Raw genomic sequence first — 258,391 nt, forward strand, 5'->3', positions numbered from 1 at the left:
ATATCTTCCTTCATTAAGTAGCCAACCCTATCACAAGATTATTATTGTAAAGGCTGAAGTATTTCAAATTGGATTTTTTTATTTACCACTGGGAGGGGGCAGACACTCATGTGCCACGGTGTCTGTGTGAAGGTGAAAAGATAACCTGTGGGAGTCATTTCTCTCCTTCCATCATGTGAGACCAGGTATAGAACTCAAGTCACCGGGTCTGGTGGCAAATGTCTTTGAATGCTAAACTGTCTTGCCAGCCCCAAAGCTTCAGTTTTTATTGCTAATATTTTACTCTACCTTTTTCACTTAGATTTTTAATATCCTTTTCTTTTCTTTTTTTCTTTTTCCATTTTCATGTGTGTGGTATGCATGTTTGTGCGTGCATGTTTGCGTGTATATGGACACATGGGGATACACGTAATATGTGTACATGTGGAGGCTCAATGGGGATGTCGGGGATCATCTTCCATTACTCTTCCACTTTAGTCAATGAAGCAAGCCCCTCAATCAAACCCAGAACTTGCTTGGCAATTTCCTGTCTTCTGAGACTGGAGGTACAGATAGGCAGCCACCCCCACAAAACATTTAGGTGGGTGCTGGGGACCTGAAATCTCTTTCTCAAGCTTATGCAGCAAGCCCTCGACTGCAGAGCTCTCGACCCAGCCCTTAGATCTTTAGTCTACAAGGCATTTGTATTTTTTATATTTCTACATGTCGAGCCTGTTCGTCTGGTTTTACTTCCTTCCACATTTATGTGTATCCTCTACATTGCTGACAGTGTTCAACTGTGCACTGCCTGTGTAATGTTGCTTTTATTGGTTAGCTGTGCTCCCTTGCCAGGTTTAAACAATTCTGCCCTCACCCTTTGTCAGGTGAGTGTTTGGTTGCATTTTCAGTGCCAATGCTCCCTCTCTGGTCACAAACTTGGGGCATTTTATGCAAAGAATAATAAGACAGTATCATAAGGGGACAAGAGCAAAACCAGAGGGACAAGGCTGTGATACTGAGATGCATTTTAAGAGCATACGGCTTTCACGGTACCACATCAATTCCCTATAGATCTCCTATGTGGTTCTCTCACGCCATACCTGTGCTCAGCTGCAGCAATGGCTTGCTGTCCAAGCTGAAGTCCCCCCTGACCTCATTCCTTCATCACTATCACCGTCAAATGCTTCCAGGGCTCTTCCCCAGCTGGTGCCTGGGTATGTGCCCAGACCACACCCTGGACTCAGCCTCCACCGTAAGGATGGATCTTACTGTCACAAGCCTTGTCCCTTTATGTTACCTTAAGTTGCTTTACTTAGCTGGAGCCCAGAGCCCTAAAAGCAGGGATTCACAGGGTCCTCCATACTCCCAGCCCTACACCGTGTTCCCCACTGAGGGCCTTAGGCCAAATTGTCCTATTTTAGAAACCCCCCACTTCACTGAGACTTTGTAACCCATTATATCTGTACCCAGTACAACATGGGTTACATCCAGGGAAATGATGGCCCATACTCTGTTATAACATGGACATGGGTTCAAATCCCTATCCACCATACCATACACACTATGTCCCTTATGGACTCTTACTTAGATGTGACTCAGAAACAGTTGAGAGGATTGCATGAAGTAGGACTCAAGGCCTGACACAGACCAAGAACCAAATAGTACTACCTTTTTAAGAGGAGGTTACGTGGCCAAGTAGTAAGAGCATGAACTTGCAGAATAGCCCAAGCTTCGCTACTAGCCACCTTCTACCCCACGTCCCGTTTCCCAGCGGTAGCTAGTAACGGCTGCTGACGGTATGTTCTCTGCATGCCGTTCAGCGGAGCACCCCGCCTGCTCAAAGCACCAGGCACACCGCTTCATTTTCATTGATTCGAAGTTCTCAGTGAGAGCCCTTTGGACCTTTGGGGATTGCAGTAAGAGCTGGGTTTGGGGTTTTTCTCTGTCTCTTGAACAGGCCTGGTAGATTATCTGGGCCACTGTTTTCTGGTCCAGTTAATGGGAATAATGGTTGGCGCCTTCAGCTGTTGCAAAACTCAAATGTGTCCCTGGTGCCAGAGTGCTGACTAGAAAGAGGCAAAACCCACTGTCATTGGGATGATCTTTCTGCTCATCAGAGTCCCTGGTCTTGGGCTGGCAAGAGGGATCAGTGGGTAAAGGAGCTTGCCGAAGCCTGACAACCCGAGTTTGATCTCCAGGACCCACATAATTAAAGGAGAAAACTGACTCCCACAAGTTATTCTCTGACCTCCACGTGCGTACACACACACAACAAATACCTAAGTAAATACACGTAATTTTTAAAGTTACAAAAAAAATAATTGTATAGAACTATGGGAAGAGACCCAGCCAGCAGAGACAGAGATGGCAGAGACCCACGCCCACACGCCAGCCAAGCAAATTCACTTAAGAGCTTGCCCGAGGCTGGAGGGCCCCGATCTGGGCAGCTTAGAGTGCTCTTCTGCGTGAGGGGGCCTCGCTCATCCTGGCTCCACTGTCCCTCATTCTTTTCATAAGCCCTTGCCTCTTCCGCCATCCATAAACATGAAGACATTCTTTTGCAGAGATTCAATATCAGGGCTGTCTGTCTAACCCCTGCTGAAGTCCAAGCTTCCTCCGTCTGTCTGCGTCTAACCCGGAGCAGCTTTCCACTCCGCAAACAGCCTGCATTCCCCTGATGTCCCTGGGATTGATTGCTCACACTAAAATCCGCTGCCTCAGGGATTTCCAGAGAGAAGTAAGCCCTCTTTTCATGAGCAATCACGAAGCAGCCTGGAGCAGGAAGGCGGGGTGCCGCATGCCTGGCTGGTCTCTATAGATACTGGATCATGCAAGTCTCCCCTCTTCCTGAGCCCACACAGTAACCCCTGGGAGGGAGTTGCCTGGGCCAGGAAGGAGCTGTGCTGTGACAGAAAGGCATCTCTATCTCACTACACAAACGGGGGACCCAAGGTTGGGCACAGCACTGGATCTGCTTGTGTCCAAATCTGAGTGTAATCTGGATATCCTTAATTGCTCCTCAGATCCCACTGCTTGTCTGAGGGGCCTTGCAGGGTGCCAGGAACACGGCCAGGAGGTCCTCCATGGCTTTGTCTTAAAGCCTGGGAAGAGAAGGTGAATGGTCCAGAGAAGTGGGTCAGGAGTGGACATATCTACAAAAGGCTCTCTGTGACTCTTCCTGGAGATGGCATTCCTGGGTTTTCCTCTCTTCCAGGCTGTGTGAGGTTGAGTCTGGAGCTGTAAGAGCTGACAATACATCTGTGGGCATCTGTCCCACTGGGGCTTCTATTCTCATAGACACAGAGTTTGAGGCCATCATGTGCTAAATCACATGCAGGGCCTTGGCATTCAGGGATGAAGAGAGTCAACAAACCCACTGTGTTCTGCCCACTTCCAGCCAGGTGCTCAGGCCACACCCCAGGAACGTAGGCTCCATTTGAACCTTTCCACTCACCAGCCCTGGGTCCTGGGTTCAAATTTGGTCTCCATCCTCTATGTAACATGGTACATGTCAGTTGCCCAGTTTGAATTCTAGTATCCCAACTATAATCTAGAAATGACGACAGCAATTTGCTGAGCTCAGATCATGGGTGCCATAAATAAATGGGTTAATTAAAATTTAAAAGAAAAGAGGTTTTGCTCACAGATACTCTTTGTAAGCCCTAAATAAATGGGTCATCTACTTTTTATCATTAATATCCTACCTTCCCTAGGACAAACAAGCTTTGTTTCCATCTTTTCATGTGTATGTCTTTGGGCCAATCAAAAAAATAAAAATAAAAAGAGGGAAACAGTCTGTATAAAATAGAGTTTTAAGGAACTATGAAATTAACCCTGCTGGACAATCGACTATAGAGATGTCCTCTCTTCCGGTGTGAGTTGGAACCCAACAGGGTCTCACCAGGAAACCATTACATCCTTGAAGAATCATATGCAACAGGGGAGGGTAGGGGCTTCTCAGCAAACCTGCCCAGCGAGCCCCTGACTGGCCTGGGGGTTGGGGGAGGAGGGACCAGAGTCTTTGGCTGCACTTTGTTCCTCTAAGCTGTTCTGCCCCTCTATCCTGTAGCCACCCAAGTTCTGCCCCACGCCCTCTGATCAGATCTGAGCAACAGGTGCTGAGTCCCCTCTGGCAAAGGCAGCCTCATGAAAGCACTCAAGGGCCTCAGCCACCTTGGAGAGAAGGAAGGACCTGGAAGAGACTTGTGCTTCACTTGCTGTCCCCAAGATCCAGTTTGCATAAAAATGAAGAGACATAACCATGATTAAAAATTTAGCCCAAGTCCCAGCAGCCATTGCAGAGTCATCCAGGGCTAGAAAGCAGGTACCTGGGCTCACAGATCATCCATCAGCTGTCATTGCAGTTATACCTGCCAGCCTGAGGTGTCCGTGAAAAAACGCTGCCCAGCTGCAAGGCCTAGGCCACAGCCACATCTATCAAGGCAGCATCTGTGAGGACGAGGGCCACTGAGCTTGTACACTGGAGCAATGAGACCACCCGCAGGACAGCAGGTGCCTTCAGGACAGTCTTTCCCATCTGCTCTTAGCCAAGCTGCACCTCAGAGCTTCTGGTATTACCGGCTGCACATCAGAAGCATTCAGAACCACCAGGTGACCGCAAGGAGTAGCCACAGTTAGGATCGCTGTTCCATGAGCTGGACCACTCAGTAGGAGCACTTGCTGCATGGACACGAGGACCAGAGTTCAGATCCCCAGCACCCACATAAAAGTCAGACTTTATTCCATACCTGCCTGTAACCCCAGTGCTGTGGGATGAGGAAGACAGAAGGATCCTCGGGGGGTTGGTGCCAGCCAATGCAGCCACAATGACAAGGTTCAGTTCAGTGAAAGATCCTGTCTCCAAGGAGTAAAGTAGAAAGTGACAGATCAGGATGCTTGATGTACTCCTCTGGCCTTCCCACACATGTGATGGACCCACACACATATATGGGAGAGAGAGAGAGAGAGAGAGAGAGAGAGAGAGAGAGAGAGAGAGAGAGAGAGAGAGAGAGAGAGAGAGAGAGAGAGAGAGAAACTAGAACTGTTTTGCCAGCAAGGTGGTTGGTTCATGCTTTTAATCTGGTATTCATGGGTTAAGGCAGGAGGATCATGAGTCAGGGACCTACCTGAACTATAGTAAGATCCTATCTCAAAAAAAAAAAAACAAGAAACTTGTTTTAATGTACCAACATAATCTAGAAACGGCATTTACTATTTAAGGAAAACATAATAGTTAATTGTAACAAAAAATGAGCTTTTCAGTTGAGCTACAAAGCACAGCCTGTGAATCTGCGGTTATCGACCCAGGACAGGAAAGTGTTGATAGTAGAGGAACATTACCTGTGGCGTGACCTCTTTCACACAGGTGGAGTTAGACTCACGCATGTGTCACCCATCTGCTGCCGTTTGCCCATTCACAGACATATACTGGGTTTGACTTGGTGGAAGTAGTTAACATATATAAGGAATCAATCTGAATCAACACTACAACGAGCAGCCATCTTTAGTACAAAAGAACCTGTTTAGTTAGTGCCGTGAAACCTTCGCTTAGCACACGTCCACGAACTGAAAAATACAAAAATGCAGGGTGAATACCTGCCGTTTGCTGAAGACAATTTCTAGGATGGGGCTTTGGCTCAAACAGAAATTTCTGTTCTTACCCTTTAAAAAGAAGGAACCCCTAAAATTCTGTAGTTCCACGGTCCTTTCATTCTCTTTCCAGCTACCTATTGTAAGAGACTTGAAATTAAGGGCTCCCAGGCTCCGATCCCCACCCACTGTCCTCCTGGAGGAGACCCTAAGTCCAAGCGCAAAGGGCACATTTTGATTAAGCAAAATGAAGTCTTCACCAAGTCTATCCCAGCATCCTCCGGCAGGAAACTCAGGCTAACCTTGCTGCCCTTCCCGGGCGACCTCCTCCCCAAGTCCTGTGAGGCCCTGGGGCATCCAAGGGCAGTGGCATCAGGTTTTCTCCGAACAGAAGGCGCCGGTGAGCCAAGGATTTCTGAAGGCAGTGAGTGCCAATCACCTACCCTTATCAGTTCTCCGTCCAACACTTAGAGTCACAAAGCTGGCTGGAAAAGTGATAAGGAAACATGACTGGCAGGCGAAGAAGTTCCGATGAAGCTGGACCAGAGGAACGCTGACACCTGATTCCCCCACCCATCCACCCCCACTCTTCGTAGCTGGATACCGCGCAGCACCCACAGAGTCTCTGACCCTTCTTTGCTCTGCCCACACCCCGTCTCACTTCTGACAATGGAGAGCCTTGGGCAGCTCTGGAAAGAAGTGGATTCTTTGCATTTTAAATATATATGTTCTTTTCAATTGAAAGTAAAAATGGTTTTCGGTTTTAGAAATTAGTAAGCAACGTGAGGTGAGCAAAGATTTTTACCAGAGGACTCCTTCGGGTCTGAGGCTGGGGGCCTGGTGAGTCCTGCTCCTCCCCAAGGTCTGCTGCTAAGCCAACACCCATATGCCATTCATAAAGTCCCTACAGGAAGTCTCCTCCTCCCACCAGGATTGGTCCTCCAGAGGGGCTGGCCTCAGTCCAGGGCCCATAGACAGCAAATCTGCTCAGGCTGGATAAGTCCGCCTGCTGCACGGCCCTGGGGGAGGGCATCAACTTTTATCTCACATCTGCTTACCACTTTGTGACTGTAACTGAAATCACTGCATCCCCCTGAGCCTAGGATTCCTGGCCTATAAAACAGCATTCAGTTGACCTCTTGGTACCCATGAGGGGTTTGTTCTAGAAACCCTGAAAAACCCCAAATCTGTAGATGCTCAAGACGCTTGCACAACGTGGTATAGTGTTTTTATATGACTTCCATGTATTCTTCTGTATGCATAAATAATCTCTAGAGGGATTTTAATACCCAACACAATGTAAATAAGCATACTAAAATTGGCAATGGACAGACAGGTTAACTTTGAGAACACTGGCTGTTCTTCCAGAGGACCTGGATTTAGATCCCAGCACCTACTGGCAGCTCATAAGCACCTGTAACTACAATTCTAAGGGATCTTACACCATACATACCTACACGTAATTAAAAATAATAAAAGCAAATTGTTATTATACTGAACTACTTAAGGAATGACAAGAAAAATATCATTCAGTTCAGACAAGATTTTCCCCCAAATTTCTCCCCTCCCCCACAACTGAATCTACAAACATGGACCTTGAAGACACAGAGAGGTGGCTGTTCCATCTAAGCCCCAGGACAGTGTGGTAATCTCCTGTGACAATCAAGAGGCAGTAGATTCAAAACCAGTATGTCTACTTCTAGGTTAGGTCACTTTTAATGGATCTCTGGGACTTTACAAATTTCAGTTTCTTGTTGTTCTGAGGATTAAAATGCACAGTATAAGGCTCTGACTCACTGAGGTCTAAGTGTTTGAAACGGCCTGCATTAAATCATTCACAGCTCTGTGGGGTTCTACAACTGTCTGACCATCTCAAATGGCATATCTGCAACACACATATATGACAACCCCAATTCTCAGGGCAATGGTAAATTTTAGAGGAGATGAGTGACCTGAAACCACTTAATCCAGAGAATTTAACAGGTACATAGGAGACATCATTAACGAGATAATGCCTCCATCAACAGTGGTCTTGACACAGGATCTACCGCCTGATAACCATGACTTTGACAAATTCAAAGAACTCTGGTGTTTTTGGCCATGTTCACAATTTCCTCAGGTTTACATCAGGCCAGTCATTTTTGTGAATAAGTCTCTGCCCTGGCTGTCATCTCTATAGGAGGCACTAAATATGCATCTATTTCAGGCAGCTCCTTAAACAGGACCGAGAAATAAAAGAGCTCCCACCCTCTGACTTGAAGGAAAAGAAACCAGAACCCAATGAGAGAAAAGGGGTCAAGACTTCTGCCCCATGAATAGTCGAAGGCAGCCCAGGATTTGGAACAGTGAGTGCTCTGGCATTCGAGGAGTCCAATCCAGTCAAAGACAGGAGGACCCTCACTCTCAATCCAATGGGTGGTCTAAACCTACCCCAAGGTCCCTAACACCAGCCTCAGGGAGGAGCTGGGTCTGGGCAGTGATAATACCTGTGCTCCAGTCTCTATCTTTTTCCTGATGAGAACATGGAGCCAGAGTTGAATGAGGTCCGGGTCTGAAGGATGCAGGTTTGTGTCTGATCCTTGAGAAAAAAAGTGGTTCCTTACCAATGGAGGCAAAAATAGCTCCCTGACTAGATGTCAGGCTATAGGGCTATCTCATCACCTTTCAGAGACCCAAGTTGTGAGAAGAGAAAACACAATGGTTCACCTCATCTTGGAAAACAGCTGTCCTCTCTCTTTGGAGACTCCCACAGTCCTTGGCACAATCTGTAAGCACTATATACAGGGCATGAAAAGTCACAAGTATTCAAAACCCCAGAGTATCTTCAAAGATGGCTCCTACTTGCCTCTGTGATGAAAGGAGATGCTTTTAGCAGGTAGAAGGAGTCCATTTCAAAGGCCCCTCTCTCATTATCTTGTTCCTCTAGCACAAAAAAGTTCACATTTCAGTGTCTAAAATAAGTTGCTTAACATGCGTATTTCTTATAGTCATCCTATTGAATTCATTTTCATTCAGTGTGATCCATCTGACAGGCACTGAAGACAGTGGAGGTACTGTAGCCATTAGACACAGAGGGAAGAACTCAGTCTCTATATCCAAGGAAATTAGAAGTTCATGAGTAATAGTGACCTGCAAAGCCCTTAGAAGAAAAGAACCCCCCCCCCACTGCCTTTGGAGGAGATGGAGAAGAATGGTGTGTGGCCCCTGCCTGGAACAGAGGGAAGGGGTGTGAGGCAGAGCCTCTGAAGAGGTGTGAGGTCTTATGAGGTGTGGAGGTTTTACATTGGAGACAGCAAACATTCCAGTTTTCAAGTGAGGGTCTGAAAGGAAGCCAGGGGTGAAAGGTGAAGACCAATCATGGTGCTTGGGACACTGCATTAATTTGTGTCTTTCCTAATAAGCAAAAGGAGGTTCTAAGGTCCTAAGACAAGCCACACTTGAGTCAGACCTGAAGAGAAAGGCTTGGGAACAGAGAGCATCGGAGAGACCACTCAGGCAGCTGCTGTCAGTGCACAGGAGAGGCACAAAATCAATGTTGTGTCATCAAAGATGTGTCTCTTCTCTAACTGGACTTTAAAGTTAACACAGCCTCAGACATAGATAAGCATCTCAGTTGGCAAAAGGCATGCCGCACAAGAGCAAGGGCCTGGGTTCAGGACAGTAGGATGTCCTCTCTCTAAACAAGACGGGCAGCTCATGACAAAACACCTGAGTTTGACCTCTGGCTTCATATTTCACTGGAGCATGTGCACACAAGTGCATTTGAAACACAAATACATTCACACACACACACATACACACATACACGTACACACGCGTATACACACAGAAGAAACACACTAAGTAACTAAATAATGACACTTTGACAACTAAGTAATTCTATTCAGGCAACACCTTTATGACACTTGCTGAGCTCAGCTCAACGCTTCCTTCCAGGCAGCAGTAGTCATGGCAACACAACAAGCATTTCCTGGGGATACACCCTTCTCCAGTCCAGGGGCCCTTCCAGACAGCAGAGACCCTCAATCGCCAAAGAGAGTCAATCAGCACAGCCTTTTTGATTTATTTAGACTGGTCCTATTTCTATCAGAGAGACAAAATGCATGCATGAGCCCATCCCAAGACACTCACAGGCCCCAGGCCAGGGAAGCCCTTTGACTTACCACCCAAACTTCTGCCCCACTTAGCCTGACTGACTCTAACATCCCTTCCAAAACTCATTCCAACTCACGTTCCAGGGCTAAGTGACTAGCTGCCCCATAGCCCCACAGGATTACTCATATATACATATATATATTTATATATATATATATACATATATATGTGTGTGTGTGTATGATTTTTACCAAAACATATTCTAAACACACTAAGGTCAAAGCAATATTTGACTTAAATTTTTCCACATCTGACTAGGCAGTGGTGATGCACACCTTTAATCCCACTGCTCAGGGGACAGAGATAGACAGATCTCTGTGAGTTTGAGGCCAATCTGGGCTACAGAGCAAGTTCCAGGACCACCAGGACTACACAGAGAAACCCTGTCTCAAAAAAAGAAAGAAAAGAAAAATTCCACATCTGAAGCAAATCACTTTCAAGAAGTCTTCTTATGGAAGCTCCATCCTCATTACATAATAGGAAGCAGAGTCAGAGAGATTAAGAAAGTTGCCCAAAGCTTCACAGCTGCTCAGAATTAGATCCTACTTGATTTCTCTACATTGTGCACTCTGTCAGTGCACAAAACAGTGAATTAGCATAGTGTTCAATTCCCACGAACATCACAAGTCACACATGCCATGAAACTATTTCCTGTTCTCATTAGCCCCACATTGAAGAACAGTTTAACCATGGGGCTGGTTTGAAGGCTAGGCAAAATAATTTCCAAGGTGCTGAGACATGTCTTGCCCATCTTTCATGAACACCTTGTCCAAAAAATGACCCTGAAGATCCCCAAGGCACTTTCTCTTTCTTTGGCATTGCCTGACTCTATTTGGTTTATGAAAATCCCAGCCCACCAGTTCTCAGCTGGGCAGCCCGTCACATCAACTCATGGGCTTGCATCTCACATAATCCTTTCCTGCCGGCTGACTGCTTCCACCCAAGCTGTCTGCTTGCCTGCCCCTGAGTTCCTTCTGAGCAGTGTCAAAGGTAACCTCGGTAGTTAAGGCTCCCATTTCCCCCAAAGCTCGAACCATGTTTGGGACATGTTAAGCTATAGAAGGGACTAAATCAAAACAGGCAAAGGGACAGAAATGACTGAGCACTGAGCCCCTTACAACAGGTGCCACTGCCTGACCCCTGTATCCTGGGGCTCCGACTATAGGGCTCCTCCCTGTACTCCATCTGGCTGAGCTCAGCTCATCCCATTTAATGAGCTCAGGAATGAAACCAGTTGAGACACCCAGTGTTTGCTTTGGCATCTTTGAGCTAAGCCGTGGCCAGGCTCTGCTCGTCCACCTGCAGGATCACATAGTTCAGCCCTCGGACAGCATCCACTGGCAATGGGAGGGTAACAGCCAGAGCAGGGTTCAAACTTGTTCAATATGCTCTGAAGTATAATAAATAGCCACTCTGCCTGCCCTGCAGAGACACTATGGACCTGGGGAAGACTCGGTTCTCAGCCTGACTGTGCTTAACCTCTGAGCTGGAGGCGTCAGGGCCAAGGACACTACTCCCATCCCTGAATGCACTAGACCCTACTGGACCTAAACAAAACTGCCTCCCACTGGAGTCCATATGCCAATATGAGGTTTGATCAGAAAGTACTGGCTTGGGTTGAAACCAGTGCTGTCAGGCTGGGTGTAACAGAGGCATAGAAACGGAGCCAGAATTCTTAACCCAACCCTGCATGTGGTTATGATTTCATACTAAGTCAAGACTTTAAGTATGCTAGAAAAGGGAAGAAAAAAAAACATGACCTTGGGGTGGTTTCAGAAAACCTGGTTTGCAAGTAGATCAAGAGCCTAGAGCCAGAAAAGCTGTGTTTGGGTGGATAGAGTATTCGCAGTGCACCCTGGGAGGTGAGCAGTGGCCCTGGAGAGGCAGATGGATACAGACTGGGAAGGGTCTTAAAAGCCGACCAAAAAAGAAAGGCTCTTCTTCAAGAAATGTGATCTACGGAGAGCATGGACCGGTACCATGCACAGCTCATAGTCCTTTGCTTATTCTGTCTCCCCCACTAGAACATAAACTCTGTGAGTTTTGTCTGCTTTGTTTATCGCTGCTTCTAAAGGGCCTAGCGCTGAAGTTGTGATTGTAGAAGCTCGTTCAACATTAATGAATAATAAATAAGTAAAAGAATGGCTTCCTTGCTAGAGAGTGGTGGGATGTTAGTGAGTTTTGTTTCGTTAATACAGATCCTCTTAAAATCTGAAGATAAAATTAAAGATTCTTTTGTTCTTACCATTCCAGCAAGACAGCCTCCAACAAGTAGCTTATCCTAGGGAAATTGCCCCTGCCTCTGCAATTTCCGGATTAATCTGACCCAGCTCACTCTACAAACCTAGATCACATGCAAGGTGATGGAAGCTAAACAGAAAGGTAGCCATGGAGGGGGACGGGCACTGGGAGAGATCAGGATTTGAGTCTCAGCTGTGCTCTGTGTTCTCCTTTTAAACAAAGGGGACAAAGACAAGGCTGAGAAGCTGCCTTCCAGAAGCCTTCAGAGGAACCACCCCACTACACAGACCCATTTCTAGCCTGGTGGTGGTGACACTCAGAACTGTATACAGGCCTACCTCTCTACACCTTGCTCTGGAAGCCACAGTGGCTCTCACGGCCCCCACTATCCTTGTATGCCTCCTCTGCCCAACACTCAGAATACATACAGACTGAACCACTGCAGTTCCCCCACTCCCCAGTCATCTGTAACATCTTTGCAGGATGCTGAGGCTCTAGGCATATGGGAACAACCAATGACACAACTATACCCCCACATTCCCCTCTCCATCCCTTTGTTCCCCTGCAGTTCTTTTTTTTTTTCTTTTTTTTTTTTTGGTTTTTCGAGACAGGGTTTCTCTGTGGCTTTGGAGGCTGTCCTGGAACTCACTTTGTAGACCAGGCTGGCCTCGAACTCACAGAGATCTGCCTGCCTCTGCCTCCCGAGTGCTGGGATTAAAGGCGTGCTCCACCAACGCCGGCACCCTGCAGTTCTTTACACTGTGTGTGTGTGTGTGTGTGTGTGTGTGTGTGTGTGTGTGTGTGTACTGTACCCAAGCCAGGTACTAAGGATGTAGCTCAGTTGAGTCTCTAAGTGATCTCTCTCTCTCTCTCTCTCTCTCTCTCTCTCTCTCTCTCTCTCTCTCTCTCTCTCTCTCTCTCTCTCTCTCCATACTCAGAACAGTCAAGTTACAAGTTCCCCCTCCTGCATTTCCAGACAACAACCCCAACAGGCTGACAGAACTGTCTCCTTCCATACTAATTGGACCCACTGTTCTTCCAGATGTCCCTTAACCAGGGGTATCCTTGAGACCTTTTAAACCAGCAAGGAATACAAGAAAATCTAATGTCTCTAATGCCAACTGAGTAAGGTCAGCTGGCCTTGAGTCCATTCCCTTGGGTACATCTTCCTCCTTTAACTGGGCGAACATAAAAAAATTAGCCCTGTTCTCTCTAAATTGATACTTGTCATCCTGATGCTCTGTCCCTCTCCAATAAACCCTTTTCCTGAAGGGTGATCCACCACAACCTATCTATCTCTGTATCTTTTCCTCTAAGCTTATTTCTTTCTCTATCTCTACCTATCTCTCCATGCTCCTTTCAAAAATAAAACAAACAAAAACCCTAGCATTAATGATCTCAGATGTCTGTCACATTGAGGCAAAGCTGAGTAGCACAGGCTCTAGGCTCCAAGCATGTTTCTCTTCTCACAAGTAAGCCTCTTCTCTACATTTCCATGCTCTCTAGCCCAGCCAATGTCATGATTCCAACACTGTCAAATATTGTTTTTGTGTCTCCAGTAACTTTCTGGATGAGACAGTCCCTTTTAACTCAGTACAACATCGGTCTTTTTGACAATATAGAATATAAAAAGATTCCCCATGGAGGGCCTCACCCTCCCTGGAGAGTGGAGGGGGGATTAGATGGGGGATGAGAAGGTTGGAGGGGGCTGGGGAGGAGATGAGGGTGAGGAAACTGGGATTGACATGTGAAGCAAGCTTGTTTCTAATTTAAAGAAAAAAAGAATCTAAAAAGACTTGCTTATATATACAAACTCTGTTACAAGATGTATCCTGTCCACTCTAACACAACAAATAACCAAGAAAATGTATAGCAGCAATAGCAGCCATGCAGTAGACATTGCCAAAAGTTCCTTCATCCACATCTTCTTGGTGTGACCATTCTTGTACACGTCTACAGCAGGCATCTACAGTGCTCTATCTAAAGACTTTTCCTCTGCCTGGGCAGAGGAGACACTGGGCATGCTAGAGAACTGACACTCCTTGGATGTGGGATATATTCCAAGATACGTTTTCCCAGATATGTCCAGCAAGAATGAGTGCCTGTTGCCATGGTGGAAACCTGCTTGCCAACAGTTTATCAGTCAGGGTCTCTGGAGAAACAAGCGGGAGAGGAGGACAGGAAGTGAGCCTGCCTGTGTCCATGTTCAAAGACTAGAGAAGGTGAAGTCTGATATCCAGGAGTGATGGCATCAGCCCAAACCACACCTATTCAGGAAGGATTGAGCTTATGTGTGCAAGTAGAATTTCTCCTGCTGTTTGTTCCATCCAGTTTCTTGGGCACTCAAGACCTGGCAGGTCTTCCTCAATGGAAAAAACCTTAACATGCATACACCCAAGTTTAAACTTTCTCCACAGTTTTTTCAAGCTGAAACCAAGATTCAAATTATCAAACTGGCCTTCTTCTCTTTCCTGTCTTGCTTCACCAGTTAGTAATCCATTGGTAGACAAATCCTTGTCTGAGGATTGTTTCTAGGATATTCTAGCTTAAGAAAAATCTCCTGTCATGTTAAAATCCTGTGAAGTCTAACTATATAGGACCACTCCAAAGTCACATGCTAAAAGCCTAACTCCCGACTTGGAGCCTCCTTAGACCTGGGAACTGAGAACAGGGGAACCCATCCTGTCAGAATAGTTCAGAGTCTGCCAAAGTCATGGTACTAGTCCTGCCTCCACCAATGTGAAGAGGAGAGCCATTGGAATATTGCACCCACCGGAAGAGAATCTTGGACCAGTATGTACCAGGAGAGGGAGAGACCACACTGGCACCCACAGGAAGAAGGGATGGGAAGACAACAGTATAAGAACGCAGTCAACAACAGAAAAATCAATATGATGCCACCAGAGTCTAGGGACTTCACATCAGCAAGGCCTGAACATCCTAACACAGATGAAGCAAAAGAAAACGACCCTAAAAACAAATTTATGAAGATGATAGAGACCCATAAAGAGGTAATGAGAAAATTCCTTAAAGCAATGGAAGAAAAACAAACAAAAATTTCAAGAAATGGAGGAAAAGACAAACCAAAAATTGGAAGAAATGAAGGAATCTCTTAAAGAAAACAAGGAAAGCCAAGAAAAACAACCAAAAAAGTCAAAGAAACCATTCAAACACTGCAAGGCTTGAAAGCTGAAATAGAGACAACAACAAAAAAACCCTACAGTCTGAGGGAATGATGGAAATAGAAAAGCTGGACCAGGAACTACAGATGCAACCATAACTGACAGAATAGAAGAGATGGAAGAGAGAATCTCAGGCATTGAAGATACACTAGAAGGAATAGATTCATCAACCAAAGAAAATCTTAAGTCCAACAAATCCCTAATACAAAATATCTAGGAAATATGGGACACTGGGAAAAGGCCAAACCTAAGAATAATAAGTATAAAAGAAGGTGAAGAAACACAACTCAAAGGTGCAGAAACATATTCAACAAAATCATAGATGAAAACTTTCCCAACCTAAAGAAGGAAATGCCAATGAAAGTAAAAGAAGCTTACAGAACACCAAAAGGCCCATCACCACATATTAATCAAAACGCCAAACATACAGGATAAAGAAATAATATTAAGAGCAGCATATAAAAAAGGTCAAGTAACATATAAAGGCAAACCTATCAGAATTAGCCCTGATTTCTCCATGGAAAATCTGAAAATCATAAGGTCCTGGATAGATATTCTACCAACATTAAGAGACCACGGATGCCAGCCCAGACTACTATACCCAGCAAAGCTTTCAATCAATATAGATGTGGAAAGCAAGATATTCCATGACAAAACCAGATTTAAACAATACGTATACACTAATCCAGCCCTACAGAAAGTTCTAGAAGGAAAACTCCAACCCAAGGAAGTTAACTACAACCAGGAAAACAAGTCCAGGGCCAGATGGTTTCAGTGCAGAATTCTACCAGAAATTCAAAGAACAGCTAATACCAATTCTCTTCAAAGTATTCCACACAATAGAAGCAGAAGAGTCACTGCCAAACTCTTTTTATGAGGCTTCAATAATCTTGGTATCCAAGCCACACAAAGACACAACTAAGAAAGAGAACTACAGACCAAGATCTCTCATGAACATTGATATAAAATACTCAATAAAATACTGGCAAATCGAATCCAAGAACACATCAGAAAAATCATCCACCATAATCAAGTAGGCCTCATCCCAGGGATGCAGGGATGGTTCAATATATGAAAATCCATCAATGTAATCCACCATATAAACAAACTGAAAAGGAAAAATAACATGGTCATCTCACTAGATGCTGAAAAAGCCTTTGACAAAATCTAACACCCCTTCATGATAAAGGTCTTGGATAGATCAGGGATAACAGGAACTTACCTAAACATAATAAAAAACAATATACAGTAAACCAACAGCCAACATCAAACTAAATAGAGAGAAACTCAAGGGGATTCCTCTAAAATCAGGCTGTCCACTCTCTCCATACCTCTTCGATATTGTACTTTGAAGTTCTAGCTAGAGCAATAAGACAACAAAAGGAGATCAAGGGAATACAAATTGGAAAGGAAGAGGTCAAACTTTCACTATTTGCAGATGACATGATAGTTTACATAAATGATCCTAAAAATTCTACCAGGGAAATCCTACAGCTGATAAACACCTTTAGCAAAGTGGCAATATACAAGATTAACTCAAAAAAATCAGTAGCCCTACAATATACAGATGATAAATGGGCTGAGAAAGAAATCAGAGAAACATCCCCCTTTAAAATTGCCACAAATGACATAAAATATCTTGGGGTAACACTAACCAAACAAGTGAAAGATCTATATAACAAGAACTTTGAGTCTTTAAAGAAAGAAAATAAAGAAAATGGAAAGATCTCCCATGCTCTTGGATAGATAGCATCAACACAGTAAAAATGGCAATCTTGCCAAAAGCAATCTACAGATTCAATGCAATCCCCCATCAAAACCCCAGCATAATTCTTCACAGACCTTGAAGGAATAATTCTCAACTTTATATGGAAAAACAAAAGACCCAGGAGAGTCAAAACAGCCCTATTCAACAAAGCAATATCCAGAGGCATCACCATCCCTGACTTCAAGCCCTATTATAGAGCTATAGTCCTGAAAACATCTTGGTATTGGTACAAAAAATAGACAGGTAGATCAATGGAATTGAATTGAAAGCCCTGAGATGGACCCACATGCCTACAAACACCTGATTTTTGACAAAGAAGATAAAATTATACATTGGGAAAAAGACAGAATCTTCAAAAAATGGTGCTGGCATAACTGGATGATGGCATGTAGAAGACTGCAAATAGATCCATATTTATCACCATGCACAAAACCTAAGTCCAAATGGATCAAAGACCTCTGCATAAATCCAGCCACACTGAACCTCTTAGAAGAGAAAGTAGGAGGTACACTCAAATGAATTGGTACAGGAGAACACTTCCGGAACATAACACCAGTAACACAGACATTGAGATAACCAATTAATAAACTGGGCCTCCTGAAACTGAGAAGCTTCCTAAAGGCAAAGGACACAGTCAACAAGACAAAACTTCAACCCACAGAATGTGAAAATATATTCACCAACCCCACATCTGACAGAGGGCTGATTTCCAAAATATACAAAGAATTCAAGGAGGTAGTCACCAATACACCAAACAATCTAATTAAAAAGTGAGGTACAGAACTAAATAGAGAATTCTCAATAGAGGATTCTAAAATGGCTGAAAGACACATAAGAAGGTGCTCAACATCCTTAACCATTAGGGAAATGCAAATCAAAACAACTCTGAGATACCATCTTGCTCCTGTCAGAATGGCTAAAATTAAAAACACCAATGACAGTTTATGCTGGAGAGGATGTGGAGAAAGGAAAACACTCCTCCACTGCTGGTGGGAGTGCAAACTTGTACAACCACTTTGGAAATCAGTATGGCAGTTACTCAGGAAAATGGGAATCAGTCTACCACAAAATCTAGCAATTCCACTCTTAGGCATATACCCAAAGGATGCACATTCATACAACAAGGACATCTGTTCAACTATTTTCATAGCAGCATTATTTGTCATAGACAGAACCTGGAAGCAACCTAGATGCCCCTCAACTGAAGAATGGATAAAGAAAATGTGGTACATTAACACAATGGAGTACTACTTAGCAAAAAAAAAAAATGGAATCTTGAAGTTCGCAGGCAAATGAATGGAACTAGAAGAAAACATCCTGATTGAGGTATCCCAGTCACAAAAAGACAAACATGGTATGTACTAGCTCATATATGGATTTTACACATGGAGCAAAGGATTACCAGCCTACAATCCACACCACCAGCGAAGCTAGGGAAACAAGGAGAACCCTAAGAGATACATACATGGTCTCCCCAAAGAAGGGAAAAGGGACAAGATCTCCTGAGCTAATTGGGAGCATGGAGGGAGGGGAGAGGGAATTAGGAGAAAGAGAAGGGGAGAAGAGAAGAGGAGGACATGAGGGAGCAGGAGGGTTGAGTCGGGGGAAGAATAAAGGAGCTCAAGAAAAGAGATACCATAATAGTGGGAGCCATTGTAGGTTTAAAGAGAAATCTGGCACTAGGGAATGTCCAGATATCTACAAGGATGACCCCAACTAACAATCTAAGCAATAGTGAAGAGGATACCTTAAATGCCCTTCCCCTATAAGAGATTTATGACTGCTTTATATGCCATCCTAGAGCCTTCATTCTGTAGCTGATGGAAGCAGAAGCAGACACGCACAGCTCAACACTGAGCTGAACTCCTGGAATCCAACTGCAGAGAGGAAGGAGAGATAAGCAAATGTGTCAAGACCAGACTAGAGAAGCCCACAGAAACAGCTTACCTGAACAAGGGGGAGCTCATGGACCCCAGACTGATAGCTGGGAAACCAATACAGGACCGACCCAGACCCCCCTGAATGTGGGTTTCAATTAGGAGGCCTAGGCAATCTATGGGGCCTGTGGTAGTGGATCTGTATTTGTCCCTAGCATGCAAACAGACTTTGGGAGCACATTCCACATAGAGGGATACTCTCTCAGCCTAGACACAAGGGGAAGGGCCTAGGACCTGCTCCAAATGATATGACAGACTTTGAAGATCCCCCATGGAAGGATTCACCCTCCCTGGGGAGCAGAAAGGGGATGGGATAGAGGGTTGGTGGGGGGGCAGGGGAGGAGGAGAGGGAGAGGAAACTGTGATTGACATGTAAAATAAGATTGTTCCTAATTTAAATTTAAAAATCTTTAAAAAAGAAAAGAAAAAATTTTTAAAAAGAAAGGAAATCCTAACTCTCAAGGTAGTAATAATGGAGATAAAATCGGGAGAGGGTAGGTTTAGGTCATGATTGGGATTGTTGTGCTTATATAAGAGATTCCAGAGAGATAACTTGTCCTTCTACCTAGAAATGACACAGAAAAATGTTCCATCTATGAGGAAGGAGGTCAGCACCTTGGTCTTGAAGCCCCCAGTTCTTAGACCTGTGACTAATAGATTTCTGTTGTTTATAGGCCACATTGTTTGTGGTGTTTTGTTTTAACAGTCTGAACTGACTCAGAAACCTCTTTTGCCATGAATGCAGACAGTATTTATTTCTTCTCCATGTCCAATCCCTCTTGTCTATCAGGAAGGGGCAGCAGAAAAGGGAAGCAATCCTAAGACAATGGAATACTGAAGTAAAAACCTTCATCGATGCCCAACCACCGCCAAATTCCAGAACTGTGGTGTATGTAGGCAACAGGATGCCCTGCTCCATATTGTTCTTGGGCCTTCTAAAAGATATTGAAGAGAAGGGCTGGCCCAAAGTCACCCACCAGATAAATGACAGCTGGAACAAAGACTTTGAGACCTTGTGGGTCTCAAAAATCAGTGCTTATCTTCCAGGCCATATTCTTGTGGAAGAACTCAACTAAGTGTCAAGTCCCACTAGGATTACTCTCCAAATTCACCAACAAAAACAAGTCCTGGCATTCCAATGGTCTCCATGAGCCCAGCAAAAAAAATTTAAAATAGAAAGTACCAGCCCTTTCCAAGCTCAGGTGTTAATGTGACTTTGAAAGTCCAAATGTGATGAGGGGACACCAATCCCAGAAGCAATTATCCAGACGAAAAGTGAAGATTATTAGAAGTCCGGATGAGTGGTTCCATATACAGCTAGAGAAAGACGGAGCTCCAAAGGCTCTTACTTGAATGTTCACACACTTCCCATATCCTTTCTTTACAACACTGGGACGAGGACAGATACCAGAAGACCAAATGAGAGCCTGGGAGGGAACACAGGCTTATGTTTCTATTGAGAGAGAGCTGGATCCCTCCATGTCCTCCCTGCTTTGTCTTGTCCACAACTGCTGAAGATACATCAGAGTTGCCCAGAAATAGGGACCCTCCCTGCAGAGCACAGAGCCACAGACATGTCTGAGTACAAACAACAGCATTGGAATTGCACATCATGGAAGTAAAATGGAAAAAAATAAGATAAGGTTCAGTAAGGGCCACAGACCCCCACCTGGCCCATGCACACACCACCAAGGTGTGGAGAGTATGAGTGAGCCCAGGGTCCTCTCAGCACAGCTTCAAAGTATTTCCAAACTGGAGAGTGGATTTAAAAGTTCCTGGATTTTGATCCTGCAATCTCTATGCTTGGCATCCTCTCCCAGAAATGAAAAAGTGACACATAAACATCTCTTCAGCATCATATGTAATGACCAAAGAACTGGAATTACCAACATGACACCTGGAAGAATCGGGTAAATAGACTTTGATCATCCATCCTATAAAGGGGAATTGTTAGCCCAATTCACTGCATAGTTCTGTGGCTGGAAAATGTTCACAAATTCTTTACAACTCATCCTCCTCAAGAGGTAGAGTGGTGATCCCCACCCCCAAAGCTATGTTAGCCTCTCTAATTGTCTTTAAGGACAAGATGGGGTGCAAATGTCCCTAACAATGTTTACTGTCACATCTATCCCATGTGCTTCCAGGATAAGGTTTGGAAAGGTATAGTTTCTGCTGCTCACTTGGGATGCTCTTGTAACCAATGAGCTGCTGTGTCAGGAGCCACTATCTTGAGACCATGTGGGGAGGATAAAGCTTAAAGAACCCCATCCCTATGAGTCTCCCCAGCCCAGAGACATACAAGTGAAGGCACCATCCTGGGAATCCCAGCCCTAACCACTATCTGACGGCAGCCTGTGAGACTCTAAATGAGAACTGCCCAGCTGTGCCCAGACCACACATAACATGGCAGAAGACATTATTGTTATTGGGGGCTGCAGAGTTAGCTCAGTGCTTACTGCATAAGCATGATGGTCTGAGTTTGATACCACATACAAAGTGTGGTGATACACTTATAATCCTGGTGCTGGTGAGGTAGAGACAGGACAGTCCCTGGGGGTCTCCAATCAGAGACCTCGTCTAAAAACTGTGATCCCTGGTGCCAGTGAGAGACTCTGCCTCAAAAATTCAGATAGGTGGCTCTTGAAGAACAATACCAGAAACTGACCTCTGACTTCCTTATGCACATGCACACGCACACACACACACACACACACACACACACACATACATGCACCTGAGCACACACTCACACACACAGTGATAAACAATGAACAACAGAAATTATTTTCATTGGTTTAAAAACGCTATCTTAGGGGCGGGTGGTCATAGCCTCCCTTGCAGTGACTAACTAACCAACAGGAGGAGATACAAAGGGAATGTAGCCAAGTAGTGCTGCCTGAGCTGGAGTCTGAACTCAGGCCCTCAGTGTGGACCGTTTCTCTGCCATACACACTGGCTGGTAAACAGAGGGAAGGTGTCAGTATGTTGCGGGACTTTCAATGGCCCTTAGCATGAGTTTCCCAGCATGTTGACATTTTGTAGCAGCCAGCATGAAAAGCCTGCTGTACCTAGAATGCGGCAGCCACAGTGGGAGGGGGGAGTGTGTGGCCCCCACAGGGTCTCTCCACTCTCTTCCCTTTGGCTCTTGTTACACGTGCTCTTCGGAAAACGTTTGTCGTTCAGTTCCCCCTGGTGGCTGTGTCTTGTGCCCTCATCCTCTTCCATCTGCAGCCTCAAGCCCTCTAATGAAGACCCTGCACATGATCTCTGTCCCCATTAATAAGGTATGCACCTTCCAGGGTGTCCCTCTGCCTTCTGGTGCAACATCTGTCTGACTTGTGCACATTTCAAATTACAGTCCCTGGCTTCAGGCACCAACCATGAGGTTCTTCGGTGTGGAAATATATTTGTTTCTTCTTGGCTCTGGTATTCGCTGCTGGTATTCACTCTCCCACCCTCTCTTGTAATAGTCAATCCCCACTCAACATTATCATTGCTGAAGGGGTACAACTGAGGCAAATCCAAACTGCTGAGCCGCTGTGTTCTCTTCTAATTCCACCTACCAGCTCCTGGCCCTTAACAGACTGCAGCCTGGAGCAGTTACTGGCTAGAACTGGCGAAAGCACCCCTGTTTTTCACTTCCAGCTCCAGCTGGGCTACATCTAAGAATTAGATGTTAGAGTTTCTGTTGTGCATGCGCGCACATGCGCACACACACACACACACACACACACACACACACACACACATACACGTGCGCGCGCACACACACTCCCCATCAGCATTTAGTGTCCATCGGTTTATGGAACACACTACCCTACTCTTGGTCAGAGGATAAGTGCCCATTTAGTTAACTCTACAAACAGCTGCAAGTTGACCTTTGAGAGACTTATGTAACAAAGCCAGATGTTAGACCGGTAGTTTAGCTGTGTCTGGGAATTCAGAACAAGGCTACACATACAGGGTGGCATGGGGATGAAGGGCCCTAGCTCCCAGAAAGTGCTCATCCTGGAAGCAATAACAACTCTACAATGGTCTGAAATGTAGACTTAAAAAAAATCCCAGGTTACTTTTAGGAATATAGGTATCTTTATATACATATCTGCATGCAATAACAATTGGCTTTTAAAAGAGGTCATGAATTTGAAGAAGAGTGGAGAGAAGTAATTGGGAGGGTATGGTGGGAGGGAAGGGAAGGGAGAAAAGTAATTGCATTATAATCTCAAAATAAATTTTTCCCAATGCCTGATGAATGCCTTTCCTAGAGTAAAACGAGGGAGATTAGAGGCGTGCCAGCAGCCACCAGAAGCTAGGAGAGAAGCCAGACACGAAGCTTCCAGAGCTTCCAGGAGGAAGCCACAATGAGAACCTGTGAAGAAATAAGTTTCTATTGTTGGAAGGCACCTGTTTGGTGGTTAACCACGGCCTCGGGATACTAACGTAGGCCTTGAAGAGGTCAGGGGAAGAGGTAAAATTGCTTTCTCTGAGGGCTACACGGGCAAGAAGCAAAGGTGAAAAGGTCTGCTGTCTTCCAGACATGACACAGACGTTAGTTACTCCATTATCACCTGGAAATCAGTGTAGATGCGACAAGTGCTTTAGACACTCACAAAATCAGGCTTATTGACATTCTGTCATAGCAGTGGGATAGGCTAGGCTGGGACCAGGTTGGGAGGTCCTGGAGAAGATCTGTCCTTGAGCTCTGCAACTTAGTATTCTCTGCAACCACTTAATAAAGCTTTGCAAAAAAGTAGGGCCCGGGGTCTATCTGCAGGAGGAATGGAGGAAAAGGCTTTGAAGAGCAAAGCAGGGGCAGAGTTCCTCTCGCCCGAGACCCTGGGAATTGGTACAGGGGTATTGTGGGGACAACTTAGCCTTGTAAAGGGGGGCCCACTGGGGCCATTAGTCCAAAGCAGAAGAAGGAGGGCTCTGTGATGTAACACTGTGATAGGAGCTGCCTCAGAGCAAAGACTGCCCCGCTGCACCTTCCCAGCTCTGCTGGAAACTGTCTAACAGCAAAGGCAGAGGAGCTTTTTTTCACTGGTTTTAATTTGAGCAGTTCAAAGAGTGTGACCTTATTCTGCAATCACAGGCTGAGGAAGCCTGAGACATTCCAGATAGGTGAGCATGCCTACAGTTTCCCAAAATAGGTCAGAAATTAACACCTCCAAAATAGCTGTGGGAGAGCCAGCAGAGGGGTGCAGCGTGGTTCTGGACAGCCGCTGTCATCTTCCCTTCTTTGTGTCCTTTCCCAGCCACCTGCCGCATTCTTCTCCACTCCCTATAGCCCTCTCTGTGCTTCTTTCTGTTTGTGTCCTCTCCTGACTTCTAGACCGTCTCCTCCTCTCCCTCCCCACCCCATTCCCTCTCTAGTTTCCCCTCTCCTCTGCTCCCCTCCACTTTCTTCCACATTCTTCTTCTCCGAGTGAGACCCTAAGCCCACAATTGTGTTTCCCGAGGACCTGAAGCAACAGAGAATCCCTTCTCCTCTACTCAAGGACAGCATAGCTGCTATCCCTGGCTGGTCTCTGGCTAAAGAGCAATGTGCCTTAAGATGTGAGGAGGGGAGGGAGGGTCCCTTCTAGAAGATCTTTTCTTAAATAAAAATGTTTAATTCCATACCATTTTTCAGGCAACCAATAACCTTGGCTAATTGGCTAATGTATTGAATACCTACTATGTGCCAGCTAACTGGTATACCCATGTGCAGAAGGTATTTGAAGGCGCAATAGGGACAGCTTATCTAAGGAAAGGGTGACCATATAACTCATTGTTCAGTTTAGGACATATCTGAGAGCAATGATTTCAGTACAGCAACAGGAGCAAACCAGATCTGTTTCCAGCAAATGAGGATCCCTGGACACCCCAGCTCTCAGGATCTCTTACGTGAATCCATTTGATAACATATGCAACCTGCATAAGAAGAAGGAGATTGTTGTGTTTGGGCAGGCATCTCTCATCACATAAGGCAGAAGGGAATTTGGAGAGTCCATTAAGAAGTCTATTCATTACTACTTTCAAGGTCTCGCTCTATAGTTTAAGAGAGCCTCGAATCTCAATCGCCCTGCCTTAGCCTCTTGAATACCAGGGATTTAGATAAGCGCCACGCTCCTGACTAAGTTCACCTTTAAGACATTAGGCACCAGGAGCATTCTTCTGTCTTATTCCTCGGGGATCTAATTATGATGGAAGAAACTATTGCAATCCCATCAACAGAACAAAAAAAGACACACAAGACGCACTATCAGAAGTCAGCATTCATTTTTTTCATAAAATGCAGTATGTGTTGTTACTAAAGAAGATACTCTGTGAACTGTCACTAGAAGATTGCTTTCTTAATGTAAAGACCAATCACCATTACACTCACTAGGTACACACTGCAGCTATTGCCTTTAAATAGGAACTGACAAGAATACTCCTATTCTCATTGTGATTAAGCATTGTCTGAAGCATGTAGGCAATGAAGTAAGGTAAGGAAACACATCATACAAAATTACAAGGGCAGACAAAACAAAATTGCACTCATCAAGGAGTATAACTTTCTACCTGGAAAAATTCCATCAAGATTTAGTAAAGTGACAGCTATAAAATGGTTACATAAGTATCAATAACATTCTTTTCTTACATTTAGCGTGTGTGTTATGAATATGTAATGTATTCATACATATGTATTTGAAATTATATAAAAATTCTAACACTCATAAGGAAACATAAAAAGGGCTTTAATAATTATAAATATAAAATTTTTTCTTGAGGCAAGAGATGATATTATGGCAATGCCTAATCTCATTAGAAGTCATAACTACAGCTCATAATATTCAATCTTTTATTTAAAAGTTTTCTGGAGCAATAATACATGGGAATAAATAAACCTGTAACATTCAAATTTATTAAAATATTTCCTGAAATAATAATCGTGAACAAATAAATAAATCATCAGAGAGAGGGGCGGTCCTATAAAACGTGTTCTGAAAAGCTGCAGTTCTTGTTTTGTGTTGGGTTTTGTTTGCTTGGTTGGTTTTGGAGTTGTCTTGGGCTAGAGGGATGGCTCAACAGCTGAGAGCACTTCCAAAGAAGACGTGAGTTCGGTTCCTAGCATGTGTATCAGCGGCTCACAACCATCTGTAACTCTAGCTCCAGGGGATGAAACATCCTCTTCTAGCTTCTGCAGGTTATCACCCACATCAAGGGGGGAAAGGGGAGTAATACTCTTCAGTATTGGAATAATGAATTATGTTGAATAACCCACCAACCCTACCACTACCCATCCCCCCATGATGCTATTCAGACTCAACAGTTTCAACTCATGGTGCCCACTAAAAATCACCTGGAAGATTTTTAAAAATGTCTGTCTCCAAACCAGTCCTTGAAGAGCATCAAGTGAGATCCCACCTGGTCTGAGAGTAGTGCACACACGTACAAGTGCATTAGTACGAGTAAAATTATCTATTTTGTGCATGTGGATTGCACTTTTGTGTGTGAGTGTATGCACACACGGTGCAGACCATTCATGCTGAGGCCAGAAGGAGGCATAGGATTCCTGTTGGGGGTGTTACAGGGGATTTAGGGACATCTGGTTTCTTACATGGGTGATGGGATCCAAATTCATGATAGATCTGCAAGCGTTCTCTTTAGCCCCAAAGCAGCAATTCTTAAAACAGCAAATGTGAGACGCACCAGAGCACTGGGAAACCCTGCAATGGTTGATTGCACCTGTAAACAACCAGAATAAAATATCTGTTTTCTGGCAGCATGTGATAGGATTCATGGAAGTTGGGGAAATACTAAAAATTGGCAGGCAGTCATTTTAAAGTTATGGAAACGAACTTGGTCACAGTGTTCAGCCTGACTTTTTTTTTCTTGCTTGTTTTCTGATAAAAATTCATGATTTGATCCTTGTGTATGTTTAGTGAGAACCAAGCCAGCATGTAGGGACAATGGTGTTCAAGCCACCATCAGCAGCCCCCTCCTCCTTCCCTAGCTTCTTTGTTTCCGGGCAGGGCATGTGACCATTGTGAGACAAAAATGACTTGGGCAACTTCTAGCCTCAAATACAGAGGAATGTGGTGTGACCTTCCAAATGTTTCTTTCCCTTTTCATGGATGCCAAGGAAGTTCAGTACTCAAGACATATCAAAGCTGCCACTAGCTGCTCATTGCCTGCCGTTAGCAGATAGGCAGTATATGACCAAAGACAAATATTTGTGTGAGGGCCACTAAAATGATTCCAATGTTCTAGTCTGGGAATAATGAGTTACGTAGGGTAATTCACCTACCCTAACACCAGCTGTCACCCAGATGGCAGCGTGCAGACCCATGGTTCCAAATCACAGGGCACATTAAAAATATCTGTCCCCAAGCCAATCCTTCCAGAATGTCAGGCTTGACTCTGAGTCTAGTGCAAGCATGGGATCATTTTAAAGGTTTCCCAGGGGCTGCATTGTGCAGCCCCCTTTTCAAACACCACTGCTTTAAAGTGAGAAGCTATGTGTTTCAGTGCTCGTAAAGGCAACAGCACATGTGAGTCATGGTTGGGTCAACATCTGCTCTCTCTCTCTCTCTCTCTCTCTCTCTCTCTCTCTCTCTCTCTCTCTCTCTCTCCATACACCTTTGTCTTACGTTGAGTTAAAACACCCTGGTCCTGGGGACCTTGGGAGGATGGGAGGGAGAGGGAACTGGGATTGATATTGTTTCTAATTTAAATAAAAATGGAAAAAACAATACTAGGTAAAACAAACAAAAATCCTGGTCTTACATACAACTGCTGATTCGAGAGAAACTGTGCATGCATGCCATATGTATGTGCAAGCATGCATGTTTGTTTGCAGGCCTGAGAGGTATCCAAGGCCTACAGTAAGAGGCTCCTCTGTAAATAGACCAGAGGGCCTAGCATAGGAAGCTCAGTCTGGAGTGTTCAGCGCTCTGTCTTGGAGGCCAGACCCTAATGGCTTTTGGAGACTCTGGCACGCTGATAACATTTCCCCAATTTAGCCAGGATAAAAACTGGACTTGTGGGTGAGATTACTGTTGAGCAGGGTGATGAATGAGTGCTGCTGCTTCCACCTCTGGGACCAGTTGTCCTGCATGCAGAGAGAGTCCTAACAAAGATGTTTCTGACACCCTCATGGAGGAAGTCACATGTTCGAGGACATGAGGCAAGCTGAGGGCTGGGTGGGAGCCTATTATGTGAAATCACAATCTCTGTTAGAGATGAAATGATCAGGTGTGACTCTTCTCCCCTACTCCCAGGCTTGTGTGTTGGCAGCGTCTGTGACCCAACGCAAATCAGCGGATGAAGAGGCCCTTAAAGAGAGACAGTGACCAGCAAGAAACGGAACATGCAGAGGCTCAAAGTGACACCATTGCTAGGAGCTTTCAAACAGAAACACAAATGTCAAAAGGGAGCCTGTGAAATCTGGCAGATTGAACAGAGCTAAAACCATGGTCATGTCAGGAATGTGAGTTGTTGTGTCCCCAGTGATGTGATGAAGATGGCATCTTATCAGAAAAGATAAGGGTTAAGATGACTCAGGAGCTGTGGGCTGGGACCAAGACAATGAGCTGACCCTCGAGTTAACCATGTCAGAGTGGCCCATGGCAGCCATGCTCTTTCTTTCATGGAGGAAGTGTGATATCAACAGGGTTGAAAGGGGCTACAGAGGAGCATGATGGCTCAGGTGCTGTGCGGGATGTAGAACCTTATGCAACTGGGCTGTCCAGTTGATAGAAGCTGGGGCAAGGATCTGGAGTCCATCAATGTTCTGGGAAGATACTATTTCCAGACGGTAAACCAGGGAACCAATGCAAGTTCACTTTAGCAGCCATGCACAAGAATGCAGCGATAGGCTGTCTCTGCATGGCAAAAAGAAAAAAAAATGCTGGGCTCCTCCTCACCTGAGCAGGGCAGTGGCTAAATACTGGGTGGCATAACTAAGCCCAGATAAGAGCCTACTTCAGGTTCCAGAGATGCCCTGCAGTGCTTCTCTCCAGCACTGGGATTCTCTGGGAAAGTGGGCGGTGACAAATCCGCAGTAACAGGCTATCAAACTGAGCATCAGAAGGGGTGGGGGCGTGCTGGATGGATATAGGTCCAGTGAGGCTTTCCATATATATTAACCAGATTAAGACTATCCACAGGGAGTCACTATGTTATCCTCTCACACTTGGTCAGTGCTGCCTCTGTCTCTGACCATTTCCATCCCACAGTCCCACAGCCCATGTTCATCATAACTCAGTTAATCTCCCAACACAAGATTGCTCAGCAACTCTGCAAATACCCAACACACAGCTTCTGCTTGATCCCTCCACCTAGGCCAGGAGCAGACATCACTAGGTGATTCCAGTGGCAGACATCACTAGGTGATTCCAGTAGCAGACATCACTAGGTGATTTCAGTAGCTTTTCCCTCCACACCTGTGCAACACCTTGGTCTTCTCATAGGCAGCCACTGCCTGCCAGTCAGCATTAGATGTTGCCACCTGACCATTGCCTTTAATCCCAAGAACAAAGCAAAATGAAAGTCAGCCCCACCATTGATGTGGGCATCGTCTCTATAGCTCTCATTGCAAAGGCAAAATCCAGTCCTGTGGCAAGAACTATCTGGTCATTCCGAAGTGTCTGCTGTAGGACCCTTCTTTGGTCAGAGTAAAGCGTGCTCAGGTTAGGGGTAGGGTTCCTGAATTTTAAAAACAAAGTCATTAAATTTATAGAGAATTGATGGCCCTGCACTTAATGGTGATCCAACTGAACTGACAGGGTGTGTTTTGTTGTTGCTGTTGTTGTCTTTGTTTTGTTTTTCTTTACAATGAGGTGAAAGGGAAACTCATAGGATCATTTTAACATTCGATTTCAGTATGGTATGCAAGAAATTACATAATGTATTCAATGATTTGTTATACTTGTGATAGACTGCTGCCTGACTACGTTCTGAGAGACTACTCCAAGCATGTTGAAGTAATGGTGCTCAGTAGCTTAGGTGTAGTGAGTCCCTTTCATTATATCAGCTTATTGTGGTCTTACCAGGCTATAACCCCATCATGAGCCAAGGAGATATGTGTAAACCTTTTTATGAAAAGAAATCTCAATCGTTGAAATAAGGAAAATGACTAGAAATAGTTATCACTGGAGTTGAACACTAAGTTACTATGTCTGGTTGATACAACCTTGGGGCTGGAAAAATGTTTGATCTATGCATTATTTATCAGAAACCACCTAAGGTATATGCTTTGATGTTGATCCAAATGTCAAGGACCCCAAGGCAGAGGGTCACCAAAAAACTTCCAGCTACACTACCCACTTCAAGAGCGCTCCTAGGCCATGGAAGGAAGGATGGAGAAAGACCCGCTGCTCTGCCTTCTTCTTTAGCTCCAGACCCCTCTCTTCCCACCAGGCTGTGGTTACCTGGGTGACTTAGCTGTTAGTCCTGCTCGCCCCCTAGCCTGCCAGCTCCTAGCTATACCAGATCAGTCTCCTGTTCTGATGCACAGCTAATTCACTGGGGTTTTTATAATCACCTCAGAGCTGCTTCTCCCCCACAGAGTCATTCACACAAAGCCCATGACTAAACCTCCCCAGTTTGTAAACAGTGATTTCCTGGCACTTCTGAAATGCAAAGCACCCACCTGAGAAGTCAGCTCTCCAGGTTCCCTGTCTGCTGCCTTCAAGGGGACGGCCTGGAAATCTAGTAAGTATGGGGTGTTCTCGCCTGTGCCACCAAGGGTTAGGCACTGGCTTTCCTCTTCTCTCACTGCTCACAACACGTAAGTTGTCAAGGGCTGGGAAGAAGGCTCTGCTGGTGAACCGCTTGCTGCACAAGCATGAACACGTTCAGTCCCAGCTCCCATGGGAAAATGTCTGGGAATCTCAGGGCTAAGGAGGCAGAGACAGGAGGGTCCCTGATGTTTGTGGGGCAATGCGTTTATCTGAATCTGTGAGCTCTGGGTACAGTGAGAGACCTTGTCATAAATTAATAACAACAATAATTGGTAATAATGAGTGGACAGTGGCTGAGGAAGAAACTCCCCACCAACCTTTGGCCTCCGCACATGCAAATACACACACACACCAGACAGAGAGACAGACAGATACAGGGAGAGCCAGAGATATACAGAGACAGACAGACACGGACAGAGGGAATTCCTATCTCTAAGGATCTCAGAAGATCTCAAAACCTCACAGTGGGGTTGGGGAGAAAGACATGATGAGGCTTTCTAGCAGACGAAGTTCTCATGAGGATGCTGGAATTCTGCACACCAAAAGTTCTTCTCCCTCAACAGTCATCCCAAACAATTCAAAAGCAAGACCGAGAGATCCAGGCCCCCTATTTATTATTCAGCAGGCCTTGGGGTACAATCACAGACTAACTGTGTATTTGAAGTTTGGAAAATGCTCTTTAACACTTAATATGGCCTCTGGCAGTCCCTGTATAAAACCCTGACTCACCCAAAACATCTGGAGACCTTAGATAGTGCCACGCCACAGGCTCTAACAGTCATGGTGTGCTACCATCAGGAAAGCTGCATTCAAACATAACCATCCCATCTGTCCCACCCTCAACTCCTCTTGGTGCCTTTCTCTTTGTGCTTGCAAAGCGGGTGCTCTCCCTGTGGGAACTGGGAGTGTAAGAAAACTTCAAAACATCTTGAGTTTCTCCTCCTTGCTGTACATCTGCTGGGCTCAGCAGAGCTGCCTAAGGTAGTAGGATTGGAACAAGCGGGGACCAAAGTTCTAAAAGTGACAGCTAGTGGGTCATTAATCATGAGACATGAGTGACGGAACTAAGTGGAAGCCCAGAGAAATTCCCCAGAAAGAAAGGGGTGTCACTGGAGAGAGGTCATTAATGACCCAGCTTCTTTTCTTGATATAACAGGCTCAGATGATTAGTCTAGAATTCGCTGGAGATACGTTCCATCTTGGTTTAATGATGGGATATGACATGACAGCTGTACAGACGTGTTGGAGCAATACATAATTATCCAACCAGAGTGATCAGAAACTAACTCCATAACTCTAGCTGAAGCAGATTGCTTAAAGACATTTGACACCCGGGAGGAGGTGAGAGCCCTAATTGGACTCCACTGTGGTGTGGATGAGGTTCTGTAAGTCAGGGGCATCTCAGCTGCAAATACCCTGAGGTTGAACACGGTCCAGAACTCCCTGAGCACCATGGTCTGCCACAGCTCTTTGAGCTAACCCCACCTGGAATGGTGGCCCAGCTTCACCCCATAATAGCTACTTATCTTTGGGAACTGCTTGAGCTCTGAGTGTCTGTTCTATCATTCCCTGGGTTTCTCCCTCACTTAATCAATGGGAGGGTTAAGAAGTCTCTGGTGGAGGTGAAATCCTGCCTGTGATGTCCAAGAAGCTGCAGATGTATTCAGTATGGCTCCAGAGCAGCTGGGAGAGTCTGGTCACCTATAATCCAAGATTCAGTCACGCGTTCGCTTATTTAGCAGGCCTAGACATTTGTAGTGGCCGTGACAGGAAGAATTCACGTAAGAGGGAACATGCTACGCACTCCGTGGACAGAAGCTGGACATCTGAGCTTCAGTAATGCACTGAAGGGAAAGGTGGGCAAGTGAGGGACAGTCCGTTGTGGACAGAGACTGATTTGATGGCAACTGTGGTAAGAGGGAGAGAAGGGGCAGAGAACCTGCCCGTGGTATTGATGGTGTGAGGGTTGGGGGACCATGTTCTAAACAGGAATGTCAAACGTCTGTGGGACACTGGCTCTCTCGGCGCTGACAACAAAGCACAGCGTTTGAAAGTTTGGTAATTTCTGGAGTGTCCAGGACACCCTCATAACCCCTGGGGTCTGGTGGAAGGCAGGTAAGTGGTAGGAAGGCAGAGCGGGCCAGTGCCTGTTGCAGATGACCTGCTCTGCTGTGGGTGTGGCCCTGTGTTAGCTTCAGGGGGTCCAGGAGAGCCGCCCGCCCGTCTAAAGGCCTTGGAGGGAGAAGAGAGGAGGTGTGGACTTCTGCATGAGTGAATTCCCAAGCCCAGTGACAGATCAGAGTGGGGTGTGGGCCAGGGAGTGTCAGGACCAGTTCCTGTCACCAGGAAATGAGAAATCTAAACCAGTGGAGAGTCAGTGGGCAGTCAGAAACTGTTGGTACAGGAAGAAGCCAGCCCATGAGCTGGGGCAAGAACTTGGCAGCATCCTCAGAGTTCCCAAGTGGAAATGCCACCAGCAGCTGGGCATGATGTCTCCTGGGGTGCTAAGTGCCCCCCATCAGTTCTTCGAGGGCTGTATGTGCCAGCTGCAAAGCACGGTTTAAAAGCCCAACATAGTCCGTGGTTTCTGGAAAAGGAATAGTCATGTCTTCAGTGATGTAACCCTGGTAGGGCACATATTCACCTGTAATAACCGCTTTCCAGCCATGTCCCTGTAAGCAACTCTCACAAAACTCAATGGCTCATTTTTTTAAAGGCATAAAAGTAAAGTAACGGGGCCTGTTTGAGGTAAGGGAAAAGGTCAGCAGGAGAGGGAAGGTGACAAGAAAGGGTAATACAGGTGAATATGAATAAAAAGCATGGCTTGTATTATGAGAACACCATAACGAAACCCATTTTTATGCCCAAGAAATATATGCTAATTTTTAAAACTACATAATAAAATTTGGAGGAAAATATGCCACACACATACACATATAAGTATACACATACATATGCACAAATACACACATATATAACAAATACTCAGATATACATAAATACACACATAGGCAAATACACACAGACATATACACACACACAAACACACACACATATACACACATAGCCCAACCATCAACACATTTTCTGATATGTGACAAGCCACTCTCCATTTCCAAGCCTCAATTTCTACAAGTGCATGATGATAATGGCCCTGCTTCCCAGAGCTATTGTGAGAATCAAGTGAGCCAACCCTGGTGAAACACTAAACCTCCCTCTTGCACCTCTGCGACCCTGTTCATGCTTTGCAAAAGGAACCAGTGTGACAGTGTGACAGTGTGAAACTGACTAAAGGCAGAAGCCAGCTCATCCTTGTCACCGCTGTGGCTTAACAGAGCCCTGTCAGGTCTGCCAGTTGTTAGTTCCTGTCGTCCTGAGTTCTGGGATTATGACAGGACTATGGGACAGGAAAACCAGAAAGCATCGTCAGCCGGCAGCGGTTTGCAGAGTTGAGCCCATTTGTCCTGGTTGTCGTCCCTGATCTAGGGCGCTGGGCTTTTCGGTTTTCGTTGGCTTTCTAACTAAGCATGGCTCAGCATCTGCCTGATGTGAACACTGAGTGTAGGACCCTCCCAAGTAACTCCTTTCTCTGAAGCCTCTGGATCAGGGCTGCTAATGCACACGGAGTGGCCGGTGGTGGGCGTCAAGAAAAGCAGACAAAACATTAGACCCTTATGTCCTAAAACTGCGATACGCACAAACTCTCCCTAAAGTTCAGAGGGTTTCAAAGACCCCTAGACACCAGGTTAAAGGCTGACCGTGCCATCCCCCAGCATCGCGGTCGGGCAAGCCTAACTGCTTCCTGAAAACGGCCCCACCAAAATCATTCTGTAGTTACTGGCATCACCAAGGAAACACTTCCCACCATGCCTCTTTGAGTCTCCTGATGCTACATCTGGTCTGAGAACTTAAGGATCAAGAGAAGACGCCAACCTTGAAACCTTCTAACGAAGAAAGCACTAAACGGCAGAAAATAAGGATGGCCTGTCTTGGGCCTCCATTTGCCTAAACCCGAAAGACATCAAGCAGCTTCGGGCGTTCAGGGCCTTTTCTCACCACAAGGGGGCACCCGTGTCATGCGTTAATTTAGAACGTGGTTGGGGGTGTTAAGAACACCTTGGAAGATTGTGATCTCAGATTACAGATAGGGAAACTGAGGCCAGGAGAAAGCAAAGGGCTCCTGAGTCATCCTGAGTAATTTTCTTTTCGGTGCTCTCCACTTCCGTGTAAGGCTTTAGATTAGCATCATGGCTTCCAACAAGGGATATTCCTTGTTGGAATATTCCTTGACGGATATTCCTTCCTGAACAGGATGAGGAAATGCTGGTTTCAGACTGCCCCAACCACGGGAGGCAGCACCTGCGAGCTCTGAGCCCCTAGTCCTGTGACATACCTGTCTTCTGCACATGATTTCCTCCCAAGGATCTGGTTAGGAAATGGTCTGGAAACTGCTGGCCTAGATGGTGTCTGAAGGTGCCCACGGTCCTGAAACTCCACAACTCTATTCCAGAAATGTATGCCACTTCCAACACCTAGAAGCTTCCAAAGGAAAAAGATGTGTGGTCCTGATAACTGTGAGAAATTCTTCAGGCAACAAGGCAAAGCCAGGATTACAACCAAGTCATCACTGAACTTCAGACCTGTACTGTCACAAGGCCAGCACGATCAGGGAATGTCACCCAGTGGAGAGACTCTGCTTTTCAATCTACTTTTCCCAATATGTATCACTGTTTACAGGTAAGGAAAATGATTGACTGTGATTGTCAACTTGTCACAACCTAGAATGACCTGGGAAGGAAGATTTTCTTTGGTTGGTTGGTTTGGGTTTTCAAGGCAGGGTTTCTTTGCATAGCCCTGGCTGTTCTAGAATACCCAGAGAATCGCCTGCCTCTGCCTCCCAAGTGCTGGGATTAAAGGCATGTGCCACCACCACACGGCTATCAGAAGGACGTTTTAATGAGGAATTGTTTGGATTGGATTGGCCAGGGGGGAGGCCTGTGAAGGAGATTCATAATTGGGTTAATTGAGTTAGACCACGCAGAATGTGGGTGCTATCATTTATGGACTGGACCCAGGAGTAATTGAAGAGATCAAGCTAAGCACTATCTTGCATCTAACTATTGTTTTTCTGTTTCTGTAGGCTGTCCAGGGCCTGTGGCCCCACCACAAGGGAGAAATAGAATTCTTTCATCTAGATCCATTTCATCTAAATTAGACATTTGGATCCCAGAGTGACTGGGTAACCATCTTTTTTAGACAGCAAGAGGAGAAGGCAAATGAGCCTGGAGGTCTGTGAATTGTACAGGGGGCTCTGGGCTCCACAGGGCAGGAACCATTTACTCCAGGCTCCTTCCCAGTCAGACTCCCATATTCAGTGTCTGGATGCAGCCAGAGAAACCAAAAACATGCAGTTCTTCCCTTCAAAGAAGTCAGAAACTAACCCCCACACCACCAAGAGATGGGGTGCCCATGGCACTACCAGAGAGAGGGCACTGTCCCATTGAGAATGCATTACTCTGAAGTCAGAAAGGGTACATTGGATCTGTTCCACTTTTCATAGGACCTGAAGCTTTAAGGGTGTGTGTGTGTGTGTGTGTGTGTCTGTGTGTCTGTGTGTCTGTGTCTGTATCTGTGTGTGTCTGTATGTATGTGTCTGTGTGTCTGTATGTATGTGTCTGTGTATATCTCTATGTGTGTCTGTGTCTGTGTGTGTCTATGTGTATCTGTGTGTGTCTATGTGTGTCTGTGTTTATGTTTGTGTGTATCTATGTGTGTGTCTGTGTGTATCTGTGTCTGTGTGTATGTGTCTGTGTGTATCTTTGTGTATCTGTGTGGGTATATGTCTGTGTGTACCTGTTATGTGTCTGTATGTATCTGTATGTGTCTGTGTGTGTGTCTGTGTCTGTGTGTGTCTGTGTCTGTGTGTGTCTGTGTCTGTGTGTGTCTGTGTGTCTGTGTCTTTGTGTATTTGTATGTGTCTGTGTATGTGTCTGTGTCTGTGTATATCTGTGAGTGTGTGTGTGTGTGTGTGCGTGTGCCTGTGTCTGTGTCTCTTTCAAGAGGAGTAGAAGCCTAATTGAACAAAAGGTGAGAAAACCAAAATCTAAGTTTGATAAAAGGAATCACAGAAAGTAGTTTTTGTAAAGCTAGAAACTATCAGGGACTTTACAAAAGTCAGGAAAAGAACACTTCCCATCAATATGCCTGATTTGCCTCCAATGTGCTTTCCCCTGCATTCTTGTCCATTTCATCACTGATAGTCTCTTCATAAGACCAGAACTTTGTAACATCATAAAAATATGAAAAAGAGTCCGTCTTTCCTCCAGCTTGGTAGATCAGAGAAAAAAATATGGTTGGTAATTTCAGTTAGATGAATATTGATATTTAGTGTGGTTACTATAGCCATTGCTGTCCCACTGCTGTGACAGAATACCTGTCAGAGTGCAATTTAAAGGGAGATCAGTTTACTCGGGCTCACGGTTTCAGAGGTACAGCCATAACAGTAGGCATCACAATTGGAGTGTGAGGCCGAAGCTGCCAATACCTCAACGAATCAGGAACAGAAGGTTAGACCAAAGCCAGAGACAGACCATACCCTTAAAGGCTCAACTCAGTGATCCACTGCTACAAAGTGCACCACACACATCCCAAAGAGTCTACAAACTTCCAAAACAGCACCACAGCCCAGGACCAGCTGATCAATCCCATGGGCCTCTGGGAGGGCACTCTATGTTCCAACCATATAGCTATCAATTGGGGAAAACTTCTATCGGTGGTCTTTCATGTATGAACTGTAGGATTTCAATACAATTTGGGTTCTCTTTTGCATAGATCAATCTTCAGTTCTTTTGAACTTGAGAGCATTTGTTAGCCAATTTGTTGATAACAGTTCTGTGTTAACATCCTATTATAGCTTTCAAGTTATCTTTGTCAATGTCAGTACTTATTCCAATTAGGCAAGAAAAAAATCTTTTTCAAAGATGTTCCTGTGATTGATTTCTCTTCATTAACTTACCAGCCAAACCATCCATGAACCAATCCATTACCTGTATTCAAAATGTCTCTCTTCAGCTTAATGAATTTCATGCATCATAATTCACTCTTCTTTAATTAGTCTCTGTGTGTGTGTGTGTGTGTGTGTGTGTGTGTGTGTGTGTGTTATGCATGGACACACAGCACATGCACGTGAAAGCCAGAACTCAGTGAGCTCCTCTATTGCTCTCCTCTGTGTATTTTTTAAACCATGTCTCTCACTGAACCTGTGTGTCTTAGTCAGGGTTTCTATTGATCTGAAGAGACACCATGGCCATGGCAACTCTCATAAAGGAAGACATTTATTTGGGGTGGCTTACATTTTCAGAAGTTTGGTCCATTATCATCATGGTGGGACATAGCAGCATGCAGGCAGACATGGTGCTGGAGAAGGAGCTGAGAGCCCTACATCTTAATTCTCAGGCAACAGGAAGTGAACTGTCTCCACATTGTGTGTAGCTTGAGCATATGAGACCGCGAAGCCTGCCCTCACAATGACACACTTCCTCCAACAAGGACATATCTACTCCAACAAAGCCATACCTCCTAATAGTGTCATTCCCTATGAGCTTATGGGGGCCAATTACATTCAAGCTACCACACCATCTAAGATTAAATTGGCAGGAATCTCATGGAGTCCTCCTGTCCCTGCCTCTCCAGAACTAGAATTACAGAACACCAGTGCAGCCAGCTGTTTATAAGTGGGTGCTGGGGACTTGAACTCAGACCCTCAGGCTTGTACAGTAACTCTCTCCTGATTAAGCCATCTCCCCAATCTCATCATTCACTCTTCAGCAGCAGAATAATTTCTGTTAATTTTGTTTATTTCTATAGATTTTCCTTATCATTGATTTTTAATTGATTATTCTCTTGTTTCTTTAATTAAGAAACTTAAAGACATCAAATGGTTTTAGCCAAGTTGGGAATCTGAGTTAACTTCTAAAATCTTACCAGTTTTAGTAAGACTCACTTTAAGTGGCATAACTGAGCTTTATTACTTTTTTAAAGTGAACTTTTGTATCTCCCATCAATATCTGAGTTTTTCTTCTAAGTCTTAAAAACACATTTAGACTCTTTAAAATGCCTACAGCTTGCACTGCAAGGCTTGAATGATACCTTCTGAGTCTAAGCCAAGAAGAATCTGCGTTGGGAGCACTTTCAGTTGGTATGGGTTAGGTTCACGGCCCTCCTATACAAGTTTAATGACTGTGAGCTATCTCCGTGTAGAATGAACTTTCAGGAACATTCCCTGGTGCTGTGTCTCTGAACTGCAGACCTCTGGCAGCACCACACTGTGGGTGTCCTGTGAGTCACAGATGCAAGAGCAAGTGTGCCTGGAGGTGATGGCGGAACACACGAGACAAGGAGTTCAGCCAACTGCAAACAAATATCCTACTTTGGACCAAGTATTAAAACTTCAGTACCTAACAATCGCACAGAGGGCTATGCACTAGAATTTCCTTCGTCTCCTATGAACTTCTGAAAATAAGGAGCAAATTACAGGGAAAGGGAAATTAGGTAACAGAAACAGCACAGACCATAGTCACTCATTCAAAACTGCGTAACCGGAAATAAGCCATGTCGTGTAACTAAGAAAGCTGGAGGCTGGAGAGACTGAGAGCCAGATAAGGAGAGGCTGGTGTTCCCAGAGGAGGAGGCACCAGTAGCCACCAATGTTCTCACAGATACTCGCACTGCTTTCCTTCTCTCTCCACCTTCCGGGGGTCCCCTGAGTTCTCTTTGTCGGTAAAGAACTTTCCAAAGGTCCGATCGGCTGTCTGAAGAGAGATACAGAGTGTGCAGAAACTTCATCCCTCTTTTAGGCTTTGTGCACATGCCCAAGGACAAGACAGGCTCTATAAACAGGAAGCAGAAGCTGGGCTTGCTGCAGCCTTACCTGCTGAGGGGGCTTTACAGTCCACGGGGCATGAATGCCACCTTTGGGTCGTTTTGATTTAGAGCTTGCATCCTTGTGAGGGGACCTGGCAGTTACTAGTACTCTTATTTTACAGTTGAGGGAACTGGGCCTGTGGGGACCCAGATGACTCACAGTAAACAGGTTAACCAGGCCCTGCGTGAGTCATCCTCCCAGCCAAGGACAGCCAGGCCCAGTACCGCCTGCGCTGCCCTGTCAGTTGTCATAGGACAACCTGCCTTGGGAGATGTGTCAGAGGCGATCTGCCCATGCCCATGCACACGGAGTGAAGGTGCCACTGCCCCTCCTCCCACCCACTTCTCTCTGGGGTCTCAGACCTTCAAGTCACAGGGCTGAACACGGCAATATTGTTGGTGTCTGGAAAATATACCCCCACCTGTAACTGTCATCCAAACTGGAAGGACGTCCTCTATTAAAACCGCTATGGACACTGGGTACCAAACAGTCAGTGATCAAACACTGTCTGCACTGAGACGGCCCAGCCTACGCAAGACAGAATGAATGTCCTGAGGCCTGGGGTCAGAGCAGCAGTTTGTAGCCAGTGTTGACCATCTGAGGCATCTCCAAGCTAGTCAGTCCCTTCTCTCGGGAGTGCTGGGCGGGAGAGGCCCTTGGGGCCCTGTGAAAGGGCTGTTCATTGCTTATCTGATGCCTTATGGCCTGCACAGGCTCAGCTACCCAGGGACCTCAGCTGCCTGGAAGCTTTCAGTCTTCCCCCTAGAGGAGGACTAAGAAAAGAGTAGTTGACCATCATTTCTTAATTGTTGAGAGTCACTGCAGCATTAAGGGGAATCTCCAGTTTTGGAATCTGAGGTGGGGAATTGACTGTGGCGGGTCCCAGGATGGCGAGGCCCTGGATAGCCTACAATGAGGCTGTCTGATACGGAGAGTCAGAACCATTGAGTCTGAGTTACCCCGATCCCAGCTCGTCTGAAGGAGACAGTACAGGATTTTCCCCAACATCGTGGCTTCTCGGGGCATTTGTCTCCCTCCTTCGCCCTCTACGATGTGCACACAGTCTGGGCATCCTCTTTATTTTTGTTTTGTTTAGTTTTTCTGAGACAGGGTTTCTCTGTGTAGTTTTGTAAACCAGGCTGGCCTCAGACTCACAGAGATCCACCTGCCTGTGTCTCCCAAGTGCTGGGATTAAAGGCCTGCGCTACCACTGCCCGGCTCTGAGTACCCTCTAAAAACAACCTCTGACCCAGGAAATGGGAACCTCGTGAGAGTCTGCTGTCTAACAAGCTGCCTGGTGGCACGGGGTCTGAACCAGACCACACCTGACTTTCTACGGTTCTGAATCCTCTTGTTCTCTCCCAAAGCTGAGAGAGTGGGAAAGATGGGCCAGGGCAGGACAGGCAGGTGACATAAACAGCTCCAGCATCAGTGACAGGAGGAAATGAGCCTCTTTTCTTTAAGGAATTTAAAGGTGGCCTGTGGCATCCCTGAAATAGTTTGATCTTTAAAGCCTCCCTAGAAGATGTCTAGTCAAGTGTCCAGGAGGAACATGAACACTCAAGAAGGCAGCCACGGCACCCTGTGGGGATGTCCACTCGGTGACTAGGTTGGTGGGAAAGCCAGCCTTGATGCTGATTCCTGAATGGTTAGGGAGATGTCTGAGACTTTGCTTCAATAAGCTGTATGGCTTTACGAAAAAGAAAAAAAAAATAAAAAGCCCCCTCAGTGTCAGGTTATTCATCGATGAAACAGGGATAATAGCAGAAAAGCAGAGTATAAAATCCTCCCTGAAGATCTAGAGCTATAAAGTACCCAATAAGCGTTAATGCTCATACAAGGATAGCTTGTTGTTATTTAGAACCAGAAGCTATGCAAGAATGTGCCTGGTTCTGCTTCTGCGACCCACGAGTTCATTGAAACTGCAAACCCTGCTTCCCTCTGAGGTGAGTCACCAACTGACAAAGGATGAAAGGCAGACTAGGAGAGAGAGACACCGAAGGCCTCCTATTTCCAATCTTCCTTTGTCACCCAAACAATAAACCTCAGGGCACTTGACAAGTAAGGCTGAGGTTCAATATTTGTGTCAGAGTGCATCCACTTGGCATTTAAACAGAGGGGAATGCCTGCGTCCTTGGGCTGTGGAACAAAGCACCACACACTGGTGTCTCAAAATACTAGAAACTGATTCTCTGGCGCGGTTCTAGAGGGCAAAAGTCTGAAACCAAGTTGTCAGGGGTCCGTGCTCCCTCTGCAGGAACTAATAACAAATCCTTCCTCCTCCCCTCCCTTTCAGCTGCCTCCTCCTGTCCATTGCTCCCTTTCCCTCCCTCCATCTCTACTTTTTTCTCCCTCTCTTCTCCCTCTATCTCTTCCTTTTGCCTCTCTCCCTTCATGCTTCTTCCTTCCTCTTTCCTTCTTGCTTGCTTCTAGAGCCTCCAAGTGCTCCTTGGTTTGCGGCAGCCTAACAGGTCCCTAGTTCTGCCTTCTTGTAGATTTCTTCTCCACCTGTCTCTTCTACCCTCTCCTTTTCTTGAACAGCTATCACTGTATTTTGTCTCCACCCTAAATCTAGAACGACATCTGAAGATCAAAGAGCACATTGGCAAAAAGGCTTTTTCCCAGGCAGGTCATGGTTCCAGCCAGGGAGACATGAATTTTTAGAGAACACTATTTAACCCGGTCAAGGGACAGACTTCAAAGACGGGTGACATCATTCTCCCACTCAACCACAGAACATGTCCTAGTTGAACCAGGTGCTCAACGGTGGCACAGGCTGCAGGGTAGAGGGACATCTGGGAGTGGAAAATGTGTCTTCCTGCCTATCCTCATTTTTTTGTGGACATAAAGCCATGCCCAGAGAGGGTGAACATTACAGACTCTAAGAAAACAGCGCTCATCTCATCCAAAGATGTGGCCTTCTCCATTTCTACTTGTCTCTTGAGTGTGGCTGCCCCCTGAGGATGCCCCTTCATTCCTGATTCTCACTCAGCTCCCTCCACAGGAGTCTAAGACACCATTGGATGGTCTAGATGCAGGGATGGTGTTCATGAGCAGGGGAGGTGGCTGGTTGCTTATCTCCACTCTCTTCCTTTTCCTCCCAGCTCTATATCCTTTTGTTCCCCCATGTGCTCCAGCTCTCCACCCGTGACTTGCAGGAGAATTAGACTCAACTCTTTTAACTCTTGCTCGTTGTTGCTGATCTTACCATGTGGGCTTACATGTCTTCTCGCCTTACTTCCCATATGCCCACAGGACGGGATCTTCAATTGCAGTCTTCCCAACACTGTGGGCTGTGTCTTTCTGTGTTGTGAGTGTCTTCCCTGTGCAACGCGGGATCTTTGCCAGTCTTCCCTTCTCTGTGGCCTTTATCCACAGAACACCAGCAGCAGCCCCCAGCTCCCCTATTTGCCATCATCCACAAACTCCCCAGGATTTGGGTGGTAGTGCAGTCGGTACTTTAGGTTGCCTCATGGGCCAGCTGTGGCTGGAGCTTTCTCTATGGAATGGGTAGCAACCTAGGAGATTTTGTGCCCTAGCCCTGAGACATTTGGCTGCATCCACCCCCTGGTTTTTTTTCTCTCACTAAACCTGGGACTTGCCCATTTTGCTAGCTGGCTAGTCTGAAAGCTTCAGGGATCCTGCTGTCTTCAACTCTCCAGGGCTAAGGTAACATGTAGGTACAGCCACACCTGGTTTTTCTGTGGGTGTTGGAAGATATAGAACTTGCTACTCATACTCACTCAGAAAACACCTTACACTGTGCCATATCCCCAGTTCTTACACTCTGCCAGTCAACCTCCAGAGGTAGCATCCCAGAACCACAGTTTAAAGGGCCTTAGGCAATGCACTATGTGTGTAAAACTGGAAAGTATTGTCCTAAATCTTGTCTATCTTCTGCCTACCACTCATTTCCCAACACACATATGTGCATGTGTGTGCACACACACAGACATAAATATATATGTGTGTATGTGTGTTTGTGTGAGAGAGAGAGAGAGAGAGAGAGAGAGAGAGAGAGAGAGAGAGAGAGAGAGAGAGAGAGAGAGAGGAAGGGACGGAGGGAGGGAGGGAGGGAGAGAGGGAGGGAGGGAGGGAGGGAGGGTGAGGGGGGCTGTTCAACCCCAAAGGATTCAGTCATGAAGTCATTTCTGTCCTCTGCATTGCAACTCTCTCACATACTTCGTGCTGTTTATTCATATCCCTTCTCCTTGTCTAGAATGCTGTCATCTACCCTATTTGAGTAACACCAAAATTTGGGGACTAGAGACCTGACTGGTGGTAACGTTAAGCAATTTGGAGTATTAGGGGAAGACCGTATTTGAACAGCATGCATTCCTAGACTGAGAGATGAGTCCCAGAGAAAAGCAAGTGGGACTGAACCTGGACCTGCCCATTAGGACGTCTCTCGGGCGTCATCACCACCTGAGTCAGAATGTGCGAACATGCCAGCAAGCTGATTGACCGGACCAAACTAGACCAGACTCCCTCTCCCACACTGGTTAGCTTCCAGGTGCTCTCCAAACTCTCCTCTTTTTAAAATTCAATGCTAAGGTTCAAACCCAAGCAGGGTCTGAGGCATACTAGACCCATGCTGCATCCTGGCCCTGTCACCAGAATCTAAGCTGTGCCTCATGATAGGTAAAATACGGATGATGGCTACATGCTTCTCAGGTTTGTGAGTGGTAGTGAAGAGGCACACACACAACTGGAGGGGATCAAGTCCCCCTTGACATATGATGAGCATTCAACAAATGTTACCACTGTCAGTAGCATTAGGTACAGAGCCTAGAGCCTTACCAGTTTAGGGTGAGGTACTCACGGGTTGTAAAGCAAATGCCGCAATGGCTCTTGACGATGATGACGACGACAATAATGATGTTATGGATGTTATTATTGTTATTCCTGATTTACAGACAATGTGTTAAGGCTCAGGGTGATTGATGGCTTACCCCAACACAGATAGTGACAGTCTCAGAGGCTGAATTGTCCCCTCTTCACATATGATACCACATTAGCTCTCAGGGAGCTCTGTGAATTGGATCCTGGTCTTTGTATTTCACCTATGAGGAAATGGGCTTCTAGAAATGCATGGAGCTGCATACAGCCAGAAAGCAGTGGGGAGCAGCTTCAGAAGCAAGCCTCACTCCAACACTGGCATTTTCTACCCAGACCTGACCAAACCACCACAAGTTATTTACAAAGAGATGGAGCCTTTTGGAGCTCAGCCTACAAACAGAAATGCATTTGCCTTCTGTCTGTTGCCATGGTCTCTGTATGCTTTTAGCAATTAATTACCACTATTAATTTCCACTGTTACTCAGTTCATTACAGTTCATTTTTTCATGCCTATTGCTGGCCCTAGGGCAGCTGACTCCCACAGGTGTGTCCTAATATAGTTGACCTGCCAGTAGCCAGCCCAACCTTGCATCAGAGGAAATAGCCCAAGGGAGACAGGCCCTGGGGCTGCTTGGTTAGATTGAAGGTCTGCAGGCCTGACTGGGGTGGATTAAATGGAGAGTCAGCAGCTGCAGCCAACTGTGGCAACTTGGGAACATTCCAGACCTGGAATGTGGAAGAGTCCCAGGCACGGAGACCCACAGCCTTGCTCCAGCCTGGTTCCTCCTCCTCCTCCTCCTCCTCCTCCTCCTCCTCCTCCTCCTCCTCCTCCTCCTCCTCCTCCTCCTGCTGCTGCTGCTGCTGCTGCTGCTGAGTTCTTCCCCTCCGTGTCCATGGACATCGGCTCCTGCAAGTAGCCCACACTGTCCCACCTTGGACATTCGTACATGTCGTAAAAGAGACATTTCTACAAGCTTCTCATTGGGCTCACACTCCCAGGGGTGAGTTCTTTTTTCGATTTTCAAGACAGGTTAGGCACCTCTCTAGGCCTCCTGTTACTTAAGTAACCCCTCAAAACTGCTTCAGTCCCTTGGAGGAACACATTCTCCAGTCCACTGATAACTCTTGATGTGGCCAGGGTGAGTGAATGCTACAGAGGTGTTAAGGTGAATGTACAACCCTGAGCCTGACAGGCCCAAGGCTGGCCTGAGGATCAGGAGCAACATTAGCCCCAATGAAAGCTGCTGGGGAGACACTGGCAACTCTGTGGTCTCCTTGTCCACCAATGCAGGCCTGTGGATGAGGAGTCAGGGCATGGCTTGTAGGAGAGGTACAGAGGCCTGTGACACTGCAGAGACAGGACTCAGAGGAAATGTGGGGGCAGAGGGGATCACTCTGCTCCATGGTAATTCAAGAGAGCTAAGCCACCTACCTTCTCTACATGGTGTCAAGAAAACACACTACAGGTGTCAGGAGCTTATTATCTCAATTCATACATAATCCAGGCCAGGAGGGTGGGGTCTCCCCAAATGGAATTTAAGAGCAATCTTTACAAATTTTAAAGCTGCATCTCCAATTCCATTACCAGTGTGTGTATGTATATGTAATATATGAGGGTGTGATGTGTACACACATGAAATGGAGGCCAGAGGACACAAGGGGCCGTCCTTTATCACTCTCTGCCTCACTCCCTTGAGACAGAGTCCATACTATATCTGGAGTCTAGTGACTGTTTTGCTCCAGTCTTCCCTGACCTCTGGTTCTTACAATCCTGAGTTCATCCTGAGGGGTGTGATGTAGATGTCACATATATGGCTAAGTGGTCCAGAGATACTTATACTCTGTACTTTGCCCAGCTGTGAGTTTCTCTGTTAATCAACATCCACTGCACAAAGAAATTTCTGTGGTGAGGTCTAGAAGATATACTAACCTATGGGTGGAAGGATCCAAATTTAGATATTGTGCCCATTTAGCAGAATAACAAGTTCAATCCTGAGAGCTCTGGGCTACCCAACCATGGGTTCTTGGCTAAATTTACTTACATTTTTTTCCTGACAAGTGGGACTTAAATCTAATCAGAAATTGACCTTGTTGTTTCTATAATATTCATGCCACTATTACACCCATGGGCATATCTTGCCTATCAATCATTGTTGTAGTTTACTGGTGTTACAGCTGGGTAAGACTCCTGATGAGTTTCCCCACCACCAATAGCCTATAAGAACTGCTTCTGATACTATGGGAGCTAGCCAAGGAGGAAGCTTCCTGGTAAATATCAAGTGGATTTCTCTGTATCCTGTGATCAATGTGCGTGGTGCCTTCAGCAATAGGTCTCATCATCAAGTTCTGGTGGGTAACCAGGAACAATGGAAATACCATGTATTTCTCAGGGGGGGGTGTTCCTGGAACACCTATGATCAACAAAGGAGGAGGGATATCCCACAGCCGGTACTGGGTTTTTATTTGGAACTTAGCTCATGGAAGGAGCATAATCCCATGTGTAGATAACTCCAGTTCTCTGTGTGTGTGCATGTGGGTGCGTGTGTTATAAAATTGTAAGCCCACGTGTCTTTCCCCCCCTCTTCTCCAATGGTCTTATTCTAGTTTCTGATATTTGACAGGCTTCCAATCTATACACAAATCTAAAAGTTCAAATAGCTTTATAAGATATTATGAAGCATAAAATACACAAGACAGCACTCGCTCAAATAAAATTGAAGCTAATATTGCTAATTCTGACCACTTGGTTCCTTATGTAAAGAGTATTTCCCCACTCCGTTCCCTAACTCCTTTCTCTAGAAGTAACAACTGTTAGTTTCCAGATCCTAATCAGACCTCCCTTTGTGATGAAGAAAACCCATGCTGGCATGTTCAGTGGGTAACCATGGTCAAAGGCATTGTAGTTATTTAGGTGTCTTCTTTATGTAAGAAAGAATAAACCAGGCATGATGGTTCATGCGTGTATTCTGAGAGTCTGAGGTAGGAAAAATCTCAAGGCAAGCCTGGGCTAAAGTGTGAGACCTTGTCTCCAACAAGCAAAACAAAACAAATAAAGCCAAATAAGAAAAGGACAAAAGAGAGCATTCTAAAATACTAACGTAATGAGAGAATGCCGTCTGGCGACAGGCTCAGAGCTAGCTGGGATTGCAGGGAGTCACTGTGACTGGGTGTGACTGATGACCTGGGAAACAGGAGGATGCCAAGAGCCCGTCAGGGGATGGGTGCTCATCAGTATGACGTTGGCACCTACCTCTGGGAAGCTCCCAGACATGCTCTTGAATCAAGCTGACAGCTCTAGCCACATCTGACCAGCCTGGTAGTCCAGCCACAGCATGCTGGCAGATGTGCCCAGGTCAGCAGACCCTGACCTTCTCAGACACTTACAAGTAATACCCACAGTGAATAACAACCCGACAGGAGGGCACAGGGGAGTGGGCAGCATCCCGTTTAATCCCTCACGCTGTACCTGTACCTGGGGGTAGAAGGTACAACTGATACTCAAGGAAATAAAGTCATCTTCCCACATTCTATCACACTCCCTGATCCGAAGGTACCATGAGCTCTACCCATGCTTGCATGGGGAAGTAACTTTCTCCCTATTTTTCAGATAAAGAAACTGAGTCCCAAGGAGGTCTGAATCTATGTCTTCTGACTCTAAGCAGGCTTACTCCTCCTCCCTCAGGCCCAGCGTGGGGGTGGTGCTGCGGAAATTCAGAGAAGGGCAGGTTGCATAACATGGCTGTTCTCCTCCAAAGGCTGCAAACACCCACTTTCCCCATTCACGAATCTGGGCAGTGAGTGGTGGGAGTCAGGAAAGGATATATAAAAACGTCTTCAGTCAGGGAATTTCACAGCATAATTATATAGTGAGGACACCAAATTAGCAGAGTGAGGGACTGTCAGAAGCAGCAGTGGCGCAGCACCTCTGTCAACCCAGATTCACAACCACTCAGAGCCTTCTGGGTAGGCTGAGAAACTCTCCTCTCTCGATCCTAAGTACACCCTGCTAATGCTACGAAGTCTCTGCTGGACCAGTTCTTAGCAGCCATTGCCCCCAAACCCCTTCATTTCACACGTGGAAAACTAAAGTCCTCACAGGGCTGGACAGTCAAGTCCAGCCCCACCCAGGTGTCCTGAAGTCAAGAGAGAAATACACTCCCCTTGGGCTTCTAGAGTCCAAAATAAATGCATGCACAGCTCTTTGCATCGTTACCATGGTTATAGATAACAAGGGCTGTGGCAAAGCACAGCAAATTAGTTAATGATGAGGGAGGAACTTCCAACAGTGACACATTCTGCATGAGCGAATGGCTTTCCTTACTCAGTCACATCGCAGGTTGTTTCTTGGTGCCAGGGCAAGCTCTGACAGCGAGAGGAGGTAATAGCACAGGGAACAGCAAGCAGGGCATGCTAGCCACACAGCCTGCTTCTGTCCCTCCTCAGGCCTCCTGCCACCAAAAATCATAGTGTGATCCACGCAAAGCTCTCATGATCCCTGGAGGCCTGGTTTCCTGGGCCAGCAGAGGCGACGCAGAGGGAGACAGCCCCTGGCCCTTGACCAGATTGTGTGAGCCTGTCTGCTGTCAGAGTAAGGACTGGGTAAGACCAAACACATAAGTCTCCCATCTGGCCTTGCTTGATCATTTAGCCACTTGCCTCTGTGTCCTCAAGTTCCCATGACACCTGGTTTCAGTCTGACTGAGGTGGTGGTTTGAAAGGGGGGTTTGTGGCTGTCCTCCCTGTAGCCACTCCTCTTCAAACTGTGTCCGAGGCTCCTCCATCAGAGTCCATCTTCCTGCATGTAAACCAGCATCACTGTCCTTCGGAGTTGTTTTGAGCAATCGACTAAGCCACAAGTACTAAGTCCTGACCTCGCTCCCAGAAACACTCATCGGGGTGACTAGTTAGCATTAAACCAAGTAAAACTGAATGCACCAGCAATCTACAGACATACTTTTTCCAGCTCAGCCCCAGTCCTTGGAGAAGCAGATGTTGTGGGGGGAGAGAATGGAAGGCCTCCAAAACCCTCCAGCAGGGATGCTATGAGGAGAGTGTGTTTGTATAAAGCAGGGGGGCTAATCCAGGGGCTGGGGGTGCAGTGGGACAGCGACACTAAGCTGACCCTGAAGAACACAGGCAGCATGGAAGGACCCTGGGTGTTGTGAGGTCTGAGGAACTACCCCAGCACTCCCCGGGAGTCCCTGAGCTACAGGAGCTAACAAGGAATGTCAGCCATCTGTGAGAAGCAGCCTGTAGGAAAACCACTTCATGCAAAAGCAGGAGTGGGCGATGAGAAACCTAGTGGCTGCTGTGCTTGGAGTAAGGGGTAAAGACACTTCTCTTAGCCAGCCCTCCTTGATCACAACCTCACATAAGAGAGGGAGTGCCCCCATCCCTGTTATTCAATCACTCTTCTCTGCTCCATGCATGATTTTAGATTCTTTTTTTCTTGACGTGTGTCTGTGCACTACATATGTGCACTTCCCACAGAAGCCAGAAGAAGGCATTGGATCTCCTGGGATTGGAGTTACAGACAGTTGTGAGCCAGGACTTGAACCAAGGTCCTTTGGAAGAGCAGCCAGTGCTCTTACCTTCTGAGCCATCTCTCCAGCTCCTCCTTCTCTGTTCCCTTTAACTGTACTATCACTCAGTGGTTCTGTTTTCTTCTAATTCCCCTGTTTCTTACCACCACAAGGTAGGCTCCCTGATCACAGAAACCTGTCTGTTTTGCTCACCGCTGCATCTCTCGTACATTAAATGGTGCCCGACACTCAGAAAGAACTCTGTAATGGAGAACATTACAAAAAAAACATAACCAACTAAAGTGCAGAGAGCAAGTGGTGCTCGACCCCAGCTGGTACATCTATAACACAATTCCTACACCTAGGGTTGGGGGACAGTAAAGGAAGAGGGAGTGGAAAGATTGTCTGAACCAGAGAAACAGAAGGTTGCTGTGAGATAGTCTCCTAGAAATGTCAGAGAAGCGACACCCATGAAGTCTCATCAGCATGACTGCCTAAACAAAACGTGAACAGAGATAACGTCAATGGACACACTAACATGCAAATGGGAAATGTCATGGGACCTCAACCCTAGACAAAGAGCTGCGGGCAACTAAGGAATGTTGAAAGCAGAAGGAATAGTGTTTCTCAGGGAAGAGGCCCCAAATTAGTTACCCCATACTAAGTGGTCAGCCCTGACACTGTATACATATTTCTGTGCCTACAATTGACATTATGCAGGTTATAGTTATGTATTTGAGAATATATTTACACATATACATATATATCAACCATTAAAGAAATAAAGGTTATAAATTTGAAAGACAACAAAATGGGTAGGACACAGGAAGTGTTGGAGGAAGGAAAGGAAAGGAGAAATTTATGTAGTGATATTTTAATTTCAAAAACTAGTATATATGTATACATACATACGTAATACTGTAGGCTGAGGTGGTCAGACATTATAGCATTGTGCCTACAGTACCAGCATTCAGGAGGATAAAGCAGAAAGACCATGAGTTCAGGCCTGACCCCGATACACAGCCAGATTGTTTTTAAAAACAAAACAATATGGAAATACCCATGGGATGAGTAGGTGAATTAATAAATGAATGAGATAAGAAACATGTCTTTGTAGGTCCTGGTGGACCACTTTCAAAGAATGTAAGCTCCATGTTATGAATTAAATATCTGTGACCTTCAAGGATTCATCTGTTGAAGTTTTAACTCAAAATATGATCGTGTGGGAAATGGGGTCAGATGAGGTGAGAAGGGTGAGTGGAGCCTTCAAGGTGGAAGGAGAGCCCATGTAAAGAAGAGAGCCGGCACCTTGCTATTGTCCCACAAGCTTTTAGAGGAAAGACCGTGTGAGTCCAGAGAGAAGGTAGCCAAATGCAAGCCAAGAGAGTTCTGAGAAACTCTACGTGTCAGCATCTTCACTGGACTTTCCAACCTCCAGAAAAAGGAGAAAACAATGGTCTGTTGAGTAAACCGCTTGTCTGTGGTATGCATTCCCTCGGAGTAGCTGAAAAAGAATGAGGCACCTCAAGGCGGCAGTTAGCTCCCACAGGGAAACTCCACAATTTCTCAGGCCCACAGAAAATGCTCCCCACAACTCCAACAGCCACAAGATGTGAGACCACCTTTCTGATGACTGTTACTAATTGACAAGGGGACAGGAAATTGCATGTTTGTGGCTGGTGGTAGCAAAAATATGTAAGAAAGAAAGGGAGTCAACTTAGTTAGCTACACCTCTGGTTTCCTGCCTGTTTGAAGTTCCTCTCTTGGAAGAAGCCAGACACTCTCAGGCAGTGGTACCCAGAAGACATAATGATGGGAAAGTGGGCTGGCTCTGGGGGCTAATCAGACCGGAGCTCTGGGGCAGTTTTCCCTACCTTGTTGCTATAGCAACAGACTCCAGCGGCAGATGCCCACCTGTCACCAGTACCAAGGCCAGACTCTGATTGCATCCGAATAGGCCTGCCAGTATGGAACAGAGAAAGCAAACGCAGAAAGGTCTTGTTTGGCATGAGGAATTGTAGGTCACAGTGAAGACACAAATCCATGGCATAGATCTGTTGAGATTCCTGCTGGATGCCTCTACCCCTGGGATACCACTCATTGAAGCAATGGTGAGTACAAGATCAAGGAAGAACCTTCCTGTGCCGCTGCCCCACCCACTTCTACTGCCCCGACTTCTGGCAGAAACATGGGTCTTTAGGCATCTCCAGATCTGTTACTTGTCTCATTGTTCACCACCAAACTGAGGGTAGGAGTGTGTTCACCCCTGTCTGTTGTCCCATGTGACTCTATCCTTCACCCGTGACCTATTCTTTCCCTGGCAGTGGTCATGTCACTCCCAGACAGCCAGGCCAGAGCTGCAGGCTCTGTGAACACTGTCACATCAATGGCTTTCACAAAGCTCTTCTCTGGTCATTCCTCCAGCTAGGGAGAACTGCCTAACCAGCCTTCCCGTTCCACAGTCACCTTCCAGGACCAGGCCACCTTCTCCGCCATGTTTATGTTCTTACAGAAGTCTCCTGACCCCACCCCTGCCATTCTTGTCTACCTGCTTGACCCTGAATCAGCTTGCAATCCAGGGCCTATCACAGTTTAGATCTAGAATGTTCCCCCCAAAGACTTATGTCTTGAAGGCTTGTCCCCCATGCAGAGTGCTGAGGTGTAGGACTTAGGGGAGATGATTGGGTCCAGAGGGTTGTGACTTCACAAATGGACAGTCTGGTCATTGATGGGCTCCTAATTTGATGGATCACTGTGTGGCATTGTAAACTAAAACAGGTGGAGTCTAGCTGAAACGAGACCCTTGGAGGCATGCCTTCGGGAGCTATGTCTTGTCTGTGACCTCGTCCTTTACACTCTCTCTGCTTTCTGTGTGCTTTGAGGTCAGTGCCATCCCAGTCAGGGCATGTGTTAGATAGCTGTCTCCTTCAGCCTGGAAAGTTTCTCCCCTGTAGGAAAGCGTGAGATTCTGAATACTCCTCTTTGGGCTTGTAAAAGCAGTAAATGCATTCTGAGGAAGAAGAGACTCCCTGCAAGTTTTCTCAGGGAGCTCCAATGATGTAGCTATCATGAAACATCACCCACACTGAGGTAGGCTTTTCCATAGTGTGGTTGTCTTTGAGTCACCCCTGCTCCTGAAAGTAACTCCAGTAAATCCATTGGTTCATCAAGCACAGCATTTCTATGATCTGTAATTACTGTTCTACCTAGAGAACAGAAATTTTTTATGCCTCTCCAAGGAAGAGCACACAATACCCTGTTATATATGAAAATGTCCTAGTTAGTGGTGACATTGCTCATGTCTCCACACAACAGAAACCCAACACATTTATTTACCTCACATAAGCCCAGTGGTGGGGCAATTGTTCAATGGGCAGCCAATGAACATTAGACCGTTTGCCCTATCTCCTTCCTGCCCTTCTCAGTTTGAAGGAGCCCAAGTGTCCATCATACTCCCCAGTGTCAAATGCAGAGCAGCAAACATGCAGCAGTAAGTAAGAAGTTCTTACCTCTCCCCTGTTCAGAGCAAGAAGCTCTTCCCCAGAATCCCATTGACTTCCTCTCCCATCTCATTGGCTGAAACTGTGTTCCTTGCCCATCCCTAAACCAGTCACTGGCAAGAAACATAGAATTCCACGGCTGGCTTGAGCTGTAAAGAGTCACATCTGCTTGGTCCAGAACCAGGATCTATTCACCTGACATGAAATAAATTTGTGTTCTGTACCCTAGGATAAATGATGGTGGTAGGCGGAAGAGAAATCAGTTAGTTCCAACCAGGTGTAGCCAGATCCATCTCCAAGGCCAGGCCATGGTATAGGAGCATTGGAGTAGGGAGGAAAAGGGCCAGTAGCATCTAATCCTTAGGACATGACTGAAACAGTCTGAACAGAAAGAGAGCCTTGGGAGGATGCTCAAAGGAGAACAAAGAAAACAGATACAAGAGGCATTCCAGTGTGCTGGCAGTGAGTCTTGGCGCTATTTAGATGAGGAGGCTGTGGGGAGAGATGTGAGGGATGACTTAAGGCTTTCCAGTCAGGTGGTTCCACTAGTGTTAACTGGGCCAGACATAGTTATGCTGGGAAACCCAGAGGGGCAATAGGCTGACACATAGAACTCTGGGGTAGCGTCTCCAAGCCAGTCCGTGTTTGGTGGTGTCATTTGATCCTCAGAGCAACTCCACATGGCATTCAAGGTAAGGTGAATAGCAGCACTCCCATTTTACAGGTGGGATCACTGTCACTGGGACCATGGATTTTGTACCTCCCGGTGACTGGACCAGGAACTGGGACACAACAGGCAGCAGAGCTGGGGTCTAACTGATCTGAGCTGGAATCTGCTTGACCTGTTCTTGGTCTCTGCCAGGAGAGAGGCAGTTCCATATCCTGACTTCAAAGTTGAAATTTCTCCATTCTTCGTGCCTCATAGCAAAAAACTCTTTTGTTAGTCGGTCTCAAAGGGACCAATTTCCTTGCACTATATTTAACTGATATTTTTGAAGTTAATAATTGGACATTTTTATTATTTTTTCAAAGTGGGGAAGGACTTTCTAAGTATGACTCAAATCCAGCGGAAACAGCACCAGAGAGAAGAAAGGGAGGGAAGGAGGGGGAAGATAAGGGGAAGGAGGAGAGAGAGAAGGAGAGAAAAGTGGTAAATTTGACTCTGAAGGAATAAACCTTGCAAAGACTCTCATAAATAAAATCAAAATGCAAAGGAGGAAAATACAGAATTTGCAATTCAAATCCCAAACTAAAAGCAAATTATCCTAATAGATACAGTTCTTTACACATCAATCTAGCAAAACAAAATAAAAGACCCACAAGCAATTAAGAAAATGAGCAAAGAGGATGAACCAATTTTTTTGAAAGAATATATATATGTTTATTTACCTGTGGAAGTATTCTCAGTGTTCAGTTAAAGACAACAACAAAACATTTTCCACTGTATAGTGTGTCGAGGGCAAAAACATGGCTATTTCTTGACGAGAGTAAGAGACACAGACTCTCATCCTTAACTGGCACAGGAATGTTGTTATAAATTTTATGGAAGAAAAGCAATGTAATATTACAAAGATATCTATTTTAGCACTCTAAAATCCCACTTCTGCAGAACAGACTTGCATCCTATCACAAAGACACCATCTCAAGTTCCAATAGTGTTTGTAAAAACATCACTTGAAAATTCACCAGTTGAAGACTGTCTATTAAATTATGATTCATCCATCTTAAACAAACAAAAAAGACAGGAATGGTAAAGAATGATTTCCGAGCCCGAATAGCAAGGGCAGAGCAGTCTACAGAAGAAGATACTGGCAATGCCAGCGAGAACTACATATGGAGTGGAATTTGCACACAGATGGGAGAACTTTCTGGAAAGATAAATAAGAAACTGATGGCACGTGTTGCCCTGAGGAGAGAAACTGAGTAACTGGGAACAAGGAGAAAGAGAAGACGCTTCCCTATGAATCCTTCACAAATTCTAAAATGTTGACACTATATAATTTATTACATGTTAATAGATAGAATGCAAAATGGAAATGAAATAGTGAAATGAAAGGATAAAAGCTATACTTAATGTTGGAAACAGATATTATTAGCTTTCTGTGCTGCATAGTAAATTATCACAATTTAGCAATTTGAAAAGCAAACATTTACCATCTCGCCCTTTCTGTGGGGCAGGAGTCCAGGCACAGCTGAGCTGGGTTCTGTGTTCTGGGTCTTGCCAGGCTGTAATGGAGGTTCCAGCGGGGCTGCATTCGTATCTGGAGCTTGAGTGGGGAAGAATCCAACTCCAAGTTCACTCAGGTTATTATCACAATTCATTTCCATGTGGCTATATGGCAGAGGACCCTAGTTTTTTGTTTTGTTTTGTTTTTCTGGGTATTGGCTGGAGGCCACTCAAATTATGGAAGCTTTTTGTACTTCCCTGCCATGTGGGAGTCTCCAACAATCTGGTACCTTCAGAAAGCCCAAAGGAGAGAATTTGCTCCGGTCTGCTAAGATGCAGTCTTATGTAATACTCACTCACCAGAGTGTTGTCAGGCCTCCTTATCCACATGTTAGGATGAGAAAAAAAACCCAGGCTTTTCACTCAAAGACCAAGGATGGCAATCCATGAACACCAGGAGGTGGGGATCACTGCTGTCTCCCCTGTAGCCCTCAGTTGTTTTTCAGAGTAGCAGGAGCTGCTCACAGTGGAGATGACAAGCATCCAAAAGAGTGGGGGGGAAACGGAACCAACTGACACCCCAAGTGCTTTTTCAAATTTTTATTACATTTATTTGTATGTGTGTGAAGAGAGGGAGAGGGGGCGGGAAGGAAGGGGGGGCAAAAGAGAGAGAAAGAGACAGAGAAACGGTGAACACTTGCAGGAGTCAGTTCTTTCTACCATGTGGATCTCAGGGATTAAACTCAGGCAGTCATGCCTGATAGTTAGTGCCTTCCCAGACTGAACCATGTCACCACCCTCCTACCAAGGTCTTTTTGTCTAACCATCCCCAAGGCTTCCTTTTTGCCCTGACTACCTCTTCACTTATGAAGCTAACCCCTCTCCCCAGGAAATCAAAGTTGCTTCCACAGATGTTTTAAGGATCCTTCTAGCCTGGCCAACATGGTTGACTGTGTCCCTTCGTGCTTTTCCATCTTCTTTTGGCCACATTCCTGACATGGAAGCTCACAGTGGGCCTTCTAGACTCCTTTGCAGCTCAAGCCCTGATGGAAGTTCCTTGAGTGGGTCAAGGGTCATGCATTTTGTGCTAACTAATAAGAACACTGTGTTACTTTCAAGTGTCCCCATCATCCTCCTCATCATCATCATGATAACAACTACTAGCTGTTGATTTCTTCACATGCCTGCCTTTTCCTACAACTCACAATTACTAGACCCCTCTCCATTTAGAACTCATGTATTTCAGACCTGCAAGTTTGATAACTGTCTAAAGAGGATTAAAAGCCCCTGCCTTTACTCCATGTGGCCACCTGATCCTCAGGGATGCCAGGTCATATGCCAGCTTTGCAAGAACTTGTGAGGTCTCTGCCTTCTTACACGGGACTGCTTGCCTCTATAGGAAAATAACATTGTATAGTCTTCCTTGTGAAGCTCTGGGGAGATGCCTGGACTCAAACCACATAACCCTCTCTCTGACCCAGACCCTCTCCTCAAACTTCAGTGTGGAAAGAAAAGAGGTATTTCAAAAACAACTCTCAGGATGCCCTTTCCTACCACATATCTGCAATAAATGAGCCTTCCAAAGTCATCTGACCCAACTGTATCCTTCAGAGTTAAAACTCTCCCCCTCCATCTCCTTGTACCCCAGAGCTATATTGTAGGGATGAGCCCCATAAAGCTATCCACCCTAGGGACGGGGATAAGGAAATTTAGGATAAAAGAAAGTGAAAGAGAAACGACTCTCTCTTCTTCTCCTTGGAAGAAGGATGTGCTTCTTACTCCCTAGCCTTTTGTGTGTAAGTTCTTATTCTGGTAAAATAAAATACTATATTCCCTATTGCATTGGTCTCTCTCTTCACTATATAAGCTTCTACTTGCTTACTCCCAAGGATGGTGAGCTCACTACTAGATAAGGGCAACCCAGACAATCAAGTCCCAGCTTCCCCCTTATTGAGCTAAATCTACTGATCCAGCCAATAGAAGACTTCTCATTAGGTCAAAATAATGTGAAGAATCTCCAAATAAAGAGAGTTTTACAAATTGACCTTGGAGAAAAGGATCACAGAAGCTAAGTCTAAGGAAATCTGATCATATCCTTCCCCCACTTGGTCCCAGGCTTAGTTCATATGTCCTGCACAATACCTAACAGTATGTGGTTTATAAACAAAAAAAACATTAAACATAGTTCTTAGAAGCAGGAAAATCAGAAGTCAAGATATTGGCCCGTTGTCTGATGAGGGGCATCTTATTCCATGTTCACCTGACAGAAGACAGAATGACAAGTGAGCAAATGCTGCATGAAACCTCTTTATAAGAGCCTTAGCTCCATCATGAAGGAGGGGATCTTGCAACCGAATCACTTCTTAAAGGGCCCGCTTCTCAATACAATCCCATTGGCCAGTAAGTTCAATAGTTGAATTTTGAAAGGGATACTGATGGGTGGCTATTTCCTCCAGTGACGTTGAATGAGAAATGTCCCCCATAGTCTCAGGTGTTTGAATACTTGGTACCCAGTTGGTGGCACTGGTTAGGGAGGTTTTATAGCCTTGCTGGAGGAAGTGAGTTATTGGGGGCAGACTTTGAGAGTTCATAGCCTCACCCCACTTCCAGTTCCCTCTCTGTGATCTCTGCCTGTGGATGAATATGTGATCTCTTAGATTCCTGACTCCATCTTATCTGCCATGCGTCTTATCTCTCTGGAACTGTGAACTCAAATCAACTCTTGCTTCTATAAATTGGTTGTTGTCACGATATTTTATCACAGCAACAAAAAAGTAACTAATGCTTCCCGGTTGAGTCATCACCATCATGAATTGGATCACCCACATAGAACCCTCACAAGATCAGGACTATCAATATTCTCTGTGGAAGGATGGAGAGGCCCACAAAGCACCTCCTTCCACCTGAGATTTAACAACAATAAACAATTGTTGGGGGACCAGAGACTCTTCAGTGGTGTAGCTGCCCATAAGTTACACAGGGGACTCAAATGACAACACTTTTTTGGGTGGGAGTAAGACAGGGTTTCTCTGTGGCTTTGGAACCTATCCTAGAACCAGCTCTTGTAGACTAGGCTGGTCTCGAACTCATAGAGATCCGCCTGCCTTTGCCTCCTGAGTGCTGGGATTAAAAGTGTGAGCCACCTCCGCCTGGCAAATGACAACACTTTTATGAGATGTCATACATGCTGGGATTGGACTGCATTTCAGGACCCAAGTTCCTGTAAGTAATCCCAGTAAACTCATTGATTTGCCAAGCTGGACTTGCATGGAGTCACTTCTTTCGAATCCTGTCTGGAGTGAATGGACCTTCCATGTGTCTCCCCAGGAATATTAAAGCAACAGGCAAATCCAGTCACAACCACCAGGATGATACTCAGTCCTCAAAGCATCATCTTTCACCCTTCACCATCAAAGGCCCCAACCTCAGGAGTCACACCCATCTCCTGTCACATCCTACCTGCTACTCATACTCTGTGTTCCAGTCCAATGCCACATCTGCTCCTTAAAAAGACCCCTTTTCCTCTACCTGGCTCTCTACATCCTGTGGGGCTGTTTAGCTGCCATCTCTTCCCAAATGTTTCTTCTGGACTCAGCGCAAGCCTCATTCTTCTCCCCAGCTCTCTTTGTACTCTTTGTAAGGTAGCTTCCAGGTTCTGAGAACCTACTACTCATGCTTAGTCCTGGGCAAATACCAACTCTACCTTCTATTAACAGCCTTTAGAGAGAAAAAACACATAGTCCATTTTAAAGAGGAGGACGATAGGTTTTAGAGACTTAGAGATGGCACATGGGCCAGGGTCACCCATTATCTGAGGGATCGGGGTTCAAATCCAAGCCTTTCTGTGTAGAGAGTGGGCATATGTATGAACTCATGCACGAGCTGCCAACTAGCTACAGTGATCCTAACATTAGGGTTGCAGGTATGGATCATCACACCCAGCTTTTTGTACTGGTCTTGAGGATCAGAACTCAGGTCCTCATGCTTGCACGCCAAGCACAGAATTCAAGGGATTCTGTTGTTTTGAAGCCTGTCTGGGCCAGTGTTTCTGAAACACTTCTAGACTTTGGCCCTTAATAATAAACGCATTTTATATTACCACCTAGTGCTCACCCTCATGAACCAGCCTTTCTTTGTCTAGTACCCTTTGATTTTTTTTGTTTTATTTTATTCCCTTTAACGCTGGTTGTGAACCATTACATTGATTTCATGACCTGATGGATAGGGACTTCCAGTTGCTTGGTTTACAGCTCCTGCACTCAACACACAGGCATGCCCTGTGAGTTCCCACTCCTGACTTCCACGGAGTCAGTACTCTGCCCTGACCTTGAGAAATAACGGATTCCCTAGAATCAGCAAATAAGCTCTCTAGGGCTCACAAGACCCCATCCATGGTCAACCCGTTCCTCCTGGTGCTAAATTCAAAAGACAGCAGAAGCTTCCAGATGACATGCTCCAAACCAACCCTGACTTGAGAGAGTCATTGGTCAGTAAGTCGGAGGCAGCTGTTGCCATGGCAGGGTCAGAGAGTTGCCATGATCATCGCGCAGCCCAAACCTAGGCACAGATTGTGACACTGTCAACTTCCTAGATGCTTGTACCCCTCCCCTCCAACACCATGAGTGGTAGGACAGACAGGGCAGCCGGACAGTGATACGGTGATAGGCTGGTGAATTTCATCAGCCCTGGATTTCACCTTTGACTAACAGAGGCTGAGCTCACTAAGAAGCTAGATTCTAAATTTAGCACCAAACCCTGGGAAACTGGTGCATTTGCCCCCAGCGCCTGTGGCAAAGCGGGCTGGGAGGAGGTTGCTCCACTTCTGCTCATGGTCTATCCTGATGTACTGGAGCCCTACTGACTCACCAGTGCTGTGGGCTGGCAGGGAGCTGCAGGACTGACCCTCCTCTGCTGTGCTGCTGGGAAAGGGCATTGGAAACCTCTTGGGGAGCTCATTTCTCAGGGTCTGATAGTGCCCCCAAACTCAGCTTCTTAACTCCATGGCTATGCAGCAGTGGCCTCCACCCTGCTGCATCTGACCCTCTTAGCCTAAGGGGGAACTGCCAGACTTGCAGTTCTGGAAAAAAATCACTTTCCATCATCCACCCATGAAAGCATTTCTCATGTGCTTGAACCCTGTTCATCTGCATACTATTGAGTCACTCACTGGATTTCTGAGTCCTTGGAAAAACTCCCTTAGCCTTCACAAACGCCCTGTGAAATGGACCTTAAGGTGGCAAAACGATTTGTTGTGTGGGTACAATATCAGCCTCCTCCACACACCTATGTGTCCAGGGACTCTCACCTGAGTCCTGGCTACTATATCTGGAATTGGAAACCCATGTCCCACTCCCCGAGTCTCTTAATGGAACTGGCCTCTCGCAGCCCGTGAGGCACAGCCTGGTAGGAGCAGAGCCCCAGAGCCAGAATTTCTTGCTAGCTCTGTGGACCTGGGCAGAGGCCTTTGCCTCTCTGAGGCTCAGATTCCCACAAGAAGAAAAGGGAAAAGTTTTACAAACTTGGCTGAGCAGCCCTCCCTTTCCCAGAATTCTCTCCCCAGTGCCTTTCCTATTTAGGCAGAAGTGAAGCTGGCAGCCATTTTGTGGCTCACACAAATTGTCATTCAACTCTTTGGGATGGGACCTACAGCTACTCTCCCTCCCCCAAGGTCCCACTTTAGTGTCCTCATTTTCTGGGCCATGTCCATTATTCGGCTTCATTTCGGAGCCTTGTCTCTTATTTAGCTCCACGACAGGATATCGGCTTCTTCTGTAGATCACCATGCTGTCAAGATTGGCAAAGGCCAGACAGTGTTCGGCTGTCTCTCGGACTTCCATCTAGAGTAGCCATAACGTCCTGGAATTTCCCCAGGTTTACCTGGGATTTCCCCAGTTTTAAAACCGTAAGTCTTGAGCCTCAGATGCAGGCTCAGCTCTGAGGAGACAGGACATGGAGTTAGCACATCGCTTGTTCCAGTTTGTGTTTAGTGATTACAAGTGGTTTCCTCCTCTGTTTTTTGGTGTAACTCTCTTCTCAGTGAAATTCAGCACCCAGCATCAAATACAAGGAAGTAGCAGGGATCTCTCAGCCAGCCACATATTGTGAAGTCAGTTCTCTGCAAGGAATTTCAGATAGGTAGGAAGGTAAATCCTAGGCTAGATAGGTAGATATATGAACAGATGAGAGATATAGAAGGTAGACAGATAGATGGATAGATAGATAGATAGATAGATAGATAGATAGATAGATAGATAGATAGACAGACAGACAGACAGACAGATAGCTGATAAATGTAATAGATGGATGGATGGATGTTTTTAGAGCTGTGGGCATCCAGTGAGCACCGTGCCTGGCACAGTGAAAACAGCCGATACATATTAGATGCTACTACTGTTACTACAAAAGTTCCAAGCTACATATGTGTAAGACAGTGGTGGTGGTGGCAGCTGTTCCTCTAAGCCTACAGGTGACAGCAATACCTTTAGGGAACTGAGCTAAGGTAGCCTGCTGAAGTGCGGGTCACATTTGTGCCTTGATGTGGAATAGGTTGGAGCTACCTGGGCATACACATTTGTGACACCCCATTGGACTGTACATGGAAAGTGTGCATACTTTACTGTAGCACAGTTCAACCGGGTATGACATTTCAAAGAATAGTGGAGACCTCCGAGGGAAAAACCTAATACCTAAAAACACGTAATTCTTCTCTGCCAGTGATGTGCCATCAAATCACTTCCTTAAAGCATAATGCCACATCCATGAGAAGAGCACGCCTTGCTGGAGACCAGGAAACTGATCCCCATGACCCCTTTGTCCCCACGTTTTTCCAGAGAAGTCACACTCAAAACCTCCCCGAGGAAGAAGGCAAGAGGCAAATCCCCACAGCGGTAGACCCACTAAGTGTTATGCTCTGTGTCAGGGGCCTTGTAGATGGCAGACCTACAATGTGCTGGGCCTGGTGCTGGGTACTTTGCTGACAGTGGACCCACTAAGTGATAGGGTTGACAGTAGCCCCACTGGGTGATTGGCTCTGGGTCAGGCTTTCCTGCATCACCTCATTTCCTTTCTGTGGAGCAATGTGGGGTCGCAGGAGGGGCACTCAGGCCTAAGCTTCAGGTTGGGAGTTTTTACTCATTTGCATTTTTAATATTTTTACTGTATTTTTATAGAAAAATAAACTACAGAAATTAAAAATTGAGAGTGCACAATTGTCAAAGAAGCTATTTTTCTCCCTGTGGTAAGGGAGGGCTCTGCTGAATTTGGGGATCAATTGCGCATAATTGTAAATAGTTCTACATTAATGCAAAGTTAGGTAATTACTGCACCTGCCATATCATCCAGGGACTGTGATTGTCCCAATTGCCATGTGTCTGATTTCAGCTTTGATTAACCAAAAAGCGGCCTTGGTTGGAGGCAGGGAGATAGTCAGGAGGCTATTGCAATGGGAAACCGTAAGAGCGCTCCTGGACTCTGTTGCTATAGCAACAACACAGCAAAGCTATTTAGTTGTTAACTCCTGGGAGAAAAGGCAGGACAAAAATTAGTGTAAAGTTATAGTACAATTTGGACTGCAGATATTTAACCTCTGTCTCCCCAGTACTCCTCTGAATGCACTCAGCAGGTTTCCAGTGAGCTGCGGCTATGACCTGGCTTCTAGGCCAGGCTCCTACCTGAATGCTGGAGAGTGAGCGCCGGTTATTCAGGGACGACCCCTAGAATCAAGCTTTCAAGCCACATTGTGCAGTAATCCCCAGGGGATTTGTGGGGACTCCAGCTTGTCTGGGTGGAATCTGCGGTGATGCTCAGGACCATCCTGAAGCTGCTGGTCCATAAACCACCATTGAGCATGGCCCTAATTGAGGCCCTCGGAGCATCATTATGAAGGGATTAGATGGCCGCCATGCCTTGCTCCCTGCTGTGTCCTATGGAACTAGACAGGCCCTGATGGGAGCCTGTGAGAGGAAGGAGACCCACAGCCTATACTAAGGAAGTCAGCGAGTACTAGAACCATTCACATGACTGCACTGCTCCTGTCCAGTAAGAAGTAACTGGTGCCTGGGGCAACATGGGGCAACATGGGGAGAATTGCTTCCTTCCTCTCTAGGCTTCATTCTGGTCACATCGTAGCCGATTTTTAATTTGCTTTATTGTATACTTCCAGAAATCATTAGTAATGTATATGCCTTTTTCCTGGAAGAAGTGGTTTTCTTTCTCCTGATATTTATGTTGGAGGTTGTTATGGCCTGAATATTTGTGAGGCTCAAAATTCATATGCAGAACCCTAATTTTTAAAATTAATTTTTATTTAAATTAAAACAATCTTATTTAACATACCAATCCCAGTTTCCTCTTCCTCCCATCCTCCCATTACCCCCACCAACTCCCCATCTCATCCCCCATCCACTCCTCAGGGAGGGTGAGGCTTCCCATGGGGGATCATCAAAGTCTGTCACATCATTTGGGCCAGGACCTAGGCCCTCCCTGGGGAATCTAGGCTGAGAAAGTATCCTTCAATAGGGAATGGGCTCCCAAAGCCCATTCATGCACTAGGGATAAATACTGGTTCCACTGTCAGAGGCCACATAGATTGCCCAGACCTCCTAACTGACACCCACACAACTCTAATTCTTAATACAAGGGAGGCCAATGGGGGACCATCATGGCATGAGGGTTCCATCTGCGTGTTCAAACTAGGACCTTTAGGTAGAAGATCCGGGGAGTCACCAAATGAAGAAGGCACACGTAAGGATCCATCCCTGAGGAATGGAACTGACCCCTCACCAAATATGGACTCTTCTGGTCTCTTGATCTTGGACTTCTCAGCCTCCAGAATTGTGAGCCGTAAGTTTCGATTAGTTTTTAAATATGACTGGATGGTGAGAAGCAGCCTAGAAGAGGGTGGAGAAGAAAAGACAAGGTAATTGGTGGGGGGGGGGTACAAATGCAGTATGTGTTCTCTCCACATGTTCTCTCCTGTGTGGGCCTCCATATAGGATAAATCACTCCATATGTTTATGACATAAAAGCAATGGGAGACTATTTGGAGTAAGAAGGGACACAAATGGGAAGAGACAAGGGAAGGATACAAGCAAAGTACACGGATGTATGTATGTATATATATATATATATATATATATATATATATATATATATGGAAATGTTGTGGCAAAACCCATTGTTTTGTATGCCAACTAAAAAAGATAAAATAAAATTTGCACGGTAAAATAAAAATGAAAACTATTTTGCCCAGTTTCAAGTATGTTGCTGTATGTAGCAAGGAGGAGTTGACTAAGGTATTTTTTCCATATCTGCACAAATGGTTTACTCCGTTTAACTAGCACATGGTGCTCAAGTCATATATGTAATAATTCTCTGGTTCTTTTTAACTTTTTCTGTTAATTGAGCAAAGCAATGGACTTGAAGATGATATTCTCATGCATATACATCATGTTCTTTGAGCTTAACTACCCAGCATCACCCTCTCCTGTCCTCTGGCCCCTCACACTGGTTCTCTTCCTCTTCCAAAAACTCAATTCTTTTGTTTTGTTTTGTCCCTGCTTTAAGTCTAGGTGCTGCATATGAGAGAAACACATTATATTTGTCTTTCTGGGTTTGGTTTATGTCACCCATCATGATGATCTCTAGTTCTAGCTATTTTCCTGCAAATGCCATAATTTTATTCTTAATGACTGAATAATGCTCCGTTGTGTGTGTGGTGGGGGGAGTGGGTGCTACATTTTCCTTGTTCATTTGTTTTTTGATGGGGACACGGGCTGATTGCATAACTTGCCTATTGGGGAAAGCACACCACTAAGCATGGGTGTGCAGCTATCTCTGATGAATGCTGAGTGTTGTTCCTTCAGGTTTACAACTGGAAGAGTCATGGCTGTGTCACGTGGTAGCTGTGTTTTCAGCTTGTTGAGGGACACATCTGACTACAGGTCATTTACCATCTCAAATCATGCTGCAATAAACACCCTTTTACACTTGATTCTGTGCATATGCAAATTACCTGTTTCATAAGTTCTCAGATGTGCAAAAGCCAATCAAAGGGCATGTGTTTTTATCATGCTAAGTAATATTTAGCTGGTTAATATTTAACCGATTCTATATCCTCACCAACATTTTACAAGAACATCTATTTCCTTGCACTTTAATTTAGGTTGCTGTCAATTTTTAGCTTTACCAGTCTGATGAGTGAGACCAAACCCTTGTTTTGCTTTGATTTCATTAGCTGTAAATGAGATTGTGCATCTTTTCACATTCCAATACCGTCGCATGAACTAGCCAAGTGTTCTTTCACTTAGGAAGTTATTGATTTTCGCATATTGATTTGGGAACCAGCAGCTTCTGTGAATGCTCCCTGACTATTTCTAACAGCTTTTGCAATCGATTCCTTGAGCCTCATAGTTACAAAGGCATAGCATTTGAAATGATAATTTTTGTCTTTTGTCCTGGTTAGTGTTTTGTCAACTTAACACAAGCTAGGGCTGCCTGAGAAAAGGAAACCTCAGTTATGAAAATGTCTTCATCCGACTGGTCACTAGCATGTCTGTGGGCATTTTCTTGATTAATGATGGATGTGGAAGGGCCCAGCCCACTGTAGGGGGATGCCACTTCCTAACAGGTGGCCTTGTGTTGCATGAGAAAGCATGCTAAGCAAGTTCTGAAGAGCAAGCCATTAAATAGCACTCCTCCATGGTCTCTGCTAAGCAAGTTCTGAAGAGCAAGCCATTCAATAGCACTCCTCCATGGTCTCTGCTTCAGTCCCTGCCTTGACTTTCCCCCCATGCTGGACAGCTCCAGCAAACCCTTTCCTCCCCAAGTTACCCTTGGTCGTGGAATTTTATCACAGCAGTAGAGAGCAAACTAAGACATCTTTACCATATGTATTCTTTTTCTTAAATTTATTGCAAATAGAAATAAAAAAATCAGAGATTTCTCTTAGCAAATTTTAAATGTACTGTTTCATGCTATGAACTACAAGCAGGATGAATAAGCTCTCGGGTGTGTGACAATGGATCTTTTTGTGTAGTAGATCTTCTAACATGTCCTTGAATGACTGACATGTTATGACCATTGAACAGCAACTCCTCATCTGCCCTTCCCTCCAACCACTAGAAACTACCATTCTACTCTCTCCTTTTTGCTGGACCGCTTTAGATGTCTCATTATGCAGTATTTGTTCCTCTGTGACTGGCTTGCTCTCCTCAATATGACACTCTCTGGGGTCATTCATTTTGTCAAATATGTCAGGATTTTCTCCTTTTTAAAGACTGACTAGTATTCCATTTGTATTATGCACATACTGACTTTAGCCCTCCATCAGTCTATGGACATTCAGAATGGCTCTACATCTTGGCTAACAATTTGTATACCTTCATTTCTTCCTCTCATTGGTTAATACTCTAGGAAAACTCAGATAATAATGGTGAGAGTGGGCACCCTTCTCTCAAAATTTAACAATACTAATAAGCTTTTAATCATAAAGAATAATGCAAGCTTACAGTTTGAGAAGTATTTTTGTTTCACTAAAGAAAATATTTTACTAAGATTTTCTTCAAGCCTAATTTGATCAAACACTTTTAAATTAAAAGTGATAATGAATAAAACATAAGGAAACCTTTTGCAAATGTTGAAGTCTCTTTAACTTCTGGAATGAGTCCCACCTTTCTGTGGTCCCGTGTCTCCTCAGTGCTTTTCCCCGCTTCCATTTGCCATTATTCCGTTAGGATTCTGTGTTGGTCCCCAGGAGTGAGCTTCATCTCTATGACTATGTCACATGCATCACTGAATTTGAAATCTATATCGCGATGGCTCACAGCAAAGTGAGCTATGTTTCTTCACATTTTTCCAGAACAATTTAAGGAGCTGCACAATTCTATTTCCCTGGATTTTTTTTCAAATTGATAATCTTCAATTTGTGTGTGAAACAAATTCTAATGACTTGTAAGGTCCATTGGTGGCAAAAAAAGGCGATTAAATATACCTGAAAATAGGGCCAGCAAGATGGTTTAGAAGATAAAAGTTCTTGCTGCACATGACTGACAACCTGGGTTCAATACCTAGACCTTCAATGCAAGGTGAGAACTGACCTGCAAATTGTCCTCTGACCTCCGTTCAACCTACACTCAGACGCACACATCACATACATACTAGAACAAAAATTAAATAAAATTTAAAGTAATAGTAAATATAATGCTGCACACCTGTTTAATTCTCTAGACTAGAAAGCCAAGGGGCTCTTTGAATTTTATGGTTTTTTGCTCATTCCATGGTAAATTTTGAAAAGGGATGCTTTGTACCCAAGATTTAGATTTTTCAACATAACACAAGTATAACAAACATAACAACTATACAGAAGACAATCCCCAAGGTGATAGCCAGTTACTGTTTCTAGCTCTAAGTCTAGGATCCTCAAGTACTTTATAGTTGTGGCAAACACACACTATACAGTGGTAGAGGGATAATGATATGTACACACAAACACACACACACACACACACACACACACACATCCCTGTTGAGAAAATGGAAACAAGCAGCAAGCATGACTGATACTGTAAATTATATCTTGCTACATAGAGGTAATAAAGATTCCATTATGTGGCCCTGGGATCACAAATTTCTTGGCCAGTAACTGTGGATGCCCCATGTTTGTACTCTGAGAAACCCTGCCTGGTTTTTCCATGATCGTATGTTATGAAGGATTGGGGAAGGTTTCTCTCGCTGGAGAAGTGACTGCCCTAGCAGCCTATTTACTGTTGATCTGTCCATCCCAGTGGCCACTAAAACTGACTGCCATAGTAACCACTATGACTGACCACCACAATGACCACTATGACTAACCACATCAATGACCACCAGACTGACCACTGTGGCTGACTATCCAGATGGACAGTACAACTGGCCACCACAGTGACCACTAAGGCTGGCCACCACAGTGACCACTACAACTGAGTGTCTATTTACTGTTGACTTAAGGAAGGGAGTGTGCTTAGGACTTGAGTTTTCTGGTTTCATAGACTCCTTTAGAATTCTGGTCTTAGATCAAAAATTTGTTTTCTGGTATATCCTCCCGGTTGAATTTCCCAAAATAGAAATCCTGCCAAGTAATAGTCTTTGAATTTGAACCTCTCTGCTGTCATTTCTGTCCATTACAAAATGATCCTTCAAGAAATATTGGACTGGGTGGATTTTAGTCGACAAGCGTTTTCAGACTGAATCTGAAATTTCTCCTAAAATTCCTAAAGAACAACCTGATTTAAGAACACTTCAAAATAACACAAATAAAAATATTTTTTCCTCAGGTACTCAAACCTTAGCTCCTCCATGATCTTCTGTAGACAGAAAAGCCCACCCACTCACCAGAAGTTCAATAGCGAAGAACAGAAAAAAACTACACTTCACACAATATAAGATAACTGATAGGCACAATCATAATTACATTGTCAAATGTCTCCACCATTATAAGTCAGAGTCACAGCTAGCTAGTTCCCTGAAAACCAAATGAAATGTCAACAAATCCGACTTTGGAGTGGGCTCTTTCTGTTGAGTGGATATGTCCTCAATGGGAAGAGTGGTCCAGGAATTTCTTTGGACATCACACACCATGGTAATGTCAGGATTCCTGTCTGCAAGCAATGGACACTGAGTCTGATTAAGCAGAAAAGGATTTAATTAAAGGATTTCATAGTGTATTGTTCCCTGAACTAGTGGGAGAGGTGAGGCTCCATTCTAAGAGTTCTAAATGATCAAGTCCAAAGCCGTGCTGTGGGACTCTCCCGCTCACGAGCCCTGCTAGTCCCCTTGGTTCTACCCTGTCCCTGGCAGCCAGATGCCTCAGAAACACCCACATCGGCAACAGAAATTCCACTCACAGGCTCTTCTTCCTGTCACTCATTTCTAAACTGAAACCCCAAGTAGGCGACCCTGATCAACAGGAATGAGGTTGTGTTCCTACATCCTAGACACTAAGAAAGCTAGAGAACTGAGTTTTCAAAGTTCTTTCTCTGGGACCTGCAGGGTTAAGTGTTCTCCAGATATAGCAATGACTCAGAAAGACTCTATAGACCCCCAGAAAGCATGGCCAGTATTCATTTTAGATCTCCATCTCATTTTGGGGGAACTCTGAAATTTCACATTTAAGAATTTGAATAGATAACTATCAAGATCCATTTCTTTATCAGTTATAGATAGAAATTCCCAGAAGCCCCCAGTATAAAAGGTGGAAAATACAACTATGATGAAGAAACTCACCCTACCTTTTTCTCCAGATTCTTCAGTTGATTCCAAAAATGTCATTGCTGTTTGAACTCTATGGTGAGCAAATCTGGCATAAATCGATTTTATGTTCTCTACAGTGTGGCAAAATAGGATACATCTCCTCCAGGTGTAAGCTTCTGAGATGTTTGCTGTCATGCCTTACTGCAGGTTCTCCTGTGGCTATCTGGTATACACAGTCAGTTATTCTCGATGTTATCTGTCATCTGACTTAGGATCTGCCCCTTCTGATTAAATGAAGTCTCATTGTGTGTGTGTGTGTGTGTGTGTGTGTGTGTGTGTGTGTGTGTGTGTGTGGTGTTTATCTATGTGCATGCACACATGTATTCGGGTGTATGTGGAGGCCAGACATCAGCTTTAGGTATTATCTTCAGGTGTTATTCACCTTGTTTCTTTAGATGCTCTTGCTGGGACCAGGGACTATAGCTAAACTGACTGGTGGTGAACTCCAGAAAGCCACCTGTCTCTGCCTCTCCAATGCTGAGATCACAGATGCACACTATCCCTCAAGGCTTTTACATGGATGCTGCGATCAGCCTCATCTCCCCAGCCTCTACACAAGGTCTCACCACAGCTTCCTGCTTTTGCCTCGTTCCTCCTCCAATTACCAAGAGCCCTGGTCTAGCGCTACTCTTGCTTCCCATGCTTGATTCAACGGGCTGTTTTGACTTTAGCATTTGAACTGATCTAATAGAACATTTACCAAGATGGTGACAGGAAAGTTAACAAGACTTTCCAGGTCCCTTCTTGAGAGTCAGGACCACCACCAAGGTTTCTTTAAGAGGGAACATTGTCTTCTGTCCCATTCTACCCTGCCGGCACCCTCCCATGAAAGGGCACTAAGTTGTGGTTGATAATAGAGAGCATTTGTCAATCCTCCTACAGAAAAGGGATTTAATATAAAAGAAGGGTGCTATTTGAAAAAGAGTGGGTCCTCATTTGCATTCCAGGATCCCTGGAGCCTCTTCCGGCTCCTTCTGAGCCATATTTGATATGTAGGTTGGAAAAGAACAGACCTGATTCTAACTGCAGCCTCCTCCACCTCGGTGTTACAAACACAAGACCAGTACAAACTAGGCAGATCTGGTGGCCTGAGACTCACAAAGCTATTTCTTAAATGCACAGTGAATAGAAGCATTAGTTTCCTGTCTCCCCTGTTTACACCTCCACATACTCAGCTAATAGAACATCTGTCTCCCTACCACAAAATGTCAGGCTACTGACACGTTTTCTTGACTTATCAATCTGCTGCAAGGTTGACTTTCTGCTGTGTTGGATAAGAATGCCACTTGTGAACCTGCTCCCTTCTCTCCAGCCCTTCCCCCACCATATAGACAGTGGCAATACAGTTATAGTGATAAAGGGAGACCCCCACTTCCCATCAGCTCCCCTGCCCTCTCTAGCTCTACTTCTGATGGCTGTGCATTTTCCTTTTTTTTTTTTTTCTTTCAAGACAGGGTCTCACCTTGTAACCCAGGCTGGCCTCAAAGGTGTGACAATCCTCCTGTTTCATTTTCCCCAAAAGCTAAGATTTCAGGCACATGCCTCCCAATCTGTTTACCTTTGCATTAAAAAATGTATTTTTTAATGGGGGAGGAGTTTTCTGTGCTTTGGGGAGTACAGTAAGGTCCCAGCAGAGTCCAGAAGAGGGCATCTGGTTCCCTGTAGCACGAGTTACAGAGTTAGGGAGTGGGTACTGGGAACCAAAAAAGTTCTCTGAAAGAGCAGTACATGGTCTTAACCACTGAGCCATCTCCCCTCCCTACTTCTCCATTCTTAACATGATAGAATTCATATTCTGTTCTGCAATAAAGACTAAATTGTCTGTTTTGTCTATAGTGTGGAACTATTTGTCGAGTGCCGTTAGTGGTGTTTCCAGTGCTATGACCACAGGATGAGCAGAGCCAAGTGGAGTGAGCTTATGACTCATCCTTTTTTACATGGTTACTTGTTTTTTCTGAAGGATCTAATTCTGCTCTATTTCTATAGCGAGCATCTCCATGTCCTCCTCATATCCCATAATATCATCCACTCTATAAAAGTCTTCTTTCCCTAGGGCCTCTTTTATCAAGCTCTCAACTGGCATCAAGACACCCTGTCTTTCTCTGCACCACTTTGGGGTAGATTCCTGGGTTGGCTGCGTCTGGGCCTTCTCTGTTGTTGGTTCACTCTTTGGTTTTGCTGCAACACATTCTCCAAGCAGCATTGCTGAGATGACGATGTAGGAGACAACATTCCAGCATCTGGAAAATATTTCTGCCCTTCACTGCAGTTTGGCTGGGTATAGAATTATTTCACTTGTTTGTTTGTTTGTTTGTTTGTTTGTTTTGAAAAGCATCTCACTACATAGTCCTACCTGGCCTGGTACTCTCTATGTAGAACAGACTGACATCAACCTTACAGAGACCTGCCCACCTGCAGAGTACTGGGAAAAAGGCATGTACCACCACAACCTGCTGTATTTTTTTTAAGTTTCCTTTGCTTTCCCACAGTATGCCATGCATTCAGGCGCCTTCCTTAGCCTAGGGCATAGTCTGGAAACCAGTTGATGAACTAAAAGGACCTAGATTGGGGCGCCACAAGCTCAAGAACACCCAATTAGTGTCTTTCTTTTTCCCCTGACAGCCAAGCACGCAGGCAGGTGTGTAGATCCCACACGGAAGCTGGAGAGTGTAGACTTGATTCCATAGGTAGCTGCTCCCTTATTTCCGTCCATACCCTGTGCCTTTGCCCTCTGTCTTCCCCCGATCCCTCTGAGTGTGGCATTTGCACCTACCTCTAGCCTCAGGAGGTAGGTGAGTGCCAGAAGGCAGCACCTGACAAACAGCCATCCCTCCCCATGCAAGCCGTCTCCACACTGAAAACCAGTAGGCTTCCAGCGGCTTCTGTTGACAGCATAATGACTTTTATTAAAAGTGAAAGCAGGTTCCATTCTACTCCCTCTGTACATTATGTCCTTCTTACCCTGCTCCTCCTCCTCCGCACCCTCCTCGATAGTCCTTTCTTCGCCAAACTACACTCTGGCCCAAAGCACCCGATGGCATTTGCTTCATTCTTTCTGGGGCCTTCAGAGATTGTTAAAAATAATAAGGCCCCAGCTACTGTTGACTGGGCTCCTGCATGTTCCGCTGTCATTCAGGTGACATCATTTGCCACAACCGTGGCTTCACCATAACCGCCAAAAGCTTGGACTGCGTTACACATGGTGTACTCCTGCCATATGGTTTTAAAAGACAAGTAATCTCTCCCAAGAAAGGATTGTTTCATAGGTGTGAGTATTTAAAACCCTCAAAGTAACAAGCCTTTCCGAAGGGATTTCTGTTTGTGTGTTTGTCTGCTTTTTTTTTTGTTTTGTTTGCTCCCTGTTGTGAGCTCTGACCACTTACTTCAGCTTGCAGGTGACTTTGGACTGTGAGTTTTGAGACTCAGCACACAGCCACCCACCTCTACCTCAGCTCCTGCGCAGTCCCCAACTGTCCAGACAGGCTCTGCCCTCATTCCGCATGGGCTGGGTTTTGCCAGCAGACCTTTGGCACTGAGTCTATCCAAAACACCTGTGATCCTGGCAAGAGCTGCTTTTGAATTTCAGTTGCTCCCTCTCACACTTAGCTGCATTTAAATTCTGCCAGAGGGGATTTGAACCCCTACTTATGGCAGGAATCTCCTTGCACTCTTCTGTGCCTTTTTAACTTTGTTTTGGAGATTTTGATTTTGTTTTTGTTGGCACCGGGTTTTGTGTATCCCAGGCTGGCCTCTGACTTGCTATGTAGTGGAGACTGTCCTTGGATTCCTGATCCTCCTGCTTCCATGTCTGCAGTGCTGGGATTGCGAGCATGCTACCCCACAATCCCTCTTTGGCTAACCCCAGAGGGGCAGCTCTGCATCCTTCAAACAAGGGCCTCTAGCTGGAGTTTCTGATCCCACGTGAGATCTCTCACTTGGGATGCAGGTTCAGTGCCACACAACGTTATGGTACGCATCCTAGAGACAGAAAAAGAGGTCCCCATCAAGAGATGGGAGAAGCTTGGGGTGCCTGAAATGTGAGACTCCATGAGATGAGTGGGGTCTCCCCCTAAAGACAAGACAATTCTGCTCAGTTCTTGAGAAAGTCCTGGAGGGAAAGCTGGTGAGCAGGCTGCATCTGAACCATCAGAGAACAATGCAGACTGGGCAGGAAGCTGTGATTTGCAAGGTTGTCACACAAAAGTATCTCTCAAAGCTTTGAAATGCTGCTAAACAGCAGTCAAGGGAGGAAACAAGACTCCCTTGCTAAGGACCAACTGTGTGCAAAGGTTGCTTCTTGCTGAGGGATGGGGGGATAGCTCCCCCTCATGTCTCTTACAATCTAGCTGGGGGACACTGACAGAGGAGGGAGGGAGAGAGGTAAAAAGAAAAGGAAAGGAGGGAGGGGAGGCAGAGGGACAGAGAGAGGGAATAAACGGGGAAGGATGGAATTGGAGAGAGAGGGAAATGGGGACGGAGGAAAGAGAAGGGAGAGGAAGAAAAAATAACTGGTGATAAACTCTGCAAAGAATTAAAATAGATTGGCTGTACAGTGAGCAGGTGTGTCCTCATTTATTTTTGCCTGTTCAGAGAGGGTCACTCTGAGGAATTGAAATTTGAGCCACAAGAAAGAGTCACACAAAGTCTGTGTTGTCCAGCTGCCCACAGCTTTCACACAGGCATCTCTGTTGAGTGACATCTGTTGACTCTGGCACCATCTCAAAGATAAGGGGATGAAGGCATAGAAAGTAGAAAACACCTTCCCCTGTGTCACCATCATTTAGATCTGGAATTGCCCAAAAGTCCCTTGTGATAAAAGGCGGGGGGCAGCAGGTGGATATGAGTGACTTAACGCAGTCTTCTGAAACAAACTCTTTCAGGGAGAGGCACTTAGAGCCAGGCACGCAGAGGCATGGGCGTGGAGCACAGGTTACAACACAGACATCGGTGTCTCCTGACCGAGGCAGATCCCTTGGCATGCTTAACCTGTGTGACATGTGCAGCATTAGTCCCGGCTATGGCTTGTGTCTACAACATGTGATTTTCTGTTCCCTGAAAAAGGCTGAGAAAAACATCCTGCAACACTGTCTCTCCAGGCTGAGGGCAGAGCATCCCAGCCTGATTCCGCATGAAGGCCCACCTCTCAGACACTCAGGGAAGGAGGTGAATGCCTACCCCTCCCTCACCCTCTGATTCCCAGACACTCCCTGCTCCAGAACTTTTCACTGAAGCTCATTACAAGAGCTTTTAGCAGCACTGTTTTAAAATGTTTGGTTCTGGTGGGTGTTGGGTGAATACAATTAAAACTAAATCTCCCAGCCCAGAAACCTCTCCCCAAAGGTAGAGGAGAGAAAAGAATTATACTGTTGAGCAAGCCTCAAGCTGGACTGTGATACCTGTCTGAGAACTGTCTAAGAGATGATAAAGGCTGGAGGAAGTCTAACCCTTTCCTTCAGGAATGCAGAATCAGCCCATTATACTCACACCATCAAGGTCAACAGTAACCAGTGCTTAATCAAGAGGGTCGAACAACAGGGCTTGCCAAAGTTCATTTTACACCCACTTGACAGTGTTTGATAATTGGCTCCATCCAATGAAAAACTCCCATATGAGGAGAGGAAACTTTGGTGTGCGTGTGTGCGTGTGTGTGTGTGTGTGTGTGTGTGTGTGTGTGAGCCCATGCTTATGTGCACACTCATGCATGCATGTGTGTTGCTATCAGCACACCTGTACTATAAGCATCAGAGGACAACGTTGGATGCCACTCCCTTCCACCTTGTTTGAGACGGGGTCTCTGTTGTTTTCCCAGTGTCCAGGGATGCTCCCACCTCCCGTTCCACCTCTGCAGTGGAAGCACCGAGATTACAGGCCCTCATTACACGTCAGGCTTTATGTGGGTTCTGAGGATTCGAACTCAAGTCACCATCAAGCCTGTGAGGCAAGGTGGGAATTTTGGAATTGGTGGCTCTTCTAGGACACTGTCTTATTCGATAATTGCATTTCAAAGTGATGACCCCCAATCCTTAAGGGAAACATTCCTGGGTCTTGGGGTCACAGAGCGAGTGTATTTTGATTTTTAAAAGATTCATGGGCATGTCAAAGACACAGACCTTAAAGTCCATGGTTTCTAACACTCTGAAGGAAGGTCTCCAGAAGTCTATCATTTCAACTGAGAGAATTAAGTTTCTCATTTTTAATTTATATTTGCTCCTCCATGAGCATAAGGAAACTAATTTCGTGAACTTTATTTTTAAATAATCCTTTGAAAATAGAAATTATGAAATGTTTTAAGAGAGAAAAGAGGTGAATTTTCTTAAGGAGAAGTCGAGAGGAAATGGAAACCACTGCTCTCAGTGATGTAAAGCCACTTTATGCAAAACGGTTTGCACATTTTTAAGTAGCTTCAAAAGTCAGCAGTTGCGCAACCAACAGCAGTTGCCATGGTAGCAAAAGTTGGTGTTATTCTAATCCACTTGGTGATGATTTGGCTGGGACTGCAATTGAGTGTGGGAAGCCATTTTCTTCATATGGAGTGTGTGTGTGTGTGTGTGTGTGTGTGTGTGTGTGTGTGTGTTCATGTTGGGGGTTGCACATGTGTGTGTGGGGTGATCATGTGTGTAGTCCAGAGGATAACTTTAAGTGTTGTTCAGTACCATCCACTGTTTTTTTTAATACAGGGTTTTTCACTGACCTAGAATTCTTCAAATAGGCTAAGCCTACTGGCCAGTGAGCTCCCAGAATCTGTTTGCCTTAGCTGGGGTTACAAACATGTGCCACCACAGGTGGCTTTCTCCCTGTGGGCTGTGGGGATCAAACTCGGGTTCCTACGTGGTAGGCACAGCACACTTTGTAGAACTCAGGGTGTAAAATGTGGTGTGTGCACACCAGGCCCAGCAGCCATGAGTAAAGATGCAGATGGACCTGGAAACTCAGCTTGGCCTATTCCTTCCCAACTGCCCTACCCTAAGGAGTGGGGGGAGGGCAATTCCCAACTGCCCTACCCTAAGGACTGGAGGGAGGGCAGTTTCCCACTACCCTCCCTAAGGATTGTTGTGGTGGAGGGAGGGCAATTCCCCACTGCCCTCCCTAAGGACTGGAGGGAGGTCAATTCTAACTGCCCTCCCTAAGGACTGAGGGCGGGGGCAAGGGACAGTCACTGAGCTGCAGGGAAATCGGGGACTACACTCATCACCTCTGGCAGTCCCTCCAGTGACTCACACCGCCTGAAGCAAGGGCTACAGGTCCAAGATCATAGAGTCAGTGGCAGAGATGGGAACAGGACCCAGGGGTTGAGCCTCAAAGCATGGGAAACAGCAGTGTTGACCTGTAGGGGGAAAATCCGACAAGAAATGACTTTCAACTGTGAGGCAAGTGAAGTGTGATTGGAGAATTGAGACTTGAATTAGCCAGACAAACTCAGGGTCAGAAAAACAGAAATAAAATGGAGCCACTGTGGTGTGTTCCCTTTGTCATATAAAAACACAGTTCTCACCTCAAGGGGCTAGGGAACAGTTTAGTCTCAAGCCAAATGTTGGTGACCACAGGCCAGGAGCACAGATTCAGGTCACCCAAAATTCCATGTTTCCACATGGCAGCCATTCCATGAAGTTTTCATACATTTTTAATAAACTTATTCATTGCATATGCGTGTAGGGAGCAACCATGCTGTGCTTCGACACACAGATGGAGTTCAGAGGACAACTTGAGGTTGATTCCCTTTTTCCACCATCGTGGGTCCCAGTGAAGGCACTCAGGTCACCAGGCAGGGCATCAAGTGTCCTTCCATGCTGACCTCCAAGACCCTCATGAAGTTTTTAGAGTAATAGAACGAAGAATATCATAAATCAATTCACTTTTCAAATACACTGGTGGAAACATCAGATAGGTGTGTAATGTGAGGTTTCTCTGTTTATGCTGAGTCAGGAAACTTCCCTTAAAGGAGTCACAAGAGTCTCTGCTTGTCTATAGCAAAACAGAGCCCACCTAAGAAAATGCTGCTAATAAGAAGCTGTGCTTGTCTCTGTTTTTTGTTTCTAAGATCCCTTTTTAAGCTTTTGTCAAATTTACATGAAAATTCGAGATACACGTTGGTGGTGCCATTTTGTAACATGGGGTTTTTCTGTTTATGCTAAGTCTTCTTCTCTTTCCTTCTCTGTGGAGATGCTGAGCAGACACAGTGTAGACTCCAAGGGAGTAAGAGGCCCGGACCTTTTCTCTGGTAAGATAAGGCCATGTGGAGATACTTAGATTTATAGAATGGGTTAATGATTAAGAAAAAGAAACCTTAGCCAAAGGCCAACAGTATTTATAACTAATATAGCATCTGTGTGTTTCTTTGGGGCAGAGAAGGGCAGTGTGACCTAGCCAGGCCAAGAAAAACTCACATAACATAGATATGTCATAGCACAGCAGGAAAATCTCTGCATAGACCTCAGCTGGTATCTAACTGCACTCGTAGCCTTTGGTTTGTGGAAGCTGGTGGTCTAATAACACATCCCAAAAGGTTTCACCTGCTGTCACAAGAATATTCTAGAGGAAGCCACCAGAAGCTGTGGCCCAGATTTAAGGTGGACCTTCCCACCTCAAAAGATCCAGATTCAGGGTGGGTCTTCGCACCTCAAATAATTCAATGAAGAAAAGTCCCTTGCAGGTGTATCCAGCTGCTGAGTTGTAGTCATACTAGATGTAGTCAAGTTGACAACCAAGAATAACCATCACACTGTTCCATGACACAGGGCCCTCCTGGTGAGGTCACGTCATTCAGAACACCATACCAGCCTGTGTATTCACAGGCAGAAGTATCAGCAGAGCAGCCGTGCTTAGACAAGACAAAGCCCTATCTGAAATGCTGAAAGATCTAGCACAGCCAAGTGCTGACCCTGTAGGAGTGGCAGTGAAGCACAGGTAAGGAGCACCGTCCCTCTGACAAGGCCTTTTTGTTTTGTTCTGTTTTGGTTTGGTTTTTTTTTTCGAGACAGGGTTTCTCTGTGTTGTTTTGGAGGATGTCCTGGAACCTGGTCTGTAGACCAGGCTGGTCTCGAACTCACAGAGATCTGCCTGCCTCTGCCTTCCAAGTGCTAGGACAAAAGGCATGTGCCACCAATGCCCGGCTCACACTGAGCCAGCTCCCCAGCTTTACCTTTACTGTTATTGATCTGTGGCAAGTCTTAATAACAGACACTATTTAATAACTTGCCATGTCTACTATAAATATTTTCCCAGTTTTATTTTACCTTTAAGTCTTTTGTATGATGGGTTTATAGATATAAAGTTCCTGAATCTTAAATTAATTTGTTTTATAATTGGCAATAATTATGCATATTTATGGAATACAATGCAATGTTTTTATCAATTGTAAAATAAATCAAACAAGCTAATTAACACATCAATTACCTTACCTACTTATCCTTTTCCATGGTGAGAATGTTAAACAAAAACCTAGTCATCTTTTAGCAATTTTGAAATATACAATACCTCTCGTTAATTGAACTCACCAGGCACTGCAAGATACTCCTCAAACTTATTTCTCTCTTCATATTGAAAATCTGTTCCCTTTGATAATCATTCCCTTTTTCCCCATGCCTCCTCCGCCCACTCCCAACACACAGACTTGATACTTTCTACGATCTATTTCTATTACGCTGACTTTTTTAGGTTCCCCTTGTGATATCACATAGCATTTACCTTTCTGCGCCTGGCTTATTCCACTTAGCACACCTTCCCCCTTCACTCATGTTACCATAGACGGCAGAATGTCCTTCCTTTTCAAGACTGCGTCCTGCCTTCCTCTATTTTCAAACCACATATGCACTATCCATTTGACCACGGTTGCATCCTTCCATTGTTTTCTTACCTTGACTCTTACGAACAATGCTGAGACGAACCCAGGAATGCAGCTATTCCCTCAGTGTACCTGGTAACATATCATCAGAAACTGAACTTGTAAGTTTCTTGTCAGTTCCACCTATAGTTAGTAAGATCCTTTCTCGCTAGTTCCCAAATGACTGCTCTGCTGTACCTTCCTCACTGTTGTTGGGATGGAACTCCAGGCTCCGCTAGTCCCCAAATGACTGCTCTCTCTGCTTTCCCTTCCTGGCTGTTGTTGGGATGGAACTCCAGGCTCTCTAGAAGCCAGGCAAACACTCTACTGATTGAGTCACATCCCCAGCCTGCTGGCTTGCTGAGAGAGTTCTTATCATGAACTAATGTCGATTTTGGTCAAATTCGTTTTGAAATAACAATGTGAATTTTGACCTTTTTATTTTGCTATTATCATTGTCACACTTATCCATTCATGTATGCATACTCTTCCTATCCCTGGGATAAATCCTATTTGATCATGATGAATGGCTTTTTTAACAGGGAGTTGAATTCAGTTTGCTAGTGTTTTATGGAGAATTTGTTCATTTATATTCATCAGAGATGTTAGCCTTAGGTTTCTGTGTGATGTCCTTTTTTTGTCCTTACTCATTATTGGTTTGCTCAGCTTTTCTGTTTCCTCCTGATTTAGTCTTGGTAGACCGAATGAGGTAGGGATCCTACAATTCTCTGAATAGATATATAATTGTTCACGGTGGTGTCTTACAATTCTCTATATTTCTGTGACATCCATTGCAATGTCTCCTCTTCTTGATATTATGTGAGTAAGCTGTATTTCCATCTTTGTTCAAGATTTACTCTGGGTTTTGGTTTTGGTTTTTGGGTTTTGTTGTTGTTTTGGTTTTGAGACGAGTTTTTGTTTTGCCAGGCAGGATGGTTTCAAACTCATAATCTCTCAGTCTCTTTTTCTGGCATACTAGGTTTATAAGTGTGAGCCATCACATCTGGACTTGGACTAAGACATTTTCCAGATTTATTTTTCAATTTCCTCTTTGACATATCAGTTGTTCAGAAACATGTTGGTTAATTTTATTAATTTTCATATTTCCCTTTTATAGGTGATTTCCACTTTCATACCATATGGTCTGAAAAGATATTTGATATGATTTTAGTTTTCCTACATTTATTAAGACTTGCCTGGTGGCCTAATGCATGAGCCACCGTGAACAACATTCCATACACACTCAAGAAGAATGTATGCTCTATTGCTCTTAGGTGGAATGCTCTATAAACACCTGCTCAATCCACTGAGTTTAAAACGCAGTTCATTTTATTCCTTATTAGTTTTCTATCTAAATGATCTGTGCAATGCTGAAAGTGGGTAGCAAACAAACTAGCAGTACAAACCATGGGAATTTTTACCATGAGAGTTCATTTGCTTTGAACAAATTGCTTAACTTTTTATTTTTGCTTCACAGGGTATGTACTAATTAATTAGGAAACAATTGATTTCTACAATGACTCTGCTTGTTTTCAAAGCTACAATATTAGCAGTTTGATCTTTATGGGCATTTTCATTATGGAAATGAAGAGAGGAGATAGAAAAATCTAGGTTCAGCTTTATAGATCCATGTGCATACTGAATATTTCTCCCAATAAAGGCACGTGAATTTGCACGTGGCTGCGAACAAAATGCAAGAACATTTGTGGAGTTGGAGCAGGAAGACAGATGTTCAGCACAAGAATGCTGCAGAGCGCAGCCAGGGTTCTCAGGCCAACTGCGTGGATTACAAAAGGGACTTCGGAGGGCAGACTCTGTGAAAAGCACTGCAGCGGTCAGAGTCAATGCAGCGGACGTTTGACACAGAGGTGTGGACAGAGCTGAGGAGCACAGTGCTGAGGGAAGAGAAGTCAGAAGCAGCAAGATTCACAAAGCAGAGTTCCAACAATTCCAAGCCCCACCCCCCCAAAGACACACAAACCAAGCAGGACTCCTGAAGTGCGTTAGATAGAGTGTGGCCTCTGTGGGGAGGGTGGTGAGAGGGAGGAGGGTCTACAGGGGAAGTCTTAAGAGACGGTACCATGGTACTTTTCAGTTTCTTTTTCTGTTATGTGGACTTCATACTGGAATTTTAATTTTACCCTTCTAGACCAGGAGATAGTCTCCTACCCACAATAGTTTAGAGGGGGAATGAATATTCACCATCCAACTTTTGAAATTGACATTTATTTTATGACTCAAGAAGAAAAGATGTAGAAATAAATGGCATGGCTAGAAAAATTAACCCATACAACTGGGAAAGCAAATTAAACTTTATTAATGACATTGGAATCTGGAACATTCTTTAGTTTGGGGGATGTATTTACTTGGTGACTTTGATTTGAATGGGAAGAAGTTTTAGTGACTTCACTTATTTTATAGAGATTAAATCTTTTTCTCCATAGTTTTGTTACATAGGCAGTGTCTGGTACAAAACTCATGGCCCAGGCATGACGCTGTCATTCAGTAATTACTTTTGCCCACACTCAACCAAGGAACTTAGGGGCCAAACTCTCAAATGTTTTCTCTCTTCTAAGACTGTTTCCTCCTCCTCTTCCTCCTCCTCCTCCTCCTCTTCCTCTTTCTCCTCCTCCTCCTCCTCCTCCTCCTATTGCTGCTGCTGCCCTGGGGGATTTCAGTCACATCTGAGCGCTTCCAAACTTATTCTAGACAAAAGTACTAACAGCACCTGAGCCTAACACAGTCCCCAGACGAGGTAGGGCTTCAAATCCACATTGGTTGAGGAGTGCCCAGAGTTGACCTGCTCCTGGGGCTTCTTGTAAACTTTCTGTACATTTCTTACCTGGATATTTATTTTATTAATAAAAATGTGTTATTTTGGGAATGGCCTGGACTTCCCAACAATGTGGCATTTGGGCTACAAGAAAAAAAGATACTTGCAAGCTCTCATTTAGCCTCTGCCTGCCTAGGTTTACTAACAATCCCTTTACTTGAGCAAAGCTGGGACCAGTCTCTAGTTAGTATGGGAGGAATCTACACAGAGAACGAAGACTTGGCCATGTGGTTCTTTGCAACTACCAAAACAAACTCTACCACACACGGCAGAGGAAGGATGTGTGTGCATATGCACTCATGTGAAGGCTGAGTGCTGACTTTTGAGACAAGGTCTTGCTCTGTAGCCCAGGCTGGACTGGAACCTGTGATCCTCTTGTCTTCACCTCCAAAGTACTGGAATCACTGATGCAAGTTTTAATCATAGCTCTTTGCAGCCAGAAACACTATTGGATGGGAAAGACAGGGACAGCTAGGGGCCTGAGCAGAGAGAACCACCTTGCCAGTAAGCCGCTTGTACTCAGACTGCTCTCAGGCTCCTACGAAGACCTAGGGTGAGATGTGGAAGGGGTTATACCATGCTGAGCTTAAGGAAAGGACCCAAATTCAATGTATAGACTTGGAATTAGAGGGACTTGGTCTTGAGCCCCAATTCTGCAGCTCCCCAAATCTGTGGAGGTTTGTTTCCAAATAAAGTCACCACCAACTGCATTAGTAATTTTTTGGTGCCGGGATAAAACACCATGAACAAAGGGGACTTACAGAAGGAAGAGGCTATTTTGGCTGATGGTTCCAGAGGGATGGCTGTAACAGCAGGATAGGCTCGGCGGCTGGCAGCCGGAGCAGGAGCCTCAAAGGTTGCATCGGCAGCCACACTCAGAAAGCAAAGAGAGTGACACACTTCCTCCACAAGACCCCACATCACCAAAGTCTCACCAGCTCCCCAAACCAGGCCGCCAACTGGGGGCCTAGTGGCAGGTGCTTCCTCTCCTTGCTTCTGAGCTGGCCTTCGACTTGCCTGGTCATGGAATCCGCATGGACCTAGAAAATCCAAGTACTCTTCTAGGTTTGCTGAGACTAGACTTTAAAAGCTGATGGTTTCCACCCTGGGAATCCAGCCCTGTGCCCTACTGGAGAAACTGAACGCTGGACAGAACCCTAAAAGCAGCCAACTGTGATCCAGCTGTCCTTGCCACCTGGTGGAGCAGTGGGCACCGAGAGCTTTGAAGATTCCTGAGTTAGAAACAGCAAGAGGCAGGTGAATCTCGGACAATCCCCTGCACCTCTCCTGGGATAAGCACAGGACCTCTCCTCGCTGGTCGTGCAGAGAGCTGTGCGGTACCATCTGAGGCGTAAGTACACACTGCAAGTGGCGAGGCTGAGCGTGTACAGGGGTATGCCTGGTGCTGTGTGGGATGAGCGTTAGAAACAGCCTGTGCAGGCTCCAGAATCCTCACAGCCTCCCTCCCACAAAGCAGACCTCACTGCCACCTGCCCCTCCGGGGCTTGGGCCAGACTGCTCAGCCATCGAGCCCATCTTTTGGCTTATGGCTTATGGCTTTGGCTCCTGATGGGACACAGTTGGAGCAACCATCTCCCCGGCCACCATCCCCGTGTGAAGACCTCCTCTCTACTTCTCTCCGGTCAGTCTCCTCTGCCCGAACCATCCACCTCACAGCTTCCCGGCCCCAGCAAGCAACAGTAAGCCACTTAGCTCCCACCCCCTGCAAACAGCGCCCCCTCCCGTCCCGTCTCCCGAGTCTGACCCACCGGTGCCGTGGAGGTCCTTCCTTATCTTCACGCATGACCCCATCCATAGGTCTGTAAGTAGAATCATGGCACTCTACATGGCACGGATCCTCTCCTCTGCCTAAAGGAGACAGAAGGACTAAGTCACACTCATCATTGTACACCAGGTGTCTAACCTACTAGCTGGTACACACCAGTCCCCTGACAAATGTAGCTCTCTTTGAAGCTCCTTAGCCCCTTAATCAAGCTCCACAGAGGCTTGAGCCTATTCTGGCACAGCTGACGGGCTACAGAAAGGCCCTGCAGAGAGGATCTTAGCTTTGTTTCTACTGCTGTGATAAAACAGTCTAACCAAACCATGGGTGATGGGAGGGTTTATTTGGCATCCACTTGCGGTGACACCTATGACCAAAGAAAGTCAGGGTACAAACTCAAGCAGGAGCAGAGGCTGGAACATGAGTCCAGGCCATGGAGAAATGCTGTTTCCTGCCTTGTTCCCCTGGCTTTCTCACATCAAGCCAGACCCACCTGTCCAGTGGGTGGGCCTTCCCATGCCAATCATTAATCAAGAAAATGCCCCACTGGCCAAACTGATGATGGATGCAGGCCATTCCGCAACAGGTCTCATCTTCCCAAATGATCCATTTCGTGCCAAGCTGATGCAAACTAAGCAGCACAGAGTCCGATCAGCAAGACAAGGAGAAAGGACCCCAGCCTTTCAGATGTTTTCCCCTCAGGGTCGTCATGCCCAGTGGTTTGGTTATTTACCACACAGACACTCAGCCAAAAGGACAGGAAGGAGCTAAAATCCAGTCAATTCTCCACTTCCTAAGCTGTCTGTCCATGCACAGTGCTGCACGTACCCAACGGCACCCCTTTCCAATTTAAACAAAAGTCCCTTGTGGGTCAGCTACAGCCACTGCCCTCTTGGGGCAGAATCCTGCCTGCCACAGTACTTTCCTGCCAGGCCCAAGGCCCAAGGCTACCAGGATTTAAATCCTAGTCCCAACATGAAGCACTGATCATGGCAGTCAAACTGACTGGCTTAGATCATTCTAGCTCACAGCTTGTACGTCTGGCCTGCAGTGTGTGGCACATGTGCACAAGTCATGAGGGAGAGTTTGGGTCTTCTCACGAGGTGCTAGTGCCAATTATGTTGGGCTACAGAAACTCAGGGTGAGCAGGGACAGTTCCTAGTCAGCACCCAGCATTGAACAACTAAGCACCTATGAGTCGCCTTGCCAATGCAGCAATGGGCTCAAATTGCCTCAAAAGATGCAGTTTTCATAGACTGTTTTCACAACTGCGGGGCCTGAGAGATGGGTCAATAGGTAAAGGTATCTGTCACTCGAACACACACACACACACACACACACACAAGTTTTCAGTTTTAAAAAGGTCCTAAGATGCTATTGCAGAGTCTTGACCATCTCAATTTGAAAAAGTGTCTTAGCCCATGACATAATCCATTAGCTCATCAACCAAACATCCTACCAATATGAATGCCCACTTACCCATGATGACCACACAGAGATGATGCCTGTCTTCTCAGAGCTTATATTTGAGCTGAGAAGATAAGTTTAAATATCTTATATACAAGCAAACAGAGCTGGAGAGATGGTTCAATGGTGAGAATGCTTGCTGTGCAGCATGGAGACCTGAGTTTAAATCCCCTTGACACCCACATACAAACCCAACCATGGCCATACGCACCCATAACCCCAGTACTGTCAGGGACGGAGACCAGACCACTGGGCTCACATGGCCCACACATACATGTGCGCATGTATCACATATTCAAAATGCAAGTGTGATGGCTAAGCTTGGTTGTCATCTGGACTACATCTGGAATCAACTAAAACACAATCTTCTGGGCACTCGGTGAGGATTCTCTTGCTCAGACTATTTGAAGCAGAAAGACCACCCTAAATGTGGTAGCACCTTCCAGTGTCAGTCCAGATAAAAGGACGTGGAAGAAAGAAGCATTGCTTTAAATGCCATTGTTCTCACTGTCACTAGCAAGTCCATCTATGCATTTCTGCAGCATCCCTTTGCCAGTATCAGAACCTGCTTCTGCAGGATTCCATCAGACTGAAGACCAGCCGATCTCCATAAATCCTCCAGGCGTTCAGTACCAGATTGAGCTACTAAGGCATCCAACTTCATGGATTGAACAACTACTAGATTCTTGGCCTCCCTAGTTTGAGACAGCCAATGTTGGACTTCTCAGACAGCATCCTAGAAGCCCATCTAACAACTCTCATGCATGCATATGTTCTCCAAGTTCTAGTCCTTCAGAAGATCCTGGCTAATGCAAGAAAGCCATAAAGTTATTTCAAATTCTAATATGTGTAATAAAGGCAACAAATATGGGAAAGGATAAAAGAAGCATGCAGATAGGTCTATTAAAAGAATGGTCTAAGAAGGACACAAAAGAGTTAATTGTGTGTGGGGAAGACAAAGGAAGCTACCACATGGGGACCACAAAGGCTCTTGGCAAAGGTCCTGTGCAAGGAGTAGGGTTAAAGCAACCATTTGCTCCAAACTGCTCCTTGCTGTCCATGGATCCTGCTTCCCACACTCTAAGCATCCTGCCTTAACCAGACATACAACAGAAACCAAGTCAGACTTCTTATGCATCTCCCAGCAGATGCAGCCAAGTTAGAGTGCAACTGCCAGGCCAATTCAGGTCTGTGACAGTGGAGTTTCCACCAGCCTCCATCCTGTGAAGAGGAAGTGGGACATCCAGCCATCATCCCAAGACAGTGCCCAGTCAGTGAGTGACCCCAGGGATGCTGAGCATCCCACCACCATAGGCCCAGAGCCCCAAAGTTCTCTTTATTAAGGCAATGGAACACCCAATACCTGGTAGCACCAGCCATTTCTCTGCATCCTTGAGCCAATGGTCCCCAAACCAGGCATACAGAAATGCTAATAGGAACAGAGAACTCTCCATACAACTTGTTCATACTTCCATTCAGTGCTTGCTGACGCCCACTGAGAACACAGCGGGATCTCTCCCCACATGTGGTCTTCATGAGAGAAATGCAAGGCAATGGCCCTCAGAGAAGGCCTTAAGGGGGACTCAGCTCATCAAGGATGGGCAACGTACACAATGACATTTGTATCTCCACACCACAAATGAAAATATAACAACTGAAAACCAAAGAGGATGCGGGAAGGCCAGGCCGGGCTAACTGCGCTACACGGTCTATATGGCAGGCTGGGGCTCATGATGTCTCTTGGAGCAATGGCCTGGCTTTTGAGATCAAGCCTGGGCTCTGGGCCTGCCATTAACCTTCCTCACTGCAGCACCTGATAACTTGTTGTTGCCTCCTCTGAGCTTCTCTCCCTATGGGGCGGGCAGCATTTCCCCCATGGTCTTAGGAAAACCGACCGGATGGTGCCTAAAGACTACAGTGCCTGCAGCTCTGGCTTACTCCTCCCTCCGCTCTTGTCATCCTGACAGCCCAGATCCCTTGCTTGTCATCATCAGCTTCTCTGAGACTCCCCAGCCACAATCCTGTGGCTACTCCATGGGTATGCAGATCTACCCCGCAGGGTTATTTTTAATTAATTTTATTTCTCTTCTTTTGTACCCCTTAAAAAGATAAGAGAATCCTGCCTAAGCTCCGAGTACTGTCCTTTTTGTCCAATTTGACAGCCTTGCCAGCATCTGTTTGACATTGTCAGCAATGAAATAGCAACCCCGCTCCAGCTGCCTGGATTGGGCTCGTCACTGTCTTGGTAAGACAGCTTGGTGACGAGTGCCCTGTAGATTCTTCCTAGCAAAGCAAGGAGTCTCAGAAGCTGACTGTCAGGGGCCTTTGTCCAGATGTGTGGCAGAAGGTGCCATTTTAACCCCTGGTGAGAAGGTGGCATGTCCCCTTCACTATGCTGCCAAGCATCTCTCTGCATGTGATTCTGCACCCAGTGCCTTTTGCTCAAGATACTAGAAGCTGCTGTTTTATTCCATTTTTGTTTTTGAGATGTCATCTTTCCTTTCTTGCCCAGCCTGGCTTCCAATTGGCAATCCTCCTGCCTCAGCTTCTGGAGTGCTGCTATTGTTTGTTACTATCTATGCTTGCTGGCCTAACACCCCAAACCATTACTGCTCACAGCCATTCTGCAGAGCAGAGCTCCCACACCCCCCCCACCCCCACCCCGTGTGGATGCACGCGCACGTGTGTATGTGTGCATGCTTGTGTGCCTTTGTGTGTTCAAGCGACCAAGAGAGAAAGCGAGAGAGAGAGAGAGAGAGAGAGAGAGAGAGAGAGAGAGAGAGAGAGAGAGAGAGAGAGAGAGAGAGAGAGAGAGAGAGTCCATGTGGAAATGAGTAGACATATCTGTGCCCAGTGCGCATGTGGGTTTCTGCATGCATGTAGAGGCCAGAGGTGATCCCAGGTGTGTCACTGGTGTTTTGTTCTTTCTTTGTCGTTTCCATTGGCCTGGAGCTCACTGAGTAGGCTGCGCCACTGGCTAGTGTGCCCCAGGAATCCTCCAGACTCGACCTCCCAACACTTTTGCCTGGGCTCTAGGCGCTGAACTCTGATCCTCAAGCTTGCAAGGCAAGTACTTTACTGAGTAAACCAGCTACCCAGTCCCAAAGCAAAGACCTCTGTGCTCATTTATTTCAGTGAAGGGCTCATGTCAGGTTAGTCACCTGTGATTAGTATCTGGAAGAATTTGCAAAAAATTATACTAGAAAAATGTTACACTTGGGGCTTGTGTCCACACAAGTTTGCCCCACTAGAGAAGTTGCCCCTCTCTCACACAGACCTAGCACGGTGCCAGTAAAACTGCGATTTCAGACCCACCTGCCTCTTAAGCTCAGCACTCTTACGCAATGAAATATCTGAACAACCGTCCATAGTGGCCCTGCTTGTGTAACACTCTATTTGCTTAAGAGTCTGTTGCTTCTATAAGATGTAGAACTTTTGAAAGCATTACTCCTGCTTCCTTGGTCTTTATAGCTGCCCCATCCCTAGCAAAGAGCATAGCACAAGGGTTACCAGTTGAGTAAAACACGTGTAATGATTTTCTCTGCAAGTCCGCCGCTGCCCTTGGTGTGGCTTCACTTAAGCCACTCTTACCCGGACTCCACCTAGATTCCTTGACCTTGGCAGGGTGGGAATATTCCATGATGGAATGAGTGCACACTGTGAATCCAGCCCTTGAGTATAGCCTGTGCAGCAGAATGCCAGCCTGCTCGCTGTCCTCCCCCAGGAGCTTTGTCTGAGCGAGGGGCTGGGAGCAACACTGTGTGCTCAGCTCCTTAGAGCAAGATGCACACTGTTATGGGGTTTCTGGATGAGCTCCCCACAGCTCTCCATAAATGCAGTCTTCTGAGCCGCTGTCTCCCCAGCTCTGCTTGGCTGGCTGGCTGGAGCTATTCTGGGCATTTCTTCAAGTGTCATGGGGAACTTAAAACTCACCAGTGACAAGCTGGCAGATTCACTTACAGAGCGAGGCTCCTGAAAGCTACTAATGATGCCGTGAGGAGACTGGAGACAAGAACCAGCAGTGTTTGGTTTTCGGTTTAAGGCATAAATATCTGAAAATGAGAAATCCCTCGGAGCCAGCTGCCCCACAGAGCATTGAGCGCTGTTATATAAAGAGCTGCCGCAGCCAGGAGGTCAGGACATCGCTGCAGCAAGGCTGCCTGTGTGGCCTATGCCCAAACCTGGGCGCTTCCTGAGGGGCACGCTCCTTGTTTATGTGCAGGGGCACTGCTAAGATGACCTGGTTCACCAGGGATGGTGAATGCCAGGAGTCCGTCCACCTGTCCTTCAGAGCAAGAGTGCAGCGCAGGCACCACAGGGACGAATTTGAGTGTGGCTTTATTACACCTCTGAAAGGAACCACTGCAGAAAGCAAAATGATCCTTCTCTTTCCTCCTTGAGGAGACCCAGGAGGGCTCTACCTCCAGTAGGGGAAACAGAGAACCTAGCTTCTTTTTTATTATTATTGTTACTATTCTGAGACAGGGTCTCTTCCAGCCTAGGCTGACTTCAAACTCACAGGGTAGCTGAGACTAGTCTCGAACTTCTGATCCTCCTGCCTCTGCCTCTCATGTACTAGGAATACAGGCTACAGGTATATGCCACCACACCCAGCACCAAGCTATGACCGGCTAAAGTGGAGACACTGGGTGCTGAGCTGGCTTGCCCTACATAGGCAAGAGCTCTGCAGTGCGCTGGGGGGAGCTTACGTTAACAGGAAACACAACATTCTGTCAATGGAATCATGTCAGAGTTAGCCTTTGGAGACTGGTTTCTATTGCACAGCATAACATCTCTAAAGCTTCTTGGGGGTCAGCAATGTTTTTCCAGTGTGCAGGTGTACCACACAGAGTCTGGCCATTCACCTACTGAAAGATAACTCAAGCTCCTTGCAACTTTTGTCTGCTGGGATAAAGCTGTTATTGGCATTTCTGTACAAGTGTGTATGGACATAAATTGTCGTTTCTCTGGGTAAGTGCCCAGAAGTGTGATTTAGGGGGTCTCAGAGTAAGCACACGCTCAGCTGTGAAAGAAACTGCCAAACTCTCCCAGAGCAGCTGTACAATTTTACATGCCCACAAGCAATGGGTAAGAGCTTCAGTTGCCTGCATCCTTACCAGAATTAGCAGTCTCTTTTCTCCCCCATCTCCTTTAGGTACAAAGTAGTGGCTCCTCATGGTCTTAATTTTTATTTTCTTAACAGCTATAGACTTCGAACAATTTGTCTTATGCTCATTTGCCACCCATGCATTCTGGTTTTGTCTAATTTCTAACTGAATTGCTTTCCCACTGAGTCTTGAGTGACATGTGCACGTACATATAAATATCGATCAACATACATGTCACATTCAAGATGCAGATTAAAGATATGTAGCATACAAATATTTCCTCCCAATATGTAACTATCCTTTTGCTTCTTGACAAGGTCATTTTCAATCTCCACTAGGTCTCATGCACGGGGATTTTTCTTTAGTAGATGATCTCATCTTTCTATTATCGTACATACTTACTCTCCAGGCCTATATCCTGATGATTTGATGCTCTGTTTCATAGTTTCCACACTACATTTGTGTCTGAGATCCATTCTGAGTTGATTTTTGCATGCAGGGAGGTTTAGCCAGAGATTTATATAATTGCCCATGGAGATCTGATTGCTCTGGTTCCCTTGTTGAAAGAACTGCCATCCTATTAAATGACTCTCACACCTTCAGGTCCACTGACCACTGTGTCCATCCTTCTGCTGATACCATACAGCTAGGTAATACCTGAAGAGATTCCTGATACCTTTACTCTTTGCGTTATTTGAATTCCTTCAGCTGTTCTAGGATCATATTTCAGAACTCCCTAATCTATGCTACACAAAAAGATATTGCTGCAACTTTAATGGGAATTGCTTTAAAACCGTAAGAACTGACATCTTAAGCCAGTTGAAATTTCAAACCCAGGAACATAAGTCTTCATTTTATTTAGGTATTTTATTTCCTCGGTCAGCTTCTACACTTAGAGGTGCTTGGGTGTGTTATGTTCTTTGTTGCAGTTACGCCTAAGAATTTCATTTGTGAGCAATTGTAAATAATATTGACTTGGTGAGTGTACACATTTCTCTGTGTGTGTGTGTGAGTGTGTGTGTGTGTGTGTGTGTGTGTGTGTGTGTGTGTGTACCAGAGGTTGATGGGAATATCTTCCTCAATCATTGTGCACTTTATTTTTTGAGACAGGGTCTCTCACTAAACCTAGAGCTTGCCAATTCCACTAGATTGGCTGGTGAGCAAGCCCTAGGGATCAGCCTGTCTCTACCTCCCCAGCCCTGGGATTACAGGTGTGCACTGTCACACCAGCTTTCACACACATGCTGGGAACGGAAGTTAGGTCCTTACACTTGCACAGCAAGCACTTTAACAAATGAGCCATCTCCCCAAGTTCTTTATTTTTAATCTTGGTTTCTGTGTATCTACTGCTACTATATAAAGTGATAATGATTTTTGTTTTTGTACTTTGCCTTGCCTACTTGCTGACCTCATCATTCTGTTATTTTGGTTTTTTTTTTCTTTGTAGACTCCTTGGAATGTTTCTATATAGCTTAACATGTGACCTGAAAATAGGTGCAGTTTTATTTCTTCTCTCCTGGCCTGCATGTCCTTTCTTTTCTTTTCTTCCTTTATGAGCTAGTAGGGCTCCCAATATCACATTAAAAGAAAAATTAACATTTGTTCTACACAATCTATTCTAGAAAACAGATTAGGAAAACCTCAATCCATTCCCTGATTACCTACATTACCTGGATAGCAAAATCAGACAGATGGAATTCAAAATAAATAAATATATACACAAAGAAAAGCTATAAACTGTATGGTTCATGAGTACAGATTTTTAAATCCTCAGTAAAATACTAATACATGGAATTCAACAACATATACATGCTGGTACTAAATAGAGTGTCTTAGGACTTTTTTTTAAGTATGTGCCCCATTCTTTTATTTCCGACTTTATAATGTTATCAGTGAATAATTTATACAATTAATCAAAAAAGAAGTCTTTTTAATGACACAAAATTCTACCCTGACACAGCTGCATCTCCAAAGAGCACGTGACCAGACTGGAAGAAGTGTCCGGTAAACAAAGAAGCTCGGATTCCCAAGCTGTTACGGGAGCAAGTACCTTGTTTTTGTTTTGTTTTCCTTGGAATACAGTATATATGCAATGGCATATTTTATCTCATCCATTTTATTGGATTATTGGTAAAGTTGTTCACAATAAAATCTACCACTTTAATGGGACTTAACTGCTTCCTTCAGTAATTACTGAATAGAGTTGCTTAGGGTTTTTCTTTTACTGTTAGCTCAGTATCAAAAGTTTATTGGCCATATTAATAATGTGACATATTTATAACATACCATATTTATAAGGTTAGGAAATTAAAATTTTAGTAACATAAAGAAAAGACATTTGATGATTCTCCACTTTATTATTTTGAAGAAAATGGTCTTTCCAGAAATGAAAACTTCAGAAGTATATCCTCAGCTTGATAAATAGCACCTACCTTAAATTTTATTTATAAAACAAAGGTCTAGGGCTAGAGAGATAGCCTAGTGGTTAAGAGTACATACTGTGCTTACAAAGGACTCAAGTTGGGCTCCCAGCACCAATGTGGCAGCTCACCCACACACATATAACGCCAGTTCCTGGGGATATGATGTCTCTAGCCTCCATAGGCATCCTCATGTACACACATACTGACACAAACACACACACACACACACACACACACACACACACACGCACGCGCACACACCCATGTGGGGGGACAACAAATCATCATCAAAGAAAAATAAACAAATATTTTAGTACTTCCCCAGTACCCTCACCACTATTTTCAGATGCTGTGTACTTTGGCATATTTTCCCTATTATGTCCTGGAAGATGGACAACTTGGAAGCAGAGTAGGTACCAAGAAAGGACTCTGTTTTCACTGCAGAGTTCAGCCCTGTGGAAAGGAAATGACAGAAACTCTCCCTATCAGGGAATAAGGCTGAGGGAGTCCTGGACATCTTCCTGAGATTGTCCTGGCTTTTCTCCCAGCTTTTCACCCATCCAGCAAGGGTGACTTAGTAAAGTAAGCCCTACACTGCTCCAACCACACCGCTCTCCAGCAGAAGACATGAAGCAGAAACCTCATCCAAAGGAGGTACTGGGGACTGAGGTGCATCAAGAGTAGGCTGCTTGGGCTGGGGGGATGACTCAAGGAGAAAGAAAGAGTTACAAGCCTGAGGCTCGGAGTTCAGACACCCAGACCCATGTAAATGCTCAATGAATATGGCAGCTCTGTTCCAAAAGCAAATACAGGGGATCCCTAGAAAAAGTTAGTTTGCCAGACTAGCCATGTTGGCAAAGTATGTTCACTTGGAGAGCCTACCTCAACGAACAAGGTGGGAAGCAATCAGTGAAGGTTGCTGATTGTCAACCCCAGGTTTACAGACACACACACACACACACAAACACACATGCCTGTGAGCAGAAAAGAGAAGGCTGTTAACTAAGAAGACGCTCAATAACACCAAAAGGGTTACCCAACAGATGTGCAAACTGCATCACAAGAACACAGCATAAAAACCCAAACAACATGAGCCCTCCAAATGATCATAGCTCCTTGACTGCTTAGGGACAGAAATGGGTCAAATGCCAGATGAAGAACTCAAAAGTTTGCTTGTAAAAGTGACCTCAGATGAATCTGCAAGCAGGTGACAGACATGAAGAAATCAATTCAGGACCTAGGAAGGACGCCAGCCTCGTAGATGAAGAAGTCATCGATGTGGGTGAGAAAGTCAGCAATGTAGATGAGAAATCCATCAAGGAAATGGAAACAAAACGAAGAGTTGAGATACTGAAAATAAAGAGTACAGTATAAAATAGAGAAGATAACCACATGGGAACAAAAATATCCAGCATGGAGAAAATGCTACATCCCATCACCAATACGCCAAATGAAACTTTAAAAGAGAGAGAGAAGGAGTCCAAGAATGCAAGGCAGAAGTTGCTGAGATTAAAGGGGGAACATAGAAAAATCTATCCAATATGGTAACAGCAGAATTTCTCAGCTCTTGGAAAACAAATGGACATCCACATACAAGAGGCTCTGATAACCCCAGTAGCTACCTCCACTTCTCCGTAATACATTGTTATCAAGATGCCACAGGTCAAACCACAGAAACCACTGGGACCTCACTGTCAGAAAGCAAAGTGGCAACACCCACAAGAGAAAGGTGATTCAAGGAGGGATGAGATGAGCTGCAGGTGAAAGGTCACTGCCTGATGAGGAGGAACCTTGTTCTGGGCAGAGGGGCCAGCGTACACAAACACTAGAGGCCTGAGTGGCCTGAGAGAACCCACACCGCTCAGCACCAATCCAACAGAAGGTGCAGAGCAGAAAATGGATGAGCCTTGAATAGCATTCAGGTGACTTTAAATGTCATCCTAAGAGCAGCTCAGGGGCTATAATCAGACGCTATTGTTCTTACCTCTGGAGAGAAGCCAGACCCACAGTGGGGAGGGGGACCGTTGTGCAGACTGTTTAGACTTGACAATCTAGCACACAAAGGGGATGTGTGTGTGGAGGGATGCATGTTCAAAAGCCAGAGGACAACTGGTGGGGGCTGGTTCTCTCCATCCACCACGCAGGCTCTGGGGATCAAATTTAGGCTGTTCTAGCTTAGCAGCCGGCACCTCTAGCTGCTGAGCCGTCGCACCAACCCTCCAAAAGTTTTTAACCAAAAAGTTTTCTCAAAGGTTTTTGCATGCCTCTGTCTTAGTATTTCTTTTTTTTAACTAGTCACTTTTTAATTTTAAAAAGTAGAAAATACAGATAAGGAAGAAAGACTGTTGAATCTAAATGAGAAACAGTGCACATATGCCTCCTTCCCTCCCACTCTCCTCAAATGATTCAAAAGATCAGATTAGCTGGGCCTGATTCCAGTGAAAGGGGGTGGCAAATCTTGGAATTATTTTTCATATTATTCTGTGCTTATAAATCAACCCTGTATATGAGACAGAATTTGATCCAAAAGTGTCAACAATGGCAAGACAAGAATGGCAGGCTGAAACTCCAGGGTCCTAGATGAAGTTCTAGCTAGCCGTGACTTCCTATAACCTTGAGTTGCAACCAGATGCTAAGAACGTAGAACTGAATTATCTGTGAATTTCTCACCAGCTCCGTACAAGTTAAGGTCGAACAGGAAACAGAGCACTGGAACTGGGTAATTAAAACAGTACATGAGCCAGGTGGTGGTGGTGCACACCTTTAATCCCAGCACTCAGCAGGCAGAGGCAGGAGGGATCTTTCAGTTCAAAGCCAGCCTGATCTACAGAGCCAGTTTGAGGATAGCAAGGGCTACACAGAGAAATACTGTCTCAATAAAAACAAAAAAAAAACCATACAAAAACAAAAAGGCAGTATGTGAAAGATGATTTTAGAAAGGTTTGAACTAGCAGTAGGGAAACACAAAATCACACTGCCCTAGGGTATTAAGTACCAATCCCTCTTCCTGAGTAGAAGGGTGGAGAACAGAGCTTGGAGCCTAAGCATAGTCCTGGGAGATAAGCAAAAAGGTTGCAACACCAACCTCTCTCCCCGTTTCATCCGGGAAAACGTTCTTCTTTATCCAAACCCAACAGGAACCCCTTGGTCTAGGAAAGACCAGAGACTGAGACCGGACACCAGGGCCACAGGACTGAATGGAAATGAGCTTAGGCTAAGCCTGCCATGGCAGGCAGGGGTACCTGCACAAGGTCACCACTTCTGATGAATGCACTCCCACCTGCCCTGTATTGACTGCGATCACAAGGATGTGTTTACTTTTTCTTCATTTATTGTGAGCTACACAGCTGGCTCAGTCATCTGTGAATTCTTGGCTCTGGGTTTTGGATGGACTGGATGGTCTTATCACCAAGTCACTGGAAGGCACTGTGCAGTTTGGATATAAAAGGAATGAATTAGTCCACTCCCGGATGCTACGACAGAATGCCACAGAGTGGGGAGCTTAGAAACAACAGAATTTCAACTCCTGGTTGTAGAGACTAAGAAGGGCAAACCATGTACCAGCATCTGGCAAAGGCCTTTTGTGTTGGTCATAACCTTATATGAAAGCAAGAAAGCATATGTAAGACAGAGAAACGTGTCAAATCTACTTGTTTTCCCAGGGGTCCATGCCTGTGACAATTAACCTACTCCCATTGGTAACAACATTAATCTGCTTGAAAAGCAGAGGCCCCATGGTACAACATCTTTTAAAGGGCTCACATCTTAATATCATGACAACAGTGATTAAATTGAGAGAAAACACGCAGACGCAACTGGTAATGTGCTAGGTAGACCATTGGAAGTTTAAGTCCCCTGGGATCAGAGCTTGGGAACACATGAGCAAGGTGATGTCTTTTGTCTACCTCATGTTTGCTTCTTAGTCTACAACTGAGTTCAGGACCCTGGCAAGTTCCTGCACCACCAGGACACCGGTGGCCTGAAAGGAGAGTGTTCACCAGCTGCCCTCAGAGTTCCCATGTCCATCTGGCACTTCTTTTCACAGCTGCCAGTTAGCTATGCTGACCACGGGTCACAATTAGAGCTTTGTCCGTGTGCATTGTAACTTATCAAACTGAATCACTAGATTTGTGTCAGTCTCCAAACCCTGTGAACCTGATGTGTGTCTTTCCCAGAATCCCGTGAACAGTCAGAAACTGGCCAGCTGCGAAACACAACAAAAACAGCCATCAATTTCAATACGTGTAAAATAACACGGAGTACATTCTCTGAATGAAGTGCAACAGAGCCAGACATTAGCAAAGCAAGCAAAAACTCGGCTTGGAAATACAAAAGGCATTCGATTACAACTTGATGGTCAGGCATGACAGTGCATGTCTCCCTTTAATCCCAGCACTAGGAAGGCAGAGACAGGCAGGTCTCAGTGAATGCAAGGCCAGACTGGTCTACAAAGCAAGTTCTAGGCTAGTCAGGTCCATTCAGTGAGACCCTGTTCCCCTCACCAAAAACAAGTCATACGGTAATTATCCACCTAAAGGGCAAATTCATTTCTGAGTCTTTCACTGTAGTGATACACAGAGATTTATATAGCAGTCCCAATGCATTTGCTTTATGTAATAATTCTATAGGATTGGGGGAAGAGGCAGAATCAGTTCATACAAGAAAAAAACCAGCCTTAAACACTATTGTTACTTAAACAAGAAATTATTAAAATAAAACATGCATACAAGAGGTAGGAGGAAAAATAATATAGCAAAGATAGGGACTGTGTTGATGAGTTAGGAAAGAATAGAATCAATAAGTGATTGAACATATTAATAGTATAAATATTTATAAGAAAAGACCAATTCCATAAAGACAAAATCAGCCTATTAAATGCAAAAGTGGCAAAATGGAGAAAATTAGAATAATAAGACAGTATTTGATAGTGAATGCAATAAAGTGGAAACAAAAGATCTTGGAGATTGTGTCACTAAGATTGACTCAAGAAAAGATAAGCTAAATAAATTAATAGCATAAAAATTCTCCATGTTTAAGTGGGGTTTGTCTAAAAGATATTATTGTTACTAAGTGTTGAGAAATACATTGATATATTCCACTCATTTAACAAGCAAATTTAAAAAGATGAGCTAAAATTTTTAAAAATCAGAAAAATTCAGTACATAGTAGTGGCTTAAAAATAAATACATAAATAGCAATAACTTCCTTTTCATGCCATTGATGTTCGCTTTTAAGAAACCAGGTGTATGGGATGTGCCTGTAATCTCAGCTACTGTGAAAGCTAAGGTGGGAAAGTCTCCAAGTTTGAGCCCAGCATGCACAACACAGCACATCTCAGAAAAATTAATTAGGTTCAAAACATAAAAATGGCATGTTTCCAATAGCAATCATTAAATAAAATATAAATCAATAAATATGCAATCACATATAAAGGAAACTAAAACATTCTACCAAAGCATTAAGGACAAAGAATTTGAGTGATGAACTTTTTTGGATAAGAAGACAAAACACATTATAAAAGAATGTATCTTACGATATTTTTCTGGAGCTTGATAAATGAAGATACTTAAGAACACTGTAAAGCCCGGGTGTGACAGTGTTTACCTTTAAATCCCAGCACTCAGGAGGCAGAGACAATCAGATCCCTGTGAGATTGAGGCCAGTTTGTTCTACACAACCAGTACTGGGACAGCTAGCGCTATATGCAAAGAGATCCTGTCTAAAACGGGGAGGCAGGTGTTTAAGAAATACTTGTGTTGGGCTGGAGAGATGGCTCAGCCGTTAAAGGTTAGGCTCACAACCAAAAATATAAGAAATACTTGTGTTATTTGGCTACAATGATGAAAAAGACAAGCAAGACACTATGTAAGTTACTTGCATCATTCATGGACTCACTGGCTATTCTTTTATGAAATACTGACAAAACTACAAGAAAATAAAAGTTCATCTTCAAACTTAAAATTTTTAATATAAGCAAAACAAATCAAAAGAGAAGGAATGTCCTGACTGTATGCAATTAAAAATCAATACATTAATAGAATAAGTGAAAATTAATACAATATGAGATGTTACTTTTGGGCCTTCTAATGAGCAAATATTTAAGAAACTGGACAACATCAATATCTTGATAACAGGGTGAAGAAACTGGCTTTCTCCTCCTATGTTGGTGGCTCAAAGTGAAGACTAATAGCTGACCTACTGGAAATGAAGCGATACACAGCAGTGTTCAGACATGTATCCCCTCACCCACAAGCCCCACCTCAAGGAACTCAGCCTGAGACTGGAGGTGTAAATACAACCATAACCATCGCATTTGGATGCCAAAAGCAATGAACTGACTCCAACTCGTGTCCATAATAAGATGATAATTGAATGTGTAGTAGTACAAAGAAGTATTTCCACATAGTGTGGAGGAGATAAAGAAAGAGGTACTTTAGAAAGCCATTTCGGGGAATACATTTATATCTGAAAAAAGCAAAAGGATTTTATAGAAAAAAGTTTTAAGAAGAATCTTTGGTGATGTTGTCTTTTTATTCCTTGTGTGATCTTATTATTTTTTTTGCTTGTTTGTTTTACAAAGAACCTTCATCACTCTTAGAAGCAGACAGAATAACATGGCTAATACAAGCTGAAAGTGTGGACCCCTTCTCCTCACTAGGTATCTGCTCAAGGCGATCAATGGAGTCTGAAAACAGAATTGGAACTCGCACAGACAAAGGACACATGTCCAAAAGTTCTCTGACTCGATAAATTTTCTGTCTTTTTCAAAGCTATATGGACTACCTTTTTCTTTTTAAATATGTTGTCAAAAAAGCAAAAATTCTCTAAGTGTGTGATTGCATGTGCACACACATTCTACAGTGGGAAGCCTCAGTTTCTCCAACTGGGAAACGAGGTTATTAACTGCTATTCAAAATCTTATTGGGAGGGAGGAGTGCATCAAGGCAAGGCCCAAATGCACTATGGTTAGTCAGCCTCTGTCTTTTCCTGAAGGAGAGGCTAAGTTCTTACCCCATAAACAGTGCGTTTCATCTTCAAGTATACCCATTTCTACCAGTTATGCCAAGGTGTTGTGTTGTGCAGTTTGGGCAGTGGTGTGGGGAGTGGGCTTGGAATTAACATTTATTTACTACAGATAGGGCAACAATGATAGGCCAAAGAATTTTATCCAAATCTGACTGGGTGAACCAATGAAATTTTGGATTTACTTACAAGGCATGGGTAACTCAAAGGCAGCTGTATCCCTAAGCTATACCCCTCCCAAATATGGGTGCGTCCTTGGAGCTTCCTGCCTAGCATGCTGGCAGCTCTGGTAAAGATTTCCTCCTTCAGTACCACCACCCACCCCAGCAATTGTAACTGCTCATCTAAGCGTTGCCTTGGTCTTGGTGCCTTCACAATAGAACAGTGACTGAGAAAAGAACCTAGTAAGTTTCTTAAACTTCTTGGGTCTTATGAGCCTTCCTCCTCCCTCTAAGAGGGAATATTTCAATTCAGAAGAAATAGCTACACAGCACATGCCCACATTTTCTTTGGCACCTCTTACAGCAGCCAAGCAGGACCAACCTCGTGAATGGTATCACCTCAGGCGACATCATTACTCAGCCAACATCATTAAGTGGCTTCCAAGAGACTTGAGCTTGATTCCAGTCAAAAGACTACCAAGAGGCCAAAGTTGAGACTCGGGTTTCTGCCTATGGTGAAAAAAAAATATTCATGCAGCTTAGATAAGAGTAATCAAATTGCCAGGCAGGATTCAGACCATTTTTCTCTCTCTAACACAGCAGGAGCCAGAACCACCCTTGCAGCCAGCATGGTCTAGCTCACCAGGAAATCCCAGAATCACAGGATTAGCGAGAGCATGTGACTGCATCTCTCCAGTGCTGACCAAGGCAGGAGGACTCAGTGCATGGATCGTTTGTCCCAGGCTTTAGTGGTTCTTAGTCCTGGCTCCATGTTGGCATCTCCGAGAACCTTCTAAGTAAGATATGCATGTCCAACCTCCATGCTTCTGACTTCACTGGCCCACAGGAAGACCTGAACACAGACTTTAAATCTCTCAAGCACACTAGAGTTCAGAGCCTCTGAAGTGGGTTCAACTCTGATCCTGACTGGCACCTCTGATCAGCACATCTTCTGGAGCCCCCAGAGAAAGAGGGTTTTCCTCTGGCTCTTCTAGGAGCCACACAGCAAAGGAGTTCCTAAGCCAGTCCAGGAAGGCAGGGAATAAGTTTTTCTTATCATTGTGTCTCCAGGGCCCAGCCAACGGAATAAGAAGTGTGAGAGTGAACAAATGGATGGGTCCCACCCTCTCCCACACCCTGAGTGCCCCAGCATCTGATGAGTGAGCTACACAACTTTGAGGCTGCGCGGCTGCATGACTGGCGGACTTGTCAGAAATGCAGGTTCCCAGACCCTGGACAACTCCACAGAATGAGAAGGTACTCTCTGACAGCGATCCCAGGTGATTCATGTGCCTGAGGCAGCATGGCTGGTCCTGCCATCATGCAGCAGTTAGTGAGTCTCCAAGTGGTAGATTATTTGTGGAAGTGCATTACCCACCCTTATGTGGCCCAGGTTCAGAAGAACCATGTACTGTAGGTCAGCCTGCCACACAAGCCTCCATGCAGGCCAAACCTCGGCTCTAGCTCACCTAGAGATACCCTTTCTCCCTATCCTGCTCCTTTGTGGGATGAACTCCAACCTCAGTGCAACTGGAAACCCTGCTCTACATATGCCCCAACCTGGATCAAATCCCACCTCTGCCGCTTTCCGTGACAGTAGCCAGAGGCAGGTGAACCCAAGCCCAACCTTTGCCGGAGGCTTGAGAGAAGATATGATGATGTAACTGAGCAAAGTGCTTAGCACAGTAATCGGGATTTATATTTTAAAAAAGAATCCTGAACATTCCGCTTCCATAGAGAAGGCAGGGGAAATTAAACACGTGTCTTCCCTCAGGACACTGAGGGGAGAGGATCAATGCAAGCTAGCCTGGGCTATATCACAAGATCCTGCCTGAAAAGAGGAGAGGGTCTTGGTGGGAAGGGGGAGAGAAGAGGGAGTCAAGAGAAAGAAGAAAGTTAGAAATCAAGAAATAAAGGATCGCATTTCTGTGTGTGTGTGTGTGTGTGTGTGTGTGTGTGTGTGTGTGCGTGTGTGTGTAAGGGGGAAGGGCTTCTGTGAGGAAAGATGGTATTCTTCCTCCAGAGGGCTGCGCTGCGCGGACACCCGTCCGGGCTGCAAACTGTCAGCGCTACTCCTGCTCTCAGGTCTCAGCGAGGCCGCTGCCCTCTGCGGCAGACCGCGGTGCGCGCTCCCCGCTCCAGCACCAGGCTGGCCCGGCAGCCCGCGCGCTCTGCCGGTGCAGCATGCGGGCGCTGTGACGTTCTCGGATAAATGCCGTGTAACTGTGTAGGCGAATGGGAGCTAAAAATAAGAACGGAAAATCTATCATTAAGGTATCATTGCGCCAGCGCAGCTATTTGAAGGCTCCCATGGTCCCCGGCGCCTGCGTTTGAAGCCCGCCTTCAGGCTTCAGGGGTATTTGCTGAAAACTCCCAGCAGCGGCTTGCCAGCCAGACCTTAGGGTTCACTGGGTGATGCCGGTAATTATGGCAACGCTCAAAATGAAATAATATAAACGGTCACCTCTACCCTCCCAACCTAACCCCTGTATTTTCAAATCACCGGCAAAGCCGTGGGGGATAGGGCTGAAACTGAAAGGAATGAGACCCGAACGGTTATGCAAAACTAGTACATATTCCATCCCTTTCGCCATCCACCTTGGATTAGAAAAATAAAGTACTGGAGGAAGGGGAGGGGAGGCTGTAAGAGAGAAAATGACAAATGGGGCTTACCCTAGGTCTAGAGTGCGCCGCAGCGGTGCGCAAAGAACGCAAACTCCGGGGACGGTGAGTCTCCGGGGTTCCATTGGATTGAACGAAAATTGATCTGATTTGGTTTAGAACACCCGGAATGGAGAAGATGAAGACAGGGAGGGAGGGCGAGGCGTGTGTGTGTGTGTGTGTGTGTGTGTGTGTGTGTGTGTGTGTGTGTGTGTGTGTGTGTGTGTGTGTGTCCAGGGAGGGGGAGGAGGCGCCAAGGTGCAGCCTGCGTGCGGCTCTGCGCCTCGGCGGGGCTGCGTGCGTGTGTCCCTGTCCGCGCTGCTGAAACCCGCTCTTCGAGGGATCGGCGTCACATGACTCCGCCTGCCCCTAGCCAGCGCGCAGACCGCCCGTCCCTCAGTTTGCCGGGGCAGGGTCGGGCGACATCTCCCGGGGCCCCGGGGCTCTACGGAGAGGAGAAAAGGTTCCAATAAGGAATAGTCCCTCTAGGTTCAAGAAATCCCAGCTCGGCGCCAGGTCCTGGAGTGTAGATCTTGAGGAGGGTGGGGTGGGGGAACGAGAGGGAGCGATCCGGCGAGCGCCAGAGAGAGGCAGCGCGGCGCGCACCGACGAGGGGCTGCCGGGTGCCGCGCGAGGAAGATGTAAGCGCGTGGGGTCTCGCTGGCCTCCGAGCACCATGCAGAAAGGGATCCGGCTGAACGATGGCCACGTCGCGTCCCTGGGATTGCTGGCGCGCAAGGACGGCACGCGCAAAGGCTACCTGAGCAAGCGGAGTTCGGACAACACAAAATGGCAAACCAAGTGGTTCGCGCTGCTGCAGAATCTGCTCTTCTACTTCGAAAGCGACTCAAGCTCTCGGCCCTCGGGGCTCTACCTGCTGGAGGGCTGTGTCTGCGACCGCGCGCCCTCCCCCAAGCCCGCGGTCTCTGCTAAGGAGCCGGCGGAGAAACAGGTGAGGGAGCGCCGCGTCCTGACCTCCCGCGCCCCTGTAGAGGCCCTGAGGGTTCAGGGCCTTCCCCCCTGCTTTGGTGACCGAACTTTGACCCTTCTACTCTAAGCATCTAGGGCACTCTCGGTATCTTCCGCGGGAAGGACTAGCTGGACCGAACCGGGAGGGTGACCCTAGGGCGAGCAGAGGAGGCAGAAACTGCGGGCTGGACGCTGCTAGGAGCTGCAGCCGCCCTTGGCGGGGTGAGCCCCGTAGGGGGCGGGGACAGGGAGGCTGAAACTTGAGATACCGATGGAGATGGGATCCAAAGGGCCAACGAGGGAGAGGAATCTGATCAGCGCCCGACCCAAAATGGTGCCCCTACCCCCATCCCCACCCCCACCCCAGCCCTGATAGCTGTGATCTTCTGCCTGAGACTTGGAATTCCTTGCCCTTAGGCTTGGGAAGGGTGAGGCAGGCGTCGGAGCGTCGCGGTTCCCTGCCTCCAGCAGCTAGGGGCAAAGAATAACCTGCGCTAGCCTGGCCGAGTTGGGGGGATTGCGGGGCCGGGGGAGGGGGGGTGTCGTTTTGTGGGATCGAGTGATGGTGTGCTCCCAGCTGGCTCTGGCCCCGCTAACAAACCCCAGGGCTCTAAAGACCGCTCTGATGCGCCGAGGCCAGGGCCAGGGTTGCTGCGGAGCCGTGGGACAAGTGGGCTCTTCTTTCCTCCCCCCGCCCCCTGCGCCGCCGCGTCCGTCCGCCGCAGTCGCTGTAGCGCTGCGCTCCTTCACTCTGGCTGGCGTTACCCAAACAGCAGAGCTAAAGGGCCAGGCCGCGATCTGCCGCGGGCCTGGACCTGATGGAAGAGCATTGAGGGAGGAGGGGCACCTGCAGCCACCTGGTGGGAACACTCAGACAGAGAGAGCTATCTTTAAGCTTGATATCTCTCCCAAGGCATCTGGTTCCTGGCCTCTGGGAGGAGAGGAAAAGTACATGACAGGGTATCCAAAAATGTCATCAGTGGGAAAGGCCTGACGTCCATGGGTCTCAGCCACTTGGCTATCATTGCCTTGATGGGGACACTGAGGCCCAGGGAGAGAGAGATTCTCCTGCCAGGTGTCATAGCAGGAGTCAAAGCCACCCAAGGTTCTGAGAAGACAACAGACCGAGCTCTCAAAAACATAGGATGGTGGCAACTGAACTGACTGGGATAAAAAGCCTCCCTTGAAGTCTCCTCCCTAATTAGGACAGAGGTCTGCACTCTGTCCCTTCAGCGCTGTCTTTACACCTCGCACTCAGCTCCCCAGGGTTAGGTGATCATTTCTGGGGGCTAAGAAGTGTGGGCAGGAATTTGAGGGAAGACGGAAGACTCTGAGAATGACCAATCAGGAGGCCAAGCAGAGTTCCCAGATGGCAAGGAACGGCAGCCGGGCTCCACTAGAACAGCCAGACCAGGCTGCCAGTTTCTTGCTCGCTTTCAGTCTTCAGCCGTGGCACACCTGTATCAACCAGTAGACCACACCCTAAGCCTCAACCAGGGCTCCCTCCACGCCCTAGCTCCCTACATCACAGTGGGAGCTGAGCTCCTGAGTAGGAAGGAAGGCAGCAGCCTGGAAGTTAAGTTGGTGGAGGTTCATGCACCTGCTCTCAAATGCCTGAGCCAGGAGACTGACAAGCTGGAGGCTGACTCTCAGCTGAGTGGCTTCTTGGCTGTGTGGCTTCAGTTAACACATAGAAGTCCTCTGAACCTGCTTTGTGTACAAAAGGCAAATGCTGCTGACCTTCCCTGGGGCGTTGGGAACACAAAGCCAAACTATGTGTATGAAAAGATGCTCCCAATACAACTTAGCTAGGATCCTAGCTGGGTTAGAATTATATTAGATCAAGTCACCCTTCCCATTTTTTTCAGGCTGAGAAACTGAGGATCATAGGAGGAATGGGAGTTTCCCAACATCAAAGGAGTCTGGCAGAATAAGACCTAAAATTGACCCAGTGTCTAAAAACTACGAAAATAGGATCCCACTTTGATTCCAACTTAGCCAGCCCTCTTGGATATTGATCATGGGACAGGTGGGAATGCAACCAGTTAGTGTCAAGCACACATGTTCTGGCCGTTTCCCAGAATGCTCAGTCACTGGGGCTCATTAAGAAGGCACGTGAGAGCATGGAGTGATGATCTTCTGAAGCCCAGCTTGGCCAGTCCCTGCTTTATCTCACACACTCACATCCAAGGTCTCTTAAGCTCTAGAGTAAGCTATGAAGTCACAGTTCCTACTGCCTTGACCCATTCTTGTGAACAAAATTCATGATCATCCCCCCAACCTTTGAGTAATATCTGTGGCCCCCACAGCTGCTTCTGTGTTTCTCTTGGACATGGACACCCCTATGGAATAAACCAAGAGAGCTCCCAGCCACTCTGGGACCAAACCTTGACTTCATACTCACCGGGCATGTAGCCAAGCGCCCAAATAAATTAGTCTACGAAATGCAAAACCGGTTGGCAAGGCTAACTGGTATCTGGTGAAAGTTAGTTTTAAGGGGGCCTCATTTTCACCCAAGTCTAAACCCATGGGAATAGAGACGGAGTCTGAGCTGGGAGCCGCCACACCAGTGTTGTGGACCCAGCGCACAGCAGGTGCACAGAAAGTGCTTCTTGAGGTGGACACGTTTAGACTGTCACATGTTACATCCATATCCATGTCCTGAGGGCTGACTGAGTGCTGGGCCTGAGGCCTAAGAAGCTGATGATCACAGATGTTGGGATCCTAGAAAAAATAAACACAAATAAGGAGGTGCACCATACCCTGTGAAGACCTTGGACTACCTGGGTTGCAAAGTATTCTGAGAGTGCAGGACGATCTGATGCCATCTCACCCAGCTGTACCCAGATTGACCTGACTACGTTTAAAGCAAGAGGATTTTTGTCCCATACTGGCTCTGGCCTGGGACCCCAGGGTGTCCTGAAATGAGATAGGTGCATCTTGTCCTCCACCAACCTTGACTGCTTCAAGGTACCCAGTCCCTCCCTCCACCACCGGAGTCTGGGCTTTCCTTACTTAGCCCTGACTTCCTTTCCTCCTATTCCTGAAACTACACCCCAAGGCCTGATTGATATGAACTCAGAGTCTGGTGTCAACACACCTAGAGATTGGCCCTGGGGGCGCCAAACTCTGCTTCTGAATAAAGTCATCCATAGTGGCTTCTCTAAACTACCTGAAATAAAACTTCTAGTGTCAGATTCTCAGTAAGAAGTCTTGTCAAACAAACTCCAGTACTTCCTGCACTCCCTTCAACCAGGGTTAAATGGGGACAGAGGTGCCTTCTGATTCCCTAGAGAGAGAAAGGACCCAGGCAAATGCCAGTTCCTCTGCGCCTGTTACAGGTTTGGGCTCCATGAACTGGGAACCTCTCTGAACACCTCTCCTCCACCAGGCCAGTGTTATTTCCTAAATGAAGTGCTACTCAAGGTCCTGGTTTATAGGGAACAGTCTTGGTTGGCCTGGTAGATTGAGTGCACCAGTTTTACAGGTGAGGAGACAGGCCCTGCGGTGGCTCGCCACAGCAGCTCACATGAGACTCGCCCCTCTAGCTTCCCCTCTCTGCAACTATGCAGCCTCACCACCCTCCAGAGCTGGAGTCTATTCAACTCCTCCACTAGCCAGGAAAATGCAAGCCAGGGTGTGGGAAAATGAGGCAACGCCCTTCACACACAGCTTCCTGTGATCCCGGCAAACCAGGGATGGAGGGCAGGGAATCAACCTCTCCAACTTGAGGGTGTCTACCTGCAGGAAGGTGTCAAGGCTGATCTGGGGAGCTAGCATGTGTGGTCACTGGCTCTGGAGTCACTGTGTGGGACGCTCTTTTACCCACCCTACCTCTCAGCAAAAATAAGGTTGAAGAGGCTCCCCTAGGATGCCTCTCACAGGAATCCACAAAGAAGGCTCTGTTCCAAGCCACATGCTTGCTGGCAGTAGTGTAAGGGTCAGTCTCACCGTTGTTGATTTGCCTAGCCTGGCCCTCTGCACTGAGTCGGGATCAGATTCCACAGGTGCAGAGGAGAGAATGGTACACTCCAAGCACTTATGGAACTTTGTTCCACAGGGTACCTGGCAAGGGCAAGAAACCCTCGCTCGCTCCCAAAGACCCCCTAGAGACTCTCTCACCAGCACCTCTTTGGTTAGAAACTCTGCCTCCTTCATCTCTGTCCTCTCTCCATTCCAGTCCCCCCTCTAGAGAACAAGCAGTCCCCAGTGTTCTTATTTTTGTACTTGTGTCACTTTTAACCTTTTTGATTGACACATAGCACATGCTATTTGTATACATTTATAAGCTATGGTATTACATTCTGATTTGGTAACCGCTACAGCCATTACCTGGACCTTTCTTACCCAGAGTGCACTCAGACTCAACCTCCTGCCAGTCGTTGCCTAGACAATCCCTGGAGAACAAGCCTGCTGACCCCTCTAATCCAGCCCCTCCACACTTCTTCTCCCTCTTGCTCCGGCCCCACCCCCTTGTCCTCTACAGCCCTTCTTCCCTCTCTCAAGGCAGGGAAGCAGCTCTTCCCCCTGAAACGGTGATCTTCACCCCAGCCCAGACCCGTAGGATGTGGCCTCTGGTCCTCTGGAAGCTCTTAGCCTAGAAGTGACCTCTCAGGAGAAAAGTCCCCTCTCCCCTATCCAGGACCCAGTACAGCCCCGGCTCCAGCACTGGTGGTGTTTCTAGTTCCTTCTCCATTCATATGTGCAGCCACAGTCCATGATTACTTCCTGTACTCATCTGGTAGCTTGGAGATAGATGTTTCCCTCACTAAATCCAGATGCCAGGACAGTGCCAGACAACAACTAAGTGCTTAGGTCACAGATGTGAGGCCAATAAAGGAAGGGAGGGAGAAGGAAGGAAGGAAAGGAGGGAGGGAGGGGGAGGGAGGGAGGGAGGGAAGAAGGAAGGAAGGAAGGAAGGAAGGAAGGAAGGAAGGAAGGAAGGAAGAAGTCTATGATAGACTATAAAGAGACCCTAACTGAAGACTGGCAGGAACTGGATGAGACGGAGAGGTGGGGATAAAATTAATTGTCCACATTATGCCCATGGACATTGCTTATGAACATATAGTAAACTAAGGGGGACAGGGTGTCAGACTCATGACAGTGAGGAACGGTGCTGTCTCGAGAGGCCAAGTGAGAGATGCTGGGGGCAGGAAAGGCTTTGGTCTGATGTGACGAGGATACTCATTACAGTGACCCCTGCCCCCAACTGACAAAAGCAGGAATAAGTGCAGAAAGGGATGGGCCCAATTAAAGGCCATGGTCAGATGCTTTGCAGGTGTCCTCCCTGTTACCTAGAACCCAAGGAAAGAGGTGATATCCTGGACAGATGCACAGCAGGGGAAGACAGAGGACTGTGCCAGCTGGATAGACCCTGTGTGGTCCCTTCGGGTCAGCCTGCCGTTAGACTCTTTCACAACCTGGCATGACTTGTTAGCCCATCCTTTGTGCACTCCGAGAGCAGCCAGCAGCAGGGTGTGAGCTCAGACTGCCAGCCGGGTGCTGCTGTTCCAGCTTCACAGACGAGGATGGGGAGCCCAGAGGACTCGCCAACAGACACCATGTGACAGAGCAGAGCTGAAGCTTCCCTCCACCATCCTTGCAGATGGACCATTTGACTCCCAGTCTGTGGGTCTCCTCCCTCATCCTGAGGAGCCCTGGGGACCATACTCCAACATCAGTCAAAGCAGTCTGCTCTGAACTGTTTTATATACTAATTGGGCTTCCACATAAAAACTCATCTATGTTAATGCTTTAAAACGTTTGACCTTCACTACAAGTTATTACCAAATGCCCTTCGGCTCAGCTCTGGCATGTTCTAAATGCACATTCAAATGTGTATCCTTTTTCTTTCTCTTTATTTTCAGAGGCAGGAACTGATTCGAGGTCCTTGTGCATGCTCAGCAAGTGCTCTACCACTGAGCTACACGGCTACCCTGTTGTTATTGTTGTTTAAACACACACACACACAGACACACACACACACACACACATACATTTTTCTAAATTACTCAGCTTGCTCTCAAACTTCGGATGTTCCTGCCTCAGACTATCAAGTAGCTGGCATGAACCTCCACATCCAGTTAAAAATGTGTATAATTTTGTGCATGGTGCTTTAAAACAATATAGCAGAGATACTGAATAAGAACAATTATACCAGCCATTGCACCACAGAGTGTGACAATATACTTCCCTTAATGGTCTCGGCCATTTTGTAAGGTTGTGACTATTAACACACAATATTTCAGCTTGGTTGATTTTTTTGTTTGTTTGCTTTGTTTTGCTATGTTTTTCAAGACAGGGTTTTCACTATGTAACCCTGGCTATCTTGGAACTTACTCTGTAGACCAGGCTGGCCTTTAACTCACATAGAACAACCTACCTCTGCCTCCCAAGTGTTGAGATTAAAGGTGTGTGCCACCACTGCCCATGTTAACCCATTTTCAAAAATGAAAAAACTGGGGCTCCACAACTTTATTTCTCTTGGTCCAGGTTATGGAGCAAGTCTTTACAGAAGCTGGCACCCAGGTCTAACTCTCAAAGCTAAGCTCTCCAGCCATAAACAGAATATAGAGACTGGATGGGTACCTTGTTAGCATCCTCTGCTTGTCAGAATAGGAGAGTAAAAAAGAATTAACAGTAGTGCTGGGGGTGTGGCTTGGTTAACCTACCAAACACTAAGCCCTGGGCAGATCCTTAGCATCCCAACAGTCAGGACACAGAGGCAGGAGGATACCTGCAAGTTTGAGGCCAGCCAAAGCTATTATAGATAGAGACCTTGTCTCAAAGGGAAAAAAATTAACAACAAGTGAAAATATGTCATGGCCACTTCAGCAACTTTTGTGAAGGAGGCTTCACTTTCCGCTTGGGTGGAAACCTTGCAACTCTGCTGTGATCAAGGGAAAACACAAGGCAGGCATCCACAGCCCACAGTCCTGACTCACTGGAATCTATCAGAGCCTGGAGCTGGTGTGTTGTACACACAGACAAGAGCACAACTCAGTCCCCTGATGTATATGCAGTAGCCTCCGTGACTTGTGAACGTGACAGGGGCCCAGAACACTGCCAATGCCTAAAGGCTCCTGTGAGGGCCATTGTCACGCAAGGAACATCAGGGAGGCCCAGACACCCCCACATCTTTTCCCCAGAGGGGAATTCATAGCCCCTCCAACATGAAGCCTTAATTTCCTGTCTCTAGCCTTGAACATGGAGGACTTCCCAGCATCTCAGGAGAGGCAGCTTTAGGGACTCTCAGCCTAGCTATAAACTCTGTTTCTATCACCCCTAGCTTAGAATGGGTTTCAAGTCCACTGGGCCTCAGTGTTCCCATCACTGTGCTAAGCTGGGTACAGTATAGGAAGCTATGGAACAACCTAGAAGGTATAGACTGTGCATTGTAGCAGCTACCCCTTCCACTCTTTCTTTTTTTAACAACCAAACATTTGCTCAGTGAAGCAGTAACCCAGGTCACCCAGGTCAGGAGCTCCCAAGACTCTTAATAAGTTGTCCCTGAAAGGGGAAGGCAGCTGCTGAAAGCCCACTTCTTGGTCCCTAGCGCTACGCCACCGGAAGTGAGCACTAGTAATGGCTAGAATTTGGGGAACATCAAGGCTCCCCTTCATTCTCACCTAATCTTGTGACACTCTGCTGAAAGCTATGCCTCAGTGCAGTGCCAAAAACCACCTGTGGAGTCTGTGCTGTGGTGCCCGGCTCTGAGTTCTCAATGCCAAATGCCAAGGTCAGAACTTGAACCAGACCTCCTAGATTGGTAAGATCAATGGACATCCAGGCCAATTGTTAGGTCCAGTGATTTCTGCTTTAGAGAATAAGCTTTTCTAACCTCCTGGGCTAAGGCAACATCTTTCCTCCACAAAATGAGATAATCATTTTCCGGAAGACATCTCCCAGTTGATCTTTGACTTTCTTCACACTGGAAAATCCAACTCACATCTTAAAATAAAACCTTTTTGAAACTACTTTTAGAAAAGTGGATGGATGAATTTGTATCAGCCTTCACTGGGATTCCCAAAATCCTTGTAGAAATACAGAGAAACCTACACGAACATTTCCAACTACAGGCATAAAATGTAATCAACTTGTCTAAATGCCTCCTGGGCTGTAGGTAAACTCCAGACACTGATGAAATCGTTTGGAAGAATCTGGCCACAGGCAGTGTTTGCAAGCTGCCCCGTATCCCCTTGTCCCAAGCCTGCTCTCCCAAGAAGATCTTCTTTGCCCTCTGGTCATACCGGTTGCCACCCAGAACCTCTCTTCCTCTGGTCAGATCTGTGGGGAACTGGGGGTGGGGAAGGCAGAGCTCCTGATGAGCCACACTGTGTGGGAGCAGGGGTGAGAGGTGAATAATTATGTGAAAGGGCTTACCTGGAAGCCTGGGCAAAGGAAGAAACAGATTGATGACTGCCTCATTAGTTGAAATGAACAAAAGTATGAATGGCTTGCATAACATCAGCAGGGACACAAAGATGACCTTAAGAGCTAAGTCACTGTCCCAGTCAGCAATTCTTGCCGGCCCTCAGTGAAGACCACACTCTGGAGACACCTTGATGGAGTCTGAGTGTCAAGTATCCTGACTGTGTAGGGTGGAGGCCAGACAGACAGTCAGAGATGCTCACAAACAGCCACTGCCTGGCGTATTTTAAATTAGTCAATTAATGGTATAATCCCACAACTGAACTGATGGGCAAAGGAGTTAAGAGTGGGCTGGTTTAACCCACAGAAACAGCTGACCTGAACAAGGGGGAGCTCTTGGACTCCAGATTGATGGCTGTGTGGAAAGCATGGGACTGACCCAGACCTCCTGAATATGGGTGTCAGCGAGGAGGCCTAGGTAATCTATGGGGCCTTGGGTAGTATTTATCCCTGGCGTACAAATAGACTTTGAGTGCCCATGCCACAATATGGGAGGCTTTCACAGCCGGGACTCTTGGGGGAGGGCCTAGGCCCTGCCCTGGATGAAATGACAGTCACTGGAGATCCACCATAGAGGGCCTCACCCTCCCTGGGGATCAGATTAGAGATTGGGTGGAGGACTGGGGCACCTGGTGGGGAGGGAGGGGGAAGAAAGGAGGGAGAGGGAGCTGGGATTGACATGTGAAACAAGATTGTTTCTAACCTAAATAAAAAATAATAATAATCCCACAACTGAAAATTCACGAGACAAAAAGCGTCTGGTGAAGCTGGCCCTTGCCACCTGACTAGCTTCCTATGGGCAGCCATTATCGCTATTGTACCATGCATCCTCTCAGAGAGCACACAGATCCTACATGTGCAAGTGTGCATAATTGCTAACTCGTTGCGATATACTGTAACCACTCTTCTGCACCTTGTTTTTCTCACTACATAGTGGTAATTCTTTATAGAACTACTTTATTTTTTTTAGCAACTGCAGAATACACACTATGAGTGTGCTAAGGGCTTTTTTTTTGGTTTTTATGAGACAGGGTTTCTCTGTATTGTTTTGGAGGCTGTCGGTCCAACCCGGCCTTGAACTCACAGAGATCCACCTGCCTCTGCCTCCCGAGTGCTGGGATTAAAGGCGTGCGCCACCACCGCCCGGCTTTTTTTTTCTTTTTTCTTTTTTTCCTTTTTTTTTTTTTTTGGTGTGCTAAGGGCTTTTAAGACGGCCTTCTTTTGAGGAATATTTGGGTCATTTAAAGTAAAGCCCTTGGTAATATTATAATCACAGTGGCAGCTAATAAATTCCCATGACAAGGGTCATTTCTCATCTGGGTCTTTGACAGAAACTAAAGAGCAGACAGACACCTTCAGATGGAAGCTTGGGCCTTATTCAGCAAACATCTAGAGAAGTGACTGGTGGGCAGGTGAAAGTCAGGCTAGTTAAGGCACAGTGATAGACTGAAAGATTTTGGTGTGGCACTCGCCATCTGCTGTGTGGCCCTGGTTCCCCGGGTCTGGAATACATGAACACAGAGCATTCAGCAGGCAGAAGCTTAGCTCCAAGCTGATGCTGAGATAGTCAGGCTGCCAGAGGGCTGTGGAGATCTGGTATACCCCACAGACTGGACAGGGAGGGTCAGTGAGCAAGGGAGAAGGTGTGTAGGAGGTGAGTATTGGCAGCAAGTGTGTGGCCAGATGGATACCTGGCTTAGACCCTGGAGACAAGCAATCTATATAGAAGCTTGGGGTAGGCTCTGTGGTGGTTTGAAAGAAAACGGTACCCAAAAGAAGCATCACTATTAGATGTAGCCTTGTTGGAGTAGGTGTGGTCTTGTTGGAGGAAGTGTGTCACTGTGGGGGCAAACTTTGAGGTCTCCTATTCTCAAGCTGCTTCCAGTGTCACGGTTTACTTCCTGTTGCTTACAAGATGTAGAACTCTCGGTTACTTCTCCAGCACCGTGTCTGGCTGCACACCACCATCTCCCACCGTGACGATAACGGACTGAACCTCTGGACTGTAAGCCAGCCACCCCAATTCAATGTTTTTCTTTACCAGAGTTGCCTTGGTCGCGGTGTCTCTTCACAGCAAAGAAACCCTAAGTCAGGCATTTAGCTTGGGAGCTGTATTAGTCATTTGCTTCATTGCTATAACAAAAGCAACTTCAGGAAGGAAAAACTCATTCCTGCTCATTGGTGGAGGGTGGTCCATCAGTGTGAAGAAGGCACGGTGGCCGGAGCAGGTGGCAGGAGCAGGTGGCAGGAGCAGGTGGCCAGAGCAGGTGGTCGGAGCAGGTGGCAGGAGCAGGTGGCCAGAGCAGGTGGCAGGAGCAGGTGGCCAGAGCAGGTGGCAGGAGCAGGTGGCCAGAGCAGGTGGCAGGAGCAGGTGGCAGGAGCAGGTGGCCAGAGCAGGTGACAGGAGCAGGTGGCAGGAGCAGGTGGCCAGAGCAGGTGGCAGGAGCAGGTGGCAGGAGCAGGTGGCCGGAGCAGGTGGCAGGAGCAGGCCGCAGCCGGTCCCATTGGGACAGCAGTCAGGAAGCAGAGACAGAGGAATGCTCCTGCCCAGCTGTCTTTCGCCTTTTTATTCAGTACAGGGTCCCAGCACAAGAAATGCTACCCTCACGTAGAATGAATCTGCCCTCACGTAGGATGAATCTGCCCTCCTGAATTAGCACAGTCAACATACAGATGTGCCAGGAGATGTGTCTCCTAGATAATTCTAGATCCCACCAAGTTGGCAATCGACATTAACCATCATGGGGCAAAGCGGGGTTCCTGGTCCAGTAAGCAAGGCCGCGGGAAACTGAGATTTGAGAATTCAGGGAGAGAAGCGGGGCAGAAAGAAGCCACTCGGCTCTGCTAAGTGTGTCTCTATGAAGTCACATCAGGTTAGATGGAGAAGTGGGGCAGGACAGCGTCTGTCCAGACTGGTGTGAAATCTTCGGTAAACCCACGGAGGCCTGTGCCTGTACCCAGTCGTCCTTTGTGAACACACAGAACCTGGTGAGGTTCCCGCTGAGCTTACGGGTGAAATTGGTGAGGCCACGGCTAGGAGGAAGCACATCAGTGAGCATTCTCTGTTGTAGAGACCGAGGGAAAGGCCAGGAGACAGTCCTGAAGTGGCCTGCTGTAGCCAGGAGGAGCTTAGTTCTAGGCTCTTTGAGTGAGATGCAGACAGGAAGCTAGAAGATGGTGCCTGGATGGGTGCCCCCACATCTGGGGAGGGAAGACGTACCCTCAGATGACTTAACTGCTTGTAATCCATTCAATCCTGTGACCGTGTGAGTGGTTCCCGTGACTTAAGAATGTCACTGAGTCCGTGATGAGATGGTCTTACCACAGCATTAACCACCACAGAGGGAAGGCACTGTGAAAGAGGGGCCCACAGAACGGACAAGCCATTTTTGAAGACCCCCATGAGAAAAGAATATGTTTGAACTCCAAACCCTGGCACCTACCACAATCCCAAAATGACTCCTTGGAATTCTGGACTTGCAAGACATTAGTATATCTTTCTCTCAAAATGAAACAAAGATATGGCTGGTGTGCCACCCAGGCCAGCACTCTGAGGGCTGTGACAAGAGGACCTCGTGCTTGAGGATAGCCTGGATTGAGACAATGGCTCAAAACCAAATTAATAAAAAGGTAAATTAACAAATCAAAAAGGTCCCATAATGGATATGTTCCAGAGATAATCCTTTGGCTGCAGGACTGCCCAGTACCTCTCTTCTGTCCCCGCAGTGTCAGTCACTTTTGTGAAACGCCTGTCCCCTCATCAATCTTGCCAGATCCACTGCCCACTGCCGAGGGGCAAGTACAGCACCACCTGCTTTGAGGCTTTTGCTATTAACCAATTAACTAATGAGCTGGTCTAATGAGTTTGGTCACCCACTCAGCAAACAGGGACAGCTCCATTCCCAGCACAAGGCACAGCGCCAGGCTCAGGGCTGTTTCTTAGTCAGAACAACGTCTCTGAAAGGACAGGAGCCCACTCAATACAGCGTAGGCAAAAGAGAAGACACGGACAATCGTGACGGTGGTAATTAGTAGAACTCCACAGAAAATCACTGTCTCCAAGGCCTGGGTGAGGAACCAGCTCTGACTATCTTGTCCCAACCTCACTCCAAATGCCATCATCTCCTTCCTGCATGTTCTGAGACTCTCTGCTTCTGTAGACTTCAACACGTCCAGATCATTGCCTCCATCTTCCCATTGCTCTGGTCCAGACTCCAAGAGCTCCCAGGGCATGTTCCCACTGGCACTGCCCATGTTCTCTGGGAGGACTGAGGAGCAGGACAAGGGGTCTTTGCTTCTGGTGCCAAAACAGCACTCCTCCCTCAGGAGATTCAGGCAATGAGCGAACCAATCGAGAAACCTTCAAAAATACCAGTGTCAAGTTGTAGTGATGGCTCAGTGAGAGGATCCGAGTTTGACCTTCAGACCTTATCTAGAAAAGCATGGTGATACAGGCTCATGGGGGGACAGCGACAGAGCATTCCTAAAGCCCACAGGCCAGCCACCCTAGTTTACCTGGTGAATTCAAGGCATATGAGAGATTCTGTCTCCACAATCATACCTATGATCCTGTGGAGTGCTCTCTCTCTCTCTCTCTCTCTCTCTCTCTCTCTCTCTCTCTCTCTCTCTCTCTCTCTCTCTCTCTCATTTAATCAAAGCAAACAAAAACCCAGTACACACAACCCCCTCTCTGTTATCATGGATCCTTAATGGGTTGCTGCTGTTATTTATGTTCCCAGACAACACTGATGTCCAGGAGTTGACACTGTCTCATACAATAGTAAAAACAATTAGAAAGCCGTCAACATACAGGTTGAAGTGAATTGATGAGGGGTGGGGCCATAGGAGCCACCTGATCCACAGTGAGGGACATACACTGAGCAGGTGGGGCTCCAAAAACCTTCCCAGATTGCTCAAGTTCTCTTTGTCTGATCTCAACAGTGCAAGGTTGTCTTGTTTTTAATGCTGGCACCATGGACTTTGGAAAGCACTGATCATGAGGAAAGCCTTACCCCTCTGGAAGCACTCATGGCCTGCCTGTAGTCACCGATAGCCATGGGGCAGACTGGCTTCTGCAGGGGGCTGAGTGTTTGTGACTCGACTACTCACTCAGGCAGAGAGGGAAAAACGTGGGCTTTTCTTTCACTGTTGACACCTCTGTGTGTAGCAGACTAGAATAGACTAGAACGGGTGCCCCCACTACCAGCCAGTGAGCAGCCCGGGGTTCCAAGAGTCAACAACACTAACTCACTCTTTGGAGCAGTGCAGCCAGACCAAGCTCCAGCTGCAGGGATTTCCACCTGTACGTAGGTCTGTTAGGTGACCAACTGCTCCACTTTCCTCAGAACTGAATTGGCTAGCACATGCCATGTCCCCAGGAAATGCATCTGCCCTGTGTCCCCCTTTTCCTGTCAGCTGGGGAGTCACAGGGAGCCAGGGAAAGGCTGAGCAGGTAGAACTCAAAGCCCCACCCCATCCCCAGGTTCCAGGGACTCAAGCCTTCCTCCTCACCTGACTTCAACAGCGGACATTTGACATTGACACCAGGAGTTTTGGGAACAGAGGGCTAACCTAGAATGGGGGGGGCAAGAAAATAGATCCAAGCCACACTGACCTAAACAGTCACCTGCCGGGTAAAGAGGGGGGGAAGAAGGGTGGGTGGTGAAGACAAGGGCAGGAACCAAGGCCCACAGAGAATGAAAAGATCTAGGCAGAGAGGAAAGAACAGAGATAAGACGCGGTGTCTTCCCCAGCTCAAAGAGCCAAGATGAGGATATGTGCAGAACTTTGACTCATCCAAGCCAGAAACTTCACTCACTATGTATGGCACGGTGACAGAAGACAGACTTCCCTGGTCATGAGAGCCACTATTGAAGTCAGAGCTGCTGGGGCCAGCATCCCCTCTGCCTCCATCTTTTCTCCTTGTGCATGCAGTGTGGGGCAGCCTGAGAGGGTAGCTGCCCTCCAGGGGGTGGGGGCCGGGAGAAGATATGAGGGTTTCTCCCCCATGAGGGAGGTACAGAATGATTTTCAATACGTTCCTGTGCCGCTACTAGTCACCTGTAAGATGGGCACTTCAGAACCTCAATAACTGTGTACATTTAATACTGTCCCCAACTTAACCCCAGGTTTCTCGACTGGATCAGGGTCTGAAAGATAGCCACGTTTGTATCCCACACCCGCAGCAGAACACACCAGCCGTGAAGCTGTGTTGTCCAACAGGACTGGTAGGGGGTGGTGTTATAAAGACAGTAAGAATGAGAAGTGCAGCAAGCGTGCTCTGGGGACTTGTTTGCGGGATGGCACCAGTGTTCTCTCCACTGGACCTTGGAAGAGCTATAAAAGGAGGAGAACCTCTTTATGCCCGTTCCATAGATGAAGAAACAGGGATAAAAGCCAATGAACAATGCACAAGGTTACCTATCTAGTAAGACAAGCCAGCATAGCATTTATCAAAAACACGAGGCCCTTGGGCTTTTCAATGCTGTCATCCAAATACATAAGACTATGAACCGCCCCTCCCTTTCTCCTCCCTAAGTGAATGCAACCATTTCTTGAAGAGAAAATGCCGAGGTTGGGAAGGTATATCAGGATGGATCAGGGAGTAAAGTGCTTGCTGTGCGAGCTTGACAACCTGAATTTGGATCCCCAGGACCCATGAAAAAGCCTAGAGGCCTGTGACTAATCCCAGGGAGGTAGGAGGAGGGAAGACCCCTTAGGTTTGCTGACCATCCAACACAGCCAATCACCGAGCTTCGGTTTCAGTAAACCTTCTCTCAAAACTTAACTTGGAGAACAATTGACCAAGGCAGTCAGCATCTGGCCTGCTCACAAATTGCTAATATATATGCACACTCACACACATGAACATGTACGCACGAAAAAAATAAATAAACGAGAGAAAGTTCTTTCAAGTGCAGTCTCCCTCTTCATTTAACTCCACACAGAGTAGGCTGGAGTAAATGTGCCTGGTCCCTTTCTTCTGTCATGCTCTGTCCCGGCTAGGGCTGCTCCTTGTGCAGAGGTAGATGAGGGTATACTCCTTGATCCAGCCTAGCTGTGAAGCCACATCATTCCAAACCTGGCTTTTACATGTTCTCATTCTCCAAAGTCTCAGATCAGCAGGACACCTGAACCTGTCACACACAAGGCCTCACATCTGTGGGAGATGGGAAACAGGTAAACCAGAATGACATGTGACCTCTGCAGTTAGCACCGGGTGAGTTTCCCAAGCTCACGCCTTTGTTACCAGCCAGGGACTGCAAAGAGCCACTCCGTGGGGTGGGAAGGTGTTTCCACCATCCTTGGATGTCTGTGCCGAATTGCAGAGAGGAGTCTTCCATCTGGAGGAACTTCTCACCAGGAGCCTCTTCTGAAGGTCAAGGTTGTCCTCAGGGCTACAGAGGCCAGATGGTAGCTAATGTGGGTTTTACTATGCAACTCTTGAATGTTTGCAAACACCTGAACTTCACAATAAGAAGCTGGAAGTGGGAAAGAGACAGCAACAGCCGAGGCTTTCTCAGCTCAGACACCTGAGGGTCCCAATAAGCTGCAAAAGGGTGGGGGATCCTTCTCTATCCCCTTTCCTCTAGATCCCTGCCTCCCCTCGTTCTCAGACCCAGGGGCATTCATCATCATGGCTGTCCTCACACCTCCACAAAACCTTCCCTTCCTCTTACGGTAAAGGCAGAACCCACGTCCCCCAGAAGGTCCCCTAATCACCATCCTGGACAGAGAGTAGGTGGAACAGCCTGGCACAGAGAAAATCCTGTCGCCCTCAGTGTCCACCCTGGGCTCTGCATATTTGGGGGAGCCTGTATTGCTGATAATAAAATTAAGACATCAGGTCCAGACTCCAACTAACCAATGGCAGCAAATTTATGGTCTTGCCTATGGGGGCTTTGCTACACTCAGCATTGTGGCAGGCATGGGGCGTGTGCTCAGAAGAGTTGCGTCAGGTAGTTATCATCAATGTGAGCCAAAAAACAAGAAAAACAAAGAGCCACAGCATGCCTGGTGCCTCACAGAGACCACAGGGTAGGTGGAGTCCTCCTTATCTCATGAGTCCTCTCCTTCGGCAATTTGTTGTTCACTCAGAACCAGCACGGGGTCGGGCTGAGAACACTCCAGACTATTCTGGCAAGACCCTGGACTTGAGAAGTCTGAGGCCCATGGGTCAGCGCCTCTCTGAGGCTCCAATATTGGAGAGGAAAAGTAAGGTAAAGGAGACCGGTACCCAGCAATCTACATCCAAGTGGCAAAGAGCAGGCCCCAAACAGGAGGCGTGTCAACTGACCCCTCTCCCGTCCACGCGCCCGGCTTCTCTAAGTGCCTGGGTCGTCGTCGTCTGGAAAGCAGATTGTGCCTGTGGCACTTGGTGGATATGGGACAAAACAAGATCGTTAGCGATGAACATTTTACCGGCTCCTTTCCTCTCCCCGGATAGGGAAGGAGCTAAGTGGCCACCTGCAGCTCCTCTTTTAACCTGCTTCCTTCCCACAGGGTCGGTGCCCACTGGAGCTTCCTCTCCGTTGTTCGCGGCAAGAGCTGACATTTCACGTTACAGGCCCAGTTATCTGTTTCCTAGGAAACAAGGGATAACGCTAACTCTGCAACAAGTCTTCCCTCCACCCCCTAACACACACACACACACTCTCTCACACGCACACACACTTACACACACACACACACACACACACACACGTGTGCTCCAGTCTATCAGCCAGAATGGCAATTAAAAATAAAGTACAAGTCAGTCACTAAAATTAGTGTATGTATCTTCACCTTGTGTTGCTGCTTTCTGCCACCTGGAAACCTAGGAACCAAAGCACAGGCACCCTGAATAGCACACTCTCCAAAGGGCAGGCCCCAGACCCCTCTTTGCACTCCACCCTGCTTCTTTCCGAGGCAGAACAGATGGTCTCCCACCTGAGGTTATCCCTCCCTCTGATTTTCTTCTCTTCCCCTTCTTTCCCCATCTCAAGGCTGTCCCCAGAGTCCCGTATTCTGCATGCCCATCTCCCACTCACCCTGCCCCCCAAGCCACCCACAGACTCCTGTCTATGGCACCTCAGTTACTCAAACAGAAAGCAGGATGTCACCGTCACCCCTTTCCTCTCACCTGTGTCCCTACACCCCCGAGCTCCTGCCCGTGGGTACCTCTCTGCCGTTTGTCCATCTGCACTGTCTATCTCCTCTACTTCCCGCAGGCCACGGGCCCCAGGTATCTGTGTTGTCACCCAGTCTTCCAGCCGACTTGAGAGAGAAGCAAGACCCAGGGAGCGTCCTCTGAGACGCTCCTCTTCATCGCCCAGGGTGGGATCGGTGTCTGGCTGCCTCTGTTCTCCACAGTCCCTTTCATCTCTGGTATAAATGCGATCATATGGCATTAATTACTGCACACACTCATGCCATCCTTACTTTATGCCAGGTGTTGTTCGGAAAGATTTATGCGTATTTAACTCCCACAGCAACCCTATAAATGTGTGTCTCTTATCTGGCTCCTCAGCTTCCCAGAGCCCTCAGGAGGCAACCCCAGGGTTGACTCAGCCTTAAGTCAGTCACCTGTGTGGCTTACCGTGAGATTTCCTGGGGACCGTACCACTGATTCGCTTCTGCCACCCCAGCATCTAGACGAGTGCTTACTCCGTTTCCGTGGAGTAATTAAAGGCATTTTGTATTGAACTGGTACCTGGTCCCCCACAGAGGTGTGTTTCCCCTGCTGTCCACCCAGAAGGCCTGATGGTTGCAAACTGGCTTCTTTTTTTAATTGGTTTGCAAATAAGGCTTTGTGGGATTTGCTTCCTTATCACACCCTAAGCATAGGTTTTGTTACATCACACAAAAGCTTTTTGATTGAGCACTTGAAACTCCTAAATAGAATAGCATTCCGGGGACCACAAGGAATGTATCCAGGCCTGGTTACAGAGGCAGCAGGCACTCGGCACTACAGCAGGGAGTGTGTGGGGTTTGGGGACATCCTGATAACTGCAGGTGCCTGTGTTTTCTTCAGCATTACTTCACAGTGAACTTCACCCACGAGAACCAGAAGGCACTGGAACTGAGGACTGAGGATGCAAAGGACTGTGACGAGTGGGTGGCGGCCATTGCTCACGCCAGGTATGTCTCCTGTGTGCAAGACCAAACTAGCCAAGGAGAAGAGACCAAACCAAGCAAACATGTGCAAGCAAAGGGGTGGGAAAGGAGGGGACGGGAGTGTAGGTGCTGTCAAAATCTTGGCCACCCCAGAGAACAAGAGCTCTGCCGAGTCCCATCCTGGTCTAACCCCATAGTCGCATCTCTGACATGTGCAGCCACCAATTTGATGCGTGACCATGAATTAGCCCCATCTCTCTTTTTTTTTTTTTTTTGCACTAAACTAACCATGCCCTGGCAGAGCTAAGCACTGTCAAGTGTAGCACCATCCAGTTGGCCCTCTAGACAGCTGATCTCAGTGACCTGGTAAATAATGAGGCGTTATTGTGTCTACCTGCCTATAAAATGTGAACCTCTGAGGTCAGGGACAATGTGTGACTCTGTATTCCCAACGACTGATAAAAGCATAGAAAGGGTGTCCAGCAGATGTGAGTTGGAAGAATGTAAAGAAAAATGGAAGGGTGGAGGGTAAATATAAGGCTGGAGGCTGGAAATTAGTGATTAATGGAAAATTAGTAATGAATGAATGAAGGATAAAATGATATGGATGAGTAATGTATATGTGGAGGATAGAAGGATAGATGGATAGATGAATCTTGTGGGCCTTGAAACTCACTTGCCCAGAAACCTATATTGTGACCCAAGCAATGGCCTTAGTCCTAGGAGCATGCCATCTCCATTTCTGTCCACAAAAATCATCTGGTCTTAGCTACAGAGACCAAGTTCTACTAGAAAAGGCAATAGCCGTATCTGGAGCTGGGGCTGGCTGCCACACAAGTATTCCCCACAAAGATATCACAGGTTGGTGAGTGACATTATTCCATCTTCAGGGAAATGGGGGTCGAAGTAGGGTACCAGTGAACCTAAGTGAAGGATGGAAAGGGAGATTTAATGGGTTTAAATATGACCATCTCAACAACAACATCTACTCCCTCCCTGCCTCCCTCCCTCTTTTGAAAAAAAATCTAACCCTCTTATTTAAAGCACTTATACACTGAAGATAATTTAGAGAATAACAAGCAGATAAAGTTTAGATGTTAAAAAGCAGATGAGAGCCAGAGAGATAGCTCAACAGATAAAGGCACATCCCACCAAGCCTGAGGACTTAGCGTTCAATCACTGGGACCCACTTAGTGGAAGGAGAGGGAGAATGTTGTCCTCTGGCTTCCACAGGTAAACACACACACACACACACACACACACACACACAAAAGAAAACATGTAATACAAAAAATTTTAAGCAAATGAAGTGGACAACTGGTGTTCATGAGATCATAAATGACCTCAAATTTCCTGTTGAGATGCTCTGGGAGCCATTGAATGTCTTACACCAGGAGAGTAACATGAGCAGAGCTATGATTTAGACTAGGAATTTCTGGGTTATTCAATATGAAATTGAGTGAAGAAGAGCCTAGGTTCAAGGACAGCAATTGGACCTCAGCCTCCCCGCATCAAAGAAGAACCAATAACAAACAGGGTTTGATTTTGAGATCAAAACATTTTGTTTGAAGATGAAATAAAATTACTTACATGAAGGAACTTCATAAGTATTTAAGCACTAGAGGGATTCACTTTTGCATTTGTTTACTTACTTTGTGGGGGGGTCACACATGCCATAGCACACATGTGGAGGTCAGAGGACAACTTGCAGGAGTTGGTTCTCTCTTTCCACCATGTGGGATCCAGGGTTCAAACTCAGGCACCTTTTCCCTGCTGATCTGTCTTATGGGCACTGCATTACAAGTTTAAATAACTATTCATCAATACAAACAAATTCTAGACACAATGCAACCACAATGTCTATATGGTAGGTGGCTTAAATGATGAAAACTGGCAATACCAAATGCTGATGAAAGGCTGGAAATTCTCGGGCAACACCAGAGGGGTGGAAAATAGCACAACCGAACTGGGACATGGCCAGGCAGATGCTTGCCATATGCTCTGTTGTCTGTTAGTTCCATTCCTTGGTACCTGTCCAAGAGGAATGAGAAATGACCACAAAGATCTCCTATGTAAATGTCCTTCACAGCTTCATGCAAACCATCAGCCATGATGTCTATAAACAAGCTAATATATAAACAATCCTCTGGTGCATCCATGAAATGGAATATTGCTGAGAAATAAACATGAATCAACTACAGTTATGCACAACAAGATGGATGACTTTAAAAATCAATATGCTGAGTAGATAAAGGAAAAATATGTGCTGTATGCTTTCAGTTATATGAAATTCTAGATGAGACAAAACTAAACAGGGTGATGGAAACAGGAACGGCAATCGCTTCTGGGGTGGGGATAGAGTGGGAACTGCTTCCTGGGTGTTAGAAAGGATCTTTGCCTTGATTAAGGGTTCATGGTTTACTGTCATAATTGCTCACACTGTTACTGGTGTTTGAGATCTGGGCCAGGTATGTCCAGGTTCTTAGTATCTTTTTCAAAGAACCGAAAGGCTCACACAAAACTGTAAAGTCACAGAGCAGTAGACTAGGTCAGATACTCTGTCAAGAGTGACAACCCACCCCAACAGTGAAAACACTCAAGACCCAATTATTGTTTAACACTGCCTTTTATGGGGTTCAAATAAAGGATGAGCTTTTGTTGCTTAAGGGTGTGGGTGGTTGTTGCGTTGATTGATATATTAAATTATAGACCTGTTTTCTACTGCATGTGTCCTTTCCCATAACTCATCTGATTGTAATCATAAGCATGCCCAATTATGTATAGTAATAAGATGGCAAATATGGGATTTTCCCTAAAAGCTCACTTTAAGGATGCACTTTCTCTTATTGCAAATGCACCCAAAACTAGTTCAGGCCAGATTGACCTTCCTACTCTGCACCAGAACATAACTAGAATATAACTGAATAGAATCTAAGTTTGATGGAAAGGAGAAACAACATTGCATTCTTCAGAGAGGATGCGCATGAAAACCAGTACAGATAGGAGTCCTAGGTTGCTAACAGGCTGCCAGGGAGTTCCCTAAAAGAAGTGTGTGAGAGTCAGTGTGTGTGTACATGAATGCATGTGTGCGTACATGAATGTGAGCTAGTGCATTCATGCATGCATGTGTGCATGTGTGCGTGTGTGTGTTGTGCAAGTAAGAGTTCTGGGCTATCCAAAGTGCATTGCTAAAAGAGAGGTGTAGGTATATCCCAAACCAAGATGAGTCCCAAGTTGCTAAACTATTTCCTATGCTTGTCTTCCCAACATAGTAATGTTAGGGTCTGTGCTTTCCACAGTATGTGTACTGAACCTCACTTTTGAAAAATGAATGATGACTATTAAAATGTTTCAATTTTCTGCTGCTGCATGACAAATCACCACAGACTTGTCAGCTCGAAATACCCTTTCATTGTTTTTGTGGGTCTGTGGATCAAAAGCCCAGGCTCCACTGAGATTTCTGCCCAGCACCTTGTGAGGCTGCAATCAAGATCAGGTCATTGAACCATGAGCTTTATTCAGCCTCAACCTGAGAGAGAGAGAGAGAGAGAGAGAGAGAGAGAGAGAGAGAGAGAGAGAGAGAGAGAGAGAGAGAGAGAGAAACAGAGACAGAGACAGAGACAGAGAGACAGACAGAGAGACAGACAGACAGATAGACAGAGAGACAGAGACAGAGAGAGGAGAGAGAGAGAGACAGAGAGAGACAGAGACAGAGACACCGAGAGAGAGAGAGAGACAAAGAAAGAGACAGAGACAGAGAGAGAACATACATATGCATGCATGTACATGTGTGGCTATGCGTGTGCTGCAAGAATTCCTTCTCTGACAAGAAGTAAAAAATGTCCACCTTGTCTTTGTAAAGTCCCAACCAAAAAACCAAAGGTTCCACCCTGGGAAATGAGTGAATTTCTTGCACTCAGTTACAGAGTGATGAGGGATTACAGCAACACTGTAAAGTACCCACACTGGAAAGTCTTCGCCAGTATAGTCTATGTTTTGCCATAGTCACATAGATGAAGCTCCCTTCTGTCAACTTTCCCAGACAATATACTCTAACACCTTCCCACACCCCAAGGGCACATGCAGAAATGGCCAGGAGGACAGTATCTCTGGTGAAGATCCAATGACCCTCCCCACTCTTCCTTCTGTGAGGGAACATCAATGTGGAAGACCACATTCTACAATAGTGTGTGTGTGTGTGTGTGTGTGTGTGTCTGTGTGTGTGTGTGCATGTGTGTGTGTCTGTGTGTCTGTATGCATGAGTGTGTGTGTGTGCAGCAGACTGGCTCTCTGCCACAGCCATATTGAGTATGAAGTATTTTTACATATTCCCAATTTAGTTTTTATTTACATATACTTAATAGAAACATTCCATGTATAAAAAGAAACACTGTGGTGTATTAATACCATGTAGAGACACAATGTTCTTTCACACCGTATGGATCATATTATGGGATGCCTCTGTAGTGTATGTGTATAGTCGTTTATAAGATAAAGCATCCTGTGTGCGTCATACCCAGTATTTTTTTTAATGTCTTAGTTAAGGTTTTAATTGCTGTGAGGAGACACTATGACCATGGAAACTTTTTTTAATATTTCAGTCCTCCCTCTGGGTATTTCTTTTTTATTTTTTTTTTACATTACAGTCCCAGTTCTCTCTCCTCTCCTCCCACTCACCCCCCCCCCCCCCATCTCCTATCTGCTCCTTGGAGAGGGTAAAGCCTCCCCTAGGAAGGCTACTAAGTCTGTCCCATCATCTCATTGAGGCAGGACCAAGGCACCACCATCCCCACCCCTGTGTCCAGGCTGAGCAAGGTATCTCTACATATAGAATGGGAGTCTGGGCATTAGAGTTAGATCTTGGGCGCACTGACAGTGGCTACATATATTGTCCCAGTTGTGCCATTGTCACCTATATTAAGTGAGTCTAGTTCAGTCTTATGCAGGTTCCCCATTTGTCAGACCTGAGTCGTGCTCTCTCACTAGCTTAGGTCAGCTGATTCATGTGGGTTTCCCCATCGTGGTCTTGACTCCTTTGTTCATATTATCGCTCCTCCCTCACTTTGATTGTACTCCAGGAGCTTGGCCCATTGGTTAGTTGTGGATTTCTGCCTCTGCTTCCATCTGTTTCTGGAAGAGGATTTTAGCTTCTCTGGGGTTGTGGATTATAGGCTGGGTATCTTTTGCACATACCCAGTATTTTAATGAGAGGTAGATACCAGGCCAGGGGGCAGAGAGACTGAAATGCACTCTCAGACCCTAGGGCTGATTCCACTCCAGCTTGGAAACCGACCAACGGTTGTTCTAAGCACATCGCTCTTCCTCCCTGGGCCTTAGTGTCTTCGTCGAGTAAACCATGCAGTCAACCTTTCACGACCCCTGAGCTGAGTTTCCTTCTAGCTCTGATAGTCTATGATTTCATAAAGACAGGGCACACACCAGGAGTGGCTCAGTCAGTCTCCACCGGAAGGAGGAAGGGGAGGGGAGGAGAAAGGAAAGCCTGGGATATCCAGTGGCTAGATAGAAAGGGAGGGAAAGCAATGTTGCTGTTTTGTTTGTTATATTATTTTGTTTTTCAGTATTATTTTTCAGAAATAATAAGGTTAAAGAAAGAAAAACATACTTTGGCTCATGGCTTCAGGACAGTTGGCTGGCTCTGTGAAATATAGGCCTACGCAGGACAGAAACATCTTCTCAGAAGGGTGTGGCAGAGGGGAACAGTTCCCCTCATAGCAGCAAGAAGCATGAAGAAAGAAGCAAGAGCTGAGGACAAGCTATACCCTTCAAAGACACACTCCCAGCCATCCACTTCCTCCAATTGAACCAAACCTTCTAGCTCCTGCTACCTCCCTATAGTCAGTCCATTCAATGAGGAATTCATCAAGGACCAGTCACTGACTAAGTCAGAGCCCTGATGATTCCTCCCCAAAGCCCAGCTACTGGCCACCAAGCCTTTAAACATCAGCCAATGAGGAACATTCCAGACTAAAGTATAATATTCTTCCTTTGGCCCCAAAAGGCCCATGGCCATCTCACGCTGTAAAATATATTTACTATGTCCCCAAAGGTCCCCAGTCTTAACAGACCCAAAATTTCTCAGAAGACCAAGTCTAAACTCTTCAATGATCAAGGCAGCAGTAGCTATGAACACCTATAAAATAAAAAAGGAAGGCATGTACTTGTAACATACAGTGATAAGGCCCTCCCCCTTTCCCAAAGAGAGAAATGGAAACATAGAAGGAGGACTAAGACCAACACCAGCCAGACAAACATTAATTATACCATGTAGCTCCATGTCTGGGTATCCAGGTCACGTCATGCATAAACCCAGAATCTGGGGCATGGTATGAGCTCCAATAGGCTTTGAAAGTCCCACCCCTGTAGCCATTTCTGCTGTAGCTTGCACTGTTGCCATCTAGGGGTCTTGATCAGGTTCATTTCTTTCATCAGTTAAAGAATTAAAAGGCAGGAAAAAATCTCTGCCACAATAGTTAGTCACAGGGGAATTCTCCGACCTAATCAGTGGCCTGACCCTGGGTAAGTTCTTCAATTCATGGACTGTTGGGAGGAAGTGGGTAGCTGGGCAGTGAAGGGTGCTACTATTACAGGTGCTCTAGGAAGGTTTTAATCAGAGGTAAAGAAATGTACACAGACAGCAAGCCCCCAGGGAAAAGACCCTTTGCAAGGCGGCCTGGGAAAACAGAAGCCTGGCTTCTCCTTGAGGACTGGGGTATTTTACAGTCCCTTCCCTCTCACAGGGTGGCTCAGTTTAAAGAAAGGAGGGCTGACTGGCCTACAGCTGCTGTATAAACACATCCTGACATCGGTTGGGACTCCTTAAGCCAGTCCATCAGCAGAGAGGTCCTACTGACAAGAAAAAAAAAGCCCATAAGGCCTTTTGTCAGGTGTTTGTCTCAGTCAGGGGTGAGGAAGGAGCCAGCTATCTTGGAAGTTCACCGTTTTCATTACCTAGCCATGGCCCCTCTCCCTCTCTGTATGCCTCAGGCAGTCTGTCAGGTTCCTCAGTGTGACCTCTTCGGAAGCCTCTGTTCAATAGTAAAACTCCCCTTGTCAGATGTCCCCCATTCTTGGTGTCCCCAACCTCCTAAGGGCTCCAAGAGCATCACCACCAGCTCTGACAACTCTCACAAACTCAAGCATTGCCCAGAGGGACTCTGACCTTCCCACACTGTCTAGTTTCCCAGGCTTTGTCTTGAAATCTGGGTGGAAACGTCTGGGACCCACAACTCCTATATCCTGCATGCTACTAAAACCGGTATCCTATGGCTGGGACCCACAACTCCTATATCCTGCATGCTACTAAAACCGGTATCCTATGGCTGACACCACATTCTGCCACTGGCTCCAGCAGCAGCCATATCCGTTTGGCTTATAGCAGCAATTGCCTCTGAGTACTTGCTGGCTTGGTTCAGGGAAGGACTTCCATAGGTTCCCTAGGACTTCTCAAAGTCAAGTTTTTCAAATGTCCTTGAGTTTGTAATGGGTAAAATCTGGTGTGTGTGTGTGTGTGTGTGTGTGTTCAGGTCTCTCACTGGACAGGAGCTCTCAGAGTAGGCTACATCTGCCTACCCCTACCTCCCCAGTGCTGGGATTAAAAGCACACACCATCATGGCCTGTTTTATTTATTTAATTTTTTATTTGGATTCTGGAGATTGAACACTTGAGTGGCAGGCACCCCCCCCCCCGCCCCAACCGAGCCATCCCCCATGCACAATTTTCTCTATAACAGAGCTAATCTCTGCATCAGCCCTGCTGTTCCTGAGCCCAGCTTTCCCTGTGCTTATTTGTGACACGTGAAATTTCACTTTCAAAGCATAATAGGAGAGGGGGTGAAGGGAAGGGGGAGAGAGAAGGGAAGGAGAAAGGGGGTAGAAGGGAGGGGGAGCATAGGGAAGGGAGGAAGGGGGCAAGGGGGAAAGGAAGGAAGGGGCGATGGGAGAAGAAAGGGGAGGGTAAGGGGGAGAGGTGGGAAGGGGGAAGCAGGAAAATAGCCTGCTGGTGAAGCCTCCTGAAGAGCTGGGGTGTCTGTCATTAGTAAAACTAGGCTGATGGAGAAGCTGTGCTCCGCACCCTTGTGAGAAGGGGCAGGCCGATGTGAAAGCAGACTCCTTGCTCTCAACTGGATTTTGCTTGCAAGTGAAGACAATTAAGTAACTTAGGAAGCTGGAAAGCCCTTCCAGTCTGTGTTCTTTTTCACAAGAAAAGTGCCCAGACTGCCGTTTTTATCTCCCAGTGTTATGTTGGAATGACATCTTTCACAGCCCATTACTTGAGAAAGGGGTGGCACTAACAGCAGAGATCAGTTCTCTGGACCAGGGTCCTTCCCCAGATCCCTCCTCGCCACAGCTGCACGGAGTCTGATGGAGCAAACCTTCCCAGTTCTACCCCACCCACCCACCCTCAGGACAGGACTGCAGCCAGCCAACCCCCAAGACGCATCTTCTGGCATCATCAGAGAACAGGGCCCTCTGTAGCTACCCTGACTACTTTAGCACTTTGACACAGCCCTTTTCAAATTGCAAGGTTACATCACCTTGGCCTCCTGAGAGTCTCACCTCAAACCCTGAGGGTCACAGAGACTTTGTGAGCCCATGTGGCAGGCTCCTGAGGCTGAGACAAAGACCTCCCTTACCAGTCAGCTGTGTGCAGGGCTGCTTGGCAATAATGGCAGACGCTGGCAGACTAAAATAATCTCACTTTCCATCAGTCTCACCAGTAGGAGACAGTGGGTGACCCCAGAGCGGGAGCCAGCTGGTATGGGTGCCAAGAGGCAATGCTGTGCTGCTGGGGTGAAGGAAGTGCCAGGAGGCACTGAGTGAGCAGCTCTTTCAATAAACCATGCAAGTGCGGAAGAAGTGGCAGGTACCCGAGGACAGCCTTAAGGAAGAAGAGCTTATTTTGGTCATGGTTTCTGCAGCTCCAGTCCTCCATTGGCTCTGTTCTTGACCGAGGTGGGGTAGACCGTCATGATGTGACCTTGTAGTAGAATGAAGCTGCTCTGGCAACTAGAGGCAAACAGAGAATGTCCTGGCCAGCAGGCTTCCTCACTCCTCCCCTTTGGCTTCTTCTGGACCTCCAACAACGGGGCGGTGCCACTCACAGTTAAAGCAAGTCCTCCAAGCCCTTCGTTAATTGTCTCTGGAAACCTAACGTTGTACCCATCTCAGTCCAATCACTCTGACCCAACAGGTAGAGGTAGGAAGGTTGAAGGACAGCTTGGTTTGTTCTAAAGGGGTAGGAATTGGGCCTTTTCTGGGTGCTGGGATGGAGTGTGGGGGAGCAGAGACAGTTTGCCCTGAAGGAGACCCTGCAGAGGGGTTTGATGAGCATATACAATATCCTGGGCCCTGCTAATCAAAGGATGACGAGGGAGCCCCTCACTACTGCTAAGAAAGGAAACACAGATCTTACTGAGTGAGGCGAGGCCAGGGATACAGAGGAATGGGTGGGTGTGAGAGAGGAAAGGCCAAGGGGTGGCTCTGAGGTGATGGGGGGTTCAATCAGGAGGAAGAATCTGAGAAACAGTGAGGGAGATAGACCCATACCTCATTATCCCTGAGAACCCTAACCTTTCCCTTCCAAGGCCCTGCCCTTTCCCTGACCTCAACCCCATCTGGATAGACACCTCACTCTGAGGTACTGGAGTCCTGCCTTTCAAGCCCCTATGCCCACTGAGTCTCTTCATGGGATCAGAGTCTTCCACATCTCACACCATGGAGTAGCATGGAAAAGCCCACACCCAGAACACAGGGGACCAGGTCTCTCTTCAGGGAAGTGGAGACCTTAGGCAGGCTACTTCTTACCTCATCCCTGCTCTGCCACTCTGTCCGTCTGTATGCTGCTTATTAATTTAGGAATCTGATAAGATACCCTCTCCCCCACTCCGCTTATCCGTTGGTACTGCCAGCACAACTCTCCTACGCAGGGCTTCCGGAAAGTGGGTGTGTGCCCAAGGAACTAGGTTTGGAGTCAAAAGTCTCAGCTCCAACCTGGTGGTGTGTCACCTAGGACCTCCTGGAAGTCTTCCCTGATCACAGTCCTTGTTGCTGGCCCTCTCCTTAGTAACACACACTAAGAACCCGTGACTCACCACTTGACACTTCTGCGTCCTGTGCCGTGTCTTCACGCATCACCCAAACAAACAACGAGGTGTGTGTGCCTACGTGTCCTCTGTATATCCCACAGGGCCTGATGCATGTATCTGCAGCCCCCCTCGCAGGCAGCAAGTGTACACTGAGTGCTTTTTAGGCACACAGTGTAGTGTATCTCCCTCCATCACCATGCTATTAGAAGCTCATGTGCTGAAAGAAGATCCCCAGAGTCCACCAAGGCAATTCAGCTGAATCCCAGAAGTAGCCTAAGAAGAAGTGGGGAGTTAGAGAAAGGGGGGTGGGTGGGTATGTTTCAAAATGTTTATCTATCTGGACAAGGTCCCAGGGGGAGAGAGAGAAATGGAGAGTCTGTGTGGTGTGGTGTGTGTGTGTGTGTGTGTGTGTGTGTGTGTGTGTTATAGCGGGAAACAGAGACAGACAGAGACAGAAAGACAGCACAGCCAAGAGAATGAGGCTAATAAAGCGGCCAGATGCTGGTGTGCAAGGCGGTGTGTAGGCCTAGAGATGCTGGTGTGCAAGGCGGTGTGTAGGCCTAGAGATGCTGGTGTGCAAGGCGGTGTGTAGGCCTAGAGATGCTGGTGTGCAAGGCGGTGTGTAGGCCTAGAGACGGGGGCAGCATCTCACCTGCCGTGCACCTCTGCCCACAGCTACAGGACACTGGCCACGGAGCACGAGGCGCTCATGCAGAAGTACCTGCACCTGCTGCAGATAGTAGAGACAGAGAAGACGGTGGCCAAACAGCTGCGACAGCAGATCGAGGATGGCGAGATCGAGATCGAGCGGCTGAAGGCAGAGGTGACTACAAGCCAGGGGTCCCTGGACCGGATCACAGCCCAGACCCCTCCACCTCTGTGTTTACCAAGTACCACCTGAAGTGTGTCCCCACTTCTTTGCTTCTGAGTTGCTTCACATAATGCTGGGTCTTTGCTATAACCTAACCAAGTGATAAGATGAGTGGGATGTTTGTGGACAAGTTACTAGAGGGTACAAGGCCACGTTAACTGTCACCATTGTTAGCCTCGGACTCTGGAGTGCAGTATCACCTGTAGTCATTACTATGGGCTCTCTGTGTGCGTGCACCAGATAAATAAGTGTCATCGGCAAATCACAGACTTTTAGTGTGTGCCTCTGATGACAGGTGATCAAGCTTTCCTTGTGGGTAGACTCATTGGGCAGAAGTCCTGAAAACACCTCCTCGACCTAGCCACCCACTGTTTACCAAGGCCTTGGGTGACCCCAGAACTCCCAAATGGTAACCTGCAGTTAGGTACCATGCCAGGAGATGCTGTAGACTCCTGGGAGCATAGGCATCCTTCCTAGCAGCCCATGTGGCATCCTAGATGCCAGGATGTGGAGAAAAGACAAGCAAGAGCCCACCTAAGGAGGCACAGTGCAGTGAGAGGTAAGGGTTTGGGTGACCCAGGCCTGCAATTCCCAGGCTGTGCTCCCTGATCCCAGCAGGCTCCACTCAAAATGTAGTCCCAACAGGAAAGGATGAAGAACATGCAGATGTCAACCACAAAGCTAGAAGCCTTGGGTGCAGGGTTATTTGTGTACAGAACCCCTTCCTATACCTATAGCTGTAGCCTGGTGCCTCACATCCCTGTGCAGAAATTTCAGACACTCGGAGCCACCAATCCCAATTACCCAGCAACATCAAAGTTCTACACCAGCAGTAATATCAAATCACAGCTTCATGTTTAACTGGAGTCCCACATTTGACCCATCTCTAGCCCTACAATAAGACTTCGTGTACACCTCCTTCATCAGCCCCCATTGCCATCCCAGCAGGAGAAGCCATGAGGAGCCAGACTCAGAGAGCTCAGGTCATTTGTCCAAACATGCACAGCTGAGAAGTGACAGGCCTAGAACTGGAACCCGGGCTCCTGTCCATCTGGTAGTCCTTCTGCTCTATACAGAGCCTCTGAGTCTTGGAGAGGCTAGCCCAAAACTGTCCTCTTTCCAACACTCCTGGCTCATTCTGGACAAGAGAAGCCCTGAGATCTACGATAGCCTGACACAGCTTCCGGAATCCAAACACACACACACACACACACACACGAGAGAGAGAGAGAGAGAGAGAGAGAGAGAGAGAGAGAGAGAGAGAGAGAGAGAGAGAGAGAGAGAGAGAGAGACCAGGGAAGGACTGTGACTGTGTCCCCATTACCCAGTACTAGCTGGGACTGTGCAGTCACCCAGGGCCACCCAGCATTCCAGAGCACTGAACTGGCCTACCCCATAGCTTTTGCACGTGTTATTGCGCCCTTTGACCTGCCTTTCTCATGCCCATGTTTCCCATCCTAGCCAAATTCTGCCAAGGACAGCCACGTCCCGATGGGATTCCTGACCAACATGTGCTCTAGGCCCTCTGCTCACAAGGCTGTCTGAAGCTCAACACAATGTTCTCTGTGTGTCTGTACCTACCAGCAGTCCTGGAGGAACCCCATAAGGGTTGGGCAGTCTCTGCTAACACTAGGCCCCTCTTGCCTGGCATGATAGCTTGTGATGGCTTGGTAAGTGAGTGAGTGAGTGAGTGTATGAATGAGTGAGTGAGTGTGTGAGTGAGTGAGTGAGTGTGTGAGTGAGTGTGTGAGTGAGTGTGTGTGTGTATGAGTGAGTGAATGAGTGTGTGTGTGAGTGAGTGAGTCAGTGAGTAAGTGTGTGAGTGTGTGTGAGTGAGTGTATGAGTGTGTGAGTGAGTGAGTGAGTGTGTGAGTGAGTGAGTGTGTGAGTGAGTGTGTGTATGAGTGTGTGTATGAGTGAGTGTGTGAGTGAGTGAGTGTGTGAGTGTGTGTGAGTGAGTGTATGAGTGTGTGAGTGTGTGAGTGAGTGTGTGAGTGAGTGAGTGTGTGAGTGTGTGTGAGTGAGTGTATGAGTGTGTGAGTGTGTGAGTGAGTGTGTATATGTATGAGTGAGTGAGTGAGTGTGTGAGTGAGTGTATATATGAGTGAGTGAGTGAGTGTGTGAGTGAGTGAGTGTGTGAGTGAGTGAGTGTGTGTATGAGTGTGTATGAGTGAGTGTGTGAGTGAGTGAGTGTGTATATGTATGAGTGAGTGAGTGAGTGTGTGAGTGAGTGTATATATGAGTGAGTGAGTGAGTGAGTGAGTGAGTGAGTGAGTGAGTGAGTGAGTGAGTGAAGGCTCTGGAAGGCTCTAGGAGTGAGAAGATGTCTGCCTTTCTAGTACTCTGTTAGAGTGGGAACAGGGTTAGCCCTGTTTGAAAGCCAGAGGGCATAAGGTCAGTTTACTCTTGACCTTGAATACTTTCATCAGTTGTGGGCCAGAAAAGGTACAGGTGCAGAGGGCAGAGACCTCTGGGTGACTAGGAGGAGAACAGTCAGGAGCCTGTGTGTGGGTGTGGGTATGTAATAGCAGAAAAGGCCCATTTGATGGGAATTTAGAGCAATGTTTCCAATGAAATGCCCTGCATTTCACAGTGGATACACACCACTGTTCTGGCCGTGCCCTATTAGACATTTGTTTTACATAGCTCTTCACTATGTAGCCTAGGCTGGTGTCTTTAAATTAGGGTTTCTATCACTGTGAAAAGACACCAATAACCGCAGCAACTCTTTTTTTATTCTTTTTAATGCAAATTAGAAACAATCTTGTTTTACATATCAATCCCAGTACCTTCTCCCTCCCCTCCTCCCCTGCCCCCCACAGGCCCCCTATCCCATCCACTTTCTGCTCCACAAGGAGGGTGAGGCCTTCCATGGGGGATCTTCAAAGTCTGTCATATCATTTGGAGCAGGGTCTAGGCCCTCCTCCTTGTGTCTAGGCTGAGAGAATATCCCTCTGTGTGGAATGGGCTCCCAAAGTCCATTCATATACTAGGGACAAATACTGATCCACTACCAGAGGCCCCATAGATTGTCCAGGCTTCCTAACTGACACTCACGTTCAGGGGGTCAGGGTTGGTCCTATGCTGTCATTCTGGGGTCCATGAGCTCCCCCTTGTTCAGGTCAGCTGTTTCTGTGGGTTTCACCAGCCTGGTCTTCACTCCTTTGCTCATCATTCCTCCTTCTCTGCAACTGGATTCCAGGAGTTCAGCTCAGTGTTTAGCTGTGGGTGTCTGCTTCTGCTTCCATCAGCTACTGGATGAAGGCTCTAGGATGGTATATAAGGTAGTCATCAATCTAATTATAGGGGAAGGGCATTTAAGATAGCTTCTCCACTATTGCTTAGATTGTTAGTTGGGGTCATCCTTGTAGATCTCTGAACATTTCCCTAGTGCCAGATTTCTCTTTAAACTTATAATGGCTCCCTCTATTATGGTATCTCTTTTCTTGTTCTCCTCTATTCTTCCCCTGACTTCCTGCTCCCTCATGTCCTCCTCTCCCCTCATCTTCTGCCCTTCTCTTTCTCCTAACTCCCTCTCCTTTCCCCCAATGCTCCCAATTTTCTCAGGAGATCTTGTCCCTTTCCCCTTCTCCAGGGAACCATGTGTATCTTTCTTAGGGTCCTCCTTGTTTCCTAGCTTCTCTGGTGGTGTGAATTGTAAGCTGGTAATCCTTTGCTCTATGTCTAATATCCATATATGAGTGAGTACATATCATGTTTGTCTATTTGTGACTGGGTTACCTCACTCAGGATGGTTTCTTCTAGTTCCATTCATTTGCCTGTGAATTTCAAGATTCCATTTTTTTTCCTGCTGAGTAGTACTCCATTGTGTAAATGTACCACATTTTCTTTATCCATTCTTCAGTTGAGGGGCATCTAGGTTGCTTCCAGGTTCTGGCTATTACAAATAATGCTGCTATGACCATAGTTAAACAGATGTCCTTGTCATATGAATGTGCACCCTTTGGGTATATGCCTAAGAGTGGAATTGCTGGATCTTGTGGTGGACTGATTTCCATTTTTCTGAAGAACAATCATACTGATTTCCAAAGTGGGCATATGAGTCGGTTCTCCCACCAGCAGTGGAGGAGTGTTCCCCTTTCTCCACATCCTCTCTAGCATAAACTGTGACCACAGCAACTGTTATAAAGGAAAACATTTAACTGGGCCTGGCCGATAGTTTCAGAGGTTTAGTCCATTATCATCATGGCGAGAAGTATGGCAGCATGTAGGCAGAAATGATTCTGGAGAAGGATCTGGGAGTTCTACATCTTGATCTGTAGGTAGCAGACAGAGACTATGTCCCACACTGGGAGTAGTATGAACTATAAGACCTCAAAGCCCACCCCAACAGTGACACACTTCCTCCAACAACACCATGACTACTCCAATAAAGTCACACCTAGTCCAACAAGGCCACGCCTCCTAACAGTGCTGCTCCCTATGGACCAAGCATTCAAACACATGAGTCTATGGGGGAAGTTCCTGTCCAAACCACAGCTAGTCTCATGAATCTCTTGACTCAGCTTCTCACGCAGTACAACACACCTGTAATCCCAGTTACTCCCTGCCTGTCACAAAGCCCAACACCAGGACACCACTGGGATTTTCAGATGAGACTGGCACAAAGGAAACATATGAGCTTAGAAGAGACCAAAAGGAAGCAAGAAGGAGAAAACTGAGTTACCACTGGCCATAGCCTAAGATGCCTACAACAATCCAAGTTCCTAACTCGCCTGAGCTGTGCTCCTAGGCTCAGGGGATAAAGGCCTTTGCCACCAAGCCTTGAGTTCAATCCCCAGATCATGTGTGGGAAGGAGAGGATGGCTGGTGGAAGTTGTCTTTTGCCTTCCAGAGGCATGCACGCTTGAGTGCACACAAACACAAATAAATGAAATGAACGGACAAAGGAATTTTAAAGACACTAAGACTGTTAGGACTGTCCAAGAACTGAGTATCACAGTATAATGTGAGGTCCGGTTGTGTCTATTTTCTACCCTGGTCCCCACTGATTGGATGTCCTACAGAAGGCCCATCAGAAGTGCACTGTAAATTTTAATTGCTTCTTTAATTTTTGTGTATCTTTATTTTATTTTATATGTATGAGTGTTGCCCGAATGTTTGTCTGTGCACTGTGTGTGCATGGTATCCAAGAAGGTCAAAACTTCCTGATTTTGAAGTTTTAGTGTGTAATAAGTCACCCCGTGGATGCTGGAAACTGAACCCAGATCCTCTGGAAGAGCAACCAGTGCTCTTAACCACTGAGCCAACTCTCCAACTCACATAATCAATTTTAAATGCAGACTAGCCCCCAACAAACGCCACCACCCACCACCCTCTGTGCAAATATCAAAACTGGTGAAGAAAGCAGGATGGTGTGAAATTAAAGACCCTTCAGACCAAGAGGAATGTGTTGACCCAGCCGCAGAAGAGCTCTGTGCTTGCTTGCCTCTATATGTGTGTGGGAGGGGGGTGTGTACCATAAGCCTTTTAGACTACACGCCAAAAAAAATCGACCTTTGATTTCAACATGCAAATGTTCTAAACTTAAGGACTGAGGAAAATATAAGGAAGTAGTACAGAGAGGGGAAAGGGAGCGAACAGGCAAGCAGGTCTCTCCACTGAACATTCCAGTTAGATGTTTTCAGACACTCTCCAAGTGAAGGTCAGTCAGGGTAATTTTAGCAGCCTAGGAGTCGAGAGCCTGCAACTGCTCACTCCACTTTCAAAGGCTTCAATGGTTCATTTTTGAGAGCCATTCATCCTGAGGTGCAGCAAGTGGCCTTGAGGGCATGCAGCCTCATGTTCTGAGGAGCGAGCAGCGTGCAGGTAGCTGTGTTTATAGAATTCCCTGAGCTTCTGCCTTTAGATATGCTGGGTGCAGTGACTGCTGTAGCTTCCTGTGGTTGGGGGTTTTGAGGTCACTGTTGCTCTGATCAGTTTTTGATTCACTTATTTTTACAGCTAACAAGGACGTGTTGCATGCTGGGTCCTGTGCTAGCCACCAGGAGCTCTAATGAATGAGACCACTCTAGTCACTCTGCAGAACTCTCAGCAAAGCAGGGAGAGAGAACAGGTGGCTTTTCTTCAATAGAAAGTCCTTTATTTTTACCATGTGAGCCCCAGTACAAAATGGTCACGGGCCTGTCTGCTGGGACAATCTCAGACAGACACGATGTCCATCTCCTGGGCACCAGCCCTTCGTCTTGATCCCCTTTGATCCCCAAATAAGACAAATGGAGGTTGTTTTAGATATTTTGCAGGCTACCTTAGCTTTCTGGGCAAGTAGTTAAGCTCCAAAGAGAACTTTGATCCCAAGAAGCGCATTAGGGTAACCCAGAGAGGAGAGAGGCCAGCCAACAGAGTCGTACTCTGAGGCACAGGCTCTGATCTGATTCATCCCACCATGTGCTTTTGTTGGGAAGACAAAGGACAGGCCAAATCTGCAAGTGGGTGAGTGTTGCCTGTCACAGAGATACTTATACATACACGTTCATTGCCAGTATATTCACAGTAGCTGGGACATGAAACCAGCAGACAGATGCATAAAGAAAACAAGGTACATAGCACATGTGGGACTTCATGCAGCCATAAAGAGAAATAAAATGAGTGACATTTGTGAGAAATGGATGGAACTGAGGATTACTGCATTAAATGAAATAAGGCAGAAATAGAAAACTGCACATTTTCTCATATGTGGAATCTAGATTTAGATTACATATATGTGTGTTTCTGTGTGTGTTGTGTCACTGGTGAAACTAAAAGGGAATCCCAAGAGGTGAAGATGAGATCTAAAGAGATTGGAGGGAAAGTGGGTGATGGATACACATAATAAAAACACAGAGAGGGGTATTATCTTGGAGAAGGAAGAGAAACAGTCTGAAGGGGCCAGGGAGGTCGTGGAAGGACAGGAAGAAGGAGATATATGAGAACAAAGGATAATGATGATATGTATGAAGAAAATTTGGCACAGGCTACAAAAAGGATGACCCCTGAGCGTGCAACGCTTAGCAAAATACCAAGTAAGTCCGTATCAGTTTCCTGGTGTAGAATTCACAGCCGTGGAAAACAGCACAGTGGCTGTCACCAACTCAAGGAGGAAGGACTTACTGTGTAATGGGCAGAGTTCCCATCTGAGGATCCCAGGGAGGGATGCTGACGTTAGCTGCACCAACCGAACAACACACTGAACAAAGGTTCACTGGGGAGGGCAATGAGATGGCGCAGCAGGTAAAGGCATTTGCCTCCCAGCCTGATGATGTGAGCTCAGTTCTGGAACCCTCATCGTGGAAGGAGAGAATGGACTCCTGAAAGTTGCCCTCTGACTCCGAGAGAGAGAGAGAGAGAGAGAGAGAGAGAGAGAGAGAGAGAGAGAGAGAGTGTGTTTAAGAAATGATTGATGACATAGTTTTGATATTCACATCTACAATTTTTATATATCAGTAGGAAATTCCTATTTACTAATTATCATCATCACCAACACCATTTTGTGGATCTGGGATCGAACAGAAGGACCTTATAGAGGCTAGATGATCACTAGCTACATCTCCAAGTCACCCCTTTAATTGCTTTGCAATATAAAATAGAGTGTAATTAAATGAATAAGACAAATTTTCTTTACATCATCAAAAAAAAAAAGAAATGATTGATGGGGCTAGGGAGATGTCTCGGTCTTTTCCTGCAAACACAAGGACCTGAGTTCAGATCCCCAGAACCCAAATAAACAGCTGGGCATGGCGGGACATGCCTGTAATCCCAGCCCCGGGTGGATTCTTGAAGTTCATTGGCAACCCATCCTAATTGAATTGATGAGTTTCAGGGTCAATGAGAGACCTCGTTTCAAAAACTAAAGGTGGACAACAATCAAGGAAAGGCCTCAGGACTCCACATGCAGGAACATCCACCTGCACACACATGCACACACCACACACATATATATTACAAGGAAAGGCCTCAGGACTCCACATGCAGGAACATCCACCTGCACACACATGCACACATCACACACATATATATTACAAGGAAAGGCCTCAGGACTCCACATGCAGGAACATTCACCTGCACACACATGCACACACCACACACATATATATTACAAGGAAAGGCCTCAGGACTCCATATGCAGGAACATCCACCTGCACACACATGCACACACCACACACACATATATTACACATTTATAAAAAGATTCACATGGCAGCTTTTATCTTCTTGTATATCTTACCACAATAAAATAAAAGGGACCTGTGGTTTGCAGAACATGAAAGATCAGGCTATAGCCACCACCTCATACCTGGAAGGACCTTGTCCACACTCTGATGGCCTCAAGGTATCCAAGGTAGACTTGTTCTAGTGCAGCATGCTATATAGGTATCTGGGACATGTGTGGTTCATTGACAGTATGCTAGTCACAGGAGGCTCAACACACAACACTGCAGACTCTTGCAGCAGAGGAAGCAGGCTTCAGGAACTGCCACTGCCTGCTGGTTAGTGTCCCCTAACCACTACTGACCTGTGATTCTGTTGCAGATTGCATCCCTGCTCAAGGACAATGAACGTATCCAGTCCACCCAGATTGTCACCCCCAATGATGAGGACAGTGACATCAAGAAAATTAAGAAGGTCTGTACCATCCCTGTGTTCACCTGCCATCCCACATGTATTTATGACATGCCACTCTCCCAGTAACCTCAGTTGCAGAGATGCAACCAGAAGCCACTTTTGACACCTTCATGCCATACTTTCTGGTTGCCCCTGTGAGTAAAGGTGATCTAGCCCCATTTTTTAGAGACAAGGCAAAGAAGGAGGAGATGAGGCCGGGACTAAGGTCTAGGAAGTCTCCTTTAAGAGACTTCTTTCCATGATCACTGATTTGTTTATTGCTCTCTCTCTCTCTCTCTCTCTCTCTCTCTCTCTCTCTCTCTCTCTCTCTCTCTCACACACACACACACACACACACACACACACACACACACTCATACACACACCTTACAACTAACTACACACTCCCCAGCAGGACTCGGCAGGGAGCTGGCCTTCATAAGACCCCATAGTCAGCCACTGCTTCAGCTCTAACAGAATTTTCAAGGGAAAAAGATATTTTACAAAGTGTCAGGGACCTGCCTAATAGCCGGGGTACTAACACCACCTTGGACCACCCTGTAGTGCTGCAGCACAGGGAAGGGACCTGCCTATTTTTTCATCTTGCTAGAATCAAGACAAGGGAGGTGGCTTGCCCTAAGGACAGCAAATGAAACAAGAGGATCGTCTTTGTCAGGTTTGCAGGAAGGACCCCATGCTACACAGACCAGAAACTGTAAATATATTCCATAGGCCAAGTCCAGCCCTCCCCAATGCATATGGCTTTCAGCCCATGTATATTTTCCCATTTATATTTGTTGCTAGTGCTTTAAGAGCTAAACACTTCACGCAGAAATCTGGATATCTAGTTTCTCAAAAATAGAAATTGCAGCATTCATTAGCCACTTTCTACATGCCAGATGCTATTCTGGGAGCTCGGTGTAGATTAAATGGGTCCTCAGTAAAAGCCTCTGAGATTTGATTATCATCTCCATCTCATATCTGGGGAAGCTGAGACACAGAGAGGCCAGGCAACCTGTTAAAGCTGACACAGCTAAATACTTGCAGGGAGACATGCAAACCCTGGCACCAATTCTCAAGTCTCTGCCCTTAGCTGCAAGAACATGTGGCCTCCTGGAGAGGCAGGAGGTATAACAGCCCGGGCCATGTCGGCAGTTAGGAATGTCAGCAGAAGAGGCTGCCCTCTTCCCGAGCCAGCAACGGGGTATATAGGAGCGCTCGGGTTCATACAGGCAAACATGGGAAGATACGACACCAGGTCCCACCAAGGCAGGGATAGCTGGCTCTGCTATGGCCCCTAAACATCTCAGCCCACCCCTCAACTCAAGGCAGCCCTTTCTGCTTGTAGCATTTGATAAGGGTCTACTGAAATCCACCCCCTATATCTGTTTCTTGGGAATGTAAAGCCCTTCCTTTTCTACAAAGTTTTTAGAATTGAGTCTGCACTGGAGACTGGTTTGCTGTCCATGGCCAGTGCCCTTCAGTAAAGAGACCCAGACTCTATGTCCCCCCCTCCCCCATGCAGATCATGAGTTTGTGAACAGCCCAGAAGCCCCAAGAGTGCAGGAGGTAGGTGACCCTGGACTAGAAACCAGCACATCTGAAGACAACTCCTGTGTGTGTGTGTGTGTGTGTGTGTGTGTGTGTGTACCTATATCTCTATGTTTGTGTGTTTGTGTGATGTCTTAGGGTTTCTGCTGCTGTGTTGAAACACCATGACCAAAGCAACTTAAAGGGAAAGGGTTTACTTGGTTTGCATATCATAACCCACAGAGGGAAGCGAAGGTAGGAACACAAACAGAGAAGGAAACTGGAGGCAAAAGCTGGTACAGAGGAAGAGTGCTGCTTACTGGCTTGGTCTCCATGGTTGCTCAATCTGCTTTCCTACAGAACCCAGGACCACTAGCCAGGTACCACCCACAATGGGCTGGGCCCTCCCACATTAATCACTAATTAAGAAAATGTCCTACAGGCTTGCCTACAGCCCAATCTTTGGAGGCATTTTCTCATGTGAGGCTCCCTCCTATAGCTGTCTGTATGTCCATTTGTATCTATGTCTTCAAATCAGTGTGTTTGTATGCATATGTCTGTGTACATACATGTGTCTTTATGTGTCTATGTATATATATCTGTGTGTGTGACCTGTGGCTGTGTGTTTATGTCTATGTATATATCTGCATGTATCTGTGTGTGACTGTGTGTATGTGTGTTATATGTGTGCTATGTATGCTTATGTGTGTCTGTGTTCTCTGTATGTTTCTCTGTGTATATCTGTGTGTGTGCACATACACATGTGTGAGTGAAGACCCTTTCCCAAGCTCCTGCCACTTATCAGAGGCCACTTCTCTCAGCCAACAGCAAGGACACTGAGCAAGTGCCCTGCTCATTTCCCTGCTGAGTTGGGAGAGGCTCCAGCCAGGCTTCCAGAAGCCACTGAAGATGGAGATGAGCAGATTTGCCATGTTCTGTTCAATTTGATAATTACCCTCTCCAGACAAGCTTTAATTGAAACCTCTGGGCTCTCTGAAGAGTCATTAGACAAGATGCTACCATGCCAAGCACAGCCTAGCAACCCTTCTCCTCACACTAGCCCTGAGTGGAAACTTTACACCCACTTTTCCTCCTTTCTGCTCTTCCAAAGTAATCAAGGAACTTGTTCAAATGCAGCGGGCTGGAGCAGGCCCTAGAACCCACACTTCTAACAAGCTGTCTAGTCCATACTGTGTTGCTCCCTGGCACTATTTCACAGTTAGGAAAATTGTCTCCGAGGGCCCACAGAGCATGCTCAGCGTCTCACCAGCAGCGGAGCCTGCTCTGCCTCTCGGGTCTTCCCGGGGCTCCCAGAAGTGGGGATGACTAACCCTTGCTCCCTGCCCTTGAGGGGCCCACAGCTCACAAAAACAAGAGTAATGGATACTAACATCACCCTCCCCCACGGGTCTTAACTAGGTACAGAGCTTCCTTCGGGGCTGGCTCTGCCGGCGGAAGTGGAAGACCATTATCCAGGACTACATCAGGTCTCCCCATGCCGACAGCATGCGCAAGAGAAACCAGGTGGTGTTCAGCATGCTGGAGGCCGAGGCCGAGTACGTGCAGCAACTGCACATCCTTGTCAATAATTTTCTGCGCCCGCTACGCATGGCCGCCAGCTCCAAGAAGCCTCCCATCACACACGATGACGTCAGCAGCATCTTCCTGAACAGGTAAGCAGGGCGGACAGCAAAGGTGGGAAGGAGGCTCGGAGGAATTGGTCAACAGATGCCGAGCCGAATCCTGACACAAACCCACATCTGTTTCCCACCGAGTACAGCAGAGGAAACTAAGGCTCAGAGAGGAAGGAAATAACTCAAGGTCATATGGCCATACAGTTTCAGGGCGTGAGAAGGGAATATAAACCGAGGCCTACGTGGCCTAAATCCAAAGCACTTTGACACTGGTAAGACAGTTACCAATGATGATTTTGGCCACACAGTTTTGAGGACGTGGTTACTGACATCTGATGGGCAAAGGGCGTGGCCACTTCTAAACAGTCTGTAATGCACAGGAACTTGTGCACCCAAAATACCAATGCCACCACTGTTGAGAAACTCTACTTTCAATATATAAGTGTTATAAATTGTCTTCATCTATTTCATATAGCTCTAACCAAGTACCTGAAGCTGAGTACTTTACTGTTAAAAATGGTTAGAAATACAGCTCAGCATGTTTGCTTAGCATGTGGGAAACCCTCAGGTATATCCCCAGCACTGAAGAAGGAAGGAAGGAAGGAAGGAAGGAAGGAAGGAAGGAAGGAAGGAAGGAAGGAAGGAAGGAAGGAAGGAAGGAAAATGCAAAACAGCTTATCTGCACTCATGTTTTTGAAGTTTAAGAGCTTAGTAGCAGCCTTGACTTCTGGAAGGCTTTACTTTTATATGAAAACCAAGCAAAGACTTGATGAGAAAAAAAAAAGAAAACAACACAGACTAGTATCTCTCATGAATGTGAATGCAAAATATCAAATTGAACCCAGTGATATATGGATATGAATCCCTAAGTAGGATTCATTTCAGGAATGTAAAGTTCATTTGATTTTGAAAATTAGTCAGTATAACTTACTACATTATCTTGCTATAACTGTCCCTCAGTGACCTTGAGGAACTGGTTCCAGGGCCCCTGAGGTCTGGAAAAGCTGCAGATACCCAGCCCCTTATGTAAAATAGCCTAGGATTTGCATGTGTATTGTAAATCATCACTAGATGACTTATAATAACCAGTACCATGAGAATGTTATGCAAATAATTATCATGCCAGGATATATGCTGTTATGATATAATGTTTAGGAGCAAAGCCACCATAACTAGCAGAGTACACAGGACTGCTTCTGCCCAGCTCTGGCCCCACTCTGTCCACTTTGGACTGGCCGTGGTCATGCCTCCTTCCTGATGGATGAAGGAGGAGGCAGGTAAGCAGGTCCCCAGTGAACTGCTTCCATTCTTCATTGGTTTTCCTGGATCGATTTCCTTCATCCATCACCATCCCCCCAGACCTCTTGGCCAGTGTCCCCTGCTGTAGACTCCTAGAGTGCCTCTGCTGCCGTAGCCTTCACTACATTTAAACAGTCATTTCTTTCCTGTATGTGTGAGTGTGCGTATGGCCAGAGGTCAACTGAATGTCTCCTTCAGTTTCTCTCCATTTTATTTTTTTCCTTATTTTTTGAAACAAGGTCTCTCATTACTCCTGCATCTAACCAGTTTGGCTGCTCACTGGCAATCCCCAAGGTTCCTCTTGCGGGCTTTCCCGGAGCTGGAATTGTAATCCTGTATCACCATGCTCTGTTTTCCATGAGGGTGCTGGAGATCCAAACCAGATCCTCACACTTGTGAAACAAGCTTGATCCACTGAGCCACCTCACAAGCCCAAACAATGATTCATTTGGTTGGGGGTGGGGGGGACAGGATCATAGCTACACACTGCACAGTTCCTGAGATACCATTCATATAGGGGCCAACAAAACTTACCTGCAGAGGACCAGATATGAGTATTTTTATTTTATAGTGGGAGTTAGGAGAAGGAAAAAGAGAAGGAACAAATCTGAGCAAAGTACTGTGACATATAAAATGTCATTGTTTTATTCAATTAAAAAATTAATTAATAAAAAATAAATACTTGGTAGCCATGAGCGGGCGGGTGGGGGGACAGACTGATGGGAGGGCCGGGCAGTAAGCAAGATGGCGCAGACTCAGGGCACCAAGAGGAAAGTCTGTTATTACTACGGTGGTGATGTTGGAAATTACTATTATGGACAAGGCCACCCAATGAAGCCTCACCGAATCCACATGACTCACAATTTGCTGCTCAATTATGGTCTCTACCGAAAAATGGAAATCTATCGTCCTCACAAAGCCAATGCTGAGGAGATGACCAAGTACCACAGTGATGACTACATTAAATTCTTACGTTCCATTCGCCCAGATAACATGTCTGCGTACAGCAAGCAGATGCAGAAATTCAATGTTGGTGAGGACTGTCCGGTATTTGATGGCTTGTTTGAGTTCTGTCAGCCGTCTACTGGTGGCTCTGTGGCAAGTGCTGTGAAACTTAATAAGCAGCAGACGGACATCGCTGTGAACTGGGCTGGGGGTCTGCATCCTGCAAAGAAGTCCGAAGCATCCGGTTTCTGTTACGTCAATGATATCGTCTTGGCCATCCTGGAACTGCTAAAGTATCACCAGAGGGTGCTGTATATTGACATTGATATTCACCATGGCGACGGTGTGGAAGGGGCTTTCTATACCACAGACCGGGTCATGACTGTGTCCTTTCATAAATATGGAGAGTACTTCCCAGGAACTGGGGACCTACGGGATATTGGGGCTGGCAAAGGCAAGTACTATGCTGTTAACTACCCTCTCCGAGATGGGATTGATGATGAGTCCTATGAAGTCATTTTCAAGCCAGTCATGTCCAAAGTAATGGAGATGTTCCAGCCTAGTGCAGTAGTCTTACAGTGTGGCTCAGATTCCCTATCTGGAGACCGATTCGGTCGTTTCAATCTGACCATCAAAGGGCATGCCAAGTGTGTGGAGTTTGTCAAGAGTTTCAACTTGCCTATGCTAATGCTGGGAGGAGGTGGATATACCATCCGTAATGTTGCTCGGTGCTGGACTTAGGAAACAGCTGTGGCCCTGGACACAGAGATCCCTAACGAGCTACCGTACAATGACTACTTTGAATACTTTGGACCGGACTTCCAATATGACCAACCAGAACACTAACGAATGCCTGGAGAAAAATAAGCAGAGGCTCTCTGAGAACTTGAGAATGCTGCCCCATGCTCCTGGCATCCAAATGCAGGCAATACCTGAGGATGCCATCCCAGAGGAGCGTGGTGATGAGGACGGAGAAGACCCTGACTAACGCATCTCCATCTGCTCCTCTGACAAGCAAACTGCCTGTGAGGAAGAATTCTCCGATTCAGATGAGGAGAGAGAAGGTGGTCACAAGAACTCTTCTAATTTCAAAAAAGCCAAAAGAGTCAAAACAAAGGAAGAAAAAGTAAAAGATCCAGAAGAGAAAAAAGAAGTCACCAAAGAAGAGAAGACCAAGGAGGAGAAGCCAGAAGCCAAAGGGGTCAAAGAAGAGGTCAAGCTAGCTTGAGCAAGATCTATGGCTCTGGCCTCTCCCCAAGTTCCCCACTTCTCCCCAATCTCAGATTTTATATTTTCTATTCCTCTGTGTATTTATATAAAATATATTAAATATAATGTCCCCAGGGACTAGACAGGAACCAGGGACCAGAGCCCAGTGTAGTGGTGCTGGGGGAGCTCTTGTCAAAGCCGCCTTGTCCATCCTGCTCAGGTCTTAGTTTTGAACCATGTATGGTGAAAAGAAAACAACCGGAAGACAAAATCCTGCACTGCCAAGTGCCTGCTTTGGGAACTCTGTTAAGATGCCCTTATTAAGCTTTCTAGAAGGGGTAACAGAGTCTTCTGGGACCCCTTATTTTCAGGCTTAGGTAATATCAGCCATTTTTAGATTGCTTCTGTTTATACCTTCCCACTGGACTCAGGCAAGCAGAAAAACTCCCATTGCCCTGTCTTTCCACCAACTCTGCAGGTGGAGGTTTTAGCCTAGCTTCCATTTTGTGAGACTCTTTATAATAAATAACACATATCTATACCCTCCTGAAAATAAATAAATAAATACTTTAGTGCTTGTGGACCCTACCTTCCCCATGGCAACTAAGCAATAATAGAAACATAAACACATGGGGTAGCTCTGTTCTTATTAATTTTATTTATACACACTTAAATATGAACTTCATATAATTTCAACTATCACAAAATATCCTTTTGAGGGTCCCTCCCCCCAGTCATTTAAGATGTTAAAAAAAAAACAGATGATGTGGTGGTCACACCTAGAATGCCAGCACTAAGGAGGCTAAGGCAGGAAGATTCAGTCTTGGGTGCATAGTGGGCACCAAGCCATCCTTAAGTACAGAGTGAGATTCTGCCTCAAAATAACAATAATCTCTAAAAAAGTGAAGATGATACAAGATGAGGTGCATTGTGTTTGGCCCACCGGCCACACAGCTGCTGACCTCTGACACAGCGGGCTTTGAATGGTACCCACCAGAAGTGGTCAGCCAGCTCCTCAATCTCTGCTTTGTTACTGCTAGGATTGCATGTGGAGTGAGCAGTGTCCGGTCTGGCACCTTTGCTAGCAGAGCTCTGCACACGGCTCGAAGCTTTCCACCTTCCAAGGAGTGCGTGCATTTAGAAAAGCTGCATTGTGTACTCTCCTTAGAGAGCCCCGATAAGCTTAGCATTTTAAAAGAATCCATCATCTTTACTTAAACTGACAGAACTGAATAAAATCAATCATTTTTACCTAAACTGAAAGAGCTGAATAAAATGGAAAGCTTTCCAATTATTCTTATAAAAATTTGATTTAAAAAAAAAAACAGCATACTTGGGGCTAGAGAGATGGTGGTTAAGAGCACTTCTTGCTCTTGTGGAAGACCCGCATTGAATTCCCAGCACCCACATGGCGGCTCACAACCACGCATAACTCAGTTTCAGGGATCCAGGGTCCTCTTCTGACTCCGTGGGCACAAGGCATGCGTGCCGTGCACAGACATATATGCAAGCAAAACACTCATACACATAAAACAAAACAATCTAAAGGAATTTTAAAGTGGATTTGCATATATATGGTACTACGCTCTCTCTCCCCTCCATCCCCTCCTCTCTCCGACTCGCCTTCTCCCAACCAGAACTCCCAGTACATACCAAGAGAAAAGCCTATGCAAAACTCAGGCAAGAAAAACTTGGGTACCGTGGACAGAAATAAAAGCAGAGTGGCAGAAGCAAAGCGAGAAAGACGGAAGGATCCATGAGACAGATGGGGAATGGGGTGCAGGCCAAGCCAAGGCCACTCCAGATAAGCAGCTCGGGTGTTCAGGATTGTTGTGTTAAGAGAGTGGGAGAGCTGGAGGCAGGAGCAAAAGTAAGGGGACCATTGAGGAACCCACTAGCAGTCCTCTGGGCACAGATGATAGGTGTTATTGAGAGCAGAGTGTGCAATCTACAACATGATGGGCTAGGTGGAGGGATTGAGAGGCTGGCCAGCTAGAGCTGCTATTCAGTGAGAAGAGAAGCAGATGGAGGAGGAGGAGCTGTGCTGCATAAGTTAGAAGTCATAAACTATGGCGATGAGTGCAGAGTCCAGGGAGTTTTTAATCCAGAGAGGTAGCTTTTCCCATTGTCTACAGAACAGCTTAAAAACATAAGCAAATGATCCTGCTCACAATAGAACCAACGGCATGATCATGCAAAAATAAACAGAGGATCCAAATGATGAGGACATAAAGAAGGACTCAGAAAGCACACAAGTGGGGTTTGGGGAGATGGCACAGTTGGTATTCAGGTCTGAGTTCCATCATGTGAAAACACTGAAGGCGGCAGTGTGTACCTGTAATCTCAGCACTGAGGTGGCAGAGAAGGTAGAACTCTGGAGACCAGTGGCCCGCCAGCCTAGCTTACTTGGTGACTTCAGGCCAGTGTGAGACCCTATATCAACATAAAGTTGACCGCGTTCATGACCTCCATATGCGTACACGCCTGCAAAATGTGTGTGCATGCACAGAGAGAGGGGAGGGGAAAGATTAGAAAGATTCCATTTCAGAGATGTCCTTTCACCAAAAATGTTCTCCAAATTTAATATAATCCAACTCAAGGTGTAAGCTGGAAAAATGATTTTAAAGTTTGCATGGACAGTGAGAGACACGTACCCTCCCTGCAGTTAAAGTATGTTATAAAGGGGATGGGAAATGGCTGGGTGAGGAAATCACTTGCTGTATAACCATGAGAGCTGAAATTCAGATCCATCACTGTGGTGGATACCCGTGTCTGCTTCCCAGCTCCCCGCCACAGTGCTGGCTGTAGGCGTATGCTACCACATCCAGCTTATGTGGGCTCTAAGAACGCCAACTCTGGTCACCACGCTCATTCGGAAAGCACTTTGCCCACAGAGCAGTCTCCAGTAACCAATAGTGGATTTTTTAAAGCAAATCTAGTCAAGATGAAACGATTGCTTTTTTTTCTTACAGGGTGGGAAACACTGGGGATTTCTGGCTTGTCAGGTTATGTAATCCTTAGAGACCACGCTTGTAGGGATGCCTCATTTTCTGCAGCATGTCCCTTTCCACTCCGCTGATCAGAAGTGACTTCTCGAAGTGCACCCTTCACTGGGCACATCAACCAATACAGGCTAAGTTTGTGTCTCTCACATCTCGGTAATTCTTAGAGAATTTCAAACTCTATTATGTTCTGATGATCTGTGATCAGTGGCCTTTGATGTTATGACTTAATTGCTTGGGGTGCCATGAACACTAGGGTGATGCATTTGACATGATAAATGCCACATGTGCTCTGGCTGCTCCCCCAGTGGGGTCTTGCTCTATCTCTCTGGCCTCCCTATCCCCAGAGACACAATACTGAAATTGGAACAATAACTCTACAGTGGCCCCTGAGTGTGTGAGTAAGCAGCCTTAGTATCCTATTTTGAATCAAAAGCAAAAACATCGCTCAGTGAGAAAACCATGCTGAGAGCTGAGTGGCCTGAGAGCCGGGCTTCTTGCAACAGTTAACCAAGTTGTGAAGGCAAAGGAAAGGCCTTGGAGGAATGAAAAATGCTGCTCCAGGTCTGGAGAGATGGCTCTGTGGCTAAATACCCCTTCCGCTCTTGCAAAGGTCCCAGCACCCTCCTAAGGTGGCTTACAACTGTCTGTGACTCTTCTAGTTCCAGGGAATCCTATGCCTCTGACCTCCTTGGGTGCCTGCACTGATGGACACATACCCATACTTGGGCAATTTAAAATAATAAAAGTAAATCTTTATAAAAAAAAAAGGGGGGAGGTGCTGGTCTAGTAAACACACGAACGCCTAGAAAGCTAGCAGTCCTGTAACTGTGAGGGAGACATTCTGAGTGGTCCAGGGGGAAGCTCAAATAAGCCATGGTGTTGCCTGAGGCTGTGACCTAATCCAGAGCAATGCTCCCACCCTCAACTCTGTGAAAGCTGAGAGATAAGGAAGCCGCAGAAGCTAACAGCAGTTCATGGGAAATAATCATTCCTCCAACAAGGGGTTCAAGGAGAAGCATCGCGCGCTGATGAGGGAGCCGGACTGAGTTATCCAGAAGATGGATCAGTGACAGCCCAATTCTCCATGTGGGCCAAAGGACAGGCGACTCCATGGAAGACTGTCACAGCTACAGAGAAGTTTGTGCCTGGCTTCAGAGCTTCGCAGAATGAGTTGTCTCCTTAAGGGCTTAGACGTGGAGCCTAATCCAGTGATCTTTTGAAGGTTTGAGTTGCCAAGAGCCTAAATCTCCTTCACTGGGCACATCTATATATAGCTGGAAGCCCATTGTTGAGACCCAATGTCAAGGGAAAAAAAGATTCCTTCTAAAATAGTACCCGTGATTGACAGTGAACCTGGTCACCCCACAGCTATGACAGAGACACACAAGGCAAATGTTTATCTCATGCCTGCTCATTGACAGTCTGTTCTGCAGCTGGCGCCTCAAATCTGATTGTGTACATAATATATTTTTGTAAGACTGCGACAGGTAGGGATACTTCTGGAGGATCTGGTCAAAGTTGACTCAAGAGCTTCTAGAAAACACACACAATTGTAGAGGGCAGGAAGAGCATCCAGGATTCATGGGAAAGGATGAGATACTGATGTTAGCAGGAGTTTGGAAGGGGATGGTTCCAACTCCCACAGGTAACTGGGAGGCACCCAAGACTTCGACGGAGGGAGTCACCTCTGGTGTGGTGGACACAGCAAAGAACCCGGATCACGAGTGGAGTGGAGTGGAGGAGACGAGACTAAAGGCCTGCAGTCCCGGGGTATAAGAAAAGCAGGTGGTGTCTTCAGGCAGCTCCTACCCATGGAGACCCTGTGATACTCTAATGCACTGGATCTCAATCCAATAAAAAGCTGATAGGTTACACATGCTTTTAACCCCAATGCTGTGGGGAGCAGAATAAGAAAGATGGCTGGGCCTTGCTGTCTGCTAGCCCAGCTCTAGGCTCAGTGAGAGACCCTGTCTCAAAGGAGTAAGGCAGTGCGTTCTCCTATGGTCTCCACACATGTGCACATGGGCTCATGCTCTGGCACACACAGGTGTGCACAGGTGTGCATACACCAAATGCACACCATACATACACACAGACATCACATTGCTGCACATTTAGGCTAAAGAATAACGGAAATGTAACTCTTAACAGTGAGGGACTAGCTCTTGTAGACCAGGCTGGCCTCGAACTCACAGAGATCCACCTGCCTCTGCCTCCCGAGTGCTGGGATTAAAGGTGTGTGCTACCAGGCTGGTCTCTTGATATCCAAGGGTCTTCCCATACTGAAAAGCAAAGTTCTTAGCGTGGTTTGAGAGTCAGCTAGACATGAGATGGAAGCCAGCCTCCCCAGGTCACCAGTGAGACCTTGAGGTGACTCTTCTGTGCCATCTCTGTGGGCTGGCATCCCCTGTGCAGAGGGGTGATGCTCCACCGCTTAGGTGGCCGGAGTCCCTACTGAGAGCTCTGCGTTTGCTGTGGCTGCTGTGTTCAGCAGCGTCCTCCGCAGGGAGGCAGGAAGCCCAGGCAGGAGCTCATCGGTGCTTTTCCTTTCAGTGAGACCATCATGTTCCTGCATCAGATCTTCTACCAAGGCCTGAAGGCCCGCATCTCCAGCTGGCCCACCCTGGTGCTGGGTGAGTAGCCAACCCCCTGGGACCCCATCCTCAGGGCAGGAGACAACTCTGCCCCTCTAGATCATCACAGCAAGACACCCTGAGAGGAGAATGACATGCTCTCAGAAGAGAATGAGGTCTTTCTCTTTGCCTCTCCTCTTTCCCTTTCAGAAGACAACATGCCCACCCAGGAACACACCCACTCAAAAAAGTCTCAAACTCCAGAAACGTAGAAAATACTTTAGTCACCTGTCACTCTGTTTCCCAAAAACAAGCACCCCACACACTGCTGTGTTCCCTACACATTTCCCTACACATTTCCTCAGAGTCTGAGTGTTTTCTTTTCCCATTTTTACACAACCGGAAACTTGGCGAGCTAAACAGTTTGAAGCTTGTTCATAGCAGGCATTTCATTTGTTTGCTTGCATTAGATTATTACATTTTACTGGGGGTTGTATATTTATTTGGGTTTTTTATTGTTTTAAAACAGGGTCTCTGTTGTATCCCTAGCTGCCCTAGAACTTGCTGTGTAGACCAGGCTGGCCTTGAGCTGGTAGAGATCTGCCTGCCTCTGCCTCCTAAGTGCTGTAATTAAAGGTGTGCGCCGCCACATCTGACAATGCAGTGACATTTTAACTCAACGTTGTAGGTGGAGCACTTTTTTCACACCCAGTTTTCCCATGCTGAGTTTTTTGGTGGCTGTATAATGTTCTAGTGTCCCTAACTCTACATACCACCAGCCAAGAAACCAGCTAGCTCTTCTATTGGTTCTAAGCTGTGGCAAATTTTTGAGATACGTTTCCAAAAGTTGAATTATTAGAAAAAAAAGGCTCTGGCTTCATCCCCTTGCCTAGAAACCTGTGTTGTTGGGTCCCAGGAATGAGGCACGGCAGTACCCTTACAGTCTACACCTGAGCCAGGCTGGCTGTTTTTTGTCACTCCCTCACATCCTCGCTTTGGTAAGGCAAGATGGACACCAGTGTCCCCTTCACTACAGAGGGGAAGACCCACTGGGGCTGCAGAGTCTCAGTCAGGGCCAGACCAGAGGTAGCCCTCCACGGCCCTCTGCTCTAGATGTGTCTCATGTCAAAGACTCTGCTTTGTGGGGCTGGGGAGATAGCTCAGTCAGTAAAGTGCTTGCCTCAGAGCAGTGACGACCTGAATGCAGTCCCCAGAAGTCACATAAAAGCTGGAGCCAGGGCCGGGAGGGTGGTCCTTACTGCTCAAGCAGAGGAATCAGGTCTGGTTCTCAGCCACCCATATGGAAGCTAACAACTCCAGTTCCAGTGGAAATATGATGCCCCTTCTGGCCACCCCAGGTACTGCATACAGGTGGTATATTCACATATAGGCAAAACACGAAGGAAAAGTGAGGTCGTGGTTGTTCCTAGGTATAGTTGAGGAGACAGTTTTTATCATAGATATAAGGGAGAAAACAGACGTAGATGCATGGAAGGACCCAGACTGAACCAGGCCAACAGACTGAACTCAACCATGAGAAGAGACAGTCATTGGGAGATGGAGACAGGAAGAGAGGAGGAGGCCAAGAGAGGAACCAGGAACCAGGAGCCAAGAGACCAAGAGAGCACATAGCAAAATGGCTGAGTGTTATAGGGAAGAGAAGCTGAGGGAAGGGAACGGAAACTCTGGTTGGAGACATTTAGGGCAGGGTAGGACTCTGAAACAGGTAGTTGCTGTGATGGAAGAAGCTGGCGGCCAGTATGTTAATAGACACCTCAGCCATTTGTCCCGGGTTTCTCTGAGACCTAATGAGACACATATATAAAATAAAATGATTTTTAAAAACTGGACTTGGCATGCACTTATATTCCCAGTCAGTGCTGGGGAGGCAGAGACAGGTGGATCCCTGGGGCTTTCTGGCATGAGCAAACCATGGGTACCAATAAGAAACCTGATCTCAGAAAACAAGGCCAGCAGCTCCTAAGGAATGGCATCAAAGCTTGAACTCTGGCTTCCACATACAGACACACAGAGGCACACCACATGTGCTCATACACACGTGTGCCCATACTCAGGAACATGCACATACAGACGCATACACAGAGAGAGAGAGAGAGAGAGAGAGAGAGAGAGAGAGAGAGAGAGAGAGAGAGAGAGAGGGAGGGAGGAGAGAGAGAGAGAGAGAGAGAGAGAGAGAGAGAGATAGAGAGACAGAAGGAGAGAGAGAGACAGAGACAGAGAGAGAGATCCTGCCTCTTACAGAGACACTTGGAGTTGAGGCAGGGGCTGGCCACACTCCACATGGACCCACCATAGATAAGGTGTGAGCTACACCAAGGTTGTTTTCTTCAGTTGGAGATGGTTCCCAGAGCAAGGTTCCCAGGGAGCCACAGCCACCAGGGTATGGGCCTCTGCACCATCTCCCTAAGCCCCTTCAGTCACAGCTGCCACAAGACAGCCCACATCCCAGAACCCACTTCTGCTCGTGGATAAGACTGGTATATCAGTGTAACCTCCAAAGAGGGATCTCTCTGGAGTGGGGACTTGAACCCAGCACACAGCCTCTCTGGGTAGGCCAATGGGTCAAAGACCTGGGGACATCTGGACCCAGGGTCCCTCTGGCCTGCTGACCCCACCTGCCCTGCAGCCGACCTGTTCGACATCCTGCTGCCCATGCTCAACATCTACCAGGAGTTCGTCCGCAACCACCAATACAGCCTCCAGATCCTAGCACACTGCAAGCAGAACCGGGACTTTGACAAGCTTCTGAAGCAATACGAGGCCAAGCCGGACTGCGAGGAGCGCACGCTGGAGACCTTCCTCACCTACCCCATGTTCCAGGTGGCTGCCATGGTCTTCAAGGGAGCAGGCTGGGGCGGGGGCACAGAGGGCACAGCTGGCAGGACACAGTCCCCAACAACCCCGGCAGGTGGAGAGCAAGCTGACCACCCATGTTCTTGTCCACTCCAGCAGCGGGGAAGGTGAGGGAGCAGTCCCTGGAGACAGTCACATGGGGCTCCCCATCTTCTTGGGGCTCCAGGCAGATCAGAAATGCAGCCTGCCGTCCTCCTCGCCCACTGGGTTCAAAGGACCGTTGTGGCCTCTCTGTCCCTCGCCCCCGTTGCCCCGCGTCTCTTGTCTGCCATTACTGTCTCGCCCTCCTTTCTCCCTGTCCCTTCCTGTCTCTCCACCTATCCGTCATCTCCCTGGCTCTGTCCCCCCATGTCCCCTGCCACTCACAGATCCCCAGGTACATCTTGACACTCCATGAGCTGCTGGCCCACACACCTCATGAGCACGTGGAGCGCAACAGCCTGGACTACGCCAAATCCAAACTAGAAGAACTGTCCAGGTGAGTGCCTGGCCACGGTGCAGAGGGCGGGCGGGGCAGGGGCGTGACTTTCCTCAGGAGGGGATATGAAGGAAGTCATAGCCTGCTTCACCTCAAAGAACGGGGTCCCCTGACTATGCAGCTTATACACAGGCCCGATGAGCAGTGCTGTCCTACACAGGGGGAGCCTGCAGGACCCTGTGAGTTCAAGTGTACTCATCACCCACAAGAGGGAGCTTCCAGTCACTTCCAACACCTAATTCTCTTCTTTTTCAGTGTCAGCTTGTCAGACCCTGTAGTAAGCCAGGTGTGGTGCTAGACATCTGTAATCCCAGTACTCAGAAGGTGGAGACAGGAAGGGCAGATGTTCAAAGCCAACCTCTACTACATGCAAGTTGATGCCAACCTAAGCTACATAAGACCTTATTTATAAAAAAAAAAAAGTTGCAAACGAAGCAAGTCAGGAAATGTATACCTTAGTTGACAGAGTGTTTACCCAGCATGCCTGAAGCTCGTGCCCTGTGTCCAGTCCAGTACTAGATAAAACCAGGTATGTTAACCTGTTAACTCAGCACCTTCAAAATGGAGGCAGGAGGATCAGAACTTTCAAGGCCACCCTGGAATCCATGAGAGCCTGTCTCAAAAAGAGAAAGAAAGAAAGAGAGAAAGAGAGAGGGGGAGGGAGGGAGGGAGAGAGAGAGATCAAGCAAAGCTTGTGGTGCTAAGAGCTCACCAAGGGTGGGGTCCCAGGTGACTAGCCTTCATGTGCCCAGGTTCCCATTGACAGCAGGAGATGACAGTTGGATGAGCTATAGCCATTCCAGACACTGTAGTCCTTTAGTCCAAACCTCTTGCCTGGCCCTGTCTCTGTCCTGCAGTCGGCGGGGAGGGGATTCTTCCTCTGCGAGAGCAGCTGCAGAAGGGGACCCCTTTCACACCCACCATGGGTCTGGGTTGCTGGGAAGTGGTCTAGGTCACAACTAAAGCTCAAAGGCAGAGCTAGGAATTCCCACTGGGCTGGGTGGGAAAATGAGAAAAACTAGTGATTCCAGACCTGTGGGGCCTTTACCAAGATGGGTAGTGTTGGGGATCGTGAGGAACTTGAGATGCTATCAGATACCCAAGTGGAGGAGACCAGAAAGGAGGGCTCTTAGAGTGTGGCTCCAGGCTTGGTGATTCACTAGTCTTATACCCTACCCAAGCGGAGTCTGCTTCCCTGAGGTCAAACTGACTGGTCTTGGTGACACTGACTATACTATAGAATTTCAGAAATCAGCAGAAAAGCATAAGATGTGATCTTCTTAAAGTGGGTGGGGTATTTTTCAAGAGCTCCCCCTTTCCCAAAAGTATTCATTGCTTTCCTTAAAAACCTGGAAACCCACCAGGGCAAAATTGCCAGAGAACCCCCTCCCTGCCCCAAGCGCCTATTTTTTTCAAAGTAGTTAAATGGCGCCATCTCCTGGAGACTATGGGAGTTGCAGAAGGCAGAAAAGAATAAATTCTTTTCCTCCAAGAAGGCAGCTAGATAGGTGAAAGCCAGTCTTTCCCTAAGCCAACAGAATTGGCAGGAACTCCCAAATCTCAGGCCATTCTAGGCCCCATGCAAAATTAAAAGTACAGCCACACAAAGATGTGGGAGAAAGATCTGGGACATAGCAGTAGTGGTAGAGCGCTTGACTAGTATCCTCAAGTCCCTGAGTTCAAATCCCAGCGAGGGGGAGAGGACAGCCTGAGGAAGAGAGCACAGGGGTAATGAGCTTTGCTTGCTCTATGGGTGAGGACACTGTATAGTGAGACGTGAGTAACAGGGGTGTCTGGGCTCACTCACACCTCCCTCCTGGCCTGGACCTGCTATCTATCCTACAGTGTTCAACACTGAAATGTGACTGGCCTGCGTCCTGGCTGTCAATTTCCATTTCAGCTTTTCTAAAATAATACCTTGGACTGCCAGGGTATTAAACCAGATGGAGCCTGGGCAGTTGGCACTCAATCGAAATGCGTCGCCTTCACCTTCTTATCTGCAGGTCCCACCCCCAGCCTCTCTTCCTGGGTCTGCCCAGAGAGCACGGCATTCCCCTCCCTGGAAGTGGCACAGTGCCCCTTACTTCCTGTCTCCCCAGGATCATGCACGATGAAGTCAGCGAGACGGAGAACATCCGTAAAAACCTGGCCATCGAGCGCATGATCATCGAGGGCTGTGAGATCCTTCTTGACACCAGCCAGACCTTCGTGCGACAAGGTAGGGCAGCTGTACTGCGCCCCCACCGAGGGGTCCCTGGGAGATGGGCAGCACTTGAGGACATCCCCAATGGACTGGCCTGCAACTGTGGTTGTGGCGTGTTCTAGACTGCTCGACGTACAATAGCTCTACACGAAAGCAGAATCTACACACACACACACACACACACACACACACTATTGCTTTTCACGGTTTCCCTCATGCCAAATATGAGTCTGCCACCTACGTTAACCCCAGGATTTTTTTTTTTTTTTTGGTTTTTCGAGACAGGGTTTCTCTTGTATATCTTTGGAGGCTGTCCTGGAACTAGCTCTTGTAGACCAGGCTGGGCTCAAACTCACAGAGATCCTCCTGCCTCTGCCTTCCAAGTACTGGGATTAAAGGCGTGCGCCACCGACGCCCGGTAACCCCGGGATTTTTTATGTAAGCACTGACCTGTTCTTTTGGGGGAGAAAGTAGCAGACAGAATGAGAAAGGACAGTCACTGGCTCTGGGAATGACAGGTGTTGGGGGAAGTGGGGGAGGGAAACCGTGCTCAGTGGTTCTCACTGAAGTGGGTCTTCTCACCTCTGGCTCTTGCTCACCTTGAGAGTATGGCTGCTGAGCTCCTGATGGCTCGGAGACATCAAAGCTGTGATGCATTTGAAGGTCACCTTGTGGTCTACGGGAAAGTCAGCACTTGCTGTGTCCCTCAGATGGACCTCTGCCCCGAAGTAGACCCCGGCATCCCCGCTGGAGTTCTCAAATAGTAAATAGCCTTGTGACTGGCTTACACTGATCTATACCTCAGAATCTGGCCTCTGGGGAGGGCCTGATATCCATTATGTTTCATGGACAGTGCCTGCATGTGGCCCCCAAGGCCTTCCCTGGGACCTGCCTGTGACACCCGAAGCCCAGAGCCAGCTTTGTCTGTCTCCCTGAGCTGCACAAGGCGTGTTCTATGCCAGAAGCTGCTCCATCACCAGCAGAAGCACTTCCTCCTCCATCCTGGAACAGGACCTGGAGACCCTCCCAGCCCTTCCCACGTTTTAGCAACAGAGCCAACACTGGCATCTGCCCTGTGTGGCACCAGGTCCCCATAGGGCTCCAAGATCCCCAAAGAATGGAGCCAGCCCCACCCTGCAGAAGAAGACCTGTCACCTATGGACATCCAAGATTCAGCAGACACAGAGCAGGGCAGAGGAGCCAAGAGGGGCAGCTTTCCCAAAGAGGCTGGGCAGTGCCGTCTAGGATGGCATTTGTCATGGGGAAGAGAGACAGTGGGTGACAGGAGGGGAGCTGGGAGCATAGCTCAGACCTATCCGTGCTGAGGAGCCCTGAGTGACCGATCCCCGAGGACAGTGAAGACAGTAGGGAAGGAACCTATAGAGTATGTTTGTGTGGGACAGCTGGAGTAGAGACAGCCACCTACTCAATCCAGCAGTGGTTTTCTACTGCAATACACTGAGGATCACATGCTCAGTCTGGGCTCTGAAGCTAAGTGCTGTGATTGATTGGTGATGTCTGCTGTGGCCACAGGTATGCAGTATACCACGCTAATACACAACAGCCCGCCTCTGGCTCCCCATTTGTTCGGCTTCATCGTTCAGGGCCATTTCCAGACCTCAGCCCAGCTCTCCATTTCTTTTAGAGCCCCTTTGCTTGCCAAGCCCCTGGTCACTGGCTGGGAGGTTGTGAGGTCCTGTATAGGGCTGTCATTATCCCCACCACCTGGCTGGGCTGGGAGGAGTGACCAGGGTGTTTGGAGTACCTTGTTCCATGGTTACTTGTGGCTGTACCTCAGCCTCCAGGGCTGGGCCAGGGGGTGGCATCATTGGTGTCATCTGAGGGCAGACTGAGAGCCTCCTCACCACCACCCCTGCTCCCACAGGATCCCTCATCCAGGTGCCCATGTCAGAAAAGGGCAAGATCACCAGGGGGCGCCTGGGATCTCTGTCCCTTAAGAAGGAGGGTGAACGGCAATGCTTCCTGTTCTCCAAGCATCTCATCATCTGCACCAGGGGTTCCGGAGGGAAACTGCACCTGACCAAGGTAAGGCCCTGGGAAGGAGCTGCTGAAGTGCTTAGGCGGAACTTTGTATGTGAGCACACACCTGCACACACGCATACATGCCTTGGTTAAACTGACGGTGGGAATAAGCAGAACAGCCCGTGATATCTCCTACTGAAGAAAGTGTGGGAACCGGGAAGGTGGCATCAGGCTCCAGGGACTCCCACAGCTGGCCAGGAATTCTAACGAACCTTTCCAGACACAAGCATGAGCATATGATGGTGTGCGTGCGAGCGCGCGGGTGTGTGTGTGTGTGTGTGTGTGTGTGTGTGTGTCTGTGTCTGTGTGTCTGTGTGTGTGTGTCTGTCTGTGTCTGTGTATGTTTATGTGTGTTGTGGGCCTTTGTGTGTGTGGTCTGTGGACAGGGGTGCTAGGGAGAGTGGAGGGTCCCCTCCAGCCTGGGGTTAGAGCAACAGTAGCATCTTTCTCTGTCATCTCCAGGCAAAGATTCTCAGACACCCACTCCTCTACCACAGGAAGCCTTCCTCAGGGCAGGTGACCCTGAGAGGCTGCTGAATATTGTCACCACATCTGCCCTCCTGTAGCACAAGCTCAATGGCCTGGCTCAGTAGGGAAAGGGGAAGCCGCTCTTGGACCCCAGGGTCTTTGTCCCTGCTGGGTACCCAGTCACACAGCCTTCTCTCTTCATTGGCAAACCTCCTTCAACACAACTCCCGACTGGTCCCATTGGTCTGAACCCCTGCAGGCCCCAACCCTGTCACACACGTGACCCAGCAAATGTCCTTGCCCTGAGTCTATTTCGTCAGTCAGAGATAACTGTTCCTACGGAAACGTTGCACGAGGGGTCTGGCAGTGAGCTGACAGTCCCTGTGACTTTGCTGTGCTGATTACAGGAGCTTCTGTCTCTACACTGCCATCTCTCCCCACACCATGCCCATCCTGTGCAAGCAGATGGGGTGAACATGCGGCGGCCTGGAGAGAAAAGGCCAGAAGGTGCCCTTAATTAAGTGAGGGCATCAGGGAAACCTTCCTTTGGGGACCTGGATGCCTGGTCCATAGCCTGCCGTTGAGCTATTAGATCAAGCGCTGGCTTCAGGGGAATACCCTGCTTATGTTAACATGTCAACAAATTAGCTGGATGGCTGCACATGGATAAATTAATTCACAAATATTAAACACTCCAGTTCCAACCAAATTGTGTGTCAAGGGAGGCTTTCATTACTTGTTAGCTCCAAGTTCCACTCCAGATGTCTCTGTCCGGGTCGGGAGGGTCAGGTCTGCCTGGTACATACAGCAGCGCTCTGATCCTGTGTTCCTTTCTAGCAGGCCATCTTCTGAAAATTATTTTTATTTTAATTTGTGCGTATGTGTGTATGCATGCGTGCGTGTGTATAACATGTGTGCAGGTGCCCATGGAGGCCACAGGAGGAAGTGAGATCCCTTGGAGCTGGAGTTGGTTACAGGTGGCCCTGAGCCATCTGACATGAGTGCTCTACGGGACAGCAGCTGGGCCATCTCTCCTGCTCCCAGACTAACCCTTTAAGACCCAAAAGTAACTAAGAGAAAATCACCAGCACAGAAATATAAACTTCCAGTCTCAGATCAAGGAACTGCCCTATTGTCTCCAGTGCAACCTGCCCGTTCTCACCCCATTGCTGTGTATACCAGGCAGACCTCAGACAAGTCATGTGACCTCACTAAGCCTCAGTTTCCTCATCTGGGTAATGGATATGAAAATACTTCCCAGGAATGCTGAGGGCGTCCCAGGGTCTGGTACAATAAATTCTCAGTAAGTTAAACAGTCACTGTAAATCCTATGATAATGAGCTTGACTCGTGACTGATTACTGTGACCGGTCCCTGTCCCAAGTGTTTTACACATATTTAATTCCTGGAACACGTCTGAGGCAGACACGATCACTTTCCCCGTTCACAGCTATGATGCAGGAAGTAAAACCAGCCAGGAAGAGAGCACCAGCCAGGGTGTAGCCGGGTGGTAGAGCTCTGGCCTAGCATGCAGAAAGCCTTAGGTTCCAGCATCAGAGCTGCAAATACCTAAGGGAATGTCAGAGCGGGAGAGGGCTGGGGAAGGGGGATTGTCAGCTCCCAGGATTGTTAAACCCGGTGCAATCACAGGGCAAGATTGCTGTTCAAAAGTCCTGGGAACGTCTCAAGGCCACTAAAGAAGGAAGCAAGAAGCAGACCCCAGGGCCTGGGAATCCCCTCTGATGCTCTCCTCACAAGTAGCAGCCTATATAACATGAGACCATAAATAATCCAGGCAAGTGGTTAAAAATAAATTCAGAGTTTCGTAACAAAAACGTGGGAAGCCTGCCCAGTATTTTCATATATAGATCAATCATGTGGCCCGGTCTATACTAACATCAGTTATTGTAGGACAAACACTTACTGCCCCCCCCAGTTGCTGTGGGTCAGAGGTCAAGAGCGCCTTCAAAGTGGGCTTGGCTCAAGACCGCAGTTTGCAATAGCCATGTTTGCCAGGCCATGGTGCTCTAAAAGCTTACCCAACCAAGATGGTTCATTCACCAGGCCATTGGCTGGTGGCCTCGGCTCTTCACCTCTCCCCGACAACATGGCGCCCACCTCCCTTGAGATGTGATCCAGGAGACAGCCAGAGAGCAGATAGGAGGCTGTAGTCCCCAGAGCTGCATGCCTTCATTTGATTGTTTTCATTCAGCTCTGATCACAGTCCGGCCCCCACCGGAAGGGTTATGCTTCACTTTCAAGAGGGCTCAAAGCACCTGTGCATAGGAGGACTGCACCAGATCCCTTCTCACTGGTCTCCTTTCTTTACTCCTGGGGCTGGGACGAGGGCCCTGAGGCTTTCTCAGGACCCCACCAATGGCTGACCAGGCGACTTGAGCAACCCCTTAACCTCTCTGACTTCATCTCTGAATCAATAAAATAAGGTTAGCAGTGCATATAATGCATCCATAAACTTGGCCTGTTTCACCATTGGTAACAGGAGGCATTGGCCAAGAACAGAGGATTTCAAGTTTTTATAGATTTAGCCGTATGATGTAATTCTCCGAGATGCTGATGTGACAAGAGGAAGCCAAACAGGACAGATTCTGGCCCATCTGCCTACAGTTTGACCTCAGCCTTCATCAGGGGTGGTCTCCCAGAGAAAAATCTCACTTCGCCCACCTCATTGGACCTTGTAAAGGAAGCCAAGATCCTTTGTTTACAAACCGAAGTGCCCGCTCGGCATATGTTACACACACACACACACACACACACACACACACACACACACACACACACACGTACACGTACACACACACGTACACAGGTGTGTGGATGTGTTGCTTGGTGTAGAGGCCCTTCCAGCCCTGATGTTCTGGGACTCCTGCTCTAGCACATATACTCCTGGTCCAAAATGGTGCCTGCTGCTCTTTTTCAGAATGGAGTCATATCCCTTATCGATTGCACCTTAATGGAGGAACCAGAAAACACAGAGGAGGAAGGTCAGTGTACAAGCTGCTTATTTGTGCGCATGCTCACACATACACACACACACACACACACACACACACACACTCATCATCAAGGTTGGCAGGAAGAGCAGATGGTTAATCATGGTAGACTCTGACCCATATGCAAACAGGCAAGAGAACAGTCCAGACTGGGCCAGACAGCTCACAGTTGTGTGCCCCCAGATAGAAGATCTTGACTCTGTGAACTTATTCTTTCCAGTGACAGCGCTCAAGAGTTCCAGGGTGTAGTGAGTGTGATGCCCTGGATTTGATCCCAAGCACCAAAAAGAGAAAAGAAAAAGGGAGTTGAATATCAGTATTTACTTTCACACCGGGGAGCTGTAAACCAAACTGAATGTTCAGCCCAGTCCAGGAAAGTTTCAGATGTCAATGTTGTGTGTTCCAGGTGTTAGGGAGAGGACTGTGTTGGGAGGCCCCGTTTAACCCTGGCATAGCTGCCTCCTCGCTAGGAGGCTTAGTTGAGTCCTGGCTCAGAACCCGTTGGCGCAGTGAGGGCAGAGGACGTACTGCTCAGTGACTCAGGCTCTGAATCAAGAATCTGGGTGCCTTAAATTTCTTGTGCATGGTGCTCGCTTCGGCAGCACATATACTAAAATTGGAACGATACAGAGAAGGTTCGCATGGCCCCTGCGCAAGGATGATACGCAAATTCGTGAAGGTTCCATATTTTTACAGCTCTTCTCCTATGCCATTCTGGGCTTTGCCCTGTCTGAGGCCATGGGACTCTTCTGTTTGATGGTTGCCTCCCTCATCCTCTTCGCCCTGTGAGGCTCCTTGGGGTCACCCAGCCATCCCATGCCAATCCTGGTGCTGGAGTGTGCTATGCTTTACCATTAAACAACATTTCTCAAAAAAATATTTGTGCATGCCAGATCCTCCGTTCTCACCTGTTAGAAATGATGACTCTCACCTAGCCAAAAGTCATAAAACACTGTTCTAAAAGGAGCAGTCAGTGGCCTGGCATCGTCCTGGAGTCTCTACTGGTGTCTAACTCAGGGACCAGAGACCCTTACCCAGCTCACAAGCGCCCACACTCACTCCGCTAACTTCATATTTTGTCACTGGAAAAGCCAAAGGAACTACCCAGGACATAGACCACTTGGATTTTAAGATCGGGGTGGAGCCAAAGGATTCCTCGCCCTTCACAGTCATCCTGGTGGCCTCATCCAGGCAGGAGAAGGCAGCGTGGACCAGTGACATCAGCCAGGTGAGCGGCACCGCCTGTTCCTCGGGGCACATTGTCCCTTCATGTTTGGCCTGGTGAGGGACCAGGATGGACAGGGCACAGTGGCACGGTTCTACTAGAGAAGACCAGAGCCCTCCAGGTCCACGGCCCCAGCCCAGGCAGAGTCAGCCAATGCATTCCATTTGCAATGTGGTTTTAGACCCTAAGACTGCCAGGCTCTGCTCCCCAGACCTGTCAATGGCAAGGGTGTCTGCACTTCAGTCTGATCTCCGGATGCTTATATGCACACACACAAAATGTCTTCGTGCTGCCATCCAAGAATGTTAGATGCAGCAGACACTTGGGTACCTACTCCAGAGAACCAGGGCAGCCTCCTGAAGTCCTAGCTGGCATCCATAGGCTGGAGAAATGTGTGTCCTTTGCCTGTTGCAAGCTGTAGAGTCATTCCCCCATCCCACCCCCATTTAACCACTAGGCAGGAAGCACTGGCTTCTCCTGGAAAGGCAGCAGCCCAGGACTGGAAATGCAAGAGGTGACAAGTTGAATGGAGTCACAGGGTTGTCAGCTGCTCCAGCAGGCTTGTGCTCCAGGAGGCAAAGGGCAGTCCCATAACTTCAGGAGCCAGGTCCCAGGTGTCTGCCTGTGGACATCCGCTCTGCAAGGTTGTGCAGGCAGGCTTAGGAGAGCCACTAGCCACAGAAAAGGCAGTTGTGTCTAGCACAGCCAAGTCCCTGTGCCTCGGGGACTTGGAGAAGGCAGGGTACCCAGTGTGCCTAGAGGGCTCCCTCACAGCTGCCTGCCTTCTTACCTGTGTGCCCTGCTCCAGAGCAGGGTTTGATCTCCAGCACTGAAGGAAAAAAAAAAAGAGTTGCAAGAACCTTCCAGATAAACAGTGATAATAAAATACCAAGACTTAGCTTTCATATTGTGGAACTCTAAATTGACCTGAACATCCAGGCAGTCCACAAAGTTGCAGACATCAATATTACTTGGTCCAGGGGACATCAGGTGGCTAGACCTTCTGGCAACCTGCTCCTCTAAAATCCACAGAGAACCAAGGCAATGTGGGATTATGCATAGTGTAAATCTATTCTTTTGAGTTTAGCCCCCCCTTTCCAACTCCCCCCCAAAAAAACAGTGTGCCCTGGAGAAAATAGAGAAATCAAACCCAGCCTTTGCCTGTCCCTAGTGAACCTTGACATCAAAGGATGCAGCAGCGAGGCCAGAGTCTGATGCATCTGCTTGACAAACACCCTGCTAAAACAAGAGTCACTAAGCCCATCTGGGAAGACAGGGAAACAGACTCAAGAAGGCTAAGTCAGTCCCAAAAGGTGACTCGATTTCCAGAATTTGAATAACACTGCGTTGGCCTTGCCCTTGCCTAGACAGTGCCCTTGGCATCTGAGGACCCTGTGTGCAGGCTGGGAGAGCTCCAGGTGAGTCTGGGATCCAGTATGGAGACTGAGCTCTGAGCCCAGCGTCCCCTCTGTTTCTAGTGTGTGGACAATATCCGGTGCAATGGGCTCATGATGAACGCATTTGAAGAGAACTCCAAGGTCACCGTGCCACAGATGATCAAGTAAGTGCCCTTAACCTGGCTGTGCTCCAGAAACCAAGCACCAATCAGGCACAGCTGGGACCTGAGCAGGGCCAGCCCCTGGGGCTCGAAAGATGCTGGGGTTTGTGATGGAGGATTGGGATGTCTGATTCATGTTTTGAGTGAACTCTACTCTCCAGGTACCCTATGAGTCCAATTATCCCATAGGCCTTGGAGCAGACAGGCTCAAGGGACTAAATTGAGATGTTTCACCCTAGGGTTTGGTGAGTCCATCTGAAACGCAGAGTAAGAAGCAGGGATGGGAGTGGAGAAAGGGAACAGATTACGGTGACTTATGGTCAAGTGCCAGCCCCACATTACCTGAGTTACAGAGGGCTCTCCTGGACTGCCCCTCCGCCATGATGCAGGCAGGGAGAAGCAAGACAGAAGAGCAGTGCCTTCCCAGTGATGAGGACTGCCATTTGTCTACATGCTCCCCTAATCCGCTGTCCCCTTTCTCCACCTTGTAGTTCACCCTCCTGCTCATTAGTGGCTTTGGGGGAAAGGCTATTTATTGACATTTCAAATCCCATTTCCAGAGAAAGTATTTGGAAGTGGAAACTGGGGTCTTACACATGCTTGGCAAGTACTCTACTGCCCAGCTGCGCCACCAGCTCCCCCAAGTGAAACTGGGTAACAGTGGTGCACGCCTCTAATCCCAGCACCCAGGAGGCAGAGGCAGGTGGATCTCTGTGGGAAGGAAGGAAGGAAGGAAGGAAGGAAGGAAGGAAGGAAGGAAGGAAGGGCACAAATGAAAAAAATGAGTCATTTTCTCAGTTCCCCGAGCTCTCTGTGTAGCCTTGAGTTGGAATCACCTTCTGCAGAGCCTGTGAATTCAGAGCCAGTGCTCACTTACAGCTTTCTGTGTTCCATGTACCACGAGAGGCCTCTTAAATTGGTTCATTCATCCCACTCTCCAGAAAGCTCTGTGGAAGGTCTATTTCCAGTTCACAGATGAGGAGTCTAAGAAGTAAAGAATAGGTGTTGTCTAGGAAACAAGAGTAGAGCTGGCATCAAGCTGTGTCCTTCACACTGGCCCCAAGGATGCCGTTATGATTTGAATGTGGCATCCCCATTATTTCATGTGTTTCAATACATGACACTGGTGACACTGTTCTGTGACACTGTAGGGCCTTTAAAGGGCTAAACCCAGTTGGAGGAAGTGAATCACTAGAGGGAAAAGGGCTTGAGATCATAACCAGGCCCTGTTCCTGGATTCATACAGATCCAAGCTGGCTGCACCACTCCTCATGCCACCCCCAGCCCCCACCCTGCGGTGGACCGCATGAATGAACCTCCTTTAAGTTACTCCATCAAGTATTCTGTCACACAGTGAGAAAAGTCACCTGTTCTCACCATTTCAGGTGTTAGCCTGTTCTCACCTCAGCAGTCAATACAGACTCAACTCCTCTTTCTGATGGTATTTTTTCACTCTGAGAGTCAACTATAAAAATTTCAAGCTTATCCTTTCGATAAGAGCAAATGTTTATTTGTTCATGTATATCCTCCTCCAGTAACATCCCACCAGAAACACAAAAGGTCTAAGACAGCTACTAGCTGCAAGTAAAAACAACTACAAAGAGATAGCCTTCAATGTGTAGGGAACACAGGCCAACAAAAATAAGGAAGGAAGGAGAATCAAGTGTCAAAGTTTAAAAAGAAAACATAATTATGGACAACAAAACATAGCTTCGGAGTCATTGCTTAAGCTTAAATATACCCCCACCCTGTTGCCATTAAAGTGAGTCCACTGTGGTTTAGCCTCCAGCTAGCACGGCATGATACAATGACCTTTGGGGCTGCTGGTTCCTACCAAGCCCAGAAGAAGCTGTTGATGTTGAGTTCACACAACACAGAGCTCCATCCTCAGTACTCTAGCCTCCTGTGGCCTGGGTGACTGACTCCCATCTCACATCTCAGCCCAGAGAGGAATGAGACCTGATGACAGATCCAGTTTTAGAAAGTCCTAGAAATGGCTATGGGTAGGTCTTGCCTGGGACAAATTCCCACCAATAGTGATCTCCTTGGGGAGAGGAAAAGTCTTCAGTGAGTCCAACTCGGGCTGCCTGACAGGCCCTGAAGGCTTCTTTGTCCATCAGAGGGTTGAAAGTCCTGCTGATCCTAATGCTCAAGGAGTAGCCAAGGTGAGGTCAGGAATGGCCTATGCCACAAAAGCTAGGGAGACAAACGGCATGCACTCCTAAACTGCCCATGCAATCGGCATGTAAGGTGGCAGTTCGTGAGAGGCTTTACAATACCAGCTTCATTGGTAATAGCTTTTGGGAGCTATGAGAAGAGAGATCTCAATAGGCCTACTGCATTGAAGACGTTCTAAGCCAAGAGAGTTTAAGATGACTTCTGGTTAGTTTATAACCAAAGGTAGAATTTTCACATTTAGTTGAAAAGGCGGAGGTAGGGGGAGCCAAGCATGGCACACAGCTGTCATTCCAGCACTTGAGACAGAAGGATTTTAAATTCTACAGACATGGCAACACTGTCCACACTAGAAAGGAAAGGGAATAGAAGGTGAAAAGAAGATGAAAATAACAAATGGGGGGCATCAAATCCAGCTATTTGTTAATATCGAGGGGCTTAAGTCCTTGTATGGTTCTCCATTTGGAACTGTCACTGAGGACTTACCTATCTTGCCTATGACTATGTAGAACCTGGTTGAAAGGTTTCTTTCTAGAAAAGTTTTGTGGTTCTTCCATTGAGTGTCGCCAAGGTATTCCATCTGTGACACCACATTACACTCTTAGTCTGAAGAGCATAGATCCCAAAAGTAGCATATTGTACTTCCAGACCAGGATCAGGAAGACCTGCCATCCCCTTCTGCTGGAGGACAAGGTTTTCCATCACTGTCTTTCTCTGGAAATTGCATCCGTCATAGATCCCAAGTTGACATGATGACACCATCCTGCTTCCTACCCAGTAGACCAGGCATCTGTGAAAAAACCTAGAAACTAGTCTCCAAAATCTAGACACACCTCAGGGCAGCAAAAATAGCAGCTGGTTTCCTAGTTTCTCTTCACTTGGAATAGTGGAATTTCTATTTTATCTTTTTCCCCAACCCCGTATTACCCATTTTGTTTTTAGATAGGGTCTCTCACTGTGTAGCCCTGACTATGTAGTTGATCTTGAATTCAGAGAGATCTGCCCCACTCTGCCTTCCAAGTGCTGATATTAAAGTACCTGACCCTAGTTATTTTTTAATTGAGATAAATTCATATAACATAAATTTCTTTTCTTTAAAAGTCAGTAAATTTCAGTGTATTCACTATGTTGTAACGCCAACATTAGCTTCTGCTCCTAAGATTCTCCCATCACCACTCACAAAGAAAGAGATGACATACATTTGAACAGTCGTTCTCATTGCACCCACTGAACACCCTACATCCACCACATTACTTCCTGTTACTGTGATTTGCCTGTTCTGTCCTGTCCTATAAATGGAACCATAGTGTGCATAGCCTGTTGCACTTAGCATAATGTCTTCAAGGCTTATACATGTTGTAGTGTGTGTCTGTAGCACAAAAAACAAAAGACCCAGAGACTGATATTGGGGTTCAAGCTTCAAGCTGACTATCAGAAAAGCAAAACAGCCAGCCACTAGCTCCCACCTCTAGCTCAGGCTAAAAGTTCTGATTTAAACCGCTGCCTCTCCTCAGCGTGGCTGGAGAATGCAAAGCCTGTCTGAGACCTTGCCTTATATACTTCCTAATGTTGGGATTAAAGGTGTGAGCTATAATTCTCTTTTAGACTGACTCACTCTTGTGTAGGTCTGGGTGGCCTTGTACTCAGAGATTCAACTGACTCTTAATCCTAAATCCTAGGATTAAAGGTGTGTACCACCTTCTCCTAGCTTCTGGCTGCTGGGATTAAAGGTGTGTGCCCAGCTTCTGCAGCCTATGGCTGACTGTACTATTTTAATCCTCAGGCAGGCTTTAATAAATCATAAACAATATCTCACCGTGTGTGTGTGTATGTGTGTGTATGTGTGTGTGTGAGTGTGTGATGTGTGTGTGTGTGATGAGTGTATATGTGAGTGTGTGTGTGATGTGAGTGTGTGTGATGTGAGTGTGTGTGAGTGTGTGTGTGTGCGCGTGTGTGTGAGAGTGTGTGAGTGTGTGTGTGTGTGAGTGTGTGTGTGTGTGAGTGTGTGTGTGTGTGAGTACTTCATTTCTCTCCATGGCTGAGTAACATCACACTGTACTTTATTTGTCCTTTCATCTGCTCATGGACATACGTTTGTTTCCACTCTGCTCTTGAGAACAGTGCCACTGTAGACATAAATGTGCATATTCCGTGTGTTGGGAATTTGGAAGCACATTTTAAAAAGCTTATTATATTTTCCAATACCCTTGGCGGTCGGTGTTGAATACTGAAGGGTGGGAGAAGAGGTACAGCTTCCTTCTGAAGCTTCCCATGCTCCCTTAGGAAAACTGTTCCTGACTGGGAGGTGGGGGTTGACAAGGTGGCCTGGTGGTAGCCTCAGCCCTGGTCTGGTGAGGAGATACCATGAGCCCAAACAACCTTAGACAGGTGTCACCTCTTCCTCCTCCCTCAGGCTTCAGGTCCAAAGCCTCCGTATATTGTGATGATGTTGACATTTGCACACATGTCACCTCTTCCTCCACAGGTCTGATGCCTCCTTATATTGTGATGATGTTGACATTCGCTTCAGCAAAACCATGAATTCCTGCAAAGTGCTGCAGATCCGGTATGCCAGTGTGGAGCGGCTGCTGGAGCGGCTGACAGACCTTCGCTTCCTGAGTATCGACTTCCTCAACACCTTCCTGCACTCCTACCGTGTCTTCACCACCGCTGTGGTGGTCCTAGACAAGCTAATCACTATCTACAAGAAACCCATCAGTGCCATCCCCGCCAGGTGCGTGGACATCCCTTGCCATCACCGTCTGTGAGAATCCCTGTGTTCTGACAAGATGGTTTAGTGCATAAAGGCACCTGCTGCCAAGCCTGATTACCTAAGCTTAACTCCTGGAAGCAGCATGGTGGAAGGAGAGAACTCACTCCTGCAAAATGTCTTCCACTTTTACTCTATGACCTTAAAATCCCCCGACATACACACACGTATTCACACATGCCCTTGCACAAACACGCACACACACACATTAACTAATTAGTTAAATGTGAAAATACTTTTTTGTTTTTTATTTTCAAGACAGGATTTCTCTGTAGCTTTGGAGCCTGTCCTGGAACTTTCTCTGTAGACCAAAATGGCCTCAAACTCACAGAGATCCCCCTGCCTCTGCCTTCCAGGTGGTGGGATTAAAGGTGTGTGCCACCACTGCCTGGCTACATGTGAAAAATATTTTTTAATCCCATCCACACCATTCCCCACTAGTATGTGCACCCCTTCCCAAACCCACAGATCTTCCAGGCCAAAGAGGTCCCTGGAGAAGAGGCTGTCCCAGAGGTGAGGATGTGGTGGCACACACCATTCCCAGACCACAGAGGGAGTACATTTCAAGTCTGACTTTTCCAAAGGAAACAGGATATGGTGGTCCAAGTCTATAATCCCAGAGCTTTGGAGCTGTGAGTGGAAAGAGCAGCTACATAATGTCATCCACAGCTATACAACCTGTTAGAGGTCTACTTGGGAGGACTCCATTCTCTAGGGAGGAGTCACTCTGCTCCCTCTCCCTTCCCCCAAAGCCCAGAGGCCTGGCCATTCGTGCTGCTGCTCACTAAGCCTCCTTTATCTCCCCTGCCTGCCTTGCTCAGGGAAGTCAAGGGATGTCCATTGTCTTCCCATCACTACACCCCTATGGGAAACACGGGGCCCACCCTTTATAGAAAGATGGAAAAATGGAAGGAAGAGAGATAGGCAGAAAGGTGCCCCTGCTCTGTGTACACCCATCATGCGTTGAAGATTGGGGGAGCCTTTTATGGTATGCTCAAGGAACATCCTCCAGTGGGCAGAACCCTTTAGCCAACTTGGCTTTGAGGCCGTCTTCATTGCCTACATCACTGAAGCACCAGTGTGCAAGCTACCGCCCAGAAAATCCAGGAGACTTTCCACAAGTCTTACAAGTCTGCCTGAGGTGGCCTTAAATGCAGGCCTGGCCTTGAGATTCCTAAGGCCCTAAACTTTCTCCTCACAACGCAGTGGTCATGTGAAACCCTCAGTGCCATGGTGTAGACGCTGGGTTTAGAGCCAGAGGCATCCGATGAGTCACTGCCTGTCCAGGAGCCTCTGCTTCCCTGCCCACGAGCATCCCTTAGGACCACTCTATGGACAAAAGGGCAGAGCATGCAGGTGAGAGCAGCCTCCTGTGGACAGATGGAGGCTCTGCAGAGGCCTGTAGTCAGGAGGCTTAGCACCTCAGGAAGGAGGCAGAGGTAGCAGTATTGGATAGAAGCACCCTCAGCACCAAAATATCCAGCCCACTCGAGCCCTGTGGATATAGACATTGTCCCCAAGCCTGTACAGGAACCCATCCCCAGCATCAGGGACCATACACATAAGGGAGACACTGCTGTCAGCCACCCTGAGCCCTGTAGGAAGCAGGCCAAGTGGGCAAGCCTACACCAACAGCTCTCTCTCCTCCCCTCCCGTCCCCACAGGTCACTGGAGCTCCTGTTTGCCAGTGGCCAGAACAACAAGCTTCTATATGGAGAGCCTCCCAAGTCACCTCGTGCCATCCGCAAGTTCTCCTCACCACCACCCTTGTCCATCAGTACATCGTCCCCAAGCCGCCGCCGGAAGCTGTCCCTCAACATCCCCATCATCACAGGGGGCAAGGCACTGGACCTGGCTGCACTCAGCTGCAGCTCCAATGGCTCCACCAGCATGCACTCACCCATGTCTCCCTTCAGCAAGTCCACGCTCGACACCAGCAAGCTCTGTGTGACCAGCAGTTTCACCAACAAGACTGCAGACGAGACTGATACGACTACAACCACAACTACAGCGACGACTACAACCACCACCACCACCACGACGCCGACCCCAACTCCACTCCCAACCCAGACCCCCACCCTGACCCCAAACCCAGCCCCAACCCCAACCCGGACCCCGACCCCAGCCCCAACCCCAACCCGGACTCCAATCCAGACCCCAACCCCAGCCGCAACCCCGACCCGGACCCCAACTCCAACCCCAACCCCAACCCCAACCCGGACTCCAATCCAGACCCCAACCCCAGCTGCAACCCCGACCCGGACCCCAACCCCAGCCCCAACCCCAACCCGGACTCCAATCCAGACCCCAGCTGCAACTCCAACCCGGACTCCAATCCAGACCCCAACCCCAGCCGCAACCCCAACCCACACCCCGAACCAGACCCCAACCCCAGCCCCAACCCCAACCCACACCCCGAACCAGACCCCAACCCCAGCCCCAACCCCAACCCACACCCCGAACCAGACCCCAACCCCAATCCGCACCCCAAGCCAGGCTCCCAATCCAGCCCCAACCCCAACCCACACCCCAAACCAGACCCCAACCCACACCCCAACCCAGACCCCAGCCCCAACCCCAACCCACACCCCAAACCAGACCCCAACTCCAGCCCCAACCCCAACCCACACCCCAACCCCAGCTCCAACAACTCCAACTGCAACTCCTAAGAAGCCCAAGGAGCCCTCAGCCCTTAGCAAGCAGAGTGAGTAGACACTGAGCAGAACCACCCCACTAGCACTTGTCACCCACTAGCACTCATCACAGTGGGGCTTGGCTGAGCTGAGCCTTCTGGGCCTCTGTTGTACAGGATATAGGCAGTGCAGACAGGTAGCCATGGAGAGGGGATAGGTTGCCAAGGTGAGGCCAGCAGAAGTTCCCGTGATACCCTATCATCACACTTTACGTCAGCCAAAGTTCTCAGACTTGTGCCTTCCCTCTCCCTACCACAGTAGCATCCTGCATCCCTCTGTTCAAGTCATGTCATTGGCTCCTGCTCTCTGAATTCACAGTCTCACTTGGAGACCGGACTGAACACCGAACAGTGGGATAGCCGATACCCGTCACATCTGAAAGGTGCTAGAGGCGTTCAGAAAGGTGCTGGGAACACCATCAGGAGAGTCAGAGAAGGATTCCTGACAGATCCGTTACATTAGATGTTCACCAATAGAAAGGGAGAACATTCTAGACAAAAATACTGGGAACACCATCAGGAGAGTCAGAGAAGGATTCCTGACAGATCCGTTACATTAGATGTTCACCAATAGAAAGGAGAACATTCTAGACAAAAATACTGGGAACACCATCAGGAGAGTCAGAGAAGGATTCCTGACAGATCCGTTACATTAGATGTTCACCAATAGAAAGGGAGAACATTCTAGACAAAAATACTGGGAACACCATCAGGAGAGTCAGAGAAGGATTCCTGACAGATCCGTTACATTAGATGTTCACCAATAGAAAGGGAGAACATTCTAGACAAAAATACTGGGAACACCATCAGGAGAGTCAGAGAAGGATTCCTGACAGATCCGTTACATTAGATGTTCACCAATAGAAAGGGAGAACATTCTAGACAAAAATACTGGGATGGAAAATGCTGAAGAATGAGGAAGGCATTGTATTGTATGCTCTGGGAACAGCTGGGTCACCGAAGGTAGGGGCAGTGGCCCAAGATCCTGCTGGAGCAGCCATTGCCTTCCTATCTACAGCTTCTCCTGGCCATTCTAGAAGGGTCCTATTTGGTTCTGTGTTAGCTCAGGTCAGGCGTTATGCTAGGAACCACCAGCACAGTCTTGCTCTGTGTGTGTGTGTGTGTGTGTGTGTGTGTGTGTGTCCATCTGTGTGTCTGTGTGTGTATACATACACATACTTGAGCTGATCACAAGCCCCAGCCTCCGAAAAGGAGGCATACTTGAAAAGAAGAGAAGTCACAGAAGGCTCCATCACTACAGGACATTCCCATGGTACATGCCACAAATAGGTAACATCATGTGTGGCTCGCACAGCTGAAAGTCGGTAGCTAATATAACAGCTTGGCGGAGAACCCAAATACCATCTAGTGTGTGTAATGTATGGGATCTTAGACAGGCAACAGTGTGAGGCGCAGAATTCTGCCCAGCACAGACCTTCAGTGAGACCCCATCGCTACTTTGTGGAGTGCAACCCCAGTCAGTCCTACAAAACCACCTGGTACCAGAGTTCTTGACAGGAGACCCAGGGACCCCCAGTCTAACTATGTGCTTCTGTGAACTGGGTAGGTGTGCTTTTCTAAAGAGACCTGTGACTCCCAGATGGTTTTATAAACAGAGTCAAGTGTGCTCACCTTCTAGTTGAGGACTCTGAGACCCATCCCCCAAGGTTCTGAGACTGTGGCTCAGTTGGTAAAGTGCTTGCCACACAAGCATGAAGACCTGTGTTCAATCTCTAGTACCTATATTAGAGAGCGGGACTCAGAGGCACACCCCTATAATCCCAGTGCTGAGAAGGCAAAGCCAGGAAACTCCCTGGGTCTCTTTTGACAGCTTCTCTGAGTTAGTGAGCTATTCGTTCAGTGAGAGACCCTCTCAGAAAAGTGGAGCACAATTAAGGAAGGCATGTGATGTCAACTTCTGACTTACATACACCTGCACACACACATACACACACATGCAACTTCTTTTAGCAAAAACTCACACTTGTCCAAAGACTATGCAGACCCTGACCCCCCTCCCATGATTAATATTATTTTAGACCAGAAGCAAGAGATGAGATATAAAACAGGACTCCCCTTGGCAAATCAGCCAGGTGATTACCCAAAATATCTTACCGATAACAGAAACACTTTGCTACTCAGTGTGGTCCATTGCTCAGCCACGTGAGCAACACCAGAAGCTTGTTAGAAATGCCGATGTTCGGGGCTGGAGATGTAGCTCAGTTGATAAGAGTGCTCCAATTGCTAACTGCTTGCGAAGGAGAAACCAGTTTTCTCTAACAGAGTCTCACTGTGTATACAAACCACACTTAAGGACAGGCCCCACGCCCAGCAGTAGATGGCCAACACAAAATGAACTCAATGGCATTTATGGAGGTTTCTTTGTCTCGTAATGTCTGTCTCATAATGTCTGGGCTTATATGTTATGTTTTCCAGTTTTGTATTTTTATGGGATTTCTGTGTTCTGTGTGTGTGTGTGTGTTTTTTTTTCTTGTGGTTTTTCATTGGCCCTTTTTTCTGTTTGATTTTTTCCTATTTTTTGTTTTTAATCTTGTTACTATTATTATTATTATTTAGATGTCTGTTTTCTAATGAGAGAGCAAGAAGGGTATAATTTAGGTGAGTTAGGAGGTGGGGTAGATATGTTAGTTGGGGGCAAAACCTGAGTCAGAAAAAATCTATTTTCAGTTGGGGGGGTGCTTACCTAGCACAAAGCACTGGATTAAATCCCCAGCACTAAATACATTCTGGTATGGCTGGTGCATGCCTGTAATTCCAAAACTCAGAGGGTAGGTGCAAGAGAATCAGAAGTCTGAGGTCATCATTAGCTACATAGCTACTGCATGAGATCCTGTCTACAAAAAAACAAAAACAAACAAACAAAAAAAACCACTGGCTTCCTTGTTCCATGTAGACAGGAGCTGTATTACATACTGCCCTGCACCCCTGTTGCTGAGGATTGAACCCAAGACCATAAGCAGACTAGCCTATGCATTCTACTTCTGTGCCCCACAATATGCACTCTAACAGGAACTCAGGTGTGCCCATTAAGTTTCTGGAAGTCCTGGTAAAGAAAAGGTCACATTGGAGAGCCACACCATCCACAAGCATGTGAAAGGCTCTAAAAAAAAGCCTGTAGCAGCTACACTGTTGATCAGTCTTCATCCGGGACACCAGCTCTTACAAATTACTCTGCTCTGCTTTGATGAATTATAGATGTGCTTCCCAACCAATGGGAAATTGAGAAGAGTGTGAGTCTTTTTATTCCCCCAGACTCTGAAGTCTCTGTGAAAGAAGAGTCTGACATGGACCAGAACCAGAGTGATGACGGCGACACCGAGGCATCACCGACTAAATCTCCATCAACACCAAAATTAGTCAAAAGCAAAAACTCTTCAGGTACCATTCCCCGGTGTGGAGCTGCAGGTGGACATCCAGGGGAGGAGAGGGTCACAGGTCAGGTCAAGGGGAGGCATGCTGGTGTTTATGTTTTATGAATGACTCCTGAGGGCAGTGACTATTCTGTTTCATAACCCCAGGGGTGGGAGGGATGTGGTTGCTGGGACACTGGCTGGGTTGGCCCTGATCTTCACTTTGGGAAGTTACCCCAGCTTCAGGCCGGAAAACATTGCCTAACCAGTGACCCAGCAGCGCTCTCACGTGGGAGGACTCAAGTCAGAAATGTTTCCGGGAATCCCGTGTTTCAGGCTGTGTGATGACGGGCTCTTTCACCCTTTCAACGTGCATGAAGAGAACCTAGGTTGCTCTTATTTTTCAGATAAGGAAGCAAGGATGGGGTGTGGCACTATGTCAGTGGTATAGTGCCACCTGACATAGATAGAGTTCTGTGTTCTAGCCCCAGCATCACAGTCAGGGGAAGGCTCCAGAAGATAGTGGCATTGCCCACCCATGTTTCAGACTCACAGTCCTGCAGGGTTCTTGAACAGCCCACCTATCTCCTGGTCCCCATAAACACTATTGAACCCCCAGGAGGGCTCTGGGGCACCCAAGGGTGGGAGAGAACTCAGGGGCCCTCAGCTACCAAGACAGTCTTCCTGCCTCCCTAAGAAGGACTCTTGGCATTCCAAAACTCTTGCTGCCCATACGTGGGGCAGCTCAAATCCCAGGATCCCCTGCTTTCCATGCCTGGGAAGAAACAAGTGAGGAACAAGGTTGCCTGGCTTCAGAGGAGAGGCACCTGGGCCCCTTCAGCCCTTCCCGGCATCTTACACAGCAGTAGATCTCAAGAGAATCAGGCATTGAGGCCCAGATATGAGTGATGCCTGTAATCCCACTTGAGACACATGAGAGGCTGAGGCAGGGAAATGAGGAGTGACGAGCCATCCTGGACTAGAGAAAGTTCAAGACAGCCTGGGCAGCTTACTGAGAGCTGGAGTTGGAGGGAGGATGAAATACTATCTCAGAGAGGGGGGGGGAGAGAGACAGAGAGAGCGAGAGAGAGAGACAGAGAGAGAGAGGGAAAGAGAGACAGAGAGAGAGACAGAGAGAGAACGCCTAAGAAATAAGGGGAGGAAACATCTTTGGAAGGAAGGGAAGGGAAGGGGAGGGAAGGGAAGGGAAGGGAAGGGAAGGGAAGGGAAGGGAAGGGAAGGGGAGGGAAGGGGAGGGAAGGGGAGGGAAGGGACTAGCTCAGAGTCTTTAAAGCAAGCCAATTGCCCCCGGACTCGAGGACTGCTACTTCACTGTGACAGTGTTAGTTGCTTTCTAGAGTCCAGTGAGATGAAGCCAGAGTGTTCTGGAGTTGACCCCCATGTCTGTCTGTCGGCATTGCCATCTGTAGGTCCCATGTTTATACAGCTTTTTGAACTTTCTTCTGTGATCTCTTTATATCCGCCTTTGGACATATCCTTACTGTCCAGAGGAGATCCCCAAGGCTCCAGAGTTGAAAGAACTTTCTCATGGCCATACAGCCAGTAAGAGGTGGGGAGAAGCCGGGCGGTGGTGGCACACGCCTTTAATCCCAGCACTCTGGAGGTAGAGGCAGGCGGATCTCTGTGAGTTCGAGGCCAGGCTGGACCAACAGCCTCCAAAACAATACAGAGAAACCCTGTCTCATAAAACCAAAAAAAAAAAAAAAAAAAAAAGAGGTGGGGAGAATTTCATCCCATGTCCTCAAGTGCAACCGTACCCATAACCCTGTCAATATGAATTATGACCATCAGACATTGCATGGGCTGTGTGTCAGTCCCTAGTACCGTGAAAGCAGAGAGCTCATTATGCTTTCCTCAAGCTGGCTTGGGCCAGCAAAGCCAAGAATTGACAGGGCTAAAAGTCCTAGAGAAAGAGAAAGGTAGCTCCCAGTCTTCTAAGCAGCAAGAGGCTGGCTGAGCTTTCCTTCCCTGGGACAGCTTTAGGAATATTGTGGCACGACTCTGACAGGAAGCAGACCCCACACTACACCCTGAGCCCCTCTCCAGCCTTGGGCATAGAGGAAGAGCTTCCACTCTGGAGGTTGGGCTGTCCGCCAGCTGCCTGAATGTCTGCCAGCCCAAAGGACTGAGGAATGGCTGAGGGTCAGCTCCCTCCTCTCCACAGAATTCCCACTCTTTAACTACAACAATGGAGTCGTGATGACGTCATGTCGTGAACTGGACAACAATCGCAGCGCCCTCTCAGCTGCCTCTGCCTTTGCCATAGCCACTGCGGGAGCCAACGAGGGCACCCCAAGCAAGGAGAGGTTCCAGTATCGCAGGATGTCCTTGGCCAGCACAGGTGTGTAGATGTCTCTGCTTATGGGTATTCCCATTCTCCATGGTTCTGTGGCAGGGGAGACACCCCCCACTTCCTCGGGTGCTCGGTGTGCATTGCAGATGCTATGGTGGGTCCTTCAACAGTGCCTCTGGAGAGCTCCCTGCTCAGCAAGTTATCCTCACTCTCTGGACATGGAGCCTGGCTTTCTGTTATCTGCCCTGTTGTCCCTTCCTCCCATGGAGGCTGGGATGGAGCCCTACTGTCTGCACCAGCCAGACTCCACACACCCAGACCTGCAGCCAGGCCACTGTGTGTTCAGGATGCAGCCTGTTCTGCACCTTCCCTCCCCACATTCTATCACAGTGGGATGTCGTCACAGGTGTATTGCTTGTCAACCCCTACAAGGGTGAGCTTAGCATATCCACAACCACACACACAGACACACATACACACGCGCACACACCTCTTAGATTTACCCTCCCCTCTTTCCTCTTTGACCTGTTGCTACCCACTTCATCCCACTCTTCCCACAGGCCCTGCCAGTGCTGCCCTGCCATCCTGGAGTCCCATTCTCCCTCCCCAATCCCCATTGGTCCTTGGCCAAATTCTACTCACAGCAAAGAACGTCAACCGAGAGAGCCCTCGGCACCCACTTCCACAGCAACGGTTCCACACCAAAGGTTAGAGGGGGGTTCCTGGAGAGCTCTGGTCTTGGGTGCCCTGTATAATCTTGTTGGTGGAAACCTCCTGAACCTTCTAGATTGGGCAGGAAGGACAGGGGTTGGGTGCTGAAGAACTGCATCCCCTGAGACTTCACAGCCTCTCATTTGGGCCTGAACCCAGTTGTTAAGTGCTCCCTCCAAGGCCCTCAGGCAAACCAAGCAGGCTCCACTCCCGTCCTTCTCTCCCTCTGCCTCTAGCACTGCCAGGGTTTCCCCCTGACCAGAGGAACGGCGACAAGGAGTTCGTCATCCGCAGAGCTGCCACCAATCGTGTGCTGAATGTGCTCCGCCACTGGGTCTCCAAGCACTCTCAGGTAGGTGGGACTGTGCTCCAGGAGCGATTGCTTCCCGGTGGCAGTCAGTGAGAGCAGACAGTAGTAGGACAGCAGGAGGAAGGGGATCCCGTTTTCCCAGGAGAACCTGCTCAGATTCCCCAGGAAAAGGAAGCAAAAACAGTCAAGAAGACAAGGGGCCTCTGTTTGGCCACCTCTCTGCAGGTAGAAGCTTGACCTCCCTGACTTGGAGGTACAACAGCTAAGGGGTAGTCTTGGTCTTGTCCCAGAACCCTGTGCTTAGGAAGCTTGAAGTCCCACTGTGGCCTTGCTGGAAGTAGTGACAAGATAAGAAAAGCAGGCAGCCACCATGGGCATAAATAGAAACTCCCTCCTTCAGCCTGGTCCCTCCTGCAGGAATGTTTGGTAACTGTAGCCAGAGCTACCTGCCCATCTTCCCACAGGACTTTGAAACCAACAGTAAACTCAAAAGCAAGGTGATCAGCTTCCTGGAAGAGGTCATGCATGACCCAGAACTTCTGACACAGGAGCGAAAAGCAGCAGCCAACATCATCCGGTAAGAGCAGCATGGTCCTCCTGCTTAGGATGACCTTCTGGGACAAGGCCCTGCCCTGTAACTCCACAGTAGCCAGACTGGGCAGGAGGTATGTCAGGGTAGATGTAAGTAAGCCCCAGACATCTGGGAGCCATGCCCCTTCCTCTATAGTCAAGCATGGAGTGGGTGCTCTGTGTACTTAGCCCTCCCCTCCCCACCCCTCACCAGCCCTTGATGGAGCTAGAGGCATAGCTAGGTCGGTAGAGTGCTTGCATAGGCCTGGGTTCAATCTTAGCACCATATAAACTGAGTATAGTGGTGATGTCTGTGGCCCCATCTCTCAGGCTGTAATCTCAGCACTTGGGAGGCAGAAGAATGAGAAGCTCAGATTCATCCTTGGCTGCATAGTAAGCCAGCCTGGACTACATGAGACCCTGTTGGGGGTGGGGACATGTACCTCTTCTCTACATATGTCCATGGCTGCTAACACCTGTCCAGCATGTGCTCTCTAATATGATAGGTACTAGCTACACACAACTATTTAAATCTCAGTGAACTAAAGTTGAATTCAATAAAATTGTGTCCCTCAGTCCCCAGAGCTTCAGTTGGCTAGCGGCTCCTATCTTAAGATAGCACGAGCGAGCCCATCTCCTCACTACAGAGAGTTCTACTGGACAGTGCTCACTGCCATTCAAGGAATGTCTGTTGGTTTAAACTCAGTTGTTTGTCCTCAGACCTGTGCTGCGCATGATCCCTGGCCTGCCCCTTCTAGCGGAGGTCAGGGTTCAGACAGCCCCACATATGAGCTATGTCAACCAGTGACTCACTGTTGAGCAGAAGAAGGCCCTTAGCCAAACCTCGTTTTCTCCTCTCTAAAGTGAATGAACAATGCTGGCTTTGAGGGTGTAGGAAGGTTCAAGCAAGATGGTGCGTGTGGCTTCTGCAGCTGTCAGAAGGGAAATGGCATAGGTGCACTGACACCCCACATCCTGCTCTCTTCCTCCCACTCAGGCTGGCTTCTCCTCCTCACACCCAGCAAGCCGCCTCTACACCCCAGGCATTGAATCTACCCCAGACTTGCTCCCAAATCCAGCTCAGGCACTCTCTACTTATGACCCAAGTCTCCAGCCTCTTTCCTATCCCAAGGCCCCATGTACAGGCCTCATCACTCCACCAAGTCTTACAATAGCCACTGGCCCTCCCTCATCTACAACACTTTCTGTGTGCGTGCATGTGTGTGTGGGAAGGAAAAAAAGGAAGACAGAGAGAAAGACCCAGAGAGAAATGATAAGTGGAGTGTCCACAGGCATACTCATGCACACAAGCAGCCCCAGGCCCTTGGTGTCTCCCTGCAGGTTCTCCTGGGGGCTGGAAGAACTGTGTTGAGCAGGACTTCCTTTGCTGTGGGCCCTCAAGAGAGCCAGTTCTCAGAGTGTCTATTTCCTGGGCTGGCACTGGCTTCCAGGACTGACCTCCAAAGTTCTGCTCCCTTCAGCCAGTCCCTAAAGAGGTCTCACTGCTTCTCTATGCGTACCTCAGGTCTGGCCCTTGGTCAGTCATCAAGAGCCTACCACTCTTCCTATCCCATATCCTCATATCATGCCCGTGAGTTCTATCACAAAAAGTGAAGAGTTGGTCTTACAGGGGGGGGACTACCCTCACTTTCCACGAATGCCCAGGACTCACTCTAGTTAGCTTGACTATATCCTCTCTTACTTCTCTCTCAACACAATCCCATCTTGGGTTCTTGGGCCTCTGTTCTGCTGTATCACCTTATCTTTGAACCCTCTGACCAAGCCAGGCCTGAGGGGCATCCCATCTAGAAGCATCTCCTGTCCTGCAAGTCTGACACTACTTCACCATGTGTGTCCCATCATTCCCTGTGCACACAGCAGTGCCTGCCACAGGCCCAGTCTGACTCAGAGGTCCCTGCCATTGTCTCTCTGAGTCCCAGCACATACGTACACAACAGTGTGTAGGAAGCTCAGAAGCTAAGGAAGGGACCTTTCCCAAGCAGAAGGATCAAGCATGGGCCAATAAAGCAGAGGGGAGGCAGAGAGAAGTAGCACCTCTGGGTAAAAGAAGCAAGCAAGGGTCAGGGGTCATGGAAGACAGGCCGGGTAGGGAAGATCTACCAGTGAGGTGCACTGGGCTCACATGCTTCCTTCTCCCTAGGACTCTGACCCAGGAGGACCCAGGTGACAACCAGATCACCCTGGAAGAGATCACACAGATGGTGAGCAGGATGATCATCTCACCATCAGTACTCCATGACTCCCTGACCAGGCAGAGCCATCACCTGCATCCATTTCCTGTGACTTTGTAGCCAAGCACCACAAACTAGGCAGTTGTTCCTCCCCGTGTCCTGGAGCCTGAAATCTAAAGTAAAGATGTAAGCAGGTCTATGCTCCCCCAGGAGCTTAGAGGAGGACAGTTGCTTGCCTCTGCCAGCTGCTGGTAACCTTGTGTACCCTCGGCCTCTGACTGTGCCACTCCAGTTCATATCTCCATGGTCCTGGGACAATTTCCTCTTGTGTCCCTGTGTTGTCTTCCTTCGGTATGTGTCTCTGTCTACTGTGTTCATATTTCCCATCTCACAAGGACATCAGCCGTGTTGGCCACCCTGCTGGCCTCACTGTAAATTCATTACATTGGCAAAGATTCTAGACAAGCACAGGGCCTAGCAAATTGCTCCTTTACTGAGGAGCGAAATCTAGCCAGTAACACTGCCACTTACCCTTTCCTCATCCACTGTGCGTCCCTCTCCCCGTCTCTCTGTCGTGTGTCTCAGGGAGTATCCGTCGATGGATGCCTCTGCGCTGGGCCACATTAGATTCTGAAAGACTCCAGGCTCTCTTGTCAGTGACGCTGCAAGTTTGCGTCATTATCCCATTTTACAAATGAAGCAGCTGAGGCAGACATCTAAATCACTCATTCGGAGGTGTGAATGGAAAGTGGTGGCTATGGAAGCTGTTCCCACTCAGGTTCAGCTGACCCCAGAGAGTAACTCAAATCCTATGTCACATGACCCCATCCTGAGGCGTCATGGAACCCGCCCTGAAGTGACAGAACACAACAGAGAGTTGTGTTCACCGTGAAAGAGCAGGAGCTAGCTAGGAGTGGCACGTCATACGCCATAACGGAATGGTGGCCTCATGTACTTCCAGGGATTAGCTAGGATACTCAGAATGCCTTAGTGACCCACCAAAGCTCCTGGCCACTGACCTGAGATGGTTGGAAATGCTCGAGACAGACTCTGACCTCCCCAGAGGCGGAGTCCGTGTCATCAGCTCAGCTCCAGGCTGACTAGTGTGTTAGCAGTAGCCAGTGTAAGGGCTTAGGACTCTGGACCCTGGCTCCTCTCCTATCTCGTCACTCACGGAGAACAGTACCCTATCCACATTCCGGCCCGGGAATAACTGCATGGCTGGTGCTCCCCAGAGCCCCCCAGCTCAGTGACACACCAGGGCAGGGAGGGTGGTGGCACCTAGACATCACTTACTACATTTTGCTCCTCTGGGCCAGGATGCTGGTCTAGCCTCCCCACCACTTCCCCAGTGCAGAGAATGCCCTGTGTTCCTGTTTGCCTGGGTGGAATGTACAAGGGCCCTTTTCCTTTGTCAATGGCCTGGGGCACTTCTAGAACAAAAGGTGATTGAGCCCCATCTCTGTACACCCCAGTTCCTGGCAGGTCCTCAGAGCCCCTGAGTAACAGGTCCAGCGTAATGGAGGCCCGTGACTTCAGTGGGAAGGAAAATGATGGCTTGCCACATTATTTCTCACAAGTCTTCTGGAAGGTGACAGAAGTTGTCACTCTGCCCTCTACTTCCAAAGCCACTTCTTCCAGACTTGGGCAATATCAAAAGTGAGGGAAAAGGTCACCTGCCCCTATGCAGCACCTATAGCCACTGGGCCACACCCCAGTGTGGCCTCCTGAACTCTTCTGTGACCCTCACAGCCCTGCCATTCTGGACCCAGGCCTGAGACACCTACGCAGAACCTTAGGAGTGACTGTAGCTGAGCTGCCCACCTCCGGAGGGTGCACCCCCAAGAGCACACAGGAGAAATGCAACCACAGGGGTCTTGTCCTGCAACCCAGCCCCTGCTGCCTCATGCCAACACCCGCTTTGCCTGCCTAAGAACTCATTCTTTCCAAAGTCACAGTGCTCCCCGAACCCACACTCCTGCACCTGGCCTTCTGTTCTCTGCCCTGGTGACTCTGCCAGGAAACACCCATGACTGACCTGCTACCGCACAGAACCTATTGTCCCCTGAGTCCTCACTCTGTGAACCCCCTGAGCCTGAATCATGTCTGCAGGTCTACCTATCTCCAGTGTCTGCCACCAGCCTAGCAATACAGACCTCACTTTGGCAATACATTGCTAAAGAAATGGGCGGTGGGGGAGGGGAACAGCAGAACACTCAGCCTCAAGGGGTGGCATGTTCTCTGGTTGTGGGTGGATCCCACTTCCCTTTTGATCTGTGCAGACAGGTACTTGGGCACTCAGCCAGCTGCTACTGGAACTTCTGGGTGCCCTGGAGTGAGTGGAAGGATAACAAGTCATGAATGATTGGCAGGCCCAGCTCTGCCTTATAGGCCTCCCCTCTACTCTTGTATGACCCAGACGGCCCCAATGTACAGGAGACCTTTAATCTGACTCACCCCTCACTGGATCTGGGCTCCTCCCAGCACCAGCACAGCTGTCCTATCCTCTCCTCCCCACCGCCAACTCCAAAGGCCTCCCTCTGTTAACCTCCATGTAACTCCTGCTGTCCCTGACTAATGTTTCCCTAAGGGTGTTCCCTGTCCAAGGAGATCCAGGTGACAGATCCTGTCACATCCATGAGTAAACTCCCTAAGTCAGGGACATGGTGGCTGACGGCTGTCTTCTGCTCACAAGACGGTACACTGCCCCAGGTGCAAATCACACCTCGGAACCCACAACCCACACCTACTAATGAGTTTCAAAGAAAACTTGTGTTGAATCCACCTGGGGCCAGGTAGAACCCAGGGGAAGTGGCCCATCACAGCTGGGATCAGACACCCAAGCTTGTGTGTATCCCGGCTGCCCAGTTTCCATCGGAGCAGCCTGAGCCTGAGTGGGCTTTGGACGCCTTCCTATGTGCATAGAGGTAGATCCCTGCAGGGCAGGTGACCAACTCCTCCAGGGAGTGTCCCTTGGAAGCACAGAATACACATACACACAGTGTAACATTCAGTGGGGACCAGCTTCCTCACTGTTAACCCACCCACCCGCCAGAAGAGAGGAGGTTCTCAGAAAAGTATCGAAAGCCCAGAAGCAGCACCTCATTGGCCTGACTCTGACCTTGCTCCCTCAGGCAGAAGGCGTGAAGGCCGAGCCCTTCGAAAACCACTCAGCCCTGGAGATAGCAGAGCAACTGACCCTGCTGGATCACCTTGTCTTCAAGAAGATTCCTTATGAGTAAGTGGGTATGGCTGCCTGCCTCCTCTCCTCCTCCTCCCTCCCTCCTCAGCACATCCCTGACTCAAGCTGTGTGAACTCTTCAAAACTTGGAAAGAACGTTCCTCCCCCATTCTCTTTACCTATCACCTGTAAGCGCACCCCCCTCTCTGTACACACACTTTTCCAGCAGAATCCTCTTTCTGGAGGTGCAGAAAGAATACATGTTCATTTACGACAGGCATGAATATGTATGCATGTGTGTGTTTATATGTGTTCATGTGTGTGTGTGTGCATGCGTGCGTGCATGCATGTGTGTATACAAGCCCTCGGAACAAATTTCGGAATGGCTCTTGACTTTGGTGAAGCCTCAGGCCTGCTTCTGGCTGCCCTGCCTTTAGTCACCATGGTATTCTCTGTAATCACAGTTTTATGCTGTCTCTTCATCCAATAACCAACATGCATTTGCAGACACTGTTCGTGTGTATGGTGCTCTTTAGCAGTGCAATTTATGGTGGTTTTCCTTTCTATGTTTAAAGCCAAACTAAGCACCGTCCCAACCAAGGCATTTCTCTGAATTTCCAATAATTATTGCATACTCATCTCCCAACATTGGCATCACCATGTCTAAGGCCACACATCACTGGAGAATTCTGTGCATTTGGTTGGCCTTCCAGGGCCATGTTCACAGCCCCACGGGCATGAGTACAGCCCCACCTAACCACATGGTTGACCTGGAGACTTAGGAGGCCCCAGGATGTGGAAGCAGTGTTACTCCTGCCTCCCTCCAACAGCAAGAGCAGGATAGATGTTCATCTACCGATGAAGCATGGGCAGTCTATGGTCTCCCTATGAGAGTCCCTGTGCCAGAACACACTACTTGGAACTGGTTTGCAGTTCTTTTATCCATTTATCCTCTTATGCCCCACCTTTTTTTTTTTGAGTGTTTCTCTATGTAACAGTCCTGGCTGTCCTGAAACTAGCCCTGTAGACCAGGCTGGCCTTGAACTCACCTGCCTTTGTCTCGAAAGTGCTGGGATTAAAGGCGTGCACCACCACTGCTGGGAAATGCCCTAACTTTTTTGTATAGTGTTGAGAATTGAACCCAGGGCCTTGCACATGATAGGCACACACCCTACTACACACAGCCTCTTTTGTGGTTATCTGTCACCTCTGTTCTGGAGACCAGCTACTTCAGAGTGACTAAAACGTAGAAACAAGATCCACAGCAAAATCTGGTACGCCTACCTGCTTCACAGCAGCGCTCGGCCATCTCATACCTCATGTCCTCTCGGTCTGGTGATGGCCCCATGAGGAAAGTGTTAGTTACACTCCCATTTCACAGATGAGTAGAGGACCTCAGACACAAAGTGCAGCATAGAACTGGGCTTGAGCTCGAGGTTCCTTCCTCCCTGGGCTTCCACAGAGCACTCCTCCCCCATAAATGATCACCTCAAAAAGCAAAGAAGTGACTCAACACTGAGTGAGCAAGGCAGAGCTAATTTCCTCTGCTCAGGTTTCCCTTTCCTCCCTGCAGGGAGTTCTTTGGACAGGGCTGGATGAAGGTAGAGAAAAACGAAAGGACGCCTTACATCATGAAAACCACCAAGCACTTCAATGACGTGAGTACGCATGTATGGACAGTGGCTTTCTGCCAGGTTTTTTCTTATCATTTTTTATTTTAAAACAATCTTTTCTCATTCTGCACACCAATCCCAGTTCCCACTCCCTCCCCTCCTCCTGCTCTCCCCACCTTCTCCCCACCCCACCCCCCATGCACTCCTCAGAGAGGGTAAGGCTTCCCATGGGGAGTCAACCAAGTCTGACACATCACTCTGAGACAAGACCAAGGCCCTCCCCCCTATATCTAGACTGAGCAAGGTGTCCCTCCAAAGAGAATAGGCTCCAAAAAGCTAGAAACAGCTGACCCGAGCTAGTTAGTGGGAGCTCACTGACTCTGAATTGTCAGGTATTTTTTATTGGCAGGACCACCAATGGGCTGAGGGGAGGGCAGGCTGGCAGCACTCCTGTGAAGCACCCCACCTTCAGCTGTATAGCCAGAGTTAGCTTGCTTAACTTCCGCCTTGGTGTCTTCACCTGTTAGGAGCTCCTCCTAAGGGTAGGGTCGTGGCAGGCCGGCAGCAGAAAGGATGGAAAGAAGGAAAGGTTGGACAGAAAAGGCCAAAAGTATTCTTGCTGCGTTTCTTATTTTCTTACTTTGTCTTAGCCTTGGAAACAAGGAAACCGAGTCTGGAAATGGCAGACAACTTCCCTAGGATATGAACGTTACTCAAACCCTTCTGACCTCCCAGAATGTTTTCTCAGAGTTTCATCTACCTGACGATGTAATGTCCTGGCCACCACATTGCCTTTCATGATTGGTAAGATGGCTCAGTAAGTTGGCACTGAAGACACTAGAGGCCATGGAGCTGCTGAGAACAAGGCTGGGTTGAGCCAAGGGCTTGAGGATGCCCCTGGGAAGCACTGGGATGGCCCTGCATCTGGCTCATCCAGTCCCATCTCCCAGAACTCCCTCCCCCATTGACTTCCCTGAAGGAGAGTGGTTAACCAAACACAAAAGCAGAAAAGTGGCCCACGTATTTGACAAAAAGGACTGGAGCTGACTCTGATTAAGGCACTAAGATCAGATTGGTGCATCACACACACACACACACAATCACACACACACTCACATGCATATACACATGCACACACACACACAAACACACACATGTACTCACAGGGACACACACACATACTCACACAGGGACACACACACACACACACACACACACACACACACACACACAGGAATACAATGTTCCCAGGATCTCTTCCCAAAGAACTGGGACCAAACAGGCTTCAGAGTCTTCTAAGGAAGGTTCATGACTGCAAGGGGCACTAGCAAAGTTCTTAATAAAAGTAACCTCTAATATTTCCCATAACTGCCTAGGCCCATGCTCTGTATGCATAACTGTAATGTGTATTCTTCCAGCCAGCTGCCTGGGTCCCACTGCTGTCTCAGCCCCCAAATAACACATGAGAGACACTATATTAATTATGAAGCTGTTGGCCGTTTGCTATGGCTTCTTAATGGCTAGCTCTGACTTAATTATTAACCCATAATTACTAATATACATTTTTATAAGGTCTTATCTTACTGAGCCTCATGCATCCTCTCTTCCCAGGATCACATGTAATCTCTTGACTACATTTTCCAGAATCCTCCTAGACTCCTAGTCCCACCTATCTTGCTTCTCTATTGGCCAACAGTGCTTTACTTATCAATCAGTAGGACAACATATACACAAAAGGACATCCCCTATCACATAGCAGTCTCATCTGAAGTCTCATCTCCCTAGGAGATGGAGGCTTCTCTCCCATTCAAGATCCTGAGGTGCCACGGTTCTGGAAGGGTCTGCTAATTGGCATGTGGAAGCACATGTGTTTTCCATTGCTGCATGATGGACGATGACAATGTGAGAGAAAAAAAATACCCCTGTGCAGACACCTATAACCCCAACATTCAGGAGGCAGAGGCAGGAGAGTTACAAGTTCAAGGCCAACCTAGTCTATATCGAAATATCTTATCTCAAAAAAAAAAAAAAAACAAGGGGTGGGATGTAGCTCGTTGTTCGGCTGCTTACCTATCACATACAGGACCCTGAGCTAAGTCTCCAGCACTGAGAAATAAAATCCCTCCCAGCAATTTTCCCACATGGTGCACCAATCTCTGCACCCATGGGACTCATCTTCTCCTAGCCTTGTGCCAGCCCTGAGAGCGTTTGCACACAGTATCTTCATCCTCTGAGTTTAATCAACACAAATAAACAGCCTTTTATGATCAGAGGTGGAAGCACATGATGTCATTTGTCCCGACTGCCTGACCACACATATCAATCCCAGAACAAAAGGGGGGGGGCCAACAAACACCATCCAGGAGGGCTCTTGTCATCCAGGAAGAAATGAGAAAGTCACAGAATTGCAGTGCCGGGGAGGGAGGGACTTCCTGGCCCTGGCACTCTGTGTACCCATGATGTGTACCCAGGAGCAGGTGTGTACTCACTGATACTGTGTAGCACTGGGGTAATGACTTCTCATCTCGTTTAACTCATAAACCAACTCTATAAAGGAAGAACCTAAAGCTGAAAGAGATTAAATAGCCCTGACACAGCAGAAAAGTCCCCCTTTGAACCCACGAAGTCCTCTGGAGGCTACCCTGTGACTGTTTGGCACTTGGCATCTCTGTTCATATCTGTCACCCTGTCCAGAGACAAATGTGCACCTCTGCCACAGGGGCTATCTTAATCTCTGACATGGCTCAGTTTGCCTCTAATGTCTTTGTCCTGTTGACTGGCTCTGGCTAGGGTCTCCAGCATAGGACCAGACTTGGGTGAGGCAGGCATGCAGCTGAAGGCGCCACCCACCCACCCACATGCACCCTGGTGCCTCCATCACCCCAGCTCTCTCCAGAACAATGTGGAATGGAAATGGAGACAGTGTGCCTTGTTCTTGATTTTGCAGGAAAGGTGTTTAATCTTCCCCTATGTAAGAGGAGATAAAGTTATAAAAATTCCTCTCTGTTCCTTGAATGCCAATCCTTTTTACCATGAATGTTGACTTTTTTTCTTGTTATTTTTTCTTATTTATTTCAATGTGTATGTGTGTTTTACCATGAGTGTATATTGACTAGTTTTTAAATTTTTTCTTATTTCTTTTTAATGTCTTTGTTCGTACGCCTGAGTATAGTTATGTGTGCCACATGCATGAAGGTGCCCACAGAGGCCAGAGAGGGCATCAGGTCCCCTGGAATTGTAGTTACAGGTGGGTGTGAGCAACATGCATTGAGTGCTGGGAACTGAATCAAGGCCCTCTGAGAGAGCAGCAAGTGCTTTTAACCATTGGCTCATCTCTCCAACTCACACATTGACTTTTATTCACTGTTTGTTCCAGAACCATGAAATGGTCAAGTGGTTCTTCCTGCCTTTAATCTATTGATATAGATTACATATAATTACATAATGTTCTAATGATCCTGTGCCTTTCGTAAAAAACCCAAGGCAGTCATGGTATGTAAACAGCGAGGTGCCTGACTTTTTCTTTCTTGTGTTGCCCATCTCTGGTGCATAGCACAGTGGTGGTTTTTGTAGAATAAAAAGTTTTTTTAAGCTGGGTGGTGGTGGCTCACGCCTTTAATCCCAGAACTTGGGAGGCAGAGGCAGACGGATCTCTGTGAGTTTGGGACCAGCCTGCTCTACAAGAGCAAGTTCCAGGACAGCCTCCAAAGCCACAGAGAAACCCTGTCTCAAACTGCCCCCTACCCCCAGAGAAGGTTATTTTTTGTTGTTGTTTTTATTTTGTTTGTTTGTTTAAGAAGATGAATATTTTATTTGTTTCTCACTGTGTTGCAAAGCCAGTACTTCAGGGTGGAAAGACAATGGCAGGCAACACAGCACATAGTAAAATGAAGACAGTATGGTCCTTCATCTAACACTATACAATAGTTTCCTGTGCTCCCAGGCATTTCCAGTGAGAAGCACATTAAGTCCTTCAACCAGAATCCCAGTGGATATGGGCAAGTTACAGTATTATGTGAGATTTACAACACTATTATCCTGGATTATGGAATTCTTGTCATCACTAGGTAGGGTCTCACCAAATAACTCTGGCTGACCTGGAACTTGTTAGTAGACCAGGCTGACCTGGAACAAGAAATCTGCCTGTCAAGTGCTGGGATTAAAGGGTAGTTTGTCACCAAACCCTTCTTCATAACCACTTTATTACCATAGATGGTCTCAAGAATTCTAAACACCAGAGCTTAACCCTAGTCTAAATACCTCATATGAAGATTATTAAAAATATGTACATTGTATTTGTCTGTACCCATCAGGAAGTTGGGGTTTTTAAGTAGCACTGTTGAGCAGTTTCTTTCCATCAGTATTGCTAGAAGTTATTTCAGATCTTCTATTCTCCACTAACTTAAGATAAGCATGCTGGAGCAAGTTACTTCCGACAGTTTTATTTGGGAGTGGGGGTACCGTGTTAACTCCTCAGTGGATTTCACATATTTCTCATATGCTTCTTCACTCATTAATTCATCCAGCTCTGAAGGGGTCACTCAGTGTCATCTTGTCAGCCAACCATATTCATAACAGGATCTGTTGACAAGCCCTGGGTTTTCTGCAAGTGCTTCATTGACTTCAGTTACCTCCCCTGACAGAGGAGAGTAGAGCTCACTGGCAGCCTTCACAGTCTCCAAAGCACCAAATTCATCTTGTTTTTTTCAGTTTTGTCCCAACTTCAGGCAGACTACAGTAAACAACATCTCCCAAAGCTTCCTGTGCAAAATTGCTGATTCCCACTGTTCCAATACCATTCTCTGTGGTTATCCATTCATGTTTCTCTGTGAATTTACACACCGACTGCACAGGGGATCCAGTGCTCAGAGCGCCACGGACAGCGGCGGCGCTCAGTACTCAGGGCTCAGTACCCATGTACTCCTAGCCACTCTCAGCAACATGATCAGGGTTCCTAGGGTAACCGCACTGTGCCTCCACCACCAGGCCTGTTTGGGTTTTTTTTGTTCCAGTGTTTTCTATATGAAAATATTTAACTTAATTAGTAGACAGAACACACACACACACACACAATTTTATGTGTTGTCATTCCTCCTAACTTCAGTAGTTCTCAGGTACAGACTAAAGTTCAGCATCCCAGAAAAGATGTATCAGTGGGAAAACCTGATAACCCAAGGTCCATGCCTGGAGCCCACGTGGGAGAAGGAGAGAACCAACTCCCTCAAGTTGTTCTCACATGCACTGTGGAGAGTATCACCCACCCTCCAGCATGCACATGCACACACAATAAATAAATAAATGTAAGAAATTAAAATCCAGCATCCCTCCTTGGCATCCATGCCATAGCAACTACTCTGGAGAAGGCTCCTTGGAGGCACAGCTCCACTTGTTTACATTCAATTGCCTCTTAACATGTTTATTGCTTCCAATAACAAGTCATCATTTCTTTTGCCTTTTGAAAGATTTTTTAGAGTTAATTTCTGACTAGCATGCAAATGAGTGTCACTGTGCTGCTTTCATACATATATAATTAGGTATTATTATTATACTTCATTTACTTTCTTTTTAAAATATTGTAGATTCAAGGCAGCATGCAGGAAAGTGAATGTTTCCTGCCTCCCCAGCTCCTTGCAATTCTAGTGGCCTGTGTTGGGGCCCCAGCTTCCACCCCGTTAGCCACTCTAGTTCTAACTCACATGTGACTTGTTTGTGTGATTGTGATTGTTGGTGGGGTTCGAGATTCCAAGGAGGTCTGGTGTACTGCATGTGTGAGACCAAGCATGTATCCTATTCCGGAAGGGAACACGATGGGAAGTTCCCTTGGAGCTGGACTTGTCATAACTCTTTATTCTTCCAGATGAACTTTAAAATCACTGTCAAGAGCCAAAGAAATTTCCACTGGATGTTTACTTGGTTTACATTGACCTCATGGGTTAGTTATGAAAACAGGATACTTACACTCTCATTTGGCAATATGATCTCTTTCTCAATTGCTCAAGCCTTTTACATCCTTTGATAACCTTTTTCTTCCATATAACAACCTACATGGTTCTCATTAACTTAAACTCCAAGGTAATTCACAGATCTCTTGTTGTTTGGGTGGTGAAATCTTCATCATTATGTTTTTGCTTGTTTTTATTTTATTTTATTGAGGCAAGGTTTTACTGTGTAGCTCAGGCTGGCCTCAAGGGAATCCTCTTGCTTATTTTAAGCACTGGGATTATGGATGCATGCCACCATACTCAGCTTTGTTGTATTTTTAAATTGATAACCACTAACTTATAGGAAAATGTCTCCTTTTTATATTAAGCATTTATTCTGATAGTTTTCCAATTCATTATTTGGGGGGGGACTTTTAACAAGAAATTGTGTCTGCTAATAATGATGATTTAGTATCTTTACAATATTTATTCCTCTTACTTTTTTCCTGTCTCATTGCATTGGCTTAAAGATCAGTAACTTGATTGCTTCAGAAATTATCCGAAACGAGGACATCAATGCAAGGGTGAGCGCCATTGAGAAGTGGGTAGCTGTGGCTGACATATGCCGCTGTCTACACAACTACAATGCCGTGCTGGAGATCACCTCCTCCATGAACCGCAGTGCAATCTTCCGACTCAAAAAGACATGGCTCAAAGTTTCTAAGCAGGTGCGGGCAGGAAGCTGGCACTGCTGCCAAATGGACCTGGGCCCGGGGCTAGGGGCAGGGAGACCAGAATTCACAGGTGTGAACCAAGGGCTGAGCCGAGGGGGTCCACATTTCCAGGAAAATGGTGTCAGTCAGGACCAGATGTCAGGCTCACAGATGTGGCCGTGGACCTGAGGAAATTCAATTCCGACTTGGGCAGTTAAGAATCCACAGTGGCACTCGGGAGGCAGAGGCAGGCGGATCTCTGTGAGTTCGAGGCCAGCCTGGTCTACAGAGTGAGTCCCAGGACAGCCTCCAAAACAATACAGAGAAACCCTGTCTCGAAAAAACCAAAAAAAAAAAAAGAATCCACAGTGGTAGCTGTGAGACAGTGAGTTTTCGTAGCGATGCTCTTCTTCATAAGGCTCTGTAAAAGCTGAATTCTCTTGGGTTACCAATTTCTGTACATGATGAGCACTTCAGCACTTCCTGGGTGAACTTGATAGGTGCTCAACCCTGGTTTAAGAACCTGCAGGAGGATGGACAAGCCCCACCAGAGACAAGGAAGCCTCTAACAGCACAGTGATATCTGTGGTCTTTCAGCTGAGAGAGCCCTGCAGGAGCCAGCATTGCCAAGACGCCTGTCTGCAGCACTCTAGATTTGCATTCTATGTCCCCTTCATTCTTCTCTTCATCGCCTGTTTCTCGTTCTCTTCCTTGAGCCAGGAGTAGGTAGTAATCTTACCCACCAGCAGGCATCAGCTCCATAAATCTTCCTACTTAGATAAGCAGCCAAGCCAGAAAAGCTTTGGGATGCTCATTCTTCTGTCCTTCCCTCCTTTCCAGACACCCTAGCTCCTGTTAACAGCTGAGCTGTAGACTCTAGAGGACCACCGCCCCTTACACCACAGAGAGCTGGGCCTCTTCCTTATTGGCACATTGGGTGCCCAGGGTTAGGCTGTGGGGAACAACACAGGCACATACTATCATAAACTGAAGTTAAAGGATGACCAAAAAAACAAAAACAAAACTGCAAATCCCCAAGTCTTCTAAGTCAATATGGCTTGTCAAGGTTTAGACAGGATTATAGAGAGTCATTCCAGTTTAATATCTTACTCCTCCCCCTTGTACTGTTGGATGATGGCGCCCTTCCCAGGGATCCTCCAAACTAGGCTTGACTTCCTGCCCCACTAGACTCTTCCTAGAATGCACATGCTGTATTTCTTGGCCGCATTCTTAAGCATCACTCTCCTCATGGAGTGAAGTAAGGGCTTTGGGGACACTTCATGGCCATTCAGATATTTCCCATTCTCTTCTAAGAGCAGTCTAAAACAAGAGCAGTCAATGTATGTGGCCTGACCTTCATTCTAGAACATCATTCAGAACCAAGAGCCAGCAGGCCTGGCCTAAGAAAAGTCAAAAATGCCTCTGGCAATGCATACAGGGCTCAACTTTTGATGGTAGACTGAATTGGCTGGCTTCTCTAGCTTTTCAGACTTTTCCAGATTGTGCAGTAGTTACACGTCTGCCCTGTGCTGGGCTCCAATGACTTCTGGAAGGCCCATGTCAATGGCCCTACCAACAAAAGCCAAATTCATTATTTCTCTCCCTGTAGGTGGCCTGTGGACTCTCGTAATGCACCAAGATGGTCACATTTCCTAAAGAACCTGGAACACAGACTATTTTTTTTTATCACTTTCTTCAGTGTGTCAGTAAAACTTAACTTCAAGTCCAGGTCGACCATACAGGAGGGTCAAGTGTACTTTGAAATGTTTTGTTTCTCCTTTCTAATTTCAGTTCCCTTACCCATCATCTTTCGAACAATCTTTGTCCCCTGGGGAAGTGTGCCTGCTGTGGCTCTACCGGACAGCAGCTATGAGTGGTGTCCCTGCAGTTCCTCGCCCCAGGAGGTTGTATCTGTAGGGACAAAAACCTGTCTTCGGCTCACAATACGTCTTGGTCTCTTTGGCAGGAAACATTCTTCCTCATTTGATGTTTTCTGTTTGATAAGCAGTATTTTAGAAGCCACAGAAGCATCTTTCTTCTTGACAGTACCCCTGATGCAGGCTCTTTGTGTCTTCCTTGATTCCAGTGAACCTTTTCTTCCTGCTAATGTCCACACTCAGTCAGAGAGCTTCACGATTCTAGCACCCCAGGGAGCATTAGAAGATGGGAGCTCCTGGCCCAGCCTAGGCATGTGACCTGGCTTTCAAAGTGAAACACCATGGGAAGGCTCCACAACCTCCCAAGCTCTATTCTCGACAAAGTGTGGCCTCCCAAACAGGATCTGTGCATTCAGTAGGCACCAGGTTGTGCAAGGAATCAAACTGTGCCCTGCTCAGAGCTAGAGTTTGTCCCCACACATCAGAAATAGCTTATGTAGGGTCAGTGAGATGGTTTGGTAGGTAAAGTGGGTAAATTTCAAACCTGGTGACCTGAGTTCAGTCCCTGAGTCCATGGTAGAAGGACTCCTCTCATCTCCACATACACCTACAAATCACAGACACACACACACACACACACACACACACACACACACACACACTTCTGTATACATGTTCATGGCCTCAGAGTATAGGTATCTCTTTAGCCAGAACTACATTGACTACGCCTCATGATCTAGCTTCTGTCTTCCAAAATCTACCATATCTGAACTAGTGCTTTGGTTATCTGAGGAATGGGGCTTTGCTCTTGTGTTTGCTGAGTATGGGTGACAGAGGCTGAGGAGGCCCCAGATCTGGTGCTAAATCCCCACATCTGATGTGAATCCATCTTGGGTCATTCCTCTGCAGATGAGTGGACTTGCAGAGGAGGAGGGAACCATCCTCAAAAGGGCTGGTACAGGTAGTCACCAAAACCCTGGTAGATTGGCCTGGGAATGTGGACTTTGCCAGGGTGCTAAAAGCCAATTCTAAAGGAAACTTGGATGCTTTCGCTTGGTGTGGATTCTGTCCTACTGACACACGGCTCGGCCATCAGATCAGAATGTATTTGTGCTTTGAGCAGGGTCAATCTAAACACCAGTGCTCCCTCTCCTTATAGCTAAGGAGCCAAACAATCGATGCCTCTGTCCTCTCCTCTCCCTCAAAGGGTACACACTGAACATCCATCAGCATGAAAACTCACACTGTCATGTTCTGTGACTGTGTCCCTCTAGCGATGAGTAATACTCCCGGTCTTGTAATGCATGGCTGTCTTCAGCAGTTTCTCAGCTACATTGTAGATTTTGAAGGCCAGATATGGAAAGGGAAAACTAATCCCTCACATTCTCACATTCTGTTATAAATGAGGCAACTTAGAACCTCAAAGAGGCATCCCATAAACAGGACAGGGAAGGGAACAAATCCAGAGCAGCACACTCCCCTGGGAATGTAGCTATTCTTGCCAGACAAACCAAGCTGCCCATACTCTGCCCTGGTCTCATGTAGCCCAGGTCTGGAAGATCATTTCATATACCCTTCTGTCATCCTTCTCCTTGGATGGTATTCCTGGCCAATCAAAGTAAAAGGTGTGGAAAAAACAAAACAAAACATGGTCAGCTCCATCTGGTCTAGCTCATGGAAAGATCATAAGGCTAGCATATAGCTCAATGGCAGGGCACTTGCTTTGTTTGTCAGAATCCCCAGGTTCAGTCCTCAGCATTGCAAAAACCAATCATGACCACGAAAACTCTAGCATAGTTAGCTCCTGCTGTAAATGCAGGCTCCCTCATATCACCCACCAAGTGAAGAGAGGACACATGACAGGGATCAAGCTTGAGTCCTAACGAGATCACAGGTGAGGTTGCCAGGCACAGAAAGTCCCCAAATCCAAATGTGGCCAGAAGCCCTCAGGTCAGCAGGTTGGATCATGGGCCAGAGCCTGGGACTTGGGGCCTGAGTGTGTGTTGAATGTTAGTAAATGCTTCTGGTTCCTTCTAGACGAAAGCTTTGATTGACAAGCTCCAAAAGCTTGTGTCTTCAGAGGGCAGATTTAAGAACCTCAGAGAAGCTCTGAAAAAGTAAGTGGTACATCTTCATTGTTGTGTTTAAAACTGTAGACCATGTTACAGAGGGCGTCTTATCACCACATCCAGTCAGAGCAGGAGGTCTGCCTGTCCCTCTGCCCACCCCAAAGAACCATAGACTCTCACACCCCAGCAGTGGGTCAGCTTTGCCCTTCATTGTTTACCAGAGAAATGCCAGAGCAACTTATCTGTGTTTGACCACAGAGTTGGTGCCAGATTTCTTAATTCTTACATGCAATTTTCCACTTCAATAGCTCCAATAACTGGTATGACAAGTTGGTTTATTTAGTGTGATTGTGTTTCTTGTTCACACACAAAAAAAGTCACCAAAATGAGTGTATAAGTTACTAACAGTTGCATCTTGGAACCAAAGAACTACATTTTACCAATAGTTAATAACTTCATCTTAACAATTTGCAGGGCACCGCCCTGTCCATAGCCATTGTACCCCATTGATATTGCCTGGGAAGTGTGCTACTCAACCTCAGCATTATTGTCACTTGGTCCAGGATGGTTCTCTGTTCAATACCACAATTGCCTATGCATTGTGGGATTTCTAGGTGTACCCTGGCCTCACCCCATGGGATGCTAATGACATCTCTCTCTTCAGACTAGCAGAAACATCTCCAGACATTGTGAACCCCCGCCCTAAGGCAGCTCTTTCCATCGTATCTTTCTAGACAAAAGATGGGGACCTAGTGGCTATGCCAAGGTCATGTGACCATGGCATTAGAACCTGGATTTGGACTGAGCTGGCCTTCAAGACCAGTACTTTGCAGTCTGCTTTGGTCACTGCCCCATATGGTTCAGGGAAAGCCATGCTTAGCTCACTTTGGCCGCACACTCATTTGGTGTAGGCTCTGAAAAGACAAAGCCTGCTGTTTTTATTACTCCCTAGAGATGCTTGCCTGGGGCTGCCACACTAGGTCCCACCCCCGTTTGTCCCTGTCTCACTGCTGGCTGGCTGACTGGCTGGCTCCTCAATGGACCTTGGAGATGCTGGATCCTCAAAGCTTCCAGGAACACTCTCCTCTTCCATAAGGGACCTCTTGACGACAGCCAATAAGAGTCCCAATGGAGGGCACCGAACATGGTCATGGGACAGCCAAAACCTCCAGCCCTTGACATTGGCTGGGACGCCCTGCTCACTCCGTCTTCCCAGCCAGCTCTCCTGCCTCTTCTTGTTTCCTTCCTGCCCTACTTCCTGTCCATCCGTCACTAGCTCAGTGTGCCATCGCCTTGACCATTTCCACTTTGTTTATGTCCTCAGACAGATGTTGAACCCATCTGTGCTGTTCGGCCGTGTCTCCTCCGCCCGGGCTCCCAGGAGCCCCTGTGGACTGTGCTTGTACGGAGCTGCCCCACTGTGCACTCACCAACTGTCCGTCTGCCTCTGGGCGTTGCTCCATCTGCCTCCTTCACACGGCTTCCTCATCCACCGCAGCCACTACTGCTACCTAACTGTCTCCGTGGCTCCCATTCTGTCTGAGTCCCTCTCCTGACTGTCTTCCCTTTCAGGTCATCTGTATGCCTGTGTAAGTGCCTCCCCTAGAACCCTCTGCTGTCTATGGCACAGGGCAGAGGGCTTAGGGGGCTTCTGGGAGCCAAGATCTTTAAGTAAGGCAAGTCTGTCCTGTGGAGATGGAGAACATACTATGCCCAGTGACGCTGGGGAATCTGTTTCACCAGAAAAGGGCCAGAAAGCAGAAGATAATTGACAGCAGTCTCCACACAGACAGAGTGACACACCCAAAGAGTCCTGCAGCGGCTCTCCTGTGTGGATCCTTGACTCCATTGACCCTGGAATCATCTCAGCCTGTTGTCATGGGTCTTTTATTCTAGACTCTCCTCAGCTTCCTGGTCCTAGTGGTCTCTATCAAAAGAACTCAGGCAGGATTCACAGTACAGTGTAGAAGATATATAGAATTCATGATAGAGTTTAAGATACATGTGCCGGGCGGTGGTGGCACACGCCTTTAATCCCAGCACTCGGGAGGCAGAGGCAGGCGGATCTCTGTGAGTTTGAGGCCAGGCTGGACCGACAGCCTCGAAAACAATACAGAGAAACCCTGTCTCGTAAAAAACCAAAAAAAAAAAAAAAAAAAAGATACATCCATAAGTGGTGAGAGCCAGCACTGGGGACCAGTGTGGTGACCTACATAGCTAAGTGGGCTTCAGACTCTTTCTAAAAGATCTCTAGAACAGCTTCCTGAAAAACTTGTTCCTGTTCAAGTGACTACCAGCCCCCTTTGGATTAACTCTTAAGAGTGGACAATGTTGTATCTTTGTTCCAGAGCAATCTCACTAGATAGTTATCTATTGAAGATGTCATATCTTGGGCTGGGAATGTAGTAGAATGATTACTTTATCTTTCAAGAGGCACTGGGTTCGATCCCCAGCACCACATAAAACCAGGTGTTGATGGTCAGGACAGCCAGGGCTATGTAGAGAGACCCAGTCTCAAAAAAGCAAAACCATCCACTAAAAAGCAGATGTAACGGTACACACCTTTAATCCCAGCACAGGGGAGATGGAGACAGGAGGACTAGTTCAGGGTCTGTACCTCACTTTCCTCCAGCATGACAGGAGTGCAAGTGGCCCGAAGAACAAGCCTCCTGGCATCTCTGCGCTGAGCTGAGAGGAAATTGCCGAGCACTATCTCAGGACTCCCTGAGTCCTGCTGAAGGGAGAATAATGGCTGCTCACTCCATCTCCAACCCCACTAATCCTTTGCCTGCACCCTCCCAAGGCACCAGAAAAGCTGCCATGGTACAGGCTATGAATCCTTGCTCAGAGCCACACATCAGAAACCTGGTCCATCACACCAGGGTCTCATCTCTTGTAACCATAGACCCTGAGAATCACCCACCCTTTCCAGAAGACACTTCCAGGAAGGTAGTCAAGAGGGCCAGGGTTTCCTGCTTTGGCCCCTAAACCTCGGTGGCAAGAGGACAGGTCTTGGGGACGACACACTGCCTGACTGCTGGAACTTGGGTGTGGTGGTCCAGCCTTCCCAAAGATGACAGAACAGAGTGACAGTGGAAAGGACAGTGGGCTGGGAGGAGGCTGGGAACAGCTGGGGAGCTCCCCTACGTAGACACCAGAGAAACAAGCAAAGGCATTTTGGGTCACAGAGAGAGGAGATACAAATAAGATCCCCTCCCACCCCCCAGCCTGTGCGGGATGGCCCAGGTAGCTCCGTGTTATCCCACCCTCCAGCCTAGCCGGCAGTCTAGGCTTGTGTGCGCCTATGATTCCTTGTAACTAGAAATCCCATTGCTTCTAGCCAGGCAAAATCTGCATGCAGGGTGTTCTGTTCTTAGCAGAAATTCCTTTCCTTAAGTGAAAAACTTTTGTGGATGCCATTTGTTTCCAAGTTGTGACCCACCCTGTGTCCCTTACCTGGGGATGTACCTCACTGACTTGGCCTTCATCGAGGAGGGGACACCCAATTACACAGAGGACGGCCTGGTCAACTTCTCCAAGATGAGGATGGTATGTTTCCCTGGGTAGATGGGGGCACAATGTCAGACTGAGGCACGCAGACTCTGCGCCAGCCTGCACCTGTTCCGAGTGCCCCCCGGTGGAAGGCCTCCAGTAAAACTATGACTGACACTAATGACATTAGCCCTGAGTTCCCTGCCTTTCCCACTTTAACCCTCCCTACGGGAGGATGGGTGAGGTCAAGAGACCAGGGACCCTCATGTATAAAATAAAAAAGAACCAGTTCTTAATGCTGGATCTGACCCCAAAGCCCACAGCTTTCCTCACATCCCACCGTTAGTGCTCACAGAAATGCTTGTCTGGTATGACTAAAGAAAACCCATCCTGCAACAACACCCAAGAAAGCAAGTTTCAAATCTGCTCCTAAAGATCCAGAACATGGGGTGACCCCTCTGAGTATGCACAGGACTTCAGGCCCCCACCCCTCTCGCTCACCCCAACCAGAGCCTCTGTTTGCACCCATTTTGTAAAATGGGCTTACACTTGAATAAGAAGCGCACCTTTCAGACATAAACGGGAACTCCCCCTTGGTGATGGAGGGAGGAAGCCCTTAGGCTTCACATCCTGTCATGCACACATTAGACACCCACAAGCCTTTCACTTTGACTGGTGGCCAGGGCTCGGTTGCAGTGGTGTTGGGAAGTCTGTGACCCTTGCCCTGAGTTCTCATCATCTTATCAAGCATTCGTGCACACACACACACACACACACACACACACACACACACACACACACTAGCACTGATATCCCAACAGACAGTTTTCACCTCGGAAACAGGTGACTTGTATAAAGAAAACCAACAGGCTTTCCCAGGAGGCAGTGTGACTTCAGACATAGCTACCGATGACCCTTTTCATCCATAAGGCAGACGAGAGAGCAGACTATCCTAAAACTCCCCTGCCTTCCCGCAGATCTCCCATATTATCCGAGAGATTCGCCAGTTTCAACAGACTGCCTACAAAATCGAACACCAAGCAAAGGTAAGAGGGCAACACTTGGGTTCCGTCCTCTCCTTCAGTGCTGCTGTCTATACAGGCTTCTGCCCTTTCCCGAAGCACCTTTCTTCATCTCTTCCAGGGTCCTCCTGGTCCAGCATAAAATGCCATGCCCTTACAGAAACAATGCCTCTCTATTCCTGTTCCCTGGCCAGAAGCAAACTGGCACTTACTTGTGATTCTTGCCCGATTTGGCATCCCACAGGGTGACTTAAAACAATGTCTGTTCTCCCACAGGGCTAGAGAGGTGACTCCAAACATCCCCTTTGCTTGGTTGGTTAGTTGTGTTTTTGCTTAGTTTTTGGTTTATAGGGTGTGTGTATGTGTGTGTATGTGTGTGTGTGTATTCACATACATACATACCACAGAGTCTGTGGAAATAAGATGACAACTTGTAGAAGTCAGTTTTCTCCTTCCACCATATAAATTCCTGGGATTGAATTTAGATCTCCAGGCTTGGCAGCAAGTGCCTTTACCAGGTGAACCGTCTTGCTGGCCTTGATTGGTGTTTCTCAAGGTCTCATGTAGCCCATGATGGCATCAGACTCAATATGTAGCCAAAGACAACATTGAATTTGTCATCATCCAGCCTCCATTCCCCAGGGGCGAGGAATCCAAGCGGGCACCACCATACTCCTTCCCTATGGTGCAGTAGATCAAACCAGTACTTCACAGATGGCAGTCAGGAAACTGAGCCCTATCCCCAGCCCTAAACACCTCTAGTGTTGAAAAGCATTATGTCTCAAAGACACACAAATCACAGGTTTTCCTCCCAAAGACAAGAATGCCCTGCTTCTCAAGTCTATATCTGGGCCAGTCAATAAACACAGCACATTTTTTTTCTACTACAATGTCACCTGCTATCCATGGCTCGGCATCATCCTAGTGTCTAGAGTCACTCCTTCCTGAGACAGAGTGGCCTTATTCCTGCTTAAAACTGCAGAGAAACGTATTTCTCTCACTAATCCTTTATGCAGATGGACGTCTAGCTCATCTTAGCCTTTCTCCGCTACAAACCAAGCCCAAAGAAATAGCTTGTGTTGGAGTTGGGGACGTGACTTAGTTGGTAAAGTACTTGCCTGACATGTATGATGCTCTGGGTCCAATCCCCAGCATAAAACCAGGCATGGTGGCCTGGTCCTGTATCCCCAGCACCTGAGAGGTGAAAGCAGAAATATCAGAAGTTCCAGGTCATTCTTGGCTACATAACAAATTTGAGGCCAGCCTGGACTACCTGAAAACTTGTCTCAAAAAAAAAAGGTTGTTGGTGGGTATGGTGATGCACACCTTTAATCCCAGCACACAGGATACAGAGGCAGGCGAATCTCTGTGAGTTCAAGGCCAACCTCATCTATATAGTGAGTTCCAGGACAGCCAGAGCTACATAAAAGAGAGACCCTATCTCAAAAACCAACAAAGGTTAATTCTGGACCATGTTCTGTTCTGCCATGTAGAGAAGGTGTGTGGATAACTAACTGGCCCACTTGTGTGTCTCTTCCTCCATCCAATAGACACATATGTGTTGAGTGAGTACTGTGTTCCCAGCACCATCTCAGGCCACAAGGCACGGTATTCAAAACAGATACGTGCTTGGTCCTCATGAGTTTGCACTCTGGAGGGAAATAGACAAAGCAGGAAAAAATGCAGAATGACATCAGCATTTAGTGGTGGGATGCTTGCTTAGCATGATCGAGGCTGTGAGGTTTCAATCCCCACCTAGTACAGCATAAAGAAAAACTAAATGAACAGCTCTCTCTCTCTCTCTCTCTCTCTCTCTCTCTCTCTCTCTCTCTCTCTCTCTCTCTCTCTCTCTCACACACTCACACACACACACACACACACACACACACACACAAATCAAGTCCAAAAAATGTGTGCATGGTCTCTCTGTTACTTTTAATCTTTATATTTTTACTTAAGACAAGGTCTCTCTCCTGTCTGGCCAGGAGCTCAATATGTAGAGCAGCCCAGCCTTGAACTCACAGAGACTGGCCTGCCTTTGTCTCTCACCATATCTAGCACTTTTTTTAAAGTACTTCCTGAGGGTTAGGATTACTTGTGTACATGCTAGGCAAGCACTCTACCAACTGAGTTATATCCCCAGCCACACATCGTTTAACTTATAAATGATATTAAGGGCTGAGGAGATGGCCTAGTGCAGTGATTCTCAATCTGTAGATCGTGACCCCTTTCAGGGTCAAACAACCCTTTGACTGGGGTCACTTAAGGTCATCGGAAAACACAAATATTTTCATTATGATTCATAACAGTAACAAAATTACAATTCTGAAGTATCAATGAAAATAATTTTATGGCTGGGGATCACCACAACATGAGGAATTGTGTTAACCGGTCCAATAAAGAAGGCTGAGAATCACTGGCCTAGTAGGAGAAGCATTTACTGTGTAAACATGAGGACCTGAGTTCAAATCCCCAAAGCCTATAAAATCCAGCCTCAGTAGTACATGTTCATAAGCACAGTGCACCTATGGCGAGATGGGAATATCTGACTCATATGACTGGGAGTCAGAGATAAAATCTCCAGGACCTCAGGCCAACTGGCCTGACCACACAACAGTACACAGCAAAGAGACCCAAAGGTGGCAACCAAAGTTGTCCTTCAAGCCCTGCATGCTCACACCTAAATTCACACAGCGAAGGGGGGGAATAATAATAATAAGACATAACTACGCATTTAAATTTGGCAGTGTTTGGAGGAGCCTCCTTAGTGTGTCGTATACGGTATCTAGAAAACACTGTGGTGGTAACATGGCACCCTGGAAAGTCCCAGAAGTTACCAACAAAATTTCAAGGCTCTTTTCTGTCTCCTGCCACTACTTTAACCTTCTTTCAATCTCTGATGTTCAATACAATAAACACCACTGCTCCTCTGACTTCTTAAGTGTCCCAGCAAGGATGGATTTGTCACCAGTCTCCAGCTCAGGGAAAACAGAAACTGAACTTTGTGCTCACATGGAAAGGACTGGTCAGTCTGCTTTTGGAGCTGGGTGCATTTATGTAGTCTAAAAAGAACCCTTTCCATGGAGTTCCTAGCTAGGGCTAAAAATTTAGTTCATTTCATCCATCATAGGTCACCCTGTCTTTACCTGATGGGCTGGGTGAAGCCAGACTCTGACATCTGAGGTCATCTTCCTAGAGGTACAAGCTGTGAGCTGTCAATCAGACATAGGAAAAATTTCATCTGTTACTGTCAATCGATGTCCAACTGCTTCTGACCTTCATGGTGACAGAGTCAATTCCCCAAGACAAAAGCAACAGGCTTGATCTCCAGCAAGCAGCTATCACTAGACTTTCAAGCACAGAATACGGGTGTTGTTTCTTTTCCTTCTTGCTCTTGGTTTCTGTGAAGGGAAAAAGGCATGCTTGATTCCAAATTGATAAATACATGAACCTTAGTTGGAGAGGATGCCTGTAAGGTTATAGCTCTGATATCCCGTTGAATGTGCAAGAACTCAGCAAAGACTTAGGATCAAGAGTAAAGTGGGCAATCAGGAAGAAATACAACTAAATTTCCCAGGGTGACCATTCTCAATTTTTCATCCTAACTTTTTTTGTCAGACTCTGCCATGGGAAACCTACATGGGCCCTTCCCCCAGACAGGGCTGCTGTGTGTAAACATATACGCCTGATGTTTCTGGAGAACTCTTCAAACTGAAACATTGAAAGGAATATGAACACACACCTGTCACTTAGATTCAACAATTGGCCTTTTCAGGGAGTTGTTTGCTTTGTTCAAGCCCAAAACATTTCCTCAAGAGATCAACTCTAAAAGAAAGGAAGGGAGGGGGAAAGAACGGAGAGGGGGAGGGGGAAGGGAGGGAGGGAGGGAAGAAGGAAAGAAGGAAGGAAGACAGTTGAGAGTAATGTTTGCCATCTGTGTTTTATTACTATTAATATGTAATATAGAATAACAGAATATATTAGAATATAGGAACTGTGGATATAGCTCAGCAGCTCTAACTCCAGCAACACACACACACACACACACACACAAATCTTAAAACATAATTTAAATAGAAAAGTTCTATTAAGACAAAACACAGCCAAATATGATGGTGTCAGCACTTGGGAAGCTGAGGCAGGGGATCCTGAGTTTGAGGCTAGAGTTAGCATTGTCACATAACAAGAGCCTTAGAGGGTGGTGGAGGATGCCAAGATCCTGTGTCTCACATGTATGTCCTGAACCTACAAAAATGGCTCCACCAGGCATGGTGCTGTACATCTGTAATCCCCACATTTTTCAGATGAAAACAGAAGGATGGTTCCGTAGTGAGTTCCAGGCCAGCCTTGGGCTATAGAGTAAGAACCTATCTCAAAAAACAAAAACAAAGCAAAAGAAAACTTTTGCAGGATGCCCAATGTCCACAGCCTGGAACGTCCCATAAGTCTATTGCTCCTTTCTGTCATTTCAGGTAACTCAGTACTTACTGGATCAATCTTTCGTAATGGATGAAGAAAGTCTCTATGAGTCTTCTCTCCGAATAGAACCAAAACTCCCGACCTGAAGCTGCACCCAGCCTGCCCCAGCCGCTCCCGTGGACATCTGCTATATGATAGTGTACATAATCGTTTGGTTCCTCTGGATTCCTTCTTCAGTATGTGCTTCTCCAAGAATACAAATCTGTTCTTGTTCTTAGATTCCTGTAGAACCGGAATATGAATTTCTGCACTGTCTCAGACTCTGCCCCACCCCCCTGCGGAGCCTGTTCCTTCAAACAATTGTACTCCCTGTCAGCTCTGGGGCCTCGCTCCAATCAGAAGGGGAGGCAGAACCCATATGACACAAGTCTTGGACTCCAGCCCTGCTTCAGTCCCTCCCAGCCCAGGCCCCTGGGTTAGCTCAGGCCACCCAGGCATCCTCCCCAGCATGTTCCATGTAGTTGTTATAACTGGGTGGGGGGGGAGGGGGAGGAGGGAGGGGGAAGCCATACCTGCAAGTCCAATCCTTGACACCTCTTTCTGCTGATGGTGATGCCAATTTCCAAAGCAGCTTCTTCAGCCAAAATCGCAGGTCTCAGCAGTCCCCATTTGTCAAATCCCAGTAAGCCAGGCTGAAAGGGTGTCTACTCAGCTGAGAACCACACCCCTTGCACCAAACACCACTACTTCCGGCACCATGCTGCCCTCTGCTCTAGGATTAACATCAGATAGCATGAAAATCAGGCTCAGTAGAAATGGACAAAGCCCTGGAACTTCTCTAGGAAAATGGAATCACTCCACCAAGTCATGGTGACTCTGGCCGACCTCTGCCCAGCCTCCACTGGAAGTCAGGAACACACACACACACAAAATAAATCACTTCTCCTTCTGCTGCCTGACAGTCACTACAAGCTTATGTTGAGATGCCCTGAGTCTGTATACTTTGTGGTAATTAGTCCCATGATGTAGAATTAGGAAATCAATAACCGAGTGTTTTTATTGCATATACTGTAGTCCTGTCGAAATGCCTTCTAGCAGGAATATAGTGAGGTAGTGCTTACTCTGTGAATATATTACCATGATTTTTTTACATTGTACAGTAGAGTACACTCAGAAGCGGCAGGCATGCTCTACTACAGCAGACAGACAACTTTTGCTGTAAGCAATACCTAGCGGTATGAGAATTCTATTTCAAGCCCTAAAATATTTCAACTTACAGCTTGTTTGAAAAAGAAAAAGATTTCCATTTTTGTAAAAATATATGTTTCCTGATTACCTCTTGCTAATAAATCTATTCTATCTCAGGGTGAACAATGAGTTTTGATGGGTTTCCTTTGTTCCCATGAGAAATACTGTATGAGAGGGCTGGCATGGGAGCTCTCAAGCGACAGTGACATCATCCTTGCTTTGGTCTGACAAGGTTGACTGCTTCCATCACTTATTATACCCAAAACTATTTGCATTACTTTCCCAAGTAATTGGGACTCTCATGAGACCACAATCCATTGCACAGGATCAAGGGCTGGAGTTATACAAAAGTGCCACTTGCCCAGATACCCAAGATGGTGGTCTCATACAACTGGAAGATGACTTTTTCAGGTGCTGCTCTGGGAATGTCAACAGGATCATTCACAGTAACATCTTTATGTGACTTGGGTGTCTTGCTGTGTCCAACAGTGAACTGCTCCAAGTCTCAGGAAGAAATTCACAAGAGCTTCTTCCAAACCAGCCTCAGAAGCCGCAGAACGACATACAACATCCTACAGTGTCGGGCACTAGGAGAGAGGGTTCCTGTTCTTGTCAGTGGGAAAAGGAAGGGAAGAAATGTATAGCCATCTTTCACTGTCTAGAGAAACAGACTATGAGAGCCACACTGCCAGACACAGGTGCAGATGGCTCCACAGTTAAGAAAACTGGCTTAACTTAGTACCCACATGATGGCTCACAATGGTCTGCAACTCCAGTTCCAGGGATGCAGCACTCTCTTCTGGTACCCATAGGCACTAGCTACACATACACCCTCACAGTACACGGACATGCATGCCGTCAAAACACCCATACATGTACATTTTTTAAAAGGAAAATTATATTTCATCACAAAGTAGAATCAATTGAATCAAAACAAGTCAAACACCACTAAAATGCCCCCAAACCTAAATCTTCTTGATTTCCAACACGGTACCACAAGTGAAAAATTTCATAGTTGACTTCATGAGATGGATCACAGTCAAAAACAAGCACATCAAAAATAGTGCATCAGGGGCTGGAGAGGCGACTCAGCAGTCAAGAGTACCTACTGTTCTTCCAGAGGACCCGGGTTCACTTCCCACCACCCATATGGTATCTCACAACCATCTAAAACTCCAGTTCCAGGGGACCTGACAATTGATGCACAGACATAAATGCAACAAAACACCCATACACTTAAAATAACCTTTTGAAATAGTGTATCAAATTACCTTAAGGCTATGTGTATAAGGTACCGAGGAAATATGCACAAATTTCACTTTTAGACTTAGGTTCCGTGTCCCCAGATATCATATTTTGTATATTTGTAAAACTTTTTTTTTGTTTTTTTTCGAGACAGAGTTTTGGAGGCTGTCCTGGCACTCACTCTGTAGACCAGGCTGGCCTCGAACTCACAGAGATCCACCTGCCTCTGCCTCCCGAGTGCTGGGATTAAAGGCGTGCGCCACCAACGCCCGGCCTTGTAAAACTTTTTAATAAGAAAAATCTTAACCATAAAACACTTCTGGTCACAAGTACTTCAGATAAATACTCAACCTTAAAATACTTAGCATAGAATAAACAGGTGTGGTGACTCTCGATTTTAATCCCAACAGAAAACAGCAGGAAGGTTGAGTATTCAAGTCTGGTGTACATAAGACAGTAGCAACAAAAAACAAAAACTGGCTAAGGAGTTAGCTCAGTCAGTAAACAACTTGTCATGAAAGCATGCAAACCTAGCTTAGTCTCCTAGAATCTGTGTGAAAAATGGTTAAGCATCATGACATGTATCTATAATGCCAGTCGGAAGAGCTGGAGACAGGAAGATCCCTGGGGCTTACTGACCAGTAGTGTAACCAAATCAGTGAGCCCAGGCAAGTGAGAGACCCTACCACAAAGAAACAACGTGGTCAGGTACAGAGGAGTGACACCTGGGGCTGACCTCTGACTTCCACATGGATGTGTTTGCCAACTCACATAAGAACACACACAAGTTGGTGGGCCATCTCAAAGCTGCTTTTTCTTATAAAGGAGGGAGAGTAAGACAGCAGAAAAAGAACTACTTGCTTTAGCATCGGGAAACTTCTGGTGTGTGGATTAAGATGGAAAGGGACATGAGGATGACCTGGCTTTGAAAACTGTCATCCCACTGATTGCCAGGTTTGATGCAGCTCATCTGACTGGCTAATCCAGGTGCATGCCACCTGCAGCTGCATGTTTCCCCAAATAGAAAAGGACTCGGCATATGAGTAGTCGCTCTCCAAGCAAGCGCTCAGGACTGACGGAACTTCATTCTACTGTGAGCAATCTGTTTGAAGATTTGGCCGTCATCTCTCCTTTGTCTGCTTATGTTTTGTTGTTTTGGTTTTTTTTGTGTGTTGAGGGGGTGGCTTTGTGTGTTTATTTTTGTTTTGGTGGGTTGGTTGGTTGGTTGGTTTTGAGACAGGGTCTGGCCTGGAACTCACTACATAGACCAGACTAGCCTTGAACTCATTCATAGAGATCTTCCTGCCTCTGCCTCCCCAGTGTGGAAATTAAAGACATATGCCACCACATTCCACCTTTGGTTTTAAAGGTCAAATAAAAGCTTAGATTAGTGTTGGTGATATGAGACTTGAATGTCAGTAACTCTGATTTGGTTTTCAGTCTTGTTGAGGCCCACTGCAGAACATAGACCAAAACTACAACTTCCTGTAATAATATTTAACACTCTTCTATACGAAGGAAGTCAGGGTTTCCCCGTTGAACCCAGAAACTATCTAGCTCACCAATCTAGCCATCTTGTTCCAGAAATCTCCCATCTCTATTTCCAAATGCTGGCATTGCAAGATGTTATCTTGAGCACCCAGCATTTACGTGGCATTGGATCCAAAACTCCCTATGGTCAGCTTGTACAACAAGAGCCCTAACCACTGAATCATTCCTTATCCCACAAATGTAATGTTTTTAAAAAGGCAAACTTCACACAGAAATCAGCAATGCCCAAGATGTCAGACTTGTATATAAGACAAGCTCAGGTATTTCCCATTGTGGTTGTTTGAATGAAAATGGCTCCCATGGGTTCATAAGGAGTGGCACTAGTAGGAGGTGTGGTCTTGTAGGAGTAGCTATGGCCTTGTTGAAGGAAGTGTGTCACTGGGGGTGGGCTTTGAGGTTTCAAATACTTGAGCCAGTCCCAATATCTTTCTCTCTTCCTGCTGCCTGCATATATAGATGCAGAACTCTCAGCTACCTCTCCAGCACCATGTCTGCCTGCATGCCACCATGCTTCCCACCATGATGATAATGGACTAAACCTATGAACTGTAAGCCAGCCCCAATTAAATGTTTTCCTTTATGAGAGTTGCCAAGGTCATGGTATCTCTTCATAACGATTAAAAACCCTAACTAAGACACCCATGACCTCAGGACCCTATACAGCTGACTGACATGGGGCTTGGTAGATCTTTTGTAGAAAATGTATAAAATGCCTCTCAAGAAAGGAAACAGTTGAGGAGTTAGCTCAGTGACAGAAACTTGCTTAGTAAACTCAAGGTCCCTGATTCAGTCCTCAGCCCTGAGGGAGAGAGAGAAAGAGAGGGCGGGGAGGGAGGGAGGGAGGTAAGAAGGAAGGGAGGAAGGAAGGAAGGAAGAGGGAGTCAGAGAAAGGAAATAACACTACTCCACATTGAAGATTCCTAGGGAGACAGGTTTGTCTGTATTGGACTGGCTTTTTAGGGCTCTACCCAACTGTGTGACAGCATACTGTAAAAGTTTGATGCCATGCCCTTAGTGTCTATCTTAGTTAGTTGTCCTATTACTGAAACAAAATACCCAGCAAAGATAGGTTAGGGACTATTTTGGTGCCTGGTTCCAAGGAATGGTGCCACCTACACTCAGGGTATATTTTCCCACTTAGATTGACTTAACCTAAGTACTCCCTCACAGTCACACACAGAGATTTGTTTCCATGGAGGTTCTAAACCCCACCAAATTGACAGTCATGAGCTATTACACCACACTGCCTGGCTCCCCCAGCAAGATCTGGGGAGCAGATCCAGGTAAATGGTGGGCTATTGGTCTCAGGGAAAAAAGCACCAAGCTGATGAGACAAGTCTAATGCTTTCAAATGACCTAGAGCAAGTGCCTGGTCATCAAATACACCCAAAACATATATTACAACAGTAGTGTCAGCCTGCCTGCCCCAGAAGGTGGTCCAGGAAACCCTGGATGTGGCTGTCATTGGCCCATGACAGATTCTCCTTGACATCATGGAGTTCTGTGAGGCTGTGACCAATAAGAGCAAGATAGTGATTATAGTCCCACTGGATGAGACCTTCCAGAGGAAGGCAGCCTTGTTTAGTGCCTTGTAGTTAATGTCCCTGGCCAAGAGCCACGTGAAGCTGACCGGCATGTGCTTAGTTAGACTGCTTCCTGGAAGCTGCCTACACCGAGAAGCTGGGCCTGGGGGAAAAAGGTGGGAGTGATTGGTGCAGCAGTATAGGGAGAGATCTCAAGTGTCTGCAACATTTATCACGCCTGTTTGGGTGTGGTCACAGGTACGTGGCAGTAGGAGAGATAAAGGGAGAAGGAAGGGGCTCTCTGTCTTTGGGGCTGCAATCGAGATCGAACAGAGCACTGAGCTCAGTTCTTGGCTTCTCGTCTAAGTGACTTCTCTCTAATAAAGTATCATACGACCCCCTTCCCGGTATCCTTGGCATGGCTCGATTACCATTATCACCACTCCATATGCCACCTCTTGATGACATCTTCTGTGCAGCCCACTGTGCCAGTCAACAAAGACGAATGCCCAGTGCTGGGAAAGTCAGGGGAGGTCTGGGCTGCCAGGAACCTCTTTGTCCCTCAGCAGGTCCTGCAGTACAGCTATGCCCACTGAAGTGGCAGAGAGCCTGTCAGGCCTCGGGGTGGCCTCTCAGAGAATAGAGCCTAATGTTGCCCTGAGAGAGGCTCATCTATCTATCACATCATCTCTCCGGGCCCTTTTTGGGTTCCTCTCCTGGCTGCTAAGACGACCCACCCCAGGCTGCAGTCAGCCCTGCCCAGTGGTGACCTATCCCCACCCCCTTCCCCTGAGGTGAGGACAGCGCCCATGCTGTTGTGGCGTTGGTGCTGCGGGCTTCTTCCCCTTTCATGGCTCTCACAGCTGAGTGTCTGTTCTGCCCGGGAAGTCCTTCAGCCTTGCTTTTCACCAAGGCTCTATCACATTTCCACTGAGATTGGTCTGGACACTTTCGTCAACTGCCCTTTGTGCTGAGAACCCTCCTCCGTTTCAGCAATGACCTCAAAAACAACAGTCTTTCATGTGCTGTCCATGACCTTGCTGGAGCTCAGACACCCCAGACCTGTCTCTTAAGGAGGAGGGGGCGTACAGGAACCCTGATCCTGCTTCCTTTGCTGTTGTGTGTGAAATTAGTAGTCAGTATTCAAGTTTGCTACATAGGAAAAAGAAAGCCCGCTTAACCATCGCAGAGTCCTCCGGCATCTGACTGCCCTTCCCCAAACTGCTTACTCTCACGAGGTTCAGTGGCCACAGTGTCTTTTCCCAGTGGCAGTCCTGATAGGGAGTATAAAGGTCCCACCCAGGCCCGCCCACTTGCCCACATTATGGAGTAAGTTCCTGTGTTTGCGTACCTGGGTAACAAGAGTTCTTGTCCGTGCATACCCGGGTAACCAGCACCCACCCACCTCCTGACTTCCTGCACCAATGACTCAGCCGAGGAGAAGCCCACAAGTAAAATAACTCCCACACTCCCAGGTCCAGCCGCCACCGCCCTGTCTCCAGGCTCCAGACCCTTCCAGCCACTGTCCCAGTTTGGGTTCCCAACACCCACTTCTAACACAGCTGTACCAAGCGGACCCGCCACCTTGCCATCCTTCCCGCCATTCCTGACCCCTCTGCTAACACTCCCACCCACTTAGCCGTGTCAATGCCATCTCTCACTCCCACTTCCAGGGCCATGAGGTCCAGGCTATGTCACCTCTTGATTATCTCTCCATTCAGGCAACACTGTCTCTTCCGTCACCTTGGGCCAGCTGGTGCCTAACATTTTGGCGTCTAAGAGACCTCTCTACTCCTAAAATTTACTGAAACCCCCGAAAATCCTTTGCACAATGAATGGTATCTATCAAAATAATTGTATTGCTGATTTTTTATTCAACACTTTGAGAAGATTTGTGTTTTGGTACATTTAAAAATAGCAATGAGCTAAGATTGTAGCTCAATGGTAGAGAACCTGCCTAGCATGCCTGAGGCCCTAGGTTCAATTCCCAGGACAATCAAATAAATAAATGAAACATCATCGCATGACACTTTGAAGGCTGAGGCAGCAAGATTGGGAATTCAAGGCCACTCTTGGCTACATAAGATGTTTGAGGTGACCCTGGCCTAGTGAGAATCTGTTTATATGTGTACTAATATTGGAGAGCTATTTGTGCAGGCCACATTCCTAACAGCATTCCACACAATGGCCAACAGAAGAAAATAGTCTGAAGGTCCACAGATGAATATATAACGTAGTAAAACCATACACTATCACGTATCCAGCCTCCAAAAGAAATGAAATACTGATATACACTACAATTTGGATGCTAAGTGAAAGAAGCCAGACAGAAAGTGATTCAGTAGTTGTCAGAGAATAGAGGGGCTGTCGTGAGCAGTGTGGTGTTTAGAGTGTTCTTATGGAGTGATGAGCCGTTTTGAAACTAGAGAGAGGGTAATGGTTGCATAATACTGTGCTTCCACTAAACACATGGAATTGTACACTTTACAATGGTGGGGTGTTTTTGCTGTTCTTTTTGGTTTTGTTTTTGAGACAGGCTCTTACTCTATAGCCCTGTCTCATTTGATACACACTGAGTAGGCCGGGCTGTTCTCAGAGATTCTCCTGTCTCTGTCAGGTGCTAGGATCACAGGCAAGTACCATCAGGCCCAACCTAAAATGATTCAATTTTATTACATGTGAATTTAACCTCACTGCCAAACCTAAGTCCTGCACAGTGCAGCACACATGTAGCCCCAGCTAGCAGGGCTTGGGTGTAGTCTGTCCACTAAGGCTGAGACAAGGACTCCGGCCTCTCAGGCAAAGGAACATACCAGCTTGCCTGAGAAGGGCAGTGAACTGCACAGGTAGGAAGCCCGAAGGTCATAACTCCTGTGCTGCTGGTACTAGGACCACACCTACAAAGAACCCTTGGGCCTGGGGCTGTAGCTCAGTGGAGAGCCCTTGCCTAGGAAGGAGAAGGTCCAGGGTTCCATGGCCTGCACCAGAAACAAAACCAAATAAAAACAGGTCCCTGAAAGCATAGAAACCTAGGGTTCCTGGAGAAAGGAATGACAGAATGTCCTGGATAACTCAGACCCCCTCAGTGCACCGAGGAAGAGGACAGATGGTTTAAAGGCCGTGGCAGGTGGTGGGGGTCCAGGCTGGCTCAAGAATTCACCTAGAAGTACCACATCATAGAATGGTGGTGAAATCCTGCAGGTCCCTGTTGGCCAACCTGATTACTTGATGGTGCAGCCAGGTCTTCCATCAGATCTCATCACAGCATCTGTGATGGCTGCTGTTTACCAAGCAATTAGCCCCACACTCAGACCAAGTGACTCTTGACCCAAATACAGTCCAGGCCACTTATGAGTCCCAGAAAGGGGAGCAAAAACTGCTCACTCAGAGAGAGTGCTCTCCAGTCTCCAGGACACCCTGGAAACTGCCCTTTGATTTGTACATGAGTCTGGGGCCCGCGACCGCCCTCCAACCCTGCCCCAACCACAAATGCACAGCCTCTGTTTCTGTCTTTGTTCCCTGTACAGCTTTAGCACGCTCACAAGCCCCATGCATGAAGTTGGCTCCAACCTAGTGCCTTCCTAAGACCCCTAAGGCCTCTTCTGCCAGTAAGTACAGCATCTCCAAATCCCAGTCAGACAGGACCCCAAACTAAACCCCCAAGTGTAGTTAATGCCACAAGCCTTTTCCTACCTGACTCAAAGAAAGCAGTGGCTGCTGCCTATTACAAGTGCACAGAGCTGCCAGGGTTTAAGGTTCTGCGTTTTGAGTGCTTAAGGATGTCAACAACCTCCATTTCACCAGTCAGGGCAAGGTCACTGTAATCTCAAGCACTGCCAGCCCACACTAAGGAATGGAAACTGCAACTAGGCACTTAGACGAGTAGCAAAAGGATGCACGGGTGTTTGCAATCAATGTACTCAGGAAACCCTGCAAGTTAGACAGGATTAAGCAAGACCGACTGTGTAAGGTACAAGCAGGAATTCAGGAAGAGGGGATTTCCAGTATGGGTAAGAAGGGTGTGGTCATGGAGAGTGCAGAGGAGGGCAGGACAGACAGCTGACCTGTGGAATGATGAAGGCAGTAGTGTTAGACATTGAAATCTCAACAGGGATAAACCACAGAGGGTCCAAAAACAAAAGTGAAATTACAGTGAGAATTTGTCAATGACAGGGGATTGTTACAGGAACTCACCATCGGATTGAAAGTCTTTATTCCAGCCAGCTAGGACCACACCCAAGTGTTTTTAAGGACAGAGACGTTGTGGAGGCATCTTTATCACAAAGTCGTTTGAAGCAAGCAGCTTCAAAAGAAGCTAAGATTAGCAGCTAACCCTGAGTTCCACAAAAACAGGCAACTAAAACAAAGGGTTAGCTGGAGGGGTTTCCACACAAACAAGCAGTTTTAACAAAGGCTAAGATAAGTAAGCTAGAACATTCTGGCCTTTGGTTCCTAGAATAGAGATGGGTAGTTTTCCATGGGATTCTCCATCAAGGAGATCAGATTCTAGCTAATCTTGCCCAGCACAGAATAAAGGGAGCCCTGGGGAGGAAACTGGAAGATGGTACAGAGGGGATTTACAGGAAGTCCAGAGGTTAGCGCATCTCCATGGGGTCAGATCAGATACCAGCTGCAAAATCTAATGAGCTCCCACTCAGTAGATAAATTCATCATAGTTTTTTGTTTGTTTGTTTTTTCGGGCCAAGGCTTCTCTGTATTGCTTTGGTGCCTGTCACTCTGTAGACCAGGCTGGCCTTGAATTCACAGAGATCCCCCTGCCTCTGCTTCCCAAGTGCTGGGATTAAAGGCGTGTGCAACCACTGCCCGGCTTTAGACTCATCATAGCTTAATGCAGAGGCTTTTTAGTTTAAGACAGATTCACATAATCCAAGTTTCCCTTAAATTCCTGATACATTGCCTCCATCTCCCAAGTGCTTGGATTATACCTGAGCACCACCATACCTGGTTTAATGCAGTATATTGTGAAGGAGTATTGAGACAATGTGTCATGTTGCCCAGGCTTACCTAAGTTTGCCATGTAGCTGAGGTTGGCCTTGGTCTCTTCATTTTCCTGCCTCTACTTTCTAAGTGGTGGGATTACTGGCATACATCACCACACCTGGTTGTTAATGTAAAAATGATTAATCAGTTTTGATTTTGAGACAGGGTCTTGGTCTCCCCAGTGTCAGGATTGCAGAGGTGCACCATCATGCCCCCCCCCAAAAAAACAAAGTTTAATGCCAAATAATCCTTTACTTAACAATATACCCCATTTTTAGTTTTTATAAATTTACTTTTTTCCTTGTGTGTGAATGTTTCGCCTGCTTGTGTGTATGTGTACAACATGCGTGCTTGTTGGATCTCTGAAACTGGGATTAGGAATGGCTGTGAGCCACCATGTGGGGACTGGGAATTGAACCTAGGTCCTCTGCAAGAATGACAAATGCTCTCAACTACTGAGTCATCTCTTCGGATCCCCTCTGAGGATGCCCTTTCACAGCAGGACTTCTGAAGAATCTCTGCACCCTGATAAGCCTGTCTGCCGACACAGCGATCCAAATCAGACCAAACCAAACAAGACTAGAAAAGGGCCAGGTTTAATGGGTAAAACACTCCTGGATGATTTTTCTGGTCCTCAGAGAGGAGACAGAGAAGACAGACCTCGATAAACCACATGTCTGTTTTCTGGGGGGCAGTTTAAATGCCCTGTGGGAGTAGTCTTGACCATATCTGGGGGAGGGGTCATCATTTGGTGGGCTTTTGGAGATGAGGCAGGGTTTGGAGAGAGATGGTGGAAGGGGCTTAAGGTGAAACTTCCACCAGAACATTCCAGACTCTTTGGGTATAGGGTAGAGTTTCCACCAGAACAACTTCCCCTAACCCTGACTGTGGAAGGGTCCCCTCTGGGCTCCTCCACAGGCTTCCCCCTCTGGGCTCCTCCACAGGCCTCCTCCACAGGCCTTAGCTGTGCTAAGGCTACCGTACAGCGCTTTCGGTGTTTGGCCAAGAGATGCTGTATCCTTATTGCTTGGCCTTGTATAACCAGAAAACTTTCTTCTGGGAGCTCATCTCTGACCCACAGTGATGGGAAGTGACCAAAGTGGCTAAGCAGGATGTCATCTGGTCCATAAAGGAGCTCACAAAAGGTCCGAACCACCTACAATCCAATGGAAGCCATTCTGGTGGCCGTTTCCTGCCTGTTAGATGAAAATTAGTCACTGCTATGGACTAATTCCCTGTACTACTACCCACTACCAAAGACCACAAATCAAAATGGAATCACTCACAAGAAAGCTCAACAAGCTGAAACTCAGTGGCCCAGATGATGGGAGAAGTCAGGAATGGAGGGGTGATGGCTCCATCTCCCAACTGTTATTTGTGTGATATTAAAGTTGCCTCTATCTTAGTCCTTATACACATACAAAAAAGTAACTTTTGCCAGGCAGTGATGACACATGCCTTTAATCCCAGTACTCGGAAGTCAGAGGCAGGTGAATCTCTGTAAATTCAACACAGAGTGAGTTCCAAGACAACCAGAGCTGTTAAGCAGAGAACCCCTGTCTCAAAAAAATAAAAAATAAAAAAGAGGAACATTTGGACATGGTGTCAAACATCTGTAATCCCCGATAAGGTAGAAAGATTTCAATTTCTTGGATGGCCTAGGACTATGTAGGGAGTAGTGTCTCAAAAAATATAAAGTCACCTCTTCATTCATCCATCCCTCCTTTGATCTGAGTACTCTCTTCCTTCCACCCATCCACCCATTTTTCCCATCTATCCATCCAGCCATCTATTTCCTCAGTCAAAAAGCTATTTTCCACCCCTCTGTCCACTCATCCATATATGCATTCCTACAGTCAGCATCCAGCCACTTACTCTACTTATTTCTTACCTAGTGTGTAAAACTAGCGTATGACAAGTGCTTCAACACTCGGCAGCAAGCCTACTTCTCTAAGTTGTTATGTCTTATAAGGGACTTTATATCAATGGAGATGCCTCCTGCTTTGTTTGCAGGATCTAGAGAAATCAAGCTGGAACTGGACTGGAAGCTTTCTCCTTGCTTGTGGGACAGACTGACATCAATAGTCTTATTCAGCCGTGAACTCTGCATGCTAAACTCTGCATGCTACACTACCAACTGGCCAGGCATTATGCCCAGTAGTGCAATCACAGCAAGTCTGTCACTGAGGCAAGCAACTACTGTCTTTTTTAAATTAAATAAATTAAATATTTTAATTAAACAATCAAATATTTTGAATTAATAAAATAATTAAATATTTTAATTTTAATTAAATAGTATTTAATTAAATAGTATTGCATCATTTCTCCTCCCTCCAACCCTTCCAATGTACTCTCCCTTGATCTCTCTCAAATTCATAGCTTTCGAGACAGGGTTTCTCTGTATTGTCTTGGAAGCTGTCCTGGAACTCGCTTTGTAGACCAGGCTGGCCTTGAACTCACAGAGATCCACCTGTCTCTGCCTCCCGAGTGCTGGGATTAAAGGCGTGCGCCACCAACGCCCGGCCATAGCTTTATTTTTTAATTGTTGATATACATTAATAAATATATAAATAAAATTTGCTCAGTTCATATAGTGTTACTTGTCTATGTCTGATTTCAAGGCTGACCACTTAGTTATGGGTAACCGATTGCAGGGGGCCTTCTCTGGTGAAGACTATGTCTCCCACTTTCAGTATTCCTTATTTCCCTGGAGCTTTTCTTTAGGATTGAGACTCTATGAGATTTCCCTCTCCTATGTCAGTGTATCTATTGGTGGTGTCCTTGCTCAGATCTTGTTTAGGCAGTCATGGTGATGAGAGACGACATGGGTGTAGTTTCTCTGTCGTCTCTAGAAAACAGAATCTCACAGTAAACTTTCTGTCCCGCTGGCTCTTACAATCTTTCCAGCCCTTCTTTCTCTATGATCCCTGCACTGTAGGTACAGGAATTGTGTTGCGGATGTATCCGTTGGGGCTGGGTACCTACCACACAGTCACTTGTTCTGTTGTGTATTTCTACAATTGTCTCTGTCTATTGCAAAGAGATTTTTCTTTGATAGGACGTGAGACCACACTTACCTGTGGCTATAAAGACAAGCATTTAGAATGGAGCTAGGGATTATGCTGGTTTAATAAACTGGTGGTTATACATTTTCCTGCAAGATCCATAACTTCACTGGGCTCAGATAGTTAGCTATATTTCCAGTACCAGGCATGATTTCCTTCTTCTTGAGCAGGCCTTACCATCCAATTAGAGAGCTGTTGGTTACCACAAAGGTGTGTGTGCCACTACTGCCCCCTTTAAGATACAGTGATGGACTGGTCATTGCTTTCGTTCATAGGCATCATAGCTTGATAGAGCTACTGGTTGCTTCCCTCCCTTGAAAGCTTGCATGGCTAATGAAAGCTAATCTTCAGGAAGGAGGCTTTCAAGTCAGATTCAGCTCAGATCTTCTGAGTCTTGCGTATGAGGAACATGGTATCTTCAGCAAGAGGGACTTGGCTTCAAACCCTGGGAAGGGAAACAGCAATAGTGTATATTGTTTTGAGATTCTCTTGATTGACTGACCCTGACTAACAACTCAAAAAGGGGCTTCTCATGTCTGTTACTGAGGTATTTGTTGGACAATCTCTGGCTCTTTTTCTTTTTTGGGGGGTGGGAGGTGGTTCTTTCCTCTACTTTTATGTAGGGTCCAGGGATCAAACTCTGGTCACCAGGCCAAGCAAGCACTTTACCCTCTCTGAGTCATCTCATAGACCCTGGGCCTGTAATATTCTATCAAGGAAGGGGCGAGGGGGATCATGAGGCCTGCCCCCACCCTAATGCTATAAAGGCAATTAATGGTTGCTGAGTTGTGAGAGACAATTTCTCCAGTGTTGTAACCACTGCTAAGGGCCTAGGTTCTTATCATAACCAGTGTTATTGTTCCTATAAGGAACTCTAGTTACAATTAAACTCAGAGAGTCACAAAAAAGAGGGCGGATGGCACATGGCAATAGAATGGGAACTGTAATCACCTCAAGCTGAAGGGGAAGGGGATAGTAGGGGTGGAACTGTAGGGATGTGACAGCCAGGCCTGACCTGATGGCACTGTGTTATTGCCTGTCCAGAAGTGAACTACTCTACCCCAGTCATTAGAGTGCTCAGACCTGAGTAAGAATTTACAGTTTCCCCCATGATGACTAAAGAAACTTAATATGAAGCCAGGCATCCTTAGGGGCCATTGACCTTTTGCTCTGGGATGCCTGGGAGATCCTAGTGGTCTGCAGGTGAGATAAATATAGGATAATGAACTATGAAGTATTACCGCTGCCTTTGCTTCTGTGAAACTTGCTTATCGATTTGGGAAAAGGATGAAATGGTCTTTGACCACTATATAGCGGGAAGGGAAGACAGGTGAGGGAAGTAAAAGGATTCTCTTGCCTGGCTGTGAATTCCATGGATGTTTGTAATTAATACCTTTCTGATGTCTGCTCTTAAAACACCCCTTATATCCACTTTCACCCGGCACCACACTCACTCCAAGGCTGCCATCCCTCTGCTAGCAGGAAGAATAAATTCATTTACTCTAACACTGAATTGAGTCTAAGTCTCTGGTTTCTCCCAGTGGACTTGAACACCACAACAGGGGCAAGAAAGAACTGTGGGAATAAAAATGACCAAAATACAGTGTATACAAGTGTGAAATTTTCCTAATGAAGCCTATTAGTATATACACTTAATACATTCTAATCAAAAACTAAAAGGGGGAGGGGCAGCGAGATGGCTCATTTAGTGAAAGCATTTGCCTCCAAGCTGGATGGCTGAGCTTGATCTCTGGGTCCCACACAATAGGAGAGAACCAACTCCTACAAAATTGTCTTCTGACTTCTGCACACTATGGCACATATATGTCCATACACCCACACACTTAATAAATATGTGCATTTTTTAACTTAAAAAATTAAATTCTAGGCCAGGAAGTGGTGGTGTACACCTTTAATCCCAGCACTCTGGGAGGCAGAGGCAGGTGGATCTCTGAATTTGAGGCCAGCCTGGTCTACAGAGTGAGTTTCAGGACAGCTAGGGCTGTTGACAGAGAAACCCTGTCCCGAAAACCCAATAGACAGATAGACAGATAAACTGACAGACTGACTGACTGATAGACTTCTTAAAAGAAACCTGGCACAATTTTCTTCTTTTTTTATGCTAGCACCGCCCCCCCCCATTCTCAACTACATACAGCTTTCACAGGTCAAACTTGAAGATGCTGAACTAAACTGACCTGAGCACTTGCTGTGCATGGTATGCAGAGGACTCCGTGCTCATTAGAGAAAAGCTGGTGGCTTCCACATTGATGAAAGTTGAACTTGCAGTATGGCTGGCTGGGTTCTGACAGAAACGAGTAGCAAACTCACGGCTTCCGCCAGTGTTGCACACCTATCTCTCCACCATCACATGCTTCCAGAGCTGAGTGCCTGTTAGGTCTAGAGCTTGAACACCAGCAGACAGCAAGGGTTTGCACACCACAGGCCTCTGGCTACAAATCCCGAGAGTGCTCTCAGAGGTCTGGAGGTTTGTGCGGAGTTTGCACACGTGATTAAGCGCCTGAGTGAGGAAGGCCCCACTGGTGTTGATCTCCATCAAGGTCAAGCTTTCGAGCTTGGCATGTGCCTCCTGCTGCCGTACAACGCTGTCAGCAGACTCCCGGAGCTTGGCCATGTGTGTGTCCCACAGATCTTTGATCAGTGTCCGAATGCCGTCTGCCTTGGGAATGTTGTCATAAGCGTGATTCAGCAAGAGCTTGGTGATCTCCACGTAGTGCGGGCAGGGAACTGGGGTAAATGTCTCCTCCTTCCGCTCGTGATCTAGCATCTGTTCCAATGTCTCTGCAGAATGGGTGAGCACACGCATAGAGGAGTCACACAAGGAAGCACCCACATCCATCCACTCTGGAGGTAGCGGACAGCACTTCTGTCTCTGCTTCAGGTTAATGGCCAGCCACAGGGGTATTTCCACCGGTAAGCAGGGATTGAAGGGCCCCAGGTCCCCCTTGATTAGTTATATCTTGTCTAGACTGAAGTTCGGGATAATGGTCATTAGTTCCTTCTCGGCCAAAAACTCCACCTCGGCTGCATCCATGATGAAGTGTTCACGCTACAGGTCCGTTCCCGCCCCTCGGCATCTCACAGGTCCTGCCTGGACTGCTGCTTTCCTACCACCAGACAGGAAGCCGGCCTGCGATGACCCAGAGAGATGCTGCAATCTTCGGGGCTCGGGAGGAATCCGCAGCTGGTACAAGCCCGCGGATTGGTCGGTCAAAGCGATGGAGCACTCAAGCCCTGCCCACAACTATAATAAGGCCTCGCCCTGCTATGTTTACCCATACCCTTTCCGGTCTGCTGGCCCCGTGCTTCCATCCCTGGCACAGTCTTTACAAGCATCGAACAACAAATTCCACGTGAATGGTGGACGCCATCTTGTTACTGCGGTCATTGTCATAATGAGATGCTGTGGGTTGAGCCCAGGGCTGAGTCTGCTCACGAACCCAGTCTGTCTGCTAAGATGTTGACTCTGGAAGATGTTAGGTAACAGTCTGAGATGGGGGGAAGTTGTGGGGGCGGGGAGGCAGCAAATTTGTCCTAAGAAAAAGAATAAATGGGTGTGGGGTGGGGCCAGTGACAGTGCCCAGACTAGGCAGCAGGAGGCATTCTGCAGCAGGCTGACTGTAGAACCCAGAGATTGGGGTTGGCTGGGTTTCAAAGCCCTCCTAAGGTAGTTGGGATTCAGGGCCTAGAAGGTTAGGAAGGTAGGCAAGCCTCAGTTTCCTTCATCCACTGTCACAGGGCAGAGGTTACTGTATGCCCAGATCGTGGAGCACCCGAATTCCCGCAAGGAGACCAAATCCTGTATGTAAAAGCAGAGAGCCGTTATTCAAGCTCTGACTTGGATACGTGTGGCAACCAGTTTAACCTTGGTGCCAGGTGACCAGCTGTCCTCAGGTGCCATCTGCCCTGTTTCTCTGAGTCAGGAACTCTCTCTGGAAACTAGAGCTCGATGATTTAGCTAGGCTAGTTGTCCATCAATCACTAAGGATACCCCTGTTTCTTCTTTGACAGTGATGGGATTATAAATTTAATCCACGAGGCCCAGTTTCCATGTGGGTGCTGGGAATTGAACTCAGGTCCTTATACTTACACAGGAAGTACTTTCCCAACTAAAACTAGAGCTCTGTGTTCAATTGTGCAGGGATTCCAAGCTCTACTCCCAGATCATTTGTGGCTTTAGCCTAAGCACTTAAGGCCTCAGTCACCCCAACTGTACAAAGATAAAGAGGGCAGATTGGCAAAGTTCATCCCCGAGAAGCCTGTGGCGCCTGGAGGCAGCAACTGAACCATGAAGAAAACGTGTTGGTCTCGCTGTGCTAATCCTTTTGTGCTCTGCCCATCCCTCTGTCACTAGCGGAAGGGCACGTGACTGTGGGTACCACTTCCCTATTGCTACATAATCACTGCTCAAGACCTAGAAGCTGAAGTAATGTACTTGTATTCCCGAACAGCCTGTGGTTCAGAAATCACATGGTCTTGATAGGTCTCTCTGCCTGAGGCCAAAATCAAAATGCCTGGCAGAGTTCTCCTTTCTCTAGGCTTTAGAGGCAAATTAGCTCCTAAACTCACTGAGATTGTTGACGTTGAGTTCTTATAGAACTCGGGTCCTCTAGCTGGAGTCAAGCAAGGCCATTTCCAGTCCATAAAGCCCACCTGCTTTCCTTGGCTTACGCCCTCTGAAAAGGCATCCATAGCAGGAAGAGTTTGTTCTGTGGTTCCAGTCTGGCTCACTTCCTATGTCATCCCTTCCTGACTTTTTTATGGCTGAGATTACATATATATATATATATGTGTGTATATATATATATATATATATATACTGCCATGTTCCATTTCATATGGTATGGGGATTTTGTTTGTTTGTTTTTCAAAACAGGGTATCTCTGGGTAGCCCCGGCCATCTTGAAAGTCTGTAGACCAGGCTGATCTCGAACTCGGAAATCCATCTGCCCCTGCCTCCTGAGTGCTGGGATTAAAGGCGTGTGTCACAACCACCTGACTGATGCTAGGGACTAAACCCAAGGTTTAGTGCATGTTAGGCAAATACTCTACCAGCTGAGTTGCTTCCCCAGTCTCTCTTCTCCACCCCATTTTTTTTATCCTCTTCTGACTTTCTCTCCCTAATTTTCTACTTCACTTCTGTTCCTCGTCCTGCGACAGTGCCTCAGACCTTAGGAGGTTCCAAGACTTGGCACGACTGAGACCATGATGAAAGTGCCATTCAGGCCATAAAACTGAGCATGTAGGCAGTAAGTACCACCTTCCAAAATGAAAACAGAGACCTAATCCATCAAAGTCCACAGTTCTGGGACAATCTCTAAACCTTGCTATTATGGTGTCTGTAGCTCTGCATCAGGCTAACTATTCTTGTTAACTGAAGTATGTCAACCCAGAATATGGGTTTTGTGCTTAAAAGCTCACCCTAAGAAAGGCTTGAGGCTTCACTGGGATCCCAAACACCCAGTGTAGTTGCCAGCCTGCTAGTAAAGACTTTCTATTGACTTAAACCGATGTCCGAGCAGTCTTCTCTAGTAGATACCCCACAATGTTCTACCTTTGAAGCCCCTGTGATTGCAAGAACCCCAATATGACTCTGTTTTAAAGTCAATGGACTTGGACTTCATTTCAGATGGAAAGCCCCTTCCCAGCAGTATTTGACCAGATAGCCTGAAGAAAGGGGCCTAAAGATTCTACTGAGTGCCTGTCCCCACAAGGTTCTGCCACCAGCCCCAGGTTTCAGCATCACCACTGCAGAGGCACAGAAGCCAAGATCCATGGAGAAGACACCTCACAGGGGCAAAGGGCAGACAAACTCACCACCAAAGCAGGAACCAGAGCTCAGGACACAGAGCGTTCTGGGCTTTGGTGAAGTCTACATGTGGTCAGTTACCATTCCATTGTCATGCTCAGGGCTATGCTACATTTGCTGGTCAACTATATTTAACCCTGCTGGAAGACAAGGACACTTACTCATTTTGTAGACGAGGAAACTAAGGCCCTCTGAGAATAAGCCATTTGTTCAGATGATGGCAGGGTGGGTGTGTAGTAAGATTGGAACTATGCATTGACCTCCAAGTGACCAAGTAGGTGCCCTCCGCTCTCTCTATACCAGGGGCCTCCACCCTCTGATATCAATCTCTTATCATTAGGTCATTAGACTAGCTCTGGGCCAATTCAATACTCAGGGCTCTTACATCTTGCTTCTCTCCAGGTGGCCAGAGTGACAGAGGGATGAGACAGTCCCAGCACATCTGCAGGGTAGGCCATCCATCAGAGCAGGGATTTACACTCCAAATAGTAAGCATGTAGGCTCACTACAGAGACATTGTCCTCAAAGCATAACTCACTTCCAAAAGGGCATCAGCACTATCAGAAGGATGCGTGCAGCAGCTGGAGAGATGATTCAGTGGGTCAAGTATTTGCTGCACAAGAGCAAGGACCAGAGGTCAGATCCCCAGAACCCATCAAAACTCAGACAAGTATGGTACCTTCTGTTTAATTGCAGCATTCAAGAGGGATTGACCATAGCAAGCTGACTGACTAGAATAGCTCAAATCTGATCAATAAATTAAGCAGATTAAGACACCTAGAGTTATTTGTTCCTTCATATGCATGTGCGCACTCACTTACATGAAACACCTGCACACACACGTGCCCACACTTTTTTTTTTTTTTTTTTTTTGGTATTTATGAGACAGGGTTTCTCTGTATTGTTTTGGAGGCTGTCGGTCCAGCCCGGCCTCGAACTCACAGAGATCCGCCTGCCTCTGCCTCCCCAGTGCTGGAATTAAAGGCATGCGCCACCACCGCCCGGTGGTGTAAGTGCATGCATGAATGTGGGTGCTTGGCTATATATCTATATCTATATATACATAAATGCAAGTGTTCTTCAACTTCCGTGCTTGAAAACACTATAAACCAACGGTGCATTTTACTTTATATCCAACTTACCAACCATCACAGCTACTGGAAATGTGTTTAGAAGACCCACATTAGCCGACAGTTGGCCAAGACCATTTGACATAAAGCCCATTTGACATTAAGCCCATTACATAATAAAGACCAGATCAGCTCATGCCATTTGCCTCATACATTTTACTTCAGAACGCCAGCTGCTCCCCTTCACTAGCTCTCAGCTGACAGGAGCTGCAGGTTAACTGAAGCTGCTGCCATGGAAAGAGCTCAAAATTCAAAATGAAATCACACTTTCACCTGCATATTGCCGTCACAGAATCATCAAGTCAGAAACCCTAAAATGGGAACCCTTTGCATAGTATCTGTTCTTGGAGCTGTGTTCCGAGGCCTGCCAGAACTGATAAGTGATTCCCGTGTAGATTCGATGTCCAACCTGCTATCCAGACCACCCGAGAGACGTGTCTTTTTCTGGTGGCTCCTGGTTTGGTTTGGTTATTCAGTGTGTATGTGTCTGTTTCTGGCAATACTAGACATTGAACCTAGATCCTCCTGCAGCCTGGGCCATACTCACTGAGTTACATCCTGAGCCCTCAGGCTCCTAGAGTCCTGAGAACTGGTCAGACACAGTAAACCAGTGGTTTGAAACCTTCCTAATGCTACAACCCTTCAATACAGTTCGTCATCTTGTGGTGACTCCCAACCATAAAATCATTTTCACTGCTGCATCCTAATTGTAATTTAGCTACTGTTATGAACCATAATGTAAATATCTATGTTTTCTGATGGTCTTAGGTGACCCCTGTGAAAGTGTGGTTTGACCCCCAAAAGGGTCACAACCCACAGGTTGAGAAACACTGCACTAGACCAAATCTTAAAAACAACTCCTGGACTCTGTTCCGCTGGAAACTGAAAGGCAGAATCTGACATAAGAAGTTCAGGAGAGGAAGGTCATTCAGCAGCCCTCATCAAAATGCCATGGGCTGCCAAGGGATATTTGTTAAGGAGGCTGAAGCAAGAGCATTACAAGTTCAAGAACAACCTAGGCTACATGGGAAATGATAAAATCACTTCAGAGGTAATATGAATGCCACTTAGCCCTGCAGTGGTGGCGCACACCTTTAATCCCAGCACTTGGGAGGCAAAGGCAGGTGGATCTCTGTGAGTTCCAGGCCAGCCTGGTCTACAGGACAACCAGAGAAACCCTGTCTTGAAAAACCAAAAAAAAAAAAAAAAAAAAAAAAAAGATTGCCTCAGTAGGCTCAGAGTCCCCTCAGTAAGCTCAGAGTCCCTAAGGGGAAAACTGGAATCATCTATTCCTAAGGGCTCGGATCCGCGTTTGAAACAGCAACAACAAAAACAAAACTGCCATTAGGCAGGGTGGTGATACGAGTAGGACAACCTGGCCTCTACAGATGCCAGACCTGCAGACCTGGCCTTATGTTGGCTGAATTCCCTTTTCTCCTTCAGAGAAATCCTGGCAAGGGCTGCTTGGTTCAAAATGTGCTTTGTTTATTTCCTGAAGACCTTAAATGTATCCATTTCCTCCTTCAGACTTGCAAAAGTAGGTTCAGTGCATCTACCCCAGAATAAACCCAAAAGCCTGTTGGGAGCAGTCAGGACAGCCCTCATGTTCCTCTGTTCCCGGGAAAGGCCAGCCAGGGAGCTGAAACCCCCCATGGAGAAGAGGTTTCCGGAGTTAGGGACACACGGGGGACTGGGCATCAGGCCGTGCTCCCTCCCATTTGACGGGGACAAGCCACCAGGGCCTGGTCCAGAGCCCTTCCTTTCCTGGAAAAGAGCAGGAGTGTAGTGGAGGGAGGGGACGGAGGAGGAACCAGAGTCGCCAAGGCGGAGGCTAGCGTCGCCCCACCTCCCTCCTGCCGTGGGCTCCTCCGGCGCTCCATCGCACCCGGCATTGAGCGCCGCGATGTGGGCCGCGCTGTCGCTGCTGTGCGCCGGGGCCTGGCTGCTGAGTGCCCGGGCCACCGCCGAGCTGACCGTGAACGCCATAGGTACGTGGGACAAAAAGCGGAGCGCAGGGCTCCCGGGGCACTGGAGGGGAGCCCCGGGGTGATCTCGGGGAACCCGTGATCCGAGGGACAGGCCGGCGGGTGACCAGAGTCCCTCTTGTCCAGGCCTAGATACAGAAGCCCTCAACCCTTTCTGCCCTCCACCTGGGACAGCTGGAGATGCAGAACTTTCTTGCCCTGCCACGCAGCAGGACGTGCCAGCCCGTTCTCACTGTTGGTGGACTTGGCGCCCCCGGGATCTCCCTGCCTTGGTTGTTAGTCCGTCTAACAAACTAACAAACTTCCCGCCCCGAGAAACACACTGTACCCCCAGTTTTAACCCTAGTGTGTGTGGTGTACGGGAAGAGTTGGATCAGAAAATCAACCCTAACTTGGCAAAGCGCAACCGAAGACTAGCTAGCAAATATTTTAGTTCTGTACATCGTAGGTCTCCGTAGCAACTCCTAAACGCCCGCTTGTGGGATAAAAGCATCCACGGGTAGCTTGTTCTAATGTTTATTTATGGACAGTGAAGTTAGAAGTTAAATGATTTTCAGGTGCAGCTGTTCTTACACAATACACACACGCGTGTGCCCTGCTTGCCAACCATTTTTTTTTTTAAGCGTAAAGAGCCCTTCAATCAAAGTCAGGACTCGAGCAGTGTGGGCTGTGCTTTTCTAGCCCTGCTGTCGGTCTTTCGGCGGGACATATACAAAACTATTTTTGTTAATGATTTTATTAGCATATATTAACTAAACATAATGATGGGTTTCATTATTATATTCTCATACATGTATTTAACATACTCTGATGATAAAATTTCAGCCTTCATAACCCTCTACTCACTTTCTTCCTCTTCCCAGCCTGTCTCTTTTCTTTCCTCGTTCCCTCTCTCTCCCTCCCCCCCCCCCCACTTTAAACCCTATTTGACCCTATGGATTTTATTAGGGTTATTTACAGAAACGGACCATGTCCGAGAGGCTTCAGGCCTAAAGAAGATGTATTTTCCCTCCACCAGCAACTGTATTTGCCTAGCGATGGGACCTTGTGGTTCCCCTCCACCCATCTTTGGTTTTGTTTGTTCTGTTTCTAACTCACTGTGCAGCCAAGGATGAACTTCAACTCCTAACCTTCTTGCCTCTCTCCCCCAAGTACTGAGTTTACAGGCATGTGCCATGCCCTAGTCATAAAAACAGTTCCTTTACAGAGAGAGCCCAGTGGGAAAAGCACGTGGTATACAAGCTTGAGAGCTTGGTGTACAAGTTCTGATCCCCTGAACTATGTAAAATTCGGGCAGGCACAGGAGCCTCCTGCAATGGCAGCACTCCGGACAGTGATGGGGGTCCTGTGGTAAGTAGGTTAGCTAGATTACTGTGAGCTCTGGGTTCAAGAAAGTGGAGAGAGAGAGGGAAAGGTGACATGTCCAAGCATACACAGTGCACCCATACACTGCACACCCTCTGTACACACATACACATGTAAGATAATAATAAATGAACAGTCATAGTAAGCTTAGGATGGATCTGAGGCTCCCCTAAGGTCATCCGTGTTTTTATCCACCGGTGCTCTATGACAAAATCTCCCCTCATGTTGGTTTGGAAACCCCCCAAGAGGCCCAGCCATAAACTTCTGCCAGCTGCAGAGCCTGGTCTGGGCTGAGGTTTGTCTTCTCCGAAGAATTCAGCCACAGCAGGCCTTTAACCAGGGTTTGGAATCCCCTGAGCCCTGGGACCTGTCGGGAAGAACCAGGCTTTTTCTTCCCAAGAGAAAGGGCCCTGGTTTGCTGCTGGAGCAGGTCTGGGGCTTGTGGATTGAGATGTAACTGGCACATCCCAATAACCTTCATATTGCTGGCATGGGTCCCTGGGGACCCCTGAGGCAACATGGGGCCGTTCCAAATGATCCAGATTCAGAATCCCAGGACTCACAGAGCCAAAGCATGAAGATTGTGAGTTCAAGGCTAGCCTGGGCTATATAGCCAGACACTGTTCTAAAACACATACAAAAGATACAGTTGCACTCAAGTTTTACTTTTTTAGGTTTAACCATGACTTTTCATAGTATAAAATACATATGGAAAAATTAGTCAAAGTTTTCATAAAAATTATTATTGCTTAATCTATAATATTTTTTCGGGAGACAGGATTGTTCTGTAACTTTGGAGGCTGTCCTGGAACTCACTCTGTAGAACAAGCTGGCCTCGAACTTACAGAGATCAGCCTGTTTCTGCCTCCAGAGCAGTGGGATTAAAGGTGTGCACCAGCCCCGACCAATTAGAATAAATTTTTAATGCTTAGGAAGCAAAATAATTTTAATTGATGTTTTGTTGTTGCAGAAAAGGATATAGGGTTATTTAATATAATATAAGGCTAAAATTCTGTGGCACAAAAAGATGATGTTCAAGGAGAAAAATGTGTAAAATATCAAACTCTTTTGTTGTTGGTGGTGGTGTTTTGAGGCAGCGTCTTTTATGTAGCTCAGGCTTCCTTGAACTCCTCCAGATCCTTCTTCCTCAGCTTCCCAGGTGCTAGAATTAGCAGGCTTGTGCCTCCTTGACCAGCAAGCTGTCCAACACTGTGTTTATATGGGGGACAGCATATAAATGTGTTATGTCTGTTCTTGTGTGTGGGCACACATGTAAACAGGTGTGTGGGGAAACCCACATTAATATAGGGAGTCTTCCTTGTTCTTCTGCCTTACTCATTGAGGCAGGGTCTACCAATCAAACTAATGTGTTACTGGACAAACTCTGGGCATGCCCCCTCTGCGACCCCAGGCTGGGATTACAGGTTAGCTTCCATGCCCCACTGGCATTTAGTGGATTCTAAGGATCCAAACTATAGTCCTCCTTCTTTCATGACCAGTGCCTTAACTGCTCAGTCGTCTCCCTAGCCCAATGGTCTTATTTTCAAACATCAATATTTAACGTAAGGGAACAGTGAGATGTTTCGAAGAGGTCAGATGCTTGCTACCAAGCTAACACCTTGAGTTCAGTTCCCAGAATCCACATGGCAGGAACATGCTTCTAAACATCGTCCTCTGACCACTATAGTCATACAGTGGTATGTTCATGTGCACATACCTACCTACACACAGTAAAAAATAAAAAATTTAAACATTTACCATCCATTTAAATACATCTTTTGCAGCTGTTTAAATTTATTTATTTATTTATTTATTTATTTATTTATTTATTTATTTATTTGGTTTTTCGAGACAGGGTTTCTCTGTGGCTTTGGAGGCTGTCCTGGCACTAGCTCTTGTAGACCAGGCTGGCCTCGAACTCACAGAGATCCGCCTGCCTCTGCCTCCCAAGTGCTGGGATTAAAGGTGTGCGCCACCAACGCCCGGCCTAGCTGTTTAAATTTAAAATGGAGATTTTACATCATGTACAATAAAATATTCCCAGCACCTCAAAAATTCTGTTCCTAGGTAGACATAAAAAAAAAAAATCTATGTTGGGCATTGGTGGCACACACCTTTAAGCCCAACACTGGGAAGGTAGAGGCAAGTGGATCTCTGTAAGTTCGAGGCCACCCTGGTCTGCAGAGTGAGTTCTGGGATAACAAAGTCTATTACACAGAGACATCCTGTCTTGAACACCCACCCCCACCCCCGCAAAAAAAAAAAAAAAAAGAAAAGATAGGCCAAAGTAGAATGCTACCAAAGTCCAACTTGATAAACCAGTGAGTTTTACTGGGATTACTTCCTGGATTTGGGGTGAGGGGTAACTCAAAGACAACTTCATCACCACAAGTTTCCCCCACACCCCTGAACATGGGAGAGGGCTCTGGAAAGCAGGGTGACTGATCTCTGCTTCTCCAGACAGTTACCACCCAGCCTGGAGATCTGAGTTCCTCGGGATTCACATAATGGAAGGAAAGAACCAACTCCCAAAAGCTATCTTCTGATGTGCACATCCCCCCCACACACACACCAAGGGTGCTCAGAGGACAAAGCGCTTGTGACACAGTATGAGGACCTGATTACCTAGCACCCACATAAAAAAACCCAGCTGTAGGGGATCACACTTAGAACCCCAGTGCTGGGAGGCAGAGGCAGAAGGACCCCAGAGTTTTTGGGACAGCCAGTACAGCCAAATGACTGAGCTGCAAGTCCTTCCGAATATTCTGTCTCGAGAAATGAAGAGAAAGATAGAGGACGACCTCCAAAGTCAACTTCGGGCCTTTACTCGTCAACACGTGGGTGCACACCTCCCCTATATGCTGCATACCAATAGCAGTTTCTTAAAATTTCTTGTGGTTTGAGTTCCTTTTTATACTCAAGCATTAGCTAACCTACTTCATCCTCCTCTTTGGTATTTTGCAAATGCAAATCAGCTGGGTCTGGTGACACAAACCTTTAATTCCAGCATTCTGAGGTAGAGGCAGGGAGATCTTTATGAGGAGGACCCAGGCTACATAGCGAGACCCTGCTTGTAATAGTAATAATATAAAAAGTAAAAATAAATAAATAAATAAATGCTGTCAGCTCTTCAGTGCCCTACTTAGCTGTGGACTCTACATGATCACCAGACACTTGCAGACCTAATTCTTTTTTTTTTTTTCTTTTTTTGTTTTACAGAAAAGTTTCACTTCAAGTCATGGATGACACAGGTCAGTGGCCAACTTCTTCTTTTGAAGTTTCTCTTGTCACAAAGCTTCCTGTTAGCAAACTGAATTGTATCAGATTTGAGACACGAGAGAGGAATTTTCCAACCTTGCTCTGTCCTGGGTCCTTCCATGCTTCCCCCTGACCAAACTCCAGGAAGGATACAGTGAAGTAAACTTCCAAATAGTGCTGCCTATGATGAGCCTGGCAAAGGCCTATCATGCCCTCACTTCATTGCTGGGGTTTGTCTTTGGAGCACATTGCATAGTGGCTGCAGACTCTTTTGGAACAGCAGTATGTACGGTTTTGAACATGGTGGGTTCTGCCATACGCTTAGTTGAGCAATGAACCACGGTGTCCACAGGCCACCTGAGCTTGGCATGTGTCCTCAGTGGGGTCTCCTGAACTCTTAACTGATGTCCTAACAGTTGCATGGTCTTCCCTCTAGCCACAGGTCCCTGGAGGTAAAGGATTGCTTTGTAACTCCCTGATATTGGCAGTGGAGACCAAGAATGGAGTCCCATCTAACTGTAGGCCTGTCCTAAGAGAGTGGCCGGGGATGCAGCTCAGTAGGTAGCATGCTTACCTAGCATGCACAGAACCCTGCGTTGATCCCCAGCATGTGTAACCCAGGCGTGGTAACGTATGCCTGTAATCCCAGCACATGGGAAACGATGTAGGACAGGAAGTTTAGATGTTCATGATCATCTTGTCTAGGGACAATAGACCAGCCTACATACTTGACACCATGGAAGATTCTTGGGTGGTAGAGGATCTCTAAAAAGACTCCCTCTCGTAAGCTTCACCTATTCTCATGATTTGCTGCTGGTGTGTTTTGTTTTAGCACCAAAAGACATACAGCTCGGTGGAGTACAACTACAGACTGAAGACATTTGCCAACAACTGGAGGAAGATACATGCCCACAACCAGAGGAACCACACATTTAAAAGTACTGGGGAGCCCCTTTTCCCCCAGACCTCTGGGAGGAGGAGGGTGGGAACATCTCAGGGCTGGGAGAAAACAGTTAGTGACACAGGCTGGTGAATGGGTCCGCTCAGGGCTAATGGGCGTAGAGAGCAGGGACTCAGACTCTGAGGATGTCTTTAGTGAACCTCAGATAATAGCTCTGCAAAGGATATGAGTTTAGACGGCACTGGTAACCAACCCTCTGTGGATGTCATGAAGTTTACAAAAGATTCTAGAGGAGCCCTGCTGCTCCAAACTCCTGCAGGCCATCTGAGGGGAGAACACACAACCTAGATCTATTTGGGTTGCTATGAGACTGTCAGACTGCTCTGAGCCCGTGAGCAGTCTCTGGAGTCACCCAGCTTCGGCTCCGGGTGAGGGTCACTAGAAACACATCTAGCATGATCACTGAAGTTGCTGAGAAATGATGGCAGCTCAGCTCGATAGACTCTAAAGCCTGAACTAAAGGAAGACATTAGTCCGTCTCTGCCTGGGGCTAGTGTATGACCTTGGAGCAGGGGCTGACTCCCAGTGGTAATGGCAGTGTGGAACTGGCTGGGTTGCAGTGAAGACTGCACGTGGTGTGGGTGAGAAGACACCTTCACAGGCATCGCACCTCTTACCTGGGTGTTCATCAGTCTCACAGTAGGAATCTGAAACAGTGGGTGCCTGGGCTGCACCCCAGATCTACTGCACCCACCAACTCTGGGGTGCCTCTGCCTGCCTGAGCAGCTCCCAGGCACAGTAGCAGTTGGCCATGCTATATCCGAACCATATGGAATATAGAATTTTACAGAAGCCAAGTTGTAATGGCTATAAATAGAACACACGGGTAAACAAGGTCTCTTAGTTTTTTTGTCGGTTGCTTTATTATCAGTTAACTACGGTCTGTGTTTCATGTAGTTTTGCATGGTTTATTTCCCCTTCTCTTTTTCAGTGGGATTGAACCAGTTTTCAGACATGACCTTTGCTGAAATAAAACACAAGTACCTCTGGTCAGAGCCTCAGGTTGGTGTACTTCATTGTAAATAAATCAGGATCTTTCCACCCAAACCTGTAAGGAAACATTAAGCCTGCTGTGTTTCCAGCTAGATTCAGTCCTGCCCCCCGGCCATGCCTAGGGGTGCCCTGGAAATCTTGGAGGCAGCAGGAAGAGCCTTCTCTCAGCAGTCCCTTAGTGCAGGGCTCTGGCCTTAACAGTGGCAACCTGTGCTCTAGAAGACGCAGATTAAAATACAGGTGCCCTATTAAAGGGGAATTTCAGGTAGACTTTTTGTTTTGTTTTGAGTTAGGGTTTCTTGTAAACTAGGTTGGCTTAGATCCTGATATGTAACTAAGGCTTGAACTCCTAATCCTCCTGCTTCTACTTCAGAAGTGCTGGGATTATGGATGTGTGCCCACACTCAAATGTTCATTTCTCATTCCCTTTGGTAGGTATGTGTGCTTGAATGTATGTACATGTGTGTGGTTGATGTGCATGTGTGTGGTGTATGCATTTGTGTGGTATATATGTATGGTGTGTTTGTTGAATGAAAAAAAAAGAAAATGAAGGACATGACTGCTCCTAGGTATGATAGAGCAGAAAGTATATATATATATTGTTTGTTTTTGTTTTTCGAGACACGGTTTCTCTGTGGCTTTGGAGGCTGTTCTGTAACTAGCTCTTGTAGACCAGGCTGGTCTCAAACTCACAGAGATCCTCCTGCCTCTGCCTCCCGAGTGCTGGGACTGAAGGCATGCGCCACCACTGCCCAGCAAGCAGAAAGTATACTGTAGATAAAAAGGAGAGCATAGGGCTGGAGAGACGGCTCAGTGGTTAAGAGGAAGAAGAAAGGGAACCAGGTGCAGCAGTCAAGATGGCAAAAGGCAGAAGAGAGGAAGGGTAACCAAAATGACTGGATTATTCAGGGAAGAGACTCTGAGGGGAGGGCAGGCCAGTCCCTGGGCTGGAAAGTTTGGGGTTGAAGGTAGGGAATGCCAGCCATATCCTGTAACAAGAAGGGACTGAGAGATTCTGGGAGAACTTGGCAGCCAGGTCCTCTTTGATATGTTAAATAGGCACTTCAGCTGTTTGTCCCAGGGTTTGAGACTTAATATTCACTATATGCATGTGTGTAGTGGGTGCATGTGTGCATGGTGTGTGATATATGTGTGTGTGTGTATTCCTTATGTGTAGTGTTTGTGTATGTGGTGGATAAATGTGTGAGTACACCTGTCTGCACACAGGCATGCGCACATGAGGAGGCCACAGGTTAGCATTCCTATTTTCCTCTAATGCTCTCCACTTTATTTTTTAAAAATTTATTATGTATTTAGGTGTATATGTATGTGTGTCTTGGCATATATATGTGTGTGTATACAATATATATATATATTGTATGTGGGTGCCCATGGAGGTCAGAAGACAGTATTGGATCCCCTGAAGTTGAAGTTATAGTTGTAAGCCATCTGATGTGGGTGCTGAGAACCAAACCAGGGCCTTCTGGAAGAACAAGTGTCCTTAACTGCTCAGTGCTGAACCATCTCTCCGGTCCCTTCACCATTTTTTTGTTTTCCAGACAAGAGCTCATTATGTAGCCCTGGCTAGCCTCAACCTCTTTATGTAAACTAGGCTGGCCTTGAACTCGCAGAGACCCACTTGCCTCTGCCTCCTGAGTACAGGATTAAAGGCCTGTGCCACCATACCCAAGCTTCTTTCTACCTTAACCTGGAACTCATCCATTGGCTAGACTAGCTGATCGTCAAGTCCCCAGGATCTGCTCCCGACTCCCACACAGTGGGAAGTCACACAGTGGAAGGACTCAGGTCCTCATTTGTGTACAACAAGCACTGTGCCCACTGAGCCACCTCCCCAGACCTCTCACTCCCTTTTAATGATTCCATTTTAATTGTATTTTCCTTGAAAATAATGTATGTGATTGTTTCAGAATTGTTCAGCCACCAAAGGTAACTACCTCCGAGGTACTGGCCCCTACCCGCCCTCCATGGACTGGCGGAAGAAAGGAAATTTTGTCTCAGCAGTGAAAAATCAGGTATGCACGCAGACTTCACGTTTTCCCTCCAGAACGTTCCAGAACATACATGTTGTGAGACATGACCCTAGGATGAAGAACTCGGGTGCTCACAGCACCTTTGCAAGCCTACCCCACTCCTGCCTCTTCCCTTCATCTCTCCAGCCTCTGGTCGTCTCCTCTGCGAGGCTCTGGATGTCACTGCTTTAAGGTTTGGCAGCTCTGGAGGATGAAAATGGCCTCCATAAGGCTAAAGTCCCCGCCTTCCTGCTGTGACTCAGTCCCAGATCCTCCCATGACTTCCAGGCCTGTCTGCTGAGATGTTCTAACATTTCCTGAGCTAGCGCTCAGAGTCCAAGCACCAGGACCCTTTCTGCCTTTCCTCCCATCAGTCACGCACTCCTCAGGGCACCTGACTGCAGGCAGTCTCCTGACTGGCTGCCTTTGTGGAGTGGTGGGTGAGTTTCTGAGCCCAGCCTTTCTCACATGCATACATAGCATGTGGGGGAGGGACAGGGGGTCTTTAATGGTCTGAGAGCCCTCTGCAGGGCATAGGAGACTTGGCCAAGTGCCTGCCCTTTCCCCAGGTGCTGGGAGATTTTAGTGCCTACTCCTCTGAAGACTAGACCCCATGCTCTGCTGTCCCTGCTGCACTCTGCTCCCTCCCCCTGGAAATGGCACCGCAGCAGAATTCTCAAAGATGCTGACCTCTCCATTCCAGGAAACCGAGGTTACGGTTGCCTTCCAAGAAACTCTTGGCTTTATTCTGAAGCTGTGCTCAGGGAGCCTGGCTTCTTCACGTGAGCCACGTGGTACGAAAGGCATGTGGCGCAGCCCCACGTCTTTGCCGGCTCACCACAGCCTGGAGCCTGCTGGGCTAACTGGATGGGTGGACCACATTCCAAGGAGCAGAATAAGCTTCTGCCCCAGCAGGGAATGTGAAGTGCCACAGTGACCCCAGGGCAGTATGCGGGGCCGTACAATCTCAGATGGTCAAAGCCCAAGCCTAACCCTGCCCGCCGGACAGGTGGGAAGCAGATGGTTCCGATTTCTCCTGTTATTGAGATCCAAGGCCACCAGATAGGACTGACTACCTGGGATAGAAACAAGGCAGTACTCAGGGATGTATGTGACATCCTACCGTGGCTACTCTGTGATGACGGGCAGTGGCCATTGTACCCTACGTTAGGGGTACAATGAAAGCCCCCTTGAGCTGACGTAACTGTGCAGAGGGAGAAAATGGGTGGCTAGTCAAGATCCAAGATAAACAAGAGGGGACTCAAACAAGACCCGGACCAGGTCTCTGCCAGAGGTGGCACCACTCTCTTACAACCCCACTGAAGCAGGAGGATCTCAGATTCAAGGGTAGTCTCGGCTGTGTGGTGAGCAAAAAGAAACCAAAAACCCAGGTCTCTGTCCAAGTCAAGTTCTGCTTCCTCCCGTGATGCCTGCAGTCGCCTCCATTGTGGCTAAGTGTCCTCTTTTGACCAGATCTTCCTTCTCCAAAGGGAAGGCTTCAAGAGAAAAGATGAGGGGGAGTTTGGCCTTTGAGGGAGGAATTTAAGAGACATTTCAGAAGTGGAGTATGGAAGACAAAAACCAGCAAGGAGATAAGGATGAGTCTGACAGACTTACAGCAGCAACAGTTGTTACGGTACCCACTGGGTGACTGATTGACAGGCTATGCTAATCTTCTACAGATAGATTTCTGGGGACACTGCTGCCCAGATCACACGGCAAGTACATGAAAGAGCTAGGACTTTGACAGACTGGGTCGAGTACCAGACACCTAGCCTGACCTAACCTTCTAAAGGTGTAGTGAACCCGGAGCTTGGCAGCAGCGAGGGCGTTGGTTGGAATGAGATTAGCAGAAAGGTGAGACAGAAGGGTCTAGAAAGAACTTTGGTGACTCCTGTAGGTAAAGAGTAGGGAAGTTGGGAGGTGGTGGTGCACGCCTTTAATCCCAGCACTCTGGGAGGCACAGAGGGATCTCTGTGAGTTCGAGCTTTGAGGGCAGCCTAGTCTACAGAGTGAATTCCAGGACAGCCAGGACTGTTATATAGAGAAACTTGTCTCAGAAAAACCAAAAAGAAAGACAGAAAGAAAGAGAGAGAGACAAGGAAGGAAGAAAGGAAGGAAGGAGAGGATTCAACAAAGGACTCAATATAAGAGAGCCAGGGGCCATAGAATAAGCTCAGGAGATGTCTGTGACTCCATCAGAGTGGGGGAATTGTTCAAGAGGCCCAGACTGAGAGTCCACTGGGCAGGTCAGAACTGCTCCACGGGAGCCTCGGTTGCTGCATCGTGGGAGAAGGATGCCAGCCTCAGAACATGTGCAGGGCAGCAAGGACAGACCTTGCTAGCAGGGGCTTGTAAAAGGCAAAGGCATCCAGGGGCCGTGGTTCCCACACTGGTGAATGGAGCTGGGTCATGAGGGCACATTCATTGACTCCCTCTGCCCATGTGTGTTCCCTAGGGATCCTGTGGCAGCTGCTGGACTTTCTCCACCACAGGGGCCCTGGAGTCTGCTGTGGCTATCGCCAGTGGGAAGATGCTGTCTCTGGTAAGAAGTCAGCCATAGGCCATTTCCTACAGACGCCTCTCGCCACTGGGCCACGACCTTTACGCTCATTCATAGTGTTAGCCGAGACTTCTATTTCTATCGGATCTCACGTCCCAACCTTGAGGACATTTACCCCAGGAATCTCAACTGATGTATTTCCCAGAAAGAGTGAGAACAAAGAAATGCCCCAAGGGCTCCTTCCTGTGTGGATGTGGGTGTCCATCCCTTCCTCAGTTTTTCAGCCTGGTACTTCACCAAGATCTCGGGACAGTAGATATGCCTGGGAGACACCCCGTTCTAGGAGCTGTGCCCTCCCCCATCCTTGATTATCTTCATGCAGGGCAGAACCAAGGCCTATGTGTCTCCCCACTAACGCTCGAGAGAAGAGTGACACCTGTGGAGAAACTGTGCCGCTGTGTAGGGAGAGAGTCGAGCAAGGTCAGCGTGCTGTGAGAGCCTGGGTTGAGGAGTTACGGAGCAGTGCAGGGCCTGACACCCTCCCTCTAGCATACACTGTGAGACGCACAGCTCACACTGTGTTCACCCCTGCAGGACAAGTGCTCGTTAGGAGGGCCTACTCACGCCCTCTCAACTGCTTTGTAGCCAGGTCATCTTTGAGCCCCTGCCAACAATGCGGGCTGCAAGAGAGACACACTGGGACATACAGAGATGGCCTTATCCCTGGGGGACCTTACAGGGTCACTGCCACACACCACCACTTAGGCCACAAATATGAATGAGCTACTGAGCGCTGATGCTTGGCCTCCCTGGCCTCTCAGCCATCTCCTCATTGGCTCTGTGCTTCTTCCTCTAGGCTGAGCAGCAGCTGGTGGACTGTGCCCAGAACTTCAATAATCATGGCTGCGAAGGGTATGTTCCGGAGTGGGAGAGTCCGCCCCTTCTCCTCTCTCTCATTTTTGGCCGTATAGTCATGAAATCCCATCCACCCCACGGGTAGAATTGAAGGGTCTCAGAGCTGGAAGGTTCAGGGCTGTATCAAGATGTCACCCAGCCCTGTCCTCAGCACAGTCACCCTCACTAGTCACCAAAGCATCTGGACAAATGGCCAGAAGAGTAGAACATACTGCCCTCCAAACCCAAGTTCACATGTGGAGAGCTGATTGGCCGTGAGACAAGTTCCCTGAAGCACAAGCTGCCCCAGCTCTTATGAGTTGTGGAAATGTGTTCATGCATAACGCTGAACTGGGCCAGCTTCCTGGCCATCCTCTCAATAAGTCACTAACTCCCATTTTCACGGTGCCATTAGGCCTCCTCTGTCTCCATGTGAGCTAATCTGAGAGAGTTCTGTGTGGTTAGTCGGGTTTCTGTGTATCTAATATACACAAAGTCCCTTAGGTCCCCAGGACCTATTCTCAGCCTTGACCTCCCTGTCAGGCCCATCTTCTGCTTTGACAGCCATGAATAGCAGGGTCTCTATAATTCCAGCCTGAGTCCAGAGATTCAGGGCTGATGCTGTAGCCTGCCGGGGACCCACAGGGGGTTAGTTGCCCCCCACTTTTCATCTCTTCCTTCTGTGCAGCTTCACACCGCCTGTGGCAAAAGGCTGCCTCCTGGGTACCCCAGAGTCCTGCCGTCCTTTGAAGTCTGTTTGCTTTGGTTCATGCCACTACTTCCGTTTTTTCATTCAAGTGCCAGTTCCCACCATATCCGCCTGTGGACTTGGGCACAGGTGACCCAACAGACAGCAGACCACACAGAGCCAGCATTCCTCAGAGTTGATTAGCCATGCACAAGCATGGCGTAGGTCAGGTGCCAACACGGGTCACAGGGAGAAGAGAGAGCAAGGACTGGACTGAGTGGGGTCTGCCGAGTGAGTTTGTTTGTTTGTTTGTTTGTTTGTTTGTTTGTTTTGTGGGAGGTAGGAAGGTGGAAAGGAATGAGTTTTAGAGTCTTTCAAGTGTGAGTTCAGATTGTGACCTGGGCATAGTGTCCCACTTTTCTATGCTTCAGGAGATAGTAGCTACAGCCTGGGGCTGACATGAGGGGTCAGGCAGTGTCTGTGGAACATGGGCATACCTGGTGTAGACGGCATTGTGGCGACGATGATTCCTTCAGGCCTCTGAGGGGCTACCTGCTTCTTCTGACAAGGGCCTAGCTTGCAGGGGTATCTGCCCTACAGGGCCACTTGTGGCTAGCACAGACTCCAAGTGACTGAAACCAGGGGTACATTGCAGGCCTCTCAGAGACCTCTGCCCCTGGAATGTGCCCTACCAAGACCCCAGTGAACCAGGCAAAGGCAAACTCCAGCAAGCTCCAGCACTAACACCCACTCCTGTCTGCGGGGCCAGGCCCAGAGAGGCTTACATGTGTGTCCTTCTTACAGAGGTCTCCCCAGCCAGGCCTTCGAGTACATCCTCTACAACAAGGGCATCATGGGAGAAGACACCTACCCTTACAGAGGCAGGGTAACTATGGGGACCTCGGCTGTGTTTCCTCTCGTCTCCATTTCCCCCTTACCTCTCCACCGTGCTGCCATTCAAACCTGGCCTCTTCACGGAGCCAGCCTGTGCTCTCTGCTCATCCCAAGGGCCCCTCCTCACTCCTGCCTCTGCACTACCATCTCTTTCTGAATGTCCCTCCAGGACTCTCCCACCTCGACTCACCTAGCCTTGCTCCTTCCTAACTCCATTGGCCCACTTTGTGTCACCACCCTATCCAGAGTTTGGCCTCCCTTCATCAGGAAACGTCTTAACTGGCCTCACCTGGAGCTCTCCGACCAGCGAGGCGTCTATGCCTACCTTGGTCAGAGTACAATGAGGCTCCTAGGATCTGCTTCTCTCCCCCCGCAGGCCAGTCCTTCCCATCATCATGCCCACAATTCCTAGCTCCCGGAAACCAGGTCCCCCCCCACACACACAATTTCTGTCGGGCTATTTAATCTCTGTCCGCCTCCAGTTGGAACTGTTCCCTGGACTGTCCCTCTAACCCTGCTACATAGGTTCCAACGTGACTTCTCTTTCTCAGTTTCCTTCGGCTGGCTCAGATCCTTCCTTGCATTCTGACCAAGCAAGGTGTGTCCCAGATGGCACAGAACTGTCTCCTGCCCCTGGGTTCTAAACACCTCGAGGACAAAAGTACTTCTGAGCCTCTCTGGAGTGCTACTGTCAGCAAGATCCTAACACAGGCAGGCTGCTTAGACAATGCTGTCAATCTTCACGGGGAGGGTGGGACCGAAGCCACAGGCTAAGCATCTCTAACCTATATTCTCTTCTCTGTGCTGCCCTGAACAGGATGGTCGATGCAAGTTCGACCCAAAAAAAGCCATCGCATTCGTCAAGGAAGTCGCCAACATCACGCTCGTGAGTACTGGGTCCATCTCTAGCTAGGGAATGTGTGCTGATTATGGAGGCCACAAGAGCAGCTCTTCGTTACAGCTCGTCCCTGGTGGAGGAGTCTGGGTTACCTCCCACGGCTGCTCATCACCAACATTGAATGATGGAAGACAGGAGGGGGATCATGGAGTGACAGGGGATGCCCTGGATTCTGAACTCCAAGTCTATATGAGGGTTTGTGCTTGTGGCTCTGTTTTCTTGTCTGAAATGCAAGTGATAATCTCTATGGTCTCATTTGAGGTTGGAGCATTCAGGTTCAGCATGTGAGAAGGGAACCTGGACTCCTCAGTCAGGTCAGGCTAGGTTTTACTGCCGCCACGACCATCCTCAAGACTGAAGGGCATAGGGTATCTTGCTCCTGTCACCTGTTTGTGTTTTAGGTGGGGCTGGGAGTATCCTGTGGTGTTGACCTCACTTCAGCAGCCAGGCTGAGGGAGAGAGAGTAATAAATAAGCTGTAGAACGCCTTGGGTTCGTGGAGAAACACGTTAGTAGGGTACCAACAACAGACCAAAGTAATCACACTGTACCCAAGTCTAGCTTGGCAAAACCATGAGTTTGTTGGGCTTACTTACAGGAACATGAGTGACCTCAAAACAGCTGTATCGTCAAAATGTCCCATCCTAGAGAGGATGACAACTTCCCATCACTGCACAGATAGAGTTAACAAACTCTAGTGTGTACTAGAACCTGCAGGGATCACATGAAGCTGGGACAGAATTTTATATAGCTTTTTCAGGGACTCTGCAGGGAGGAAGTATCTGGAAGCTGAGTTGAGGGTCTAATGAGGGAACATCAGCAAGTCAAGTCTTGTTGGGTCTAATCAGGGTTACTCTGATTAAGATCGCTAACGGCTGTTATACTTGAAGGACAGCATTCCCTAGCACACAAGGATCATGTGAGCATGCATGAATGCCCCCATGAGTCCAGTAGGTACCGGCTCAGTCTGTGAGGTCTGTGTAGGGTGTGACAAACCTCCATGATGTGTGCAGGTGAGGGGTGTGTACTCATAAACAGATTCAGGTCACAAACATGTAGTTTATGTAATGACAGCAGCTGCCATCTAATTAAAGGGTTTGCCAGGCTCTCCATAGTAATAACAGTTTGGAGTGATTAGAGACACTGTAGAGCCACCTGACAGGCATTGTCTCCAAATAACCTAGGACATGGATGTGGTTATTACCTTCATTTGACAGATGAGAAAACTAAGTCTCAGGGGAGCTAAATAATGTGCCCAGGAGCTAGAAGGTGGGGCTGGATTTGAACTGAGAAATGTCATTCCAGAATTGAGGTTTGCCACCTCAGCAATAGAGCCCACACCCTGCAAAAGAGATGCTATCGTTTCCTGAAAAGAACCTGTTTTTAACCCACCCACCAAGACTGGACTTCTGAGCTGGGTGTTGGTGGCGCACGCCTTTAATTCCAGCACTCAGGAGGCAGAGGCAGGTGGATCTCTGTGAGTTCAAGGCCAGCCTGGTCTACAGAGCGAGTTCTAGGACAGCCTCCAAAATAATACAGAGAAACCCTGTCTCGAAAAATAAAAAAATAAATAAATAAAAGAAGAGTGGACTTCTGAGCCACCGTATTCCACTACAAAGTTACCCTTTTCCTAGTTCCCAGGAAGAATCTCGTCAGGAGCATCAGAAGAGCCCAGAAGGGCGCGACAGGACAAGGGACAGCTGTAGAAACAGTGCCAGCCATAGGGGTCTCACCCTTATTGTGGGCAGGCCTCTGTGATCTCCTGGGCTCCCAAGACCTCTAGCCACACTCAGAAGGAACCTCTTGCCTGAGGGAGAACACACTGAGTACTCTGTCTCCTACCATTTACTTCCCTTCTCCACTCCCCGAACCGCCCACTCCCAAGCATCTTGTCACTATAAGTCCCTCCAGTTTTAAAACACCCAAGAGTAGGAGCCACCCACCTGCCTGGGAGGGAGGCTTTTGAAGTCTACCAGGTACTCCTGGCTGCTGCTCTCACCCCACCTCCAAGAAGCTACCATGACTCCCTTCTGCCTACCTTCCCCCACCGAAGTGGGAGGCCCTACTTAGAAGACCCTCTCTCTGCCTAGGCTGGTCTTCTCGTTTCCACAGTAGTATCGGTCTTTACTTATTTGTGGGTCTATAAGATCTGTGTTCCACCAGTGAAGTCCCCTGGATTGTTTTCCTCCCGGATGTGGGGTTTTGGGAGCGGAAGCAAGGGTGCCACACCTATCTCTGCATCCTTCACAGTCCCTGGCCTCCATGGTCAGTCGTGACTGAGAAAATAAATGGCGGAGCTGTGTGTAAGGATGTGAGGGAGACAAATGAGAGATTCCCAGACACTCAGAAAGTGAAGGCAAAGGCTGGAGCCATGGGGGAGCTAGTTTGGTTTGGGAGCCAGATAAAAACCCAAATAGGCCTTAAGTATAGCTTAGTCTTAGAGCACTTGCTCAGCAGACACAGAGTTGATCCTTGGGGTTGATCCCCAACACAACAACAGAGGCCAGGCATGGTGGCATATGTCAAGTATAGGACACTTGCCTAACAAGTTCAACAGCCTAGGTTCCATCTCTATCACTATTTATTTTGATTTATTTTATTCTGTTTTTTGAGGCAGTCTCTATTACATAGCTCTGGCTATCCTGGAATCCAATGTGCAGAGCAGGATGGCCTCAAACTCCCAGAGATCCACCTGCCTCTGCTCCCAAGTGCAGGGGTTAAAAGTGTGCCCCACCACACCCAGTTTTAAAAGGTTTTTAAAAGATAAAATTTATTGGAGCCAGGCATGGTAATACTAGTCTGTAATCCCAGCACTTGGGAGGTGGAGGCAGGTAGATTGGGACTTCAAGATTATCCTCAGTTACAAAACAAGTTCAAGGCCAGCCTGGACTACATAAGACCCTATCTCAAAAGGTAACAAAAATCAACCCAGTGGGTGCTGGCCCTCTGCATAAGGTGGGGTCTGCACCACTGCTGAATGTCAGGGCCTACTGTTCCCATGGTTACCTGCATAGCTCTAAAACTCTAGCCCCTGCCTTGCGGCGACAGACCATAAGTATGGTGGGGAGGTGGCAAAGGCCATGCAGGTGTGTCAACCTTCTGTCTGTCCACAGAATGACGAGGAGGCAATGGTGGAAGCTGTGGCACTGTACAACCCTGTGAGCTTTGCCTTTGAGGTGACTGATGATTTTATGTTGTATCAAAAAGGCATTTACTCCAGGTAAGCTGGGGACCTGGGAGTCAGAAGGGAGAGGGCATAGGACTGGGTGGGCCTCCAGCTCAGCCTAGACTCTTAATTAGATTGTATTCATGAGACTTAGCATGTGTTCCCTCCATTAGTCTTCTTGGCGCTCTAAGTGTCAGGAACCAAGTCTCCACCTCAGAAAAGAGAGGTCACAAAGAATGCCACGGGTCAAGCTATTGTGGCCAGTCATGACTGAGGTCAAAGTCCATGCCCAGAGCTCAGGGGTCATCTACATAGGACTGAATCCAGTCAAATATTTGAAGATGAAACTGGAGATGTAGCCATTTAGTGAGTGCTTGCCTTGAATGCACACACCCGAGGTTCAGTCTCTAGCACCACATAGATGGTAAACGCCTGTAATTCCAGCACTGAGGAGGCAGAGGCGCAGAAGCTCAGACTCATCCTGTTACATAGTGAGCTCAGGCTAGACTGGTATGCACGAGACTGTCTTAAAAAAAAGAAAAAGACAGGAAATGGGAAAGGAAAAGTAGCTGTTCTCAAACACCAGAATCCTGTGCTGGAGGGTTCACTATCTGGTTCTTCAGGAAAGCCAGATTCCTTAGTACCCAGGGCCTCCTGGACAGTAGGCACTCACTCTGTTGCTGAACTACACCATGCTCCACTTAGCATGTCTAATGTGGGATTTCTTGTGCCCACACCCCTTAGCCTGCCAATTTGGTGACTGGAATGAGTTCAGCAAGGAGTCCTTCTATCCACTTCCTGCTCTCCAGGCTCCTTCATGCTCTCTGGTCTGTAGCCACCTCAAGAATGTTCATGTTCTTCTGGGCTTTGCCCTCAGCCCTCTGTGCAGTTGTTAGATAGAGCTGAAAAATCCACAGCCAACTGCTTGCTAAGAGTATTCATGACCCACCAAGTGTCTTCCAAGTACCAGACCTATGATTAGATCTGAGGGCCCCTGCCAGTTCAGCCTGGGAGGCCATGGAGACCTCCAACCCTGAGTTCCTCCAGTCCTAGTGCTCCTCAAAGGTCTCTGTGTTAAGAGACGCACATCCCTGCTGTTGCTGAGGGAGGGGTCAGAACCACAGCCCATCTCCTACCTGTCCCAGCCCATCATCATCTTCTCTGATGCCTCCTCATTGGCTTGTTCTAAACATCCCTCTCCCCTACAATAAACAGACACTCTGGCACCTCCTCCATTTGGACCCAGAGTCCTTCTGAAGTGCTTTTCTGTCCATGAAACCATGTGTGTAGGGGGATGTGTATGTATGTATGTATGTATGTATGTATTCATGTGTATTCAAGTGTGCACACATGTGAAGAGCAGAAGTCAACCTACCTGGGAAGGTGCACGTGCACATTTATGTGCATGCATGTGGAGGCCAGAAGTCAGCCTAAGGTGTCTTCCCTAATCACTCTTAGTTTTTGAGACAGGTCTCTCGCTAGACCTAGAGCTCAGTGATTCAGCTAGATGGCTAGCTTATGAGCTCCAGGAATCTGTCTGTTTCCACCTCCCAACACTGGGATTACGAAAGTAGGCTGGCTTTTTACATGCATGCTGGGACTCAACTCAGATCCTCAAGACTTGTGTGGCAAGCACCTTTACTTGCTGAGCCATCTCCCCAGACCTAGGATGATTTGGGCATAAATACCCAAGGCTCCTGCTACCCCAGGCTTGGCTTTGGGACCTTGGTAATTTTCTCCCCTCGTTCTCTGCACTCATCTGCCATCAAACCTCCCCTCCTGTCTCTTCTCATCCCAGCCACGTGGAAGAGCTTATAGCTTCATGTGTATCCTCTGCTCAAGGGTGCTTCTTCACTTCCTGTCCCCCTGGATTAGATCCCACTCCCTGGGTTCCGGTCCCCTACCTCACTGACACATCCCTCAGACCATTGCAGGGCAGCCTCTTTGAACAACTGCTCCTGCCAAACAAAGCTTTCTAAGAGCAAAGCGGGTCCCTACTGCCTGAGCCCAGCACCTAGCCCTGTACCTGACACTATGGTGACAGTTCCATGGGTTCATTTAATTTCCATGTGCCTCTGGGATTTTTTTTACTTTGGTTTTTTGATACAGGGTTTCTCTCTGTAGCCCTAGCTGGCCACAAACTCACAGAGGTTCACCTCCCTCTGCCTCCAGAGTACTGGGATTAAAGGCGTGCACCTTTTTTCCTTGGCCATTGAATCAACATATGGTCACTGCAGTTTGTCCTCTTGAAGTCATGGGATTTCTCGTGGAGGATAAATGGCAAGGCTACATATTATTCATAAGCACAAGTTAGTTTTGAGAAGGAAAGCAGAGGCAACAGAACAGTGTGTTGAGTTCTAGCTGGGCTCTGTCGCTTGCAGAAGTGCAGCCGGGGCTACTCTTGTTGGGATTCAGAGGTGTCCACTGTGGAGCGTGGCCAGTACTGTGTGGGGACGGCAGGAGCAGGACGCAGAACTGAGGAGACTATGGTTGGGCCATAGCTGATTGACACCCTGCACACAACCCTCCCTCTAATTGGAAGCATCCCTCTACATTGCTAGAGAGCCCTTGTCTGACAGTCCTGGCCTTTATCCTTCCTGTACTACAAACCTTTGTACATTTCATTTTCATTTCTAGTACTTCCTGCCATAAAACTCCAGATAAGGTAAACCATGCAGTCCTGGCTGTTGGCTATGGAGAGAAGGATGGAATACCCTACTGGATCGTGAAAAACTCTTGGGGCACCCAGTGGGGGGATAAAGGGTAAGTACCCTTTGGTCCCACTACTGGGGCACATGTTGCTCAGATCTAGAGGCACCCCCTAAGTATGAGGCATCTCCACCTCAAACTTGCAGCTTCTAAGGAGTTGGACAGCAATCCCTAGCCAGGTCAGGGAAAGGGGGCATGAGAATGGAACCTTCATATGCCAAGGCCCGATTAGCAAGACCCCTCATAGGATCCCAGGTCCCAACAAGTCTTCTGCAGGGGACAGGAGACCAATTGGCTGAATGGGGTCTCTAAGTGAAAGTTGGAAACAGCCAGACCTCAGCATATTGCTGGGACAAAACTAACCTCTGGAAGGGTCTGAGAAGTGAAAGCAATGAATTTGTTACAGTAAGTGACAGCCCCTCCTTTTAATCAGGACGGACAAACAGACGACCGTGCTTGCTCGTGCGTGCGTGTGTGTATACACACACACACACACACACACACACATACAACCTGAAAAGGAGAGTTTTTTATTGATAGGAGGTCCTAGTGGTTAGGTAACTATGTGAGGACCTGGTCAGAGGCAAGAAGGGAGCCTTCATCAATTCTGGGAAGAAGTAGCATATGCAGAGAGAAAAAGGAAGAAATTAGTTACAAAGTGAGGCCAGTCATTTTCTGCTGATAAAACAAGCCCATGGCAATTGTTCTATGAATAAATTCAGAGGGCCTAATCCCTGGAGTCATGTCTTGGTTTGCAGAACATTTCTAGAAAGCTGCCACTAGTCAGGCCTCAATCCTCTCTCTCTGCCCAGGTACTTCCTCATTGAGCGTGGAAAGAACATGTGTGGCCTGGCTGCCTGTGCCTCCTACCCCATCCCTCAGGTATAAGCAAAGGCTTCAAAGGCAAAGTGAGGAACCAGCCCTTCGATGGAAATGTGGAGAAATTCACCCAGAGTGAATTCACCCTCAGGCCTGCACTGAGCCTAGAAGAACAAAGATGTTCAAGTTAAGAAGAGGAGCTCCACCAGCAACAAGGCCACCCATGTGGCAGCCATCACCAGCCGAAGGCCTTGACTGTGGTTTTGAACTGACTCCAACTCCCATGGCCTCAAATCTTCTCTTTCTAGCTCTCCTCATGTAGAGAGAGCTGCAGTGACTGCCTTCTCTGTGTTGTGTATTCAATAAACTAAACACCTCCCTGAGCTAGGCCTGAGCCTCTAGCTGACATTCCATTCTATCTGCTGGGTTGGGGAAGGCACCACTGGTTGGGAGTATGTTAGGGGTGCTGGTGGCAATGCCAGCCAGATGGAGATCCCAGGAGGAAAAGCAGGGTTAGAAATTATACTTTTTCCAGATCCTAGGAGGAAGAATAGAGGAAATGGGCCAGGATACAGCAGAGCCAGGGCAGCCCTTAAAGCTAAAACTAAAGAAAAGAAACTGACTAGTTTTTAATCAGATAAAATTTTAACAAAATCAGGAAAAAGAGAACTACATAACAACAAAATGTTGTCTAGGAATAACTGCCCAAAGTGCTATATATATCAAGAAAAATATAGCCGGGTGTTGGTGGTGCACACCTTTAATTCCAGCACTCAGGAGGCAGAGGCAGGCAGATCTCTGTGAGTTTGAGGCCAGCCTGGTCTACAGAGCGAGTTCCAGGACAGCCTCCAAAACAATACAGAGAAACCCTGTCTCAGAAAATAAAGAAAAGAAAAAAATATTAAATTGTGAAAACCTGCCAGGTGTGGTGGCATACCTCTTTAAACCCAGCACTTAAGAGACAGGGACAATTCACTCTGAGTTTGAGACCAGCCTGGTCTACATAGCAAGTTCCAGGCCAGACAGCCAAAGCTACAGAGTGAGACCCTGTCTGAAAAAACCAACAACAAGGAAATTATGAAACACCCCAAAGAAGTAGAGAGCATGCAATTTTCTCAAGTGAAAAGATAAATGTAAATTAAATTCTTGCTGGAATAGAAATGTAAGTTTAGTATATTTCCAACTAAAATCTAAGAAAAAAAAGATTCTGTTTACCTGGGGAAAAGAGTGAAGATTTTAAAATGTTACTGGTTTTTAATCAATTTAAAAATATTTACTTTGGGTGCCCATGCATATACATATGAGGTCAGAGGACAGCTCATGGAAACCCTTGCCTTCCACAGTGGAGGGTCTATGTATCCCACTCTCTAGGACTGGCTATAGCATCACGAGTTGCTGAGCCAACTCACCAGCCCCAAGATAAAATTTATTTTTATAAACCAGTAATGAGAGCCAGGCGATGGTGGCCCACACCTTTAATCCCAGCACTTGGGAGGCAGAGGTAGGCAGATGTCTGTGAGTTTGAGGCCAGCCTGGTCTACAGAGTGAGTTCCTAGACATCCAAGACTATACGGAGAAACCCTGTCTCAAAAACCCAAAAGACCAAAAATAAAAACAAACAAAAAACCCAAACAAAACAACCCCTCAGTCCAAGAAATGAGATTATTTTCACATTAAAATATACAAAATGTCAACCCTTAAGGCAGTACACAAATTAAAGATAATTTACCACAAAGAATCTTTTAAAATAAGAAGTCAAGGCATCAGTAACAGAAGACAATTAGAACTTTTGTTTTATTTATTTTTTTGAGATAGGGTCACTGCATAGATAGCCCTGGGTGGCCTGAATCTCCCTACATAGACCAGGCTGGCTCAAACTTGCAGAGATCTCCTATCTCTGCCTCCCAAGTACTGGGATTAAAGGTGTGCACTACCAGACTGGCCTATGATTTTTGCTATCCAATAAAAGGTGTTAAAAATAATAGGCCACATAAAACAATTTACATTAACCCCTCACTTACTAAAATTTATTTTTATGTGCACTGATGGTTTGTCTGCATACATGTCTGTATGATCCCCTGGAATTGGAGTTGGGAGCTGTAACATGGGTGCTAGGAATTGAACCCTGGTCCTCTGGAAGAACAGCCAATGCTCTTAATCACGGAGCCATCTCTCTAGCTTCCTTGGATCCAAGAGCAGCAGACAAGGTGACATATGGGATGGATATATTCCATATGCATTTGAACCCCAGGAATCCAGAAAAGACATTCCTCAACAGGTCCTGCCTAATGGGTCTCAGATACTCTGTCTTGACACCCTTCCTGAAAGGCCCTTTCAGACATCTGTGGATCTAAGGAGCATAGAGTACATCTTTGGCACCAAACAGCTCTCACTTAGGGAAAGATTTTTTTTAAAGTTATAGCCCAAAGATAAAAGACATCACAAGACGGGGCTGGAGAGATGGCTCAGAGGTTAAGAGCACTGACTGCTCTTCCAGAGGTCTTCAGTTCAATTCCCAGCAACCACATGGTGGCTCACAACTGTCTACAGTTCAATCTGGTGTATATGTAATAAATAAATAAATCTTTTAAAAAAAAGACATCCACAAGAGAACTAGATCAATGCCTTTTATCAATAAGGATACCTCAATAAAAAAACAGCAAGAAGGGTGGCCCACCCAAACCACATGTGACTCACTCCAGGAATAAAGAGTGAGTCAACATGTAAAAATCAATATGAGATGCCAAATTACTATAACAAAGGCCAAAACAGTGCACAAGCATCTCAATAAATATGAAGAAAACACTTGAAATAAATTCAATACTTGAGGGCCGGATGTACAACATAAGGGTACAAAGCTTTCCTAATTAGATACAGAATGTCTTGAGTAAAATGGGGGTTGGCACAGTTAGATGGCTCAGAGGGTAACGGCAGAACCTGAGTTTGAACCCAGGACCCACATTTTGGAAGGAAACCAATTCCCTCAAGTTGTTTTCCAATGCCCTTATACATGGGGTAACAACCGCACCCATGAGTACATTCACAAATACACACGATAAAAAAAAATGTGACTTTAAAAAAAAATCTAGCATTGGGGTGAGGAACAGTCAGTGACAGACTACATGTGTAGCATCCCTGGTGCACGAGCCTATGCGTACGAACACACATAATCTTATGACTTAAAAAAACCTTAATGAACTACGAATAGATATCATCCTGACAAAGGACATCTAAGAAAAACCCACAGCTACTATGCTAGTGGTGAAATACTGAATACTTTCCCCCTTCGGCCAAGGACAAGAGAGGAATTTGCTCTCAGCAGCTCTGTTCAGTACAGCAGGTGATAGATAGCCTGGGCAATTAGATGAGACAATGGTAGAACAGGTATTCACACTGAAAGAAGCAAAACTACTCTACCCATAGATAAAACCTTATATACAGCAAACCCTAAGGACAGGTACACTATTAAGGGTTGAAATAAGGAAATCCAACTGAAGGCTTTTGTATATTAAAGGACACCATGGACACCAAGTGAAAATTTCAACAGGATTTGCAAAACATCTAACAGAGATCTAGCATCTGAAATAGGTAAAAACAAAAACAAAGGGGCTGGAGAGATGGCTGCTCAGTGGTTAAGAACACTAGCTGGTCTTCCAGACATCCTGAGTTCAATTCCCAGCAACCACATGATGGTTCACAACTATTTGGTGCCCTCTTCTGGCCTGCAGGGGTAGATGCAGACAGAACACTATACATAATAAACACATCTTTAAAAAACAAAAAACTCCTACATCTCAGCAAGATCCTTTCTTTTTTTTTTTAATCTTTTAACTTATTTGGGAAGGGGCAAGAGGACATGCACATACCACAAAGTATGTGTAGAGATCAGAGGCAACCACCAGGAGTCTGTTTTCTTCCTCCACCACATGGTTTCTGGGAATCAAACTCAGGTCCTCAGGCTTGTGGGCAAGCACCTTTTTATGCCCTGAGCTATCTCAGAGAGCCCTTCCCCTTTAAAAATCTATTGCTTATATTCTGTGTGTGCATGTGTATGTGTGTAGACACGCAGGTGCCACAATGCATATATCGAGTCAGAGGACAACCTGTGAGAGTTGGTTCTACCCCCATGCAGGCTCTGGGAATCAAACTCAGCTCATTAGCTCGAGACGACTGCCCTCGCCCACTGAGCCACCTTATCAGCCCGGTAAGTGCCCTTTTTGAGGTGGCTGATGATTTAGCTAAAAGTAGAATTCTTGTTTAGCATGACAAGGCCCTAGGTTTCATACTTAATATTGCTAAAAGAAAAGCAAGCAAACAAAAGAACACTCTTGCAGACAGTTAACAGCTATATTCCCAGAGGCAGGAGAACCGACACAAACCTTTGATAAACCCGTCTTCTCGTTTCTATGGAGCAATGCCTAGACTGTTGCAGACTATAGCGGCCAATAGCATTTTTCTTGTTTGTTTGTAAGACAAGACCTTGCTGCATAGTCCAGGCTGGGTTAAACCATGTAGGGAGCCTCCTGCCTCGGTCTCCTTAGTGGTGGGGTTACAAACATGCACCACATCACCCAGTTTAAAATGTTTGTATTAAACTAGAGTTGTAAATTGTGAAACAAAAGACAACCAGAATATACATTTCATAAAGCTTTTTTAAAAAGTCAAAATAAGCCAGGCATGTGGCACACATATTATTCCCACACTGGGGAGGTTGAGGCAGAAGGTTCTGAGTTCCAAGATGAGCCTAGGGTACATATTTTAATTCTAAGCCAGCCTGGGATATGGATGGTGAGGAGAAAGGCTAGTGAGGGAAGCGGGGTATGGAGAGGGAGATATAATTATTAAAAAAATAAAGTGGTCTTGGATGAGTCTGCCTCAGCAAAACAATGGGGAAATTGCTTTAAAGCAGCCAACTCCACCCCCAAGAGGTGATTTATGTAAAGTACAAGTAGTCCGCTGAATGAGAGCAGCCTTCCTTCCTTCCTTCAGCCTGGGCCAGCAGCCCAGGGTGCAGAAG

At 47.1% G+C, this 258,391-nt stretch overlaps 2 protein-coding genes, 3 long non-coding RNA genes, 1 other non-coding gene and 3 pseudogenes across 6 annotated transcripts; 4 read left to right on the forward strand and 5 right to left on the reverse strand.

Moving 5' to 3' along the window:
- Window positions 1-81,913: 81,913 nt before the first annotated feature.
- Window positions 81,914-103,284, reverse strand: LOC106021995. The gene is made up of 4 exons (XR_001197100.2): window positions 103,091-103,284; window positions 100,800-100,927; window positions 84,222-84,321; window positions 81,914-83,492 (listed from the first exon to the last, which is right to left on the reverse strand). It is a non-coding gene; the product is annotated as an uncharacterized LOC106021995 (long non-coding RNA).
- Window positions 103,285-103,376: 92 nt separating this feature from the next.
- On the forward strand, window positions 103,377-209,994 carry Rasgrf1 (Ras protein specific guanine nucleotide releasing factor 1). Its single transcript, XM_013121001.3, has 29 exons — window positions 103,377-104,030; window positions 122,493-122,599; window positions 133,357-133,504; window positions 142,082-142,174; window positions 145,103-145,356; window positions 154,329-154,408; window positions 156,996-157,189; window positions 157,591-157,700; window positions 159,800-159,918; window positions 161,789-161,949; window positions 165,352-165,415; window positions 166,516-166,652; window positions 168,128-168,210; window positions 172,868-173,116; window positions 174,817-175,142; window positions 175,812-175,856; window positions 179,118-179,243; window positions 181,401-181,577; window positions 182,090-182,236; window positions 182,477-182,592; window positions 183,015-183,127; window positions 185,282-185,342; window positions 188,447-188,550; window positions 190,067-190,151; window positions 196,558-196,755; window positions 200,655-200,734; window positions 204,118-204,235; window positions 205,156-205,224; window positions 209,673-209,994. The coding sequence occupies exons 1-29, from the start codon at window positions 103,755-103,757 to the stop codon at window positions 209,763-209,765; spliced, it is 3,933 nt and encodes a 1,310-aa protein (XP_012976455.1). The 5' UTR covers window positions 103,377-103,754; the 3' UTR covers window positions 209,766-209,994.
- Window positions 147,346-148,924, forward strand: LOC101825508 (annotated as a pseudogene).
- On the reverse strand, window positions 165,731-172,236 carry LOC121137431. Its single transcript, XR_005874650.1, has 2 exons — window positions 169,085-172,236; window positions 165,731-167,478 (listed from the first exon to the last, which is right to left on the reverse strand). It is a non-coding gene; the product is annotated as an uncharacterized LOC121137431 (long non-coding RNA).
- Window positions 166,011-166,116, forward strand: LOC121137719. Its single transcript, XR_005875026.1, has one exon. It is a non-coding gene; the product is annotated as a U6 spliceosomal RNA (small nuclear RNA).
- LOC121137601 lies at window positions 193,827-195,288 on the reverse strand (annotated as a pseudogene).
- On the reverse strand, window positions 205,950-209,025 carry LOC110342863. The gene is made up of 3 exons (XR_005874649.1): window positions 208,943-209,025; window positions 208,347-208,601; window positions 205,950-206,394 (listed from the first exon to the last, which is right to left on the reverse strand). It is a non-coding gene; the product is annotated as an uncharacterized LOC110342863 (long non-coding RNA).
- Window positions 209,995-225,605: 15,611 nt separating the features above from the next.
- On the reverse strand, window positions 225,606-226,307 carry LOC101833534 (annotated as a pseudogene).
- A 5,752-nt stretch (window positions 226,308-232,059) lies between these two features.
- Ctsh (cathepsin H) lies at window positions 232,060-253,757 on the forward strand. The gene is made up of 12 exons (XM_005080707.4): window positions 232,060-232,200; window positions 236,782-236,813; window positions 237,653-237,758; window positions 238,713-238,783; window positions 240,703-240,807; window positions 243,263-243,349; window positions 244,164-244,219; window positions 245,694-245,775; window positions 246,601-246,669; window positions 249,794-249,900; window positions 252,484-252,609; window positions 253,368-253,757. Exons 1-12 carry the CDS (start codon window positions 232,116-232,118, stop codon window positions 253,441-253,443), a joined length of 1,002 nt encoding a protein of 333 aa, XP_005080764.1. The 5' UTR covers window positions 232,060-232,115; the 3' UTR covers window positions 253,444-253,757.
- The last annotated feature ends 4,634 nt before the right edge of the window (window positions 253,758-258,391 follow it).

Source organism: Mesocricetus auratus, unplaced genomic scaffold, assembly GCF_017639785.1.
Source record: "Mesocricetus auratus isolate SY011 unplaced genomic scaffold, BCM_Maur_2.0 Super-Scaffold_100691, whole genome shotgun sequence".
NCBI lineage: Eukaryota > Metazoa > Chordata > Mammalia > Rodentia > Cricetidae > Mesocricetus > Mesocricetus auratus.

Coding starts and splice junctions, on each gene's coding strand:
- Rasgrf1 (XM_013121001.3), top strand. CDS start 103,755: ATGCAGAAAGGGATCCGGCTGAACGATGGCCACGTCGCGTCCCTGGGA. Junction 175,143..175,811: donor GACTGCAGACGAGACTGATA/CGACTACAACCA, acceptor CAACTCCAACTG/CAACTCCTAAGAAGCCCAAG. Junction 188,551..190,066: donor TTCAAGAAGATTCCTTATGA/GTAAGTGGGTAT, acceptor TCCTCCCTGCAG/GGAGTTCTTTGGACAGGGCT.
- Ctsh (XM_005080707.4), top strand. CDS start 232,116: ATGTGGGCCGCGCTGTCGCTGCTGTGCGCCGGGGCCTGGCTGCTGAGT. Junction 244,220..245,693: donor AATAATCATGGCTGCGAAGG/GTATGTTCCGGA, acceptor TCCTTCTTACAG/AGGTCTCCCCAGCCAGGCCT. Junction 246,670..249,793: donor AAGTCGCCAACATCACGCTC/GTGAGTACTGGG, acceptor GTCTGTCCACAG/AATGACGAGGAGGCAATGGT.